Raw genomic sequence first — 288,358 nt, 5'->3', positions numbered from 1 at the left:
CACCCGACTACAAACTTGAGGGACTAAACTCGCCAAAGAGCCAAACTAGTTGACTAGGTCAACTAGTCAACTCCATCCTCCTCCATTCATTTTCATCTCCACCATCTTCATTACTTCCATCTTTTCTCTCAACCTTCAAACAAAAGATTCATCATCTAATTTCGATTTAGCAAGCAAACATCAAAACAAACTACATATTGTTGATCCTCTCATCATCCTCTACGATTTGATACTAACTTCATTGATTTTGGGTAACATTTCTAAAACTCTAGATTTCTTTAAATTCGTGTTTTTGACTTGAAATGTTGTTAGTTAGTGTCTATGGCTCGTGTATAACATGAATATATGATTTGTATGCTCGATCTTGATGTTTTGGTGTAACTAGCTTGAAAATGAAAAGTGTATGCTTAATCTTTGATTTTGGATGATCAAATGTGTTAGATTGTTAAAGTTCATGTTTTAAAAGTGTTACTAGCATCATTAGCTTCATGTTGATGTATAGATTGATTAAAGAAACTTCATAAACGTGATTATTGATTTTGTGAACTTTTGGTTAGGGTTTGATAGCTTTAAAAAAGAACTTTTGATGCTTTGAATGCTCGTTAATGTTATTAATAAGTGTTTAGTTGTATTACATGTTTGATTACCTTCAAAACGGCATATCATATGTATAAATTGGATTCCCGGAACTTAAAATGCATTTGATGAACTTGAACTTTGAAAATAAACCTTTATTGATCAATTGACGAGTTTTCGGTTATTGTAATTGATGTTTTTGCTTGGTGAAAAGTAGTTAGTTGTATTCCTTGTCAAAATACCTTTCCAACGATATAAGATACTTGTTTTGGATGTTTACGGTTTAGGATTTATGGGTATTTGAAGTTGGATTCGTGCTTGAGTGTGAAAACTGCCAGAATTCTCTGCACAGGTAATGGCGCGGCGGGCCATATACCCGCGCGGCGCGCCAAAGTGGTCTGTCCAACTTTGTCGATTTTTGAATAATGTTTGCTATGCTACACACCCCCGATCAACATGAAACTTGGACAACATGCTCATATATGATTTCTAAGCTCATGAAAATAGTTCGGGACCCGACCCGACCCCATTGACTTTTTCATTGACTTTGACCAAGTTTGACTTTTAGTCAAACTTAACTAAACACTTATGCAATCATTCTAGTCTTTCTTTTATACTTGATTCTTGCATGAAACTTGACAACGTGATTCACATGCTATACTTTTCGAGTCGTAACGAGCCATAGGACTAATTGAACACATTTCACCCGACCTTGTATCGTAACCGGTTAATTGACACAACTTACTTGTTTAGGTCAAGGCTAAGCAACTTTCATGCATACGTTACTTTGTGAAGTACTTTTATACTCGTGCACTCGAGGTGAGATCATAGTCCCACCTTTGCAAATACTTTTATACTTTTAAATCGTGGGCTGAGAAACATATACTTTATATACATTTATACGGTTTATACTTTCATACTTTGAATACAAATGCGAATACAAGAGCAAAGATACATACGAGTTAGAACGAAAATCCTCAAGTTCAATTACCATTAGTTACACTTGTAGGGTGTGAGCGAGAAATTATGTTGTGTGGCCATGCGGGTTTGACGAACCCTCATCTGACGGATGAAACGTATTTTCGGTATATAGTGTAGGTTCTAACACTATTATACAGAGGTAAGATTCAGTTAAGTTTTGGTAATTGGGTGCTCGTGATACAGACAACATCTTTTGGGATGTATACGCTTGATATTCACTTTATACTAAATCTTATGGTTTACAAACACATCTTTAGAGATGTATACGCCTTGATACTAAACCTTGTGATTCAAAAACTTACTTTCACAAATACATTTATGATCTCACCAACGTTTTTCGTTGACAGTTTTCTACATGTTTTCTCAGGTTCATACTTGGCTACTTGATACATGCATCCGCACTCTTTGATTACTTGATTGGAGTCAACCATGCATATATATGCTAGGGATAGCACTTTTGGATTCAAACTTTTGTTTACATACTTACGCTATTTATAGCAACTGTGTTTTTAAACTAATTATGTCGCAAGTTATTTCATTTATACTTTATGACTTTTGTAAACTTAGACTTGTTGTCGAACGGTTTTGTAAACTAAACTTGCAAGTCTTGTACCTTTCAAATGAATGCGACATAATTTTGGTCAAAAGAGTCTCATATAGGGACTACGACCACGCAACGGGACCTAAGTTAACGGCGCCGTCAATAACGGTTTTGGTCGGGTCGTTACAAGTGGTATCAGAGCGTTGGTTGTAGGGAACTAGGACGTGCATTAGTGTGTCTAACAGAGTCGTTAGGACGCATTAGTGAGTCTAGACTACAACCGGATAGTTAGCATTTGCATTCTGACATACATTTGCTATAGATAGCACTTACTTGACTACTTGTGCATTATACTTGAATCATTCTTAGGAAAACTTTTTAATGGTACCCAACCTTCATCATACGAACTCGTATTCCGTCACTTTTGGTAACACACGTGGATTCATGATTCATACGCGTGAGAATGACGACGACTTCATTAGTCACACTAGTTCGGGAAACGCTTCTTTAGGGTTGCACTAATCCTTTCGATTCAAATACGAGTCACATTAGAGACGTCGTTACACTTTGTTTATTTTAAACTTCACGATTACACGAACTTGAATCTATAGAGTGATGTGGGAATGGAGGTATGAGTTAGCGTAATATAACGACACTCGATCAACGTGGTTATATTACGGTAAGACATACCAAAGTTCTAGTGACACGTGATGGTGGTTAGACTCGATCAACCTAAACACCACCATGAGCCATGTACATGACTTCATCTATTCATGTTGGACATCTGAAAACTCCGAGAATATTGATAACAACCATACCGGGGACACACCTTCAATTTTTGTCGAACTATACTTATGCTTCCGAATGAATTACCGATTCCTTTCGACTTCAACCGTATGTTACACGTGTATACTATCTCGTCCTCGCACAGTCTTATTGACTAACTACAATTTACTCGTTATGCTCGCATCGAGGCGGAAACTTCTCTCGCCTTACACTCGTAATTCTGGTTCAGGAAATCTTTTATTTTAAATTCTCAATGGAGAGAGACTCTTCACGTTATACTAGTATTCGCCTCGAGGGTGAATAGTCTCGACGAACGTATTTGGAAACCGATAAATCTTCCGCAACGCAAATTTCTTGAGAAACTTGTTCTAACTAACGTTTTCGAGTCCTAACGGATTTGTTCAAATATACCTTACGGAATGTACTCTGTTTCGGACCGAGATCCTCGTTTCATTTCTAGACTTCGGAGTGCCTCACAAAAAGCCTCGGGACCACGTTTAGACATGAGTACCGCGTACCATCCGCAACCCGACGGACCGAACAAACATACGATTTAAACCTTAGAATCCATAATACGAGTTGTATTACTAACTTCAAATTTACTTGAGAAAAGTATTTTGCTTTAGCTTAATCCTCGTACTACAATGATTTTCATTCGAGTTTTAACGTCACACCTTTTGAAACCACATGTGACCGGAAACGTCATCCTCCTTTTTGTCGAAACCAAGTAAACGATGATCATTTCACCGGGGCCGAGCTTATTCATGAGCAATCGAGAGGATTTATTCATATTCAAGCAAGACCCAACGCGACTCGTAATCACCAGGAGCTATGCCGATGTTACACGTAAACCTTTCGAATTCCATGGGAAACCGCGTCACGTTAAAAGTCGCACTTTGAGGAGGTGTAATCCGTTTCGGGAAACATAGAAAGCTAAATCCGTGATATTTTAATCCTTTTGAAATCTTGGGGCGTTTTAGACCCGTTGCTAGCCGTTTAGATTTTCCGGCTCATTTCGAGTCTCCGTTTATCCTACATTCGATGTATCAACTTAAAGACGTGTTTTGCGAAACAAGAACTTGTCATTCCTTTTCGATAAGCTTACTATCGACGATAAACTTCATTCCTAGGAGGACCGGTTGAAACCATGAATTGTGAACCCAAACTTTAAGACGACGTTAAACCCCGACCGTCAAAGTTCGTTGAAATACCCTAGAACGTACTCCTCCCTCACTCGTAGAATTGGCAACACAAGATCTCGAGGAGGATTCAACAACTACTACTTCCAACTAAATTTCGGGACGAAATTTCTTTTGAGGTGTGGATAATGTAACATCCCGCGTTTTTCCGTTAAATTTATTTTAATACCGTCTTTTTTTTTAATAACATCTTTCGTCACATATATTCGTACACTTCGTTAACTAATGTTCTTGATAATCCCGTTACTCGATTGCAACATCTCTCGTTAACTTGCGTTTTAAAAATATTCGATCGGTTAATTCCCACACCCGACTACAAACTTGAGGGACTAAACTCGCCAAAGAGCCAAACTAGTTGACTAGGTCAACTAGTCAACTCCATCCTCCTCCATTCATTTTCATCTCCACCATCTTCATTACTTCCATCTTTTCTCTCAACCTTCAAACAAAAGATTCATCATCTAATTTCGATTTAGCAAGCAAACATCAAAACAAACTACATATTCTTGATCCTCTCATCATCCTCTACGATTTGATACTAACTTCATTGATTTTGGGTAACATTTCTAAAACTCTAGATTTCTTTAAATTCGTGTTTTTGACTTGAAATGTTGTTAGTTAGTGTCTATGGCTCGTGTATAACATGAATATATGATTTGTATGCTCGATCTTGATGTTTTGGTGTAACTAGCTTGAAAATGAAAAGTGTATGCTTAATCTTTGATTTTGGATGATCAAATGTGTTAGATTGTTAAAGTTCATGTTTTAAAAGTGTTACTAGCATCATTAGCTTCATGTTGATGTATAGATTGATTAAAGAAACTTCATAAACGTGATTATTGATTTTGTGAACTTTTGGTTAGGGTTTGATAGCTTTAAAAAAAGAACTTTTGATGCGTTGAATGCTCGTTAATGTTATTAATAAGTGTTTAGTTGTATTACATGTTTGATTACCTTCAAAACGGCATATCATATGTATAAATTGGATTCCCGGAACTTAAAATGCATTTGATGAACTTGAACTTTGAAAATAAACCTTTATTGATCAATTGACGAGTTTTCGGTTATTGTAATTGATGTTTTTGCTTGGTGAAAAGTAGTTAGTTGTATTCCTTGTCAAAATACCTTTCCAACGATATAAGATACTTGTTTTGGATGTTTACGGTTTAGGATTTATGGGTATTTGAAGTTGGATTCGTGCTTGAGTGTGAAAACTGCCAGAATTCTCTGCACAGGTAATGGCGCGGCGCGCCATATACCCGCGCGGCACGCCAAAGTGGTCTGTCCAACTTTGTCGATTTTTGAATAATGTTTGATATGCTACACACCCCCGATCAACATGAAACTTGGACAACATGCTCATATATGATTTCTAAGCTCATCAAAATAGTTCGGGACCCGACCCGACCCCATTGACTTTTTCATTGACTTTGACCAAGTTTGACTTTTAGTCAAACTTAACTAAACACTTATGCAATCGTTCTAGTCTTTCTTTTATACTTGATTCTTGCATGAAACTTGACAACGTGATTCACATGCTATACTTTTCGAGTCGTAACGAGCCATAGGACTAATTGAACACATTTCACCCGACCTTGTATCGTAACCGGTTAATTGACACAACTTACTTGTTTAGGTCAAGGCTAAGCAACTTTCATGCATACGTTACTTTGTGAAGTACTTTTATACTCGTGCACTCGAGGTGAGATCATAGTCCCACCTTTGCAAATACTTTTATACTTTTAAATCGTGGGCTGAGAAACATATACTTTATATACATTTATACGGTTTATACTTTCATACTTTGAATACAAATGCGAATACAAGAGCAAAGATACATACGAGTTAGAACGAAAATCCTCAAGTTCAATTACCATTAGTTACACTTGTAGGGTGTGAGCGAGAAATTATGTTGTGTGGCCATGCGGGTTTGACGAACCCTCATCTGATGGATGAAACGTATTTTCGGTATATAGTGTAGGTTCTAACACTATTATGCAGAGGTAAGATTCAGTTAAGTTTTGGTAATTGGGTGCTCGTGATACAGACAACATCTTTTGGGATGTATACGCTTGATATTCACTTTATACTAAATCTTATGGTTTACAAACACATCTTTAGAGATGTATACGCCTTGATACTAAACCTTGTGATTCAAAAACATACTTTCACAAATACATTTATGATCTCACCAACGTTTTTTGTTGACAGTTTTCTACATGTTTTCTCAGGTTCATACTTGGCTACTTGATACATGCTTCCGCACTCTTTGATTACTTGATTGGAGTCAACCATGCATGCATACGCTAGGGATAGCACTTTTGGATTCAAACTTTTGTTTACATACTTACGCTATTTATAGCAACTGTGTTTTTAAACTAATTATGTCGCAAGTTATTTCATTTATACTTTATGACTTTTGTAAACTTAGACTTGTTGTCGAACGGTTTTGTAAACTAAACTTGCAAGTCTTGTACCTTTCAAATGAATGCGACATAATTTTGGTCAAATGAGTCTCATATAGGGACTACGACCACGCAACGGAACCTAAGTTAACGGCGCCGTCAATAACGGTTTTGGTCGGGTCGTTACATGTATTATGTGTTAATTATTAAGCATATTGTCTACATTTTAAAGGTTACGTTGACACATCAACTTTTTGGCGCCGCTGCCGGGGAGCGGTTTTGTTACAAGATTTTAATAAACTTTGAATTATTCGATCCTTTTGTAGGAATTCAATTCCTAGAAAAGTTACTTTTTATTGTAAGCTTGTATTTTTGCAATTGGTTTATTTGTGGTGTTGTGATTGCAGGATAGGTATTAGTGCATGAATCTACATTCTTCCAACTCTAATTTAATTCCTTCATATCCTGACCCTGAAAGAGAACTTCACGAACGCTTAAGAGCTCAATAAGTAGAATTTCTTGCTCAAGGTTTAGAGTCACTTTCGTTAGATTCTAACTCTGAACCAATTGTTCAACCAATCATCGAGCCAGTCATTAAAGAAGAGGAAGAGATGACTGCTACAAATCAAACGATGGATGCTTTGATGAAGGCAACAAGGACAGGACAAGGCCACGCAATTGTTCAACCTACGATGACTGACGGTTTTGAAATAAAGGGGCAATTTCTCCACATGGTGACTAATACATGCCAATTCGGTGGGGCCCCAAATGAAGATGCTAACGAGCATCTTCGTAAGTTTGTAAGCATTTGCAAGCTTTTCAAAATCAAAGATGTCTCCGATGAAGTTGCATGTCTAAAAATCTTTCCATGGTCCCTAAAGGATGATGCAAGAGATTGGCTAGACTCATTACCGGAAGGTTATATTGAAAACTGGAATGATATGATGGACACATTTTTGTCAGAATTCTTCCCCGCTTCGAAAGCAGCAAAATTGCAAAGTGACATAAATCACTTCAAGCAAAAGTCTAACGAGACTCTTTATGAAGCTTGGACCCGATTTAATAAAATGCTTAGGGTATGTCCTCAACACGGGTTGAATACATTCCAAAAAGTCCAAATTTTCTATAAAGGAGTCAATGTGGCTACCCGGAAGGATATAGATGTTGCAGCAGGAGGATCAATCATGAAAAAAACGCCCGAAGACGCTCACACGATAATTGCCGATATAGCAGCCCATTCTCATAATTGGCATCAGGAGATGGAATTCTCTAGATCGTCAACAATTGCTAATGTCGAAAGCAACGATGAAATCTCTGCATTAAAAGTTCAATTGGCAAATCAAGCAAGGCAAATCGAGAAGGTAACCAAAGAAATGCACGCTATCAGGGTAGGGTGCGAGTTGTGCCAAGGTCCCCATCTCACGCGAGATTGCGACTAAACGACGATGGAAGAGCAAGCAAATTTCCTAGGTTACATGCGAAAAGGTGAGATGAATTTTGACGACTTTCTGGCGGTTGAAGCAAATAACCGGAAATATCCTCCTGTCAACAGTTATCAAAAAGGAGGACCTTCAAGTTCAAACAACAACTACCACGGAGGAAATGCAGGTTACCAAAATAACCGAAATTTCCAGAATCAAAATCAAAGAAATACACCACCGGGTTACAATCATCTAAACAATCGTAATCAACCCCCACGAAATTACCAAAATAATTTCCAACACAATCAACCACAAGCACAACCACAAGCACTTATACAACCACAACCTGAGAAGAAATCCGGTTTAGAAGATCTGTTGAGAGATTTTATGGTTAAACACGAACAAAATGCAGAAATTCAAACTCAGCAAATTCGCAATCAACAAGCTACGATTCAAAACTTAGAAAGGGATGTTGGAAGGATCTCACAGTTACTAGCAGAGAGACCACCTGGTGCTCTCCCCTCAAATACTCAAGTGAATCCTAGTAACAATCAAACAAGGAATGAGCATGTAAATGCTATAACCACTAGAAGCGGTTTAACTACTAACCCGGAGACCCTTAAGTCCCCGAAAGTTCCCTTGTCTCCTTCTGTTTTACAGGTGCCTGTTGATGTAGATGAGCATGTTGAAAAAGATCAAGAGAAAGGTGATCCACCGGAGGTCATATCGAAGAAAAGTGAAGAACCACCAGTGAAGGTGTACAAGGCACCTATTCCATACCCAAAAGCGTTGAAGAAAGACAGACTCGCGAGCCAATATCAGAAATTTGCGGATATGATCAAGCAAATCAGCATTAACATGCCACTCGCGGAGGTTCTTAAGGGTATGCCCCATTACGGGAAGTTTTTGAAAGATCTCATATCCTCGAAAGGAAAATACCAAGAAGTATCTGCCACATTCCTTCATGAGGAGTGTTCGGCCATCTTGAAAAAGCAAAATGTACATCCAAAATTGGGAGATCCGGGTAGTTTTATCATACCATGTATGATGGGTGATTCGGTAGTGTATGATGCGCTAGCCGACCTAGGTGCAAGTGTTAACCTAATTCCTTACTCGTTATACTTGAAACTTGACTTAGGAGATTTGAAACCAACCCGGATGGGTATTCGATTAGCAAACCAATCATTTGATACTCCCATAGGTATAGCCGAGGATATTCTTGTAAAAGTTGGCTCACTTGTCTTTCCCGTCGACTTTGTTATTCTAGAAATGCAAGAGGACACAAAAGTTCCTATCATTTTAGGACGTCCTTTCCTTAACACTGCAGATGCTATCATTAATGTCCAAAAAGAACAATTAAGTCTAGGTGTGGGAGACGAGAGAATAGTTTGTAATATTGACAAAGCCATGAAAAGACCCACTTCCACCGATGACTCTTGTTTTCAAATTGATGTTATAAACTTTTGTGTTGAGAATGAATTACAGGAGCTACTTGAAATTGATACCTCGGGGTTTGCCCCGGTGAGTGAAAGTGAATATTTCAATATTGATGAGGATTTTGATGAGTTGATGAAAGTGGTCACGGATGATGAGACCATGAAAGAAGAATTTCCTAAGGAAGAAGAATCATTTGAAGATATCGGAAATAAAGATAGATTCTGAATAAAGAATTCCTTGGAAGAACCACCCGTACTAGAGCTTAAGGAGCTACCCAAACACTTGGAGTATGCTTACCTCGAAGGTACATCTCAATTGCCAGTAATTATTGCTTCACATCTTTCCGGTAACGAGAAGAAAAGGTTAATCTCTGTTTTGAAAACCCATAAAAAGGCTATAGCCTGGAAAATGACCGACATTCCAGGGATAAACCCGTCTTATTGTACACATAAAATTCTTCTTGAAAATGACTTCAAACCAGTAGTACAAAGACAACGCAGGCTAAATCCCAACATGAAAGAGGTTGTTAAAAAGGAGGTAGTCAAGCTTATTGACACCGGGTTAATCTACCCCATCTCCGATAGTCCTTGGGTTAGTCCAGTACAAGTAGTACCCAAAAAGGGGGGTACAACCATTATTGTAAATGAAAAAGACGAACTCGTTCCAACTAGAACGGTTACCGGCTGGAGAGTCTGTATTGATTACAGGCGTCTCAATGATGCCACTAGAAAAGATCATTTCTCGTTACCTTTTATTGATCAAATGATTGAACGATTAGCGGGGAAAGAATACTATTGCTTTCTAGATGGTTTCTCCGGTTACTTCCAAATTCCAATTGATCCCAACGACCAAGAAAAGACCACATTCACTTGTCCTTTTGGGACCTTTGCCTATCGCCGCATGCCATTTGGTTTATGCAATGCACCCGGAACCTTTCAAAGGTGCATGATGGAAATTTTTGATGATATGGTAGAGGATTGTATGGAAGTCTTCATGGATGACTTTTCCGTGTTTGGAGACTCCTTTGAATCGTGTCTTTTTAACCTTGAACGTATGCTTATCCGATGTGAGAAAGCAAATTTGGTCCTGAATTGGGAAAAATGCCACTTCATGGTGAAGGAGGGCATTGTACTTGGTCACAAAATATCTCGTGCGGGAATAGAGGTAGATAAAGCTAAAATTGAAGTTATCTCTAAGCTACCTATACCGACGAATGTCAAGGCAATTAGAAGCTTTCTTGGTCACGCGGGATTTTATAGGCAATTTATCAAAGATTTCTCTAAAATTGCCCGTCCAATGACCAAACTTCTTGAAAAGGATGCTCCATTTGACTTCGATTCCAATTGTGAGAATGCATTCTCCATTCTAAAGTCAAAACTCACACAAGCTCCCATTATCGTGTCTCCGGATTGGAGAATGCCTTTTGAGTTAATGTGTGACGCGAGCGACTATGCCTTAGGAGCTGTCTTAGGACAACGACCCGATAATCATTTTCTTCCAATTTATTATGCGAGCAAAATGCTAACGGGAGCTCAAATTAATTACACCACCACGGAAAAAGAGCTCCTAGCGGTTGTTTATGCGTTTGATAAATTTCAGTCATATTTGGTGTTGTCCAAAACCATTGTTTACACGGATCATTCGGCTCTTAGGTACTTATTCTCGAAACTAGATGCAAAACATCGTCTCATACGTTGGGTTCTTCTACTTCAAGAGTTTGACATTGAGATACGTGATAAGAAAGGAGCCAAGAATCTAGCCGCCGATCATTTATCCCGACTTGAAAACCCCGAATTAGAACAACTTGATGATACAATCATCAAGGACACATTTCCTGATGAATCTCTAATGAGGGTTGACAAGGAATCTGAAATCCCATGGTTTGCCCATTTTGCAAACTATCTTGCTTTAAGCATTCTTCAAAAAGGACTTTCTTATCAACAAAAGAAGAAATTCTTTGCGGATTTGAAGTCCTATTTCTGGGAACATCCCGACCTATTCCGTGTTGGTGCAGATCAAATGATTCGCCGTTGTGTGTACGGAAAAGAGGCTCAACAAATTCTCGAGCATTGCCATCAAGGGCCCACCGGCGGTCATTTCGGACTAAACCACACCGCAAGAAAAATCCTTGACTCGGGCTTTTATTGGCCCATGATCTTTAAAGATGCCCATAATTTTGTTCGCACTTGCAATGCATGCCAACAAACGGGTAACATCACGAAAAAGGATGAGATGCCTCAAACCGGCATCCAAGTTTGTGAAATCTTTGATATTTGGGGAATCGATTTCATGGGACCATTTCCAAGTTCCCATAAGTGCAAATACATCCTAGTAGCTGTTGACTATGTATCTAAGTGGGCTGAAGCAAAAGCTTTACCTACGAATGATGCTAGGGTGGTGGTGAACTTCTTGAAAAATCTCTTCTCGCGCTTTGGAATCCCAAAAGCGCTCATATCCGATCGCGGAACTCATTTTGCCAACAACCTTCTTGAAAAGGTGTTGAAGAAGTATGGCGTAACTCAACGTTTCTCTACTCCGTACCACCCGCAAACGAGTGGTCAAGTGGAGAACACAAATCGTGCCTTGAAATGCATACTTGAGAAGACGGTTGATAACAACCCTAAGATTTGGCAACGCAAGTTAGATGATGCGTTGTGGGCCTTTAGGACTGCTTTTAAAACACCAATCGGTACCACACCATTTAGACTTGTATACGGTAAAGCATGCCATCTTCCGGTTGAAGTGGAACATAGAGCGTACTGGGCATTAAAACTTTGTAATTTAGACATGGAAAAGGCTGGTGAAAACCGATTCATGCAATTTCATGAATTGGAAGAGTTGAGGTTAGAAGCGTACGAGAATTCGAGCTCGTATAAGGAGAAAACGAAAAGGTGGCATGATGCCCGATTGAAAGAAGTGAAAGAGTTTAAAACCGGTGATAAGGTTTTGGTTTTTAACTCACGGTTTAAATTTTCTCCCGGAAAGTTGAAGTCCCGATGGACGGGACCTTATTTGGTTAAACAGGCATTCCCATCGGGATATGTTGAGTTGTTTGGAAATGGAAATACCTTCAAGGTGAATGGTCATCGCTTGAAACTCTATTTCGATGGAGTGGACACCACGGTTCGAGATGACATCACCCTATTCCCCAACGCTAATTAGCTTGGGACGGAGTCGCGTGAACGACTCGTTAAACTTCACAACATGTATATAGTCCCACTCGTGTAATAAATTTGAGTGTTTTGAGTGATTTCTAAGTTATTATACGAACCAAGTTGTTTAGGGACCTTCCGAAATGTTTAAAACGCGAAAAAACGTCAAAAGCTGGTGCAACAGGGGCAGATGCGCCGCATCTGTGATGGATGCGCCGCATCTGCAGACACGAAAAATCCCGTGAATTTTGAATGCGCCGAGAAAGGGTCATGCGCCGCGTTTGGACCATCTGATGCACCGCATCTGCTTCAGATGCGCCGCATCTGAGCCAGATGCGCCGCATCTGCTACAGATGCGCCTCATCTGTGTCTGTATGTTGGATTCTGCCCTATTTTTTTGCACAAATATGGGAGTTTATGATTTTTTCTCATTTTTTCGCCTACTACTCCGAATCCCATCTCATTCTCTCTCAAAATTTCAATCTCTACTCACTAATTGAACCGATTAATCCCATCTTTGAGCATCAAATCCGAATATCAACATGAGAAAGGTAAGATTAATCCTAAACACTTCATGATTCTTGTGTTCTTCAATCTAAAAATCAGATTTAGCTTGTTCTTGGTGTGAGGATGTTTGAATGTTCATGTTTTGGTCATTATATGCTTAAATTGTTGCTACTAATCCTTATTCATGCTCTAATTTCATGATTATTTGCTTCAATCTTTACTTTGGAAATTAGGGTTCTTCATGAATTTAGGGGTTTCGGACTTTTGGCCATTAAATTATTCAATTGAGATATTTTGAAGTTTGATTACTAGTATACATTAACAAAATCGCATGAACCTTTGTTGAATTACACGAATACACAAATTATTGAATTTTAGGGTTCTTGAATTAGGGATTTTGACTTTTGTTAACTAGTAAGTGTTCTAAGTTGAATTTATGCAAATCATTACTTATGGTAAACACATGTGAACCTTAACTTGGTGTTATTTTGATTTGAAAGTAATTATTATATAAGTTAAGGATTATATGATTAAGCATTTTGATGAAGTTGTTGACTTGAGATGAATTTAATGTTCTAAATGTATGAAAACCATTGATTGCATATTGTTTAACATGCTTTTTGATGAATGCCTATGGTTCCATATATTATGACATTGCAAGTGTTGGGTGAAATGAAGCATGCTATGTATGATTATACTTGTAAAGTGATTTGAATCAATTGACATACTAGTTCATGTTTGTTAAGAGTGAAAATAGTTCATACCATGTTAAGATATTGGTTAACATAAACATTGAGATTTAATTGGAACTTAACATATCCACATGGTTTTCGCTAGGTACAATATGAAAGATGTTTTGAAATTCTTTAACGCTAATCAACTTGGTTTGTTATTTTGTTTGTTTGGTTTTGTTGTGTTTTTGTAGACTAGAGCATCATCATCAAACCCAAAATCAAAGAAGCAAAACGCCCCAGCAATTGTAGATGAGGATACAAGTGAAGAAGAACATGCTGCTGAAGAGGAAGAAATGGATATTGACAACCGGCAGTTAAATGTCCGTGGATTAACCACTCCGGATCCATGGATCAATGCAGTTTTGAGGCATCCGGAATACCATGAACGGATGAAGGCACTTCTACACAAAGACGTATATCCGGGGAAATATATTGATTGGACACCATTAGAGGAAGCCGGCGAATATCAAAATTTTCGCAACCTTTTTCGAGTAACGTATCACGGCCATCGAATATATGCTTGGGAAAACCTGTTCAGAATGCAAGAAAGAGTGTATCCACTTTTAGTCAAAGAATTCGTTGGTTCACTTAGGGTTGATTACACGTCACCAACATCGGGTACATTTATGAGATTTCATCTTGGAGGGCAAGACAGGACATTAACGCTACTGCAATTTGTGAAGGCGTTGGATATTTATGAAGGGCTGCCACATCAACTGATGCAAAATTACTTTAATCAATGTATATACTATGTTTCTTCTTTTAATCATTCAGAAGCATGGGTGGACATGAGCAATACCGCATATAGTGCAAGCAAGTAGACTTGTAGCAAGCTACGTACCTACGAGCACCGATGCGTCCAACAATTCATTTCAAGTACCATAAACTATCGAAAAGACAGTAGTGAAAAAGTCACCAACTTGGATATATGGTACATTCACGCGATAATGGATCACTTCCATGTTCATATCCTACGAATGATTCTCACTTTCCTCCTCGAAGAAAGGAAAAAGATTGCACCAATCATGGGCGGCCATTTTGTAACCAGGATTGCCGAACATTTTCGAATCAACATAAGTGGGTTAGAGGAGAAACATATGATTGCCTTTGATAGAGTGAGTTATACAAGGGCAAACATTTTGATGAGGGGGTCGAACGGCCTTCTAACTAGGTATGAGGATCCCGTGAACATGCAACCAGAACAACCCCAACAGCAACCAGATCCACAGCCGAATGTTGGAAGTAGTTCGGGTCCGGGAAATGATTGGGAGGCTTACATAACGCCAGTTTTCAGATATGCAACTCCATAGTGATCAAAACACCCAAAAGGTAATTGATCACTACGATGCAGGTAACAGGGAGATGCAACATTACATTGATGTTGGGAATGATCGAACATGGTATACTCAAGCGGAGCAGCAAAATCAGCTTAATTGGATACATGAACAGATAGTGTCATACGCTGTAGATCCCGCTAACTATACCCCCTCTCCTTGGCCTGCATACGATCCTTGGGTTCGAATGGGTGATCCATATCCTGCGCCTTATCCTCCTCCTCCTAACCCGCCTACTGAAGACACTGCGGTCGTCCCTGCTCAAGGAACTTATCAGGGGTACAACCCCTCAATATTTTAGGACGACGACGCGGGAAATCAAAGCGAAGGTGGAGCTGGCCCAAGTAACTCATTTTGGGGATTTTTCTGAAGATGACGTAATTTTTCCTAATGTGTGACAGGTTTGGTTGATGTTGGTTTATTTCAAAAACAATTTCTTTTCAAGTTTGGTGTGTAATAACTAGATAATATTTTGGATAATTGTGATTTGAATAATTTAGATAATTGTAAGTGGGGTTTTTAGTACATGGAGTACACCCCCATTTATTTGTGTGAATCGTTTGGTACCTTTGTTTGAATTGCTACAGGTGAGCATTGTGCTATATGAAATGTCCCGTTCTTATTGATTAAAAACGTTCCATATTAATTGATTTCGTTGCGAGGTTTTGACCTCTATATGAGACGTTTTTCAAAGACTGCATTCATTTTTAAAACAAACCATAACCTTTATTTCATAAATAAAGGTTTAAAAAGCTTTACGTAGATTATCAAATAATGATAATCTAAAATATCCTGTTTACACACGACCATTACATAATGGTTTACAATACAAATATGTTACAACAAAATAAGTTTCTTGAATGCAGTTTTTACACAATATCATACAAGCATGGACTCCAAATCTCGTCCTTATTTAAGTATGCGACAGCGGAAGCTCTTAATAATCACCTGAGAATAAACATGCTTAAAACGTCAACAAAAATGTTGGTGAGTTATAGGTTTAACCTATATATATATCAAATCATAATAATAGACCACAAGATTTCATATTTCAATACACATCCCATACATAGAGATAAAAATCATTCATATGGTGAACACCTGGTAACCGACATTAACAAGATGCATATATAAGAATATCCCCATCATTCCGGGACACCCTTCAGATATGATATAAATTTCGAAGTACTAAAGCATCCGGTACTTTGGATGGGGTTTGTTAAGCCCAATAGATCTATCTTTAGGATTCGCGTCAATTAGGGTGTCTGTTCCCTAATTCTTAGATTACCAGACTTAATAACAAGGGGCATATTCGATTTCGATAATTCCACCATAGAATGTAGTTTCACGTACTTGTGTCTATTTTGTAAATCATTTATAAAACCTGCATGTATTCTCATCCCAAAAATATTAGATTTTAAAAGTGGGACTATAACTCACTTTCACAGATTTTTACTTTGTCGGGAAGTAAGACTTGGCCACTGGTTGATTCACGAACCTATAACAATATATACATATATATCAAAGTATGTTCAAAATATATTTACAACACTTTTAATATATTTTGATGTTTTAAGTTTATTAAGTCAGCTGTCCTCGTTAGTAACCTACAACTAGTTGTCCACAGTTAGATGTACAGAAATAAATCGATAAATATTATCTTGAATCAATCCATGACCCAGTGTATACGTATCTCAGTATTGATCACAACTCAAACTAAATATATTTTGGAATCAACCTCAACCCTGTATAGCTAACTCCAACATTCACATATAGAGTGTCTATGGTTGTTCCGAAATATATATAGATGTGTCGACATGATAGGTCGAAACATTGTATACGTGTCTATGGTATCTCAAGATTACATAATATATAATACAAGTTGATTAAGTTATGGTTGGAATAGATTTGTTACCAATTTTCACGTAGCTAAAATGAGAAAAAATTATCCAATCTTGTTTTACCCATAACTTCTTCATTTTAAATCCGTTTTGAGTGAATCAAATTGCTATGGTTTCATATTGAACTCTATTTTATGAATCTAAACAGAAAAAGTATAGGTTTATAGTCGGAAAAATAAGTTACAAGTCGTTTTTGTAAAGGTAGTCATTTCAGTCGAAAGAACGACGTCTAGATGACTATTTTAGAAAACATACTTCCACTTTGAGTTTAACCATAATTTTTGGATATAGTTTCATGTTCATAATAAAAATAATTTTCTCAGAATAACAACTTTTAAATCAAAGTTTATCATAGTTTTTAATTAACTAACCCAAAACAGCCTGCGGTGTTACTACGACGGCGTAAATCCGGTTTTACGGTGTTTTTCGTGTTTCCAGGTTTTAAATCATTAAGTTAGCATATCATATAGATATAGAACATGTGTTTAGTTGATTTTAAAAGTCAAGTTAGAAGGATTAATTTTTGTTTGCGAACAAGTTTAGAATTAACTAAACTATGTTCTAGTGATTACAAGTTTAAACCTTCGAATAAGATAGCTTTATATGTATGAATTGAATGATGTTATGAACATCATTACTACCTTAAGTTCCTTGGATAAACCTACTGGAAAAGAGAAAAATGGATCTAGCTTCAATGGATCCTTGGATGGCTCGAAGTTCTTGAAGCAGAATCATGACACGAAAACAAGTTCAAGTAAGATCATCACTTGAAATAAGATTGTTATAGTTATAGAAATTGAACCAAAGTTTGAATATGATTATTACCTTGTATTAGAATGATAACCTACTGTAAGAAACAAAGATTTCTTGAGGTTGGATGATCACTTTACAAGATTGGAAGTGAGCTAGCAAACTTGAAAGTATTCTTGATTTTATGAAACTAGAACTTTTGGAATTTATGAAGAACACTTAGAACTTGAAGATAGAACTTGAGAGAGATCAATTAGATGAAGAAAATTGAAGAATGAAAGTGTTTGTAGGTGTTTTTGGTCGTTGGTGTATGGATTAGATATAAAGGATATGTAATTTTGTTTTCATGTAAATAAGTCATGAATGATTACTCATATTTTTGTAATTTTATGAGATATTTCATGCTAGTTGCCAAATGATGGTTCCCACATGTGTTAGGTGACTCACATGGGCTGCTAAGAGCTGATCATTGGAGTGTATATACCAATAGTACATACATCTAAAAGCTGTGTATTGTACGAGTACGAATACGGGTGCATACGAGTAGAATTGTTGATGAAACTGAACGAGGATGTAATTGTAAGCATTTTTGTTAAGTAGAAGTATTTTGATAAGTGTATTGAAGTCTTTCAAAAGTGTATAAGTACATATTAAAACACTACATGTATATACATTTTAACTGAGTCGTTAAGTCATCGTTAGTCGTTACATGTAAGTGTTGTTTTTAAACCTTTAGGTTAACGGTCTTGTTAAATGTTGTTAACCCAATGTTTATAATATCAAATGAGATTTTAAATTATTATATTATCATGATATTATCATGTATGAATATCTCTTAATATGATATATATACATTAAATGTCTTTACAACGATAATCGTTACATATATGTCTCGTTTCAAAATCATTAAGTTAGTAGTCTTGTTTTTACATATGTAGTTCATTGTTAATATACTTAATGATATGTTTACTTATCATAGTATCATGTTAACTATATATATATCCATATATATGTCATCATATAGTTTTTACAAGTTTTAACGTTCGTGAATCACCGGTCAACTTGGGTGGTCAATTGTCTATATGAAACCTATTTCAATTAATCAAGTCTTAACAAGTTTGATTGCTTAACATGTTGGAAACATTTAATCATGTAAATATCAATCTCAGTTAATATATATAAACATGGAAAAGTTCGGGTCACTACACTATATGCTGCATTTTTACAAAGACTGGCAGTAAGTTCAGCACATACTTGATTGGTGATTGTTTTGTGGTTGCAAGAAGCGGATGATGTTCTTATGCTGGCATTCAGTTCAGCGCCATCATCCCGTGAACTTCGGTTTTAAACCTTGAAAGTAATAAACTCTCTTACACTCTTTGACCCTCTTGAATTTAAATTTTTCTGATTTCATGTAACGAGGACGATACATGAACTCAAGTGTGGGGAGGAAGTTATAAATTCTTTCGGGTTTTTGATTTTAGTTAAAAAGGCCTAAAATGGTGAAAAATTTTAAACTTTTATCTTCATAAATTCAAATTTTGTTTAAAATTTGTTGATTTTAAAACTAGGTGTATACCCCGAAATTATTATCACAAAACAAATTAAGAAACAACCAAATGATTGAGTTTGTCATATAAAAGATATAATCATCATGCTATACCACATTCTGGATGAAATGAAAGTCATCAAGTAATTTGTTGTTCTAACAATCTAATCCAATGCTCATCCATGTAATGATTGTGATGGAAGTCAAGTCTTCCAATATGACACACTAGCTAACTTATGTTAGAAGTCGTAGTCCAGAACAGCTGTAGGTTGACGAAAAATCTTGAAAAGTCATCTCTATCATCGGCTGGAAATCCACCTCACCTCAGCATCAAACAGGGTTTTTGGTAGTCAGACTTATCCTAACCATGAGATGGATCTGTCTCGTACAATGGGGGGGTACAGTGCAAATTAGCTTTTAAGACTAATGAATCTTATCCCCATATGGATGATCTCCGTAAAGATTAACCGCATCTATGTTGACCGCGGTTAACATACATATGCCATAACAAATTGAGGTGTGCAAACTCATGGTTCACCGATGATATTTGGACATGATATAGTTTCTTCTAAAACTTATGCAATTTTATGAACTATATTGTGTAAAACCATTTTTAGGACATCCGGTTTCAAGTTCCATGATACTTCAATCATGGGGGCGAGTAGCTTGCTAAGCGCCGACTGAGGCTTCGGTTTTCAGTTACCCTCAACCGGACTTTGAGGTTAAAACCGGAAAACTTGATTAGTGTAAAAACTAACATGAATAATTTTCAAAACATAAAAGGTTTTTAGCAAAGGTCCTAATTTCCCTAAGGATCCAAATTTTCAAGAAATGTGGACTTTAAAACCCACCTTTCGACTTTGGCGTGATTTCATTTCGCGTGTGTACTCCAAAGGTGTGTGTGTACTCAAAACGCGTGAGTTTGATTCGTGTGTGAAATAAGTGTGAGTGTGTATATATTGTGACCCGAGTGTGATTTCCATATAGCGTGAGTTATTGTGTTACTAAATAACTTGTGTGTCTTGTGTATTATATCGAGAGAGTGTGAGTCCCATTTTTTGTGTTCTCATTTAAATAAGTGTGTTTACTGTAGTAAATTTCGATTTCTTGTAAGTCTTGCTTGAGGACAAGCAAGGTTTAAGTGTGGGGATTTTGATAACGCCAAAATTATACATGTTTATTGTCGTTATTTTGATCCAATGTTGTTCCATTTGTATGTAATTGTTATACGTATGTATTGTAATTCATGTACATTTGTAAAAAGTCCATTGTGAATGAATAAATGAAGACCAATAGTGAAAACAGAGTTAAAACGAAGATCGAATGCGTAAAACAGCCCGAAACCACTGAAATAGGTCCAAATGCGGTGCATCTCTCTTAGATGCGGCGCATCTTTACACCAAATAACTCCCGACAGTTTCAGATGCGGAGCATGAAGACTTCTGGGCCAAAATAGCAACAGATGCGGCGCATCTGAGATGGATGCGGCGCATCCAAGCCAGATGCGGCGCATCTGTCCCAGATGCGGCACATCTGACCCCCTGCCGACAGTCCTGAGTGCAGAATCGAGCTGGAATCTACTAAACGTAAAGAGATGCGGCGTATCCCAAAGAGATGCGGCGCATCTGGTCACTTTCTGGCCAAAATACCTAACTTTTGAGGCTATTTAATGAAGCAAATAGTTACTTACTTGGGAGACCTTCACTACTACGTTCTCCCCCAGTTTTAAGACGATTTTCAAGGTCCAAGGAAGGCTGCAAGTTAATCTCCACTCTTTCAACATCAATATTAAGCTAGGATCATTTGTCGCAATTGGTACTATTGTTCTATATCTTTTTAACATGAATTCAACTTGTATTTACTGTTTCATTAGTTCTACTATGATTATGTTAGGCTAAAAGCCTTGTGTGTTTGCTTCAATGTAAGATTTATGGCTTGGGATTGTTCTATACTTTGATGTTATGCTAGTTATACATATGTTTGATTGATTTAATTATCTAGTTCAACCGTAAGAACCATTGTTATGCATGTTTAGATCATTACTTCAATTATATAGATTGCAACCCATTAATGTGAGTTAACTAGGAAAACAATCTATACTTTAATACATCTATTAATCTAGACGATTAGATACATACACTTAAGTGATTTTGTTATGTGTTTAATTCGGTAATTGAATAAGTTCCAAAGCAACATAGTTATGAAATTACCTCAAGTGATTGTTGTAATTAAGGTTTCACGTGAGTTTAACCGGGTTGAATCTAGTTAGTTAATCAATCTAAATCACCATGTTCTTTCAAGAAATCCATTGTTGTAACTATCTTTATATTCTAGTTCAATTATACAAGTTATGACTTGATTTATGTGAATTTATCAAAGGCTATAATTTGTACTTCAACACCTAGTGATCTAGACACCTATATGTGAATATAGGATGGTAATTGGATGATATTTAGGTTTTACAATCATGTAGTTTACTTAGAGTGATCTTAGTAAACTAGGTTTTATGTGAATTTAACCAAGAAAGAATCCTGTTGATTAAACATAGTTCTTAAGTTTATAGATATTGTGAAATTGATATAAACTACTCTATTGTAACTATCGCATAACGGTTTTAATTATAGAAGAACAATCCCTGTCATCTATCAAGCATAGAAGTAAACACCGTATTCTCATTCTTGTTAATTATTATTTTTATTTACTGTTTCATTAAACAAAAACACAACTTTAAATATAAACCCCCTTTTTAGAATAATTAATTGTGGTAAAATCATTTAAACTAACTTCTCCCTGTGGATCGAACTGGTCAATTTACTTGCTAGTTACTACATGATCGGGTTTTAGTTGCCTGTATTATGTGTTAATTATTAAGCATATTGTCTACATTTTAAAGGTTACGTCTTGACACATCAATTATCTTGTCCCACTTGCTCTAGATAGGTATTCCACCATGTTAACGCAGTACCTGTGAAGGTATGCGTAGCGTACTTCACTTTGTCCTCTTCAGTACACTTACTTATGGCAAACACCGATTCGACCTTCTCGGTCCACCGTTTCAATACGATCGGTCCTTCGGTTCCATCGAATTTCAAAGGTTTGCAGGCAGTGAATTCTTTGTAGGTGCATCCTACACGATTTCTTGCGCCTTTAGCTGCATTGCTAGATTTGGAGTTATTGTTGGTATGTAGCGCAGCCTGTACTGCGGCTATGTTTGCAGCAAGAAAGGTACGAAATTCCTCTTCGCTCATATTCATGGTTTGTCGAGTAGTCGGTGCCATTTCCTTCAAATAGTCAAATGAAACAAGTTAATCATACAGAATATTAAGAGTAGTCAATAGTATCTCGTAGCATAATATGAACTCATTTATAAAAGCTTTTTCTTCATATTAGCATTTTATAAGTTTAAATTCGGGTAGTACCTACCCATTAAGTTCATACTTAGTAGCTAATATACAATTCAACTACTACAATTCTATATGAAAAACTGATTATAATAATATTTCGCGTTCAAACTTTTACACAATATTTTACAAACTTACAATACCGCTTATTTTACATATAGCATGAAATATAGCACACAATAACTTTGATACAAGATAGTTGTGAAGATAATTCTAGCTAGTACACAAGTCGTTCAGCAAAGGCAATAAAGACACGTAATTCATACGTCCAGAAACAAGTCATGCATTCTGGTTTTACTAGGACTACTTCCCATCCTTGGTCTTGTGGAACATAACCGTTATGGCCGTTGATAAGACAGCGTGTTGTAACATCGTCAAAGGGACGAGGGTTATGTAATGTCCAACAGTCCCGTAACAATCTAAAAACCTCATTTCTTACCCCAATTACCGACTCCGTCACTTGTGGGAACGTTTTGTTTAATAGTTGTAGCCCGATGTTCTTGTTCTCACTTTGGTGAGAAGCGAACATTACTAAGCCGTAAGCATAACATGCTTCTTTATGTTGCATGTAAGCCGCTTTTTCTAAATCACGAAGTCCTATATTCGGATATATTGAGTCAAAATAATTTCTTAACCCGTTGCGTAAAATAGCATTTGGGTTCCCCACAATATATGCGTCAAAGTAAACACATCGTAACTTATGGATTTCCCAATGTGATATCCCCCATCTTTCGAACGAAAGCCTTTTATAAACCAAGGGATTCTTGGAACGTTCTTCGAATGTCTTACAAACTGATCTCGCCTTAAATAGGTGTGCCGAGGAATTCTGGCCGACTCTAGACAAGATTTCATCAATCATGTCTCCGGGTAGGTCTCTTAAAATATTAGGTTGTCTATCCATTTTGTGTTTTTATACTGTAAAATAGACAAGAGTTAGATTCATAAAAAAATACTTATTAATACAAGAAATTTTTACATATATCATAAAGCATAAGTACACAATATTACATATATTACACCACACGAATACAACTATCTTATTCCGACTCGCTCATTTCTTCTTCTTCGGTTTTGGTTTGTTTTGCCAAGTTTTTAGGGATATATGATGTTCCCCTAATACGAGCTGTCGTTTTCCATAACGGTTTAGAAAAACCTGGTGGTTTAGAGGTTCCCGGGTCATTGTTACAACTTAAGGGCTTCGGGGGTTGACGATACATATAAAGTTCATCGGGGTTGGAATTAGATTTCTCTATTTTTATGCCCTTTCCCTTATTATTTTCTTTTGCCTTTTTAAATTCAGTTGGGGTAATTTCTATAACATCATCGGAATTCTCATCGGAATCCGATTCATCGGAGAATTGGTAATCCTCCCAATATTTTGCTTCCTTGGCGGAAACACCATTGACCATAATTAACCTTGTTCGGTTGGTTGAGGATTTTCTTTTACTTAACCATTTTATTATTTCCCCACCGGTTCTATTTCCTCCTCCGGTTCCTCCTCTTCCGGTTCTGATTCTTCTTCCGGTTCTGATTCTTCTTCCGGTTCTTCTTCGGGAACTTGTGAATCAGTCCAATATATATTCGACTCTTCGTTATTATTAGGTGAGTCAATGGGATTTGTGCTAGAGGTAGACATCTATCACACAATATCAAACATGTTAAGAGATTAATATATCACATAATATATACATGTTAATAATATATAGTTTCCAACAAAAATGTTAAGCAATCATTTTTAAAGAAAACACGGTCGAAGTCCAGACTCACTAATGCATCCTAACAAACTCGATAAGACACACTAATGCAAATTTTCTGGTTCTCTAAGACCAACGCTCTGATACCAACTGAAATATCCCGTTCTTATTGATTAAAAACGTTCCATATTAATTGATTTCGTTGCGAGGTTTTGACCTCTATATGAGACGTTTTTCTAAGACTGCATTCATTTTTAAAACAAACCATAACCTTTATTTCATAAATAAAGGTTTAAAAAGCTTTACGTAGATTATCAAATAATGATAATCTAAAATATCCTGTTTACACACGACCATTACATAATGGTTTACAATACAAATATGTTACATCGAAATCAGTTTCTTGAATGCAGTTTTCACACAATATCATACAAACATGGACTCCAAATCTTGTCCTTATTTTAGTATGCAACAGCGGAAGCTCTTAGTATTCACCTGAGAATAAACATGCTTTAAACGTCAACAAAAATGTTGGTGAGTTATAGGTTTAACCTATATATATCAAATCGTAACAATAGACCACAAGATTTCATATTTCAATACACATCTCATACATAGAGATAAAAATCATTCATATGGTGAACACTTGGTAACCGAAATTAACAAGATGCATATATAAGAATATCCCCATCATTCCGGGACACCCTTCGGATATGATATAAATTTCGAAGTACTAAAGCATCCGGTACTTTAGATGGGGTTTGTTAGGCCCAATAGATCTATCTTTAGGATTCGCGTCAATTAGGGTGTCTGTTCCCTAATTCTTAGATTACCAGACTTAATAAAAAGGGGCATATTCGATTTCGATAATTCAACCATAGAATGTAGTTTCACGTACTTGTGTCTATTTTGTAAATCATTTATAAAACCTGCATGTATTCTCATCCCAAAAATATTAGATTTTAAAAGTGGGACTATAACTCACTTTCACAGATTTTTACTTCGTCGGGAAGTAAGACTTGGCCACTGGTTGATTCACAAACCTATAATAATATATACATATATATCAAAGTATGTTCAAAATATATTTACAAAACTTTTAATACATTTTGATGTTTTAAGTTTATTAAGTCAGCTGTCCTCGTTAGTAACCTACAACTAGTTGTCCACAGTTAGATGTACAGAAATAAATCGATAAATATTATCTTGAATCAATCCACGACCCAGTGTATACGTATCTCAGTATTGATCACATCTCAAACTATATATATATTTTGGAATCAACCTCAACCCTGTATAGCTAACTCCAACATTCACATATAGAGTGTCTATGGTTGTTCCGCAATATATATATATATATATATAGATGGGTCGACATGATAGGTCGAAACATTGTATAAATGTCTATGGTATCTCAAGATTACATAATATACAATATAAGTTGATTAGGTTATAGTTGGAATAGATTTATTACTAACTTTCACGTAGGTAAAATGAGTAGTTTTTATCAATCTTGTTTTACTCGCCATTTCTTCGTTTCTAATCCGTTTGAGTGATTCCAGTGGCCTCGGTTTTGTATTGAACTTAACTTTATAAATCTAAACAGAAAAAGTATAAGTTTATAGTTGGAAATACAAGTTACAAGTCATTTTTGAAAGAGGTAGTCATTTCCGTCGAAAGAACGACATCTTGATGACCATTTTAAAAAACATACTTTCACTTTGAGTTTAACCATGATTTTTGGATATAGTTTCATGTTCATAAGAAAAGTAATTTTTCCAGAAGTATAGCTTTTAAATCAAAGTTCTTCTTAGCTTTTAATTATCCCACCCAAAACAGCCCCCGGTTTTACTACGACGGCGTATATCCAGTTTTATGGTGTTTATCGTGTTTCCGGATTTTAAATCATTAAGTTAGCATATCATATAGATATAGAACATGTGTTTAGTTGATTTTAAAAGTCTATTTAGAAGGATTAACTTTATTTGCGAACAAGTTTAGAATTAACTAAACTATGTTCTAGTGATTACAAGTTTATAACGTTGAATAAGACAGCTTTTTATGTATGAATCGAATGATGTTATGAACATCGTTACTACCTCAAGTTCCTTAGATAAACCTACTGGAAATGAGAAAAATGTATCTAGCTTCAAAGGATCCTTGGATGGCTTGAAAGTTCTTGAAGCAGAATCATGACACGAAAACAATTTCAAGTAAGATTTCCACTCGAAATAAGATTGTTATAGTTATAGAAATTGAATTAAAGTTTGAATATGATTATTACCTTGTATTAGAAAGATAACCTACTATAAGTAACAAAGGTTTCTTGATCTTGGATGATTACTTGGAATGGATTTAGAAAACTTGGAAGTAAACTTGCAATCTTGGAAGTATTCTTGATTTTATGAAACTAGAACTTTTGGAATTTATGAAGAACACTTAGAACTTGAAGATAGAACTTGAGAGAGATCAATTAGATGAAGAAAATTGAAGAATGAAAGTGTTTGTAGGTGTTTTTGGTCGTTGGTGTATGGATTAGATATAAAGGATATATAATTTTGTTTTCATGTAAATAAGTCATGAATGATTACTCATATTTTTGTAATTTTATGAGATATTTCATGCTAGTTGCCAAATGATGGTTCCCACATGTGTTAGGTGACTCACATGGGCTGCTAAGAGCTGATCATTGGAGTGTATATATGTGACGACCCGGAAATTTCCGACCAAATTTAAACTTTAATCTTTATATTATTCCGACACGATAAGCAAAGTTTGTTAAGTTAAATCTCAAGAATTTTAAACTGTGTTCATACATTCATTATAACATCGACCAAATTCCGACGATTCACGAACCGTTATATATAAATAGATATGTATATGTATATATATATATATATATTATAACTTGAGAATATTAATAAAGTATTAAACGTATAATACTTTACACGAACGTATTTGTTTCAATATGATTTTCGACGAAAAAATATATATATATTAAATGATTGAATTATCAGAAACATTGAATTATGATTACAAGTCTCTGTTGAGAGGTCCACTATGATTTGAGAAAATCTATTCCTCTTAACGATATTCAGAATAATTTGTAAAGCTATTTATAAATAAAAACAAAAAGTGTCATTTACGAAAGTTAGACAAAAGTTAGTGGAGAATTGGTTTCCATAATATTCTATTAATCTATTTTCAAACGTACAAAGACGTTTTCAGTTTAAAAAGAACTTTATTATTAAAACGTATATAACTTTTATAAATATCTAGAATCACTTTTGACAACTCATTACTTAACCAGTATAATAAATATAACGATATTTATATTTTATTTCATTAAATATATATAACGATTTAAATTAATATTATATATATTTATACCCGTATTATACATACATAGTTTTTTATACTTTTACTATACTTTAACTTTACCTTTACTTTACTTTTATTTTACTTTAACTTTAATAATTCACTTTAATAATTCATACTTTAATAATTCACTTTTATAATTCAAAAATCTATTATAAATAGAATTCAATAGGTTTCATTATTTCATAGAAACTTGAAAATATATTTCTCTAAACTCTCTCAATTGATATATATATATATATATATATATATATATATATATATATATATATATATATATATATATATATATTTGCTCTGTATTATTTCAAGATATTATTAGTATACATAAAATATTACGACGGAGTGCTGTCCGAGTGATTTCAAAATAGTTTTTTTGAATGAGTCGAAGCTAAGGAAATTATGAGTTATAGCTATGGAGGTGATGGGTATGGTTCATGGGTATGCTCGTGAGGTCAATCTAGTGTTTATCATCTCCGTTGCGTCTACGTACTTTCCTGCAATATTGAATCTCAATATTGATACGTTCGTGAATCCGAGGCCAACCTTGCACTTATTAAATGATGTTATATGTATTTTTACTACGAAATACAGTATTGTGAGTTTCTTTTGCTCCCTTTTATATATATTTTTGGGACTGAGAATACATGCGCTGTTTTTATAAATGTTTTACGGAATAGGTACAAGTACTAAAACTAATTCTACGTGGGTTTAAACCAGAAATATACCCTTAGCTTGGTAACATTAAACTACTTGTCTATGTACGGTAGGTGCGAATCCTAAAGATAGATCTATTGGGCCTGACAAAGCCCATCCTGACTATGGGATGCTTTAGTACTTCGAGGTTATTTTAAACACACCTGATCTGGTGTACTTCAGAGGGTAAAACATGAACGTTAAGGCTTGTTACCGGGTGCCTACAATTTATAGAATACTTTTATACACTTGCGAGTGTACATATATTTATAAACAGAAATCTTGTGGTCTATTAATATATTGAAATGATTGTTATGATAAACCTATGAACTCACCAACCTTTTGGTTGACACTTTAAAGCATGTTTATTCTCAGGTATTAAAGAAATCTTCCGCTGTGCATTAGCTCATTTTAAGGATATTACTTGGAGTCATTCATGGCATATTTTGAAAGACGTTGCATTCGAGTCATTGAGTTCATCAAGATTATTATTAAGCCAATTATAGTTGGATGTATTATGAAATGGTGTGCATGCCGTCAACTTTCGTTGTAAAGAAAGTTTGTCTTTTAAAAACGAATGCAATGTTTGTAAAATGTATCATATAGAGGTCAAATACCTCGCGATGTAATCAACTATTGTGAATCGTTTATAATGTATATGAACGGGTCCTTTCAGTTGGTATCAGAGCGGTGGTCTTAGCGAACCAGGTCTGCATTAGTGTGTCTAACTGATAGTCGTTAGGATGCATTAGTGAGTCTGGACTTCGACCGTGTCTGCATTTCAAAAGTTTTGCTCATCATTCTTGTCGGAAATTACCTGCTTATCATTCTTAGTCTAGACACATCTTATTGCATTGATTGCATGAATAGTGTATAGACAAAATTCATATCTTAGCGTATCTGCTAATTCATATATTAGCGTATCTGTTACTGTAAACTTTGCCTGACATATTCCGTAAATTCCTCCGTAATCTACGAAACCTTTTGCTCTATATAATTAGAATACCACCCGATAGCTGAAAAATCATTTCATATCGAAAAATTCTTTATTCAATCGTACGAAATGGAATTCGTCATTAGTTCAAGTCCCTCGGATTCCGAAATGGAATCTCACTCAAGTTTCGAAAGCAGTGTGACCGGAATGGATCAACCAATTAGTCATCATCTATTCTTGATGAATTGGGGATTGGTTCGTAGCCTCCTTAATCATTGGAGACAAGAAGAAGGTGATCCCTTCCATCCACCACATTGCCCTCTTGGCGAAGAACCTGAAGCACTTACCAGCGAACCTATCCGAAACACCATTTTCTCTCTTATTTCTAGAGTATCTCGTCACGATTACATACTACACCAAATTCTAGATTTTATTTATCCGCTCGTCCGAATCGACAATCACCCCAGTGTAATAGAAGAAGTCAACAAGCTTCGCGCTCGGGTAGTGGCTTTGGAGAATATGGTGCAAAGGTTACAAACACCAGCATCAGCACCAGCAGCATAAACAGTACCACCATCAGCAACACCAACAGTACCATCACCACCACCACCACCAACAACAACAACATCCACATCCCACACCGCAACATCACAATATGTATCTCAAACATCAACGTCATACGCCCTGTAAATATCCAGGAATATCAACAACAACAAACGATGAAGTATTAATTCATAAACTTCATTGAAGAGATATCTCTGCGGCAGTTATGTAATCTCCAAAATCTTAGAGATTATTTAATTCTGACCGTAAATTGGATGAGTGAACGGAGATGGTAGAGTAGAAACTTTGATCGAAAATGGTGTACGATTTACAAGCTAGAATTTTTTTACCAACAGCATCAACAAGACCGTAGCATCATCAACACAGTCAGTGCCGTCAGTATCGTCAGAATCAACAGCACCTGTAACATCACAAACTCTGTCAGTTAAAGAATCATTATGTACATCATTACGAATCAACAACAAATATATTGTATCAACGAGTTATGAAGTATTAACTCATTTCCAATCGAAAGATTTATATGTATATTTTATATGTATAAATTTTAAACCATAATAAATCTTCCCGTACTAAGCTATTATGTGTGAATCTTAACTACTCGGTTAATTCATATTACAAATATGCAATGATGTACGTCCTTCGTCCGCAACTTAACCATCGTTAATTACAATCTCTGTCTCAATTCAATAAAAAATCCAATTCATAATAAATCAAGTGTATTATTCGAATATATGTTTGATTTTACACTTTCATCATCGATGTACTCGAAACTTTTCAAATAACATCATTCGTACCTTGCGAAGTTCACAAGAATTTCACGAAAATCAACAAATAACAAAGTAATGATTCATAATTTCAATATTATTGAAGAAATACTTATGCAATTTATAAAGTTTTAGGGATTACTCAATTCTAGTTCCAACCATAAAACAAATGAGTTTAATTTAATATTAACTCATTAAATCTATATTACATCTAAAGAAAATATACACATATATTTTCATAAAGACTGTAATAAACTTCTTTTGTACAAAATATTAATTGCGAATTTTTTTTTAACGGGTAGGTAATACCCGAGAGATATATAAATTCACAATTAATATATTACATTTTTCGAAACTGATTCAGCAATCATCAACTATACTCCCTACTTTCACAACAATATCCATTCTTTCATATAAATCAAAACAATCATACTCATTCAAATTCAATTACATATTCTGATTTTGAAATCGCATAATTCAATTCGAAATATAACCAGTATCATCACTCTTAGATTCCTATATCTTTCAAAGCTATACTTTGACTTCAAAACTGTGTTAGAACATCATATGTATTAACGATTACAATATGTGCTCAAACCCTTCGAAATTCCTGAAGACACTTCAACTAAGGAACAATCGAGATGATGATCCAACCACATGTTACCCACAGTTATACACCTGAAAAACTCTCAAAATCCAAGTCATAGTTCGACACGTATCCGTGTTAGACCCTTTGGCATTTACTAGCTAAAATAACTTTTCAATTTCGTTTCAAAATAGACAGTTTTGTCACAGCTCCAGCAAGTCATCTTCGACTTCTCAATCAAAACAGTCTTATTATAACCTCGATAGATGCGTTACCCTTTCGCCAACGTTACCGGGGAATCGTTTATATTCACCACATTAGCAATAAACTTACCAACAACTTCATTGATCTTTGACTTTCCAAAAAAAAAAATCATTATATTTATCGAAACCCTATCATATACTCATTCGTACCTTATAACAAGAATTGTCATACCAATTATTGAGAATCAGCAATCAGTATTTTGAAACCTCGCAGCATGTCTACATCAACAATTACATATACACACAACGTCTACCTCCAAGACTTACATTCTTTGAATGAGAAATTTCTGAAAAACACCCTAAACTGCGAACCAGTTCTCGAAATTTTGAAAAATGCTGATGAAGCAGCAAAAACTGTAAACGACCTTAACAGTAAAAAGTTGGATGATAAAGGATAGTATATTGGCAAAGCTCAGAAAAAGAGAAGCTTTGGAACTGGAAAACGGATTGAGCAAAGTATGAAGGAGGCTGTGGACAAATCACAAAGGCTGAACCTGCCTTCAAAGAATCCAAATGATTCAGTACTTGCCGAAGTCATAAACGAATACCTTGCTCCTGAATCTAAACCTCTGCGGACAATATCCTTCATCATCCTCTGATATTAGACATTCTAAGATATCATCGTATCTTTCATTATAAATATCATCCATACTTCTGAAGATATTTTTATAATTATTCTTATCTGAAATCATTTACCTCTTCGCGCTATCTGTATTATATCATAAAAGAAACTATTTTAGTTTCTAAATTCTGAAACATTCGAGTTTAAAATAGGAATATTCTTGAAAAAGTGTTGGGAGCTGAAGCATGAGTTAGTATAATATAATGACACTTGATCAACGTGATTATATTACAGTAATTCATGCTGAGTTTCTAAATAGAACATGATGATTCACAGATCATAACGTCATCATGTGCTATGTTACACGACTCTTGTATTCTCTTTGATCTCTAAATATCAAGAAAATATTTCTTGATGATTCGGCCTTTTTCGAGGTATTCTGGTAATTTGACAAGTCAAGATCATGTCATTACAATTTCCTTCCTAGAACATTAACAATGTTCATTCCGAAATTTATATCTGCGAATTCTGGACCATTACAAGCGGTGCTTAATCGCAAGAAGAAGAAACGAAAGGACAAAGCTCTGAACTAGAAATGGGAGTATAAATCATAGCAAATAGAAGAGCGCATTAACTGTGGATGACAATGATTATAGAAGAAGCAAGGAATTTGAAATATAAGGGAAGATATAAAACTCAACAACAACCCAGAAATCACAAACCGTATATATCAATGCATATAGCAATATAAAGACACGGGAGAACTAAAAACACTATAAAACCAAGAGTATAGTAGAAGTAAATAAATTCTTCCGGAGGCAGATGAAAAAGAAGAGCGACAGATATGAAAGTGAGGAGTATATCAAGAATCAGCACTGGATGAAGCATATTGACAAATACTTTAAAATATGAGTTGAGAAGGTGTGAGTTGTAAGAAAACAAATGAGGTGAATTTATAGTGAAATATCTGACAGAGAAATCAAAATGGATTATCGCATTAATTCGAAGAGGATCATAATTTTCTTAATCGCCGAATAATCAAATCCAATATAGATTACAAAGATTTTCTTTTCGGAGATCAATCGTAATGACGTCAAAAGATACGACGAATCACTATTATCTTATTTCATTCATTTACGATAACTTCACTTACACGCTTCGAGTAATCAAATTATTTTATCCATTCTTCTTGAACATGATAAAACTCTATAATCGTTATAATAACATTCTCATTGTTAGTCATGACGACCTCTATCAAATTTCGGGGACGAAATTTCTTTAACGGGTAGGTACTATGACGACCCGGAAATTTCCGACCAAATTTAAACTTTAATCTTTATATTATTCCGACACGATAAGCAAAGTTTGTTAAGTTAAATCTCAAGAATTTTAAATTGTGTTCATACATTCATTATAACATCGACCAAATTCCGACGATTCACGAACCGTTATATATAAATAGATATGTATATGTATATATATATTATAACTTGAGAATATTAATAAAGTATTAAACGTATAATACTTTACACGAACGTATTTGTTTCAATATGATTTTCGACGAAAAAATATATATATTAAATGATTGAATTATCAGAAACATTGAATTATGATTACAAGTCTCTGTTGAGAGGTCCATTATGATTTGAGAAAATCTATTCCTCTTAACGATATTCAGAATAATTTGTAAAGCTATTTATAAATAAAAACAAAAAGTGTCATTTACGAAAGTTAGACAAAAGTTAGTGGAGAATTGGTTTCCATAATATTCTATTAATCTATTTTCAAACGTACAAAGACGTTTTCAGTTTAAAAAGAACTTTATTATTAAAACGTATATAACTTTTATAAATATCTAGAATTACTTTTGACAACTCATTACTTAACCAGTATAATAAGTATAACGATATTTATATTTTATTGCATTAAATATATATAACGATTTAAATTAATATTATATATATTTATACGCGTATTATACATACATAGTTTTTTATACTTTTACTATACTTTAACTTTACCTTTACTTTACTTTTACTTTACTTTAACTTTAATAATTCACTTTAATAATTCATACTTTAATAATTCACTTTTATAATTCAAAAATCTATTATAAATAGAATTCAATAGGTTTCATTATTTCATAGAAACTTGAAAATATATTTCTCTAAACTCTCTCAATTGATATATATATATATATATATATATATATATATATATATATATATATATATATATATATATATATTTGCTCTGTATTATTTCAAGATATTATTAGTATACATAAAATATTACGACGGAGTGCTGTCCGAGTGATTTCAAAATAGTTTTTTTGAATGAGTCGAAGCTAAGGAAATTATGGGTTATAGCTATGGAGGTGATGGGTATGGTTCATGGGTATGCTCGTGAGGTCAATCTAGTGTTTATCATCTCCGTTGCGTCTACGTACTTTCCTGCAATATTGAATCTCAATATTGATACATTCGTGAATCCGAGGCCAACCTTGCACTTATTAAATGACGTTATATGTATTTTTACTACGAAATACAGTATTGTGAGTTTCATTTGCTCCCTTTTATATATATTTTTGGAACTGAGAATACATGCGCTGTTTTTATAAATGTTTTACGAAATAGGCACAAGTACTAAAACTAATTCTACGTGGGTTTAAACCAGAAATATACCCTTAGCTTGGTAACATTAAACTACTTGTCTATGTACGGTAGGTGCGAATCCTAAAGATAGATCTATTGGGCCTGACAAACCCCATCCTGACTATGGGATGCTTTAGTACTTCGAGGTTATTTTAAACACACCTGATCTGGTGTACTTCAGAGGGTAAAACATGAACGTTAAGGCTTGTTACCGGGTGCCTACAATTTATAGAATACTTTTATACACTTGCGAGTGTACATATATTTATAAACGGAAATATTGTGGTCTATTAATATATTGAAATGATGGTTATGATAAACCTATGAACTCACCAACCTTTTGGTTGACACTTTAAAGCATGTTTATTCTCAGGTATTAAAGAAATCTTCCGCTGTGCATTAGCTCATTTTAAGGATATTACTTGGAGTCATTCATGGCATATTTTGAAAGACATTGTATTCGAGTCATTGAGTTCATCAAGATTATTATTAAGCCAATTATAGTTGGATGTATTATGAAATGGTGTGCATGCCGTCAACTTTCGTTGTAAAGAAAGTTTGTCTTTTAAAAATGAATGCAATGTTTGTAAAATGTATCTTATAGAGGTCAAATACCTCGCGATGTAATCAACTATTGTGAATCGTTTATAATGTATATGAACGGGTCCTTTCAATATACCAATAGTACATACATCTAAAAGCTGTGTATTGTACGAGTACAAATACGGGTGCATACGAGTAGAATTGTTGATGAAACTGAACGACGATGTAATTGTAAGCATTTTTGTTAAGTAGAAGTATTTTGATAAGTGTCTTGAAGTCTTTCAAAAGTGTATGAATACATATTAAAACACTACATGTATATACATTTTAACTGAGTCGTTAAGTCATCGTTAGTCGTTACATGTAAGTGTTGTTTTGAAACCTTTATGTTAACGATCTTGTTAAATGTTGTTAACCCATTGTTTATTAAATCAAATGAGATGTTAAATTATTACATTATCATGATATCATGATGTATTAATATATCTTAATATGATATATATACATTAAATTTCGTTACAACGATAATCGTTACATATATGTCTCGTTTCAAAATCATTAAGTTAGTAGTCTTGTTTTTACATATGTAGTTCATTGTTAATATACTTAATGATATGTTTACTTATCATAATATCATGTTAACTATATATATATATCCATATATATGTCATCATATAGTTTTTACAAGTTTTAACGTTCGTGAATCGCCGGTCAACTTGGGTGGTCAATTGTCTATATGAAACCTATTTCAATTAATCAAGTCTTAACAAGTTTGATTGCTTAACATGTTGGAAATACTTAATCATGTAAATAACAATTTCATTTAATATATATATAAACATGGAAAAGTTCGGGTCACTACAGTGAGCATACTTGGAAGTGTGAATGCAGCTGCGAATCATCTTAAGTGATACATATTTTCTATCGGTTTGGGAAGCAACGATTACCTCAACAACTATTTCATGCCTGATTACTACGACACTAGTCGCAGATACAATGTGAAGCAGTATGCTGATGATCTTATTAAACGATACACTAAGCAAATCAGAGTAAGTCCTAAAATTAACATGATTTAACTAACATCTTGTTGATTTTATAAGGATATAGATAAATTTAGTTTTTTGGTATATATATGATCAGATATTATACAACTATGGAGCAAGAAAATTTGTGTTGAATGGTATCGGGCAGGTCGGGTGTACCCCAAATGCATTAGCACAACATAGCCAAGACGGATCCACATGTGTTACAAAGATCAACTTGGCTAACGAAATGTTTAACCATCGTTTAGTATCTCTCGTTGACAACTTCAACCAAAATTTAGCCGACGCCAAGTTCATCTACATCAACAGTTATGCTATTTTCCAAGACCTAATCGACCAGCGTCACAAATATGGTACACTAATTGATCTTTTCTTTTCATATACCAAGTGTATATGTGTATATTTTTTTAAGTTTTAGGCTAATTAAGGTGAATATATTATGTAGGTTTCAAGGTAACAAATGCAAGGTGTTGTGGAGTAGGTAGAAACAACGGCCAAATAACATGTCTTCCTTTCGAAACACCATGTTCAAATAGGAACAAATACATCTTTTGGGATGCTTTTCTGAAGATTTCCAGCCTACAATCTAGAAGCCCACCTTCTAGATATTCAAAGTAGGCAACCTTGACAACTCATATGGAAGTAGCAAAGTTGATGACGATGACGGCCGCCAACCTTCTCCGTTCACACCATTCCACCGCCATAGAATTTTTACTATAAATAGAGGTGCAAACCTCAGTTGTAAATCATCCCAAAATCACTCAGAGAAGCGTAATCACAACCTAGAGAGTGTGTGTGAGTTTGAGAGTTTTTTTTAAGAGTTTTGTAATACTCTGTAAATCTATTCTTGTGAGTAATAGAGCTGTTTTTCTCTCAAATTTGTATCTCCCAACGTCCAGGCGATCCTCTCTTCCTAACAAGTGGTATCAGAGCTTGGTTAGAGACGTTGGTGAGTTTTTGGGTCTTCTGAAGTTTTCTCAAAATTCAATTTTTAGTGTACCATTGGATTCGTCTCGTCGAACCGAGTCCAACGCAAAAACAGCGACTTAAACGGAGTTATAACAAGCCCAGAAAATGCGGTCAAAGTTTGGTCAACTCGCCGGAGAAGACGACCGGTGCCGGAATTTTCGCCGGAGAAGACGATCACTGTAGCAATTCACTGTAGCAGCTGGCGGCACTGTAGCAAGTCACTGTAGAAGTACTGTAGCGGTACTGTAGAGGTACTGTAGCAATTCTGAAATTTTACAATTTGGTCCCTGAAATTTTCAGAATTTCATTTTTGGTCCCTGAAGTTTATAAAAATTATAATTTTGCCCCGTAAGTGGAATTTAAGCCGCGAAGTGTCTATTCCACCATTTTCAACTGTTTCGGACGTAACGGTGATCTCTGTTTTCTACAATTCAACCCCGTTTGTGTTAAAAAATTATTTGTAAGGTGATAATGTCCACAGAAGAGTCAACATCATCTTCCGGAGCTGTGATTATGCTCACAGCCACAAACTACACGTTGTGGAAACCTCGGATGGAAGATCTCCTCAGCTGTAAGGATTTGTTCGATCCTATTGAATTGAAGGGTATAAACCCTGATTCTGCCAAAGAGAAAGAGTGGAAGAAATCAAACCGAAAAACTATTGGTCAGATCCGTCAATGGATTGATCATAGTGTCTTCCACCATGTTGCACAAGAGACAGACGCATATGTCCTCTGGAAAAAGTTGGAGGACATGTATCAGGCCAAGACTGCTCGGAATAAAGCCTTGCTGATGAGGCGTTTAGTCAACATGAAGCTCAAAAGTGGAACTTCAGTTGCCGAGCATACCAGTGAGTTCCAGAGCTTGGTCAACCAGTTATCTTCTGTAGAGATGCCGCTTGGCGATGAAGTTCAGGCGCTACTGCTACTTAGTTCCCTTCCCAATAGTTGGGAAACGCTGGTAGTAACACTCAGCAACTCAGCCCCGAATGGCAAACTTACCATGTCAATTGTCAAGGATGCCCTATTCAGTGAAGAGGCAAGGAGAAAGGACATGGGCACAGATCAGACCCATGCCTTTGTCACAGAGAATCGGGGGAGACAGCGAATGAGTAGCAAAAATAAATATAGAGGCAGAAGCAAGAGCAGGGGCAGGTCAGCTGATGGCAGAAAACCAACATATAAATGCCATCATTGTGGATTAGAGGGACATATGAAGAAGAACTGCTATAGATTGAAAGAGGAACAAGGTCAAAGCAGTTCACAGCCGAAGAATAAGGGTGGAGAAACATTAGTGACTATCTCTGGTGATGTAGCTTATTGTTCAACCCATGATGAGACATGCCTTCACGTCTCACGAGAAGAAACAGAATGGGTGGTAGATACTGCAGCTTCCTACCACGTGATTCCATACAAGGAATACTTCACAACATACAAAGCTGGTGACTTTGGAGTTGTGAAGATGGGAAATTCCAGTTCCGCTGAGATTGTCGGAATTGGAGATGTCAGGATAAAGACAAGTTCCGGGAGCACAATCACTCTGAAGGATGTCCGCCATGTGCCAGATCTTCAGCTGAATTTACTTTCTGGGATAGCTCTCGACAAACAGGGCTATGATAGTCATTTCAGTAAAGGCACATGGAGATTGTCAAGAGGCGCTATGATAGTCGCTCGAGGACACATTTGTGGCACACTGTACAAGACTCATGTGAAGATCTGCACATACAGTATTAATGTTGCAGAAAAGGAGGCTTCACAAAATTTATGGCACCAGAGACTCGGTCACATTGAATTATGATATAAATTGAAAATGTCAACAAAGTATTTAAACGTATAATGCTTTATATGAACGTATTTGTTTCAATATGATTATCGACGAAATTAAAAAAATATATATTAAATGATTGAATTATCAGAAACATTGAATTATGATTACAAGTCTCTGTTGAGAGGTCCACTATGATTTGAGAAAATCTATTCCTCTTAACGATATTCGAAATAATTTGTAAAGCTATTTATAAATAAAAATAAAAAGTGTCATTTACGAAAGTTAGACAAAAGCTAGTGGAGAATTGGTTTCCATAATATTCTATTAATCTATTTTCAAACGTACAAAAACGTTTTCAGTTTAAAAAGAACTTTATTATTAAAATGTATATAACTTTTATAAATATCTAGAATCACTTTTGACAACTCATTACTTAACCATTATAATAAATATAATGATATTTATATTTTATTTCATTAAATATATATAACGATTTAAATTAATATTATATATATTTATACGCGTATTATACATACATAGTTTTTATACTTTAACTTTACCTTTACTTTACCTTTACTTTACTTTTACTTTAATAATCCACTTTAATAATTCATACTTTAATAATTCACTTTAATAATTCATACTTTAATAATTTACTTTAATAATTCATACTTTAATAATTCACTTTAATAATTCATACTTTAATAATTCACTTTAATAATTCATACTTTAATAATTCATACTTTAATAATTCACTTTAATAATTCAAAAATCTATTATAAATAGAATTCAATAGATTTCATTATTTCATAGAAACTTGAAAATATATTTCTCTAAACTCTCTCAATCGATTTTTATATATATATATATATATATATATATATATATATATATATATATATATATATATATATATATATATATATATATATATTTGCTCTGTATTATTTCAAGATATTATTAGTCTACATAAAATATTACGACGGAGTGATGTCCGAGTGATTTCAAAATAGTTTTTTGAATGAGTCGAAGCTAAGGAAATTATGGGTTATAGCTATGGAGGTGATGGGTATGGTTCATGGGTATGCTCATGAGGTCAATCTAGTGTTTATCATCTCCGTTGCGTCTACGTACTTTCCTGCAATATTGAATCTCAATATTGATACGTAAGCACTCATAACTTAACTTTTATATATCAATAGTGTATCCCTGACTAGTGCTCGAGTATATAGGATTATGCATGCTTGTACATTCGATATTGTCCTTAGATAGGTTTGTTGAATCCTGAATTAGATACATATGCTACTGAGATAGGGTATATGATATGCATGTCATTGGAAAGCTAGCGAAAAATTAAGAACTTTTCATTTAGATATCGAATGGTTTCGATGAACGGATTAGAAGTTATAGTCAACTGAATTTTAGTATTATTGTTAAAATGATTATTATTACTATCGTCGTTATTATTTTAATAGAAATATCATTGTTATTATAAAATATCATTATTACTATTATGTTAGTATTATCATTTTATCATAATACCATTTTTAGTAAATATAAATATTGTTATTTTTTTTATAGAATAATAATAATTATTATTACAAAATAATACAACTTTTACTTATTATTATTATGATTAATATTATTTTATCAAATAAATAGGGGATACAAAGATATTTTTCACCACGCGTAATATAATTACATTAATAATACTTACCACTATAGTTTTACGATATTAAGTGAACTTTATAAATTTTACTACTTAAGATATATAAAAGTATATTTTATCATATATAAACGTTAATATAAATTTTTATTAATAAATGACTTTTATTATTATAAAATCTAATAAATATATTTAAATATATAAAATGACTATAGTTAAGTTATATAATAAACACGTATAAATTTTAGAAGTCATTTTGGGTCAAGTTGACTTTTGTTGACTTTTGCATATTAGTCTCGAGCATTAGGATTGTGGTACACTATGACTTGACCAAAAATTGTTAGACAAATATTGACCAACATATAAATATATATAATTAATATAGGTTCGTGAATCCGAGGTCAACCTTGCACTTGTTAAATGACGTTATATGTATTTTTACTACGAAATACAGTATGGTGAGTTTCATTACTCCCTTTTTATATATATTTTTGGGCTGAGAATACATGCGCTGTTTTATAAATGTTTTACGAAATAGGCACAAGTACTAAAACTAATTCTATGTGGGTTTAAACCAGAAATATACCCTTAGCTTGGTAACATTAAACTACTTGTCTATGTACGGTAGGCGCGAATCCTAAAGATAGATCTATTGGGCCTGACAAACCCCATCCTGACTATGGGATGCTTTAGTACTTCGAGGTTATTTTAAACACACCTGATCTGGTGTACTTCAGAGGGTAAAACATGAACGTTAAGGCTTGTTACCGGGTGCCTACAACTTATAGAATACTTTTATACACTTGTGAGTGTACATATATTTATAAACAGAAATCTTGTGGTCTATTAATATATTGAAATGATTGTTATGATAAACCTATGAACTCACCAACCTTTTGGTTGACACTTTAAAGCATGTTTATTCTCAGGTATTAAAGAAATCTTCCGCTGTGCATTAGCTCATTTTAAGGATATTACTTGGAGTCATTCATGGCATATTTTGAAAGACGTTGCATTCGAGTCATTGAGTTCATCAAGATTATTATTATGTCAATTATAGTTGGATGTATTATGAAATGGTGTGCATGCCGTCAACTTTCATTGTAAAGAAAGTTTGTCTTTTAAAAACGAATGCAATGTTTGTAAAATGTATCATATAGAGGTCAAATACCTCGCGATGAAATCAACTATTGTGAATCGTTTATAATGTATATGAACGGGTCCTTTCAGTTGGTATCAGAGCATTGGTCCTAGCGAACCAGGTCTTGCATGAGTGTGTCTAACTGATAGCTGTTAGGATGCATTAGTAAGTCTGGACTTCGACCGTGTCTGCATGTCAAAAGTTTTGCTTATCATTTTTTGTCGGAAATTACATGTTTATCATTCTTAAGTCTAGACACGTTTTCCTGCATTTATTGCATAAATAGTATATAGACAAAAATTCATATCTTAGCGTATCTGTTACTGTAAACTTTTCCTGACATCTTCCGAAAATTTCTCCGTGATTTATGGAATTTGGTATTATATATACATATGTAAATTATGTATTGAAGAATACCAAACTACATTCTATAATCTAATTCATATAAAAAAAAATTATCTCCCTAATTATACAAGATGGATCCCGTATCTAGTTCAAATTCCTTAAACTATGACAGCTATTCCGATATGGATATTCACCTGAATTCCGAAGACAGTGTAACCGGAATGGATCAACCAATTAGCCATCATCTATTCTGGATGAATTGGGGATGGGTTCGTAGCCTACTTAATTATTGGAGACAAGAAGAAGGCGATCCCTTCCATCCACCACATTGCCCTCTTGGCGAAGAACCTGAAGCACTTACCGGCGAACCTGTTCGTAATATCATTTTCTCTCTCATCTCTAGAATATCTCGTCATGATCATATACTCTCTCAAATTCTGGATCTTATTCATCCGCTCGTCCGAACCGCCAATCATCCCGGTGTAGTAGAAGAAGTCAACGAGCTTCGCGCTCGGGTAGTGGCTGTGGAGAATATGGTGCAAAGGTTACAAGCACCAGCAGAATCTCCGGCATCAACAGTACCACCGACAACAACACCAACAGTACCATTACCACCACCAACAACATCCACACCGCAAGCCTCAACATCACAATATGTACCTTGAACATCAACGTCATACGCATCGTAGTTACCAAGAAATACCAGCAACAATAACCGATGAAGTATTAACTTATTTCCCCTGAAGAAATTTTATGTATATTTAATATATATGAATTTTGAAATCAAAATAAATCTTTTCGTACTAAGCTATTACGTGTGAATCTTAATTGGTAGGTACTACTCGGTTAGTTCATATTACTAATATGCAATGATGTACATCCTTCCTTAACAACTTAACCTTTGTTAACTACAATCTCTGTTTCAACCTAATGAATTCCATTTCATAATAAACCAAGTGTATTATTCAATTACATAATTGATTTTACATTTTCATTTTCGATGTACTCGAAACTTTTCAAAAAACATCATCTGTGCCTTGTAAGGTTCACAAAAATTCCACGAGCACCAACATCCTTCACTGAGGAATATCAATAAGAATAAATAATGAAGTGTTGATTTCATTAGTGAAATACTCCGCAAAGACTATGTAATCTTTAATGTTTTAGAGATTAATCATTTTTAAGTCAAGTCAAAAATCAAATGAGCTTAATATGATATTAACTCGTTAAATCCGTATTACATCTGAAGAAATATACATACATATATTTTCATAAAGACTGTAATGAAAATTCTTTTGTACAAAATATTACTTGTGAAATCTTTAACGGGTAGGTAATTCCCGGGAAATATATAAGTTCACAATTAATATGTTATATTGTACATTCTTCAACTTTGATTCAAAAATTATTAACTATGCTCACAGCGATATACAATCGTTTCCATACAAATTCAAATACATATTCTGATATTGACGGATCAGAATCTAAGTCATAACTCTGAACCGGTGACATCATTCTTAGATCTCTACATCTTTTAAATCTATACTTTGACATCAAAACTGTGCAAGATCCTTTAGCGTTGTTTTTACCGAAAATAACCTTGCAATTTCTTTTTCAAAGTATCCAGTTTTACCCCCACTTTCAACCAGTCAATTTCGACTTTTCAGATTAGTCTTATTATAACCTTGACATATACATTTTTGTTACTTGAGAACCTTTTATGTCCCACCACATTAGCAGTAAATTTACCAACAACTTCATTGATCTTTGGCCTTCCGAAAAGTCATTATACTCATTGAAATCGTATCATGTACTCATCCACATCTTGTAACGGCAATTGCCATACCAACTATCGGGAATTAGCAATCAGTATTTTGAAATCTTGTAGCACGTCTACGCCAACAGTTATATGTGTACATATAACGTCTACCTCCTGGACTTACATACTTCAAATGTGAAGTTTCCAAAAAACACCCCAAACTACGAAACTAGTTCTTCGAATTTTGGAAAAATGTTGATGAAGCAGCAAAAACTGTAAATGACCTTAACAGTCAAAAGTTTGATGATAAAGAATAGTATGGTGGTAAAGCTGAGAAAAAGAAAAAGTTTGGAACTGGAAAACGGATTGAGCAAAGTATGAAAGAGGCTGTGGATAAATCACAAGGACGAAACCTGTCTTCAAAGAATCCAAATGATTCAGTATCTGCTGAAGCCATTAACGAATACCTTGCTTCCGAATCTAAACCCTTGCGGACAATATTCTTCATCATCCTCTGATATTAGAAATTCTAAGATATTATCATATCTTTCATTATAAATATCCGCGATATTTCTGAAGATATTTTCACAACTAATCTTATCTGAAGTCATTTATCTCTTTGCGCTATCAGTGTTACATCATATAAGAAACTATTAGTTTCTATATTCTATAAACTTTCGAGTTTAAATTATGAATGTTTTGAAGTAGTGCTGGGAACTGAAGCATGAGTTAGTATAATATAATGACACTTGATCAACGTGATTATATTACAGTAAGTCATGCTGAGTTTCTAATGGGACATGACGATTCACAGACCATCCCGTCATCATGTTCCATGTTACACGACTCTTGTATTCTATTTAATCTCTAAAAATATCAAGAATATATTTTCTTGATGATTCGGTCTTTTCAGGGTATTCTGGTAAATTAACAAATCAAGATCGTACCATTACTATTTCCTTCTTAGAACATTAACTATGTTCATTCTGAAATTCATATCTGCGAATACTGGACCATTACAAACGTTACTTAATTGTAAGAAGAAGAAACGAAAGGACAAAACTCCAAAATAGAAATTGGAGTATAAATCGCAGCAAATAGAAGGGAGCATTTACTGTGGATGTCAATGATTATAGAAGACAAAAGCAGGGGCTTTGAAATATAAGGGAAGATATAAAATCTAACAACCACCCAAAAATTATAAACCGTATATATCGATGCATATAGCAATATAAAGACACGGAAGAACTAAAAACACTATAAAACCGAGAGTATAGTAGAAGTAAATAGATTCTTCCGGAGGCAGATGAAAAAGAAGAACGACAGATATGAAAGTGAGGAGTATATCGAGAATCAGTATTGGATGAAGCATATTGACAAATACTTTAAAATATGAGTTGAGGGAGAAAGAATAGAAGGTGTGAGTTGTAAGGAAACGAAGGAGGTGGATTTGTAGTGAAATACCCGACAGAGAAATCAAGATGGATTATCGTATTAATTCGAAGAGAATCATAATCTCCTTAATCACCGAAGCATCAAATCCAACATAGATTACAAAGATTTTCTTTAAATTCGGAGATTAATTGTGATGAAGTCAAAAGATATGACGAATCACTATAATCTTATTTCCTTCATTTACGATAACTTCCCTCATACGCTTCGAGTAATCGAATTATTTTATCCATACTTCTTAAACATGATAAAACTTCATAGTCGTCATAATAACATTCTCATTGTTAGCCATAACGACCTCTATCAAATTTCGGGGACGAAATTTCTTTAACGGGTAGGTACTGTGATGACCCGGAAATTTCCGACTAAATTTAAGCTTTATCTTTATATTATTCTGACACGATAAGCAATGTTTGTTAAGTTAAATCTCAAGGATTTTAAACTATGTTTATACATTCATTTAAACCTCGACCAAATTCCAATGATTCACGAACCATTAAATGAACATATATGAATATGTATGTATATGTGTATATGTTATAAATTGAAAATGTCAACAAAGTATTTAAACGTATAATGCTTTATATGAACGTATTTGTTTCAATATGATTATCGACGAAATTAAAAAAATATATATTAAATGATTGAATTATCAGAAACATTGAATTATGATTACAAGTCTCTGTTGAGAGGTCCACTATGATTTGAGAAAATCTATTCCTCTTAACGATATTCGAAATAATTTGTAAAGCTATTTATAAATAAAAATAAAAAGTGTCATTTACGAAAGTTAGACAAAAGCTAGTGGAGAATTGGTTTCCATAATATTCTATTAATCTATTTTCAAACGTACAAAAACGTTTTCAGTTTAAAAAGAACTTTATTATTAAAATGTATATAACTTTTATAAATATCTAGAATCACTTTTGACAACTCATTACTTAACCATTATAATAAATATAACGATATTTATATTTTATTTCATTAAATATATATAACGATTTAAATTAATATTATATATATTTATACGCGTATTATACATACATAGTTTTTATACTTTAACTTTACCTTTACTTTACCTTTACTTTACTTTTACTTTAATAATCCACTTTAATAATTCATACTTTAATAATTCACTTTAATAATTCATACTTTAATAATTCACTTTAATAATTCATACTTTAATAATTCACTTTAATAATTCATACTTTAATAATTCACTTTAATAATTTATACTTTAATAATTCATACTTTAATAATTCACTTTAATAATTCAAAAATCTATTATAAATAGAATTCAATATATTTCATTATTTCATAGAAACTTGAAAATATATTTCTCTAAACTCTCTCAATCGATTTATATATATATATATATATATATATATATATATATATATATATATATATATATATATATATATATATATATATATATATATATATATATATATATATTTTTGCTCTGTATTATTTCAAGATATTATTAGTCTACATAAAATATTACGACGGAGTGATGTCCGAGTGATTTCAAAATAGTTTTTTGAATGAGTCGAAGCTAAGGAAATTATGGGTTATAGCTATGGAGGTGATGGGTATGGTTCATGGGTATGCTCATGAGGTCAATCTAGTGTTTATCATCTCCGTTGCGTCTACGTACTTTCCTGCAATATTGAATCTCAATATTGATACGTAAGCACTCATAACTTAACTTTTATATATCAATAGTGTATCCCTGACTAGTGCTCGAGTATATAGGATTATGCATGCTTGTACATTCGATATTGTCCTTAGATAGGTTTGTTGAATCCTGAATTAGATACATATGCTACTGAGATAGGGTATATGATATGCATGTCATTGGAAAGCTAGCGAAAAATTAAGAACTTTTCATTTAGATATCGAATGGTTTCGATGAACGGATTAGAAGTTATAGTCAACTGAATTTTAGTATTATTGTTAAAATGATTATTATTACTATCGTCGTTATTATTTTAATAGAAATATCATTGTTATTATAAAATATCATTATTACTATTATGTTAGTATTATCATTTTATCATAATACCATTTTTAGTAAATATAAATATTGTTATTTTTTTTATAGAATAATAATAATTATTATTACAAAATAATACAACTTTTACTTATTATTATTATGATTAATATTATTTTATCAAATAAATAGGGGATACAAAGATATTTTTCACCACGCGTAATATAATTACATTAATAATACTTACCACTATAGTTTTACGATATTAAGTGAACTTTATAAATTTTACTACTTAAGATATATAAAAGTATATTTTATCATATATAAACGTTAATATAAATTTTTATTAATAAATGACTTTTATTATTATAAAATCTAATAAATATATTTAAATATATAAAACGACTATAGTTAAGTTATATAATAAACACGTATAAATTTTAGAAGTCATTTTGGGTCAAGTTGACTTTTGTTGACTTTTGCATATTAGTCTCGAGCATTAGGATTGTGGTACACTATGACTTGACCAAAAATTGTTAGACAAATATTGACCAACATATAAATATATATAATTAATATTGGTTCGTGAATCCGAGGTCAACCTTGCACTTGTTAAATGACGTTATATGTATTTTTACTACGAAATACAGTATGGTGAGTTTCATTACTCCCTTTTTATATATATTTTTGGGCTGAGAATACATGCGCTGTTTTATAAATGTTTTACGAAATAGGCACAAGTACTAAAACTAATTCTATGTGGGTTTAAACCAGAAATATACCCTTAGCTTGGTAACATTAAACTACTTGTCTATGTACGGTAGGCGCGAATCCTAAAGATAGATCTATTGGGCCTGACAAACCCCATCCTGACTATGGAATGCTTTAGTACTTCGAGGTTATTTTAAACACACCTGATCTGGTGTACTTCAGAGGGTAAAACATGAACGTTAAGGCTTGTTACCGGGTGCCTACAACTTATAGAATACTTTTATACACTTGTGAGTGTACATATATTTATAAACGGAAATCTTATGGTCTATTAATATATTGAAATGATTGTTATGATAAACCTATGAACTCACCAACCTTTTGGTTGACACTTTAAAGCATGTTTATTCTCAGGTATTAAAGAAATCTTCCGCTGTGCATTAGCTCATTTTAAGGATATTACTTGGAGTCATTCATGGCATATTTTGAAAGACGTTGCATTCGAGTCATTGAGTTCATCAAGATTATTATTATGTCAATTATAGTTGGATGTATTATGAAATGGTGTGCATGCCGTCAACTTTCATTGTAAAGAAAGTTTGTCTTTTAAAAATGAATGCAATGTTTGTAAAATGTATCATATAGAGGTCAAATACCTCGCGATGAAATCTACTATTGTGAATCGTTTATAATGTATATGAACGGGTCCTTTCAAGCATAGAGTCTCGTTTAATTCCTCTTCAACGAAAAAATCAGAGTTACTCAGTCTGGTACACTCTGATGTTTGCGGTCCCTTGGAGGTTGAATCAATTGGCGGCAATCGATACTTTCTGACGTTTATCGATGATACTTCTCGAAAGGTGTGGGTATATTTCTTACGGACGAAGGACCAGGTGTTCGATTACTTCAAACAGTTCCATGTCATGGTAGAACGTGAGACAGGAAAGAAGTTAAAGTGTCTTCGATCCGACAACGGCGGTGAATACTCTTCCAGGCAGTTCGATGCCTATTGCAGATCAAATGGCATCTGACATGAGAAGACGGTCCCACATACCCCTCAACATAATGGTATAGCAGAAAGAATGAACCGAACAATCATGGAACGTGTTCGGAGCATGCTCAGTATGGCTAAGCTGTCAAAGCCATTCTGGGGAGAAGCAGTCAGAGCCGCTTGTTATTTGATCAACCGATCTCCATCAGTACCACTGAATTTTGAAGTTCCGGAGAAAATTTAGTCTGGAAAGGATCCATCATACTCTCACTTAAGAGTATTTGGATGTTTGGCGTACGCACATGTATCCAAGGAGCTCAGGCAGAAGCTGGATGCAAGGACTACTCCATGCATATTCATAGGCTATGGAGATGAAGAATTTGGATACAGATTATGGGATCTAAAGGAGAAAAAGGTGATTAGAAGTAGGGACGTGGTGTTCCATGAAAGCCAGACAATAGAAGATATTGAAAAGTCCACAATATCTCAGAAGTCAAATGTTGCTGCTCAGGTGCCAGAGGCAACAACGGAATCATTCATGAGAAATGAATTTTCAGTGCAAGAAGAAATGCCAGAAGTAGAAGATAATGAGGAAAATGACGGTGCTGAGCAGGGGGAGCCACAAGCCCATCTGCCAGACGTTCCAGCACCATCACAAGGTCAAGATGATGGTGGATCTTCTCAGAATGTTCCAGAAGTTCGTAGATCTGAACGAGGTCGGATTCCATCGAGTAGATATCCAGAATCCGAGTATCTTCTACTTACTGAAGATGGAGAACCGGAGAGTTTTTATGAAGCAGTAACTCATAAGGATAAAGAAAAATGGTTGCTCGCAATGCATGATGAGATGGATTCTCTGCATAAAAATCAAACTTATGAGATTGTAGAACTTCCACGCGGAAAGAAGGCACTGAAAAATAAATGGGTGTTCAAGCTGAAAAAGGATGGTAGTGGAAAAGTGGTGAAATACAAAGCACGACTTGTAGTCAAAGGATTCCAACAGAAGAAAGGGATTGATTTTGACGAGATATTTTCACCAGTAGTCAAGATGACTTCAATTAGAGTCATACTTGGATTGGTCACAAGTATGAACTTGGAGCTTGAACAGATGGATGTAAAGACAGCTTTTCTTCATGGAGATTTACATGAAGAAATTTACATGGAGCAGCCAGAAGGTTTTGAGGTTTCAGGAGATAACCCCGTATGCAAGCTGAAGAAAAGTTTGTACGGTTTAAAGCAGGCACCTAGGCAGTGATACAAGAAGTTTGACTCGTGCATGGTGAGTCACGGGTACAAGAAAACTGCAGCAGATGAGTGTGTCTACATTCAGAAGTTTTCTGAAGGAGATTTCGTTGCTCTTCTACTTTATGTAGACGATATTTTGATCGTAGGGAAAGACGCAACGAAGATCAACCAGCTGAAGAAGGAACTCTCTAAGTCTTTTGACATGAAAGACTTAGGACAGGCTCAACAGATTTTGGGAATGCAGATAACCCGAGACAGGAAGAATAAAAGGTTATAGCTATCTCAGGAGAAGTATATTGAACGAGTGCTTTCACGTTTCAATATGAACAATGCCAAACCTGTTAGCATTCCATTAGCTAACCATTTCAAGTTAAGCAAGAGTTCTTGTCCCACATTCAAGGAAGAGATCGGGGAGATGTCGTCAGTACCATATTCTTCAGCAGTTGGAAGTTTGATGTATGCGATGGTGTGTACAAGGCCCGATATTGCTCATGCAGTGGGAACGGTGAGTCGTTTTCTCTCGAACCCCGGGAAAGAGCATTGGGAGGCAGTAAAATGGATTCTCAGATATCTTAAAGGTACAAAGAATCTATGTCTTTGTTACGGGGGAGCTGATCCAATCTTGGAAGGCTATACAGATGCGGATATGGCCGGAGATCCTGATAGTAGGAAATCTACTTCAGGATTCATTTACACTTTTGCAGGGGGAGCTGTTTCATGGCAGTCAAGACTACAGAGGTGTGTTGCATTATCCACAACTGAAGCAGAGTATATTGCTGCCGCAGAAGCTGGAAAAGAAATGTTGTGGTTAAAGCATTATCTTCAAGAATTTTGAATCAAGCAAAAGGAGTACAAGGTATATTGTGACAGTCAAAGTGCTATAGATTTGAGCAAGAACTCCATGTACCATTCTCGTACAAAACATATTGATATTCGCTATCATTGGATACGCGAGGTAATTGATCGACAACTGTTGAGACTAGTGAAGATCCATACAAAGGAGAATCCTGCGGATATGTTAACAAAGGTGGTGACTCGAGAGAAGTTGGAGTTATGCAGAGACATAACTGGAATGTTTGTGGATTCGGCTGGAGGGGGAGAATTGAAGATTTCCAGCCTACAATCTAGAAGCCCACCTTCTAGATATTCAAAGTAGGCAACCTTGACAACTCATATGGAAGTAGCAAAGTTGATGACGATGACGGCCGCCAACCTTCTCCGTTCACACCATTCCGCCGCCATAGAATTTTTACTATAAATAGAGGTGCAAACCTCAGTTGTAAATCATCCCAAAATCACTCAGAGAAGTGTAATCACAACCTAGAGAGTGTGTGTGAGTTTGAGAGTTTTTTTTAAGAGTTTTGTAATACTCTGTAAATCTATTCTTGTGAGTAATAGAGTTGTTTTTCTCTCAAATTTGTATCTCCCAACGTCCAGGCGATCCTCTCTTCCTAACATTTTCATCCGACAGAAGCAGTAAATACAATAGTTGGTGGGAGAGATCTGATCAACTGGTCTTGGAGCTCCTTAGTGGGATGGGCCGCCTCATGGACATACACTACGTATATTTGTTCACTAAGACCATATGGTACGGTAAACAACGAGGAATCTGTTGTCTACGTGGCAAGTGACAACGATGAGATTTATGTATTGTGGGCCATTGTACTATGCTTCGTTGTAACAAAATGAGAGGCAAACCACCGAACGTACAACAGTCTCCCAACCAATCACATATTATGATTCATTTAGAAAAAATGAATTGCTCATTTGTCAATTTTGACTTTTCAAAACCCCCTTTTTCCTAGTTGATAAATACATAAAATTTTCTAATATTACATCAAGTTCAAAGATACCCATCCCACAATAATGATGTCATGTCAGTATAAATTCCACCACAACCTTACAACACCATAATAAACGGTCTAAACATTTAAGCTACCAAGTCCTATTTATCTTTTTGATGTTTATCAAGCTTTTATTTTCGGAAATTCTATCTCATCTTTCCTGATGAGGTGGTCGTCGGAAAATTAGATTTCTGGCCGGAAAAAGTCGTCGGATAACTTTTTGGCAAAAAGATTGGATGACGTGGCGCCGAAAAATAATCAACTAATTTCTAGGGATCCGGATGAAAGGCTAGATAACGACAAAAAAAGTAAATGGGACTAAGGGACACAATGTAAATGGAAAGTGTGGAAAAAAGTATATTTGCATCATATGTAGAGTTAGCATCATGTTCTACTTAATCATTTAGATCGGTGACATAGATACCGCACAGGGAATTGAGAATCATTTGAATCGAATACAAAAACGCATGTACATTTTGTTCTTTACTCTTCCTTCATTTACGTCTATGATTTGGAAGTTCGTATACATTTTCATACACTAACGCTTAACACTTCATCTAAATAAAATTATAGGCGTTATACATGTTGGAGATATGGAGAACTTTAAACAATTAGAGGGAAGATTCCAGGAAACTCACACGAAGCTTCCACGAAGTTGTTAGGAAACTCACATGTAGCTTCCACGAAGTTGTGAGGAAACTCACATGTAGCTTCCACGAAGCTGTCAGGAAACTCACATGTAGCCTCCATGAAGCTGTCAGGAAACTCACATGAAGCTTCAAAGAATTGTTTTTAGCTTACTCCTTAAATCATTCTATAAATAGACCCTCTTGTAACTCATTGTAAACACACCACAAATATTCAGTAAATACATTCTCTAGTTGGTCCGTGGACTAAAGCAATCACAACGATTGCATATAACCACGTTATCTCTTGTGTCGATTTACATTTCTTGCATTTATAATCTTTCGTTCATTAAGTGGGTTAGTAATCTTGTAGAATTACTATCGGTGAGTGATCTTGTTGAATCACTTGCGTTGTTTTGGGTCCTAATATACTTACAACTGGTATCAGAGCACAAGGTTTCGTTAAGGGAACGATGACGGAAGACGGGAAGTTTAGAATCGACCGATTCGATGGGAGAGACTTTGGCTTTTGGAAGATGCAAATTGAAGATTGCTTGTATCAATAGAAGCTACACCAACCCTTGTTAGAGACCAAGCCTGAAAGCATGAACGATGCCGATTGGACGCTTTTGGATCGTCAAGCTTTGGGCGCTATTCGTCTTTCACTTGCTAAGAACGTTGCATACAACGTTGTGAATGAGAAGACGACGTTTGCTTGCTTGAAAGCACTCTCTAACATGTATGAGAAACCTACCGCTTCTAATAAGGTATTTCTCATGCGTCAATTGTTCAATACAAAGATGAAGGAAGGTACGAGTGCAACGGATCATATCAATGAATTTAGTAATATCGTTTCAAGGCTTGAATCGATAGAAATTAAGTTTGATGATGAACTAAAAGCACTAATCTTGCTTTCATCATTACCGAAAAGTTGGTCGGGTACGGTTACCGCGGTTAGTAGCTCTACGGAAACTACTAAGCTAGCGTTTGATGCAATAAGGGATTTGATTCTTGGTGAAGATACTCGTAGGAGAAACTCGGGGGAATCGACATCCGGTTCTTTGTTAAGTACCGACAACCGTGGTAGGAAATTTGAACGCGGTGAGAAGAAGGGTAGAAAGAAGTCTAAGAAGAGGTATCCATCGAAAGATAGAAGTGAAGCTGTTTGTTGGGGTTGCAATCAAAAGGGACACTTTCAAAGGAATTGTAAAAATGGTCCGGCGAAAAGTGTGAACTTGACCGAGGAAGAAAGTGATGATGCACTTTTATGTAGTGTTAAAAATTCTATGGAGTCTTGGATTTTGGATTCTGGAGCTTCGTTTCATGCTACTCATGTCAAAAGCATGATGAAGAATTTTCGTTCATATCAAGGCAAGGTGAGATTGGCAGACGACAAACAACTCAATATAGAGGGCATTGGAGATGTTGTATTGAAGACTACTCTTGGCTCTAATTGGACCTTGAAAAACGTAAGGTACATTCCTAAATTAAAAAGGAAACTTATTTCGGTTAGTCAATTAGATGATGAAGGTAACGCGGTTACTTTTGAAAACCGCCAATGGAAGGTGGTTAAGGGTAGTTGTATTGTGGCCCTTGGACATAAAAGGGGAACTCTTTATATGGTTGAAGTGTTTGATGAAGACACGGTGGTTGCTACGGTTAATGTTGAGTCCGAATCAACTCTATGGCACCGAAGACTCGGGCATATGAGTGAGAAGGGTATGAAGATGCTTGTTTCGAGTGGGAGAATTCCGGATTTGAAAAAGGTAGAACTTGGGTTTTGCGAACCATGTGTATATGGGAATCAAAAGAAGGTGACTTTTGGGAAATCGGGAAATGCTCCTAAGTTGGAGAAATTGGAGCTTGTTCATACGGATGTATTTGGTCCAACGAATGTAGAATCACATGGAGGTTCTCGCTATTATGTCACCTTCATTGACGACTCCACTCGAAAGGTATGGGTTTATTTTCTTAAAGCTAAATCCGATGTATTTAATACTTTTGTGAAGTGGAAAGCTATGGTAGAAAATGAGACTAATTTGAAAGTCAAGTGCTTGAAGTCGGATAATGGAGGGGAATATGGTAGTCTTGAGTTTAAAGACCATTGTGCAAAGCTCGGTATTAGAATGTTGAAAACGGTACCGGAGACACCGCAACACAATGGGGTCGTCGAACGTATGAATCGTACGTTAAATGAAAGGGCTAAGAGTATGAGACTACATGCCGGTTTGCCTAAGATGTTTTAGGCGGATGCGGTTAATACGGCGGCTTATTTGATAAATAGGGGACCCTCAACATCGTTGGGTTTCCGAATTTCCGAGGAAGAATGGCAAGGTAAGAAGGTGAGTTATAATCACCTTAGGATCTTTGGGTGTAATGCTTATGTGAAGACCAAAGATGCGGATAGAGACAAGCTTGAAGCTAAGTAAAAGAAGTGTACTTTCATAGGTTACGGGTCGGATGAAATGGGTTATCGTTGTTGGGATAACGAGGCTAGAAAAGTGATTCGTTCTCGTGATGTTACCTTTGATGAAGATTCGGTTTATGGCAAACCGGAAACGGAGAGTCCTAAACCGGGTCATGTTACTTTTGATGATGTTTCTATTGATGATCTTGCAGGTTCTAGTGGGAGTACGGGTAACAATGAATTGCCAATTAACGGTGAGGCGTCAGAAAATGCTAATGATGGAAATGATTCGGAAAGCGGTGATGATTTTGAACATAGTGCGAGTTCTAGTGATGAGGAGGACACAAATGAAACCGGTCCAACCATTTCGGTTGCTCCTACACTAAGACGCTCGACTAGAGTGCCCAAACCTAATCCTAGGTATTCTCTATCAGCAAACTACTTGCTCTATACCTAGAATGGTGAACCCAAAAGTTACTTTGAGGCAAGGAAGACAAAAGAATTCATACAATGGGAGCTTGCCATGAAAGAATAGATGGGGTCACTTGAGAAGAATAAAACTTGGTCACTAGTGAAATTACCTCATGATAAAAGGGCGTTGCAAAGTAAATGGGTGTATCGAATCAAGAATGAGTTGGATGGCAAGAAAAGGTACAAGGCTCGTTTGGTGGTTAAAGGCTTTCAACAAAAGAAAGGAGTTGACTACCAAGAGATATTTTCACCGGTGGTGAAGATGACTACTATTCGTTTGGTACTTTCTATGGTTGCATCCGAGGACTTACATCTAGAGCAACTAGATGTGAAGACCGCATTCTTACATGGTAACCTTGATGAAGAGATCTATATGAGGCAACCCGAGGGCTTTGAGGTAAAGGGTAAAGATAAGTGGGTTTGTAAGCTAAAGAAAAGTTTGTATGGATTGAAGCAAGCACCTCGGCAATGGTACTTGAAGTTTGATGATTTTATGAAGAAGATTGGTTTCTTAAGATGTGAAGCGGATCACTGTTGCTACTTGAAGAAACTCAAGTCTTCTTATATAATCTTATTGTTGTATGTTGATGACATGTTACTTGCAGGTTCCAACATGTCCGAAATTAACAAGTTGAAAGGATTACTTTCCCATGAGTTCGAGATGAAAAATCTTGGTGGTGCTAGGCAAATACTTGGCATGAGTATTGTGCGTGATCGTGTGAAGGGTACTCTATACTTGTCTCAATCCAAATATATTGAGAAAGTTGTAGAGAGGTTTAACATGGAAAATTCAAAGGCTCGTTCTATGCCTTTGGGTAGCACGATAAAGCTATCGAAAAGTCAATCACCTAAAACGGAAGAAGACAGAATGGAGATGGAAAAGGTTCCATATGCATCGACCGTGGGTAGTGTTATGTATGTCATGGTTTGTACAAGACCCGATATTGCTCACGCAGTGGGAGTTGTAAGTCGTTATATGTCTGATCCGGGGAAAGAGCATTGGAAAGCGGTCAAATGGTTGCTTCGTTATTTGAAAGGTACTTCTAATATGGGATTGTGTTTCTCCAAAAACAATCTCATACTTAGGGGTTATGCGGATGCTGATTTGGGTGGATGTGATGATTCGGGGAAAAGCACTACGGGCTATGTTTTCACAATAGAAAAGATGGCGGTTAGTTGGATCTCTCGACTACAAAAGAGTGTTGCTTTGTCAACTACCGAGGCCGAATATATGGCTATTGCAGAAGCTTCTAAAGAGCTTGTTTGGTTGAAGAACTTCTTAGGTGAGTTGGGTAAAAGACAAGACTATTGCATCTTGTATTGTGATAATCAAAGTGCAATACATCTTGGGAAGAATCCGGTGTTTCATAGTCGTATGAAACACATCAAGATAAGGTATCATTTTATTCGACAACATATAAATGATGGTACTTTATTATTGGAGAAAATCCTTGGTACGAAGAATCCTGCTGATATGTTTACTAAGGTTGTTACGACAGAGAAATTGAGGTTTTGCATTACCTCAATTGGTCTTCTAATGAATTGATGAGAGAAGACCCCAACTAGAGAATTAGAGAGTTAATGTTTCAATTCTAACAAGTAGTGTTGAAGACCTTGTATCGAAAGTCTGCTCATCCGAAGTATGTGTTGAGTGTGCGTGTCCCAAATGGAGTTTGGCGGTATAATGGTAGTTTAACGTTCTTGGTTAGATCGTTGATATTTTGGGTTGACGAAGGTTGGGTTTGTTCAAAGTCTCCAAGTGGGAGATTGTTGAAGATATGGAGAACTTTAAACAATTAGAGGGAAGATTCCAGAAAACTCACACGAAGCTTCCACGAAGTTGTTAGGAAACTCACATGTAGCTTCCACGAAGTTGTGAGGAAACTCACATGTAGCTTCCACGAAGCTGTCAGAAAACTCACATGTAGCCTCCATGAAGCTGTCAGGAAACTCACATGAAGCTTCAAGGAATTGTTTTTAGCTTACTCCTTAAATCATTCTATAAATAGACCCTCTTGTAACTCATTGTAAACACACCACAAATATTCAGTAAATACATTCTCTAGTTGGTCCGTGGACTAAAGCAATCACAACGATTGCATATAACCACGTTATCTCTTGTGTCGATTTACATTTCTTGCATTTATAATCTTTCGTTCATTAAGTGGGTTAGTAATCTTGTAGAATTACTATTGGTGAGTGATCTTGTTGAATCACTTGCGTTGTTTTGGGTCCTAATATCCTTACAATACATTCATGGTAAAATGACGATTTAATATGATCTGAGTTCAAAAGCTTTGACATGTTCCTGTTCGGGATAATGACACCATCAAATAATTGACATTTTTTGTTTTATAATGTCTCAGTTGAAGCGTTGGTCCCTCGAAACTGGTTAAACCTTGACCTTAAAGGTGTTGGTTTAGAGTTGAGAAGTGGCTTGTAGTGCCTTGACCACAATCGTCATACTTGGTCGAAAGTCCGCCTCATATTGGACACAAAGTGCTGCAACTGCTGCTAACTGAGATTAGTGGACATCATTACCTGTACAAGTGAACACGCTTTGGGTTTGAAATATCGATCAACATAGTACGGGTGAAAACGGGCCAGGCCAGGTCATGTGGAACCAAACACTTCTATATCTTCAACTGTTATGAAAACACATTATACATGATTGAAATCAGGAAAAAACTATAATCTGAATCTTTTGTAAAAATGGTTTAGTAGGTTGTATGCACATCTATTAGACTTTGAATGACCTATAAACCTCTTGACCCGTTTGAGATAAAATAACAAACCCAAATCGTTCTGTTCTGAACAAAATGATCAGAGGCGAGATACTAAGTTAACCTTAGCAACTGCCTTTGGAGGGTACTCGTTGTTTAATTCAGGTCAAATGGCTTATAATCCATTATGAGATGGGGGTTCAAATTTTGGGGATCAGACTTGCGTATATTATTCATGCTAATTGATTTACTTACCTTTCTAAAAATTTATTATGTATACTGGTAAACAGTGATGGTATTACCTCTATAACTAAGAAAACCAATTTATTAGCTGACATATCAAACAACATTCAACATTACCTCTATAACAAGCTCACAATTACACATTAGACATAGACACTACTATTATAACACCCATACAAATCTACACGGGACTAACAATTATACACTCTAAACACATTATATACATCATCACAGTACAAACTACCTAGGAGTTATATCCATTGGATTCCGTGGGCCAAACGGGGCCTATGGTGTATAACTATTAGGCGCCTACGGTGTTATACTGATAGTTAATAATGGTTAACAAACTCTCAATCACTAAAAACTCGAGCGAACTACAATCGTAAGTAATTATACATCAATACTTTAGAGGAGTGTAGAAACATATTCATCACATCAAGAATCTATCCAACATTTGCAACTTTCAAAGAAGCACATCTATTTTAATTCAATAAGAGTTTATACTCAATACCAGTCACCTATATTTTCATCAGAAATCATATAGGTAATTAGGTATCAAACATGATGTATTAGTACGGTATTCAGGACTCACATTAAAGAAAAAAAAAATCTATCCTTTACGGCAACCGCAACCAACCATCAACCATTGCACACGATTTTAGTTTATTAAAGATAAAACCTTATTTGTTATGATCACACAATTTCAATTTGAAACTGACGTGATTAAAGAGATGGCATGCTTTTAAGCTAAAAGGCTACCAGGAGTACTCTGCTAGCCCTCAGAGTATATCAAACTAAAAACAGATTTCACAATTCCCACATCAGAATGAACAGCATAATTAGACACGGAATTAAAAATAAGGGTGCACCAAGAGTACAAAAACTAATTGTGCTTGTGGAATTTAACAAACGAGTAAGCAAGTTCAGATTCATAGAAAGTAACATATACCACTTAACAAGATGCATATGTCTAGAATAACGAGATATATAGTTTCTCTTCGAACAAACAAAAGACTTAAGCAAGTTCAGATTCATAGAAAATACTGTAACAAAAACCATGCATATGTCTAGAATAACCAGATAGTTTCTCTTCGAACAAACAAACCACTCAGGGCGCGTTCACTAGGATCTTCTTCTTTGCCCTTAGCTGCAAACACAAAAACAAAACGAATAATCAACAAATAATATAACCGGATAAAGCACACACAACAATGTTAAAAACGTGCACAAAAATGAAAAATAGAAGTCATGTGGAGAGAAAGATTACTTGGTTGGTGTGACCACACTTCTTCTTCCTGCAGTTTACAGCCCTTTGGTGTAGGCGAGCATAACACCTAACAAACAAAATACATTTCAAACATAAAAGGCATTGATCATCTTCTTCAAGGTCCTCAACAAAATAGATTGATTTCAGGCATAAAACAAGTCAAATAATTCAACATATATTTTGGAATGCCACACAAAAGAAATAGTAGAAAGCTCAGGATGATGAAATTCAGACAAGTTTAGAGGAAAACACACTACATACTGTAAGGATCGTATAGCCCAAACACAATGTCCTGTAATATAAGCCCAAGAGTCCATCCTTTTCTAAAACCAATTGGTATTAGAGGGACTTTCCCTTAGACTTATATACATACATTTGTTTTTGTCTCCATCCTATGTGGGATAGGTTTGCACCCCAACAATCCTCCCCTCAAACCGAAGACCACATCCGAGCCTCCCCTTCAACGATACTCCCGCCATCTTATATCACCGGTCTCTTTTCTTTCACTTTTCTTTCACTACCGGGACACGCCTCTTATACCGCCGATCTCTTTCTTTCACTTTTCTTTCACCATCGGGACACGCCGCACTTCCACGCCTTGGGAAGGAAGACTTTCGATATAAGGCACCATGACTCAATTATCGTTGGCAAACTGAGGGGTGTGCTATGTCGCACCGTGCGCTTAGGGGTGCGCCACCACTGCGTCGTTCACCACATCGGGCTATAGCCTAGCTCTGATGCCATTTGTAAGATCGCATAACCCAAACACAATGTCCTGTAATATAAGCCCAAGAGTTCATCCTTTTCTAAAACCAATTGGTATTAGAGGGACTTCCCCTTAGACTTATATACATACATTTATTTTTGTTTCCATCTTATGTGGGATAAGTTTGCACCCCAACACATACAACATATAATTCAACAAAATAAGAACCAATAATAACTGAAAATCATGTAAACATGTCATTTAGTAAAAATTGGACAAACAGAAAATGATGCGAGTAAAATAACCTCATTCCAAAGTTTATAAGATCAAAACAAAAACAAAAGGCTGCGAAAAAATATATTTTGACTAATCTTGAAATATGCAACGGTAAGTAAATGCAAATCATAATTTCTTAGAGAAATTAATCCCTGGTCTTTTTACTGATTCAGCATCTGAAAGATCACACATTTATTTTAAGCACCTCAAAGACACATAATAAATACAAATACGATATATACGCAACATTTGGATCATTATCAAAATATATGAAGATTTAGAGAACATACTTGCGGCAAACTTTCTTGTCCTGTTTGTACTTATTGGCCAACGCCACCAAAGAAGGTTCAATTTTATGTTTCTTGTTATTTCCTCCTCCCCTCAGCCTCAAAACCAAATGAAGAGTTGATTCTGCACAAAAAGAAGAACACTAATTTAAACTCTATTTACAGTTTTAAACTCATACAGTACTGTCATTCTGCACAGCTTAATTACATTACACAAACTTTTTACTATGATAGGATAACTGACCGAAGGTAGTAATAATGACTCCTAACAAAAAATTATCTTAACAACATGAGTCATGATTCACATCAAAACCATCCTAATTTAAATTGGTACATTTTTCCCCAATTTAATCTGAATATACGAAATGCAAATTAATTAAACAATTATGTTACATTAATAGCCTGATTCACAACAATAACAATTATGAATACAAAATAACTGTAAAAAAACACCTAAATACTACTTAACCTTCATTTCTAATATGCACTGTAAATAATAGAAATGATTGTTAACAAAAAAAACCTTTCTGGATGTTGTAATCAGCAAGAGTTCTGCCATCTTCAAGCTGCTTTCCGGCAAAGATCAAACGCTGCTGGTCCGGAGGAATACCTACAAAAACAGCAATACGACAACACAAAATCGTTAATTGATGAATTTACATGTATTTATATTGCAAGCACGAATCGTTACAGATCAACAATTGCAGTTACTATCGTTGTACGGATCAACAATTGCAGATGGTTAGGCTTGCATGCCTACTGTTGCTGCATGTTTATGTAACTATGCATACGCAAATTCACTGTAATATATATTTCATTTCCAGATTTGCATTATATTTTTATCTATATAGCTAAGCTATAGCTATAGGAGTAATAAATACAGAGCATATAAAATTGAAAAGTTGTGATTTAAGTTCAGATAAAGAGGAAAAAAAGTTATACCTTCCTTATCGTGAATCTTTGCTTTGACATTATCCACGGTGTCGCTACTTTCGACCTCCAGAGTGATGGTTTTACCAGTTAGGGTTTTCACGAAGATCTGCATTTTTTTCCTTTTCAATTTTATCCGATATCTGATATGATGAAAAATTGGGCGTGCGAGAGGTTTTATTTATATTCTGATCAGCTTTTTGATTAGGGTTATGCATGAGCCGTACGGAACAAGTTTTTTGGGCCCACCGGCCATTTCAATAAATTATACATGGATCGTAATTTAATGCTGGTCGGCCCAATAAAAAGGTTACCTCAAGGCTACTGTTTTGGAGTTTTGTTGTCAATAACAATAATTATACTATATTGACCCATTTAATATCTTCAACTTGGCTAATAGGGAGTATTTAATGTTTGTAGTTACTTTGATGTAATTAATTAATTAATTATCAATGTTTTATGTCTTATTTAGGGTTCATACTATACATGTGTGTCCATTAATGTAATTTTAGGGTTCATACTATATACATGTGTGTGCTTTAATGTAATTCATCGAAGAACAAAAGAATGAAAAAGCTTTGAACTTGAAGAGGCAGAAAGTGTGTCGTAGTTTTGTACGATTTTATTTTGGTGGAGTGATATGTACACAACTATTTATGTTATATACACAACCAATATTTACAGTGTAGTATAACACTATAAAGCATAATTGGTTATTTACATAACAAAAATAATTGTGTATATATCATCACTTTTATTTTTATGTAAATTAAATATCATAAATTACTTAAAATAAAAAAATGGCATAATGGTGCGAAACTAAAGTTTGATGGTGTACGGATTGTCTCCATTTATTTATTATTTTGACTATTATCTTGAATTTATTACGGAGTAACTTTTATACTTTACATTACAATAATAATAATAAAATATTTATAATTTGGTTTATTAAATTATGTTCCATGTCCCATTTATTTCTGGTTAAAAAAAAAAATTGTTTGTCATGTTATTTAATTAAATTAGTGATCATTGAGTTGAAAAATAATAGAGTGATGCTTATTTAGGTATTAAGATTGTTAGGGGCATTCTTGTTCGAAGTTTACTTGATTTTTCTATTTTAGCACTGAAGTATAACTTCCTTCTTACTTGATCAAAAAATTTCATTATTACTTGACAACAGTGATAGAGAATCATGCTTCCACCTCTACCCATAATCCGTTTCGGGTCTTACTACAACCAACGTTGCAAAACTTGCTACTCTGGGAGCAATGGCGAGTTTGCTTATAACTCCGTGGGTTCACGGGACACCACTAGTTTAAAGATTTTTAGTAGAATATACTTTTTATATTGTATAGGACACTAGTAAATTTAACTGCAGGATCCCATATATTTTTCGGATTGATAGTTTTTCTTTTAAATTCTATAAGACATCTCTAAATTTAACTACTCGGACCTCATATATTTTTCTAATTTTGATTTTTTGAAAGTAAACTACCACTAAAATAGCATTCTAATATATTTAGTACTGAAAAAAAAAATCAGGAACCCATTGAGTTACAATCCTAGAATCGCCACTGTAGATAGTCGGTCAATACTTTTTAGGGAGTACTCAGCAACTCGGAGAGTACTTGGGGAGCACTCCGATGTTGACAAAGTTTGACTTTGATCAATTTTGACCGAGTTTTGGTTGAATTTTGACCAGTTATGACCGAGTTTGAAATAATTTTCAAGGTTTTGGACAAGTTTTGACCGACTTTCTAGTAATCCCAAGTTATTATTTATTCAGATTGGTGACATAGATAGCACTCATGGGATTGAGAATGATTTGAATCGAATACGAAAATGTAAGGACATTCTCTTATTTACTATTCTTTCGTGTACATCTATGGAAAATTGATTAGTCAGTTTCAGCATATAACTTAGTTTTTGCTGTACTAGTTCTTCATAAACATGACTTCCGTTGATAAATATTTTGTCTGAATGTTTTGTATTTCTATTCTTCGATATTCGAGTGAAAATGATCAAACGATTCGATTTGGCCATGCTATTTCTCAAAAGTTGATGTAAGCTTTAATATATGAATTTGCATTTCCTTATTGATTCAAATAATCAAGTAATTTCTACAGATCAAGCCGAAAAGGCTAGATAATGACGAAAAAGGTAAAGAGAAAGCTAGGGACACATTGTAAGTGAAAAGTGTGAAAAAAGTCGATTAGCATCATATATACAGTATCTGTAAAACAACGATCTACGACTTTTTATTCGTGTGCGTCTATGAGCTAGGATTACTAGTTTCAGCAGTATTAACTTAATCGTAAAAGAATCTATACAATCGTTGACGGTTCTAGAATCTTGGACGACTTCGAGATTAATCTATTACGGACATTTGTTGCCATATTGGTACTTCGTATACTTTTTCATACAGCAACGATTAACACCTCATCTAAATAAAATTACAGGAGTTATACATTCATGGTTAAACGACGAATCAATATGATACGGGTCAAGATTGTTACATATGCTCAAAGAGTCAGGTCATCTCCTGAACCATACAGAGCTCATAGCTGCATACCTGTGCCCTCTGGGCTCAAAAACTTTGACCTGTTCCACATTCGGGGTAACGATACCATCAAATAATTGACAATTTTTGTTTTAAAATCTATGTCTCAGTTTAAGCGTTGGTCCCTCAAAACTGGTTGAATGTTGACTAGGACTAAGACTCAGTTAAAGCCTTGACCACAATCGTCATACTTATTCGAAAGTCTGCCTCGTATTGGACAAACAGTGCTGCCACTGCTACTAACTGACATTTGTGGACATCATAAACAGATTTAGTACATTTACAGATGAACACACTTTGGGGTTCAAATTTCGGTCAACATCGTATGGGTGAAACGGGTCAGGCCAGGTCATATTGACCCACGAACACTGAGTTCTGTTTCTCTAACTGTTATACAAAAACATTATATATGACTAGTAACACTTACTTAGGAGAATTGTATCCAAAAGTTCCCAACACTCTAGTTGACTGCAGCCGAGCTGCAGTGTCAGAAGACAAATTGCTAAAGCTGAAATCGTATTTTCGATTCATAATTTTCAAACACAAGGACAATGCTCGATCTTACATCACAATGAACTATTTGTGGGTCAAGTTTTTCACGTAGATATTCAAGACCTCTTGCTATGGCTACACCATAAGCGGATTTTACTCTCTGTACCCAATTTAAAACCGCACCACGTTCATCACTATCGTCACAGCCTTTTCTACCTAACCCAAACCATAAAACCATGAAATTTTAAAATCTAGTCAAAAAAGAAACTTTTAAAAAGAAGTAGTTTTGTTTGGTTACCTTGTAACATCTACAAACAAACCATGGTTGCATACTGATATACCAAGATTCGGTTCTTTTTCTCCATACAATAACCACAAAATTGCAAAAAATACTCGTTCTTAAGGCTTAATTGTATGCTTGTATAGATATAGATTTCCAAATTAAAACAATCTCAAGAACAGTTAAACTATGCATGTTAGTTAGTTAGTTACACCAACTAAACTGATAACGACGCTCTCATCTTGTTCTTAAACTCAGATTCAGAGTCTTGTATTGAGCAGGTATTCAACTTCTTTATAATTATTTTATCCCCATTTCTTAGCTTTCCATGGAAAACTCAGCAATTAGAGCCTTCGCCAATTACATATTTCGAACGAAAATTGTGTTATCGTCTTTAGGTCATCCAGTAACAACGGTAGTAAAAAAACACTCGATCCTTTACCGCAACCACAACTACCAAACAAACATCGCATATGATTTTAGTTTATTAATGACAAAGCTTATTAGTTATGATCACATAATTTCACTTAAAAACTGACTATTAGCGAGTAAAGGGTTAGATGGCATGCTTTTATGCTAAAAGGCTAACAGGACTCAGCTAGCCTTCATCATACTAAACTAAACACAAGTTTCAGAATTTTCACATCAGAACGAACAACATTTATTAGAGACGGAATTAAAACAAAAGGTGCACCAAGAGTACAAAGACTAATTGTGCTAGAGGAATTAAACAAAGCATTAAACAGGTTTAAGTTCATAGAAAATAACAAAAACCACTAAACAAGGTCCTTATTTTATAAAACAACCAGATAGCTAGCTCCTCTTCCAGCAAACAAAACACTCATGGGACGTGGAGTCGGAGCTTCTTCTTTGGCCTTAGCTGCAAACACATAAAAGCAAAGAAAAATCAACAAATAATACAACCAGATAAAGCACGTATAACAAACAATGTTAGAAGTGTGTACAAAAAATAAAATTACAAGTAAGGTGGAAAGAAAGATTACTTGGGTGCTGTGACACTTCCTGCAGTTAACAGCCCTTGGGTTTAGGCGAGCATAGCACCTAACCGAACAGATTTCAGACATCAAAGGCATTAATACATATAAGTCAAATAATTCACATACATTTTAGAAGGCTACATAAAAGAAATAGTAAAAAGGCTAATGATGAAATTCAGACAAGTTTATAATCATAATTTCATAGAGAAATAAAATCCCTGATCTATTCAATGATTCAGCATCCGAAATATCTCACATCTATTTTAAGCACATCAAAAACACAAAAAGAATACAAATATGATATATACCCAACATTTGGATGATCATAAAAATATATGAAGATTTAGCGAACTTACATGCGGCAAATTACTTTGTCCTGAACGTATTTCCTAGCCAAATTCCCCAAATAAGGTGCAACAGTACCACTTTTTCCTCCCCTGAGCCTCAAAACCAAATGAAGAGTCGACTCTGAACAAAAAGGATAATACATTAATCTCTATTTAAACGCATACTGACCTAAGGTAATTGTTAGTGCATATTCTGTAATCCCTAGTTCCATGAACTTTAACGTTTTATTCGATCATGTTGTAACCTGTAATATTGTTAAACGTTGATTGTCGATGTGTTATTTTATATTTGTAAACGTTTAAATATATTTCGTAATATTACTCGACAGTCGGCCGACTGACATGGTCAGTCGACCGACTGTCATCCACTGTCGACCGACATAGGAACTGAGGTATTTAAGCCTAATTAATCTTCATTAATTTGGTTAACAACTCTGCAGATTACACACACACGAAAACAGTTCTAGGTCGAGTCTCTCTCAATCTTCATGTCCAAATACCACAGAATGTCAGTCTAGGCTTCGTGTTTATCAAGATCTAATCTTGGTTTGACTTGTACGAACCCGAAAACCCATAGATATTCGTTTAAGCTCTTTCTAGTGTTATTCCGCCTCTAGATCGTGTTAGGTTGATTCTAAGATCCTCTCTCAGCGTCTACAAAGTGGTATCAGAGCTCTGGCTTGCTGAATCAATTGTTTTAAACAAGTTCTTGGTATATTTTTGGGTCAAAAATTGGTTTTGGATTGAATTTTGTATACTTTTACGTTAAACCTTTGGTTTTAATTGCTTTAGAGTGTTTACATAAGTCATTCTTAGTTGCTTAAGGTGTTGGTCAGTAGTTTTAGTTCGAAAATTGAGCTTGAAATCGTTTAGAAGTCAAAAACCTGATTTTTTTGGATTCTAGCTCTGAAAGAAAGTACAGTCGACCGACTTAGGAGACAATCGACCGATTTTCATGTATTTCGACCGATTGTCATTAGTTCGACCGATTGTCTTTAAACCGACCGACATATGCTAAACCGACCGACTTAAGTTGTAAACCGACCGACTTAAGTACTAAACCGACCGATTGAAGGAACATCGACCGATTGAAAAAAGTACTACCATTTGCCTAAATGTAAACAGAACTTCGACCAATTAATCATTGACAGTCGACCGACTGTAGATGTTCATCGACCGACTGTAGCTGTTCATCGACCGACTGTAGCTGTTCATCGACCGACTGTCACCAACAGTCGACCGACTTAGGATCAGATTCAACCTTAATTAAATTTTAAAATGTCTGATCAGGCAATGGCAATTACTTCCGGCGTTCAAAACATTTTACTATCTGATAGTGAATCAGGCAGTGCCAATCGTGCTCCTAGACTTGATAATACAAATGATTACATTAGATGGAGGGCTAGGTTCATGAATTACATTAGAGGCCTTGATCCTAGAATGTGGGATTTGATACAACATGAATATAAAGAGCCTTTAGGTATTGATGGTAATAGTAAAAAGTATGAAGATTATAGCGTGACAGAAAAAGAAACATATGCCTTAGAATGTAGATGTTATGCTCAATTGACCCAGGGTTTAGACGGTGATATTTATCATCAATATCAAATGCACTTAACTTCATATTCTCTTTGGAATGCTATTAAGATAGGTGTCGAAGGAAATAAGGCGTATCGTGAAAAGAAAGCTAAAGTAATCAAAAGTGAATGGAAAAGGTTTGCTGCTCTAAGTCATGAAACGTTAGAAGAGACAATCATTCGTTATCGTCATCTTGTCTCTGAATTGGGTAACTTAGGTGTAGAAGTTACAGAACAGAAAGCTATCAAACAATTAACAGATGGTTTACCACACAAGTGGGATGCGTTTATTGAACAGATAGAAGACAGAGCTTCGTCTGCTGGTGAATCACTGACCCTAGATAAATTCACATCAAAATTGATGGTAAAGGACTTGGATATGGAAACCAAGAAGAAACGTCTTGAGGGTCAACAGAGTCCTATAATTTACAAAGCTGGTACTTCTGGATTGAGCAATGTTCATGCTCCCTTACAAACAGCGTTTGTTTATAATGATAGTGCTGTAAATAGATCACAACCTGCTCAAAATGTGATGTTTCCAACCCAAGTAAATAAGCCTAGTAGTACAAATCAGTCCACCATTAGACAGGAGCCAAAAACTGTAGTTCTCAACACTGAGAATTTAAGAACTAGGCCCCTTTCAGTTGTAGAGGAAGATATGGCTTTAGTTGCTTTGGTAGTTAATTCTTATAATGAAATGGTTGGTGGTCAAATTGGTAATGCTTATTTAGAAGCAGAAGATTATGAGCAGATTGATGAGGATGAAATTGAAAAGATGGATATCCTCTGGGCTATGGGTAGTGTGATTAGACGAGTGAAGAAATTTCTGAAAAGGACAGGTCAACAGAGCTTAGGTGTTACTAGAGATACTAAGTTAGGTTTTGATATGTCAAAAGTGAGATGTTTTAATTGCAATGAGTTAGGACACTTCAAAAGAACATGTACCAGGCCACAGAAAACTGGTTTTCACAACCCATTTCACAATCAGTTTAATAAGATAAAGGTTAATGTGCCAGTTGAAACAACGAGCAGTGATACTATCAGAAATGATAAAGCAAAAGGCTTAATTGCAACATATTCAGACGAAGGTTGTGATTGGACAGTATTTGCTGATGATGAAAATCATGCTAACGTTGTTAGAATGCCTAAGACCGAAGAAGAAACTGAAAGTGAGAAACAAGAGAGAGAGAAAGCTGGTTGTGTTGGTACTGCGAATGAATGCATGTGTTACATCTGCAAGATGGAAGCAAGAATTGAGCGAACTTATGCAATGATCAGATATGTTAGAAGAGGTGTTCTTAACAAGAGAGTGTATGAGAAGTTCAAGTACGCAATGCACAATGATGGCGATGTATGGACTGATTACAGTAGTTCATCTTCATCAGATGGAGAAACTATTGTGGTAGATGATGTCAAGACTTCAGTTGAGTTGAATAATTCTGACTGTTCCAGTTCTAGTTCAGAATCTGAACCTGAATCAGAGACTGAAGAAAAGGAATATGCGTTCATGGCAAACACATCAAGTGACTCTAAGGTACAAACTGAATTTCCTTTGGAATGTAACGATTGTGCTGATCATAAGTTAGAAATTGCTAAACTTGAATCCATAGTTTCAAAACTGAATGATATCCCCTTAGGATGTATCTACTGTCCTGAAGTAAAACAGGAACTTAGGATTGTTAAAGCAGCTTATCTTGAGGTAAAAGGCCTATACGAGACTAATTTAACTCTGTTTAACAATAAAAAGGAATTCAGGGAGACAATCAAAACTCTAGAAAATCAAGTTCATGATTTAAGAGCTACAATTTCAGGTGACCAAAAGGCTATAATGATGTACTTAAATCAACTTAAATGTGCTAAGAGAGAAAAGGAAGAGTTTAAGATTAAGTATGAGTCAGAAAAGGCTAGAAATGACACTTGGCAGCGAATGTCATATGTCATTGACTATACTGTCTATAACAAGAATGATGGTAAAAAGGGTTTAGGTTATAAAGAGTGTCCTCCTCCTCTTAGGAATGAGTACATTAATAAACCTTCTGATTCTTGCCTTAGTGAAATCCTAAGTGTTAAGCCTGTAGAGAATGAAAAATCAGACAACACTAAGCCGGTTGTTGAAGGCTTAGCTGAGGACAGTAAATCTGATTCAGAGTATGAAAAAGTTTCAGAGTTTGTGACACCAAAATCCAAACCAATCACTATCCTGAAAAATCCATTGAATGCTAGTAAGGCTAGTGAAAGCGGACAACCCACACCTAGAAAACAAGTAAACTCTAGGAACTCTAATGGAAATAAAATATTTCAGACACCTGTCAAGTATCAGCAGGGACTCAACCTAGATAAAGAATATGTTCTTACACAAGCACCTGAAGAACTATTTAATAAAAGGAGCCCTAATACTAACAATGTGCCTAAATATGTGCATCCTAACCGTCGACCAGGCTTGAAACATCATGTTGAGAAACATATGTCACCCATGAAACAGTCTTTTCCCAATAAGCACCTGAGTTCAAAAACACGTACACCAGAAACTCAAAACTGTAATAAATGTGGGAAAAAGGGTCATTGTGCTGTTAACTGTCAACAGCGTTGGAAAAAACCAAAAAGAAAATCTGACACTGAAACGAAAACTACACACTATGCTTCTAGTTCTAGTTCCAGTTCCATAGGTACTTCAAGTAATAGTTCAAAAGGTTTTTCTAAACCAAAGTCAAATTCTATTGCTAATTCATCCACAAGGGTACAGTCAGGTGTGAATAAAATTTTTCAAACGAATGACTATTATGAGAAATCTGTTGGTAAACGTACCATTTGGAAGCCTAAAACCGAGACAAAGGTTGTTGACAAGTCCAATGATCCATCAAGATCAAAGGGTCAATGGATGGATGTGCAAGTTATTGGTGTCGATGGGAAACCCACTGCCATTCGGGCATGGGTGTCCATCTCAAACTAACTTCTTTTCTTATTGTGCAGGTCGCCTACGATCCGAGTAGAAATACCTGGATTGTTGATAGTGGGGCGTCCCGGCACATGACAGGAAACATGTCCTTACTTTCTAATGTCAAATCAGTAAATGGAGGATCTGTTTCTTTTGCAGGAGATGAAGGAGGTTTTATTACAGCTCAGGGTGTGATTGCTAATGCTAATGTTAGTTTTGATAAAGTGAATTTTGTGAAGCAGATGTCAAATAATCTGCTGTCAGTTTCGCAAGTAGCAGATAAAAAGCATAAGGTTGCTTTTGATGATCAAAGATGCTACATTTTGAAGAAAAGAGTATGTAATACCGGAAGAGATGATTCTTATGACAGCTCCCAGAAATAAAGATTTGTATATTTTGGATATGTCAACAGCCCATGTTAAAGCTGCAACAGGTCATCAAGCTTTCATATCCAAAGCTACAGAACAAGAATCAATTTCATGGCACAAGCGTATGGGTCATTTGAGCTTGAGAAAGATGAACAATCTTGTTCATAATAATCTGATTGAGGGAGTAAATGTTAAGAGTTTTCAAATTCCTGAAGGATATCTTCCGTGTAAGAAAGGCAAACAGACTAAAAAGTTACATGCAACAAAGAAACATCATTCAATTGTTGTTCCTCTAGAGTTGTTACATATGGATCTTTTTGGTCCGATTAATCGAACAAGCATCTCTGGAGATTCATATTGTTTAGTAGTGACTGATGAATACTCATGATACTCTTGGGTAGTGATGTTAAAGAAGAAGTCTGACACATTTGAAAATATAAAGTTGTTGTTTTTGAAGCTGGAATCTTTGTACAAGTTAAAGGTTAGGAAGACTCGAACAGATAATGGTACTGAATTCAAGAATCAGCAGATGGAGAGTTTCTGCAACGAGAAAGGCATTAAACAACAGTTCAGTCCAGCTTATACTCCGCAATCAAATGGTGTTGCTGAAAGACGTAACAGAACGTTAATTGAAACTGCGTGAACTATGTTAGCCGATTCAAGTTTACCGGTTAACTTCTGGAGTGAAGCTGTGGCTACAGCATGTTATACAATGAATTGATTGTTAGTAGTCAAGAGACATGGAAAGACTTGCTATGAATTGCTACATAAAAGGAAGCCTAACATTAAACATTTCGAACCCTTTGGTGCACCGTGTTCAATCATGATACGAGATACTGGAGGAAAATTTAATCCTAAGGCTGTTCCTGGTATATTTCTTGGTTATGGGAATCCAAACAAAAGAGTTTTCAACACTGTATCTAAACGTGTTGAAGAACATTTTGAAGTAGATGTTCAAAGAAATGCTGCTATTCCTGCTGGGAAAGGTTTTTCATGGCAGTTTGATTATGAAGATTTGTTTGATTCTTTTGGTCTTCCGTCTGTTGCTACTGATGATGAAGTTATTGCAAGATTACTGAATGAAATGCAGACGTCTCCATCACAAATGGTTCCGAAATCTCAAACGGCACCACAACATCACCCAGTGCCGCAACAACAACTTGTTCAAGATGATGAAGAATCAGGTGATTATCAAGATGATCCATCTTATGATGGATCTGATTCTGAAGAGGAGTCACAACCTATAGACAGTGGCGAAAGTTTTCATAATCTGCCACAAATTGTCGAAGTTCAGGAAGAACAACCAGAACCTGAAGGTTTTCGTAGATCATCACGAACAGTTGTCCTACCTCGACACTTAGATGATTTTATTGTTGATTCGAAAGGAGTTTCTGGAGCACCATCAAATGATGCCTCAACGTCTGAAAATCAGAAAGCTTCAACTGAGAATGTTATGCAAGCTTTCTATTCTTCACTAAATAGGTCAGGCAAACTCTTCTTACATGCATATTCATGCTTTGTGTGTCAAATTGAACCAAATTCTGTTGAGGAAGCTCTTCTTTATGATGATTGGGTAAACGCCATGCAAGAAGAGCTTTTGCAATTCAAGCATTTAGGAGTATGGAAACTAGTGACTCGGTGATGTTATGCGAGGTGTATATAAAATAGTTATTAATTTTAGCAGGAAATACTATTAAATACGATACAATTTTACACAAGATATTTATTTATTTATAGAATGGATATACTTAAACCTTGCTACAACACTTATAGGCAGTGTACCTAATCGTACAGTAGTGTAGTTTTTAGTAAGTCCGGTTCGTTCCACAGGGAAATCTTTAAACAAAGCTCAACGCTATATTAGTTTACTTTTATTAAAAATACAAATATATATATAAGTAATATTATTATTATAAAGGGGGGTTTTTACCGTTTAATGACCGGTTTGTCGATTTTAAGACTTTAGTCGCAGTTAAAACCTAATGTAAAATATAAAATAAATACAAGACTTAAATTAAAGCGTAAAGTAAATAACGATAATGAAATTGCGAATAATAAAAGTGCGATAAAATAAACTTACGATAATTAAAAAGTACGATAATTAAAAGTGCGATTAAATAACAATAAATAAAAGTGCGATAATTAGAAGTGCAATTAAATATAAAATAAAGGAAATTAAATATGAAATAAAAGAATTATGCTTATTTAAACTTCCGTAATCATGATGTTTGACGTGTTGATTTTAGTTTTATGCCCATGGGTTAATTGTCCTTTGTCCTGGATTATTTAATATGTCCGTCTGGTTTTTGTCCATAACAGTCCATCAGTCATAAATATAAAGTGCGAGTGTCCTCATCAAATTATTCTTATACCCGAAGTTAAATATTCCAACTAATTGGGGATTCGAATTGTAACAAGGTTTTAATACTTTGTTTAATGAATACACCAGGTTATCGACTGCGTGTAAACCAAGGTTTTACTACTTTGTTAACAATTACACCAATTACCCTTGAATGTAATTTCACCCCTGTTTTAATTATTCTAGTGGCTATTAATCCATTCCCGTGTCCGGTTAAATGAACGATTATTCGTACATATAAATACCCCGCCCATCGTGTCCGATCGAGTGTATATGGTAATTTATAGGGACGCCCAATTGTAAATCTTTATATTAACATTAACAAACTATCATTTAGTTAAACAAATATAAAGCCCATTAATAGCCCATAGTCTAATTTCCACAAGTGTCGTTCTTTTGTCCAAACCCCAATTATGGTACAAAGCCCAATTACCCAATTTTAGTAATTAGCCCAACATCATGATTACTTCGTTTTAAATAAGCATAATAATAACTTAGCTATGAGACATTAATGTAAAAATGTTGAACATAACTTACAATGATTAAAAATAGCGTAGCGTTACACGGACAGAATTTCGACTTACACCCTTACAATATTCGCTAACATACCCTTATTATTAGAATTATAATTAAAATTAAAATATAAATTATAAATATAAATATAAATTTTACGTATGAATGAGGAAGAAAAAGATGATGGTTTTTGATCAGAATTCGGTTGGCTTTATAGGCAGTTTTCAAATTTGGGGCTCCGCGACTCGCGGCAAAATCCTCTTCAAACTTCGCGAGTCGCGGAGAATGAAATTACAGCTCAGTCCTTGGAGTCTTTCTCTGCCGACGGTTTTTTATTTATAAATATAATATATATATAATTAATATAATTAATTATATATTATATTATATTTATATACATAGTTAACTTGTAATTTTTAGTCCGTTGCGTCGAGCGTTAAGAGTTGACTCTGGTCCCGGTTCCGGATTTTCGAACGTCCTTGCGTACAATTTTATATTTTGTACTTTGCGTTTTGAATCTTGTACTCTTGTAATTTCGAGACGTTTCTTATCAATAATTGGAACCTTTTTGATTGTCTTTTGTACTTTTGAGCTTTTTGGTCGTTTGCGTCTTCAATTCGTCGAATCTGTCTTTTGTCTTCACCTTTTATTATTTAAACGAATATCTCTTGTAAATAGAACAATTGCAACTAAAAGCTTGTCTTTCTTGAGGAATAATGCTATGAAATATATGTTCGTTTTTAGCATTATCAAATATTCCCACACTTGAGCGTTGCTTGTCCTCAAGCAATATCGTCTTGAAATACTAGAATCACTTCTTTATTCTTCACACTTTGTACATCAGTGATTTCTATACGGCGGTATAAACAATGGTAGTAACGATATGGTTTACAGTCCCACATGACTATAAAAATTTAGATCCATTAAGGAAATTGGATCTTTATGAAAACATTTGATCTTTTGAAATCTAGTTTTTACCCTAGATAAGTTTTCCGGAATAACCCCCGACTTATATCCACACCGAGATATTCACCAATCAAAGTAATAAAAATTCCACCTCCTATTATGCTATGTGGTCGCATCCCCCGAACCATAGCTGATAAATAATAACCCACACAATATGGTATACTTACAGCGCTTTGTGGGTCTCGAATACACATATGGTAAAACAAATCCTGTTCATTTACTTTTTCCTTGTTTTTACCCCTTTGTGTAATCGAATTAGCTAAAAACCTATGTATCACTCTTAATTCGGCTCTATCTATATCCAAATAAGAGTAATTTCCCCCTTTGAAACGGTGATGGCTTGTCATTTGACTTCACACACCGTGTGTATCAAAATTCTCATCTATCTTTCTACCGTTTAGTATCAATCCTCTACAATCGGCAGACGCTAACTCCTCAGGCGTATATATACGTAAAGCCTGAGCCATGTCCAGTAAAGACATGTGGCGCATCGAACCGCCTAACAAAAATCTAATAAAAGAACGATCGGTTAAACTAGCTACCCGATCATTCAACTCTATACTACATAACAATTCTTCACACCATACTTTATATACAGGTCTGCGTATGGTGAATAAACATATCCAGTCATTAAAAGAAGAATTACCATACCTCTGTACAAGTAATTCCCTAATTGGCCCGGCCAATTCTACAGCTTCTAAGGGTCCCCATTCTATGACCCTCGGTACCTCAACAACCTTAGAATGAAGAGTATGCAAACCCCGTTGATATTTTGGATAATCTATCCAAAGTCTGTCAAATCTCAGGTTCGGGTGCAACTCTTCCAAGTGCATATCGGAAAAGGTCATGACTGGATGAGGTATATCCTGCTTGTAGTAGTTATCTACCTCCTGTTGTTCCAAATTCTCAGCAGGAGCATTGCGGGCTTGGGATGAAGATTCACCCCTTTCATTCTGCAAAACACATCAAACACAATTTTTGTGCATCCATATATGCATTAGTGTCAGCAAAATCATCAATCAAAATAATTACAATGACATTATCAATTTATATCAAACTTAAGCTTATTTTCACATTTTTATCAAATCTACACTTTTTCAAATAAGCATATACGAAAATTTTCGCCAAGTTCATAAGCATTCAACTCAAATAACATGTCAAAATAATCATTACTAGCAATCAAACAAGTCTCAAATGGCATTATCTTTCAAAAATCAAGTTCATGAATTTTAGACTTGAAAAAGTCCACTTTAATTCTCAAAATCATGTTTAGGCTCAAAGTTTGGATTATTTAACTACCTAGACATGTTACACTACTCAATTTAGCAACAATTCATGACAAAAATCGGCCATAACCTGTTTATATCAAAAAGCCCCAAATTTGCTCAAGAACACAAACCCTAGATTATTCAAAATTTGAAGTTTAAGGCTTCTAATTATGTTAAACAGCATCAATCTAGGTTATACAAGCATAATACATAAACAATTTAAGTCTAATTACACTAAAAAGCATCAAAATCAAATTGGGGAAAAAATGACTCAAGAACACCAAATTTCGAATTAAATGGTGTTTAGGTGTAGAAATTTACCGTTTTTCTTGAGTAATTCTTAGATAGCATCCTTCTCAACATGATTTTAGCAAAAAATTTGGTGATTAACGGTTAAAAATTGGGATTTTTGGGGGTGTTTTTCGGGTTTTTTCGGAGTATTTCGAGCTGTATTTTTGGGTGTGGAGTGTGAAACTGAGCTGTTGCAGCTCTTATTTTTTTTTCTGTAATCCGGTCCTCCCGCGAGTCGCGGGGATTTACCCTCCAAACTCCGCGACCAGCGGAGATTTTTTTTTTTTTTTTTTTTTTTTTTATAATCATTAATTTTTGAAACAATTAAGTACTTAATTTTAAAATTTTGTTTCCCTTGTTATTTAGGACGAGGTCGTTTCGGATCGATGTCCTAGTCCGTCCTTCGACAAAATTTTAAAATTTGTCTTTTTGTAGCGATTGTTTTAAAAGCTAAGATTTTTGGGTTTTTTTAATGTTTTTGGCATACTTTAAATCAATAAGATTAAAAATAATGATAATAAAAGTTCCCGTCCCTCCCTCGGGTAAAGCAATTTCGGTTCAAAGACCTAGTCTTCAACTTACGACGAATTTTAAAAATCATATTCTTAACTTAATGAGATAAAGTAAATTTTTGTTTTTAAATTCACACAACTTAAATATAAAATTCAAAATTAATATTAAAAATTTACACCAAACTTAAAATTTGAAATGCATAAAATTAAAAATTTATATTTTAAAAATTAAAAGTTCACACCAAAGTTAATTTAAAAATTTATAAATTCATATCAAACTTATATTAATTTTTCAAATATTTACAATTTTAAATATATTGTTTTTACAGAGTTTACAATATTAATTTAAGATTTAAATATTAAGATTAAAAACATGGTAAAAATAAAATTAAAAATCTTTTTGTCTTTTTATCCCACTTTAATCAATCAAATATTATCAAAAATATGCGCCCCTCTTTTCGGTAAAGTATTTTCGGTTCCAAGACCTAATTTAACTCATGACGAATTTTTGAAATATTTTGGTTTGATTGATTAAAGATATTTATACCTTAAGAATAAACGTTAAATTTCGCAGTGATGTAATAAATTTTTGAATGATATCAATAATTTCGGTCGCCAAACCTAATTTTATTTAATACCAATTTAATACTTTTTAGCGAACAAATTAGCGTTTATTATCAAAAGGTTAAAAATAAAAATAAAAATAAAAACTGTACAGACATACCTGTGAAATAGATTTCTTAGTTATATGATCTATCCCATTCATAAGATAGTCGGTTTAATTGGTTTTCCATGGCTACATAGGCGTAACCTCGAGCATTCAGTATCTTTTCTTCTAAACATATGAACGGTCCGTCTCTGCATAAAGTAACAAATTCGGTATTTGAATAGGTTTGATTATTTGAACATTTACCTCCATGTGACCATTTTCCGCATTTGTGACATCTTTCTAGGTGTCGTGCTCTTCTTTTCGCTGCGGATTTTGATTTTCCTTTACCAAATTGTAACTTATTATCTTCGCATCTGGATTCTTTTCTAACTCCGTCCATTTTTTCTCTGATTACTGATACTATTTCACTCGGGAGTATGTCATTATTACGTTTAGTGATCAAAGCGTGTAGCATTAGACCATGGTTTAGTTCACAGGCAGTCTTCATTTCGTAAAAACCTAAAAAAAAAATAAAAATTCAGAATGGGGGGAGAAGACTAGTTATTTAGGGTCTGCTAGGGAAAGACCATTCGGGTTCCATTTTCGAGAACTACACGAAAACAGACAATCTAACTCTAACAGAAATACATATTATCCTTTAAAGACTTGATTCTCCCCACACTTAGTTAGCTGTGGTGTCGAAATTGTGATTAACTTTGTTGTCGACTTCCATCGGACCATGTATGTAATGTTTAACTCTGTGACCATTAACTTTAAATTCAATCCCATTTGAATTTATCAATTCTATCATTCCGTATGGGAAAACTCTTTTGACTATGAATGGTCCAGACCATCTTGATTTCAATTTTCCAGAAAATAGCTTGAATCGTGAATTGAAAAGAAGAACTCTATCTCCTTCTTTAAATTCTTTTGAACTTCTGATTCTTTTATCATGCCATTTCTTCGTTCTTTCTTTATAGATTAACGAATTTTCGTATGCTTCATGTCTTAATTCTTCTAATTCGTTTAGTTGACTTAATCGTAGACGTCCGGCTTCATGTAAATCAAGATTACATGTTTTCAAAGCCCAAAATGCTTTGTGTTCAATTTCTACTTGAAGATGACATGCTTTTCCATAAACAAGTCTAAAAGGTGTGGTTCCAATTGGAGTTTTGTAGGCTGTTCTAAAAGCCCAGAGTGCATCCTCCAATTTAATGGACCATTCCTTCGGATTTGATCCTACGGTTTTCTCTAGAATACGTTTTAAAGCTCGGTTTATATTTTCAACTTGTCCACTTGTTTGTGGATGATATGCGGTGGAGATTTTATGAGTTACTCCATATCTTTTAAGAACTTTCTCAAGTTGATTATTACAGAAATGAGTACCCCGATCACTTATTAAAGCTTTCGGTGTTCCAAACCTTGCAAAAAGACGTTTTAAAAAGTTGACTACAACTCGTGCATCGTTAGTTGGGAGAGCTTGTGCTTCCGCCCATTTAGATACATAATCAATGGCTACGAGTATATATAGATTATTATGAGATTTTGGAAATGGACCCATAAAGTCAATACCCCAAATGTCAAATACTTCACATACTTGGATGACATTTTGTGGCATTTCATCACGTTGCCTTATTTTTCCGGCCCTTTGACATGCATCACAGTATTTGCAAAGAAGGTGTTCGTCTTTGTAAATTGTTGGCCAATAGAATCCAGCATCATAAACTTTTCTTGCTGTTAGTTGAGGCCCATAATGCCCTCCTGTTGGTCCTGTGTGACAATGGTTTAAAATTTTACTAGCTTCATCTCCAAATACACATCGGCGTATTATTCCATCGGGACAACTTTTAAACAGATGTGGATCTTCCCAGAAATAGTGTTTTATATCACTGAAGAATTTCTTTCGTCTTTGGTACGATAATCCTTTTTCAAGGAATCCACAAACTAAGTAGTTTGCATAGTCTGCAAACCATGGGATTTCTTTATAATCTATCTTCAATAGATATTCATCAGGAAAGTTGTCTTGTATGGCTGATTCATTTAGAACTTCTAATTCGGGATTTTCAAGACGAGAAAGATGATCAGCGGCGAGATTTTCTGCTCCTCTTTTATCTCGGATTTCAATATCAAACTCTTGTAAGAGTAAGATCCAACGGATTAATCTTGGTTTAGCATCTTGTTTTGAAAATAGGTATCTAAGAGCAGAATGGTCTGTATAGACCACCGTTTTTGCTAGAACGAGATATGATCGAAATTTGTCAAAAGCAAAGACAATAGCAAGGAGTTCTTTTTGAAATGTCCCGTTCTTATTGATTAAAAACGTTCCATATTAATTGATTTCGTTGCGAGGTTTTGACCTCTATATGAGACGTTTTTCAAAGACTGCATTCATTTTTAAAACAAACCATAACCTTTATTTCATAAATAAAGGTTTAAAAAGCTTTACGTAGATTATCAAATAATGATAATCTAAAATATCTTGTTTACACACGACCATTACATAATGGTTTACAATACAAATATGTTACATCGAAATCAGTTTCTTGAATGCAGTTTTTACACAATATCATACAAACATGGACTCCAAATCTTGTCCTTATTTTAGTATGCAACAGCGGAAGCTCTTAATATTCACCTGAGAATAAACATGCTTTAAACGTCAACAAAAATGTTGGTGAGTTATAGGTTTAACCTATATATATCAAATCGTAACAATAGACCACAAGATTTCATATTTCAATACACATCCCATACATAGAGATAAAAATCATTCATATGGTGAACACCTGGTAACCGACATTAACAAGATGCATATATAAGAATATCCCCATCATTCCGGGACACCCTTCGGATATGATATAAATTTCGAAGTACTAAAGCATCCAGTACTTTGGATGGGGTTTGTTAGGCCCAATAGATCTATCTTTAGGATTCGCGTCAATTAGGGTGTCTGTTCCCTAATTCTTAGATTACCAGACTTAATAAAAAGGGGCATATTCGATTTCGATAATTCAACCATAGAATGTAGTTTCACGTACTTGTGTCTATTTTGTAAATCATTTATAAAACCTGCATGTATTCTCATCCCAAAAATATTAGATTTTAAAAGTGGGACTATAACTCACTTTCACAGATTTTTACTTCGTCGGGAAGTAAGACTTGGCCACTGGTTGATTCACGAACCTATAACAATATATACATGTATATCAAAGTATGTTCAAAAAATATATTTACAACACTTTTAATATATTTTGATGTTTTAAGTTTATTAAGTCAGCTGTCCTCGTTAGTAACCTACAACTAGTTGTCCACAGTTAGATGTACAGAAATAAATCAATAAATATTATCTTGAATCAATCCACGACCCAGTGTATACGTATCTCAGTATTGATCACAACTCAAACTATATATATTTTGGAATCAACCTCAACCCTGTATAGCTAACTCCAACATTCACATATAGAGTGTCTATGGTTGTTCCGAAATATATATAGATGTGTCGACATGATAGGTCGAAACATTGTATACGTGTCTATGGTATCTCAAGATTACATAATATACAATACAAGTTGATTAAGTTATGGTTGGAATAGATTTGTTACCAATTTTCACGTAGCTAAAATGAGAAAAATTATCCAATCTTGTTTTACCCATAACTTCTTCATTTTAAATCCGTTTTGAGTGAATCAAATTGCTATGGTTTCATATTGAACTCTATTTTATGAATCTAAACAGAAAAAGTATAGGTTTATAGTCGGAAAAATAAGTTACAAGTCGTTTTTGTAAAGGTAGTCATTTCAGTCGAAAGAACGACGTCTAGATGACCATTTTAGAAAACATACTTCCACTTTGAGTTTAACCATAATTTTTGGATATAGTTTCATGTTCATAATAAAAATCATTTTCTCAGAATAACAACTTTTAAATCAAAGTTTATCATAGTTTTTAATTAACTAACCCAAAACAGCCCGCGGTGTTACTACGACGGCGTAAATCCGGTTTTACGGTGTTTTTCGTGTTTCCAGGTTTTAAATCATTAAGTTAGCATATCATATAGATATAGAACATGTGTTTAGTTGATTTTAAAAGTCAAGTTAGAAGGATTAACTTTTGTTTGCGAACAAGTTTAGAATTAACTAAACTATGTTCTAGTGATTACAAGTTTAAACCTTCGAATAAGATAGCTTTATATGTATGAATCGAATGATGTTATGAACATCATTACTACCTTAATTTCCTTGGATAAACCTACTGGAAAAGAGAAAAATGGATCTAGCTTCAATGGATCCTTGGATGGCTCGAAGTTCTTGAAGCAGAATCATGACACGAAAACAAGTTCAAGTAAGATCATCACTTGAAATAAGATTGTTATAGTTATAGAAATTGAACCAAAGTTTGAATATGATTATTACCTTGTATTAGAATGATAACCTACTGTAAGAAACAAAGATTTCTTGAGGTTGGATGATCACCTTACAAGATTGGAAGTGAGCTAGCAAACTTGAAAGTATTCTTGATTTTATGAAACTAGAACTTTTGGAATTTATGAAGAACACTTAGAACTTGAAGATAGAACTTGAGAGAGATCAATTAGATGAAGAAAATTGAAGAATGAAAGTGTTTGTAGGTGTTTTTGGTCGTTGGTGTATGGATTAGATATAAAGGATATGTAATTTTGTTTTCATGTAAATAAGTCATGAATGATTACTCATATTTTTGTAATTTTATGAGATATTTCATGCTAGTTGCCAAATGATGGTTCCCACATGTGTTAGGTGACTCACATGGGCTGCTAAGAGCTGATCATTGGAGTGTATATACCAATAGTACATACATCTAAAAGCTGTGTATTGTACGAGTACGAATACGGGTGCATACGAGTAGAATTGTTGATGAAACTGAACGAGGATGTAATTGTAAGCATTTTTGTTAAGTAGAAGTATTTTGATAAGTGTATTGAAGTCTTTCAAAAGTGTATAAATACATATTAAAACACTACATGTATATACATTTTAACTGAGTCGTTAAGTCATCGTTAGTCGTTACATGTAAGTGTTGTTTTGAAACCTTTAGGTTAACGATCTTGTTAAATGTTGTTAACCCAATGTTTATAATATCAAATGAGATTTTAAATTATTATATTATCATGATATTATCATGTATGAATATCTCTTAATATGATATATATACATTAAATGTCTTTACAACGATAATCGTTACATATATGTCTCGTTTAAAAATCATTAAGTTAGTAGTCTTGTTTTTACATATGTAGTTCATTGTTAATATACTTTATGATATGTTTACTTATCATAGTATCATGTTAACTATATATATATATATCCATATATATGTCATCATATAGTTTTTACAAGTTTTAACGTTCGTGAATCACCGATCAACTTGGGTGGTCAATTGTCTATATGAAACATATTTCAATTAATCAAGTCTTAACAAGTTTGATTGCTTAACATGTTGGAAACATTTAATCATGTAAATATCAATCTCAATTAATATATATAAACATGGAAAAGTTCGGGTCACTACAGTACCTACCCGTTAAATAAATTTCGTCCCGAAATTTTAAGCTGTTGAAGGTGTTGACGAATCTTCTGGAAATAGATGCGGGTATTTCTTCTTCATCTGATCTTCACGCTCCCAGGTGAACTCGGGTCCTCTACGAGCATTCCATCGAACCTTAACAATTGGTATCTTGTTTTGCTTAAGTCTTTTAACCTCACGATCCATTATTTCGACGGGTTCTTCGATGAATTGAAGTTTTTCGTTGATTTGGATTTCATCTAACGGAATAGTGAGATCTTCTTTAGCAAAACATTTCTTTAAATTCGAGACGTGGAAAGTGTTATGTACAGCCGCGAGTTGTTGAGGTAACTCTAGTCGGTAAGCTACTGGTCCGACACGATCAATAATCTTGAATGGTCCAATATACCTTGGATTTAATTTCCCTCGTTTACCAAATCGAACAACGCCTTTCCAAGGTGCAACTTTAAGCATGACCATCTCTCCAATTTCAAATTCTATATCTTTTCTTTTAATGTCAGCGTAGCTCTTTTGTCGACTTTGGGCGGTTTTCAACCGTTGTTGAATTTGGATGATCTTCTCGGTAGTTTCTTGTATAATCTCCGGACCCGTAATCTGTCTATCCCCCACTTCACTCCAACAAATCGGAGACCTGCACTTTCTACCATAAAGTGCTTCAAACGGCGCCATCTCAATGCTTGAATGGTAGCTGTTGTTGTAGGAAAATTCTGCTAACGGTAGATGTCGATCCCAACTGTTTCCGAAATCAATAACACATGCTCGTAGCATGTCTTCAAGCGTTTGTATCGTCCTTTCGCTCTGCCCATCAGTTTGTGGATGATAGGCAGTACTCATGTCTAGACGAGTTCCTAATGCTTGCTGTAATGTCTGCCAGAATCTTGAAATAAATCTGCCATCCCTATCAGAGATAATAGAGATTGGTATTCCATGTCTAGAGATGACTTCCTTCAAATACAGTCGTGCTAACTTCTCCATCTTATCATCTTCTCTTATTGGCAGGAAGTGTGCTGATTTGGTGAGACGATCAACTATTACCCAAATAGTATCAAAACCACTTGCAGTCCTTGGCAATTTAGTGATGAAATCCATAGTAATGTTTTCCCATTTCCATTCCGGGATTTCGGGTTGTTGAAGTAGACCTGATGGTTTCTGATGCTCAGATTTGACCTTAGAACACGTCAAACATTCTCCTACGTATTTAGCAACATCGGCTTTCATACCCGGCCACCAAAAATGTTTCTTGAGATCCTTGTACATCTTCCCCGTTCCAGGATGTATTGAGTATCTGGTTTTATGAGCTTCTCTAAGTACCATTTCTCTCATATCTCCAAATTTTGGTACCCAAATCCTTTCAGCCCTATACCGGGTTCCGTCTTCCCGAATATTAAGATGCTTCTCCGATCCTTTGGGTATTTCATCCTTTAAATTTCCCTCTTTTAAAACTCCTTGTTGCGCCTCCTTTATTTGAGTAATAATGTTATTATGAATCATTATATTCATAGATTTTACTCGAATGGGTTCTCTGTCCTTCCTGCTCAAGGCATCGGCTACCACATTTGCCTTCCCCGGGTGGTAACGAATCTCAAAGTCGTAATCATTCAATAATTCAATCCACCTACGCTGCCTCATATTCAGTTGTTTCTGATTAAATATGTGTTGAAGACTTTTGTGGGCGGTATATATAATACTTTTGACCCCATATAAGTAGTGCCTCCAAGTCTTTAATGCAAAAACAACCGCGCCTAATTCCAAATCATGCGTCGTATAATTTTGTTCGTGAATCTTCAATTGTCTAGACGCATAAGCAATCACCTTCGTTCGTTGCATTAATACACAACCGAGACCTTGCTTTGATGCATCACAATAAATCACAAAATCATCATTCCCTTCAGGCAATGACAATATAGGTGCCGTAGTTAGCTTTTTCTTCAATAACTGAAACGCTTTCTCTTGTTCATCATTCCATTCAAATTTCTTCCCTTTATGCGTTAATGCAGTCAAGGGTTTTGCTATTCTAGAAAAGTCTTGGATGAACCTTCTGTAGTAACCAGCTAGTCCTAAAAACTGGCGTATGTGTTTCGGAGTTTTCGGGGTTTCCCACTTTTCAACAGTTTCTATCTTTGCCGGATCCACCTTAATACCTTCTTTGTTCACTATGTGACCGAGGAATTGAACTTCTTCCAACCAAAATGCACACTTTGAAAACTTAGCGTACAATTCTTCCTTCCTCAATACTTCTAACACCTTTCTCAAATGTTCACCGTGTTCTTGGTCATTCTTTGAGTAAATAAGTATGTCATCAATGAAAACAATGACAAACTTGTCAAGGTATGGTCCACACACTCGGTTCATAAGGTCCATGAACACAGCTGGTGCATTAGTTAAACCAAACGGCATGACCATAAACTCGTAATGACCGTAACGTGTTCTGAAAGCAGTCTTTGGAATATCATCTTCTTTCACCCGCATTTGATGATACCCGGAACGTAAGTCAATCTTTGAATAAACAGACGAGCCTTGTAGTTGATCAAATAAGTCATCGATTCTCGGTAGTGGGTAGCGGTTCTTGATGGTAAGTTTGTTCAACTCTCGGTAGTCGATACACAACCTGAATGTACCATCTTTCTTCTTGACAAACAAAACAGGAGCTCCCCACGGTGATGTGCTTGGTCGAATGAAACCACGCTCTAAAAGTTCTTGTAATTGGCTTTGTAGTTCTTTCATCTCGCTGGGTGCGAGTCTGTAAGGAGCACGAGCTATTGGTGCAGCTCCTGGTACAAGATCTATTTGAAATTCAACGGATCGATGTGGGGGTAATCCCGGTAATTCTTTCGGAAATACATCAGGAAATTCTTTTGCGACGGGAACATCATTGATGCTTTTTTCTTCAGTTTGTACTTTCTCGACGTGTGCTAGAACAGCATAGCAACCTTTTCTTATTAGTTTTTGTGCCTTCAAATTACTAATAAGATGTAGCTTCGTGTTGCCCTTTTCTCCGTACACCATTATGGGTTTTCCTTTTTCTCGTATAATGCGAATTGCATTTTTGTAACAAACGATCTCCGCTTTCACTTCTTTCAACCAGTCCATACCGATTATCACATCAAAACTCCCTAACTCTACTGGTATCAAATCAATCTTAAATGTTTCGCTAACCAGTTTAATTTCTCGATTCCGACATATATTATCTGCTGAAATTAATTTACCATTTGCTAATTCGAGTAAAAATTTACTATCCAAAGGCGTCAATGGACAACTTAATTTAGCACAAAAATCTCTACTCATATAGCTTCTATCCGCACCCGAATCAAATAAAACGTAAGCAGATTTATTGTCAATAAGAAACGTACCCGTAACAAGCTCCGGGTCTTCCTGTGCCTCTACCGCATTAATATTGAAAACTCTTCCGCGGCCTTGTCCATTCGTGTTCTCCTGGTTCGGGTAATTTCTAATAATGTGGCCCGGTTTTCCACATTTATAACAAACTACATTGGCATAACTTGCTCCGACACTACTTGCTCCGCCATTACTCGTTCCGACACCATTTGTTCCTTTCGTTCTATTAACCCCTGGTCCGTAGACCTCACACTTCGCCGCGCTATGACCATTTCTTTTACACTTGTTGCAAAATTTGGTGCAGAACCCCGAGTGATTCTTTTCACACCTTTGGCATAGCTGCTTCTGATTGTTGTTGTTGTTGCGGTTATTATTGTTGTTGGGATGATTGTTGTAGTTGCTATTGTTGTTGTTGTTGTTGTTGTTGTTGTTGGGCCGTTTGTTGTAGTTGCGATTGATGTTGCGATTGTTAGGATAATTATTGCGATTATTGTTGTAATTGCTGTTGTTGTTGTATTGGTGATTCTTATCACTGTTTTCCTCCCACTTTCTTTTGACTTGCTTCACATTGGTCTCTTCAGCAGTCTGTTCTTTAATTCTTTCTTCAATCTGGTTCACTAGTTTGTGAGCCATTCTACATGCCTGTTGTATGGAGGCGGGCTCGTGTGAACTTATATCTTCTTGGATTCTTTCCGGTAATCCTTTCACAAACGCGTCGATCTTCTCTTCCTCATCTTCGAATGCTCCCGGACACAATAGGCACAATTCTGTGAATCGTCTTTCGTACGTGGTAATATCAAATCCTTGGGTTCGTAACCCTCTAAGTTCTGTCTTGAGCTTATTGACCTCGGTTCTGGGACGGTACTTCTCGTTCATCAAGTGCTTGAATGCTGACCACGGTAGTGCGTACGCATCATCTTGTCCCACTTGCTCTAGATAGGTATTCCACCATGTTAACGCAGAACCTGTGAAGGTATGCGTAGCGTACTTCACTTTGTCCTCTTCAGTACACTTACTTATGGCAAACACCGATTCAACCTTCTCGGTCCACCGTTTCAATCCGATCGGTCCTTCGGTTCCATCAAATTCCAAAGGTTTGCAGGCAGTGAATTCTTTGTAGGTGCATCCTACACGATTTCCTGTACTGCTAGATCCAAGGTTATTGTTGGTATGTAGCGCAGCCTGTACTGCGGCTATGTTTGAAGCTAGAAAAGTACGGAATTCCTCTTCATTCATATTCACGGTGTGTCGAGTAGTCGGTGCCATTTCCTTCAAAATAGTTAAATGGAACAAGTTAATCATACAGAATATTAAGAGTAGTTAATAGTATTTCGTAGCATAATATGAACTCATTTATAAAAGCTTTTTCTTCATATTAGCGTTTTATAAGTTTAAATTCGGGTAGTACCTACCCGTTAAGTTCATACTTAGTAGCTAATATACAATTCAACTACTACAATTCTATATGAAAAACTGATTGTAATAATATTTCGCGTTCAAACTTTTATACAATATTTTACAAACTTACAATACCGCTTATTTTACATAAAGCATGAAATATAGCACACAATAACTTTGATACAAGATAGTTGTGAAGACAATTCTAGCTAGTACACAAGTCGTTCAGCAAAGGCAATAAAGACACGTAATTCATACGTCCAGAAACAAGTCATGCATTCTGGTTTTACTAGGACTACTTCCCATCCTTGGTCTTGTGCAACATAACCGTTATGGCCGTTGATAAGACAGCGTGTTGTAACGTCATCAAAGGGACGAGGGTTACGTAATGTCCAACAGTCCCGTAATAATCTAAAAACCTCATTTCTTACCCCAATTACCGACTCCGTCACTTGTGGAAACGTTTTGTTTAATATTTGTAGCCCGATGTTCTTGTTCTTACTTTGGTGAGAAGCGAACATTACTAATCCGTAAGCATAACATGCTTCTTTATGTTGCATGTTAGCCGCTTTTTCTAAATCACGAAGTCCAATATTCGGATATATTGAGTCAAAATAATTTCTTAACCCGTTGCGTAAAATAGCATTTGGGTTCCCCGCAATATATGCGTCAAAGTAAACACATCGTAACTTATGGGTTTCCCAATGTGATATCCCCCATCTTTCAAACGAAAGTCTCTTATAAACCAAGACATTCTTGGAACGTTCTTCGAATGTCTTACAAACTGATCTCGCCTTAAATAGTTGTGCCGAAGAATTCTGGCCGACTCTAGACAAGATTTCATCAATCATGTCTCCGGGTAGGTCTCTTAAAATATTGGGTTGTCTATCCATTTTGTGTTTTTAAACTGTAAAATAGACAAGAGTTAGTTTCATAAAAAAATACTTATTAATACAAGCAATTTTTACATATATCATAAAGCATAAGAACACTATATTACATATATTACACCACACGAATACAACTATCTTATTCCGACTCGCTCGTTTCTTCTTCTTCGGTTTTGGTTCGTTTTGCCAAGTTTCTAGGGATATATGATGTTCCCCTAATACGAGCCGTCGTTGTCCACATTGGTTTAGAAAAACCTGGTGGTTTAGAGGTTCCCGGGTCATTGTTACAACTTAAGGACTTCGGGGGTTGACGATACATATAAAGTTCATCGGGGTTGGAATTAGATTTCTCTATTTTTATGCCCTTTCCCTTATTATTTTCTTTTGCCTTTTTAAATTCAGTTGGGGTAATTTCTATAACATCATCGGAATTCTCGTCGGAATCCGATTCATCGGAGAATTGGTAATCCTCCCAATATTTTGCTTCCTTGGCGGAAACACCATTGACCATAATTAACTTTGGTCGGTTGGTTGAGGATTTTCTTTTACTTAACCGTTTTATTATTTCCCCCACCGGTTCTATTTCTTCATCCGGTTCCGATTCTTCTTCCGGTTCCGATTCTTCTTCCGGTTCCGACTCTTCTTCCGGTTCCTCTTCGGGAACTTGTGAATCAGTCCACAAATCATTCCAATTTACATTTGACTCTTCATTATTATTAGGTGAGTCAATGGGACTTGTTCTAGAGGTAGACATCTATCACATAATATCAAACGCGTTAAGAGATTAATATATCACATAATATTCACATGTTAAAAATATATAGTTTCCAACAAAATTTGTTAAGCAATCATTTTTCAAGTAAACACGGTCGAAGTCCAGACTCACTAATGCATCCTAACAAACTCGATAAGACACACTAATGCAAAATTCTGGTTCTCTAAGACCAACGCTCGGATACCAACTGAAATGTCCCGTTCTTATTGATTAAAAACGTTCCATATTAATTGATTTCGTTGCGAGGTTTTGACCTCTATATGAGACGTTTTTCAAAGACTGCATTCATTTTTAAAACAAACCATAACCTTTATTTCATAAATAAAGGTTTAAAAAGCTTTACGTAGATTATCAAATAATGATAATCTAAAATATCTTGTTTACACACGACCATTACATAATGGTTTACAATACAAATATGTTACATCGAAATCAGTTTCTTGAATGCAGTTTTTACACAATATCATACAAACATGGACTCCAAATCTTGTCCTTATTTTAGTATGCAACAGCGGAAGCTCTTAATATTCACCTGAGAATAAACATGCTTTAAACGTCAACAAAAATGTTGGTGAGTTATAGGTTTAACCTATATATATCAAATCGTAACAATAGACCACAAGATTTCATATTTCAATACACATCCCATACATAGAGATAAAAATCATTCATATGGTGAACACCTGGTAACCGACATTAACAAGATGCATATATAAGAATATCCCCATCATTCCGGGACACCCTTCGGATATGATATAAATTTCGAAGTACTAAAGCATCCAGTACTTTGGATGGGGTTTGTTAGGCCCAATAGATCTATCTTTAGGATTCGCGTCAATTAGGGTGTCTGTTCCCTAATTCTTAGATTACCAGACTTAATAAAAAGGGGCATATTCGATTTCGATAATTCAACCATAGAATGTAGTTTCACGTACTTGTGTCTATTTTGTAAATCATTTATAAAACCTGCATGTATTCTCATCCCAAAAATATTAGATTTTAAAAGTGGGACTATAACTCACTTTCACAGATTTTTACTTCGTCGGGAAGTAAGACTTGGCCACTGGTTGATTCACGAACCTATAACAATATATACATGTATATCAAAGTATGTTCAAAAAATATATTTACAACACTTTTAATATATTTTGATGTTTTAAGTTTATTAAGTCAGCTGTCCTCGTTAGTAACCTACAACTAGTTGTCCACAGTTAGATGTACAGAAATAAATCGATAAATATTATCTTGAATCAATCCACGACCCAGTGTATACGTATCTCAGTATTGATCACAACTCAAACTATATATATTTTGGAATCAACCTCAACCCTGTATAGCTAACTCCAACATTCACATATAGAGTGTCTATGGTTGTTCCGAAATATATATAGATGTGTCGACATGATAGGTCGAAACATTGTATACGTGTCTATGGTATCTCAAGATTACATAATATACAATACAAGTTGATTAAGTTATGGTTGGAATAGATTTGTTACCAATTTTCACGTAGCTAAAATGAGAAAAATTATCCAATCTTGTTTTACCCATAACTTCTTCATTTTAAATCCGTTTTGAGTGAATCAAATTGCTATGGTTTCATATTGAACTCTATTTTATGAATCTAAACAGAAAAAGTATAGGTTTATAGTCGGAAAAATAAGTTACAAGTCGTTTTTGTAAAGGTAGTCATTTCAGTCGAAAGAACGACGTCTAGATGACCATTTTAGAAAACATACTTCCACTTTGAGTTTAACCATAATTTTTGGATATAGTTTCATGTTCATAATAAAAATCATTTTCTCAGAATAACAACTTTTAAATCAAAGTTTATCATAGTTTTTAATTAACTAACCCAAAACAGCCCGCGGTGTTACTACGACGGCGTAAATCCGGTTTTACGGTGTTTTTCGTGTTTCCAGGTTTTAAATCATTAAGTTAGCATATCATATAGATATAGAACATGTGTTTAGTTGATTTTAAAAGTCAAGTTAGAAGGATTAACTTTTGTTTGCGAACAAGTTTAGAATTAACTAAACTATGTTCTAGTGATTACAAGTTTAAACCTTCGAATAAGATAGCTTTATATGTATGAATCGAATGATGTTATGAACATCATTACTACCTTAATTTCCTTGGATAAACCTACTGGAAAAGAGAAAAATGGATCTAGCTTCAATGGATCCTTGGATGGCTCGAAGTTCTTGAAGCAGAATCATGACACGAAAACAAGTTCAAGTAAGATCATCACTTGAAATAAGATTGTTATAGTTATAGAAATTGAACCAAAGTTTGAATATGATTATTACCTTGTATTAGAATGATAACCTACTGTAAGAAACAAAGATTTCTTGAGGTTGGATGATCACCTTACAAGATTGGAAGTGAGCTAGCAAACTTGAAAGTATTCTTGATTTTATGAAACTAGAACTTTTGGAATTTATGAAGAACACTTAGAACTTGAAGATAGAACTTGAGAGAGATCAATTAGATGAAGAAAATTGAAGAATGAAAGTGTTTGTAGGTGTTTTTGGTCGTTGGTGTATGGATTAGATATAAAGGATATGTAATTTTGTTTTCATGTAAATAAGTCATGAATGATTACTCATATTTTTGTAATTTTATGAGATATTTCATGCTAGTTGCCAAATGATGGTTCCCACATGTGTTAGGTGACTCACATGGGCTGCTAAGAGCTGATCATTGGAGTGTATATACCAATAGTACATACATCTAAAAGCTGTGTATTGTACGAGTACGAATACGGGTGCATACGAGTAGAATTGTTGATGAAACTGAACGAGGATGTAATTGTAAGCATTTTTGTTAAGTAGAAGTATTTTGATAAGTGTATTGAAGTCTTTCAAAAGTGTATAAATACATATTAAAACACTACATGTATATACATTTTAACTGAGTCGTTAAGTCATCGTTAGTCGTTACATGTAAGTGTTGTTTTGAAACCTTTAGGTTAACGATCTTGTTAAATGTTGTTAACCCAATGTTTATAATATCAAATGAGATTTTAAATTATTATATTATCATGATATTATCATGTATGAATATCTCTTAATATGATATATATACATTAAATGTCTTTACAACGATAATCGTTACATATATGTCTCGTTTAAAAATCATTAAGTTAGTAGTCTTGTTTTTACATATGTAGTTCATTGTTAATATACTTTATGATATGTTTACTTATCATAGTATCATGTTAACTATATATATATATATATATCCATATATATGTCATCATATAGTTTTTACAAGTTTTAACGTTCGTGAATCACCGATCAACTTGGGTGGTCAATTGTCTATATGAAACATATTTCAATTAATCAAGTCTTAACAAGTTTGATTGCTTAACATGTTGGAAACATTTAATCATGTAAATATCAATCTCAATTAATATATATAAACATGGAAAAGTTCGGGTCACTACACTTTTTCCGTAGTTGTATAGTTTGTTTGTGCTCCTTGTAATGTCTTACTAGCATAATATATAGGTTGAAATCGTTTTTCAATCCTTTGTCCTAAAACGGCTCCCATTGCAAAATCACTTGCATCGCACATTAGTTCAAATGGTAGATTCTAATTTGGTGTTATCATGATTGGTGCATTAGTGAGTTTCTCTTTAAGAATATTAAAAGATTTGATACACTCATCTGAAAAGATGAATGGAGCATCCTTTTCTAGGAGTTTATTCATAGGAGTGGCAATTTTAGAAAAATCTTTTATAAAACGTCGGTAAAAACCGGCATGCCCTAGAAAACTCCTAACTCCTCTAACATTGGTGGGATGTGGAAGTTTAGCAATTACATCTACTTTAGCTCTATCCACTTCAATTCCTTCTTTTGAAATTTTATGTCCAAGAACGATGCCTTCTTTAACCATGAAATGGCATTTCTCCCAATTAAGTACTAGATTTGATTTTTCGCATCTAATTAGCATTCGTTCCAGATTAACTAGACATGATTTAAATGTATTACCGAAGACTGAAAAGTCATCCATGAATACTTCCATGCATTCTTCTATCATGTCGTGAAAAATCGCCATCATACACCTTTGAAAGGTTGAAGGGGCGTTACAAAGTCCAAATGGCATGCGTTTGTAAGCAAAAGTACCATAAGGGCACGTGAATGTGGTTTTCTCTTGGTCCTCGGGTGCTATTGGAATTTGAAAATATCCGGAAAATCCATCTAGAAAACAATAGTAACTATTTCCGGCTAATCTTTCCAACATTTGATCTATGAAAGGTAAGGGAAAGTGATCTTTTCTGGTGGCGTCATTTAATTTTCTATAATCAATACATACACGCCATCCTGTTACAGTCCTAGTAGGAATAAGCTCATTTTTCTCATTTGTAATGACAGTCATGCCACCCTTCTTAGGTACGCATTGAACTGGGCTTACCCATGGACTATCAGAAATTGGATATATCAAACCTGCATCTAGCAGTTTAATAATCTCTTTCTTAACTACATCTTGCATATTAGGATTTAGTCTTCGTTGGCGTTGCACATACGTTTTATGACCTTCTTCCATAAGGATTTTATGTGTGCAATACGAAGGACTTATTCCTTTAATATCATGAATCTTCCATGCAATGGCTGGTTTATGAGCTTTCAACACAGAAATGAGTTGTGATTTTTCATTTTCAGTAAGAGAAGACGATATTATTACAGGTAATTCAGATTCACCATGTAAATAAGCGTATTCCAAATGGTTTGGAAGTGGCTTTAACTCTAATTTCGGAGGTTCTTCTATCGATGATTTATATCGATATCTGTCTTCTTGTTTTAGCATTTGAATTTCTTCTGTTGTTGGTTCATATCCATTAGCTATAAGTGTAGCTAACATTTCAGCTTCATCAATTGGTTCATTACCTTCTCCTAAAGAACATTCTCCTGTTCCTTGTAATTCTGGAAATTCTTCTAATAATTCTGCATGTGCATCTATAGTTTGAATATAATAACATGTATCATCTGCAGATTGTGGTTGTTGCATTGCTCTATCAACTGAAAAGGTAACACTCTCATCCTCTATACTTAGGGTCAGTTTCTTACCGAACACGTCTATCATTGCTTTAGCCGTGTTTAAAAATAGTCTTCCTAATATGAGAGGAACTTGAGAATCTTCTTCCATGTCCAAAACAACAAAATCTACTGGAAATACTAAAGTACCAACTTTAACTAGCATGTTCTCCATTATCCCTCTAGGATATTTTATTGATCTATCGGCTAGTTGTATGCTTATTCTGGTTGGTTTTAATTCTCCAAGGTCTAGTTTAGCGTATAGTGAATACGGCATTAGATTTATACTAGCACCTAAGTCTGCCAATGCTTCTATTGAACTAAGACTACCCAGAAAACATGGAATTGTGAAACTTCCTGGATCAGATAGTTTTTCTGGTATCTTATTCAACAGCACTGCTGAACAATTAGCATTCATAGTAACAGCCGAGAGTTCTTCCATTTTCTTTCTATTTGAGATTAGATCTTTCAAGAATTTAGCATATCTAGGCATTCCTGAAATCACATCAATGAAAGGAAGATTTACATTTATCTGTTTAAACATATCCAAGAATTTGGATTGCTCGGCTTCAAGTTTCTCTTTCTTCATTTTACTCGGATAAGGAAGTGGTGGTTGGTATGGTTTAACATAAGGTTTATCCTTAACTGTGTTATCTTCATTAACCTTTTCAACTACCGGTTCTTTTTCCTTATCTTGATCAGGTTGTGGTTCTTGTGGAGTAGGAATGGTTTCATCAGAAGTTACAGGTATTTCAGGTGGTTTAAGTGTTGTACCACTTCTTGTGGTAATAGCTTTAGCTGTTTCATTCCGGGGGTTAGCATTTGTATCGCTAGGTAGACTTCCCGGTTTTCTTTCACCTATTAACCTTGCTAGGTTACTCACTTCTTGTTCCAGATTTTGAATAGAAGCTTGTTGATTTCTAAATGCTTGAGCATTTTGTTCATTAGTTTGTTTTTAAGATGTGAAAAACTGTGTTTGAGTTTCAACTAGCTTCGTCATCATATCTTCTAAATTCGGCTTTTTATCATCGGTTTGTTGTGGTGGTTTGTTTTGAAAATTCGGTCTTTGCTGATTATAAGTATTATTGGATACTTGTTGATTGCTAGGACCTTGTTGGTTGTTGTATGGAATATTTCGGTTATAATTCTGGTTTTGATTGTAAATCGGTCTTGGCGGTTGATAATTATTCTGATAATTATTTCCAGGCCTTTGGTTTATGTATGAAATATTCTCTCTTTGTTCCATTGTTAATTCAATACTGAGACAATCTTTTGTCAAATGTGGTCCTCCACACTGCTCACAACTAATTCGTATTGAGTGAATATCTTTAGTCATCTTTTCCATTCGTCGTTCCACAGCATCTATCTTTGCGGAAATGGAATCTAAGTCATGGCTAGAATCGGCTCTAGCTGCTTTAGATGATCTAATGATATCTTTTTCTTGGTGCCACTCATGTGAGTGGGAAGCAGTGTTATCAATAATTTTGTAAGCATCAGTTTCGGTTTTCTTCATAATAGAACCACCAGCTGCTATATCTATGTCTTTTCTTGTAGTGATGTCGCATCCTTGGTAGAATATTTGTACTATTTGACAGGTGTCTAAACCATGTTGCGGACATCCTCTTAATAACTTTCCATATCTTGTCCACGCCTCATATAGAGTTTCATTTGGTTTCTGTGTAAACGTAACAATTTCTGCTTGAAGTCTTACGGCTTTAGATGCAGGAAAGAATTGTTTAAGAAATTTGTCAACTAAAACGTCCCATGTATCGATCGCCCCTTCAGGTAACGATTCCAACCAATCTTTGGCTTCTCCCTTTAAAGTCCAGGGAAATAACATGAGATATATCTGTTCATCCTCCACTTCTCGGATTTTAAATAGTGTGCAGATCCTATTAAAGGTACGTAGATGTTCATTTGGATCTTCCTTCGGCGCACCACTAAATTGGCATTGATTAGTCACCATGTGTAGAATTTGTCCTTTGATTTCATAATCTGGCGCATTAATGTCTGGATGAGTAATTGCGTGACCTTGGCCAGTGCGTTTAGCTCTCATTCGGTCTTCCATACTTAAAGGTTCCAGATTCTCCATAATTGAATTTGTTGAATCGGTATCACTAGATGATTCTGATTTAATAGTTCGTTCCTCAACAATCTCTGTTTGAATGATTGGTGGCTCCGGAGGAAAGTTTAATGGTTCAGGATCTACGAACCGTTCCTGAATATTTTCCGGATTCTCAATTGTGAGGTCGGGTTCAAAAAATGGATTATCGGAAATTTGAACTGAAGTACTTGGTTGACTAGATGACGATTCTAAAGAAAAATCAACGGCGGTTATATTTGCTAAATGTCTTGATCTAGTTACAGGTGGTGAACGTACAAAAGGTGATGAACGTCTTGCTCGGTGCATTCACTGAATATCCTATTAGTTTTAAAAAGGAAAGAAAAATTATAATAAGTTATCCAATTAATAGACTTTTCTGATTTTGTCCACGTTTCGAATAGCCAAAAGATGCAGCAGAGGGGCAGGATTCGTTTGGTCTCAATATAATTGAGGACTGTTTGGCTCCAATAACCCGGTCCACGTACAAATCCAACTATTACTACGAACCAGAAAATTTTGATGTCTATTAATTTAACCACTTAAAATAAATTTTCGTAATTTTAAGAAATTTAGATAAGAAGTAGAAAAAATTCTAAGTCCTAAAAACTAGAATGGCGAGAAATAAGAGAGAAAAAGAGTTCGTCGCAAAAGGTCGAAAAAGAAAAAATGGTTGAAAAATAAAAGGTGACGGAAAAATAAAAGAAACTTATAAAAACTTAAAAATACTTGACTAACCTAACCTTATTACTACAACTAACTTAAAATTATAATCGCAAATTGAGATTACTAATTGGAATGATAATTGATACATAGTAAAAGGTCTAAAATTATTAAAGCTTACAAGGAAAAACTAAATCCCAAATGGAAATAACTTAAAAAGAAACTAAAACTTAAAAAGGCGTCGCAAAATTCTAAAGCACCTAAATCTTAGTCTAAAGAAAAAGCACTTAAGGAATTCTACGGCAAAGCCTAAAAATCTAGGAGTAAAAATAACTATAGCAAAAACTAAGTTTAAAATTAAATATGAGCTAAAAATACAAATATTACGCTACAACGATTAAAAAGGGACAAAATATAAAAATATACAAAAAGTTGTAAAAAGTACAATTTTTATAAAAATATTATTTTTTTAATAAAACTACTAATTTTACAATTTAATAAAACTAATTAATACTAAATACATAAATTAAATAAAAAGTAAAAATAAAAATAAAACTAATAATAATAATAATAATAATAATTAGGTTTAAATAATAATTATAATTAATAATAACCCGTAATTAATGCAGGATTAGGGTTTTTTGTCGCCTGTCAGAAAGGCTCCGCGAGTTGCGGTAATTAATACATCAAACCCCGCGACTCGCGGGGTTCAGAAATTCAGTTGACAGATTTAAATTCGACGCGTTTTCTTTATTTATTTTTTTTTTCTGTTTTTAATTTTTTTCTATAAATAAAAGATAGTTAATAAAACTTATATTTTTATAAACTAAAATAGAAATAAAGAAACTTATAAAACTTAAATATTTAACAAAATTTTAAAAATACTTATATTTTTGTTTTTCTTTTTATATTTTTGAATATTTAAAACGTATTTTTACAAAAACAAATTTTAATAAAAGTAAACAAAAAATCCCTTTTTTTTTTTATTAGCATTGTGCTTCCGGCTTTTAAGATAGTTCCCCGGCAGCGGCGCCAAAAATACTTGATGTTATGCGAGGTGTATATAAAATAGTTATTAATTTTAGCAGGAAATACTATTAAATACGATACAATTTTACACAAGATATTTATTTATTTATAGAATGGATATACTTAAACCTTGCTACAACACTTATAAGCAGTGTACCTAATCGTACAGTAGTGTAGTTTTTAGTAAGTCCGGTTCGTTCCACAGGGAAATCTTTAAACAAAGCTCAACGCTATATTAGTTTACTTTTATTAAAAATACAAATATATATATAAGTAATATTATTATTATAAAGGGGGGTTTTTACCGTTTAATGACCGGTTTGTCGATTTTAAGACTTTAGTCGCAGTTAAAACCTAATGTAAAATATAAAATAAATACAAGACTTAAATTAAAGCGTAAAGTAAATAACGATAATGAAATTGCGAATAATAAAAGTGCGATAAAATAAACTTACGATAATTAAAAAGTACGATAATTAAAAGTGCGATTAAATAACAATAAATAAAAGTGCGATAATTAGAAGTGCAATTAAATATAAAATAAAGGAAATTAAATATGAAATAAAAGAATTATGCTTATTTAAACTTCCGTAATCATGATGTTTGACGTGTTGATTTTAGTTTTATGCCCATGGGTTAATTGTCCTTTGTCTTGGATTATTTAATATGTCCGTCTGGTTTTTGTCCATAACAGTCCATCAGTCATAAATATAAAGTGCGAGTGTCCTCATCAAATTATTCTTATACCCGAAGTTAAATATTCCAACTAATTGGGGATTCGAATTGTAACAAGGTTTTAATACTTTGTTTAATGAATACACCAGGTTATCGACTGCGTGTAAACCAAGGTTTTACTACTTTGTTAACAATTACACCAATTACCCTTGAATGTAATTTCACCCCTGTTTTAATTATTCTAGTGGCTATTAATCCATTCCCGTGTCCGGTTAAATGAACGATTATTCGTACATATAAATACCCCGCCCATCGTGTCCGATCGAGTGTATATGGTAATTTATAGGGATGCCCAATTGTAAATCTTTATATTAACATTAACAAACTATCATTTAGTTAAACAAATATAAAGCCCATTAATAGCCCATAGTCTAATTTCCACAAGTGTCGTTCTTTTGTCCAAACCCCAATTATGGTACAAAGCCCAATTACCCAATTTTAGTAATTAGCCCAACATCATGATTACTTCGTTTTAAATAAGCATAATAATAACTTAGCTATGAGACATTAATGTAAAAAGGTTGAACATAACTTACAATGATTAAAAATAGCGTAGCGTTACACGGACAGAATTTCGACTTACACCCTTACAATATTCGCTAACATACCCTTATTATTAGAATTATAATTAAAATTAAAATATAAATTATAAATATAAATATAAATTTTACGTATGAATGAGGAAGAAAAAGATGATGGTTTTTGATCAGAATTCGGTTGGCTTTATAGGCAGTTTTCAAATTTGGGGCTCCGCGACTCGCGGCAAAATCCTCTTCAAACTCCGCGAGTCGCGGAGAATGAAATTACAGCTCAGTCCTTGGAGTCTTTCTCTGCCGACGGTTTTTTATTTATAAATATAATATATATATAATTAATATAATTAATTATATATTATATTATATTTATATACATAGTTAACTTGTAATTTTTAGTCCGTTGCGTCGAGCGTTAAGAGTTGACTCTGGTCCCGGTTCCGGATTTTCGAACGTCCTTGCGTACAATTTTATATTTTGTACTTTGCGTTTTGAATCTTGTACTCTTGTAATTTCGAGACGTTTCTTATCAATAATTGGAACCTTTTTGATTGTCTTTTGTACTTTTGAGCTTTTTGGTCGTTTGCGTCTTCAATTCGTCGAATCTGTCTTTTTTCTTCACCTTTTATTATTTAAACGAATATCTCTTGTAAATAGAACAATTGCAACTAAAAGCTTGTCTTTCTTGAGGAATAATGCTATGAAATATATGTTCGTTTTTAGCATTATCACTCGGCCTCATGGTTGCAAACCTTATGGGCTTCGATGGGTATGGAAGAATAAAAAAGACGAGCAAGGTATAGTAATTTGAAATAAAGCTAGACTGGTTGTGAAGGGATATCAACAGATCCCTGATATAGATTATGATGAAGTATTTGCACCAGTGGCTAGACTTGAGGCAATTCGAATATTTTTGGCATTCGCATCTCTTAAAGGCTTCAAGGTCTATCAAATGGATGTCAAAAGCGCCTTTTTTGTAACATCCCGCCTTTTTCCGTTTACTTTCCGTTTAACTATTTAAATCCCGTTATATGTTTATAACATCTCCCGTTAATACGTGTTTTAAAAATATCTCTTCTAGGTAATTCACGCACCCGCAACCGAACTTGAGGGACTAGTTTCGCCAAAATGCCAAAGAGGTGACTAGCCTTTGACTAGTCAACCCCCACCCCCATCTTTTCTTTTTCATTTTCCCTTTTCTTCTTCTACTTCCATATTTTCTCTCAATTTCTCAAACAAGGAATCATCATCTAAATCCAAGCTAGCGGGTGTCTTGCAAAACAAATTACATATTTGAAATCCTTGCAACTTCCTCTTCGATTCCATACCGACTTCATCAAGTTTGGGTAACTTTCTAAAATCACTAGATTTTGTGTTCTTGATATTTTTGAACTTATAAAGTTGTTAATTAGTGTCTATGGCTCAAGTCTAACATGAATATATGATTTATATGCTCGATTTCGTTATTTGAAGTAACTAGCTTGAGTATGAACTTTGGTGTGTTTGATTTGGTGATTTGGTTGTTTGAATGTTGTTTAATGTTATAAATGCATGTATTAAATGTGTTCCTAGTATCACTAGCTTCAAATTGATGTGTAGGTTGCTTGAGAAAACTCCATAAACTTGATTAGTGATTTTGGTGAATTCGGGTTAGGGTTTGATAAGCTTGAAATGAATATTTGATGCATTGAATGACATGAATTGTAGTTAGTAAGTAGTTAGTTGTATTGTATGCTCGATTACCTACAAAACGGCATGTTATATGTATGCATTAAATGCCCGAATCATAAATGTGCACTTATCAAATTTGTGTATTAAATGTGTGCATTAATTGATCATTTACTTTGGAAAGCCGATTGTTACAAATAACATTTTTGGTTGGTGAAATGTATTTAGATGTGTTCTTTGTCAAATTACCTTTCTAACGATATAAGATACGAGTTCTAAGTATTAGCGGTTTGCGAGTTATGCTTGAAAGTGTTTGGAATTGAGACTTGGACATTTGAGACTGACCAGGTAGCAGTTCCCGTGTATTGTCGCGGCGCGACAATTTGGGGCCGCGGCGCGGCCTAAGCCGTGTCCAGTTTCTGACCTCTTTGGTCAAAATACGAAAAATGTTTGGCACACTATGGACCTCCGATTCACATGAGACTTGTTCTAACATGCTTATATATGAATAAAAACCTCAGAAAAATAGTTCGGGACCCGACCCGAATGTGTTGACTTTCGTTGACTTTGACCGACCAAAGTTTGACTTTTTGTCAAACTTAACCAAATGATTATGCAACCTTCCTAACTTGTTTCTGTACTTGTATCTTGCATGAAACTTGACAATTTGATTCACATGCTACATAATCGAGTCGTAACGAGCCATAGGACTAATTAAACATCTTTGACCTATCGTGTTTACCGTTATTGATATGACCTATTGGTTTAGGTCAAGACTAGCACTATCCTTCGCATACGTTACTTTGTGAAGTACTTTTCATACGTGCACTCAAGGTGAGATCATAGTCCCATCCTTCAAACAACTTTTATGCTTTAAACTATGGGATGAGAAACATATACGTATCATACTTTTACACTTTGAACACAAGTACGAAAACGAACATTCCACGTACGGGTTTGAACAAAAAGCCTCAATTCAATTATCATTAGTTACACTTGCAGGGTGTAAACGTGAACTTATATTATGTGATCACATGGGCTTGACGAGCCTCATTCGGACGGTTCGCTACCGTTAGCGGATGAAATATATTTTCGGGTCTAGTGTATGTTCTAACACTACGCGAAGGGTGCAAAACAGTTAAGTTTGATAATTGGGTGCCCGCGAAACAAATAACAACTTTGGAATGTAAATGATTTAGATAATCATATTATATTAAATCTTGTGGTTCAAATGCAACGTTTACTAAAACACCTATGATTTCACCAACATTTTCGTTGACAGTTTTCTATATGTTTTCTCAGGTCCTTGAAAGCTACTTGATACATGCTTCCGCACTCTTTTTGATACTTGCTTGGATGTCGAGTATACATGCATAGATGGAGCGTCTTTTGACTACTTTAAATTGTGTCTCATAGGTTTCATTCGTACGTTAAACATTGTAATGTAACTAGTCTTTCGAACTACATTTGTTAACTTGAAACATCATTTTTCTTATAAAATAAATGCGACATATTTTGTTCAAAAGTCATAATAAAGACTTATGACCACGCAACGGGACCGAAGTAGTCGGCGCCGTCAAACATGATTTGGTCGGGTCGCTACAGATGGTATCAGAGCGTTGGTTGTAGGGATTTAGAGTTCATTGGTGTCAACCCCGAGTCATAGGGTACATTGGTGAGTCTAGACTACAACCGGCATATAGGCTTGAAGTAGAAATTACTTGACTATTTGTGCATTTATACTCGAACGCTTCTACTCATATCTACTCTTATTTCATCTAAATCTCACGTTGTTTAATTTGATTGACACGCCACCTTGACTATATGAAATAATGTCGAATGCACATATGAATCAGGGTAATATAATTTCCGGGATTATATTACGGTGACTCATATGAACGTTCCGACATTATGACATAAAGAATCTAAGGCGAGTCAAGGAAAAATTTTCTCTCTATCTTTATTCCATATCACGGTTAGTATTTGAAATGTCCCGTTCTTATTGATTAAAAACGTTCCATATTAATTGATTTCGTTGCGAGGTTTTGACCTCTATATGAGACGTTTTTCAAAGACTGCATTCATTTTAAAACAAACCATAACCTTTATTTCATCAATAAAGGTTTGAAAAGCTTTACGTAGATTATCAAATAATGATAATCTAAAATATCCTGTTTACACACGACGATTACATAATGGTTTACAATACACATATGTTACAACAAAATAAGTTTCTTGAATGCAGTTTTTACACAATATCATACAAGCATGGACTCCAAATCTCGTTCTTATTTAAGTATGCGATAGCGGAAGCTCTTAATAATCACCTGAGAATAAACATGCTTAAAACGTCAACAAAAATGTTGGTGAGTTATAGGTTTAACCTATATATATCAAATCATAATAATAGACCACAAGATTTCATATTTCAATATACATCCCATACATAGAGATAAAAATCATTCATATGGTGAACACCTGGTAACCGACATTAACAAGATGCATATATAAGAATATCCCCATCATTCCGGGACACCCTTCGGATATGATATAAATTTCGAAGTACTAAAGCATCCGGTACTTTGGATGGGGTTTGTTAGGCCCAATAGATCTATCTTTAGGATTCGCGTCAATTAGGGTGTCTGTTCCCTAATTCTTAGATTACCAGACTTAATAAAAAGGGGCATATTCGATTTCGATAATTCAACCATAGAATGTAGTTTCACGTACTTGTGTCTATTTTGTCAATCATTTATAAAACCTGCATGTATTCTCATCCCAAAAATATTAGATTTTAAAAGTGGGACTATAACTCACTTTCACAGATTTTTACTTCGTCGGGAAGTAAGACTTGGCCACTGGTTGATTCACGAACCTATAACAATATATACATATATATCAAAGTATGTTCAAAATATATTTACAACACTTTTAATATATTTTGATGTTTTAAGTTTATTAAGTCAGCTGTCCTCGTTAGTAACCTACAACTAGTTGTCCACAGTTAGATGTACAGAAATAAATCGATAAATATTATCTTGAATCAATCCACGACCCAGAGTATACGTATCTCAGTATTGATCACAACTCAAACTATATATATTTTGGAATCAACCTCAACCCTGTATAGCTAACTCCAACATTCACATATAGAGTGTCTATGGTTGTTCCGAAATATATATAGATGTGTCGACATGATAGGTCGAAACATTGTATACATGTCTATGGTATCTCAAGATTACATAATATATAATACAAGTTGATTAAGTTATGGTTGGAATAGATTTGTTACCAATTTTCACGTAGCTAAAATGAGAAAAATTATCCAATCTTGTTTTACCCATAACTTCTTCATTTTAAATCCGTTTTGAGTGAATCAAATTGCTATGGTTTCATATTGAACTCTATTTTATGAATCTAAACAGAAAAAGTATAGGTTTATAGTCGGAAAAATAAGTTACAAGTCGTTTTTGTAAAGGTAGTCATTTCAGTCGAAAGAACGACGTCTAGATGACCATTTTAGAAAACATACTTCCACTTTGAGTTTAACCATAATTTTTGGATATAGTTTCATGTTCATAATAACAATCATTTTCTCAGAATAACAACTTTTAAATCAAAGTTTATCATAGTTTTTAATTAACTAACCCAAAACAGCCCGCGGTGTTACTACGACGGCGTAAATCCGGTTTTACGGTGTTTTTCGTGTTTCCAGGTTTTAAATCATTAAGTTAGCATATCATATAGATATAGAACATGTGTTTAGTTGATTTTAAAAGTCAAGTTAGAAGGATTAACTTTTGTTTGCGAACAAGTTTAGAATTAACTAAACTATGTTCTAGTGATTACAAGTTTAAACCTTCGAATAAGATAGCTTTATATGTATGAATCGAATGATGTTATGAACATCATTACTACCTTAAGTTCCTTGGATAAACCTACTGGAAAAGAGAAAAATGGATCTAGCTTCAATGGATCCTTGGATGGCTCGAAGTTCTTGAAGCAGAATCATGACACGAAAACAAGTTCAAGTAAGATCATCACTTGAAATAAGATTGTTATAGTTATAGAAATTGAACCAAAGTTTGAATATGATTATTACCTTGTATTAGAATGATAACCTACTGTAAGAAATAAAGATTTCTTGAGGTTGGATGATCACCTTACAAGATTGGAAATGAGCTAGCAAACTTGAAAGTATTCTTGATTTTATGTAACTAGAACTTGTAGAATATATGAAGAACACTTAGAACTTGAAGATAGAACTTGAGAGAGATCAATTAGATGAAGAAAATTGAAGAATGAAAGTGTTTGTAGGTGTTTTTGGTCGTTGGTGTATGGATTAGATATAAAGGATATGTAATTTTGTTTTCATGTAAATAAGTCATGAATGATTACTCATATTTTTGTAATTTTATGAGATATTTCTTGCTAGTTGCCAAATGATGGTTCCCACATGTGTTAGGTGACTCACATGGGCTGCTAAGAGCTGATCATTGGAGTGTATATACCAATAGTACATACATCTAAAAGCTGTGTATTGTACGAGTACGAATACGGGTGCATACGAGTAGAATTGTTGATGAAACTGAACGAGGATGTAATTGTAAGCATTTTTGTTAAGTAGAAGTATTTTGATAAGTGTATTGAAGTCTTCCAAAAGTGTATAAATACATATTAAAACACTACATGTATATACATTTTAACTGATTCGTTAAGTCATCGTTAGTCGTTACATGTAAGTGTTGTTTTGAAACCTTTAGGTTAACGATCTTGTTAAATGTTGTTAACCCAATGTTTATAATATCAAATGAGATTTTAAATTATTATATTATCATGATATTATCATGTATGAATATCTCTTAATATGATATATATATACATTAAACGTCTTTACAACGATAATCGTTACATATATGTCTCGTTTAAAAATCATTAAGTTAGTAGTCTTGTTTTTACATATGTAGTTCATTGTTAATATACTTAATGATATGTTTACTTATCATAGTATCATGTTAACTATATATATATATATCCATATATATGTCATCATATAGTTTTTACAAGTTTTAACGTTCGTGAATCACCGGTCAACTTGGGTGGTCAATTGTCTATATGAAACATATTTCAATTAATCAAGTCTTAACAAGTTTGATTGCTTAACATGTTGGAAACATTTAATCATGTAAATATCAATCTCAATTAATATATATAAACATGGAAAAGTTCGGGTCACTACAGTACCTACCCGTTAAATAAATTTCGTCCCGAAATTTTAAGCTGTTGAAGGTGTTGACGAATCTTCTGGAAATAGATGCGGGTATTTCTTCTTCATCTGATCTTCATGCTCCCAGGTGAACTCGGGTCCTCTACGAGCATTCCATCGAACCTTAACAATTGGTATCTTGTTTTGCTTAAGTCTTTTAACCTCACTATCCATTATTTCGACGGGTTCTTCGATGAATTGAAGTTTTTCGTTGATTTGGATTTCATCTAACGGAATAGTGAGATCTTCTTTAGCAAAACATTTCTTCAAATTCGAGACGTGGAAAGTGTTATGTACAGCCGCGAGTTGTTGAGGTAACTCTAGTCGGTAAGCTACTGGTCCGACACGATCAATAATCTTGAATGGTCCAATATACCTTGGATTTAATTTCCCTCGTTTACCAAATCGAACAACGCCTTTCCAAGGTGCAACTTTAAGCATGACCATCTCTCCAATTTCAAATTCTATATCTTTTCTTTAAATGTCAGCGTAGCTCTTTTGTCGACTTTGGGCGGTTTTCAACCGTTGTTGAATTTGGATGATCTTCTCGGTAGTTTCTTGTATAATCTCTGGACCCGTAATCTGTCTATCCCCCACTTCACTCCAACAAATCGGAGACCTGCACTTTCTACCATAAAGTGCTTCAAACGGCGCCATCTCAATGCTTGAATGGTAGCTGTTGTTGTAGGAAAATTCTGCTAATGGTAGATGTCGATCCCAACTGTTTACGAAATCAATAACACATGCTCGTAGCATGTCTTCAAGCGTTTGTATCGTCCTTTCGCTCTGCCCATCAGTTTGTGGATGATAGGCAGTACTCATGTCTAGACGAGTTCCTAATGCTTGCTGTAATGTCTGCCAGAATCTTGAAATAAATCTGCCATCCCTATCAGAGATAATAGAGATTGGTATTCCATGTCTGGAGACGACTTCCTTCAAATACAGTCGTGCTAACTTCTCCATCTTGTCATCTTCTCTTATTGGTAGGAAGTGTGCTGATTTGGTGAGACGATCAACTATTACCCAAATAGTATCAAAACCACTTGCAGTCCTTGGCAATTTAGTGATGAAATCCATGGTAATGTTTTCCCATTTCCATTCTGGGATTTCGGGTTGTTGAAGTAGACCTGATGGTTTTTGATGCTCAGCTTTGACCTTAGAACACGTCAAACATTCTCCTACGTATTTAGCAACATCGGCTTTCATACCCGGCCACCAAAAATGTTTCTTGAGATCCTTGTACATCTTCCCCGTTCCAGGATGTATTGAGTATATGGTTTTATGAGCTTCTCTAAGTACCATTTCTCTCATATCTCCAAATTTTGGTACCCAAATCCTTTCAGCCCTATACCGGGTTCCGTCTTCCTGAATATTAAGATGCTTCTCCGATCCTTTGGGTATTTCATCCTTTAAATTTCCCTCTTTTAAAACTCCTTGTTGCGCCTCCTTTATTTGAGTAGTAAGGTTATTATGAATCATTATATTCATAGATTTTACTCGAATGGGTTCTCTGTCCTTCCTGCTCAAGGCATCGGCTACCACATTTGCCTTCCCCGGGTGGTAACGAATCTCAAAGTCGTAATCATTCAATAATTCAATCCACCTACGCTGCCTCATATTCAGTTGTTTCTGATTAAATATGTGTTGAAGACTTTTGTGGTCGGTATATATAATACTTTTGACCCCATATAAGTAGTGCCTCCAAGTCTTTAATGCAAAAACAACCGCGCCTAATTCCAAATCATGCGTCGTATAATTTTGTTCGTGAATCTTCAATTGTCTAGACGCATAAGCAATCACCTTCGTTCGTTGCATTAATACACAACCGAGACCTTGCTTTGATGCGTCACAATAAATCACAAAATCATCATTCCCTTCAGGCAATGACAATATAGGTGCCGTAGTTAGCTTTTTCTTCAATAACTGAAACGCTTTCTCTTGTTCATCATTCCATTCAAATTTCTTCCCTTTATGCGTTAATGCAGTCAAGGGTTTTGCTATTCTGGAAAAGTCTTGGATGAACCTTCTATAGTAACCAGCTAGTCCTAAAAACTGGCGTATGTGTTTCGGAGTTTTCGGGGTTTCCCACTTTTCAACAGTTTCTATCTTTGCCGGATCCACCTTAATACCTTCTTTGTTCACTATGTGACCGAGGAATTGAACTTCTTCCAACCAAAATGCACACTTTGAAAACTTAGCGTACAATTCTTCCTTCCTCAATACTTCTAACACCTTTCTCAAATGTTCACCGTGTTCTTGGTCATTCTTTGAGTAAATAAGTATGTCATCAATGAAAACGATGACAAACTTGTCAAGGTATGGTCCACACACTCGGTTCATAAGGTCCATGAACACAGCTGGTGCATTAGTTAAACCAAACGGCATGACCATAAACTCGTAATGACCGTAACGTGTTCTGAAAGCAGTCTTTGGAATATCATCTTCTTTCACCCGCATTTGATGATACCCGGAACGTAAGTCAATCTTTGAATAAACAGACGAGCCTTGTAGTTGATCAAATAAGTCGTCGATTCTCGGTAGTGGGTAGCGGTTCTTGATGGTAAGTTTGTTCAACTCTCGGTAGTCGATACACAACCTGAATGTACCATCTTTCTTCTTGACAAACAAAACAGGAGCTCCCCACGGTGATGTGCTTGGTCGAATGAAACCACGCTCTAAAAGTTCTTGTAATTGGCTTTGCAGTTCTTTCATCTCGCTGGGTGCTAGTCTGTAAGGAGCACGAGCTATTGGTGCAGCTCCTGGTACAAGATCTATTTGAAATTCAACGGATCGATGTGGGGGTAATCCCGGTAATTCTTTCGGAAATACATCGGGAAATTCTTTTGCGATGGGAACATCATTGATGCTCTTTTCTTCAGTTTGTACTTTTTCGACGTGTGCTAGAACAGCATAGCAACCTTTTCTTATTAGTTTTTGTGCCTTCAAATTACTAATAAGATGTAGCTTCGTGTTGCCCTTTTCTCCGTACACCATTAAGGGTTTTCCTTTTTCTCGTATAATGCGAATTGCATTTTTGTAACAAACGATCTCTGCTTTCACTTCTTTCAACCAGTCCATACCGATTATCACATCAAAACTCCCTAACTCTACTGGTATCAAATCAATCTTAAATGTTTCCCTAACCAGTTTAATTTCTCGATTCCGACATATATTATCTGCTGAAATTAATTTACCATTTGCTAATTCGAGTAAAAATTTACTATCCAAAGGCGTCAATGGACAACTTAATTTAGCACAAAAATCTCTACTCATATAGCTTCTATCCGCACCCGAATCAAATAAAACGTAAGCAGATTTATTGTCAATAAGAAACGTACCCGTAACAAGCTCCGGGTCTTCCTGTGCCTCTGCCACATTAATATTGAAAACTCTTCCGCGGCCTTGTCCATTCGTGTTCTCCTGGTTCGAGCAATTTCTAATAATGTGGCCCGGTTTTCCCTTATTATTTTCTTTTGCCTTTTTAAATTCAGTTGGGGTAATTTCTATAACATCATCGGAATTCTCGTCGGAATCCGATTCATCGGAGAATTGGTAATCCTCCCAATATTTTGCTTCCTTGGCGGAAACACCATTGACCATAATTAACCTTGGTCGGTTGGTTGAGGATTTTCTTTTACTTAACCGTTTTATTATTTTCCCCACCGGTTCTATTTCTTCATCCGGTTCCTCCTCTTCCGGTTCTGATTCTTCTTCCGGTTCCGACTCTTCTTCCGGTTCCTCTTCGGGAACTTGTGAATCAGTCCACGAATCATTCCAATTTACATTTGACTCTTCATTATTATTAGGTGAGTCAATGGGACTTGTTCTAGAGATAGACATCTATCACATAATATCAAACACGTTAAGAGATTAATATATCACATAATATTCACATGTTAAAAATATATAGTTTCCAACAAAATTTGTTAAGCAATCATTTTTCAAGTAAACACGGTCGAAGTCCAGACTCACTAATGCATCCTAAAAAACTCGATAAGACACACGAATGCAAAATTCTGGTTCTTTAAGACCAACGCTCGGATACCAACTGAAATGTCCCGTTCTTATTGATTAAAAACGTTCCATATTAATTGATTTCGTTGCGAGGTTTTGACCTATATATGAGACGTTTTTCAAAGACTGCATTCATTTTAAAACAAACCATAACCTTTATTTCATCAATAAAGGTTTGAAAAGCTTTACGTAGATTATCAAATAATGATAATCTAAAATATCCTGTTTACACACGACCATTGCATAATGGTTTACAATACAAATATGTTACAACAAAATAAGTTTCTTGAATGCAGTTTTTACACAATATCATACAAGCATGGACTCCAAATCTCGTCCTTATTTAAGTATGCGATAGCGGAAGCTCTTAATAATCACATGAGAATAAACATGCTTAAAACGTCAACAAAAATGTTGGTGAGTTATAGGTTTAACCTATATATATCAAATCATAATAATAGACCACAAGATTTCATATTTTAATATACATCCCATACATAGAGATAAAAATCATTCATATGGTGAACACCTGGTAACCGACATTAACAAGATGCATATATAAGAATATCCCCATCATTCCGGGACACCCTTCGGATATGATATAAATTTCGAAGTACTAAAGCATCCGGTACTTTGGATGGGGTTTGTTAGGCCCAATAGATCTATCTTTAGGATTCGCGTCAATTAGGGTGTCTGTTCCCTAATTCTTAGAATACCAGACTTAATAAAAAGGGGCATATTCGATTTCGATAATTCAACCATAGAATGTAGTTTCACGTACTTGTGTCTATTTTGTCAATCATTTATAAAACCTGCATGTATTCTCATCCCAAAAATATTAGATTTTAAAAGTGGGACTATAACTCACTTTCACAGATTTTTACTTCGTCGGGAAGTAAGACTTGTCCACTGGTTGATTCACGAACCTATAACAATATATACATATATATCAAAGTATGTTCAAAATATATTTACAACACTTTTAATATATTTTGATGTTTTAAGTTTATTAAGTCAGCTGTCCTCGTTAGTAACCTACAACTAGTTGTCCACAGTTAGATGTACAGAAATAAATCGATAAATATTATCTTGAATCAATCCACGACCCAGAGTATACGTATCTCAGTATTGATCACAACTCAAACTATATATATTTTGGAATCAACCTCAACCCTGTATAGCTAACTCCAACATTCACATATAGAGTGTCTATGGTTGTTCCGAAATATATATAGATGTGTCGACATGATAGGTCGAAACATTGTATACGTGTCTATGGTATCTCAAGATTACATAATATATAATACAAGTTGATTAAGTTATGGTTGGAATAGATTTGTTACCAATTTTCACGTAGCTAAAATGAGAAAAATTATCCAATCTTGTTTTACCCATAACTTCTTCATTTTAAATCCGTTTTGAGTGAATCAAATTGCTATGGTTTCATATTGAACTCTATTTTATGAATCTAAACAGAAAAAGTATAGGTTTATAGTCGGAAAAATAAGTTACAAGTCGTTTTTGTAAAGGTAGTCATTTCAGTCGAAAGAATGACGTCTAGATGACCATTTTAGAAAACATACTTCCACTTTGAGTTTAACCATAATTTTTGGATATAGTTTCATGTTCATAATAACAATCATTTTCTCAGAATAACAACTTTTAAATCAAAGTTTATCATAGTTTTTAATTAACTAACCCAAAACAGCCCGCGGTGTTACTACGACGGCGTAAATCCGGTTTTACGGTGTTTTTCGTGTTTCCAGGTTTTAAATCATTAAGTTAGCATATCATATAGATATAGAACATGTGTTTAGTTGATTTTAAAAGTCAAGTTAGAAGGATTAACTTTTATTTGCGAACAAGTTTAGAATTAACTAAACTATGTTCTAGTGATTACAAGTTTAAACCTTCGAATAAGATAGCTTTATATGTATGAATCGAATGATGTTATGAACATCATTACTACCTTAAGTTCCTTGGATAAACCTACTGGAAAAGAGAAAAATGGATCTAGCTTCAATGGATCCTTGGATGGCTCGAAGTTCTTGAAGCAGAATCATGACACGAAAACAAGTTCAAGTAAGATCATCACTTGAAATAAGATTGTTATAGTTATAGAAATTGAACCAAAGTTTGAATATGATTATTACCTTGTATTAGAATGATAACCTACTGTAAGAAACAAAGATTTCTTGAGGTTGGATGATCACCTTACAAGATTGGAAATGAGCTAGCAAACTTGAAAGTATTCTTGATTTTATGTAACTAGAACTTGTAGAATATATGAAGAACACTTAGAACTTGAAGATAGAACTTGAGAGAGATCAATTAGATGAAGAAAATTGAAGAATGAAAGTGTTTGTAGGTGTTTTTGGTCGTTGGTGTATGGATTAGATATAAAGGATATGTAATTTTGTTTTCATGTAAATAAGTCATGAATGATTACTCATATTTTTGTAATTTTATGAGATATTTCTTGCTAGTTGCCAAATGATGGTTCCCACATGTGTTAGGTGACTCACATGGGCTGCTAAGAGCTGATCATTGGAGTGTATATACCAATAGTACATACATCTAAAAGCTGTGTATTGTACGAGTACGAATACGGGTGCATACGAGTAGAATTGTTGATGAAACTGAACGAGGATGTAATTGTAAGCATTTTTGTTAAGTAGAAGTATTTTGATAAGTGTATTGAAGTCTTCCAAAAGTGTATAAATACATATTAAAACACTACATGTATATACATTTTAACTGATTCGTTAAGTCATCGTTAGTCGTTACATGTAAGTGTTGTTTTGAAACCTTTAGGTTAACGATCTTGTTAAATGTTGTTAACCCAATGTTTATAATATCAAATGAGATTTTAAATTATTATATTATCATGATATTATCATGTATGAATATCTCTTAATATGATATATATACATTAAACGTCTTTACAACAATAATCGTTACATATATGTCTCGTTTAAAAATCATTAAGTTAGTAGTCTTGTTTTTACATATGTAGTTCATTGTTAATATACTTAATGATATGTTTACTTATCATAGTATCATGTTAACTATATATATATATATATATATATCCATATATATGTCATCATATAGTTTTTACAAGTTTTAACGTTCGTGAATCACCGGTCAACTTGGGTGGTCAATTGTCTATATGAAACATATTTCAATTAATCAAGTCTTAACAAGTTTGATTGCTTAACATGTTGGAAACATTTAATCATGTAAATATCAATCTCAATTAATATATATAAACATGGAAAAGTTCGGGTCACTACAGTATTATTTAGAATACTAACCAACGGTATTCTTTTGTTTTGAAGGAACAATGCCTCCTCGTTGTGCACCACGCCGTGAAACACCCGAACAAGCTCTACAACGCATGATAGCCACCACCGTAGATGAGGCCATGGCCGGTCACTCATCCAACAACAATAACAATAATAATAATAACAACAACAACAACAACAACAACAACAACAATGGAGCCGGTAACTCAAACGAGGGATGCTCCTATAAAGCCTTCATGGGGTGCAAACCTCACACTTTTGATGGAACCGGGGGACCGGTTGTGCTCACCCGATGGTTTGAGCAAACGGAAGCCGTCTTTAGCATAAGTGGTTGTCGGGACCAAGACAAGGTCAAATACTCCACTCACACTTTCGCCGGTGTCGCTCTTACATGGTGGAATACTTATGTACAATCGGTGGGTACCGATGAAGCTCACGCCCTCTCTTGGGCCGATTTAAGGGAAAAGATGGTCATCGAATATTTCCCTCGCGAAGAAACCCGAAAGCTCGAACAAGAGCTAAGAACCTTGGAGGCGGTCGGAAACGATCTCAATGCCTATAATCAACGATTTGCCGAACTATCCTTGATGTGCCCAAACCTCGTGAACCCCGAATCTCAAAGGGTCGAACTTTATATGTATGGTCTTCCAAAGAGCATCAAACAAGGGGTGATGTCATCCAAACCCGCTAACCTACAACAAGCTTTGAACATGGCCCGCCAATTGATCGAAACGGTTGACGAAATCGTAGTACCGGCGCCTAAAGCCGAGGACAAGTCGGGTAACAACAAAAGAAAATGGGAAGCCCCTCAATCAAGCAACAACTACAACAACAACTTCACCAAAAAGCCTTTCACCTCCGACGCCAAGAAAAGTTATGGCGAAAATAAACCCTTTTGCAACAAATGCCACAAACACCACTATGGTGAATGTAGTAATCTAATTTGCCACCGGTGCCACAGGGGTGGTCATATGGCCAACGATTGTAGAAGTGCCGCCCCCGTCGCTCAAAAGGTGCCCAATGCACCAAAATCGGGTACTTGTTATGAATGTGGCCAAACGGGTCATTTTAGAAATGCCTGTCTGAAGAAGAAAGCCAACCCCAACACACGCGGCCGAGCTTTCAACATCAACACCGAGGAAGCCCGAGATGACAATGAATTAGTCACGGGTACGTTTCTCCTCAACAACACTTATGTTACTTGTTTATTCGATTCGGGTGCCGATAAGAGTTTTGTATCCAAGACTTTGACTCATTCTTTTAGCACTCCACCACTTCCACTAAATACCACTTATACCATTGAAGTGGCTAACGGGAAACTATTAAGTGCCGACACATATTACCGGGGGTGTACGTTAAGCATTTTGGGTAAGGAATTTGAAATTGACTTGATACCCATGGAACTAGGAAGCTTTGATGTAATAATCGGTATGAATTGGCTAGTCAAAACGAAATCTCACATCCTTTGTGATCTTAACGCAATCCGAATTCCTATCGAGAATGGTGAACCTTTGATTGTTTATGGCGATAAGAGTTGCACCAGACTCAACCTCGTTTCGTGCCTTAAAGTTAGAAAACTACTCCGTAAGGGTTGTTTTGCGATCCTTGCCCACGTTAAGAAAGTCGAGTCCGATGAGAAGCATATCGATGATGTGCCTATTGTTAGTGACTTTTTTGATGTATTTCCCGACGAAATGTCGGGTCTTCCACCCCATCGACCGGTTGAATTCCAAATCGATCTTATTCCGGGAGCCGCACCCATAGCACGTGCACCATATAGACTCGCTTCATCCGAAATGCAAGAATTGCAAAGTCAAATCCAAGAACTACTTGATCGTGGTTTTATCCAACCTAGCCATTCACCTTGGGGCGCTCCGATTTTGTTTGTTAAAAAGAAAGACGGATCCCTACAAATGTGCATTGATTATCGTGAACTAAACAAATTGACGGTTAAGAACTGATATCCTCTTCCTCGCATCGATGACCTCTTTGATCAATTACAAGGGTCTTGCGTATATTCAAAAATCGATCTCCGCTCGGGTTATCATCAATTAAGGGTTAAGGGGGAAGATGTCTCCAAAACCGCTTTCCGAACTCGTTATGGTAGTTATGAATTTCTTGTAATGCCATTTGGTCTCACTAACGCACCGGCGGTGTTCATGGATCTTATGAACCGCGTGTGCAAACCGTATCTTGACAAATTCGTTATCGTGTTCATCGATGATATTTTGGTCTATTCAAAAAGCGAAGAAGAACACGAGGAACACCTCCGACTTGTGCTTGAACTTTTAAGACAAGAAAGACTCTATGCCAAATTCTCCAAGTGTGAATTTTGTGTAACATCCCGCGTTTTTCCGTTAAATTTATTTTAACACCGTCTTTTTTTTTAAAAAAAAAATAATATCTTTCGTCATTTAATTTGGCATCTTTCGTTAACTAACATTCATAATATTCTCGTTATTTAATTATAACATCACTCGTTTACCCTAACGTTTTAAAATATTCGTTTGGTTATTTCCCGCACCCGCTTTGAAACCCGAGGGACCAAACTTGCCAAGGGACCAAACCCTTGACTAGGTCAAAGAGGTCAAACCTCCCTCATCCATTCATTTATCTTTTTCTTTTCCATTTTTTCTCTAATACTTTCACAAATCCTCTCAAAACCCAATTCATAAATTCATCATCCAAATTCAATCAAGGAAGCTTACAACTAAACAAAATACATATTTGGAATCCTCTCTTCATCCTCTTCAATTTGATACAAATTTCATCACATTTGGGTAACATTTCTAAATCACTAGATTTCTTTAAATTCATGTTCTTGACTTAAAAGTGTGTTAATTAGTGTCTATGGCTCATTGTGATGTCGTGTATGTAATTTGTATGCTCGATTTGTTGTTTTTGGTGTAACTAGTTCATTATGAAAATTACTTGCAAAATCCTTGATTTTGGATGATCAAATGTTGTTAGATTGTTAAAGTGCATGTTTTAAAAGTGTTACTAGTATCATTAGCTTCGTTTTGATGTATAGGTTGATTAAGGAAACTCCAAGAACATGATTAATGATTTTGTGAACTTGGATTAGGGTTTGATAAGCTTTACATGAACTTTTGATGCGTCAAATGCTATGAGATATTGTTGTTAAGTGTTTTGTTACAATGTGTGTTTGATCACCTTCAAAACGGCATATCACATGTGTGAATTGGATTCCCGAAACTTAAAATGCATTTGATGAGCTTGAAACTTTGAAAATGGATTCTTAATGATCACTTGACGGAAAATCGGTTATTGAAATTGATGTTTTTGTTTGATGAAACGTGTTTAGTTGTTTTCCTTGTCAAATTACCTTTCCAACGATATATAGTATGCATTTTGGATGTTTTCGGTTCATAAAATATGTTAATTTGAGTTTTGGTTCGTGACTTGGACCATTTTTCTGCAAACTGCATGTTTCCCAGGTATTGCGCGCCGCGCATATACCCGCGCGCCGCGCAAAACAGAAATCCCAGATATTTGCCCCCTTTAGTTGAGTTCTGACCCGGATTTACACTAGGGTGCGCGCCGCGCAACCCATAGCGCGCCGCGCATATGCCCAGCTCATTTTTGTTTTTATTTTTCCTTTCACAAAATGTTTCCCGCTTAACCGTAACTCCGATTAACATGAAACTTGGCCATTCTGCTCATAAATGATTTCTCATCATGGGAAAATTGTCGGATACCCGACCCGACCCCGTTGACCTTGACTTTGACCAAGTTTGACTTTTAGTCAAACTTAACCAAACAATTATACGATCGTTCTAACATGCTTAGTTACTTGTATACATGCATTTCATGGAGCGTCTTATGACTTTACTTTAAACCGTGTCGCCTAGATTTCATTCGTATTATAACCTTGTAACTTAACTTTTGGTTGAACAATTCTTGTAAACTTTGGGAACAATCTTTATTTTGAAATGAAGGCGACATATTTTGGTCAAACTTTGTCTTAAAGACTTATGACCATGCAATGGGACCTACGTAGACGACGCCGTCACTTGACGATTTGTCGGGGTCGCTACAAGTGGTATCAGAGCTTTGGTTGTAGGGATTTAGAGTTCATTTGTGTCCACCCCGAGTCATAGGGTACATAGGTGAATCTAGACTACAACCGGCATATAGACTGAAGTAGGAATTACTTGACTATTTGTGCATTTATACTCGAACTCTTCTATCATATCTAACTCGTATTCGATCTTGATCTTACGTTGATAAATTTTGTTGATGCGCCACCTTGACTTTGTGAAGTAATGTTAAATGCACATGAGAATCAGGGTAATATAATTTCCGGGATTATATTACGGTGATTCACATGGACGTTCCGACATTATGACATAAAGAATTTAAGGAGAGTCAAGGAAAATTTTCTCTCTATCCTTATTCCATATCACGGTTAGTATTTTTGAGAATACTAATCAACGATATTCTTGTGTCATGAAGGAACAATGGTTCACCAAGGTCAACACAACACTCCTCTCGAAACTCTAGAACAAGCTCTTCAACGAATGATAACCACAACCGTGGGTACGGCCGTGGCCAATCACTTTTCTAACAACAACAATCATGGAGCCGGTAATTCAATCGAAGGTTGCTCCTACAAGAACTTCATGAAGTACAATCCTCCCACTTTCGATGGAACCGGGGGACCGGTTACTCTCACCCGATGGTTTGAACAAACAGAATCCGTTTTTAGCATAAGCGGTTGTCAGGACTAAGATAAGGTCAAGTTTTCCACCCTCACTCTTACCGGTATCGCTCTCTCATGGTGGAACACGTATGTACAATCAGTGGGTATCGATGAAGCCCTTACACTCTCTTGGACCGAATTAAGAGAAAGAATGATCACCGAATACTTCCCGCGCGATGAGACTCGAAGGCTCGAGCAAGGGCTAAGGAATTTAAGAACGGTCGGGAATGACCTCGGAGCTTATAATCAACGGTTTACCGAACTAGTCTCAATGTGTCCAAATCTCATGACTCCCGAATCCCTAAGAGTCGAACTTTACATGGATGGCCTCCCTAAGAGCATTCAACACGGGGTAATGGCATCCCAACCCACTAACCTACAAGAGGCTTTAACAAAGGCCCACCAAACTTTAGAAACGGTGAATGAAATGGAAGCACCGGTACGAATGGTCGAGAACCAACCGGGTAACAACAAAAGAAAATGGGAAGCCCCCCAATCGAGCAACTACAACAACAACTTTGCCAAGGAACCTCTCACCCCCGTCGGCAAGAAAAGTTATGCCGGGACACGACCTTTTTGCAACAAATGCCACAAGCATCATTTTGGGGAATGTGGCAAGCTAATTTGCCATCGGTGCCAAGGTAGTGGTCATATTGCCAAGTATTGTGGAAGTACCGCCCCCGTCACTCAAAAGGGGCCCGACGCACCAAAGCCGAGTATTTGCTACAAATGTGGCCAATCGGGTCATTTTAGGAATGAATGCCCAAAGAATAAAGCAAAAACCAACGCGCGCCGTTGAACTTACAACATCGACACCTAGGATGCCCGAGACGATGATGGACTAGTCACGGGTACGTTTCTTCACAACAAACCGTATATTTCATACTTGTTCGATTCGATTACCGCTAGACGTTTTACAACCAAGACTTTGACTTGTACTCATTACCTTCCATCTTTTCCCCTAGATACTATTTAGGCGATTTAAGCGACCAACGGAAAAATATTGTGTGCCTATAAATATTATCGGAGGATATACGTTAAGAAATTAAACTCGACACCAATAGAACTAAGGAACTCAAAACCTATTCATTAAGGAGAAATTGTTGCCCTACATTTATGTATAGATTATTGTGAACTAAGAAATTTTCGGTTGGAAACCGATACCCTCTCCCTCGCATCCATGACCTCATGATTATTTGCACGAATCCCGTATGTTCCAAATCGACCTCCGTTTCGGTTATCATCAATTGGGGGTTAAGTGAGACGATGTCTCCTAAGCCACTTTCCGAACTCGCAACGTTAGTTGTAAATCTCTCTTAGTACCGTTTGATTTATTTAGGGCTCGCCCGTATCCATAAACCTCTTGAACCGCGTATGCAAATTCATATAGACTAATCTGTTATCGTATTTATAGATGACATCTTAACTTATTCAAGTAAAGAAGGAAAACGAACAACATCACCATCTTAAGCTCGAACTTTTGAGAAAAGAGCAACTCTATACCAAATTCTCCAAGTGAGAATTTCTGTTGAACGAAGTCCAATTTTCTAGACCATGATGTTAATGGTCAAGGCATTACAATCAATCTCGAAACCAAGCCACATGTAATCAGGAAACTCTACCAACTCGGACTTGTATTCGTAAAAATCTTAGATCTCGTCTGTTATTACCGAAGATTCATTTCTGACTTTCCTCGTGTTACACGACTTTTAAACTCGTTAACTCACTAAGGAAAACTTTAAACCTCTCCGTGTTCGCACCTTGAGCGTGATTCTTCACACCAACATTTCTAGTTAAAAATCGTATAGCAACAGATGGAACTCAAACATGGAAATATTTCTACTTGAACGCCGAAAGGCATACTCTCTCGACTCAATAATCAACATAACTAAAATTCGTTATTTTGCACGAAGAATTCGAATACTAAATTGTGGATCCGATCAACTTTCTCGTCATCACGTACCACACTACATACCTCTGTTATTTCACCGTTACCGTCTGATATTACTGGAATTTAAGATAACACACAATCCAACGATACTTCACTCTTCTTTGACTTAACGCCCTTGTGTTTCTGATAATCGGCCAACTATTATTCAACCCCGAACTATACAACTACGTGTACTATCTCGTTTCTCTTTCAGACTTCAACTTTTGACAACTAGAGGCACGTTATGGCAACCTCGAGATGTAAGCTCATCCTATTCTAGGTCCTCATTTCACTCCTATCTTTATCGCTCGCATTTCCGTTTAAGGAAACTCCTTGTAACATTTCTCCATGGATAGAGAAACTCCTTATATTACATTAGTATTCGCCACGAGGGTGAATAGTCCTAACGAACATTTTTTTTTCTCGAACCCTAACTGACTTGTTCAAACATATCTTAAGAGATTCTATTCCAACACGGTGTATCTTTGTCATTTATCCTGTATCAAAATACTCGTTTCACTTCTAGTGTTACAAAAAAAAAAAAACCTTGGGAACTGCTTAGACACATGTACTGCGTATCTCCCACAACCGACGGACCGAGCAAACGTACGATTCAATCTTGGAAAGACATGTTACAGACTGGTATTGTCACCTGTAGTAGTTCCTCTTACAACGACAGCTATCACTCGTATATTAACGCAGCACTTCCGAAACCCTATATGACCGCAAATGTCATACCCCGATTCATTTAACCAAAGCATGTGGCAAGCAAATCACCGAATCTGAACTCCATCAAGAAACAACAATTGAGATCGTTCAAGTCCGAGGAGGGCTCGAGATGACCCGTAGTCGCCAGAAGAGTTATACCAAACTTAGATGAAAACCCCACAAATCCCAGTGTGTAACCGCATAATATTGAGAAACCGCACCTTGGAAAGGTGTAATCCATTTTGGGAAATCGAGAAAGGCTATATCCGCAATATCGAACCTTTTGAAACCTTGGGGCGTATTGGAACCGCTTCCTACCGTTTAGAACTTCCGACTCAATTAAGTTTCCGTTTACCCTACATTTCGTGTAACAAACTTAGAAACGTGTCCTGCGGAACAGGAACGTGCAATCCTTCTAGATGCACCAACTATTGATGACAAACTCCTCCTCATAGGAAAAAAAAAAAAAAAAAAAACGGCTGAACTTGTGGATCGTAAAACCAAGCCCTAATACAACGTAACACCCCGACTATCCGGATTCGTGGAATGTCCAAGAAAGTACCTTCAATCATTCGTAGAGTTACTACACTAGGTCTCGAGTAAGAGACATCGACTATTACTTCCAACTAAATTTCGGGACGAAATTTCTTTTGAGGTGTGGATAATGTAACATCCCGCGTTTTTCCGTTAAATTTATTTTAACACCGTCTTTTTTTTAAAAAAAAAATAATATCTTTCGTCATTTAATTTGGCATCTTTCGTTAACTAACATTCATAATATTCTCGTTATTTAATTATAACATCACTCGTTTACCCTAACGTTTTAAAATATTCGTTTGGTTATTTCCCGCACCCGCTTTAAAACCCGAGGGACCAAACTTGCCAAGGGACCAAACCCTTGACTAGGTCAAAGAGGTCAAACCTCCCTCATCCATTCATTTATCTTTTTCTTTTCCATTTTTTCTCTAATACTTTCACAAATCCTCTCAAAACCCAATTCATAAATTCATCATCCAAATTCAATCAAGGAAGCTTACAACTAAACAAAATACATATTTGGAATCCTCTCTTCATCCTCTTCAATTTGATACAAATTTCATCACATTTGGGTAACATTTCTAAATCACTAGATTTCTTTAAATTCATGTTCTTGACTTAAAAGTGTGTTAATTAGTGTCTATGGCTCATTGTGATGTCGTGTATGTAATTTGTATGCTCGATTTGTTTTTTTTGGTGTAACTAGTTCATTATGAAAATTACTTGCAAAATCCTTGATTTTGGATGATCAAATGTTGTTAGATTGTTAAAGTGCATGTTTTAAAAGTGTTACTAGTATCATTAGCTTCGTTTTGATGTATAGGTTGATTAAGGAAACTCCAAGAACATGATTAATGATTTTGTGAACTTGGATTAGGGTTTGATAAGCTTTACATGAACTTTTGATGCGTCAAATGCTATGAGATATTGTTGTTAAGTATTTTGTTACAATGTGTGTTTGATCACCTTCAAAACGGCATATCACATGTGTGAATTGGATTCCCGAAACTTAAAATGCATTTGATGAGCTTGAAACTTTGAAAATGGATTCTTAATGATCACTTGACGGAAAATCGGTTATTGAAATTGATGTTTTTGTTTGATGAAACGTGTTTAGTTGTTTTCCTTGTCAAATTACCTTTCCAACGATATATAGTATGCATTTTGGATGTTTTCGGTTCATAAAATATGTTAATTTGAGTTTTGGTTCGTGACTTGGACCATTTTTCTGCAAACTGCATGTTTCCCAGGTATTGCGCGCCGCGCATATACCCGCGCGCCGCGCAAAACAGAAATCCCAGATATTTGCCCCCTTTAGTTGAGTTCTGACCCGGATTTACACTAGGGTGCGCGCCGCGCAACCCATAGCGCGCCGCGCATATGCCCAGCTCATTTTTGTTTTTATTTTTCCTTTCACAAAATGTTTTCCGCTTAACCGTAACTCCGATTAACATGAAACTTGGCCATTCTGCTCATAAATGATTTCTCATCATGGGAAAATTGTCGGATACCTGACCCGACCCCGTTGACCTTGACTTTGACCAAGTTTGACTTTTAGTCAAACTTAACCAAACAATTATACGATCGTTCTAACATGCTTAGTTACTTGTATACATGCATTTCATGGAGCGTCTTATGACTTTACTTTAAACCGTGTCGCCTAGATTTCATTCGTATTATAACCTTGTAACTTAACTTTTGGTTGAACAATTCTTGTAAACTTTGGGAACAATCTTTATTTTGAAATGAAGGCGACATATTTTGGTCAAACTTTGTCTTAAAGACTTATGACCATGCAATGGGACCTACGTAGACGACGCCGTCACTTGACGATTTGTCGGGGTCGCTACATTTTGGTTGAAGGAAGTTCAATTTCTTGGTCATGTTGTAAGTGACCAAGGTATTAAAGTCGATCCATCAAAAATCGAAGCCATTAGTAAATGGGAAACTCCTACTACTCCGACTCACATTCGTCAATTCTTGGGTCTCGCCGGGTACTATCGTAGATTCATCAAAAACTTCTCTTTGGTTGCACGTCCTCTAACCGCATTAACTCACAAGGGAAAGAAATTCATTTGGGCGACCGAGCAAGAATCCGCGTTCCAAATCATGAAGACAAAGCTTACCACCGCTCCTATCTTGTCACTTCCCGAAGGCAACGATGATTTTGTTGTGTATTGCGACGCCTCGAAACATGGTTTTGGGTGTGTGTTGATGCAACGAACGAAAGTCATTTCTTATGCTTCTCGACAACTCAAAATTCATGAACGAAACTACACGACACATGATCTCGAACTCGGAGCCGTTGTCTTTGCACTTAAAATGTGGAGACACTATCTTTATGGAACCAAGAGTACTATCTTTACCGATCACAAAAGTCTCCAACACATCTTCGATCAAAAGCAACTAAACATGAGACAACGAAGGTGGATTGAAACCTTAAACGATTACGATTGCGAACTTCGTTACCATCCCGGGAAGGCAAACGTAGTAGCCGATGCCTTAAGTCGAAAAGAAAGAGCGGTGCCTCTTCGTGTCCGAGCCTTAAACATCACCATCCACACCAACCTTAATAGCCAAATTTGGGTAGCCCAAGATGAGGCTCTCAAGGATGAAAATGTTTCACACGAGCTCTTGAACATTCTCGTCTCTCGATTCGAAACTAAGGAAACCGGACTCCGATATTTCGCCGGAAGGATTTGGGTGCCTAGTTATGTGTGACGACCCGAAAATTTCCGACTAAATTTAAACTTTATCTTTATATTATTCTGACACGATAAGCAATGTTTGTTAAGTTAAATCTCAAGGATTTTAAACTATGTTTATACATTCATTTAAACCTCGACCAAATTCCAATGATTCACGAACCATTAAATGAACATATATGAATATGTATGTATATGTGTATATGTTATAAATTGAAAATGTCAACAAAGTATTTAAAAGTATAATGCTTTATATGAACGTATTTGTTTCAATATGATTATCGACGAAATTAAAAAAAAATATATTAAATGATTGAATTATCAGAAACATTGAATTATGATTACAAGTCTCTGTTGAGAGGTCCACTATGATTTGAGAAATCTATTCCTCTTAACGATATTCGGAATAATTTGTAAAGCTATTTATAAATAAAAATAAAAAGTGTCATTTACGAAAGTTAGACAAAAGCTAGTGGAGAATTGGTTTCCATAATATTCTATTAATCTATTTTCAAACGTACAAAAACGTTTTCAGTTTAAAAAGAACTTTATTATTAAAACGTATATAACTTTTATAAATATCTAGAATCACTTTTGACAACTCATTACTTAACCAGTATAATAAATATAACGATATTTATATTTTATTTCATTAAATATATATAACGATTTAAATTAATATTATATATATTTATACGCGTATTATACATACATAGTTTTTATACTTTTACTATACTTTAACTTTACCTTTACTTTACTTTTACTTTACTTTAACTTTAATAATTCACTTTAATAATTCATACTTTAATAATTCACTTTAATAATTCATACTTTAATAACTCACTTTAATAATTCATACTTTAATAATTCACTTTAATAATTCATACTTTAATAATTCACTTTAATAATTCATACTTTAATAATTCACTTTAATAATTCAAAAATCTATTATAAATAGAATTCAATAGGTTTCATTATTTCATAGAAACTTGTAAATATATTTCTCTAAACTCTCTCAATCGAATTACATATATATATTTACTTAGTATTATTTCAAGATATTATTAGTATACATAAAATATTACGACGGAGTGATGTCCGAGTGATTTCAAAATAGTTTTTTTTGAATGAGTCGAAGCTAAGAAAATTATGGGTTATAGCTATGGAGGTGATGGGTATGGTTCATGGGTATGCTCGTAAGGTCAATCTAGTGTTTATCATCTCCGTTGCGTCTACGTACTTTTCTGCAATATTGAATCTCAATATTGATACGTGAGCACTCATAACTTAACTTTTATATAGCAATAGTGTATCCCTGACTAGTGCTCGAGTATATAGGATTATGCATGCTTGTACATTCGATATTGTCCTTAGATAGGTTTGTTGAATCCTGAATTAGATACATATGCTACTGAGATAGGGTATATGATATGCATGTCATTGGAAAGCTAGCGAAAAATTAAGAACTTTTTATTTAGATATCGAATGGTTTTGATGAACGGATTAGAAGTTATAGTCAACTGAATTTTAGTATTATTGTTAAAATGATTATTATTACTATCGTCGTTATTATTTTAATAGAAATATCATTGTTATTATAAAATATCATTATTACTATTATGTTAGTATTATCATTTTATCATAAAAACATTTTTAGTAAATATAAATATTGTTATATTTTTATAGAATAATAATAATTATTATTACAAAATAATACAACTTTTACTTATTATTATTATGATCAATATTATTTTATCAAATAAATAGGGGATGCAAAGATATTTTTCACCACGCGTAATATCATTACATTAATAATACTTACCACTATAGTTTTACGATATTAAGTGAACTTTATAAATTTTACTACTTGAGATATATAAAAGTATATTTTATCATATATAAATGTTAATATAAATTTTTATTAATAAATGACTTTTATTATTATAAAATCTAATAAATATATTTAAATATATAAAACGACTATAGTTAAGTTATATAATAAACACGTATAAATTTTAGAAGTCATTTTGGGTCAAGTTGACTTTTGTTGACTTTTGTATATTAGTCTCGAGCATTAGGATTGTGGTACACTATGACTTGACCAAAAATTGTTAGACAAATATTGACCAACATATAAATATATATAATTAATATAGGTTCGTGAATCCGAGGCCAACCTTGCACTTGTTAAATGACGTTATATGTATTTTTACTACGAAATACAGTATGGTGAGTTTCATTTGCTCCCTTTTTAATTGCTTTTGAAATATATATTTTTGGGCTGAGAATACATGCGCTGTTTTATAAATGTTTTACGAAATAGGCACAAGTACTGAAACTAATTCTATATGGGTTTAAACCAGAAATATACCCTTAGCTTGGTAACATTAAACTACTTGTCTATGTACGGTAGGCGCGAATCCTAAAGATAGATCTATTGGGCCTGACAAACCCCATCCTGACTATGGGATGCTTTAGTACTTCGAAGTTATATTAAACACACCTAGTCTGGTGTACTTCAGAGGGTAAAACATGAACGTTAAGGCTTGTTACCGGGTGCCTACAACTTATAGAATACTTTTATACACTTGCGAGTGTACATATATTTATAAACGGAAATCTTGTGGTCTATTAATATATTGAAATGATTGTTATGATAAACCTATGAACTCACCAACCTTTTGGTTGACACTTTAAAGCATGTTTATTCTCAGGTATTAAAGAAATCTTCCGCTGTGCATTAGCTCATTTTAAGGATATTACTTGGAGTCATTCATGGCATATTTTGAAAGACGTTGCATTCGAGTTATTGATTTCATCAAGATTATTATTAAGCCAATTATAGTTGGATGTATTATGAAATGGTGTTCATGCCGTCAACTTTCGTTGTAAAGAAAGTTTGTCTTTTAAAAACGAATGCAATGTTTGTAAAATGTATCATATAGAGGTCAAATACCTCGCGATGTAATCAACTATTGTGAATCGTTTATAATGTATATGAACGGGTCCTTTCAGTTGGTATCAGAGCGGTGGTCTTAGCGAACCAGGTCTGCATTATTGTGCCTAACTGATAGTCGTTAGGATGCATTAGTGAGTCTGGACTTCGACCGTGTCTGCATGTCAAAAGTTTTGCTCATCATTTTTATCGAAAATTACCTGCTTATCATTCTTAGTCTAGATACATCTTATTGCATTGATTGCATGAATAGTGTATAGACAAAATTCATATCTTAGCGTATCTGCTAATTCATATCTTAGCGTATCTGTTACTGTAAACTTTGCCTGACATATTTCGTAAATTCCTCCGTAATCTACGAAACCTTTTGCTATATATAATTAGAATACCACCCGATAGCTGGAAAATTATTTCATATCGAAAAATTCTTTATTCAATCGTACGAAATGGAATTCGTCATTAGTTCAAGTCCCTCGGATTCCGAAATGGAATCCCATTCAAGTTCCGAAAGCAGTGTGACCGGAATGGATCAACCAATTAGTCATCATCTATTCTGGATGAAATGGGGATGGGTTCGTAGCCTCCTCAATAATTGGAGACAAGAAGAAGGTGATCCCTTCCATCCACCACATTGCCCTCTTGGCGAAGAACCTGAAGCACTTACCGGCGAACCTATCCGAAACACCATTTTCTTTCTTATTTCTAGAGTATCTCGTCACGATTACATACTACACCAAATTCTAGATTTTATTTACCCTTTCGTCCGAACCGACAATCACCCCGGTGTAATAGAAGAAGTCAACGAGCTTCGCGCTCGAGTAGTGGCTTTAGAGAATATGGTGCAAGGGTTACAAACACCAACAAATAACGAAGTATTAATTCATAATTTCAATTTTAATGAATAAATACTCCGTAAAAGTTATGTAATTTCTAAAGTCTTTAGGGATTATTCAGTTCTAGTTTCAACCGTAAATCAAATGAGTTTAATTTAATATTAACTCATTAAATCTATGTTACATCTTAAGAAAATATGCACATATATATTTTCATAAAGACTGTAATAAAATTTTGTTGTACAAAATATTAATTATGAATTTTTTTTAACGGGTAGGTAATACCCGAGAGATATATAAATTCACAATTAATATATTACATTTTTCGAATCTGATTAAGCAAATCATCAACTATACTCCCAAAATCTCACAACAATATACATTCTTGTATAGAAATCAAAGCAACCATTCTCGCCCAAATTTGATTACGCATTCTGATTTTGACAAATCAAAATCCAAGTCATGATTTAACAAAAGACATCACTCTTAGATTCCTACATCTTTCAAAGCTATACTTTGACTTCAAAACCGTGTTAGAACATCATATGTATATTAACGATTACAAACTGTGTTCAAACTCTCCGAAGTTTTCGAAGACACTTCAAACAATGAACAATCGAGATGATGATTCAACCACATATTACCCACATTTATGTACCTAAAAAGCTCTCGAAGCCAAAGTCATAGTTCGATGCGTATCCGTGTCAGACCCTTTGGCATTTATTAGCTAAAATGACATTTCAATTCCTTTTCAAAGTAGACAGTTTTGTCACAGCTCCAGCAAGTCAACTTCAACTTTTCAGTCGGACTAGTCTTATTATAACCTCGATAGATACGTTGCCCTTTTGTCATCATTACTGGAGACCTTTCATATCTCGCCACCTTAGCAATAAACTTACCAACAACTTCAATTATCTTTGACTTTTCCAAAAATCATTATATTTATTGAAATCACATCATTTACTCATTCGCATCTTGTAACGAGAATTGTCATACGAATCATCAAAAAACAGTAACCAGTATTTTGAAATCTCGCAGCATGTCTACGCCAACAGTTATATGTGTACGTAAAACGTCTATCTCCTGGACTTACATACTTTGAATGTGAAGTTCTGAAAAATATTTTGAACTGCAAACTAGTTCTTGAAATGCTGACGAAGCATCAAAAACTGTAAACGATCTTAACAGTAAAAAGTTTGATGATAAAGAATAGTAAGGTGGAAAAGCTGAGAAAAAGAGAAGGTTTGGAACTAGAAAACGGATTGAACAGACTATGAAGGAGGCTGTGGACAAATCACAAAGACTAAATCTGCCTTCAAAGAATCCAAATGATTCAGTGCCTGCTAAAGTCATTAACGAATACCTTACTCTTTATTCTAAACCTTTACAGACAAATATTCATCATCATCCATCAATATTAGAAATTCTAAGATATTATCATATCTTTCATTATAAATATCCGCGATATTTCTGAAGATATTTTCACAACTAATCTTATCTGAAGTCATTTATCTCTTTGCGCTATCAGTGTTACATCATATAAGAAACTATTAGTTTCTATATTCTATAAACTTTCGAGTTTAAATTATGAATGTTTTGAAGAAGTATTGGGAACTGAAGCATGAGTTAATATAATATAATGACACTTGATCAACGTGATTATATTACAGTAAGTCATGCTGAGTTTCTAATGGGACATGATGATTCACAGACCATGTCGTCATCATGTTCCATGTTACACGACTCTTGTATTCTATTTAATCTCTAAAAAATATCAAGAATATATTTTCTTGATGATTCGGTCTTTTCAGGGTATTCTGGTAAATTAACAAATCAAGATCGTGCCATTACCATTTCCTTCTTAGAACATTAACTATGTTCATTCTGAAATTCATATCTGCGAATACTGGACCATTACAAACGTTGCTTAATCGCAAGAAGAAGAAACGAAAGGACAAAACTCCAAAATAGAAATTGGAGTATAAATCGCAGCAAATAGAAGGGAGCATTAACTGTGGATGTCAATGATTATAGAAGACAAAAGCAGGGGCTTTGAAATATAAGGGAAGATATAAAACCCAACAACCACCCAAAAATTATAAACCGTATATATCGATGCATATAGCAATATAAAGACACGGAAGAACTAAAAACACTATAAAACCGAGAGTATAGTAGAAGTAAATAGATTCTTCCGGAGGCAGATGAAAAAGAAGAACGACAGATATGAAAGTGAGGAGTATATCGAGAATCAGTACTGGATGAAGCATATTGACAAATACTTTAAAATATGAGTTGAGGGAGAAAGAATAGAAGGTGTGAGTCGTAAGGAAACGAAGGAGGTGGATTTATAGTGAAATACCCGACAGAGAAATCAAGATGGATTATCGTAGTAATTCGAAGAGAATCATAATCTCCTTAATCACCGAAGCATCAAATCCAACATAGATTACAAAGATTTTCTTTAAATTCGAAGATCAATTGTGATGACGTCAAAAGATATGACGAATCACTATAATCTTATTTCCTTCATTTACGATAACTTCCCTCATACGCTTTGAGTAATCGAATTATTTTATCCATACTTCTTAGACATGATAAAATTTCATAATCGTCATAATAACATTCTCATTGTTAGCCATAACGACCTCTATCAAATTTCGGGGACGAAATTTCTTTAACGGGTAGGTACTGTGACGACCCGAAAATTTCCGACTAAATTTAAACTTTATCTTTATATTATTCTGACACGATAAGCAATGTTTGTTAAGTTAAATCTCAAGGATTTTAAACTATGTTTATACATTCATTTAAACCTCGACCAAATTCCAATGATTCACGAACCATTAAATGAACATATATGAATATGTATGTATATGTGTATATGTTATAAATTGAAAATGTCAACAAAGTATTTAAAAGTATAATGCTTTATATGAACGTATTTGTTTCAATATGATTATCGACGAAATTAAAAAAAAATATATTAAATGATTGAATTATCAGAAACATTGAATTATGATTACAAGTCTCTGTTGAGAGGTCCACTATAATTTGAGAAATCTATTCCTCTTAACGATATTCGGAATAATTTGTAAAGCTATTTATAAATAAAAATAAAAAGTGTCATTTACGAAAGTTAGACAAAAGCTAGTGGAGAATTGGTTTCCATAATATTCTATTAATCTATTTTCAAACGTACAAAAACGTTTTCAGTTTAAAAAGAACTTTATTATTAAAACGTATATAACTTTTATAAATATCTAGAATCACTTTTGACAACTCATTACTTAACCAGTATAATAAATATAACGATATTTATATTTTATTTCATTAAATATATATAACGATTTAAATTAATATTATATATATTTATACGCGTATTATACATACATAGTTTTTATACTTTTACTATACTTTAACTTTACCTTTACTTTACTTTTACTTTACTTTAACTTTAATAATTCACTTTAATAATTCATACTTTAATAATTCACTTTAATAATTCATACTTTAATAACTCACTTTAATAATTCATACTTTAATAATTCACTTTAATAATTCATACTTTAATAATTCACTTTAATAATTCATACTTTAATAATTCACTTTAATAATTTAAAAATCTATTATAAATAGAATTCAATAGGTTTCATTATTTCATAGAAACTTGTAAATATATTTCTCTAAACTCTCTCAATCGAATTACATATATATATTTACTTAGTATTATTTCAAGATATTATTAGTATACATAAAATATTACGACGGAGTGATGTCCGAGTGATTTCAAAATAGTTTTTTTTGAATGAGTCGAAGCTAAGAAAATTATGGGTTATAGCTATGGAGGTGATGGGTATGGTTCATGGGTATGCTCGTAAGGTCAATCTAGTGTTTATCATCTCCGTTGCGTCTACGTACTTTTCTGCAATATTGAATCTCAATATTGATACGTGAGCACTCATAACTTAACTTTTATATAGCAATAGTGTATCCCTGACTAGTGCTCGAGTATATAGGATTATGCATGCTTGTACATTCGATATTGTCCTTAGATAGGTTTGTTGAATCCTGAATTAGATACATATGCTACTGAGATAGGGTATATGATATGCATGTCATTGGAAAGCTAGCGAAAAATTAAGAACTTTTTATTTAGATATCGAATGGTTTTGATGAACGGATTAGAAGTTATAGTCAACTGAATTTTAGTATTATTGTTAAAATGATTATTATTACTATCGTCGTTATTATTTTAATAGAAATATCATTGTTATTATAAAATATCATTATTACTATTATGTTAGTATTATCATTTTATCATAATAACATTTTTAGTAAATATAAATATTGTTATATTTTTATAGAATAATAATAATTATTATTACAAAATAATACAACTTTTACTTATTATTATTATGATCAATATTATTTTATCAAATAAATAGGGGATGCAAAGATATTTTTCACCACGCGTAATATCATTACATTAATAATACTTACCACTATAGTTTTACGATATTAAGTGAACTTTATAAATTTTACTACTTGAGATATATAAAAGTATATTTTATCATATATAAATGTTAATATAAATTTTTATTAATAAATGACTTTTTATTATTATAAAATCTAATAAATATATTTAAATATATAAAACGACTATAGTTAAGTTATATAATAAACACGTATAAATTTTAGAAGTCATTTTGGGTCAAGTTGACTTTTGTTGACTTTTGTATATTAGTCTCGAGCATTAGGATTGTGGTACACTATGACTTGACCAAAATTTGTTAGACAAATATTGACCAACATATAAATATATATAATTAATATAGGTTCGTGAATCCGAGGCCAACCTTGCACTTGTTAAATGACGTTATATGTATTTTTACTACGAAATACAGTATGGTGAGTTTCATTTGCTCCCTTTTTAATTGCTTTTGAAATATATATTTTTGGGCTGAGAATACATGCGCTGTTTTATAAATGTTTTACGAAATAGGCACAAGTACTGAAACTAATTCTATATGGGTTTAAACCAGAAATATACCCTTAGCTTGGTAACATTAAACTACTTGTCTATGTACGGTAGGCGCGAATCCTAAAGATAGATCTATTGGGCCTGACAAACCCCATCCTGACTATGGGATGCTTTAGTACTTCGAAGTTATATTAAACACACCTAGTCTGGTGTACTTCAGAGGGTAAAACATGAACGTTAAGGCTTGTTACCGGGTGCCTACAACTTATAGAATACTTTTATACACTTGCGAGTGTACATATATTTATAAACGGAAATCTTGTGGTCTATTAATATATTGAAATGATTGTTATGATAAACCTATGAACTCACCAACCTTTTGGTTGACACTTTAAAGCATGTTTATTCTCAGGTGTTAAAGAAATCTTCCGCTGTGCATTAGCTCATTTTAAGGATATTACTTGGAGTCATTCATGGCATATTTTGAAAGACGTTGCATTCGAGTTATTGATTTCATCAAGATTATTATTAAGCCAATTATAGTTGGATGTATTATGAAATGGTGTTCATGCCGTCAACTTTCGTTGTAAAGAAAGTTTGTCTTTTAAAAACGAATGCAATGTTTGTAAAATGTATCATATAGAGGTCAAATACCTCGCGATGTAATCAACTATTGTGAATCGTTTATAATGTATATGAACGGGTCCTTTCATTATGGGAACCTACAAAGTCTCATTTTAGATGAAGCCCATAAGTCACGATACTCGATCCACCCCGGTGCCAATAAGATGTACCACGACCTTAAACAACAATATTGGTGGCCGAACATCAAAAGGGACGTAGCTACTTATGTTTCCAAGTGTTTGACATGTTCCAAAGTCAAAGCCGAACACCAAAGACCGTCCGGACTACTTCAACAACCCGAGATCCCGCAATGGAAGTGGGAAAGGATAACGATGGATTTTATCACCAAACTACCAAAAACGACGGGCGGTTATGATACCATTTGGGTTATTGTTGACCGTCTCACTAAATCCGCACACTTTCTTGCCATGAAGGAGACCGACAAAATGGAGAAACTTGCGCAACTTTACATTAAAGAAATCGTAGCCCGACACGGTGTACCTTTATCGATTATCTCCGACCGAGATGGCCGTTTTGTTTCTAGATTTTGGCGTACCTTGCAAGAAGCGTTGGGAACGCGTTTAGACATGAGCACCGCATATCATCCTCAAACCGATAGACAAAGCGAACGTACAATTCAAACCTTGGAGGACATGTTACGAGCTTGCGTGGTTGATTTTGGAAAAGCTTGGGACAAGCACTTACCTCTCGCCGAGTTCTCTTACAACAATAGTTATCACGCGAGTATTAAAGCCGCACCTTTTGAAGCACTATACGGCCGAAAATGTCGTTCACCTCTTTGTTGGGCCGAGGTAGGCGACGTGCAAATCACCGGACCCGAACTCATTCACGAAACCACCGAGAAGATCGTACAAATCCGAGATACGCTCCGGACGGCCCGGAGTCGTCAAAAGTGCTACACCGACAAAAGACGCAACGACCTCGAATTTCAAGTCGGTGACCGAGTAATGTTAAAAGTTGCACCTTGGAAAGGTGTAATCCGTTTTGGGAAACGCGGGAAGCTAAATCCGCGGTATATTGGTCCTTTCGAAATCTTGGAGCGTATTGGAAACGTTGCTTATCGTTTAGATCTTCCGCCTCAATTGAACTCCGTTCATCCTACCTTCCATGTATCTAACTTGAAAAAGTGTCTTGCCGAACCCGATATCGTCATCCCTCTCGAGGAACTTACTATTGATGACAAGCTTCATTTTGTGGAGGAACCGGTTGAAATTGTGGACACCTCCGTCAAGACATTGAAACAAAGCCGAATCCCTATTGTTAAAGTCCGTTGGAACGCCAAAAGAGGACCCGAGTTTACTTGGGAAAGGCAAGATCAAATGCAAAAGAAATACCCTCATTTATTCCCAATTCCGGAAACGCAGGATTCCGAGGAAGAAACAACGACTACTACGCCTACTTAAATTTCGGAACGAAATTTCTTTTAAGGAGTAGGTAATGTAACATCCCGCCTTTTTCCGTTTACTTTCCGTTTAACTATTTAAATCCCGTTATATGTTTATAACATCTCCCGTTAATACGTGTTTTAAAAATATCTCGTCTAGGTAATTCACGCACCCGCAACCGAACTTGAGGGACTAGTTTCGCCAAAATGCCAAAGAGGTGACTAGCCTTTGACTAGTCAACCCCCACCGCCATCTTTTCTTTTTCATTTTCCCTTTTCTTCTTCTACTTCCATATTTTCTCTCAATTTCTCAAACAAGGAATCATCATCTAAATCCAAGCTAGCGGGTGTCTTGCAAAACAAATTACATATTTGAAATCCTTGCAACTTCCTCTTCGATTCCATACCGACTTCATCAAGTTTGGGTAACTTTCTAAAATCACTAGATTTTGTGTTCTTGATATTTTTGAACTTATAAAGTTGTTAATTAGTGTCTATGGCTCAAGTCTAACATGAATATATGATTTATATGCTCGATTTCGTTATTTGAAGTAACTAGCTTGAGTATGAACTTTGGTGTGTTTGATTTGGTGATTTGGTTGTTTGAATGTTGTTAAATGTTATAAATGCATGTATTAAATGTGTTCCTAGTATCACTAGCTTCAAATTGATGTGTAGGTTGCTTGAGAAAACTCCATAAACTTGATTAGTGATTTTGGTGAATTCGGGTTAGGGTTTGATAAGCTTGAAATGAATATTTGATGCATTGAATGACATGAATTGTAGTTAGTAAGTAGTTAGTTGTATTGTATGCTCGATTACCTACAAAACGGCATGTTATATGTATGCATTAAATGCCCGAATCATAAATGTGCACTTATCAAATTTGTGTATTAAATGTGTGCATTAATTGATCATTTACTTTGGAAAGCCGATTGTTACAAATAACATTTTTGGTTGGTGAAATGTATTTAGATGTGTTCTTTGTCAAATTACCTTTCTAACGATATAAGATACGAGTTCTAAGTATTAGCGGTTTGCGAGTTATGCTTGAAAGTGTTTGGAATTGAGACTTGGACATTTGAGACTGACCAGGTACCAGTTCCCGTGTATTGTCGCGGCGCGACAATTTGGGGCCGCGGCGCGGCCTAAGCCGTGTCCAGTTTCTGACCTCTTTGGTCAAAATACGAAAAATGTTTGGCACACTATGGACCTCCGATTCACATGAGACTTGTTCTAACATGCTTATATATGAATAAAAACATCAGAAAAATAGTTCGGGACCCGACCCGAACGTGTTGACTTTCGTTGACTTTGACCGACCAAAGTTTGACTTTTTGTCAAACTTAACCAAATGATTATGCAACCTTCCTAACTTGTTTCTGTACTTGTATCTTGCATGAAACTTGACAATTTGATTCACATGCTACATAATCGAGTCGTAACGAGCCATAGGACTAATTAAACATCTTTGACCTATCGTGTTTACCGTTATTGATACGACCTATTGGTTTAGGTCAAGACTAGCACTATCCTTCGCACACGTTACTTTGTGAAGTACTTTTCATACGTGCACTCAAGGTGAGATCATAGTCCCATCCTTCAAACAACTTTTATGCTTTAAACTATGGGATGAGAAACATATACGTATCATACTTTTACACTTTGAACACAAGTACGAAAACGAACATTCCACGTACGGGTTTGAACAAAAAGCCTCAATTCAATTATCATTAGTTACACTTGCAGGGTGTAAACGTGAACTTATATTATGTGATCACATGGGCTTGACGAGCCTCATTCGGACGGTTCGCTACCGTTAGCGGATGAAATATATTTTCGGGTCTAGTGTATGTTCTAACACTACGCGAAGGGTGCAAAACAGTTAAGTTTGATAATTGGGTGCCCGCGAAACAAATAACAACTTTGGAATGTAAATGATTTAGATAATCATATTATATTAAATCTTGTGGTTCAAATGCAACGTTTACTAAAACACCTATGATTTCACCAACATTTTCGTTGACAGTTTTCTATATGTTTTCTCAGGTCCTTGAAAGCTACTTGATACATGCTTCCGCACTCTTTTTGATACTTGCTTGGATGTCGAGTATACATGCATAGATGGAGCGTCTTTTGACTACTTTAAATTGTGTCGCATAGGTTTCATTCGTACGTTAAACATTGTAATGTAACTAGTCTTTCGAACTACATTTGTTAACTTGAAACATCATTTTTCTTATAAAATAAATGCGACATATTTTGGTCAAAAGTCATAATAAAGACTTATGACCACGCAACGGGACCGAAGTAGTCGGCGCCGTCAAACATGATTTGGTCGGGTCGCTACAGATGGTATCAGAGCGTTGGTTGTAGGGATTTAGAGTTCATTGGTGTCAACCCCGAGTCATAGGGTACATTGGTGAGTCTAGACTACAACCGGCATATAGGCTTGAAGTAGAAATTACTTGACTATTTGTGCATTTATACTCGAACGCTTCTACTCATATCTACTCTTATTTCATCTAAATCTCACGTTGTTTAATTTGATTGACACGCCACCTTGACTATATGAAATAATGTCGAATGCACATATGAATCAGGGTAATATAATTTCCGGGATTATATTACGGTGACTCATATGAACGTTCCGACATTATGACATAAAGAATTTAAGGCGAGTCAAGGAAAAATTTTCTCTCTATCTTTATTCCATATCACGGTTAGTATTTGAAATGTCCCGTTCTTATTGATTAAAAACGTTCCATATTAATTGATTTCGTTGCGAGGTTTTGACCTCTATATGAGACGTTTTTCAAAGACTGCATTCATTTTAAAACAAACCATAACCTTTATTTCATCAATAAAGGTTTGAAAAGCTTTACGTAGATTATCAAATAATGATAATCTAAAATATCCTGTTTACACACGACCATTACATAATGGTTTACAATACACATATGTTACAACAAAATAAGTTTCTTGAATGCAGTTTTTACACAATATCATACAAGCATGGACTCCAAATCTCGTTCTTATTTAAGTATGCGATAGCGGAAGCTCTTAATAATCACCTGAGAATAAACATGCTTAAAACGTCAACAAAAATGTTGGTGAGTTATAGGTTTAACCTATATATATCAAATCATAATAATAGACCACAAGATTTCATATTTCAATATACATCCCATACATAGAGATAAAAATCATTCATATGGTGAACACCTGGTAACCGACATTAACAAGATGCATATATAAGAATATCCCCATCATTCCGGGACACCCTTCGGATATGATATAAATTTCGAAGTACTAAAGCATCCGGTACTTTGGATGGGGTTTGTTAGGCCCAATAGATCTATCTTTAGGATTCGCGTCAATTAGGGTGTCTGTTCCCTAATTCTTAGATTACCAGACTTAATAAAAAGGGGCATATTCGATTTCGATAATTCAACCATAGAATGTAGTTTCACGTACTTGTGTCTATTTTGTCAATCATTTATAAAACCTGCATGTATTCTCATCCCAAAAATATTAGATTTTAAAAGTGGGACTATAACTCACTTTCACAGATTTTTACTTCGTCGGGAAGTAAGACTTGGCCACTGGTTGATTCACGAACCTATAACAATATATACATATATATCAAAGTATGTTCAAAATATATTTACAACACTTTTAATATATTTTGATGTTTTAAGTTTATTAAGTCAGCTGTCCTCGTTAGTAACCTACAACTAGTTGTCCACAGTTAGATGTACAGAAATAAATCGATAAATATTATCTTGAATCAATCCACGACCCAGAGTATACGTATCTCAGTATTGATCACAACTCAAACTATATATATTTTGGAATCAACCTCAACCCTGTATAGCTAACTCCAACATTCACATATAGAGTGTCTATGGTTGTTCCGAAATATATATAGATGTGTCGACATGATAGGTCGAAACATTGTATACGTGTCTATGGTATCTCAAGATTACATAATATATAATACAAGTTGATTAAGTTATGGTTGGAATAGATTTGTTACCAATTTTCACGTAGCTAAAATGAGAAAAATTATCCAATCTTGTTTTACCCATAACTTCTTCATTTTAAATCCGTTTTGAGTGAATCAAATTGCTATGGTTTCATATTGAACTCTATTTTATGAATCTAAACAGAAAAAGTATAGGTTTATAGTCGGAAAAATAAGTTACAAGTCGTTTTTGTAAAGGTAGTCATTTCAGTCGAAAGAACGACGTCTAGATGACCATTTTAGAAAACATACTTCCACTTTGAGTTTAACCATAATTTTTGGATATAGTTTCATGTTCATAATAACAATCATTTTCTCAGAATAACAACTTTTAAATCAAAGTTTATCATAGTTTTTAATTAACTAACCCAAAACAGCCCGCGGTGTTACTACGACGGCGTAAATCCGGTTTTACGGTGTTTTTCGTGTTTCCAGGTTTTAAATCATTAAGTTAGCATATCATATAGATATAGAACATGTGTTTAGTTGATTTTAAAAGTCAAGTTAGAAGGATTAACTTTTGTTTGCGAACAAGTTTAGAATTAACTAAACTATGTTCTAGTGATTACAAGTTTAAACCTTCGAATAAGATAGCTTTATATGTATGAATCGAATGATGTTATGAACATCATTACTACCTTAAGTTCCTTGGATAAACCTACTGGAAAAGAGAAAAATGGATCTAGCTTCAATGGATCCTTGGATGGCTCGAAGTTCTTGAAGCAGAATCATGACACGAAAACAAGTTCAAGTAAGATCATCACTTGAAATAAGATTGTTATAGTTATAGAAATTGAACCAAAGTTTGAATATGATTATTACCTTGTATTAGAATGATAACCTACTGTAAGAAATAAAGATTTCTTGAGGTTGGATGATCACCTTACAAGATTGGAAATGAGCTAGCAAACTTGAAAGTATTCTTGATTTTATGTAACTAGAACTTATAGAATATATGAAGAACACTTAGAACTTGAAGATAGAACTTGAGAGAGATCAATTAGATGAAGAAAATTGAAGAATGAAAGTGTTTGTAGGTGTTTTTGGTCGTTGGTGTATGGATTAGATATAAAGGATATGTAATTTTGTTTTCATGTAAATAAGTCATGAATGATTACTCATATTTTTGTAATTTTATGAGATATTTCTTGCTAGTTGCCAAATGATGGTTCCCACATGTGTTAGGTGACTCACATGGGCTGCTAAGAGCTGATCATTGGAGTGTATATACCAATAGTACATACATCTAAAAGCTGTGTATTGTACGAGTACGAATACGGGTGCATACGAGTAGAATTGTTGATGAAACTGAACGAGGATGTAATTGTAAGCATTTTTGTTAAGTAGAAGTATTTTGATAAGTGTATTGAAGTCTTCCAAAAGTGTATAAATACATATTAAAACACTACATGTATATACATTTTAACTGATTCGTTAAGTCATCGTTAGTCGTTACATGTAAGTGTTGTTTTGAAACCTTTAGGTTAACGATCTTGTTAAATGTTGTTAACCCAATGTTTATAATATCAAATGAGATTTTAAATTATTATATTATCATGATATTATCATGTATGAATATCTCTTAATATGATATATATATACATTAAACGTCTTTACAACGATAATCGTTACATATATGTCTCGTTTAAAAATCATTAAGTTAGTAGTCTTGTTTTTACATATGTAGTTCATTGTTAATATACTTAATGATATGTTTACTTATCATAGTATCATGTTAACTATATATATATATATCCATATATATGTCATCATATAGTTTTTACAAGTTTTAACGTTCGTGAATCACCGGTCAACTTGGGTGGTCAATTGTCTATATGAAACATATTTCAATTAATCAAGTCTTAACAAGTTTGATTGCTTAACATGTTGGAAACATTTAATCATGTAAATATCAATCTCAATTAATATATATAAACATGGAAAAGTTCGGGTCACTACAGTACCTACCCGTTAAATAAATTTCGTCCCGAAATTTTAAGCTGTTGAAGGTGTTGACGAATCTTCTGGAAATAGATGCGGGTATTTCTTCTTCATCTGATCTTCATGCTCCCCGGTGAACTCGGGTCCTCTACGAGCATTCCATCGAACCTTAACAATTGGTATCTTGTTTTGCTTAAGTCTTTTAACCTCACTATCCATTATTTCGACGGGTTCTTCGATGAATTGAAGTTTTTCGTTGATTTGGATTTCATCTAACGGAATAGTGAGATCTTCTTTAGCAAAACATTTCTTCAAATTCGAGACGTGGAAAGTGTTATGTACAGCCGCGAGTTGTTGAGGTAACTCTAGTCGGTAAGCTACTGGTCCGACACGATCAATAATCTTGAATGGTCCAATATACCTTGGATTTAATTTCCCTCGTTTACCAAATCGAACAACGCCTTTCCAAGGTGCAACTTTAAGCATGACCATCTCTCCAATTTCAAATTCTATATCTTTTCTTTAAATGTCAGCGTAGCTCTTTTGTCGACTTTGGGCGGTTTTCAACCGTTGTTGAATTTGGATGATCTTCTCGGTAGTTTCTTGTATAATCTCTGGACCCGTAATCTGTCTATCCCCCACTTCACTCCAACAAATCGGAGACCTGCACTTTCTACCATAAAGTGCTTCAAACGGCGCCATCTCAATGCTTGAATGGTAGCTGTTGTTGTAGGAAAATTCTGCTAATGGTAGATGTCGATCCCAACTATTTACGAAATCAATAACACATGCTCGTAGCATGTCTTCAAGCGTTTGTATCGTCCTTTTGCTCTGCCCATCAGTTTGTGGATGATAGGCAGTACTCATGTCTAGACGAGTTCCTAATGCTTGCTGTAATGTCTGCCAGAATCTTGAAATAAATCTGCCATCCCTATCAGAGATAATAGAGATTGGTATTCCATGTCTGGAGACGACTTCCTTCAAATACAGTCGTGCTAACTTCTCCATCTTGTCATCTTCTCTTATTGGTAGGAAGTGTGCTGATTTGGTGAGACGATCAACTATTACCCAAATAGTATCAAAACCACTTGCAGTCCTTGGCAATTTAGTGATGAAATCCATGGTAATGTTTTCCCATTTCCATTCTGGGATTTCGGGTTGTTGAAGTAGACCTGATGGTTTTTGATGCTCAGCTTTGACCTTAGAACACGTCAAACATTCTCCTACGTATTTAGCAACATCGGCTTTCATACCCGGCCACCAAAAATGTTTCTTGAGATCCTTGTACATCTTCCCCGTTCCAGGATGTATTGAGTATATGGTTTTATGAGCTTCTCTAAGTACCATTTCTCTCATATCTCCAAATTTTGGTACCCAAATCCTTTCAGCCCTATACCGGGTTCCGTCTTCCTGAATATTAAGATGCTTCTCCGATCCTTTGGGTATTTCATCCTTTAAATTTCCCTCTTTTAAAACTCCTTGTTGCGCCTCCTTTATTTGAGTAGTAAGGTTATTATGAATCATTATATTCATAGATTTTACTCGAATGGGTTCTCTGTCCTTCCTGCTCAAGGCATCGGCTACCACATTTGCCTTCCCCGGGTGGTAACGAATCTCAAAGTCGTAATCATTCAATAATTCAATCCACCTACGCTGCCTCATATTCAGTTGTTTCTGATTAAATATGTGTTGAAGACTTTTGTGGTCGGTATATATAATACTTTTGACCCCATATAAGTAGTGCCTCCAAGTCTTTAATGCAAAAACAACCGCGCCTAATTCCAAATCATGCGTCGTATAATTTTGTTCGTGAATCTTCAATTGTCTAGACGCATAAGCAATCACCTTCGTTCGTTGCATTAATACACAACCGAGACCTTGCTTTGATGCGTCACAATAAATCACAAAATCATCATTCCCTTCAGGCAATGACAATATAGGTGCCGTAGTTAGCTTTTTCTTCAATAACTGAAACGCTTTCTCTTGTTCATCATTCCATTCAAATTTCTTCCCTTTATGCGTTAATGCAGTCAAGGGTTTTGCTATTCTGGAAAAGTCTTGGATGAACCTTCTATAGTAACCAGCTAGTCCTAAAAACTGGCGTATGTGTTTCGGAGTTTTCGGGGTTTCCCACTTTTCAACAGTTTCTATCTTTGCCGGATCCACCTTAATACCTTCTTTGTTCACTATGTGACCGAGGAATTGAACTTCTTCCAACCAAAATGCACACTTTGAAAACTTAGCGTACAATTCTTCCTTCCTCAATACTTCTAACACCTTTCTCAAATGTTCACCGTGTTCTTGGTCATTCTTTGAGTAAATAAGTATGTCATCAATGAAAACGATGACAAACTTGTCAAGGTATGGTCCACACACTCGGTTCATAAGGTCCATGAACACAGCTGGTGCATTAGTTAAACCAAACGGCATGACCATAAACTCGTAATGACCGTAACGTGTTCTGAAAGCAGTCTTTGGAATATCATCTTCTTTCACCCGCATTTGATGATACCCGGAACGTAAGTCAATCTTTGAATAAACAGACGAGCCTTGTAGTTGATCAAATAAGTCGTCGATTCTCGGTAGTGGGTAGCGGTTCTTGATGGTAAGTTTGTTCAACTCTCGGTAGTCGATACACAACCTGAATGTACCATCTTTCTTCTTGACAAACAAAACAGGAGCTCCCCACGGTGATGTGCTTGGTCGAATGAAACCACGCTCTAAAAGTTCTTGTAATTGGCTTTGCAGTTCTTTCATCTCGCTGGGTGCTAGTCTGTAAGGAGCACGAGCTATTGGTGCAGCTCCTGGTACAAGATCTATTTGAAATTCAACGGATCGATGTGGGGGTAATCCCGGTAATTCTTTCGGAAATACATCGGGAAATTCTTTTGCGATGGGAACATCATTGATGCTCTTTTCTTCAGTTTGTACTTTTTCGACGTGTGCTAGAATAGCATAGCAACCTTTTCTTATTAGTTTTTGTGCCTTCAAATTACTAATAAGATGTAGCTTCGTGTTGCCCTTTTCTCCGTACACCATTAAGGGTTTTCCTTTTTCTCGTATAATGCGAATTGCATTTTTGTAACAAACGATCTCTGCTTTCACTTCTTTCAACCAGTCCATACCGATTATCACATCAAAACTCCCTAACTCTACTGGTATCAAATCAATCTTAAATGTTTCCCTAACCAGTTTAATTTCTCGATTCCGACATATATTATCTGCTGAAATTAATTTACCATTTGCTAATTCGAGTAAAAATTTACTATCCAAAGGCGTCAATGGACAACTTAATTTAGCACAAAAATCTCTACTCATATAGCTTCTATCCGCACCCGAATCAAATAAAACGTAAGCAGATTTATTGTCAATAAGAAACGTACCCGTAACAAGCTCCGGGTCTTCCTGTGCCTCTGCCACATTAATATTGAAAACTTTTCCGCGGCTTTGTCCATTCGTGTTCTCCTGGTTCGAGCAATTTCTAATAATGTGGCCCGGTTTTCCCTTATTATTTTCTTTTGCCTTTTTAAATTCAGTTGGGGTAATTTCTATAACATCATCGGAATTCTCGTCGGAATCCGATTCATCGGAGAATTGGTAATCCTCCCAATATTTTGCTTCCTTGGCGGAAACACCATTGACCATAATTAACCTTGGTCGGTTGGTTGAGGATTTTCTTTTACTTAACCGTTTTATTATTTTCCCCACCGGTTCTATTTCTTCATCCGGTTCCTCCTCTTCCGGTTCTGATTCTTCTTCCGGTTCCGACTCTTCTTCCGGTTCCTCTTCGGGAACTTGTGAATCAGTCCACGAATCATTCCAATTTACATTTGACTCTTCATTATTATTAGGTGAGTCAATGGGACTTGTTCTAGAGATAGACATCTATCACATAATATCAAACACGTTAAGAGATTAATATATCACATAATATTCACATGTTAAAAATATATAGTTTCCAACAAAATTTGTTAAGCAATCATTTTTCAAGTAAACACGGTCGAAGTCCAGACTCACTAATGCATCCTAAAAAACTCGATAAGACACACTAATGCAAAATTCTGGTTCTTTAAGACCAACGCTCGGATACCAACTGAAATGTCCCGTTCTTATTGATTAAAAACGTTCCATATTAATTGATTTCGTTGCGAGGTTTTGACCTATATATGAGACGTTTTTCAAAGACTGCATTCATTTTAAAACAAACCATAACCTTTATTTCATCAATAAAGGTTTGAAAAGCTTTACGTAGATTATCAAATAATGATAATCTAAAATATCCTGTTTACACACGACCATTACATAATGGTTTACAATACAAATATGTTACAACAAAATAAGTTTCTTGAATGCAGTTTTTACACAATATCATACAAGCATGGACTCCAAATCTCGTCCTTATTTAAGTATGCGATAGCGGAAGCTCTTAATAATCACATGAGAATAAACATGCTTAAAACGTCAACAAAAATGTTGGTGAGTTATAGGTTTAACCTATATATATCAAATCATAATAATAGACCACAAGATTTCATATTTCAATATACATCCCATACATAGAGATAAAAATCATTCATATGGTGAACACCTGGTAACCGACATTAACAAGATGCATATATAAGAATATCCCCATCATTCCGGGACACCCTTCGGATATGATATAAATTTCGAAGTACTAAAGCATCCGGTACTTTGGATGGGGTTTGTTAGGCCCAATAGATCTATCTTTAGGATTCGCGTCAATTAGGGTGTCTGTTCCCTAATTCTTAGAATACCAGACTTAATAAAAAGGGGCATATTCGATTTCGATAATTCAACCATAGAATGTAGTTTCACGTACTTGTGTCTATTTTGTCAATCATTTATAAAACCTGCATGTATTCTCATCCCAAAAATATTAGATTTTAAAAGTGGGACTATAACTCACTTTCACAGATTTTTACTTCGTCGGGAAGTAAGACTTGTCCACTGGTTGATTCACGAACCTATAACAATATATACATATATATCAAAGTATGTTCAAAATATATTTACAACACTTTTAATATATTTTGATGTTTTAAGTTTATTAAGTCAGCTGTCCTCGTTAGTAACCTACAACTAGTTGTCCACAGTTAGATGTACAGAAATAAATCGATAAATATTATCTTGAATCAATCCACGACCCAGAGTATACGTATCTCAGTATTGATCACAACTCAAACTATATATATTTTGGAATCAACCTCAACCCTGTATAGCTAACTCCAACATTCACATATAGAGTGTCTATGGTTGTTCCGAAATATATATAGATGTGTCGACATGATAGGTCGAAACATTGTATACGTGTCTATGGTATCTCAAGATTACATAATATATAATACAAGTTGATTAAGTTATGGTTGGAATAGATTTGTTACCAATTTTCACGTAGCTAAAATGAGAAAAATTATCCAATCTTGTTTTACCCATAACTTCTTCATTTTAAATCCGTTTTGAGTGAATCAAATTGCTATGGTTTCATATTGAACTCTATTTTATGAATCTAAACAGAAAAAGTATAGGTTTATAGTCGGAAAAATAAGTTACAAGTCGTTTTTGTAAAGGTAGTCATTTCAGTCGAAAGAACGACGTCTAGATGACCATTTTAGAAAACATACTTCCACTTTGAGTTTAACCATAATTTTTGGATATAGTTTCATGTTCATAATAACAATCATTTTCTCAGAATAACAACTTTTAAATCAAAGTTTATCATAGTTTTTAATTAACTAACCCAAAACAGCCCGCGGTGTTACTACGACGGCGTAAATCCGGTTTTACGGTGTTTTTCGTGTTTCCAGGTTTTAAATCATTAAGTTAGCATATCATATAGATATAGAACATGTGTTTAGTTGATTTTAAAAGTCAAGTTAGAAGGATTAACTTTTATTTGCGAACAAGTTTAGAATTAACTAAACTATGTTCTAGTGATTACAAGTTTAAACCTTCGAATAAGATAGCTTTATATGTATGAATCGAATGATGTTATGAACATCATTACTACCTTAAGTTCCTTGGATAAACCTACTGGAAAAGAGAAAAATGGATCTAGCTTCAATGGATCCTTGGATGGCTCGAAGTTCTTGAAGCAGAATCATGACACGAAAACAAGTTCAAGTAAGATCATCACTTGAAATAAGATTGTTATAGTTATAGAAATTGAACCAAAGTTTGAATATGATTATTACCTTGTATTAGAATGATAACCTACTGTAAGAAACAAAGATTTCTTGAGGTTGGATGATCACCTTACAAGATTGGAAATGAGCTAGCAAACTTGAAAGTATTCTTGATTTTATGTAACTAGAACTTGTAGAATATATGAAGAACACTTAGAACTTGAAGATAGAACTTGAGAGAGATCAATTAGATGAAGAAAATTGAAGAATGAAAGTGTTTGTAGGTGTTTTTGGTCGTTGGTGTATGGATTAGATATAAAGGATATGTAATTTTGTTTTCATGTAAATAAGTCATGAATGATTACTCATATTTTTGTAATTTTATGAGATATTTCTTGCTAGTTGCCAAATGATGGTTCCCACATGTGTTAGGTGACTCACATGGGCTGCTAAGAGCTGATCATTGGAGTGTATATACCAATAGTACATACATCTAAAAGCTGTGTATTGTACGAGTACGAATACGGGTGCATACGAGTAGAATTGTTGATGAAACTGAACGAGGATGTAATTGTAAGCATTTTTGTTAAGTAGAAGTATTTTGATAAGTGTATTGAAGTCTTCCAAAAGTGTATAAATACATATTAAAACACTACATGTATATACATTTTAACTGATTCGTTAAGTCATCGTTAGTCGTTACATGTAAGTGTTGTTTTGAAACCTTTAGGTTAACGATCTTGTTAAATGTTGTTAACCCAATGTTTATAATATCAAATGAGATTTTAAATTATTATATTATCATGATATTATCATGTATGAATATCTCTTAATATGATATATATACATTAAACGTCTTTACAACAATAATCGTTACATATATGTCTCGTTTAAAAATCATTAAGTTAGTAGTCTTGTTTTTACATATGTAGTTCATTGTTAATATACTTAATGATATGTTTACTTATCATAGTATCATGTTAACTATATATATATATCCATATATATGTCATCATATAGTTTTTACAAGTTTTAACGTTCGTGAATCACCGGTCAACTTGGGTGGTCAATTGTCTATATGAAACATATTTCAATTAATCAAGTCTTAACAAGTTTGATTGCTTAACATGTTGGAAACATTTAATCATGTAAATATCAATCTCAATTAATATATATAAACATGGAAAAGTTCGGGTCACTACAGTATTATTTAGAATACTAACCAACGGTATTCTTTTGTTTTGAAGGAACAATGCCTCCTCGTCGTGCACCACGCCGTGAAACACCCGAACAAGCTCTACAACGCATGATAGCCACCACCGTAGATGAGGCCATGGCCGGTCACTCATCCAACAACAATAACAATAATAATAACAACAACAACAACAACAACAACAACAATGGAGCCGGTAACTCAAACGAGGGATGCTCCTATAAAGCCTTCATGGGGTGCAAACCTCACACTTTTGATGGAACCGGGGGTCCGGTTGTGCTCACCCGATGGTTTGAGCAAACGGAAGCCGTCTTTAGCATAAGTGGTTGTCGGGACCAAGACAAGGTCAAATACTCCACTCACACTTTCGCCGGTGTCGCTCTTACATGGTGGAATACTTATGTACAATCGGTGGGTACCGATGAAGCTCACGCCCTCTCTTGGGCCGATTTAAGGGAAAAGATGGTCATCGAATATTTCCCTCGCGAAGAAACCCGAAAGCTCGAACAAGAGCTAAGAACCTTGGAGGCGGTCGGAAACGATCTCAATGCCTATAATCAACGATTTGCCGAACTATCCTTGATGTGCCCAAACCTCGTGAACCCCGAATCTCAAAGGGTCGAACTTTATATGTATGGTCTTCCAAAGAGCATCAAACAAGGGGTGATGTCATCCAAACCCGCTAACCTACAACAAGCTTTGAACATGGCCCGCCAATTGATCGAAACGGTTGACGAAATCGTAGTACCGGCGCCTAAAGCCGAGGACAAGTCGGGTAACAACAAAAGAAAATGGGAAGCCCCTCAATCAAGCAACAACTACAACAACAACTTCACCAAAAAGCCTTTCACCTCCGACGCCAAGAAAAGTTATGGCGAAAATAAACCCTTTTGCAACAAATGCCACAAACACCACTATGGTGAATGTAGTAATCTAATTTGCCACCGGTGCCACAGGGGTGGTCATATGGCCAACGATTGTAGAAGTGCCGCCCCCGTCGCTCAAAAGGTGCCCAATGCACCAAAATCGGGTACTTGTTATGAATGTGGCCAAACGGGTCATTTTAGAAATGCCTGTCTGAAGAAGAAAGCCAACCCCAACACACGCGGCCGAGCTTTCAACATCAACACCGAGGAAGCCCGAGATGACAATGAATTAGTCACGGGTACGTTTCTCCTCAACAACACTTATGTTACTTGTTTATTCGATTCGGGTGCCGATAAGAGTTTTGTATCCAAGACTTTGACTCATTCTTTTAGCACTCCACCACTTCCACTAAATACCACTTATACCATTGAAGTGGCTAACGGGAAACTATTAAGTGCCGACACATATTACCGGGGGTGTACGTTAAGCATTTTGGGTAAGGAATTTGAAATTGACTTGATACCCATGGAACTAGGAAGCTTTGATGTAATAATCGGTATGAATTGGCTAGTCAAAACGAAATCTCACATCCTTTGTGATCTTAACGCAATCCGAATTCCTATCGAGAATGGTGAACCTTTGATTGTTTATGGCGATAAGAGTTGCACCAGACTCAACCTCGTTTCGTGCCTTAAAGTTAGAAAACTACTCCGTAAGGGTTGTTTTGCGATCCTTGCCCACGTTAAGAAAGTCGAGTCCGATGAGAAGCATATCGATGATGTGCCTATTGTTAGTGACTTTTTTGATGTATTTCCCGACGAAATGTCGGGTCTTCCACCCCATCGACCGGTTGAATTCCAAATCGATCTTATTCCGGGAGCCGCACCCATAGCACGTGCACCATATAGACTCGCTCCATCCGAAATGCAAGAATTGCAAAGTCAAATCCAAGAACTACTTGATCGTGGTTTTATCCAACCTAGCCATTCACCTTGGGGCGCTCCGATTTTGTTTGTTAAAAAGAAAGACGGATCCCTACAAATGTGCATTGATTATCGTGAACTAAACAAATTGACGGTTAAGAACTGATATCCTCTTCCTCGCATCGATGACCTCTTTGATCAATTACAAGGGTCTTGCGTATATTCAAAAATCGATCTCCGCTCGGGTTATCATCAATTAAGGGTTAAGGGGGAAGATGTCTCCAAAACCGCTTTCCGAACTCGTTATGGTAGTTATGAATTTCTTGTAATGCCATTTGGTCTCACTAACGCACCGGCGGTGTTCATGGATCTTATGAACCGCGTGTGCAAACCGTATCTTGACAAATTCGTTATCGTGTTCATCGATGATATTTTGGTCTATTCAAAAAGCGAAGAAGAACACGAGGCACACCTCCGACTTGTGCTTGAACTTTTAAGACAAGAAAGACTCTATGCCAAATTCTCCAAGTGTGAATTTTGTGTAACATCCCGCGTTTTTCCGTTAAATTTATTTTAACACCGTCTTTTTTTTTTAAAAAAAAATAATATCTTTCGTCATTTAATTTGGCATCTTTCGTTAACTAACATTCATAATATTCTCGTTATTTAATTATAACATCACTCGTTTACCCTAACGTTTTAAAATATTCGTTTGGTTATTTCCCGCACCCGCTTTGAAACCCGAGGGACCAAACTTGCCAAGGGACCAAACCCTTGACTAGGTCAAAGAGGTCAAACCTCCCTCATCCATTCATTTATCTTTTTCTTTTCCATTTTTTCTCTAATACTTTCACAAATCCTCTCAAAACCCAATTCATAAATTCATCATCCAAATTCAATCAAGGAAGCTTACAACTAAACAAAATACATATTTGGAATCCTCTCTTCATCCTCTTCAATTTGATACAAATTTCATCACATTTGGGTAACATTTCTAAATCACTAGATTTCTTTAAATTCATGTTCTTGACTTAAAAGTGTGTTAATTAGTGTCTATGGCTCATTGTGATGTCGTGTATGTAATTTGTATGCTCGATTTGTTGTTTTTGGTGTAACTAGTTCATTATGAAAATTACTTGCAAAATCCTTGATTTTGGATGATCAAATGTTGTTAGATTGTTAAAGTGCATGTTTTAAAAGTGTTACTAGTATCATTAGCTTCGTTTTGATGTATAGGTTGATTAAGGAAACTCCAAGAACATGATTAATGATTTTGTGAACTTGGATTAGGGTTTGATAAGCTTTACATGAACTTTTGATGCGTCAAATGCTATGAGATATTGTTGTTAAGTGTTTTGTTACAATGTGTGTTTGATCACCTTCAAAACGGCATATCACATGTGTGAATTGGATTCCCGAAACTTAAAATGCATTTGATGAGCTTGAAACTTTGAAAATGGATTCTTAATGATCACTTGACGGAAAATCGGTTATTGAAATTGATGTTTTTGTTTGATGAAACGTGTTTAGTTGTTTTCCTTGTCAAATTACCTTTCCAACGATATATAGTATGCATTTTGGATGTTTTCGGTTCATAAAATATGTTAATTTGAGTTTTGGTTCGTGACTTGGACCATTTTTCTGCAAACTGCATGTTTCCCAGGTATTGCGCGCCGCGCATATACCCGCGCGCCGCGCAAAACAGAAATCCCAGATATTTGCCCCCTTTAGTTGAGTTCTGACCCGGATTTACACTAGGGTGCGCGCCGCGCAACCCATAGCGCGCCGCGCATATGCCCAGCTCATTTTTGTTTTTATTTTTCCTTTCACAAAATGTTTCCCGCTTAACCGTAACTCCGATTAACATGAAACTTGGCCATTCTGCTCATAAATGATTTCTCATCATGGGAAAATTGTCGGATACCCGACCCGACCCCGTTGACCTTGACTTTGACCAAGTTTGACTTTTAGTCAAACTTAACCAAACAATTATACGATCGTTCTAACATGCTTAGTTACTTGTATACATGCATTTCATGGAGCGTCTTATGACTTTACTTTAAACCGTGTCGCCTAGATTTCATTCGTATTATAACCTTGTAACTTAACTTTTGGTTGAACAATTCTTGTAAACTTTGGGAACAATCTTTATTTTGAAATGAAGGCGACATATTTTGGTCAAACTTTGTCTTAAAGACTTATGACCATGCAATGGGACCTACGTAGACGACGCCGTCACTTGACGATTTGTCGGGGTCGCTACAAGTGGTATCAGAGCTTTGGTTGTAGGGATTTAGAGTTCATTTGTGTCCACCCCGAGTCATAGGGTACATAGGTGAATCTAGACTACAACCGGCATATAGACTGAAGTAGGAATTACTTGACTATTTGTGCATTTATACTCGAACTCTTCTATCATATCTAACTCGTATTCGATCTTGATCTTACGTTGATAAATTTTGTTGATGCGCCACCTTGACTTTGTGAAGTAATGTTAAATGCACATGAGAATCAGGGTAATATAATTTCCGGGATTATATTACGGTGATTCACATGGACGTTCCGACATTATGACATAAAGAATTTAAGGAGAGTCAAGGAAAATTTTCTCTCTATCCTTATTCCATATCACGGTTAGTATTTTTGAGAATACTAATCAACGATATTCTTGTGTCATGAAGGAACAATGGTTCACCAAGGTCAACACAACACTCCTCTCGAAACTCTAGAACAAGCTCTTCAACGAATGATAACCACAACCGTGGGTACGGCCGTGGCCAATCACTTTTCTAACAACAACAATCATGGAGCCGGTAATTCAATCGAAGGTTGCTCCTACAAGAACTTCATGAAGTACAATCCTCCCACTTTCGATGGAACCGGGGGACCGGTTACTCTCACCCGATGGTTTGAACAAACAGAATCCGTTTTTAGCATAAGCGGTTGTCAGGACTAAGATAAGGTCAAGTTTTCCACCCTCACTCTTACCGGTATCGCTCTCTCATGGTGGAACACGTATGTACAATCAGTGGGTATCGATGAAGCCCTTACACTCTCTTGGACCGAATTAAGAGAAAGAATGATCACCGAATACTTCCCGCGCGATGAGACTCGAAGGCTCGAGCAAGGGCTAAGGAATTTAAGAACGGTCGGGAATGACCTCGGAGCTTATAATCAACGGTTTACCGAACTAGTCTCAATGTGTCCAAATCTCATGACTCCCGAATCCCTAAGAGTCGAACTTTACATGGATGGCCTCCCTAAGAGCATTCAACACGGGGTAATGGCATCCCAACCCACTAACCTACAAGAGGCTTTAACAAAGGCCCACCAAACTTTAGAAACGGTGAATGAAATGGAAGCACCGGTACGAATGGTCGAGAACCAACCGGGTAACAACAAAAGAAAATGGGAAGCCCCCCAATCGAGCAACTACAACAACAACTTTGCCAAGGAACCTCTCACCCCCGTCGGCAAGAAAAGTTATGCCGGGACACGACCTTTTTGCAACAAATGCCACAAGCATCATTTTGGGGAATGTGGCAAGCTAATTTGCCATCGGTGCCAAGGTAGTGGTCATATTGCCAAGTATTGTGGAAGTACCGCCCCCGTCACTCAAAAGGGGCCCGACGCACCAAAGCCGAGTATTTGCTACAAATGTGGCCAATCGGGTCATTTTAGGAATGAATGCCCAAAGAATAAAGCAAAAACCAACGCGCGCCGTTGAACTTACAACATCGACACCTAGGATGCCCGAGACGATGATGGACTAGTCACGGGTACGTTTCTTCACAACAAACCGTATATTTCATACTTGTTCGATTCGATTACCGCTAGACGTTTTACAACCAAGACTTTGACTTGTACTCATTACCTTCCATCTTTTCCCCTAGATAATATTTAGGCGATTTAAGCGACCAACGGAAAAATATTGTGTGCCTATAAATATTATCGGAGGATATACGTTAAGAAATTAAACTCGACACCAATAGAACTAAGGAACTCAAAACCTATTCATTAAGGAGAAATTGTTGCCCTACATTTATGTATAGATTATTGTGAACTAAGAAATTTTCGGTTGGAAACCGATACCCTCTCCCTCGCATCCATGACCTCATGATTATTTGCACGAATCCCGTATGTTCCAAATCGACCTCCGTTTCGGTTATCATCAATTGGGGGTTAAGTGAGACGATGTCTCCTAAGCCACTTTCCGAACTCGCAACGTTAGTTGTAAATCTCTCTTAGTACCGTTTGATTTATTTAGGGCTCGCCCGTATCCATAAACCTCTTGAACCGCGTATGCAAATTCATATAGACTAATCTGTTATCGTATTTATAGATGACATCTTAACTTATTCAAGTAAAGAAGGAAAACGAACAACATCACCATCTTAAGCTCGAACTTTTGAGAAAAGAGCAACTCTATACCAAATTCTCCAAGTGAGAATTTCTGTTGAACGAAGTCCAATTTTCTAGACCATGATGTTAATGGTCAAGGCATTACAATCAATCTCGAAACCAAGCCACATGTAATCAGGAAACTCTACCAACTCGGACTTGTATTCGTAAAAATCTTAGATCTCGTCTGTTATTACCGAAGATTCATTTCTGACTTTCCTCGTGTTACACGACTTTTAAACTCGTTAACTCACTAAGGAAAACTTTAAACCTCTCCGTGTTCGCACCTTGAGCGTGATTCTTCACACCAACATTTCTAGTTAAAAATCGTATAGCAACAGATGGAACTCAAACATGGAAATATTTCTACTTGAACGCCGAAAGGCATACTCTCTCGACTCAATAATCAACATAACTAAAATTCGTTATTTTGCACGAAGAATTCGAATACTAAATTGTGGATCCGATCAACTTTCTCGTCATCACGTACCACACTACATACCTCTGTTATTTCACCGTTACCGTCTGATATTACTGGAATTTAAGATAACACACAATCCAACGATACTTCACTCTTCTTTGACTTAACGCCCTTGTGTTTCTGATAATCGGCCAACTATTATTCAACCCCGAACTATACAACTACGTGTACTATCTCGTTTCTCTTTCAGACTTCAACTTTTGACAACTAGAGGCACGTTATGGCAACCTCGAGATGTAAGCTCATCCTATTCTAGGTCCTCATTTCACTCCTATCTTTATCGCTCGCATTTCCGTTTAAGGAAACTCCTTGTAACATTTCTCCATGGATAGAGAAACTCCTTATATTACATTAGTATTCGCCACGAGGGTGAATAGTCCTAACGAACATTTTTTTTTCTCGAACCCTAACTGATTTGTTCAAACATATCTTAAAAGATTCTATTCCAACACGGTGTATCTTTGTCATTTATCCTGTATCAAAATACTCGTTTCACTTCTAGTGTTACAAAAAAAAAAAACCTTGGGAACTGCTTAGACACATGTACTGCGTATCTCCCACAACCGACGGACCGAGCAAACGTACGATTCAATCTTGGAAAGACATGTTACAGACTGGTATTGTCACCTGTAGTAGTTCCTCTTACAACGACAGCTATCACTCGTATATTAACGCAGCACTTCCGAAACCCTATATGACCGCAAATGTCATACCCCGATTCATTTAACCAAAGCATGTGGCAAGCAAATCACCGAATCTGAACTCCATCAAGAAACAACAATTGAGATCGTTCAAGTCCGAGGAGGGCTCGAGATGACCCGTAGTCGCCAGAAGAGTTATACCAAACTTAGATGAAAACCCCACAAATCCCAGTGTGTAACCGCATAATATTGAGAAACCGCACCTTGGAAAGGTGTAATCCATTTTGGGAAATCGAGAAAGGCTATATCCGCAATATCGAACCTTTTGAAACCTTGGGGCGTATTGGAACCGCTTCCTACCGTTTAGAACTTCCGACTCAATTAAGTTTCCGTTTACCCTACATTTCGTGTAACAAACTTAGAAACGTGTCCTGCGGAACAGGAACGTGCAATCCTTCTAGATGCACCAACTATTGATGACAAACTCCTCCTCATAGGAAAAAAAAAAAAAAAAAAAAAAAACGGCTGAACTTGTGGATCGTAAAACCAAGCCCTAATACAACGTAACACCCCGACTATCCGGATTCGTGGAATGTCCAAGAAAGTACCTTCAATCATTCGTAGAGTTACTACACTAGGTCTCGAGTAAGAGACATCGACTATTACTTCCAACTAAATTTCGGGACGAAATTTCTTTTGAGGTGTGGATAATGTAACATCCCGCGTTTTTCCGTTAAATTTATTTTAACACCGTCTTTTTTTTAAAAAAAAAATAATATCTTTCGTCATTTAATTTGGCATCTTTCGTTAACTAACATTCATAATATTCTCGTTATTTAATTATAACATCACTCGTTTACCCTAACGTTTTAAAATATTCGTTTGGTTATTTCCCGCACCCGCTTTGAAACCCGAGGGACCAAACTTGCCAAGGGACCAAACCCTTGACTAGGTCAAAGAGGTCAAACCTCCCTCATCCATTCATTTATCTTTTTCTTTTCCATTTTTTCTCTAATACTTTCACAAATCCTCTCAAAACCCAATTCATAAATTCATCATCCAAATTCAATCAAGGAAGCTTACAACTAAACAAAATACATATTTGGAATCCTCTCTTCATCCTCTTCAATTTGATACAAATTTCATCACATTTGGGTAACATTTCTAAATCACTAGATTTCTTTAAATTCATGTTCTTGACTTAAAAGTGTGTTAATTAGTGTCTATGGCTCATTGTGATGTCGTGTATGTAATTTGTATGCTCGATTTGTTGTTTTTGGTGTAACTAGTTCATTATGAAAATTACTTGCAAAATCCTTGATTTTGGATGATCAAATGTTGTTAGATTGTTAAAGTGCATGTTTTAAAAGTGTTACTAGTATCATTAGCTTCGTTTTGATGTATAGGTTGATTAAGGAAACTCCAAGAACATGATTAATGATTTTGTGAACTTGGATTAGGGTTTGATAAGCTTTACATGAACTTTTGATGCGTCAAATGCTATGAGATATTGTTGTTAAGTATTTTGTTACAATGTGTGTTTGATCACCTTCAAAACGGCATATCACATGTGTGAATTGGATTCCCGAAACTTAAAATGCATTTGATGAGCTTGAAACTTTGAAAATGGATTCTTAATGATCACTTGACGGAAAATCGGTTATTGAAATTGATGTTTTTGTTTGATGAAACATGTTTAGTTGTTTTCCTTGTCAAATTACCTTTCCAACGATATATAGTATGCATTTTGGATGTTTTCGGTTCATAAAATATGTTAATTTGAGTTTTGGTTCGTGACTTGGACCATTTTTCTGCAAACTGCATGTTTCCCAGGTATTGCGCGCCGCGCATATACCCGCGCGCCGCGCAAAACAGAAATCCCAGATATTTGCCCCCTTTAGTTGAGTTCTGACCCGGATTTACACTAGGGTGCGCGCCGCGCAACCCATAGCGCGCCGCGCATATGCCCAGCTCATTTTTGTTTTTATTTTTCCTTTCACAAAATGTTTTCCGCTTAACCGTAACTCCGATTAACATGAAACTTGGCCATTCTGCTCATAAATGATTTCTCATCATGGGAAAATTGTCGGATACCTGACCCGACCCCGTTGACCTTGACTTTGACCAAGTTTGACTTTTAGTCAAACTTAACCAAACAATTATACGATCGTTCTAACATGCTTAGTTACTTGTATACATGCATTTCATGGAGCGTCTTATGACTTTACTTTAAACCGTGTCGCCTAGATTTCATTCGTATTATAACCTTGTAACTTAACTTTTGGTTGAACAATTCTTGTAAACTTTGGGAACAATCTTTATTTTGAAATGAAGGCGACATATTTTGGTCAAACTTTGTCTTAAAGACTTATGACCATGCAATGGGACCTACGTAGACGACGCCGTCACTTGACGATTTGTCGGGGTCGCTACATTTTGGTTGAAGGAAGTTCAATTTCTTGGTCATGTTGTAAGTGACCAAGGTATTAAAGTCGATCCATCAAAAATCGAAGCCATTAGTAAATGGGAAACTCCTACTACTCCGACTCACATTCGTCAATTCTTGGGTCTCGCCGGGTACTATCGTAGATTCATCAAAAACTTCACTTTGGTTGCACGTCCTCTAACCGCATTAACTCACAAGGGAAAGAAATTCATTTGGGCGACCGAGCAAGAATCCGCGTTCCAAATCTTGAAGACAAAGCTTACCACCGCTCCTATCTTGTCACTTCCCGAAGGCAACGATGATTTTGTTGTGTATTGCGACGCCTCGAAACATGGTTTTGGGTGTGTGTTGATGCAACGAACGAAAGTCATTTCTTATGCTTCTCGACAACTCAAAATTCATGAACAAAACTACACGACACATGATCTCGAACTCGGAGCCGTTGTCTTTGCACTTAAAATGTGGAGACACTATCTTTATGGAACCAAGAGTACTATCTTTACCGATCACAAAAGTCTCCAACACATCTTCGATCAAAAGCAACTAAACATGAGACAACGAAGGTGGATTGAAACCTTAAACGATTACGATTGCGAACTTCGTTACCATCCCGGGAAGGCAAACGTAGTAGCCGATGCCTTAAGTCGAAAAGAAAGAGCGGTGCCTCTTCGTGTCCGAGCCTTAAACATCACCATCCACACCAACCTTAATAGCCAAATTTGGGTAGCCCAAGATGAGGCTCTCAAGGATGAAAATGTTTCACACGAGCTCTTGAACATTCTCGTCTCTCGATTCGAAACTAAGGAAACCGGACTCCGATATTTCGCCGGAAGGATTTGGGTGCCTAGTTATGTGTGACGACCCGAAAATTTCCGACTAAATTTAAACTTTATCTTTATATTATTCTGACACGATAAGCAATGTTTGTTAAGTTAAATCTCAAGGATTTTAAACTATGTTTATACATTCATTTAAACCTCGACCAAATTCCAATGATTCACGAACCATTAAATGAACATATATGAATATGTATGTATATGTGTATATGTTATAAATTGAAAATGTCAACAAAGTATTTAAAAGTATAATGCTTTATATGAACGTATTTGTTTCAATATGATTATCGACGAAATTAAAAAAAAATATATTAAATGATTGAATTATCAGAAACATTGAATTATGATTACAAGTCTCTGTTGAGAGGTCCACTATGATTTGAGAAATCTATTCCTCTTAACGATATTCGGAATAATTTGTAAAGCTATTTATAAATAAAAATAAAAAGTGTCATTTACGAAAGTTAGACAAAAGCTAGTGGAGAATTGGTTTCCATAATATTCTATTAATCTATTTTCAAACGTACAAAAACGTTTTCAGTTTAAAAAGAACTTTATTATTAAAACGTATATAACTTTTATAAATATCTAGAATCACTTTTGACAACTCATTACTTAACCAGTATAATAAATATAACGATATTTATATTTTATTTCATTAAATATATATAACGATTTAAATTAATATTATATATATTTATACGCGTATTATACATACATAGTTTTTATACTTTTACTATACTTTAACTTTACCTTTACTTTACTTTTACTTTACTTTAACTTTAATAATTCACTTTAATAATTCATACTTTAATAATTCACTTTAATAATTCATACTTTAATAACTCACTTTAATAATTCATACTTTAATAATTCACTTTAATAATTCATACTTTAATAATTCACTTTAATAATTCATACTTTAATAATTCACTTTAATAATTCAAAAATCTATTATAAATAGAATTCAATAGGTTTCATTATTTCATAGAAACTTGTAAATATATTTCTCTAAACTCTCTCAATCGAATTACATATATATATTTACTTAGTATTATTTCAAGATATTATTAGTATACATAAAATATTACGACGGAGTGATGTCCGAGTGATTTCAAAATAGTTTTTTTTGAATGAGTCGAGGCTAAGAAAATTATGGGTTATAGCTATGGAGGTGATGGGTATGGTTCATGGGTATGCTCGTAAGGTCAATCTAGTGTTTATCATCTCCGTTGCGTCTACGTACTTTTCTGCAATATTGAATCTCAATATTGATACGTGAGCACTCATAACTTAACTTTTATATAGCAATAGTGTATCCCTAACTAGTGCTCGAGTATATAGGATTATGCATGCTTGTACATTCGATATTGTCCTTAGATAGGTTTGTTGAATCCTGAATTAGATACATATGCTACTGAGATAGGGTATATGATATGCATGTCATTGGAAAGCTAGCGAAAAATTAAGAACTTTTTATTTAGATATCGAATGGTTTTGATGAACGGATTAGAAGTTATAGTCAACTGAATTTTAGTATTATTGTTAAAATGATTATTATTACTATCGTCGTTATTATTTTAATAGAAATATCATTGTTATTATAAAATATCATTATTACTATTATGTTAGTATTATCATTTTATCATAAAAACATTTTTAGTAAATATAAATATTGTTATATTTTTATAGAATAATAATAATTATTATTACAAAATAATACAACTTTTACTTATTATTATTATGATCAATATTATTTTATCAAATAAATAGGGGATGCAAAGATATTTTTCACCACGCGTAATATCATTACATTAATAATACTTACCACTATAGTTTTACGATATTAAGTGAACTTTATAAATTTTACTACTTGAGATATATAAAAGTATATTTTATCATATATAAATGTTAATATAAATTTTTATTAATAAATGACTTTTATTATTATAAAATCTAATAAATATATTTAAATATATAAAACGACTATAGTTAAGTTATATAATAAACACGTATAAATTTTAGAAGTCATTTTGGGTCAAGTTGACTTTTGTTGACTTTTGTATATTAGTCTCGAGCATTAGGATTGTGGTACACTATGACTTGACCAAAAATTGTTAGACAAATATTGACCAACATATAAATATATATAATTAATATAGGTTCGTGAATCCGAGGCCAACCTTGCACTTGTTAAATGACGTTATATGTATTTTTACTACGAAATACAGTATGGTGAGTTTCATTTGCTCCCTTTTTAATTGCTTTTGAAATATATATTTTTGGGCTGAGAATACATGCGCTGTTTTATAAATGTTTTACGAAATAGGCACAAGTACTGAAACTAATTCTATATGGGTTTAAACCAGAAATATACCCTTAGCTTGGTAACATTAAACTACTTGTCTATGTACGGTAGGCGCGAATCCTAAAGATAGATCTATTGGGCCTGACAAACCCCATCCTGACTATGGGATGCTTTAGTACTTCGAAGTTATATTAAACACACCTAGTCTGGTGTACTTCAGAGGGTAAAACATGAACGTTAAGGCTTGTTACCGGGTGCCTACAACTTATAGAATACTTTTATACACTTGCGAGTGTACATATATTTATAAACGGAAATCTTGTGGTCTATTAATATATTGAAATGATTGTTATGATAAACCTATGAACTCACCAACCTTTTGGTTGACACTTTAAAGCATGTTTATTCTCAGGTATTAAAGAAATCTTCCGCTGTGCATTAGCTCATTTTAAGGATATTACTTGGAGTCATTCATGGCATATTTTGAAAGACGTTGCATTCGAGTTATTGATTTCATCAAGATTATTATTAAGCCAATTATAGTTGGATGTATTATGAAATGGTGTTCATGCCGTCAACTTTCGTTGTAAAGAAAGTTTGTCTTTTAAAAACGAATGCAATGTTTGTAAAATGTATCATATAGAGGTCAAATACCTCGCGATGTAATCAACTATTGTGAATCGTTTATAATGTATATGAACGGGTCCTTTCAGTTGGTATCAGAGCGGTGGTCTTAGCGAACTAGGTCTGCATTATTGTGCCTAACTGATAGTCGTTAGGATGCATTAGTGAGTCTGGACTTCGACCGTGTCTGCATGTCAAAAGTTTTGCTCATCATTTTTATCGAAAATTACCTGCTTATCATTCTTAGTCTAGACACATCTTATTGCATTGATTGCATGAATAGTGTATAGACAAAATTCATATCTTAGCGTATCTGCTAATTCATATCTTAGCGTATCTGTTACTGTAAACTTTGCCTGACATATTTCGTAAATTCCTCCGTAATCTACGAAACCTTTTGCTATATATAATTAGAATACCACCCGATAGCTGGAAAATTATTTCATATCGAAAAATTCTTTATTCAATCGTACGAAATGGAATTCGTCATTAGTTCAAGTCCCTCGGATTCCGAAATGGAATCCCATTCAAGTTCCGAAAGCAGTGTGACCGGAATGGATCAACCAATTAGTCATCATCTATTCTGGATGAAATGGGGATGGGTTCGTAGCCTCCTCAATAATTGGAGACAAGAAGAAGGTGATCCCTTCCATCCACCACATTGCCCTCTTGGCGAAGAACCTGAAGCACTTACCTGCGAACCTATCCGAAACACCATTTTCTTTCTTATTTCTAGAGTATCTCGTCACGATTACATACTACACCAAATTCTAGATTTTATTTACCCTTTCGTCCGAACCGACAATCACCCCGGTGTAATAGAAGAAGTCAACGAGCTTCGCGCTCGAGTAGTGGCTTTAGAGAATATGGTGCAAGGGTTACAAACACCAACAAATAACGAAGTATTAATTCATAATTTCAATTTTAATGAATAAATACTCCGTAAAAGTTATGTAATTTCTAAAGTCTTTAGGGATTATTCAGTTCTAGTTTCAACCGTAAATCAAATGAGTTTAATTTAATATTAACTCATTAAATCTATGTTACATCTTAAGAAAATATGCACATATATATTTTCATAAAGACTGTAATAAAATTTTGTTGTACAAAATATTAATTATGAATTTTTTTTAACGGGTAGGTAATACCCGAGAGATATATAAATTCACAATTAATATATTACATTTTTCGAATCTGATTAAGCAAATCATCAACTATACTCCCAAAATCTCACAACAATATACATTCTTGTATAGAAATCAAAGCAACCATTCTCGCCCAAATTTGATTACGCATTCTGATTTTGACAAATCAAAATCCAAGTCATGATTTAACAGAAGACATCACTCTTAGATTCCTACATCTTTCAAAGCTATACTTTGACTTCAAAACCGTGTTAGAACATCATATGTATATTAACGATTACAAACTGTGTTCAAACTCTCCGAAGTTTTCGAAGACACTTCAAACAATGAACAATCGAGATGATGATTCAACCACATATTACCCACATTTATGTACCTAAAAAGCTCTCGAAGCCAAAGTCATAGTTCGATGCGTATCCGTGTCAGACCCTTTGGCATTTATTAGCTAAAATGACATTTCAATTCCTTTTCAAAGTAGACAGTTTTGTCACAGCTCCAGCAAGTCAACTTCAACTTTTCAGTCGGACTAGTCTTATTATAACCTCGATAGATACGTTGCCCTTTCGTCATCATTACTGGAGACCTTTCATATCTCGCCACCTTAGCAATAAACTTACCAACAACTTCAATTATCTTTGACTTTTCCAAAAATCATTATATTTATTGAAATCACATCATTTACTCATTCGCATCTTGTAACGAGAATTGTCATACGAATCATCAAAAAACAGTAACCAGTATTTTGAAATCTCGCAGCATGTCTACGCCAACAGTTATATGTGTACGTAAAACGTCTATCTCCTGGACTTACATACTTTGAATGTGAAGTTCTGAAAAATATTTTGAACTGCAAACTAGTTCTTGAAATGCTGACGAAGCATCAAAAACTGTAAACGATCTTAACAGTAAAAAGTTTGATGATAAAGAATAGTAAGGTGGAAAAGCTGAGAAAAAGAGAAGGTTTGGAACTAGAAAACGGATTGAACAGACTATGAAGGAGGCTGTGGACAAATCACAAAGACTAAATCTGCCTTCAAAGAATCCAAATGATTCAGTGCCTGCTAAAGTCATTAACGAATACCTTACTCTTTATTCTAAACCTTTACAGACAAATATTCATCATCATCCATCAATATTAGAAATTCTAAGATATTATCATATCTTTCATTATAAATATCCGCGATATTTCTGAAGATATTTTCACAACTAATCTTATCTGAAGTCATTTATCTCTTTGCGCTATCAGTGTTACATCATATAAGAAACTATTAGTTTCTATATTCTATAAACTTTCGAGTTTAAATTATGAATGTTTTGAAGAAGTATTGGGAACTGAAGCATGAGTTAATATAATATAATGACACTTGATCAACGTGATTATATTACAGTAAGTCATGCTGAGTTTCTAATGGGACATGATGATTCACAGACCATGTCGTCATCATGTTCCATGTTACACGACTCTTGTATTCTATTTAATCTCTAAAAAATATCAAGAATATATTTTCTTGATGATTCGGTCTTTTCAGGGTATTCTGGTAAATTAACAAATCAAGATCGTGCCATTACCATTTCCTTCTTAGAACATTAACTATGTTCATTCTGAAATTCATATCTGCGAATACTGGACCATTACAAACGTTGCTTAATCGCAAGAAGAAGAAACGAAAGGACAAAACTCCAAAATAGAAATTGGAGTATAAATCGCAGCAAATAGAAGGGAGCATTAACTGTGGATGTCAATGATTATAGAAGACAAAAGCAGGGGCTTTGAAATATAAGGGAAGATATAAAACCCAACAACCACCCAAAAATTATAAACCGTATATATCGATGCATATAGCAATATAAAGACACGGAAGAACTAAAAACACTATAAAACCGAGAGTATAGTAGAAGTAAATAGATTCTTCCGGAGGCAGATGAAAAAGAAGAACGACAGATATGAAAGTGAGGAGTATATCGAGAATCAGTACTGGATGAAGCATATTGACAAATACTTTAAAATATGAGTTGAGGGAGAAAGAATAGAAGGTGTGAGTCGTAAGGAAACGAAGGAGGTGGATTTATAGTGAAATACCCGACAGAGAAATCAAGATGGATTATCGTAGTAATTCGAAGAGAATCATAATCTCCTTAATCACCGAAGCATCAAATCCAACATAGATTACAAAGATTTTCTTTAAATTCGAAGATCAATTGTGATGACGTCAAAAGATATGACGAATCACTATAATCTTATTTCCTTCATTTACGATAACTTCCCTCATACGCTTTGAGTAATCGAATTATTTTATCCATACTTCTTAGACATGATAAAATTTCATAATCGTCATAATAACATTCTCATTGTTAGCCATAACGACCTCTATCAAATTTCGGGGACGAAATTTCTTTAACGGGTAGGTACTGTGACGACCCGAAAATTTCCGACTAAATTTAAACTTTATCTTTATATTATTCTGACACGATAAGCAATGTTTGTTAAGTTAAATCTCAAGGATTTTAAACTATGTTTATACATTCATTTAAACCTCGACCAAATTCCAATGATTCACGAACCATTAAATGAACATATATGAATATGTATGTATATGTGTATATGTTATAAATTGAAAATGTCAACAAAGTATTTAAAAGTATAATGCTTTATATGAACGTATTTGTTTCAATATGATTATCGACGAAATTAAAAAAAAAATATATTAAATGATTGAATTATCAGAAACATTGAATTATGATTACAAGTCTCTGTTGAGAGGTCCACTATAATTTGAGAAATCTATTCCTCTTAACGATATTCGGAATAATTTGTAAAGCTATTTATAAATAAAAATAAAAAGTGTCATTTACGAAAGTTAGACAAAAGCTAGTGGAGAATTGGTTTCCATAATATTCTATTAATCTATTTTCAAACGTACAAAAACGTTTTCAGTTTAAAAAGAACTTTATTATTAAAACGTATATAACTTTTATAAATATCTAGAATCACTTTTGACAACTCATTACTTAACCAGTATAATAAATATAACGATATTTATATTTTATTTCATTAAATATATATAACGATTTAAATTAATATTATATATATTTATACGCGTATTATACATACATAGTTTTTATACTTTTACTATACTTTAACTTTACCTTTACTTTACTTTTACTTTACTTTAACTTTAATAATTCACTTTAATAATTCATACTTTAATAATTCACTTTAATAATTCATACTTTAATAACTCACTTTAATAATTCATACTTTAATAATTCACTTTAATAATTCATACTTTAATAATTCACTTTAATAATTCATACTTTAATAATTCACTTTAATAATTTAAAAATCTATTATAAATAGAATTCAATAGGTTTCATTATTTCATAGAAACTTGTAAATATATTTCTCTAAACTCTCTCAATCGAATTACATATATATATTTACTTAGTATTATTTCAAGATATTATTAGTATACATAAAATATTACGACGGAGTGATGTCCGAGTGATTTCAAAATAGTTTTTTTTGAATGAGTCGAAGCTAAGAAAATTATGGGTTATAGCTATGGAGGTGATGGGTATGGTTCATGGGTATGCTCGTAAGGTCAATCTAGTGTTTATCATCTCCGTTGCGTCTACGTACTTTTCTGCAATATTGAATCTCAATATTGATACGTGAGCACTCATAACTTAACTTTTATATAGCAATAGTGTATCCCTGACTAGTGCTCGAGTATATAGGATTATGCATGCTTGTACATTCGATATTGTCCTTAGATAGGTTTGTTGAATCCTGAATTAGATACATATGCTACTGAGATAGGGTATATGATATGCATGTCATTGGAAAGCTAGCGAAAAATTAAGAACTTTTTATTTAGATATCGAATGGTTTTGATGAACGGATTAGAAGTTATAGTCAACTGAATTTTAGTATTATTGTTAAAATGATTATTATTACTATCGTCGTTATTATTTTAATAGAAATATCATTGTTATTATAAAATATCATTATTACTATTATGTTAGTATTATCATTTTATCATAATAACATTTTTAGTAAATATAAATATTGTTATATTTTTATAGAATAATAATAATTATTATTACAAAATAATACAACTTTTACTTATTATTATTATGATCAATATTATTTTATCAAATAAATAGGGGATGCAAAGATATTTTTCACCACGCGTAATATCATTACATTAATAATACTTACCACTATAGTTTTACGATATTAAGTGAACTTTATAAATTTTACTACTTGAGATATATAAAAGTATATTTTATCATATATAAATGTTAATATAAATTTTTATTAATAAATGACTTTTATTATTATAAAATCTAATAAATATATTTAAATATATAAAACGACTATAGTTAAGTTATATAATAAACACGTATAAATTTTAGAAGTCATTTTGGGTCAAGTTGACTTTTGTTGACTTTTGTATATTAGTCTCGAGCATTAGGATTGTGGTACACTATGACTTGACCAAAATTTGTTAGATAAATATTGACCAACATATAAATATATATAATTAATATAGGTTCGTGAATCCGAGGCCAACCTTGCACTTGTTAAATGACGTTATATGTATTTTTACTACGAAATACAGTATGGTGAGTTTCATTTGCTCCCTTTTTAATTGCTTTTGAAATATATATTTTTGGGCTGAGAATACATGCGCTGTTTTATAAATGTTTTACGAAATAGGCACAAGTACTGAAACTAATTCTATATGGGTTTAAACCAGAAATATACCCTTAGCTTGGTAACATTAAACTACTTGTCTATGTACGGTAGGCGCGAATCCTAAAGATAGATCTATTGGGCCTGACAAACCCCATCCTGACTATGGGATGCTTTAGTACTTCGAAGTTATATTAAACACACCTAGTCTGGTGTACTTCAGAGGGTAAAACATGAACGTTAAGGCTTGTTACCGGGTGCCTACAACTTATAGAATACTTTTATACACTTGCGAGTGTACATATATTTATAAACGGAAATCTTGTGGTCTATTAATATATTGAAATGATTGTTATGATAAACCTATGAACTCACCAACCTTTTGGTTGACACTTTAAAGCATGTTTATTCTCAGGTGTTAAAGAAATCTTCCGCTGTGCATTAGCTCATTTTAAGGATATTACTTGGAGTCATTCATGGCATATTTTGAAAGACGTTGCATTCGAGTTATTGATTTCATCAAGATTATTATTAAGCCAATTATAGTTGGATGTATTATGAAATGGTGTTCATGCCGTCAACTTTCGTTGTAAAGAAAGTTTGTCTTTTAAAAACGAATGCAATGTTTGTAAAATGTATCATATAGAGGTCAAATACCTCGCGATGTAATCAACTATTGTGAATCGTTTATAATGTATATGAACGGGTCCTTTCATTATGGGAACCTACAAAGTCTCATTTTAGATGAAGCCCATAAGTCACGATACTCGATCCACCCCGGTGCCAATAAGATGTACCACGACCTTAAACAACAATATTGGTGGCCGAACATCAAAAGGGACGTAGCTACTTATGTTTCCAAGTGTTTGACATGTTCCAAAGTCAAAGCCGAACACCAAAGACCGTCCGGACTACTTCAACAACCCGAGATCCCGCAATGGAAGTGGGAAAGGATAACGATGGATTTTATCACCAAACTACCAAAAACGACGGGCGGTTATGATACCATTTGGGTTATTGTTGACCGTCTCACTAAATCCGCACACTTTCTTGCCATGAAGGAGACCGACAAAATGGAGAAACTTGCGCAACTTTACATTAAAGAAATCGTAGCCCGACACGGTGTACCTTTATCGATTATCTCCGACCGAGATGGCCGTTTTGTTTCTAGATTTTGGCGTACCTTGCAAGAAGCGTTGGGAACGCGTTTAGACATGAGCACCGCATATCATCCTCAAACCGATGGACAAAGCGAACGTACAATTCAAACCTTGGAGGACATGTTACGAGCTTGCGTGGTTGATTTTGGAAAAGCTTGGGACAAGCACTTACCTCTCGCCGAGTTCTCTTACAACAATAGTTATCACGCGAGTATTAAAGCCGCACCTTTTGAAGCACTATACGGCCGAAAATGTCGTTCACCTCTTTGTTGGGCCGAGGTAGGCGACGTGCAAATCACCGGACCCGAACTCATTCACGAAACCACCGAGAAGATCGTACAAATCCGAGATACGCTCCGGACGGCCCGGAGTCGTCAAAAGTGCTACACCGACAAAAGACGCAACGACCTCGAATTTCAAGTCGGTGACCGAGTAATGTTAAAAGTTGCACCTTGGAAAGGTGTAATCCGTTTTGGGAAACGCGGGAAGCTAAATCCGCGGTATATTGGTCCTTTCGAAATCTTGGAGCGTATTGGAAACGTTGCTTATCGTTTAGATCTTCCGCCTCAATTGAACTCCGTTCATCCTACCTTCCATGTATCTAACTTGAAAAAGTGTCTTGCCGAACCCGATATCGTCATCCCTCTCGAGGAACTTACTATTGATGACAAGCTTCATTTTGTGGAGGAACTGGTTGAAATTGTGGACACCTCCGTCAAGACATTGAAACAAAGCCGAATCCCTATTGTTAAAGTCCGTTGGAACGCCAAAAGAGGACCCGAGTTTACTTGGGAAAGGCAAGATCAAATGCAAAAGAAATACCCTCATTTATTCCCAATTCCGGAAACGCAGGATTCCGAGGAAGAAACAACGACTACTACGCCTACTTAAATTTCGGAACGAAATTTCTTTTAAGGAGTAGGTAATGTAACATCCCGCCTTTTTCTGTTTACTTTCCGTTTAACTATTTAAATCCCGTTATATGTTTATAACATCTCCCGTTAATACGTGTTTTAAAAATATCTCGTCTAGGTAATTCACGCACCCGCAACCGAACTTGAGGGACTAGTTTCGCCAAAATGCCAAAGAGGTGACTAGCCTTTGACTAGTCAACCCCCACCGCCATCTTTTCTTTTTCATTTTCCCTTTTCTTCTTCTACTTCCATATTTTCTCTCAATTTCTCAAACAAGGAATCATCATCTAAATCCAAGCTAGCGGGTGTCTTGCAAAACAAATTACATATTTGAAATCCTTGCAACTTCCTCTTCGATTCCATACCGACTTCATCAAGTTTGGGTAACTTTCTAAAATCACTAGATTTTGTGTTCTTGATATTTTTGAACTTATAAAGTTGTTAATTAGTGTCTATGGCTCAAGTCTAACATGAATATATGATTTATATGCTCGATTTCGTTATTTGAAGTAACTAGCTTGAGTATGAACTTTGGTGTGTTTGATTTGGTGATTTGGTTGTTTGAATGTTGTTAAATGTTATAAATGCATGTATTAAATGTGTTCCTAGTATCACTAGCTTCAAATTGATGTGTAGGTTGCTTGAGAAAACTCCATAAACTTGATTAGTGATTTTGGTGAATTCGGGTTAGGGTTTGATAAGCTTGAAATGAATATTTGATGCATTGAATGACATGAATTGTAGTTAGTAAGTAGTTAGTTGTATTGTATGCTCGATTACCTACAAAACGGCATGTTATATGTATGCATTAAATGCCCGAATCATAAATGTGCACTTATCAAATTTGTGTATTAAATGTGTGCATTAATTGATCATTTACTTTGGAAAGCCGATTGTTACAAATAACATTTTTGGTTGGTGAAATGTATTTAGATGTGTTCTTTGTCAAATTACCTTTCTAACGATATAAGATACGAGTTCTAAGTATTAGCGGTTTGCGAGTTATGCTTGAAAGTGTTTGGAATTGAGACTTGGACATTTGAGACTGACCAGGTACCAGTTCCCGTGTATTGTCGCGGCGCGACAATTTGGGGCCGCGGCGCGGCCTAAGCCGTGTCCAGTTTCTGACCTCTTTGGTCAAAATACGAAAAATGTTTGGCACACTATGGACCTCCGATTCACATGAGACTTGTTCTAACATGCTTATATATGAATAAAAACATCAGAAAAATAGTTCGGGACCCGACCCGAACGTGTTGACTTTCATTGACTTTGACCGACCAAAGTTTGACTTTTTGTCAAACTTAACCAAATGATTATGCAACCTTCCTAACTTGTTTCTGTACTTGTATCTTGCATGAAACTTGACAATTTGATTCACATGCTACATAATCGAGTCGTAACGAGCCATAGGACTAATTAAACATCTTTGACCTATCGTGTTTACCGTTATTGATACGACCTATTGGTTTAGGTCAAGACTAGCACTATCCTTCGCACACGTTACTTTGTGAAGTACTTTTCATACGTGCACTCAAGGTGAGATCATAGTCCCATCCTTCAAACAACTTTTATGCTTTAAACTATGGGATGAGAAACATATACGTATCATACTTTTACACTTTGAACACAAGTACGAAAACGAACATTCCACGTACGGGTTTGAACAAAAAGCCTCAATTCAATTATCATTAGTTACACTTGCAGGGTGTAAACGTGAACTTATATTATGTGATCACATGGGCTTGACGAGCCTCATTCGGACGGTTCGCTACCGTTAGCGGATGAAATATATTTTCGGGTCTAGTGTATGTTCTAACACTACGCGAAGGGTGCAAAACAGTTAAGTTTGATAATTGGGTGCCCGCGAAACAAATAACAACTTTGGAATGCAAATGATTTAGATAATCATATTATATTAAATCTTGTGGTTCAAATGCAACGTTTACTAAAACACCTATGATTTCACCAACGTTTTCGTTGACAGTTTTCTATATGTTTTCTCAGGTCCTTGAAAGCTACTTGATACATGCTTCCGCACTCTTTTTGATACTTGCTTGGATGTCGAGTATACATGCATAGATGGAGCGTCTTTTGACTACTTTAAATTGTGTCGCATAGGTTTCATTCGTACGTTAAACATTGTAATGTAACTAGTCTTTCGAACTACATTTGTTAACTTGAAACATCCTTTTTCTTATAAAATAAATGCGACATATTTTGGTCAAAAGTCATAATAAAGACTTATGACCACGCAACGGGACCGAAGTAGTCGGCGCCGTCAAACATGATTTGGTCGGGTCGCTACATTTTTGTACGGGACTCTCAATGAGACCGTGTTTGTTAAGCAACCACCGGGTTTTACAGATCCACACTCTCCAGAAAAGGTATATCGTCTAGAAAAAGCACTGTATGGGCTTCATCAAGCTCGAAGAGCGTGGTATGGTACGTTGTCCAACTATATGATTGATAATGGTTTCAGAAGAGGTGTCATCGATCAGACACTTTTAATCAAAAAAAAGGGCAAGCATATAATGCTAGTACAGGTGTACGTGGATGATATTATCTTTGGATCTACAGATAAGACGATGGTGGATGATTTTGAGGAGGTAATGCAGAAACGGTTCAAGATGAGTTCAATGGGAACTATCAAATTCTTCCTTGGTATTCAGGTTGTACAAACAAATCAGGGTATCTTTTTACATCAGACAAAATATGTATCAGATATTCTGAAAAGATTCAAAATGGAAGATGAACGTCCTGCAAGGACGCCGCTATCGGTGAATCACGGGATTACACCGGATAAGGAAGGTGATAAGGTTGATCAAACCTTATATAGAGCCATCATTGGTTCGTTGATGTATCTAACAGCGTCTCGCCCTGATATCATGTTCGCAGTTTGTTTATGTGCTCGCTATCAAGCAAATCCGAATGTACATCATTTGCTTGTGGTGAAAAAGATTATGCGTTATTTAAAGCAAACTCCGAATTTGGGCCTATGGTATCCCTGTGATAATGATTTTGTCCTGACGGCTTATAGTGATTCCGACTATGGTGGATGCAAGAAAGATTTTAAGTCAACATCAAGAGGTTGTCAATTCCTTGGAATCAGACTAGTTACATGGCAGTGCAAGAAGCAGACAGCAGTGGCCTTGTCCACTTGTGAAGCTGAATACATTGCTGCAGCAAGCTGTGCATCTCAGGTTGTGTGGATACAACAGCAGCTTCGTGACTACGGTTTGAATATTTCTAACACTCCTATTTTTGTTGATAATTCTGCTGCCATAGCTATTACGAAAAATCCTGTGAATCATTCTAAGACCAAACACATAGGGATTAAATATCATTTTATTCGAGACTGTTATGAGAAAAGGCTAATTGATGTTATCCAAATTGGCACAACTACGCAAAGGGCTGATCTTTTCACAAAAGCTTTTGATAAACCACGTTTTGATTTCTTGTTAACTGAGTTAAGTGTCAAAATATTGTCAGATGTCATTCCTGACGAAGAGACCAACGAGTAACTTCATTTTATGTGTTCTGCTTGCATAGCTGTATATACTGTGTGGTTATATTTCTTTTCTTTCTGATTGTTTCTGTGTGTTTAAAATCTAAAAACCAAAAAGATTTTAGATTTTTAGTATTTTAGGGGGAGTAATGAATGCAACATCAACATCAGATATTCAGAAAAAAAAAAAACGAGTTTGATCTATATAAAAATGGGATACGGACTTAATCATAGAATGAGATGATCATAATCACAATCATGTAAATATCTCGATAAGGAACTCATGGAAAGGTTTACAGCGGTTGAGGGTAGTCACTTAATTACCACAGGTGCATACTTTAAAGAAAATTGTTTAGGAAATCAACAAAAGGTGAGGGTATCCCCTATCATGACGTATAATCTAGAAACACATGATGTAGAATATCCCCAAGCAAATTCCAAATTGCTGCACCATTGAGTCTCACGACTAATTGGGATATTCAAGCGATCAATAAGCGTTGAAAATGTTCTGATTGACTGTGCATACCGACTTCTATCAAACTTCAATTCTTGAATCGTACATAAACTCCAAAATAGTAAGTTTATCTCAATGAGAGTGTCTTTCCTGTGAACGGGTTGAAAAGTGTGGTTCTATATTACAGACAGTCCATGAATGAATGATTTAAGTTAATTGATACACAAATGAAGAAAAGAGATCTTCATCGCAAGGAAGTCAATTCGAGAACTAAATCAAAGTCAAGACTGCAATGTGTTGTTTAAAAAAAAAAAAAGGCACATTGCATATCAAGTTATTATTATATCATGAAAACATAAGTGAAATCATGGAAGACGAAAATATCAAGGTCAAGATAATGATGAAATCGAGAAGAGAAGTCTTTGCAAGAATACAAATGAGTGTGAAGATTACCAAGAAGAACTTAAATCATTCATACTTCAACAAAACCATTCTATTGGACTTATTATCATTATCTGTGATATGGGACTGTACCCATTAAGGCCTAGACAGCGAAAGATGTTTTCAGAGAGATATTCTGAATACTCACTTATTAAGAAAGCTACGTCTTTCATTCCGTTTCCTCCAATAACTTTAATAATAAAGAAGGAATGAGATTGATAGCAGTTGGTTGATTGCACGATTGATAGAATATTGAATATACTATGAGATCCATCAGAATCATATGAATTGAAAAGTATACGTTACGATAGAAGCTAATGGCTGACAGAGATTTTCCAAAATTACTATGAGAACCTTCCTGTTCAATTGGACCTAACGTATGTGTTTGTGGTAACGGAAAGCGTCAATAGACTTGTGCTCAATTGACTACCTAAAAAATCGTGCGATCTCACAATGATGACCGAGTCTGTGATTGAATCTAACATAGCAATATGTTAATGTAATTAATTAACTTGATCATCAAAATGTCTAAGAGAAAAGTCTGTAAAAGGTTAATGAAGATAGAAACCATGTTAAAATCATTTCTCTGTTATTGTTTGCTTTTACTTGTGAAATTTTGTGTACATACTGTTGTCTGAATGTTAATTGAACATGTATACATTTTGATAATTTAGCTTCCTTAGGTTTATGACTTACAGAAACTGCTTCCTGTAAATAACATGTTTTATGCCATACAATCTTGGATCTTTCTTAACCTTGATCATTGACTTTCTGACATGAATTGTACTTCATTTGCATTGTTATTGTGAAAAGTTTTAAAATCCTAAAAACTACAAAAAGATTTTTCAGTGTGTTGATATTTATTTTGAAAAATACAAAAACATTTTATTTGTTTGCTTATGTGAATATGTGTATATTTCCTTGAAGTTACAAATTGTGTCTCGACGTCAAAAAGAAACGAACTACACATCTCAAATCATAAACCTGTTAAAGTCTTCAAAATGAAAATATTTTGCGTGTAAAATCAGCCAGTGGAAGTGAATAGAAGGAATTATTGGGGTTTCTAAAACGCAAAACTATTTTATAAAGGGAAGAGACAGTCGACCAATTTATAACATTAGTCGGTCGATGTTGAAGAAAGTCGACCGACTTACTCGTTTGTTATAATGTCGACCGTTTATCAAGTATGTCAACCGATTGTCACATATGTCGACCGACATAACACCAAAGTCAACCGATTGTCGAGCTGAGTATAAAAAGGCCTCAGACGGCCGATTTTCTTTATCTCGTGCGATTGTGTTGATTTACCAAAAATTCGAATTTTGCAAGGAAGAGTTTTTGATCGTGTTTTTCGTATACATCTTTGAATTGTGATTCCAGCGCCGTTAACCAATCTAGGTAATTCTTTTTAAATCGAAAGTTATTGAAGTTTTCGTGTTTACTTTTCTGTTTCGATTCAATGTGTGGTGTTTTGGACCTGTAATTGATAATTGTTGAATAGATAATGTTAATCGGCCTCCTCTGTACATGTATTAGACATTGATTGAGTCAAAACACCATAAAATCGAAGAATTTATGTTTAGATCTGTGTTTTGCTTCGTTTAATCAGTCGGCTGATTGTCCTTGAAAATCGACCGACTTAGCGTATGTCGGCCGACTTTATAAGTTAATTGATTTACCTGTATGTCGATCGACTGTCCTTGAAAATCGACCGACTTACATTGTATGTCGACCGACTGTTGTTTCCTGTATTCTTTTTAAGTTTTTCGATTTAACGCTTTTCGATTATTGTATATATGTTTGTATAGCAGAATAAATGGCTCAACTAGGTAGTCCAGTGAACGAAGACGTACATGAGGAAGAGGTGATTCTGTCCAAGAATCTTCCAGGGCTGACGGCAAGCGAAAATGCCAATCTGGAGGCATGTCTAAACGAGGAAGGACCTGAAGCAAAGGAAGGCTTCGTTGATATTATCAAGTTCTTGAAAAGGTCCAGGATTTATACTGCAATCACCCTAGAATGCAAGGCATACTACTCGCACCAACGAGAATTCTGGAACAATGCTTCTATTGTCACTGAACAAGGAAGAAAGGTGATACGAAGCAGTGTTGGTGGTACAATTGTAAAGATCTCGGCACAGACAGTTCATGAAGACTTAGGTTTTCCAGATAATGATTCTATGCCAGTCACACTGAATAGAACTAAGGTCCGAAGGTGTCTAGTAAGATGTGGATACTCTGGTGATCCAATGAAAGGTGCTGTTAAGAGAACTCGATTCTGTCATCAATACAAATACCTAACTTTGGTGTTGTTAAGATGCATGAGTCCAATGGTAGGCGGTTTTGATGAGCTGAATGAGACTTACAGCTCAATGTTTGCAGCACTAGTTCTTCATGCGGACTTCAATTTCTCCGAAGTAATTTTCCGAAGCATGTTGGTGAACGTGAAAAAGAAGAGCCACTTAATGTTTCCTAGGTTCTTGCAGGTGATGATTGAAAAGCAAGTGCAAGGATTGAATAAGGTTTGGGAGGATGAGATTAAGCTGAATCATCTGAACGATTTGACTTTCAATCGAGTCAAGCAAAAGAGAGGTCCGGATGAACCATTCAAGAGATTGGTTGGCCACCTCGCAAATGAAAACTATGTATGTTCACCAGGTGCTGCCTGTCGTCATGAGAACAGTACGTCTGGTAATGAAGATGATATCGTCGCAGTAAGATGATATCGTCGCAGTTGGTGAAGACGATCAAGAGGTTAATCAGCCACCGCCAGTTGTTACAATTGAACAGACACTGGTTGATGAAGACGATGAAGGAGATGACTTTGACCCTGATCAATTCCAGCTGAGAAAGCGAAAACAATCTGAGGGTCCTTCGGTTACGACAAAGCCGAAGCAGAGGCGCATAAGATTCATTAAGAAGGCAAAAAGGACTGAGTCGTCCTCAGCTACTGAACAGCGACAATCACAGCAATCACAACCACAACGACAACCTTCAGCTGCTGCTACTCAAGAAACACGTGCTGAAATTGATACAGGAGTTCATGCTGCTGCATCCACGACTGCTATTACACAAGATGCTGCGGTTTCTATATTAAGTGAGAAGGTTGTCAATATTGCTTCTGAATTTGAAAAGTTTAAAGAAAAAGCTGATGAACGAGAGAGAAGAAAGGATGCTGAGATTGCCAAACTGACCAAGCAGGTTGAAGATCAACAGGTTGAATTGAAGAAGTTACAAACTAAGTTTGATGCTCAGAATTTGCTAATTGTAAAGGCTGAGACTAACTGACCAAGCAGGTTGAAGATCAACAGGTTGAATTGAAGAAGTTACAAACTAAGTTTGATGCTCAGAATTTGCTAATTGTAAAGGCTGAGACTATAGCGAACAAGGCACTGTCGAAGGTGCTTGAGTGGGAAAATAATTTTGATATTTAGGCTGTTGATCTCGAGGAGGATATAGACTTTGGTAATTTTAACGATCAAGGCGAGGATGAGCTAGGTTTGGATATTGCTAAAGGCACAAGCGAGAACCCACTGTCAGTAATTCCTCTAAATATTGATTATTCTTTACGTGATTTTTTGGCAAAGCAAGATCGTCTGAATCACTCAGTTGTATTTGATGATTTAGAAGAAGGGGAGATCCCGCCGGATCTAAGCGCTGAGGAGCAGGCCGAGCTAGTGCGTCAAGAGCAACAAGCAAGTACTTCAGCTGACGCAACTGCTAGCTCATCTTTTGAGAATCGTTATGATTCTAGTGATGATTTTGAGGAAATTGTCGTAAGTAATGAAAACGACAAAGATTTTGATGAAGTAATTATTGAAGATGAACCAATAGGTGATTTTTCGGAGTACAAATGTAATAACGATAAAGATCTACCTACATTTCAAGACTACTTCAAAATGAATGAAGAGCTTCTAAACCGTAAATGCGAAGAAAAAGAAAAGACCGAAGATTTGCCTCCAGGGTTTTTACCGGTCAAGATAAATAAAGAAAAGATAGAAGTTCTAGAAGCTGAGTGGAAGATCCTGTTGAGGATCAGAAAATATTGTGAGAAGCCAGCGCCGGAACCTGAATGGATGAATTACATTAATAGACCGGCGAATCTTTTGGCTAAAGGAAAAATAATTGCGTGGGCCTACATTAAAGAGTTGAATATATACGCAATAAAGAAGGAGTACGGAGTGGATTACATCAAACATGGATACGAGTTCACGTCTCTACCGTACTTTGAATTTATGCAGGTGGCTAGGCTCAAAATGTTATATAGGGATTATGACGGAATTCCTAATATTGTCTGCAAGAAGATAAGACACTCGTACTTGTCAAAGAACTTTGAGGGATTCAGCCCTCAATTTCCCACGATCACTTATCGAACAAACAAGAAAACGGGCGAACGAAGAAAGATTGTCAAATACAAGCCAGTAAATTATATGAGAAAGGTTCCTGTGATGAAAATGCCGCAGAAATTTAGCCCACGTTTTCGCTGGTGGTACTACGATGAACGCTCAGAGGAGGCAGTCATCGTTTTGGACAAATTGAAGGAAGATGAGACAGACTCGATACGGGTTTTAGATCCCGTTTGGTTGAGAAATTGCTGTGAAGCTGACATCTTCACATTGTACTACAATCGGATGCTGTACAGGCCTGAAAATAGAGTTCAAGCACAACAGTACATTCGTGTTGCAAAGGTTTGCTATTTGAATAATATGGTTACAGATCCGTACAGAGATTGAAGCAGATCGAAGACTTATGAGGAACTAGGTCTTAGGGGGAGTTTGTTAGTGCATATTCTGTAATCCCTAGTTCCATGAACTTTAACGTTTTATTCGATCATGTTGTAACCTGTAATATTGTTAAACGTTGATTGTCGATGTGTTATTTTATATTTGTAAACGTTTAAATATATTTCGTAATATTACTCGACAGTCGGCCGACTGACATGGTCAGTCGACCGACTATCATCCACTGTCGACTGACATAGGAACTGAGGTATTTAAGCCTAATTAATCTTCATTAATTTGGTTAACAACTCTGAAGATTACACACACACGAAAACAGTTCTAGGTCGAGTCTCTCTCAATCTTCATGTCCAACTACCACAGAATGTCAGTCTAGGCTTCGTGTTTATCAAGATCTAATCTTGGTTTGACTTGTACGAACCCGAAAATCCATAGATATTCGTTTAAGCTCTTTCTAGTGTTATTCCGCCTCTAGATCGTGTTAGGTTGATTCTAAGATCCTCTCTCAGCGTCTACAGTAATGTTATAAATTATAATAATAACGGTTAATAAACGAAATCTTAACATCAGTCAAAATTCACATCAAAGCCATCCTAAATTGGAACAATATTCCCCAATTTAATCATAATAAACGAAATCAAAATGATCTCTAACAGTTATGTTAAATTAATCGCCTGATTCACAACAATAACAACTCAGAATACAAAATCAAGGTGAAAAAATAGAATAAATTGTTAACAAAAACCTTTCTGGATGTTATAATCGGCGAGAGTACGGCCATCTTCAAGCTGCTTTCCGGCGAAGATCAAACGCTGCTGGTCCGGAGCAATACCTACAAAAACGGCGATAATCAAAACTAAATCGTTAATCGATGAGATTACATGTATTTACAGTACGGATCAACAATTGCACATGGTTAGGGCGTGTTAGGCTTGCATGCCTACTGTTGCTGCATGTTTACATGTGAATATATATATACGTACATACACTGTATTATATCAGCCAATTCCGGATTTGTATTATATTATATCTATATCTATAATTTACAATCTATAATAAATACAGAGTATAATATAGAACAGTTAAGTTATGATTAAGTTTAGATAAAGAGCAAAAAGAAAAAGTTATACCTTCCTTATCGTGAATCTTTGCCTTGACATTATCGACGGTGTCGCTACTTTCGACCTCTAGAGTGATTGTTTTACCAGTTAGGGTTTTCACGAAGATCTGCATCTTTTTATCCTATTCAATTTTATCCGATATCTCGATATGATGAAAAATTGGGCGTGCGAGAGGTTTTATTTATATTCTGATCAGGCTTTATGATTAGGGTTATGCATGAGTCGTACGGAACAAGTTTTTTGGGCCCACTGGCCATTTCAATTAATTTTAGACGGATCTTAATTTAATGCTGGTCGGCCCAATAAAAAGGTTACATCACGGCTCCTGTTTTGGAGTTATCTTGCCGTATTGACCCATTTAATATCTTCAACTTAGCTAATAGGAGTATTTAATGTTTTTAGTTCGTAATTAATTAATAATAATGTCTATCTTTATTTAATAATAATTTATAATTTGACTACGCATTATATGTCCTTATTTAAAACCCCAAAAAATGTTATAAAAAAGTTGGAAACTCTTCATAATTTTGTATGAGGTGCTGAGTCGTTCGTTAAGAAGTTGGCTTTAATGAAGTGGAGTAAAGTGTGACGTCCTCTAAAGAATGAGGTGCGCTTGATATTATTCCGTTGAGGTTTAAAAACTTAACGTTGTTGGATAAATGGTGGATTCGACTTAATTCGGATAAGGATACAAGTTGGAAGCATATTGTGTTTGCTTCAAGTGGTGCGGTTTTGCCTGGAAAGCTTTCATCCAATCTATCTGTGATAAAAAAAAAGAGGCATCCTTCACCTATATGGCGTGATTCAATGAACTACAAAACATTCGCGAACTGATCGAAATTTTTAGTTTTCAAAGTTGGCAATGGAAGATTGTAAATGGCAAGAGAATTCGTTTTTGGGAGGATATATGAGTGGGTGTTTCTAAGTTAAAGGATTAATTCCCGCCTCTCTTTCGTATTTAGTCTAAAAGGAATGGTTTTATTTTGAAAGTTGATAGTTTAACTGAACATAGATCCATGATCTGGGAGTTTGTTGCCCACAATTCGAGATAATTATGAAGATGCTCAACTTCATATTCTAGTGGTTTTGTTGAAACCTTTTATAATCTATATCTATATTCTATATCTATATCTATATCTATCAATATCTATATCTATATTCTATATAATAACAAAGTTCAATTTAGCTAATCATTTTTAAAAAATTTCAAATAGAGGAGAGAAGACCCTTGGATTAAATACCATCTTTCAATAATAACCATTAGATTGTTTGATCACTCAACATTTATCTCTCTCCTCCATTTTATTTGTTTGTTGACTAAACTACCCTCCTCTAAACAAGCTCCGCCTAATGAAAATACGGGCTAGGTTGAACTTCAATCTATAGCTTCAGGGATACCTTTAAATCAAACAACGAATGTTCAGAGGACGATCAAAAAAACATCCGGATACTTCACCCGATTTGCGAGAATAATCAATTTTGTTGTATCTCACCAACCATCGGTAACTTTTAATCTATTGCGTTTTGTACCTTTTGTTCAATTGTTTGGTTTTATCAAGACATGTATCCAGTAATCGATGGTATTTCATTTTTTTATCGATAGTTAATTGTTTGTGAATATATCTGATTTGTGTTTTTTCGTGAATTGCAAATTTTAGGGTTTGTTAATACATCGATAGTTAATTGTTTGTGAATACATCTGATTTGTGTTTTTGTTGTGAATTGCAAGTCAATTGACTGAGAATACAATTTGATTTGGTTATTGCAAATTCAGATTACTAGCATAAAGAATTAAGCTGAACAAATAAATACGTCAGATACAATTTATAGTTCCTATAGGCAATATTATTGTCATCCATATGTTTTCTTCAATAATCTTCTTAATAAAAGTTTTATTATTCATATATGTAACATAATTTTGTGTTATGTGTATAAAGCAGATGAACATGGAGATGTGTAGTGAAAGGACCCGTCCTAATCCATCCGGACGAAGTCCATATCGATTATAAACGATTCACAACAGTTGATTACATCGCGAGGTACTTGACCTCTATATGATACATTTTACAAGCATTGCATTCATTTTTGAAAAGACAATCTTTCATTACATCGAAAGTTGATGGCATGCATACCATTTATTAATACATCTAACTATAGTTGACTTAATAATAATCTTGAGGAACTCAACGGCTCGAATGCAATGTCTTTTGAAATATGTCATGAATGACTCCAAGTAATATCTTTAAAATGAGCAATTGTACAGCGAAAGGTTTCTTTAATACCTGAGAATAAACATGCTTTAAAGTGTCAACCAAAAGGTTGGTGAGTTCATTAGTTTAACATAAATAATCATTTCCATCATTTTAATAGACCACAAGATTTCTAGTTCTCATAAATATATATCCCATGCATAGAGACAAAAATATCATTCATATGGATTGAACACCTGGTAACCGACATTAACAATATGCATATAAGAATATCCCCATCATTCCGGGATCCTCCTTCGGACATGATATAAATTTCGAAGTACTAAAGCATCCGGTACTTTGGATGGGGCTTGTTGGGCCCGATAGATCTATCTTTAGAGTTCGCGTCAATTAGGGTGTCTGTTCCCTAATTCTTAGATTACCAGACTTAATAAAAAGGGGCATATTCGACTTCGATAATTCAACCATAGAATGTAGTTTCGATTACTTGTGTCTATATCGTAAAACATTTATAAAAACAGTGCATGTATTCTCAGTCCCAAAAATATATATAAAAAGGGAATCAATGAAACTCACCTAATGTATTTTGTAGTAAAAATACATAGAACGACTTTGAACAAGTATAGGGTTGGCCTTCGATTCACGAACCTATATCATTTGTATATTTATTAATATTCATAATCGTAATAGAATAATTTTATATATATGCATACATAACTTATTAGTTATATCATATTTATATTAATAATATATTTAGGTTTCATATATTCGTTTTATATATATAGAAAAGAAATACTTTGTTATGTTGTATGTGTTAAATATATTTATGTATATATATTTCGTTTGTTTATTAAAACAATAGTTATAATTATAATAGGTTAATATTAGTAAAGGTAAAAATAATGATAATAACCTTAATAAGATATTTATGATAATAATACTAATATTTATGTAAGTAATGATAACGTCAGTAATGATTCTTATTACTAATGCTTTTGTTGATAAGGACAGTAATAATACTAAAAATTTATAAAATGATACTAATAATAAGATTTATATTGATAAATTGTATTATGTTCATGCTAATAATAATAATAATAATAATAATAATAATAATAATAATAATAATAATAATAATAATAATAATAATAATAACAATAACAATAACAATAATAATAATAATAATAATAATAATAATAATAATAATAATAATAATAATAATAATAATAATAATAATAATAATAATAATAAAAATGAGTAAAACTACCTCAAGGTAATGGCTTAAAAAAATGCCTTATTCGGGGCTCGAACCCGTGACCTCTCGTTTCATAAACAAACTCCCAACCATTGAACCATGATTTTGTTTCTGTTACAACTCGTTCAAATATTTGTTTATTACTTATGAAACTGATTATCTCATCCTACTTCCATCATTATCAAGATCACGATTAACATGATTTTCTCATCATCATCATCATTTATAATCGTCCTCCATCATATTATTATCAACTTCTTTGTTTCATCATCACCACTCTTTATCCGTAATCATCATCATCATCAAATCATTGTATTATCATCTATATTACCCTAATCGTTATTGTTATCATAATCACTATTATTATTATCATAATCCTATCATTATCAACATACTTCCGTTATCGTCATCTATCATCTCTATAATCGTACAACAGACCCCATCGGTCCTCATTCTTAGTTTGATCACGATGGCTTGCAAAATTCGTGACCCAATTGCCTTACAAGCCCAAAAGCAAATAATGGCTCAAAATAAGATCTCGGCCCAACCATGAACATTAGCCCAACAAAACTGATCCGGTTCCTTTTTCTTGTTGGTGTAAATGAAAGAAGAAAACATAAGAGGAAGGAACTTAAATAAAAAAAATAAAAACGCAGGTCATGGGATCCGATTTTCTTCAAGTGGTGTATTCCTTGGTGAGTGTCGGTCAACAAAGGGAGGTTGCAAGTTGCAGTTATATATATATATATATATATATATATATATATATATATATATATATATATATATATATATATATATATATATATATATATATATATATATATATATATATATATATATATATATATATATATATATATTTTTAACACGAATTAGCAATTTGCACTAGGGTATATGGTCCCAACTTGCACCCTTTTAATTTGGTTAACCTCCTTTTGTAGAAAAGGAATATTAAGTGGAGTATTTCTGCATTAGAGGTTGTCGGCCATAAAGCTTGGATTCTTCACTAGTGTCCCGCATTTTATAATGCTCTTCATGGAGCAACTTTAATACACTCATTTTCAACTTTAGGCTATAAACATAAGACTCGTATTGTCTTTTGAAAAATTCTCGAATTGAAACAGAAAACGTAAGTAGTGGTAGTATGCAGGTGTGTTGTTGGTTTAGTTTATAGTAACATAATATAGCAGTGAGTAAATGGGACATAACAAGATGTGTTTTAGCTTTGGACAGAATCATAAATAGAAACAGAAACCGTAGGCTGCAGCAGCGTTCGAGCATCCATGATTAATCGTACAATAGCAGTAGAAGAGAGTCGACAGTAGCAACTGTACATCAAGTCCCATAACAATGAAAGGTAATAGTTGTAGTTGCTTCAAGTACATCATATTATCATCATTGAAACACGTTTATTTTTATCTTCTCGTTTCATTCTTGTTTATAATAGAGAAGAGTGATAGCCATGAAACAATGTTTTAAGGTGGTGGTGGAGCTTCAAGAGTGATGGTTTTGAGTGGTCTTGATGGGTTCTCGGTCATGAAGCAACAAGAAAGAAAAGAATGGTTAAGTGGGGGTTGTTCGATTTGAGGTGGTTCATTGGATCTCGATTAAGAAGCAATAGGAAGAAAGGAGTGGTTGTTTAAATGGTGAAGTAATTTAATGGATTCTGTCTAATATCAAAAGTAAATCCTTTGTCTTATACCTGAACTCTCGACAGAAAGGATCAAATCAAAGAAGAAAATAAAAATAAGAGATAATGACCTCAAACAGATTTTGGCTTCATCCAGTGATTTATTTCTTGATTAGTACGAATTTAAGCAATCAACAATAGATGGAAAAAGGCTTGTAACCAAATCTGATTTATCAAATCTAAAAAATACAGTTTTCTTTACATAAATAATGAATTAATAATTAATAATTAATAATTATATTAATAATAATCTATATTTATATATTATCTATTGATAGTAATAACATATCTAACACTGATATTAATAATGATAATAAAATAGTTTTATTATAAATGGTACTAATAATATTATTAGTTAACTTCACTGATAATAATATTAATAATACTAATATAACCATTTATGTTTATCTACTTTCGTATAAATATGTATATATATATATATATATATATATATATATATATATATATATATATATATATATATATATATATACTACAGTCATGTTTATTTAAAAATTATATACACTTATGTACAGGTTTGTTACAATAATTATTTGTATCCTATTTTATATTTTCAATTCTAATGTTTAAGATATATATATATATATATACACACATATTTATTTACAACAACTGTTCGTGAATCGTCGGGGATGGTCGAAGGGTAATCGAATTCATAAAACAGTTCAAAAGTTTTGAAACTCAACTTTATAGACCTTGCTTATCGTGTCGAAATAATATAAAGATCAAGTTTAAATTTGGTTGGAAATTTTCGGGTCATCACAGTACCTACCCGTTAAAGAAATTTCGTCCCGAAATTTGAGTGAGGTGGTCATGGCTAACAATAAAAATGTTTTCATGACGAATACGAGCTGGTAAATAGAGTTTTATCATTTTTGAGTAATACAGATAAAACAATTCGATTATTCGAAGCGTATGAGTGAAGTTATCACAAAAGAGTAAATTGGAGAAATAAAGTTTCGTCTTAACTTTTGATATTGTCTAGGTTGAATTTCGGAATTCAAGGGATTTAAAGAAAATCTTCGAAATCTAAAAGATTTGATTCGTCGGCGAATAAGGAAGTTAAGATCTCTATAATTAAATATGGTGATCTGCTTCGATTACTCCGTCTGATATTTCCATTATAAATTAAACTCTTTCGTTCCATTATTCTCACCATTCACATACTCTCTTCCTTAGTTCATACAAAAGATTGTGAAAATGCTTAATCCAGTTTTAATCCTTGATATTTTTCTAATTATCTTTTCTGTCATCCTTCTTTTCAATCTTCCACCAAATGAATCTGATTACTTCTACTATTACCTTGGGGTGATAATATTCTTAATTATACCGTGTGTTTATATTGCTATTCGTATTAATATCCATGGCTCGTAATTTCTGCGTTGTTGTTGGATTTTATATCTTCCCTTATATCTCAATGTCCCTGCTTCTATCTCCTATAATTATTGTCATCCACAGTTAATGTGCTCTCTTATTTGCTACGATTTATACCCCCTTTCTATTTCGGAGCTTCATGCTTTGGTTTACTTTTCGCAAGTAACGGTCCAGAATTCATAGGTATGGAGTTTCGAATTATCATAATATACAAGGTAGAAAGGAAAGATAGTAGCACGATTTGTTTTGTCAAATTACCTGAATCACTGAGAATATAATTATCAAGAATATATTTTCTTGATATGTTCAAAAGTTAAGCAGAATGAAAGAATTATGTAACATGGCACATGATGACTTTATAATCTGTGAATCATCATGTTCCATTGAAAACTCAGCATGAATTACTGTAATATAATCACGTTGATCAAGTGTCATTATATTATACTAACTCATGCATCAGTTCCCAACATTACTTCAATAACATTCATATTTTAAGCTCAAAAGTTTACAGAATATAGAAACTAGCAGTTTCTATATGATGTAACACTTATATCATGAAGAGATTAATGATTTCAGATAAGAATAGTTATGAAAATATTTTCAGAAATATGGAGGATATTTATAATGAAAGATACGATGATATCTTGGAATTTCTAATATCTAAGGATGGTGAAGAAAATCTGTCCGCAAGAGTTTGGAGTCAGAAGCAAGGTATTCGCAAAAGATTTCAGCAGACATTGAATCATTTGGATTCTTTGAAGTCAAACTTATTCTTTGTGATGTGTCCACGGCTTCCTTCATAGTTTCGCATAATTCACTTTTCGGTACTAAATTTTCTATTGAGTGTTTCCAATACTCCATTCTTTATCATCAAACTTTCGACGGTTAAGATCGTTTACGATTATCTACAGTTTCTGCTGCTTCATTCAGCTTTTTCAAAGTTCAATGTATTAATTTGTAGGTTGGGTGCTTTCCAAAATTTCAGAATGGAAGATCATTATTCTAAGAGATAAATGTTATACATATAACTGTTAATGTAAATATGCTGTGAGTTTTCAAAGTACTGATTGCCGATTCCTCTAAATTTACTGCTACCATATCTGAATCATTGGTTATCGATCCGAGGTGATTTCAAGAGAATTGTGTTTTTAGATGATTAAACGCTGACGGTAATATGGTGGAATATAAGAAGTTCCCCGGTAACAATAAAAGAGCATACATATAAATCAAGGTGATAATAAGGTTGTTTCGAACGAAAAGTCGAAGTTGATTTGCTGAAGCTGTGACAAAATTTGCTACTTTGAAAAGGGATCGCAAAGTTATTTTTGCTAATAAATGCCAAAGGATCTGACGCGGTTACGTGTTAAACTTTTACTCAGTTGCTGAGAGTTTCTCAGGTGCATAGCTATATGTATAAATCTTTTCTCCCGTAGATGAAGTGCGGTTGATTCATCCTCTCGATTGAGGTGTTTTCAAGAATCATTAAAGGTTTGAACGCAGAATGTAATTGTCAAGATACAATGAGGTTTAGGATGAAATCAAGTGGCAAACTTGAAGAATTGTTTAGTTTCATATGTTATAGTCAATATTTTAATTCATTTTAATTGTCCAATGTTGGTAGTCCACAATTGATAGTCCACAGTTAGCAATTCAATAATTCATATATAGTTTAATATATAATATTCGAATTAATTAATACGTATCGTGACCCATATTCGTCTCAGACTCGATCACAACTCAAAGTATATATATTATTGTAGAATCAACCTCAACCCTGTATAGAGAACTCGATCATTACTGCATATAGAGTGTCCATGGTGATTCCAAATAATATATATAGATGCGTCGATATGATATGTCAAAACCTTGTATACATGTCCCGACATTTAAAGCGTAAAATATATAACAGGAATTAAATAACGATAAATAAAGTGCGTAAAGTAAATAACATAAATTAAATGACAATAAATAAAATTGCGAGAATATAAATTGCGATAATTAAATTGCGATAAATAAAATGTAATCAGTTAGCTAGGAACAGTTAGCGTGGATTCTTAACAAAATTTCAATTAGTTAATTCGTTTGTTTCTAACAATTTTTATTTTGTCCAATGTTTTCTTCATTATGCCACTTGTTGGATTGTGATAAATCAAAATCCAAATATGAAATTGAAAAGAAAAAAAAATATGGTTATTCTGCGATGAACGGATTTGTATATCGATAGATATAAATAGGATAGTAAACGACTGTTGAATCAGAGTCGAAGAATGTACAGTGTAACTTATTAATGCGAAATCTAAATATTCCTCGGGTATTACCTACCCATTAAAATATTTTCACCATTAACAGCTTGTACAAAAAAAATTTAATTACAATTTTTATGAAAACATATATACATATATATTTTCTTCAGACGTAATTATGGATTTAATGAGTCAATGTGATATTAAACTCATTTGGTTTACCATTAGAACTAGAATACATAATCTCTAAAACATTTAGAGATTACTTAATCGTCATGAAGAAAGAAGATAATCGATGTAGAACGATACGTAGAACGATGATTATACTCGAGGTACATAATGAGATGTTGAGGCATGGATTGTTGATGGTACTGGTGCTGTTATTGATGGTACTGTTGTCACACCCCCAGTTAGGGCCTGGGTGAAATGTGACTTAATATCAAATCAACCAACATATTATAATATACGAGAACAATACTAAATGATAAAACAAACTTTATTGAGCACGCAGCGGAAAATGAAACGTAGTTACAATGATAGGAATAACAATAATGGAAATGTTCACATGCAGAAGTAATAAATGCGATATCTCTTGATCCTATGTCCAAGTAGCATCACATAAGCAGTAAGTATAAGAGCTTGAATCAAACAGCACCTGAGACAAAACATGCTAAAGTGTCAACCAAAAGGTTGAGTGAAGTTCATAGGTTTAACAAATAAGTTTGACCGTTTGTTTTAGACCACAAGATTTAATTTGTAAGGTTGATCTCCCGCAGGATCAAAAAGTTATGCCAGTGCGTGATATTTAGACTAAACGTTCAAGTTTGCCCCATGACAAGTTAGTTCTACTTGTCGGTTTAATTTCATTATCAAGCAATACAACGATAACATCAAATGTATCGGGGACGTTACTCCCGATAGGCCTACCCCCAATAAATAAGCATGCCGCAGCACTTAAAAATATCACTGTAGGGACTTAGTCGGACATAGCCGGGTATAGCATAGTTTTAGCAGTTGGTACTTGTGTCTAAATTGTAAATAGTAAAAGCAGCATGTGTCTCACCCCAAATAAGTTAAATAAGTTTGCTAGCAATAAAGAGTGGGGCTATGAATTCACCTTAGTAAGTAGAGAGAGTTATTCCTCAGAATAGAGAGTTGAACGAGTGAGCAAGAAAGTCAACCTATTGACATTTAAGAGTAGTTAAGTGTTTTGCCCATGTTTAAGTTTAAGTATGTGTTTAAGTATAGTTTGTTTTACTAAGTTTCTATTCCTAGTAAGTTACTATTTTTATAAAGTTTCTATTTTTAGAAAGTTTCTTATTTTACTAAGTTTCTATGACTAGAGAGTTTCTACTTTTATGAGTGTTTCCATTTTAGGATACTTGCCGTATTAGATAAGCTTCCAATCACCCCTTTCCCTTCGAATGGCTAATTTAGATCTAGGGGCTTGAGCCATAGGACCCTTTAAATCGGAAGTTCAAACCCTCTGCCTAGAATCTCGTAGAAACCATTCGTCAAGAAAGTTCGAAGATCTATACATCTCTAATACATATCCCAAAATGTTTGTGTGCTACAATATAAGTAGTAGGTTATAGGTGCTAGTAATAGTAATAGTATATACATGTTAAGTACTAGTATATTAGGGTTTAAGGTTTTAATATGTATATGTATATATAAAAATATATATATATATTTTTTACATGTATATATGTATATATAAATCTAGGTGTGTTTATGGATAACAAGTTTATAATATGAATATGAATTAACAAAGATTAAAGTTTATGTAAATAGTTTAGGGTTTATGTTATACCTTTGAAGATTCAAGATAATTAACAAAGAAAAGATGAACACGATGAAGATGGAAGATCAAAGCCTTAAAAATCTTGAAGAACTCCTTGAAGATTCTTGAAGAACACGAAGAACAAGCTTGAAGATCCGAATACCACAAGAGAGGGAGAGGGAGAGATTGTTTTTGAGAGAGGATTTTGGTGTGATTTGTGAATGAGAAACTAGGAGTTTATATAGTGCAAGTATTAGAGTGTTAGTCAACATAAGGATGTTCTAATTAATGATTTTATTTTATTTTATAATTTTTAGTCAACAATAGGTGGTACTAGTTTATATATATATTATTTTAATTTTTAGTCAACATAAGGATGTAATTGTTTAAGATTCTTTAGTCTCATTATTATTACTATTATTACTATTATTATTTTTTACATTTACTACATGATAAGTATTATTTTCTTTTTACTAATTCATGACTTGTATATATTTAGTTCTCAATTGTTTTATTATTTATATAAATGTCAATTTTTATTTATTACTTATAGGTTATCAGTTATAATATTACATAAATGCATAAATTTTAATTAGCAGTGAGTGTCGACTAACAGTTTATTATTTTCATCTTTTATTAACTTGTCAATTATTGCACAAAGTTAATTAATATGTTTTCTAACTCTTAATACTTAACAATTGTTGATTAAAGTTTAATCATTAAGTTTTGATTATATTGTTTGGGCATTTAATATTGGAAAAATATAGAATGGAAAAATGAGGGTCGTTATAGTACCTCCCCGTTATTGAAAACTTCGTCCCGAAGTTTTTAGGTAGTTTTCTCGTTTGCATCAGCAGTTGAGAAGAGATGGGGATATTTCCGTTTCATATGGTCTTTGCGTTCCCAGGTATATTCGGGGCCTCTACGCGAATTCCACCGGACTTTAACGATAGGTATATTGCTTTTACGCGTTTGTTTGACCTCTCCTTCCATGATTTCTATAGGTTCTTCAACGAAGTGCATTTGCTCATCAATGCGGACATCATCCAGAGGAATAACGAGTGTGTCATCGGCAAGACACCGTTTAAGATTTGAGACATGAAACACATCATGTACTTGACTAAGTTCGGTTGGCAGTTCTAATCGGTATGCCACGGGACCGACTCTTTCAGTGATTGTGAATGGTCCAACATATCGTGGACTGAGTTTACTTCGCTTACCGAAGCGGACAACACCTTTCCAAGGGGATACTTTCAACATGACTTTATCTCCAACTTGGTATTCGATGTCTTTTCGTTTCTTATTGGCATAGCTTTTCTGTCGGCTACGGGCAGTTTCTAAACGTTGCTTGATTTGAACGATCTTTTCGGTAGTTTCGTGAATAATTTCAGGACCAGTTAAATGTCTGTCCTCAAGTTCATCCCAACACAAAGGAGATCTACACTTCCGTCCATATAAAGCTTCAAAAGGTGCAGCCTTAATGCTGGAGTGATAACTGTTATTATAAGAAAATTCAACCAAAGGTAGATGTCTATCCCATCCTTTGCCGAAATCGATTGCACAAGCACGTAGCATATCCTCCATAGTTTGAATGGTTCGTTCACTTTGACCATCGGTTTGCGGATGATAAGCTGTACTCATGTCGAGTTGAGTTCCAAGAGCAGATTGTAAAGTTTTCCAAAATCTAGAAACAAATCGACTATCGCGATCAGAAATGATCGAGATAGGAACACCATGACGTGAGACGATTTCTTTAATATAAAGCTGTGCTAATCTCTCCATCTTGTCGGTTTCCTTGATTGGTATGAAATGTGCAGATTTAGTAAGACGATCAACTACGACCCAAATAGTATCGTTACCGTTCGAAGTCTTAGGTAACTTAGTAACGAAGTCCATAGTGATACCTTCCCACTTCCACTGCGGAATGTCGGGTTGTGTCAACAGACCAGAAGGCTTTTGATGTTCGGCCTTGACTTTCAAACAAGTGAGACACTTACTAACATAAGTAGCAATATCGGCTTTCATGTTAGGCCACCAGTAGAATTCCTTCACATCGTGATACATCTTACTGGAACCGGGATGGATAGAATATCTAGTCTTATGTGCTTCATCCAAGACTAGTTCGCGAAGATTACCAAAACGAGGAACCCAGATTCTATTGCCAAAGTACCGTGTACCATTAGCTTTCACTTGAAGTTGGTTCTCAAAACCAATAGGTCCTTCACCTTCGATAAGTGTCGGTCTAATAGCTTCCAATTGAGCTTCACAGATTCGTGAAATAAGATTCGATTTGATTTTTAGGTTTAAAGCACGAACACGTTTAATATCGTCTTTTCGACTAAGGGCATCGGCAACTACATTCGCCTTGCCAGGATGATATTTCAGCTCACAATAATAATCGTTCAATGTCTCGAGCCATCGACTTTGCCTCATGTTCAGCTGTTTTTGATCAAAGATGTGTCGAAGACTTTTATGGTCAGTGTACACCGTAAAGTGATTACCATAGAGATAATGTCTCCATATCTTTAATGCAAATACCACGGCACCTAACTCTAGGTCATGTGTGGTATAGTTTACTTCATGTTTCTTCAACTGTCTAGATGCATAGGCGATAACCTTCTCTCGTTGCATTAAAACACAACCAAAGCCATGCTTTGAGGCATCGCAGTAAACAACAAAGTCGTCGGTACCTTCAGGTAAAGAAAGAATCGGGGCTGTGGTCAACTTCTCCTTCAGAATCTTGAAAGCAGATTCCTGTTCTTCGGACCACTCAAATTTCTTCCCTTTTTGAGTCAGCTTTGTAAGAGGTTTGGCAATGAGAGAAAAATCTTTTATAAACCTTCGATAGTAACCGGCAAGTCCCAAAAATTGACGAATATGCTTTGCAGTCTTTGGTATCTCCCAGTTCTGAATAGCAGTAATCTTAGCTGGATCGACATGTATTCCGTTTCTATCAACAACATGTCCGAGAAATTGTACGGTTTTGAGCCAAAACTCGCATTTAGAAAATTTAGCATAAAGTTGTTCCTTTCGTAAGAGTTCAAGAATCATGCGCAAATGTTGCTCATGCTCTTTCTCATTCTTCGAATAGATCAAGATGTCGTCAATGAATACGATGACAAATTTGTCAAGATACGGTTTACAAACACGATTCATGAGGTCCATGAATACGGCAGGAGCATTAGTTAAACCAAAAGGCATGACACAGAATTCATAGTGCCCATAACGAGTGCGAAAAGCAGTCTTAGGAATATCGGATTCCTTGACCTTGAGTTGGTGATAACCGGATCTTAAATCAATCTTTGAATAAACACTTGACCCTTGAAGTTGGTCAAATAGATCATCAATACGTGGCAACGGATAACGGTTCTTGATAGTAAGCTTGTTAAGTTCACGGTAATCAATGCACATCCTTAATGTACCATCCTTCTTTTTAACAAACAGAATAGGAGCTCCCCAAGGGGACGAGCTTGGACGAATGAAACCTTTATCCAATAGTTCTTGGAGTTGGTTGGATAATTCCTTCATTTCGGAAGGTGCTAAACGGTATGGTGCTTTAGCAACAGGAGCAGCACCAGGAGTTAAATCAATTTGGAATTCAACTTGTCGAGGAGGTGGAATACCCGGAAGATCTTCGGGAAACACATCGGGAAAGTCTTTAACTACTGGTACATCTTCAATTCGCTTCTCTTTCGATTCAATCAGATTAACGTGGGCTAGAATAGCTGGATAACCTTTCATAAGGTATTTGCGGGTTTTAATACAGGAGATAATATTGAGATTGGAACCACTCTTTTCACCTTGGATAATAAGAGTCTCTCCATTTCCTAATGGAACATGAACGGTTTTATCGTAACACATGATCGCAGCTCTTAATGGACGTAACCAATCCATTCCAACTATGACATCGAAACTTCCTAGCTCGACCGGCAAAAGGTCTATCTTAAATTCTTTGCTGGCTAAGATTAGGTTGCAGTTTTTATAAATTTTATCAACTTTCATGATCTTTCCATTGGCTACTTCTACTAATCGTTTAGTTTCTAAGGGTTGAGGCTTTTCAGTAAATAGGGTACAAAATTCATTAGATACGTAACTTCGGTCGGCACCAGTATCGAATAAAATAGTTGCGTAGCAATTATTGACGAGATACGTACCCGTGATGACCTCATCTTCATCTCGGGCTTCAGCAGCAGTAATAACAAATGCACGACCCTTTGCAGCAGTAGTATTGGCTCCAGTAGCAGGATTATCTCTCTTCTTAGGGCAATTTGGACTAATGTGTCCCTTTTCCCCACAAGTATAACAAGTAGGAGGAGCTTTGGCAGGAACAATAGATTTATTCTTTGGAGGAGTCCTACACGTCTTAGCTACGTGTCCCACTTTCTTACACAACGAACAAGTGGCAGTGCACTGCCCCGGGTGATGCCTTTCACAACGAACACAAAAAGGATAAGTGCCCCTATAATTCGTCCTTGTATTATCCATAAGCTTTTTACTAACATTCTGAGTTGAACCTTGAGACGGCTCAAACTTCCTCTTACCATCATTACCCTTGGTTTCAACTTGCTTATTGGCCGACGCCCTTCTTCTCTTGGCCAACATGAGATTTTGTGCCATGAGAATCACAGCATCCAAAGTAACCTTCTCAGCAGCAATAATATTCCCTTGAACATCCTCGGGAAGACCTTCAATATACCGCTCAATTCTTCTAGCTTCAGTAGGAAACATTTCAGGACATAGAGTAGAAAGCTCCAGATAACGATTGGTATAATTCTCAATGTCAGTACCCTTGACCCTGAGTTCCCAGAACTCAGCTTCAAGCTTCTGAACTTGACTCCTTGGGCAGAATTTGTTGACCATCATACTTTTGAGTTCGTCCCATGGAATTGCATTAGCATTATCAATTCCTACGGACTTGGCATAAGCAGTCCACCAAGTTAAAGCATTACCACCCAACGAGCTAGTGGCATACTTTACTCGATCATCATCACCACAGTTGCAAATACGGAAAATAGATTCCATCTTTTCGAACCAACGAACTAGTTCGACAGCTTCTTCGTTTCCCTTAAAAGCGGGAGGGTGACAGTTTGTAAAGTCCTTGTAGGAACAAGGTTTTGGTTGAGTATTAGCATGATTAGCTTGGGCGTTGCCTTGGGCAGCAGCGAGTAACTGTTGGAATTGCTCAGTAGTTAACACAACGTTGTTAACGGTAGGTGCAGCTGGACGAACCATGATGTCACTACATAAAAGTGAACATATGTTTGATAAGTTTAACAAGTTATAAGTTTGAGTAATCACAAGTATGAATAAACTAAAGTATTGATATCGCATGATATTAATAAAACACTTTATATTATTAGAACGAGGCATTAAATAAGCCTTTATTACACGATTCGGAAATAGAAATTGTTTAAGGCACAGCCTTTACATAGATGGAAAATAGGAAAAATAACTAGGAAATATTAAGATTGAAGTAGTCTTCATATTTCGTCTCCAACCTTCTTCATAAACTCCTCAACTTTCTCATTTTTCGTCTTTTGTTTCTCATAGAGATACTCGAAGTTGTCATAAAGGTTGGTAACACGACTGTTTACGGCATTAGTGTTGTACTCTCTTATGGCAAGTTGTTCGTCGACTCGACCTTTCTCCATTTTCATTCGGACATCAACATCCTCCTTGAGGTAAGCAAGTGATTGCTTTCCCCAGCGAGTGTTGCGTTCTTCCTCGCACTTTAGCATCAGCAACTCCTTTCTTAGCTCGACGTTTTCTTTCATAAGTTTCTTCATTCGACGATCCACTCTTTCCATGTGGCGAAGTAGACCTCCAATGTTTCTCTCGGTATCGTTTCGTAATCTCATGATTTCATACTTAGGACCATCATAAAAAGGAGATCGGGCTCTCTTCCTTGATGGACCAACTTCTTCATGCCGTTTTCCCTTATCTTGGGTTCTCGGAGTTGGGTAGTATTGAGGAGACCCATGTGAATCTAAAATAGTATTCGGGCTATAATTCAGTGGTGGTGAAGTAGGACTATAAAGAGGACTTCGAACTGGTCTCGAAGTTGAAGAGTGTCCAACACCTACTTCGGTGGTAGGGTTGTGAGTTGCTTTGTTGGACTTGTTAACGCTTGAGCTTGACATCCTATCATTAGGAAAGAGACCTTGATTAGAATCTTTGAGTCAAGTTTATTAAAGCATAATTGTTAAGATTATACGACAATCCTAAGTGCTTTAAGTCCAAGGCAGGAAAGGTTATAGTTTCCTAGATTGCTAAGGCACCCTAGCTAACAAGTAAGGCACACATAAAAATGCAATCCTGGTTCTCTATAACAGCCTGGTTTGCTCTGATACCAATCTGTCACACCCCCAGTTAGGGCCTGGGTGAAATGTGACTTAATATCAAATCAACCAACATATTATAATATACGAGAACAATACTAAATGATAAAACAAACTTTATTGAGCACGCAGCGGAAAATGAAACGTAGTTACAATGATAGGAATAACAATAATGGAAATGTTCACATGCAGAAGTAATAAATGCGATATCTCTTGATCCTATGTCCAAGTAGCATCACATAAGCAGTAAGTATAAGAGCTTGAATCAAACAGCACCTGAGACAAAACATGCTAAAGTGTCAACCAAAAGGTTGAGTGAAGTTCATAGGTTTAACAAATAAGTTTGACCGTTTGTTTTAGACCACAAGATTTAATTTGTAAGGTTGATCTCCCGCAGGATCAAAAAGTTATGCCAGTGCGTGATATTTAGACTAAACGTTCAAGTTTGCCCCATGACAAGTTAGTTCTACTTGTCGGTTTAATTTCATTATCAAGCAATACAACGATAACATCAAATGTATCGGGGACGTTACTCCCGATAGGCCTACCCCCAATAAATAAGCATGCCGCAGCACTTAAAAATATCACTGTAGGGACTTAGTCGGACATAGCCGGGTATAGCATAGTTTTAGCAGTTGGTACTTGTGTCTAAATTGTAAATAGTAAAAGCAGCATGTGTCTCACCCCAAATAAGTTAAATAAGTTTGCTAGCAATAAAGAGTGGGGCTATGAATTCACCTTAGTAAGTAGAGAGAGTTATTCCTCAGAATAGAGAGTTGAACGAGTGAGCAAGAAAGTCAACCTATTGACATTTAAGAGTAGTTAAGTGTTTTGCCCATGTTTAAGTTTAAGTATGTGTTTAAGTATAGTTTGTTTTACTAAGTTTCTATTCCTAGTAAGTTACTATTTTTATAAAGTTTCTATTTTTAGAAAGTTTCTTATTTTACTAAGTTTCTATGACTAGAGAGTTTCTACTTTTATGAGTGTTTCCATTTTAGGATACTTGCCGTATTAGATAAGCTTCCAATCACCCCTTTCCCTTCGAATGGCTAATTTAGATCTAGGGGCTTGAGCCATAGGACCCTTTAAATCGGAAGTTCAAACCCTCTGCCTAGAATCTCGTAGAAACCATTCGTCAAGAAAGTTCGAAGATCTATACATCTCTAATACATATCCCAAAATGTTTGTGTGCTACAATATAAGTAGTAGGTTATAGGTGCTAGTAATAGTAATAGTATATACATGTTAAGTACTAGTATATTAGGGTTTAAGGTTTTAATATGTATATGTATATATAAAAATATATATATATATTTTTTACATGTATATATGTATATATAAATCTAGGTGTGTTTATGGATAACAAGTTTATAATATGAATATGAATTAACAAAGATTAAAGTTTATGTAAATAGTTTAGGGTTTATGTTATACCTTTGAAGATTCAAGATAATTAACAAAGAAAAGATGAACACGATGAAGATGGAAGATCAAAGCCTTAAAAATCTTGAAGAACTCCTTGAAGATTCTTGAAGAACACGAAGAACAAGCTTGAAGATCCGAATACCACAAGAGAGGGAGAGGGAGAGATTGTTTTTGAGAGAGGATTTTGGTGTGATTTGTGAATGAGAAACTAGGAGTTTATATAGTGCAAGTATTAGAGTGTTAGTCAACATAAGGATGTTCTAATTAATGATTTTATTTTATTTTATAATTTTTAGTCAACAATAGGTGGTACTAGTTTATATATATATTATTTTAATTTTTAGTCAACATAAGGATGTAATTGTTTAAGATTCTTTAGTCTCATTATTATTACTATTATTACTATTATTATTTTTTACATTTACTACATGATAAGTATTATTTTCTTTTTACTAATTCATGACTTGTATATATTTAGTTCTCAATTGTTTTATTATTTATATAAATGTCAATTTTTATTTATTACTTATAGGTTATCAGTTATAATATTACATAAATGCATAAATTTTAATTAGCAGTGAGTGTCGACTAACAGTTTATTATTTTCATCTTTTATTAACTTGTCAATTATTGCACAAAGTTAATTAATATGTTTTCTAACTCTTAATACTTAACAATTGTTGATTAAAGTTTAATCATTAAGTTTTGATTATATTGTTTGGGCATTTAATATTGGAAAAATATAGAATGGAAAAATGAGGGTCGTTATAACTGTTGATGCCGGTGATGTTGCTGAAGCTGGTAAGTTTTGCACCATGTTCTCCAAATTGATTACTCGAGCGCGAAGCTCGTTGACTTCTTCGATTACCCCAGGATGATTGTCGGTCGGAACGAGTGGATGAATAAGGTTCAGAATTGTGGATAGAATATGATCTTGTCGAGTTACCCTGGAAATGAGGGTGAAGATGGTGTCTCGAACAAGTTCGCCTGTAAACGCTTCAGGTTCTTTGTCAAGAGGTGAATTCGGTTGGCGGAAGAGATCGCCTTTTTTTTTTCGCTCTCCATTGTTTAAGTCGACTACGAACTCATCAAATGAATTGGGGATGACTGATTGGTTGATTCATCCCGGTGACGCTGATAGGTGAAACTCCATATCGGAATAGTTATCGGAATCCGAGGAATTCAAACTGGTTGAGAGATTTATCTCGTACGTTTGGAAGAAGGATTTTTGATAAGAATAGATTATAGAATGTAGATTAGTACCCTGTAATACATAATTTACATATGCATATATAATACTAAAATCCCATAAGTTACGGAGGAATCTACGGAAGCTGTCAGGCAAAGGTAACAATAACAGATACACTAAGATATGAATTTTGTCTATACACTATTCATGCAATCAATGCAGTAAGATGTGTCTAGACTAAGAATGATAAGCAGATGATTTCCTAAGGATGATAAACAGATGATTTCCGACAAAAATGATAAGCAAAACTTTTGACATGCAAACACGGTCGAAGTCCAGACTTTCTAATGCATTCTAACGACTATCATTTAGACACACTAATGCAAGACCTGGTTCACTAAGACCACCGCTCTGATACCAACTGAAAGGACCTGTCCTAATCCATCCAGACGAAGTCCATATCGATTATAAACGATTCACAACAGTTGATTGCATCGCGAGGTACTTGACCTCTATATGATACATTTTACAAGCATTGCATTCATTTTTGAAAAGACAATCTTTCATTACATCGAAAGTTGATGGCATGCATACCATTTATTAATATATCTAACTATAGTTGACTTAATAATAATCTTGAGGAACTCAACGACTCGAATGCAATGTCTTTTGAAATATGTCATGAATGACTCCAAGTAATATCTTTAAAATAAGCAATTGTACAGCGAAAGGTTTCTTTAATACCTGAGAATAAACATACTTTAAAGTGTCAACCAAAAGGTTGGTGAGTTCATTAGTTTAACATAAATAATCATTTCTATCATTTTAATAGACCACAAGATTTCTAGTTCTCATAAATATATGTCCCATGCATAGAGACAAAAATATCATTCATATGGATTGAACACCTGGTAACCGACATTAACAATATGCATATAAGAATATCCCCATCATTCCGGGATCCTCCTTCGGACATGATATAAATTTCGAAGTACTAAAGCATCCGGTACTTTGGATGGGGCTTGTTGGGCCCGATAGATCTATCTTTAGAGTTTGCGTCAATTAGGGTGTCTGTTCCCTAATTCTTAGATTACCAGACTTAATAAAAAGGGGCATATTCGACTTCGATAATTCAACCATAGAATGTAGTTTCGATTACTTGTGTCTATATCGTAAAACATTTATAAAAACAGCGCATGTATTCTCAGTCCCAAAAATATATATAAAAAAGGGAATCAATGAAACTCACCTAATGTATTTTGTAGTAAAAATACATAGAACGACTTTGAACAAGTATAGGGTTGGCCTTCGATTCACGAACCTATATCATTTGTATATTTATTAATATTCATAATCGTAATAGAATAATTTTATATATATGCATACATAACTTATTAGTTATATCATATTTATATTAATAATATATTTAGGTTTCATATATTCGTTTTATATATATAGAAAAGAAATACTTTGTTATGTTGTATGTGTTAAATATATTTATGTATATATATTTCGTTTGTTTATTAAAACAATAGTTATAATTATAATAGGTTAATATTAGTAAAGGTAAAAATAATGATAATAACCTTAATAAGATATTTATGATAATAATACTAATATTTATGTAAGTAATGATAACGTCAGTAATGATTCTTATTACTAATGCTTTTGTTGATAAGGACAGTAATAATACTAAAAATTTATAAAATGATACTAATAATAAGATTTATATTGATAAATTGTATTATGTTCATGCTAATAATAATAATAATAATAATAATAATAATAATAATAATAATAATAATAATAATAATAATAATAATAATAATAATATAATAATAATAATAACAATAACAATAATAATAATAATAATAATAATAATAATAATAATAATAATAATAATAATAATAATAATAATAATAATAATAATAATAATAATAATAATAATAATAAAATGAGTAAAACTACCTCAAAAAAATGCCTTATTCGGGGCTCGAACCCGTGACCTCTCGTTTCATAAACAAACTCCCAACCATTGAACCATGATTTTGTTTCTGTTACAACTCCTTTGAATATTTGTTTATTACTTATGAAACTGATTATCTCATCCTACTTCCATCATTATCAAGATCACGATTAACATGATTTTCTCATCATCATCATCATTTATAATCGTCCTCCATCATATTATTATCAACTTCTTTGTTTCATCATCACCACTCTTTATCCGTAATCATCATCATCATCAAATCATTGTATTATCATCTATATTACCCTAATCGTTATTGTTATCATAATCACTATTATTATTATCATAATCCTATCATCATCAACATACTTCCGTTATCGTCATCTATCATCTCTATAATCATACAACAGACCCCATCGGTCCTCATTCTTAGTTTGATCACGATGGCTTGCAAAATTCGTGACCCAATTGCCTTACAAGCCCAAAAGCAAATAATGGCTCAAAATAAGATCTCGGCCCAACCATGAACATTAGCCCAACAAAACTGATCCGGTTCCTTTTTCTTGTTGGTGTAAATGAAAGAAGAAAACGAGGCAGGAACTTAAATAAAAAAAATAAAAACGCAGGTCATGGGATCCGATTTTCTTCAAGTGGTGTATTCCTTGGTGAGTGTCGGTCAACAAAGGGAGGTTGCAAGTTGCAGTTATATATATATATATATTTTTTAACACGAATTAGCAATTTGCACTAGGGTATATGGTCCCAACTTGCACCCTTTTAATTTGGTTAACCTCCTTTTGTAGAAAAAGAATATTAAGTGGAGTATTTCTGCATTAGAGGTTGTCGGCCATAAAGCTTGGATTCTTCACTAGTGTCCCACATTTTATAATGCTCTTCATGGAGCAACTTTAATACACTCATTTTCAACTTTAGGCTATAAACATAAGACTCGTATTGTCTTTTGAAAAATTCTCGAATTGAAACAGAAAACGTAAGTAGTGGTAGTATGCAGGTGTGTTGTTGGTTTAGTTTATAGTAACATAATATAGCAGTGAGTAAATGGGACATAACAAGATGTGTTTTAATTTTGGACAGAATCATAAATAGAAATAGAAACCGTAGGCTGCAGCAGTGTTCGAGCATCCATGATTAATCGTACAATAGCAGTAGAAGAGAGTCGACAGTAGCAGCTGTACATCAAGTCCCATAACAATGAAAGGTAATAGTTGTAGTTGCTTCAAGTACATCATATTATCATCATTGAAACACGTTTATTTTTATCTTCTCGTTTCATTCTTGTTTATAATAGAGAAGAGTGATAGCCATGAAACAATGTTTTAAGGTGGTGGTGGAGCTTCAAGAGTGATGGTTTTGAGTGGTCTTGATGGGTTCTCGGTCATGAAGCAACAAGAAAGAAAAGAATGGTTAAGTGGGGGTTGTTCGATTTGAGGTGGTTCCTTGGATCTCGATTAAGAAGCAATATGAAGAAAGGAGTGGTTGTTTAAATGGTGAAGTAATTTAATGATTTCTGTCTAATATCAAAAGTAAATCCTTTGTCTTATACCTGAACTCTCGACAGAAAGGATCAAATCAAAGAAGAAAATAAAAATAAGAGATAATGACCTCAAACAGATTTTGGCTTCATCCAGTGATTTATTTCTTGATTAGTATGAATTTAAGCAATCAACAATAGATGGAAAAAGGCTTGTAACCAAATCTGATTTATCAAATCTAAAAAATACGGTTTTCTTTACATAAATAATGAATTAATAATTAATAATTATATTAATAATAATCTATATTTATATATTATCTATTGATAGTAATAACATATCTAACACTGATATTAATAATGATAATAAAATAGTTTTATTATAAATGGTACTAATAATATTATTAGTTAACTTCACTGATAATAATATTAATAATACTAATATAACCATTTATGTTTATCTACTTTCGTATAAATATGTATATATATATATATATATATATATATATATATATATATATATATATATATATATACTACAGTCATGTTTATTTAAAAATTATATACACTTATGTACAGGTTTGTTACAATAATTATTTGTATCCTATTTTATATTTTCAATTCTAATGTTTAAGATATATATATATATATATATATATATATATATATATATATATATATATATATATATATATATATATATATATATATATATATATACACACACACATATTTATTTACAACAACTGTTCGTGAATCGTCGGAGATGGTCGAAGGGTAATCGAATTCATAAAACAGTTCAAAAGTTTTGAAACTCAACTTTATAGACCTTGCTTATCATGTCGAAATAATATAAAGATCAAGTTTAAATTTGGTTGGAAATTTCCGGGTCATCACATGTAGTATCGTTAATATTGGTCGTGCAGATTCAAATTTGAGCAAGATGTTTGATGAAGGCTCGTGGCTCAAACTGATAAGTTACGTGTAAGAATATTGCAACAATAGCCGGATGGATATTTTTAGGCTGGAGAATTTTTTAGCAAAATCTCTCATTTCTTTTTTTCTGACTACTTGTAGTTATGTGATTTGTCGTTTTAAAACTGGGCGACATTTTCTTTTCTTACATTGTATAAGATCAAGGACACTTTTTGAAAGCAAAATCTCTCATTTCTTTTATTTCAGGCTACAACCAGCTGGAGATTTTTAGGTAACTTTGCGGATGTTGGATTATATGAGGATAACAAAGCTCGAGAACCGGTAAAACTTTCTTTCTTTGTTTTAGAGTTTAAACCACGGAGTCATAATTATTGTATTGATTAAGAGTTAAAAAATTTTAAGCTATATTGTACAATAACCTTTCTTGCATTAGTTGAAAATTAGAGGATCATATATGCTCTCAGCAATGGCCTACCCACTAGATTGTATAAATAAGTGTCATGGATTGACCTTAGCATTGAGTCCATATGGTTCTAGGTTTATAAGTACATACATTTTTGTAAAAAACTTATGATTACATAATAGTGTCATAAGAGTTAGCAATCTAAATATCTTTTTATTGAATAATATTAAAGGATATTGTTTGCATTAAAAATATTGATTTTGAATGACTTATGAATTGCCATACATGTTTGACCAAGTCCCCATTTACCTAATTAGATTGTTTTTAGACGTTGGAGTGAGAAACACACTTAACCCATTTAACACCATTTGAATGGGTCAAAATTGCACATCATATTAATATTGTGTTGATTAAATAGACTACTTACTATTATATTAACTTCGTGGATAACACCATTCTTGCACATCATAACACCATAACACCCTTCTTAAATAGCCCACGAAATCGCGTGTTATGGATAAATATCATAAATAAATATTAATACTGTCTTAACAAAGTATATTTGTATTAATACTCTTATAGAGCCGCTTTGTTAGTTGAAAATTTGTATGGACGTGGATGATGAGAATTATTTGGCTATTTTACTATTTTCCGTGATTTGATAAGTTGTTTTAGTGTTTTTAGATGAGATAGGTGAGGATGCTTATCTCTCAAATATAATATGTGAAAGGACCCGTCCTATTCCATCTGGAAAAAGTCTTCAACAGTTGGTCCCATTGCGAGGTTCTGACTTCTATATGCCATGAACGACTCCATGTAATATGAGCAAATACACAGCGGAAGATTTCTTTCATACCTGAGAATAAAAATGCTTTAAAGTGTCAACCAAAAGGTTGGTGAGTTCATTATTTTATCATAATCATTTATTTCCATTATTTTAATAGACCACAAGAATTTCATTTCCAGTTCTCATAAATATACGTCCCATGCATAGAGACAAAAATAATCATTCATATGGTGAACACCTGGTAACTGACATTAACTAGATACATATAAGAATATCCCCTATCATTCCGGGATCCTCCTTCGGACATGATATAAATTTCGAAGTACTAAAGCATCCGGTACTTTGGATGGGGTTTGTTAGGCCCAATAGATCTATCTTTAGAGTTCGCGTCAATTAGGGTGTCTGTTCCCTAATTCTTAGATTACCAGACTATATAAAAAGGGGCATATTCGATTTCGATAATTCAACCATAGAATGTAGTTTCACGTACTTGTGTCTATTTCGTAAAACAGTTATAAAAACAGCGCATGTATTCTCAGTCCCAAAAATATATATTACAAATGCATTTAAGAAGGGATTAATGAAACTCGCGCATATAAATATTGTAAAACAGTTATTAAAACGGTGCATGTATTCTCAGCCCAAAAATGTAATGAGTAAAAGGGAGCAAATGAAACTCACGCATATAAATATTATAAAATAGTTAATAAAGCATTTGCATGTATTCTCAGCCGAAAAATATAAAGAGTAAAAAGGGTAAATGAAACTCACCAATTGTATTTTGTAGTAAAAAATACATACGACGACATTGAACAAATGTAGGGTTGGCCTCGGATTCACGATCCTATATCATTTGTATATTTATTAATATTCATATCGTAATCGAATAAGTTTGTATATATATAAAATTTACTAATTATATCATTTTTATATTAATAATATATATACGTCTCATATACTCATTTTGTATATAAAAATATTAATTTTGTTATGTTATAAGTATTAAATATATATTTATATATGTATATCATTTGTTTATTAAGATAATTATTATAGTAATTCTCGATTAATATTTGTAATGATAAATATGATAATCATGTTAATACTAATAATGATAATATTCATAATAACACTTAATACTAATAATAATAACAATAACAATAACAATAATAATAATAATGAAAATGAAAATGAAAATGAAAATAAGGAAGTAATAATAATTAAAAGTATAATAACTACCTCAAAATCTTGTTTTAAAAAGAAAATGGCATGAACCGGGTTCGAACCCGTGACCACTCCAATAACACCAACACTTAACACCACCCCTCTATTCCCTTCTTATCTGTTTATCTCTTGATTAAATTTTTACTTAACTCATCGTTATTGCTATAACCTATCACCATAGCAGTCCAAAGAACAACATTAGTTGGGTCACGGCCCAAACTTATTTCAGCCTAATAGAATAAATCGTCTCGGCCCAATTCAGTAATAGGTTATGATCCAGTTATTTTTACGAAATTGCTGGAAGTAAACAAGAATTAAAAAGGGTTTCGGTTTCTTCATCATTACATCATCATCACACGATCCTTATCATCTCGATTATTTACATCATCATTCACCATCATCACCATACATCGTATAACATCATCCTTATTACCATACTCGCTGTATCATAACATCATCATATCACTCAATCATCTCATCGCCCCTGTACATCACCATCATCATCGTTATGATTTTATGTACATAATCATCACTACACTCGCATCATCATCAACATAATCATACATACAGCATCGTCATCTATACTTCAATGTATCATGATTATCATCATCGTCTAACCGTTATAAACATATCATCGTCTTTTCCATGTACTTCCTTCATTATATATATAAAAAATATATATATAACTTTCGATGTTTACAAACAGAAAATTCCCGATAGAATTGAAGTTGTCTTGGTATGGTGTTTGTGTTCCGGTTGGGCTTACAAACGAAACAGGAACTGGCCCAAGCTAAGCCCAATCAGCTAAAATTGTTACTAGTCCGAATATAAAAACAGAAAGGTGTGGCTCGATGTTTAGAAAAAGTAACAGAGAATTATAAACATGATTATCCACTCGTCCTTATCATCATATTACGGCTTTTTTTATATCAAGTGGGGTTCGGTTGAATCAATAACATCGATCATTATCTGTATCATTATGTGTCCACTCATAAAAAAAAAAAAGCAAGAGAGGTGGGGTTGATTGTATGTCGACCACAATGATACTAAAAGGGATTTATTTACAGCTCATCATGAAGTCATTTTCCATTATCAATCATAAAAGAGAGTTTGCCAGCCATCTAGCAAATAATACTTTGCATGAATGATTAAATAATTAAGTATGTATCTCTTTCGTGAACCAGTGCATAAATGAGCAGCAAAAGGAAGAGAATAATGATAATGGTGATTCGATGGTAGTGGTTTTGGGTGATGGTTCCCGTAAATAGAAAATCAATAAGCGTTGCAGCAACAATAGTAATATGGCAGCCATTTTTGTTGGATTGCTTAAGGGTATTTTTTTTCGAACAAGAAACATCAAAAGATAATGGTTGTGGTTGATTGTAACAGTAACAGTGGATTGGGTTTGGTAGTACACGGATGCTTTGGCTTCTTTTTAGTTTGACAGCGAATAAAACAGAAACATAGTTAGATAGGTGGGTTGATAGGTGGTGAAATTTGGTGAGTTCTTGGGCGGTTCACATGGTGGCTCGATGGTGAAGAAGAAAGACAAGGTGACGATGGTTGTATGATCGAACAAGAAAGCAAGACGAGCTTTAGGAATGCAAGATGATTAAATGGTGGTTTGATGATGATACTCGTCTATATTAGAATCCGAAAGTGAGTAGTGGTGATGGTTCATTTGATAGTAGAGAGAAGAAGATATAGATGTTGAATGTATTACATACAAGTTAATTGATTTGTTATACCTTAGTTTGAGAGTCGACAGATTGATTGGGCAGGAGAATACAAACAAAACAAAAATAAAGAAGAAAAAGAATTGAAACAGATTATGAAGAAAAAATGTACCGATTGTTTTGGATGTTTTATAATATTAGAGACAAATTATCAATCTACTACAGTTGATTACAACTCAAAAATGGATCCAGTTATATAAACGCTGTTATATCCTTTAATATTAAATACATTAATAATAATACTTTTAATAATGTTTATAATAATTGATAATAATAATAATAACAATTAAATAATAATAATAATATTAATAATTATTAATATTATTGTTCATAGCGACGTTAAAAATAATAATACTATCGGTAATAAAAAAATATATTAATATTATTAATAACAATAATAGAGTTAATAGTAATGACATTGAAATAATACTAAATGTTAATGTTAATACTTGGTGATACTAATAATAATAAATAACATTTTAGTTTTAATGATTCTTATAATAATATTTGTAGTTAACATCTTTATTTTTATGATCATAATCTTTTAATTATTATAACATTAATAGTAGTAATAATATTACAATTTCTGATATCAATATCAATCTTAATATTTATGTTTATGGAAGTATTAATAATAATATCATAATCATATTTTAAATTATATTTTAATATATTAATACTACAATTCATTAGTTATACCCTATATACTAATCATATATATTATTATATATTGAATATTAATAAATTATATATATATATATATATATATATATATATATATATATATATATATATATATATATATATATATACAAGTGAATGTTCGTGAATCGTCAGGATTAGTCAAAGGACAAGTGTATACATGAACACAGTTCAAAGTTTTTGAGATTCAGTTTGACAGACTTTGCTTATCATATCGAGATCATGTAAAGATTAAGTTTAAATTTGGTCGGAAATTCCCGGGTCATCACAGTCCCTACCCGTTAAAGAAATTTCGTCCCGAAATTTGAGTGAGGTCGTCATGGCTAACAATAAAAATGTTTTCATGACGAATATGAGTTGATAAATTGAGTCTTATCATCATTGAGTAATATGGATAAAAATAACTCAATTATTCGAAGAGTACGAATGAAGCTATCACCAAAGAGTGAAGTAGGAAAGTAAAGATTCATCTTAACTTTTGACAGAGTCAGGGTTGAATTTAGAAAATAAGATGCATCTTAACTTATGACGTTGCCTTGGTTGAATTCCAGAATTCAAGGGATTTAAAGAAAATCTTCGAAATCTAAAAGATTTGATTCTCCGGTGAATAAGGAGATTAAGATCTCTATAAATAAATACGGTGATCTGCCTCGATTACTCTGTCTGATATTTTCACTATAAATTAAGCTTTTTCGTTCCATTATTCTCACCATTCCTATACTTTCTTTCTTAGTTCATACATCCAAAAGATTGTGAAAATACTTAATCCAGTTCTAATTCTTGATATTTTTCTAATTATCATTTCTGTCATCCTTCTTTTCAATCTTCCATCAGAAGAATCTGTTTACTTCTACTATTACCTTGGGGTGATACTATTCTTAATTATACCGTGTCTTTATATTGCTATCTGTATTAATATCCACGGTTTGTAATCTCCGTGTTGTTATTCGGCTTTATATTTTTTCTTATATTTTGGAGCTCTTTGCCTTTTTTATTCTCTTCTCGACCTCTAGTAAAGCGAGTAATGGTCCAGAATTCGTAAATATGGAGTTTCGAATGAACTTAATGTTCTAAACAAGAAAGAACGTAATCTCACGATTTGATTTGTCAAATTACCTGAATCACTGAGAATAGAACTATCAAGAATATAGTTTCTTGCTATGTTCAGAAGTTAATCAGAATGAAAGAGTTATGTAACATGACACATGATGACGTTATAATCTGTGAATCATCATGTTCCATTTAGAAACTCAGCATGACTTACTGTAATATAATCACGTTGATAGTGTCATTATATTATACTAACTCATGCATCAGTTCCCAACATTACTTCAAAAACATTCAGAATTTAAATTCGAATTTTAAAGAAATTTAGAAACTGAAGTAGTTTCCCTTATGATGTAATATGGATAGCACGAAGAGATAAATAATTTCGGACAAGAATATTTATGAAAATATCTTCAGAAATATCGAAGATATTTATGATGATATTTTGGAATTTCTAAGTTCGATAGTTGATAAAGAAAGATTTTTCGCAAGATTTTAACATGAGTACGGAGCAAAATATTTGTTGAAGGTTTTATCAGATCCAGAATTATCTGGATTCTTTGAATATATGGTATGTTCCTTGTATTTGTCCTTGGTCTCCTTCGTGGTTAGCTCAATCCATTTTCCAGTTCCAACTTTTCTGAGCTTTTCCAACATACTATTCTTTATCATCAAACTTCTGATGGTTAAGGTCGTTTACGGTTGTCTACGGTTTCTGCTGCTTCATTCAGCTTTTTCAACATTCAGAGTATTGGTTTGTAGACTGAGTGCTATTCCGAATTTCAGAATGAAAGACCATAATTCTAAAAGATAAATGTTATACATATATCTGTTGATGTAGATATTCTGTGCATTTTCAAAGTACTGATTGCTGATTCCCGGTAATTGGTATGTCAGTTCTCGTTACAAGATACGGATGAGTATATGTTAGGGTTTTAATAAACAATTATAATGGTTTTTTCGAAGAGATTTAAATCAAAGAGCAATGAGGTTGATGGTAAGTTTACTGCTAATGTGGTGAAATATAAACATTTCTCCGGTAACGATGACGAAAGGCAAACTTATATATCAAGGTTATAATAAGGTTGTTTCGAACGAAAAGTCGAAGTTATCTTGCTGGAGCTGTGACAAAATTCGCTACTTTGAAAAGAGATTATTAAGTTATTTTGGGTAATAATAACACTAAGGAATTAACACAACTACGTGTTAAACGTTTATTCAGTTTTCGAGAGTTTTTCTGATGCATAACTATATGCATCAATCTTTTCTTCCGCAGATGAAGTGCGGTTGGTTCATCCTTTAGTTTAAGGTGTTTTCCAGAATCATGAAAGGTTTGAACGCAGATCGTAATCGTCAAGATACAAATGAAGTTTAAGATGAAATCAAGTGGCAAACTTGAAGAATTGTTTAGTTTCATATGTTATAATCAATATTTTAATTCATTTTAATTGTCCACTGTTGGTAGTCCTCAGTTGATTAGTCCACAGTTAGCTAGGAACAGTTAGCTAGAATTTTGTTAGCGTGGATTCTTAATAACATTTCTCATAGTTAATTTGTTTGTTTCTAACAAATTTTATTCCGTCAAATATTTTCTTCATTATGCCACTTATTGGATTCTGATAGGTCAAAATCCAAATATGAAATTTGAATGGAAATGGTAATTCTGTGGTGAACGGATTTGTATATCGGTGGATGTAAGTAGGATAGTAATCGACTGTTGAATCAGCTTCGAAGAATGTGCATTGTAAATTATTAATGTGAAATTTAAATATTCCTCGGGTATTACCTACCCGTTAAAATATTTTCACCATTAACAGTTTGTACAAAGGAATTTTTAATTACAATCTTTATGAAAACATATATACATATATATTTTCTTCAGATGTAATCATGGATTTAATGAGTTAATATAATATTAAACTCATTTAGTTTTCGGTTGGAACTAGAATAAATAATCTCTAAAACTTTAGAGATTACATATTCGCCATGTCAAACGAAGATAAATGAGGTAGAACGATACGTAGAACGAAGATCATACTCGGAGTACAGATGGTGATATTGAAGCATGGATTGTTGATGGTACTGGTGCTGTTATTGATGGTACTGTTGGTGCCGGTGATGTTGTTGAAGCTGGTAGATTTTGCACCATATTCTCCAAATTTATTTTTCGAACGCGAAGTTTGTTGACTTCTTCTATTATTCTGGGGTGATTGTCGGTTGGAACGATCGAATAAATAAGGTTTAGAATTTTAGATAGAATATAATCTTGGCGAGATATTCGGGAAATGAGAGAGAAAATAGTATTACAAACAGGTTCACCGGTAAGTGTTTCAGGTTCATTGTCAAGAGGTAAATACAGTTGGTGGATGAAATGTCCCGTTCTTATTGATTAAAAACATTCCATATTAATTGATTTCGTTGCGAGGTTTTGACCTCTATATGAGACGTTTTTCAAAGACTGCATTCATTTTTTAAAACAAACCATAACCTTTATTTCATAAATAAAGGTTTAAAAGCTTTACGTAGATTATCAAATAATGATAATCTAAAATATCCTGTTTACACACGACCATTACATAATGGTTTACAATACAAATATGTTACATCGAAATCAGTTTCTTGAATGTAGTTTTTACACAATATCATATAAACATGGACTCCAAATCTTGTCCTTATTTTAGTATGCAACAGCGGAAGCTCTTAGTATTCACCAGAGAATAAACATGCTTTAAACGTCAACAAAAATGTTGGTGAGTTATAGGTTTAACCTATATGTATCAAATCGTAACAATAGACCACAAGATTTCATATTTCAATACACATCCCATACATAGAGATAAAAATCATTCATATGGTGAACACCTGGTAACCGACATTAACAAGATGCATATATATAAGAATATCCCCATCACTCCGGGACACCCTTCGGATATGATATAAATTTCGAAGTACTAAAGCATCCGGTACTTTGGATGGGGTTTGTTAGGCCCAATAGATCTATCTTTAGGATTCGCGTCAATTAGGGTGTCTGTTCCCTAATTCTTAGATTACCAGACTTAATAAAAAGGGGCATATTCGATTTTGATAATTCAACCATAGAATGTAGTTTCACGTACTTGTGTCTATTTTGTAAATCATTTATAAAACCTGCATGTATTCTCATCCCAAAAATATTAGATTTTAAAAGTGGGACTATAACTCACTTTCACAGATTTTTACTTCGTCGAGAAGTAAGACTTAGCCACTGTTGATTCACGAACCTATAACAATATATACATATATATCAAAGTATGTTTAAAATATATTTACAACACTTTTAATATATTTTGATGTTTTAAGTTTATTAAGTCAGCTGTCCTCGTTAGTAACCTACAACTAGTTGTCCACAGTTAGATGTACAGAAATAAATCGATAAATATTATCTTGAATCAATCCACGACCCAGTGTATACGTATCTCAGTATTGATCACAACTCAAACTATATATATTTTGGAATCAACCTCAACCCTGTATAGCTAACTCCAACATTCACATATAGAGTGTCTATGGTTGTTCCAAAATATATATAGATGTGTCGACATGATAGGTCGAAACATTGTATACGTGTCTATGGTATCTCAAGATTACATAATATACAATACAAGTTGATTAAGTTATGTGTAGCGACCCCGACAAATCGTCAAGTGACGGCGTCGGCTACGTGGGTCCCATTACCTGATTATAAGTCTTTAAGATAACGTTTGACCAAAATATGTCGCCTTCATTTCAAAATAAAGATTGTTTCAAAGTTTACAAGAATTGTTCAACCAAAAGTTAAGTTACAACGTTACAAGTACGATTGAAATCTAGGCGACACGGTTTAAAGTAAAGTCAAAAGACGCTCCATGAAAAGCATGTATACTCGACATCCAAAGCAAGTATCAAATAATGAGCGGAAGCATGTATCACATATCGTGCAAGACCTGAGAAAAACATAGAAATCTGTCAACGAAAAACGTTGGTGAAATCATAGGTTTAGTAAGTAAATTGTATTGAACCACAAGGTTCTTTAAGAATTGCTCAACCAGAATCATTCACATTCCAAAATAGTATTTGTATCACGAGCACCCAATTATCAAGGCTTAACCGAATCTTCCCTCTGAATTTTGAATTTAGTGTTAGAACTTACACTATACATTGTTGAAATTATATTTCATTCACTAACGGTAGCGAACCGTCTGAATGAGGGTTTGTTAAACCCGTATGGCCACACAACATAATTACACGCTTACACTTACACCCTGCAAGTGGAACTAATGATAATTGGATTGAGGACTTTTGTTCAAACTCGTATGCATCTTTGTATTCGTATTTGTTCACAATGTAAAAGCATGAAAAGTAAATAAGTATGAAATGTATGTGTTTCTCAGCCCACGATGTAACGAATAAAAGTGATTGAAAAAGTGGGACTATGATCTCACCTTTGATTGCACGAGTATAAATGTACTTCACAAAGTAAACGTGTGCATGAATGTTGCTTAGCCTTGACCTAAACAAATAAGTTGTATCAATTAACCGGTTACGACACAAGGTCGGGTGAAATGTGTTCAATTAGTCCTATGGCTCAATACGACTTGAATAGTATAGCATGTGAATCACGTTGTCAAGTTTCATGCAAGAATCACGTACAAAAGCATGTTAGAACGATTGTATAAAAGTTTGGTTAAGTTTGACTAAAAGTCAAACTTGGTCAAAGTCAACAAAAAAGTCAACACGTTCGGGTCGGGTCCCGGACTATTTTTCTATGCTAAATATTCATATACAAGTATATTAAAACAAGTTTCATGTGAATCGGAGGTCGATAGCTAGTCAAACATTTCGCGTGAAATGCGCCAAACAAAGCAGAATCTGGCCAGGCCAATCCGCGCGCCGCGCGGGGATGGGGCGCGCCGCGCCACCATCTGGGCAGAGATTTCTGGTCAGTTTTTCAAAGTATGCACGAACCAAACATCAAACATTCACCATTTATGATCCGCAAACAACCAAAACATGTATCTTATATCCTCGGAAAGGTATTTGACGAGCAATACAACTAACCACATATCATCAAACAAAAACATCATTTACAATAGCCGAAATCTCATCAAGTGATCAATAAAAGTCCATTTTCAAAGTTTCAAGTTCGTAAAACGTATTTTATGATTCGGGAATCCAATTTACACATACGATATGCCGTTTCGAAGGTAATTAAGCATACATTGCATCTAAACACTTACTAACAACATTAACAAGTATTCAACGCATCAAAAGTTCGTTTCAAAGTCTATCAAACCCTAGTCAAACATCACAAAATCCTTAATCGGGTTTTTGAAGTTTTCTTAATCAACCTACACATCAAATTGAAGCTAATGATGCTAGTAACACATTTAATACATGAACTTTAACAATTAAACAACATTTACTCATCCAAAATCAAAGATTAAGCACACCCATTTCAAAGTTCATACTAGTTACTCCCAATCAACAAATCGAGCAAACAAAACATATATTAATGCTAGACACGAGCCATAGACACTAACTAACACAATTTCAAGTCAAAAACACGAATTTATAGAAATCTAGAGTTTTTAGAAAGTTACCCAAACTCGATGAAATTGGTACCAAAATGTAGAGGATGAAGAGAGGATCACGAAAATGTAATTTGTTTTGAAGTTTGCTTCCAATCCCGAATTTAGATGATGATTTTATGAAGTTGGGGTTTGTGTGTGTGTTCTTGCTAGAGAGAAAGAGAGAGAGAGGGAGATGGTTGAATGGTGGTGATTGGGGTGGACTAGTTGACCTAGTCAACTAGTTTGCCCCGTGTCAATTTTAGTCCCTCGAGTTTAGAAGCGGGTGCGGGATTTAACCGATCGAATATTTTAAATTACACGAGAGTACGGGAGACGTTATCTTCCAACAACGAGAATATTTAAAATGTTACATAACAAAGGATACGAATCTAGATACGAAGGGTATTATTTAAAAAGAAAAAGACGGGCGTTAAAATAATTTAACGGAAAAATGCGGGATGTTACATTATCCACACCTCAAAAGAAATTTCGTCCCGAAATTTAGTTGGAAGTAGTAGTCGATATCTCTTACTCGAGACTTTACGTTGTCAATGCTATGAATAAGTGAAAGTACGTTCTTGAGGGTTCTCATGAGTTGGATAGTCAGGGTTTTACGTTGTATTAAGGTTCGGTTTTTTTTTTTTACGATCCCCGGTTTCAACTGGTTTTCCTATGAAGAGAAGTTTGTCATCGATAGTTGATGTATCCAGCAGGATTGCACGTTCCTGTTCCGCAGGACACGTTTCTAAGTTTGTTACACGAAATGTAGGGTAAACGGAAACTTAATTGAGTCGGAAGTTCTAAACGGTAGGAAGCGGTCCTAATACGCCCCAAGGTTTCAAAAGGTTCAATATTGCGGTTATAACCTTCCTCGATTTCCCAAAATGGATTACACCTTTCCAAGGTGCGGGTTCTCAATATTAGGCGATTACACACTGAGATTTGTGAGGTTTTTTATCTAAGTTTGGTATAACTCTTCTGGCGACCATGGGTTGTCTCTAGCCCGCCTCGGACTCGAACGATCTCAATTGTTGTTTCTTGATGGAGTTCAGATTTGGCGATTTGCTTGCCGCATGCTTTGGTTAAATGAACAGGGGTATGACATTTGCGGTCATATAGGGTTTCGGAAGTGCTGCGTTAATATACGAGTGATAGCTGTCGCAGTAAGGGGAACTACTAAAGGTGACAATACCAGTCTGTAACATGTCTTTCCAAGATTGAATCGTACGTTTGCTCGGTTCGTCGGTTGTGGAAGATACGCGGTACATATGTCTAAGCGGGTTCCCAAGGTCTCTTGCAACGCTAGAGGTGAAACGAGTATTTCAATACAGGATAAATGACGAAGATACACCGTGTTGGAATAGAATTTCTTAAGATATGTTTGAACAAGTCAGTTAGGGTTCGAAAAATGTTCGTTAGGACTATTCACCCTCGTGGCGAATACTAATGTAATATGAGGAGTTTCTCTATCCATGGAGAAATGTTACAAGGAGTTTCCTTAACGGAAATGCGAGCGATGAGGATAGGAGTGAAATGAGGACTTTGAATAGGATGAGCTTACATCTCGAGGTTGCCATAACGTGCCTCTAGTTGTAAAAAAAAAATGAAGCCTGAAAGAGAAACGAGATAGTACACGTAATTGTATAGTTCGGGGTTGAATAATGGTTGGACGATTATCAGCAACGCAAGGGCGTTAAGTCAAAGAAGAGTGAAGTATCGTTGGATTGTGTGCTATCTTAAATTCCAGTAATATCAGACGGTGACGGTGAAATAACAGAGGTATGTAGTGTGGTACGTGATGACGAGAAGATTGATCGGATCCACAATTTAGTATTCGAATTCTTCGTGTAAAATAATGAATTTTAGTTATGTTGATTTTTGAGTCGAGAGAGTATGCCTTTCGGCGTCCAAGTAGAAATATTTCCATATTTGAGTCCCACCTGGCGCTATACGAATTTAGCTAGAAATGTTGGTGTGAAGAATCACGCTCAAGGTTCGATCGCGGAGAGATTAAAGTCGTGTAATACGAGAAAAGTCAGAAATGAATCTTCGGTAACAACCGGTGAGATCTAAGATTTTTACGAATACAAGTCTGAGTTGGGAGAGTTTCCTGATTACATGTGGCTTGATTTCGAGATTGTTTGTAATGCCTTGACCATTAACTTCATGGTCTAGAAAATTGGACTTCGTTCAACAGAAATTCTCACTCGGAGAATTTGGTATAAAGTTGCTCTTTTCTCAAAAGTTCGAGCGTAAGATGGTGATGTTGTTCGTTTTCCTTCTTTACTTAAATAAGTTAAGATGTCATCTATAAATACGATAACAGATTAGTCTATATGAATTTGCATACGCGGTTCAAGAGGTTTATGGATACGGGCGAGCCCTAAATAAATCAAGCGGTACTAAGAGAGATTTACAACTAACGTTGCGAGTTCGGAAAGTGGCTTAGGAGACATCGTCTCACTTAACCCCCAATTGATGATAACCGGAACGGAGGTCGATTTGGAAACTACGGGATTCGTGCAAATAATCATGAGGTAATGGATACGAGGGAGAGGGTATCGGTTTCCAACCGAAAATTACTCAGTTCACAACAATCTATACAAGATGATGGGGAAACACATTTTTTTTTTTTTTTTTTTTAACGAATAGGTTTCGAGCTCCCTAGTTCTATAGGTGTCAAGTCAAAAGTCTTAACGTATTTCCTCCAATAAAATTTATAGGCACACAATATTTTTCCGTCGGTCACTTAAATCGTCTAAGTAGTATCTGGGGGAAAGAGGTGGAATATAAAGAGCATGAGTCAAATCCTTGGTTATAAAACGTCTAGCGGTAATCGAATCGAACAAATATGAAATATACGGTTTGTTGTGAAGAACGTACCCGTTACTAGTCCATCGTCGTTCCGGGCATCCTTGGTGTCGATGTCGAAGGTTCAACGGCATGCGTTGGGGTTGATTTTCTTATTTGGGCACACATTCCTAAAATGACCCAGTTGGCCACATTCGAAGCAAGCACCCGTTCTGTGTGCGTTGGGCATCTTTCGAGCGACGGGTCCTTGGCGCCGGTGGCGAAACCTGCCACATCCTTCAAAGTGATGCTTGTGGCATTCGTCACAAAAAGGCAGTTTTCCGGCATAGCCTTTCTTGTCGTTGGAGGTAAAAGGCTTCTTGGCGGGGTTGTTGTTATTGTTGTGGTTGCTTGATTGAGAGGCTTCCCATGTTCTTTTGTTATTACTCGGGTGGTTCTCGACCATTGGTGCCGGTGCTTCCATTTCATTCACCGTTTCTAAGGATTGGCGGGCCTTTGTTAAAGCCTCTTGTAGGTTAGTGGGTTGAGATGTCATTACCTTGTGTTGAATGCTCTTAGGGAGGCCATCCATGTAAAGTTCGACTCTTAGGGATTCGGGAGTCATGAGAATTGGACACATCGAGACTAGTTCGGTAAACCGTTGATTATAAGCCTTGAGGTCATTTTCGGCCGTTTTTAAATTCCTTAGACCCTGTTCGAGCCTTCGAGTCTCGTCGCGCGGGAAGTATTCGGTGATCATTCTTTCTCTTAATTCGGTCCAAGAGAGTGTGTGGGCTTCATCGCTTCCCACTAATTGTACATACGTGTTCCACCATGAGAGAGCAATACCGGTGAAAGTGAGGGTGGAAAACTTGACCTTATCTTGGTCTCGACAACCGCTTGTGTTAAAAACGGTCTCCATTTGTTCAAACCATCGGGTGAGAGTAACCGGTCCCCCGGTTCCATCGAAAGTGGGAGGATTGTACTTCATGAAGTTCTTGTAGGAGCAACCTTCGATTGAATTACTGGCTCCATGATTGTTGTTGTTAGAAAAGTGATCGGCCACGGCCGTACCCACGGCGGTGGTTATCATTCGTTGAAGAGCTTGTTCTAGAGTTTCGAGAGGAGTATTGTGTTGACCTTGGTGAGCCATTGTTCCTTCATGAGACAAGAATATCGTTGGTTAGTATTTTCAACAATACTAACCGTGGCATGGAATAAGGATAGAGAGAAAATTTTCCTTGACTCGCCTTAAATTCTCTATGTCATAATGTCGGAACGTCCATGTGAATCACCGTAATATAATCCCGGAAATTATATTACCCTGATTCTCATGTGCATTTAACATTACTTCATAAAGTCAAGGTGGCGCACCAACAAAATTTATCAACGTAAGATCAAGATCGAATACGAGTTAGATATGATAGAAGAGTTCGAGTATAAATGCACAATTAGTCAAATAATTCCTACTTCAGTCTATATGCCGGTTGTAGTCTAGATTCACCTATGTACCCTATGACTCGGGGTGAACACAAATGAACTCTAAATCCCTACAACCAAGGCTCTGATACCACCTGTAGCGACCCCGACAAATCGTCAAGTGACGGCGTCGGCTACGTGGGTCCCATTACCTGATTATAAGTCTTTAAGATAACGTTTGACCAAAATATGTCGCCTTCATTTCAAAATAAAGATTGTTTCAAAGTTTACAAGAATTGTTCAACCAAAAGTTAAGTTACAACGTTACAAGTACGATTGAAATCTAGGCGACACGGTTTAAAGTAAAGTCAAAAGACGCTCCATGAAAAGCATGTATACTCGACATCCAAAGCAAGTATCAAATAATGAGCGGAAGCATGTATCACATATCGTGCAAGACCTGAGAAAAACATAGAAATCTGTCAACGAAAAACGTTGGTGAAATCATAGGTTTAGTAAGTAAATTGTATTGAACCACAAGGTTCTTTAAGAATTGCTCAACCAGAATCATTCACATTCCAAAATAGTATTTGTATCACGAGCACCCAATTATCAAGGCTTAACCGAATCTTCCCTCTGAATTTTGAATTTAGTGTTAGAACTTACACTATACATTGTTGAAATTATATTTCATTCACTAACGGTAGCGAACCGTCTGAATGAGGGTTTGTTAAACCCGTATGGCCACACAACATAATTACACGCTTACACTTACACCCTGCAAGTGGAACTAATGATAATTGGATTGAGGACTTTTGTTCAAACTCGTATGCATCTTTGTATTCGTATTTGTTCACAATGTAAAAGCATGAAAAGTAAATAAGTATGAAATGTATGTGTTTCTCAGCCCACGATGTAACGAATAAAAGTGATTGAAAAAGTGGGACTATGATCTCACCTTTGATTGCACGAGTATAAATGTACTTCACAAAGTAAACGTGTGCATGAATGTTGCTTAGCCTTGACTTAAACAAATAAGTTGTATCAATTAACCGGTTACGACACAAGGTCGGGTGAAATGTGTTCAATTAGTCCTATGGCTCAATACGACTTGAATAGTATAGCATGTGAATCACGTTGTCAAGTTTCATGCAAGAATCACGTACAAAAGCATGTTAGAACGATTGTATAAAAGTTTGGTTAAGTTTGACTAAAAGTCAAACTTGGTCAAAGTCAACAAAAAAGTCAACACGTTCGGGTCGGGTCCCGGACTATTTTTCTATGCTAAATATTCATATACAAGTATATTAAAACAAGTTTCATGTGAATCGGAGGTCGATAGCTAGTCAAACATTTCGCGTGAAATGCGCCAAACAAAGCAGAATCTGGCCAGGCCAATCCGCGCGCCGCGCGGGGATGGGGCTCGCCGCGCCACCATCTGGGCAGAGATTTCTGGTCAGTTTTTCAAAGTATGCACGAACCAAACATCAAACATTCACCATTTATGATCCGCAAACAACCAAAACATGTATCTTATATCCTCGGAAAGGTATTTTGACGAGCAATACAACTAACCACATATCATCAAACAAAAACATCATTTACAATAGCCGAAATCTCATCAAGTGATCAATAAAAGTCCATTTTCAAAGTTTCAAGTTCGTAAAACTTATTTTATGATTCGGGAATCCAATTTACACATACGATATGCCGTTTCGAAGGTAATTAAGCATACATTGTATCTAAACACTTACTAACAACATTAACAAGTATTCAACACATCAAAAGTTCGTTTCAAAGTCTATCAAACCCTAGTCAAACATCACAAAATCCTTAATCGGGTTTTTGAAGTTTTCTTAATCAACCTACACATCAAATTGAAGCTAATGATGCTAGTAACACATTTAATACATGAACTTTAACAATTAAACAACATTTACTCATCCAAAATCAAAGATTAAGCACACCCATTTCAAAGTTCATACTAGTTACTCCCAATCAACAAATCGAGCAAACAAAACATATATTAATGCTAGACACGAGCCATAGACACTAACTAACACAATTTCAAGTCAAAAACACGAATTTATAGAAATCTAGAGTTTTTAGAAAGTTACCCAAACTCGATGAAATTGGTACCAAAATGTAGAGGATGAAGAGAGGATCACGAAAATGTAATTTGTTTTGAAGTTTGCTTCCAATCCCGAATTTAGATGATGATTTTATGAAGTTGGGGTTTGTGTGTGTGTTCTTGCTAGAGAGAAAGAGAGAGAGAGGGAGATGGTTGAATGGTGGTGATTGGGGTGGACTAGTTGACCTAGTCAACTAGTTTGCCCCGTGTCAATTTTAGTCCCTCGAGTTTAGAAGCGGGTGCGGGATTTAACCGATCGAATATTTTAAATTACACGAGAGTACGGGAGACGTTATCTTCCAACAACGAGAATATTTAAAATGTTACATAACAAAGGATACGAATCTAGATACGAAGGGTATTATTTAAAAAGAAAAAGACGGGCGTTAAAATAATTTAACGGAAAAATGCGGGATGTTACATTATGGTTGGAATAGATTTGTTACCAATTTTCACGTAGCTAAAATGAGAAAAATTATCCAATCTTGTTTTACCCATAACTTCTTCATTTTAAATCCGTTTTGAGTGAATCAAATTGCTATGGTTTCATATTGAACTCTATTTTATGAATCTAAACAGAAAAGTATAGGTTTATAGTCGGAAAAATAAGTTACAAGTCGTTTTTGTAAAGGTAGTTATTTCAGTCAAAAGAACGACGTCTAGATGACCATTTTAGAAAACATACTTCCACTTTGAGTTTAACCATAATTTTTGGATATAGTTTCATGTTCATAATAAAAATCATTTTCTCAGAATAACAACTTTTAAATCAAAGTTTATCATAGTTTTTAATTAACTAACCCAAAACAGCCTGCGGTGTTACTACGACGGCGTAAATCCGGTTTTACGGTGTTTTTCGTGTTTCCAGGTTTTAAATCATTAAGTTAGCATATCATATAGATATAGAACATGTGTGTAGTTAATTTTAAAAGTCAAGTTAGAAGGATTAACTTTTGTTTGCGAACAAGTTTAGAATTAACTAAACTATGTTCTAGTGATTACGAGTTTAAACCTTCGAATAAGATAGTTTTATATATATGAATCGAATGATGTTATGAACATCATTACTACCTCAAGTTTAGTAGGTAAACCTACTGGAAGTGACAAGAAATGATCTAGCTTCAAAGGATCTTGGATGGCTTGAAAGTTCTTGAAGTAGGATCATGACACAAAAACAAGTTCAAGTAAGATTTTTACTCGAATTAAGATAGTTTATAGTTATAGAAATTGAATCAAAGTTTGAATATGAATATTACCTTGAATAAGAAAGATAACCTACTGTATATAACAAAGGTTTCTTGATCTTAGATGATTACTTGGAATGGATTAGAAAGCTTGGAAGTAAATTAGTAAACTTGAAGGGATTTTTGAAGTGTTCTTGAAGTGTTCTTCCTATGATGAATATAGCTTGATTCTTAAAGTGATTTTTGATGAAGATGATGATTAAATACTAGAAAAATACATTCATAATAGTGTGTGTGTGTGTGTTGAGAGAGAATTAGAAAGAGAATTGGAAGTGAAATGGAGTGAATGATGAGTGGTAATTGGTGAGTGATGAGTGGGGTTAAAAGGAGTTCTAGTTAGTTGACTAGCTCATGGTAGAAGTTAAAATTGATTAGTCATACATGACATAATCAAGAGTGGAATCCCATGCTAGTTCCTATTGGTATATACCCATAGTAAGTACGTTTTGAAGCTGTGTATAATACGGGTAAGAATACGACTAGAATTCTTGATGAAAGAAAAGAATGGGAAAGTAACTGTAACCATTTTCGTTAAGTATGAGTGTTTTGATATATGTCTTGAAGTCTTCCAAAAGTATTTTAATACATCTAAATACACTACATGTATATACATTTTAACTGAGTCGTTAAGTCATCGTTAGTCGTTACATGTAAGTGTTGTTTTGAAACCTTTAAGTTAACGATCTCAATTAATGTTGTTAACCCATTGTTTATTATATCTAATGAGATGTTAAATTATTATATTATCATGATATTATGATATATTAATATATCCTAATATGATATATATACATTTAAATGTCGTTACAACGATAATCGTTACATATATGTCTCGTTTCGAAATCCTTAAGTTAGTAGTCTTGTTTATATGTATATAACTCATTGTTAATATACTTATGGAGATACTTAATTATCATAATCTCATGTTAACCATATGTATATCCATATATATATCGTCATGTCGTTTTTACAAGTTTTAACGTTCGTGAATCGCCGGTCAACTTGGGTGGTCAATTGTCTATATGAAACATATTTTAATTAATCAAGTCTTAACAAGTTTGATTGCTTAACATGTTGGAAACATTTAATCATGTAAATATCAATCTCAATTAATATATATAAACATGAAAAAGTTCGGGTCACTACAGTACCTACCCGTTAAATAAATTTCGTCCCGAAATTTTAAGCTGTTGAAGGTGTTGACGAATCTTCTGGAAATAGATGTGGGTATTTCTTCTTCATCTGATCTTCACGCTCCCAGGTGAACTCGGGTCCTCTACGAGCATTCCATCGAACCTTAACAATTGGTATCTTGTTTTCCTTAAGTCTTTTAACCTCACGATCCATTATTTCGATGGGTTCTTCGATGAATTGAAGTTTTTCGTTGATTTGGATTTCATCTAACGGAATAGTGAGATCTTCTTTAGCAAAACATTTCTTCAAATTCGAGACGTGGAAAGTGTTATGTACAGCCGCGAGTTGTTGAGGTAACTCAAGTCGGTAAGCTACTGGTCCGACACGATCAATAATCTTGAATGGTCCAATATACCTTGGATTTAATTTCCCTCGTTTACCAAATCGAACAACGCCTTTCCAAGGTGCAACTTTAAGCATGACCATCTCTCCAATTTCAAATTCTATATCTTTTCTTTTAATGTCAGCGTAGCTCTTTTGTCGACTTTGGGCGGTTTTCAACCGTTGTTGAATTTGGATGATCTTCTCGGTAGTTTCTTGTATAATCTCCGGAACCGTAATCTGTCTATCCCCCACTTCACTCCAAAAAATCGGAGACCTGTACTTTCTACCATAAAGTGCTTCAAACGGCGCCATCTCAATGCTTGAATGGTAGCTGTTGTTGTAGGAAAATTCTGCTAACGGTAGATGTCGATCCCAACTGTTTCCGAAATCAATAACACATGCTCGTAGCATGTCTTCAAGCGTTTGTATCGTCCTTTCGCTCTGCCCATCAGTTTGTGGATGATAGGCAGTACTCATGTCTAGACGAGTTCCTAATGCTTGTTGTAATGTCTGCCAGAATCTTGAAATAAATCTGCCATCCCTATCAGAGATAATAGAGATTGGTATTCCATGTCTGGAGACGACTTCCTTCAAATACAGTCGTGCTAACTTCTCCATCTTGTCATCTTCTCTTATTGGCAGGAAGTGTGCTGATTTGGTGAGACGATCAACTATTACCCAAATAGTATCAAAACCACTTGCAGTCCTTGGCAATTTAGTGATGAAATCCATGGTAATGTTTTCCCATTTCCATTCTGGGATTTCGGGTTGTTGAAGTAGACCTGATGGTTTCTGATGCTCAGCTTTGACCTTAGAACACGTCAAACATTCTCCTACGTATTTAGCAACATCGGCTTTCATACCCGGCCACCAAAAATGTTTCTTGAGATCCTTGTACATCTTCCCCGTTCCAGGATGTATTGAGTATCTGGTTTTATGAGCTTCTCTAAGTACCATTTCTCTCATATCTCCAAATTTTGGTACCCAAATCCTTTCAGCCCTATACCGGGTTCCGTCTTCCCGAATATTAAGATGCTTCTCCGATCCTTTGGGTATTTCATCCTTTAAATTTCCCTCTTTTAAAACTCCTTGTTGTGCCTCCTTTATTTGAGTAGTAATGTTATTATGAATCATTATATTCATAGATTTTACTCGAATGGGTTCTCTGTCCTTCCTGCTCAAGGCATCGGCTACCACATTTGCCTTCCCCGGGTGGTAACGAATCTCAAAGTCGTAATCATTCAATAATTCAATCCACCTACGCTGCCTCATATTCAGTTGTTTCTGATTAAATATGTGTTGAAGACTTTTGTGGTCGGTATATATAATACTTTTGACCCCATATAAGTAGTGCCTCCAAGTCTTTAATGCAAAAACAACCGCGCCTAATTCCAAATCATGCGTCGTATAATTTTGTTCGTGAATCTTCAATTGTCTAGACGCATAAGCAATCACCTTCGTTCGTTGCATTAATACACAACCGAGACCTTGCTTTGATGCGTCATAATAAATCATAAAATCATCATTCCTTTCAGGCAATGACAATATAGCTGCCGTAGTTAGCTTTTTCTTCAATAACTGAAACGCTTTCTCTTGTTCATCGTTCCATTCAAATTTCTTACCTTTATGCGTTAATGCAGTCAAGGGTTTTGCTATTCTGGAAAAGTCTTGGATGAACCTTCTGTAGTAACCAGCTAGTCCTAAAAACTGGCGTATGTGTTTCGGAGTTTTCGGGGTTTCCCACTTTTCAACAGTTTCTATCTTTGCCGGATCCACCTTAATACCTTCTTTGTTCACTATGTGACCGAGGAATTGAACTTCTTCCAACCAAAATGCACACTTTGAAAACTTAGCGTACAATTCTTCCTTCCTCAATACTTCTAACACCTTTCTCAAATGTTCACCGTGTTCTTGGTCATTCTTTGAGTAAATAAGTATGTCATCAATGAAAACAATGACAAACTTGTCAAGGTATGGTCCACACACCCGGTTCATAAGGTCCATGAACACAGCTGGTGCTTTAGTTAAACCAAACGGCATGACCATAAACTCGTAATGACCGTAACATGTTCTGAAAGTAGTCTTTGGAATATCATCTTCTTTCACCATCATTTGATGATACCCGGAACGTAAGTCAATCTTTAAATAAACAGACGAGCCTTGTAGTTGATCAAATAAGTCGTCGATTCTCGGTAGTGGGTAGCGGTTCTTGATGGTAAGTTTGTTCAACTCTCGGTAGTCGATACACAACCTGAATGTACCATCTTTCTTCTTGACAAACAAAACAGGAGCTCCCCACGATGATGTGCTTGGTCGAATGAAACCACGCTCTAAAAGTTCTTGTAATTGGCTTTGCAGTTCTTTCATCTCGCTGGGTGCGAGTCTGTAAGGAGCACGAGCTATTGGTGCAGCTCCTGGTACAAGATCTATTTGAAATTCAACGGTTCGATGTGGGGGTAATCCCGGTAATTCTTTCGGAAATAAATCGGGAAATTCTTTTGCAATGGGAACATCATTGATGCTCTTTTCTTCAGTTTGTACTTTCTCAACGTGTGCTAGAACAGCATAGCAACCTTTTCTTATTAGTTTTTGTGCCTTCAAATTACTAATAATATGTAGCTTCGTGTTGCCCTTTTCTCCGTACACCATTAAGGGTTTTCCTTTTTCTCGTATAATGCGAATTGCATTTTCGTAACAAACGATCTCTGCTTTCACTTCTTTCAACCAGTCCATACCGATTATCACATCAAAACTCCCTAACTCTACTGGTATCAAATCAATCTTAAATGTTTCACTAACCAGTTTAATTTCTCGATTCCGACATATATTATCTGCTGAAATTAATTTACCATTTGCTAATTCGAGTAAAAATTTACTATCCAAAGGCGTCAATGGAAAACTTAATTTAGCACAAAAATCTCTACTCATATAGCTTCTATCCGCACCCGAATCAAATAAAACGTAAGCAGATTTATTGTCAATAAGAAATGTACCCGTAACAAGCTCCGGGTCTTCCTGTGCCTCTACCGCATTAATATTGAAAACTCTTCCGCGGCCTTGTCCATTCGTGTTCTCCTGGTTCGGGCAATTTCTAATAATGTGGCCCGGTTTTCCACATTTATAACAAACTACATTGGCATAACTTGCTCCGACACTACTTCCTCCGCCATTACTCGTTCCGACACCATTTGTTCCTTTCGTTCTATTAACCCCTGGTCCGTAGACCTCACACTTCGCCGCGCTATGACCATTTCTTTTACACTTGTTGCAAAATTTGGTGCAGAACCCCGAGTGATACTTTTCACACCTTTGGCATAGCTGCTTCTGATTGTTGTTGTTGTTGCGGTTATTATTGTTGTTGGGATGATTGTTGTAGTTGCTGTTGTTGTTGTTGTTGTTGGGCCGTTTGTTGTAGTTGCGATTGATGTTGCGATTGTTGGGATAATTGTTGCGATTATTGTTGTAATTGCTGTTGTTGTTGTATTGGTGATTCTTATCACCGTTTTCCTCCCACTTTCTTTTGACTTGCTTCACATTGGCCTCTTCAGCAGTCTGTTCTTTAATTCTTTCTTCAATCTGGTTCACTAGTTTGTGAGCCATTCTACATGCCTGTTGTATGGAGGCGGGCTCGTGTGAACTTATATCTTCTTGGATTCTTTCCGGTAATCCTTTCACAAACGCGTCGATCTTCTCTTTCTCATCTTCGAATGCTCCCGGACACAATAGGCACAATTCTGTGAATTGTCTTTCGTACATGGTAATATCAAATCCTTGGGTTCGTAACCCTCTAAGTTCTGTCTTGAGCTTATTGACCTCGGTTCTGGGACGGTACTTCTCGTTCATCAAGTGCTTGAATGCTGACCACGGTAGTGCGTACGCATCATCTTGTCCCACTTGTTCTAGATAGGTATTCCACCATGTTAACGCATAACCTGTGAAGGTATGCGTAGCGTACTTCACTTTGTCCTCTTCAGTACACTTACTTATGGCAAACACCGATTCGACCTTCTCGGTCCACCGTTTCAATCCGATCGGTCCTTCGGTTCCATCAAATTCCAAAGGTTTGCAGGCAGTGAATTCTTTATAGGTGCATCCTACACGATTTCCTGTACTGCCAGATCCAAGGTTATTGTTGGTATGTAGCGCAGCCTGTACTGCGGCTATGTTTGAAGCTAGAAAAGTACGGAATTCCTCTTCATTCATATTCACGGTGTGTCGAGTAGTCGGTGCCATTTCCTTCAAAATAGTCAAATGGAACAAGTTAATCATACAGAATATTAAGAGTAGTTGATAGTATTTCGTAGCATAATATGAACTCATTTATAAAAGCTTTTTCTTCATATTAGCGTTTTATAAGTTTAAATTCGGGTAGTACCTACCCGTTAAGTTCATACTTAGTAGCTAATATACAATTCAACTACTACAATTCTATATGAAAAACAGATTGTAATAATATTTCGCGTTCAAACTTTTATACAATATTTTACAAACTTACAATACCACTTATTTTACATAAAGCATGAAATATAGCACACAATAACTTTGATACAAGATAGTTGTGAAGATAATTCTAGCTAGTACACAAGTCGTTCAGCAAAGGCAATAAAGACACGTAATTCATACGTCCAGAAACAAGTCATGCATTCTGGTTTTACTAGGACTACTTCCCATCCTTGGTCTTGTGGAACATAACCGTTATGGCCGTTGATAAGACAGCGTGTTGTAACGTCGTCAAAGGGACGAGGGTTACGTAATGACCAACAGTCTCATAATAACCTAAAAACCTCATTTCTTACCCCAATTACCGACTCCGTCACTTGTGGGAACGTTTTGTTTAATAGTTGTAGCCTGATGTTCTTGTTCTCACTTTGGTGAGAAGCGAACATTACTAACCCGTAAGCATAACATGCTTCTTTATGTTGCATGTTAGCCGCTTTTTCTAAATCACGAAGTCCAATATTCGGATATATTGAGTCAAAATAATTTCTTAACCCATTGCGTAAAATAGCATTTGGGTTCCCCGCAATATATGCGTCAAAGTAAACACATCGTAACTTATGGATTTCCCAATGTGATATCCCCCATCTTTCGAACGAAAGCCTTTTATAAACCAAGGCATTCTTGGAACGTTCTTCGAATGTCTTACAAACTGATCTCGCCTTAAATAGTTGTACCGAAGAATTCTGACCGACTCTAGACAAGATTTCGTCAATCATGTCTCCGGGTAGGTCTCTTAAAATATTGGGTTGTCTATCCATTTTGTGTTTTTATACTGTAAAATAGACAAGAGTTAGATTCATAAAAAAAATACTTATTAATACAAGTAATTTTTACATATATCATAAAGCATAAGCACACTATATTACATATATTACACCACACGAATACAACTATCTTATTCCGACTCGCTTGTTTCTTCTTCTTCGGTTTTGGTTCGTTTTGCCAAGTTTCTAGGAATATATGATGTTCCCCTAATACGAGCTGTCGTTATCCACATTGGTTTAGAAAAACCTGGTGGTTTAGAGGTTTCCGGGTCATTGTTACAACTTAAGGACTTCGGGGGTTGACGATACATATAAAGTTCATCGGGGTTGGAATTAGATTTCTCTATTTTTATGCCCTTTCCCTTATTATTTTCTTTTGCCTTTTTAAATTCAGTTGGGGTAATTTCTATAACATCATCGAAATTCTCGTCGGAATCCGATTCATCGGAGAATTGGTAATCCTCCCAATATTTTGCTTCCTTGGCGGAAACACCATTGACCATAATTAACCTTGGTCGGTTGGTTGAGGATTTTCTTTTACTTAACCGTTTTATTATTTCCCCCACCGGTTCTATTTCTTCATCCGGTTCCGATTCTTCTTCCGGTTCCGATTCTTCTTCCGGTTCCGACTCTTCTTCCGGTTCCTCTTCGGGAACTTGTGAATCAGTCCACGAATCATTCCAATTTACATTTGACTCTTCATTATTATTAGGTGAGTCAATGGGACTTGTTCTAGAGGTAGACATCTATCACATAATATCAAACGCGCTAAGAGATTAATATATCACATAATATTCACATGTTAAAAATATATAGTTTCCAACAAAATTTGTTAAGCAATCATTTTTCAAGTAAACACGGTCGAAGTCCAGACTCACTAATGCATCCTAACAAACTAGATAAGACACACTAATGCAAAATTCTGGTTCTCTAAGACCAACGCTCGGATACCAACTGAAATGTCCCGTTCTTATTGATTAAAAACGTTCCATATTAATTGATTTCGTTGCGAGGTTTTGACCTCTATATGAGACGTTTTTCAAAGACTGCATTCATTTTTTAAAACAAACCATAACCTTTATTTCATAAATAAAGGTTTAAAAGATTTACGTAGATTATCAAATAATGATAATCTAAAATATCCTGTTTACACACGACCATTACATAATGGTTTACAATACAAATATGTTACATCGAAATCAGTTTCTTGAATGCAGTTTTTACACAATATCATACAAACATGGACTCCAAATCTTATCCTTATTTTAGTATGCAACAGCGGAAGCTCTTAGTATTCACCTGAGAATAAACATGCTTTAAACGTCAACAAAAATGTTGGTGAGTTATAGGTTTAACCTATATGTATCAAATCGTAACAATAGACCACAAGATTTCATATTTCAATACACATCCCATACATAGAGATAAAAATCATTCATATGGTGAACACCTGGTAACCGACATTAACAAGATGCATATATATAAGAATATCCCCATCATTCCGGGACACCCTTCGGATATGATATAAATTTCGAAGTACTAAAGCATCCGGTACTTTGGATGGGGTTTGTTAGGCCCAATAGATCTATCTTTAGGATTCGCGTCAATTAGGGTGTCTGTTCCCTAATTCTTAGATTACCAGACTTAATAAAAAGGGGCATATTCGATTTTGATAATTCAACCATAGAATGTAGTTTCACGTACTTGTGTCTATTTTGTAAATCATTTATAAAACCTGCATGTATTCTCATCCCAAAAATATTAGATTTTAAAAGTGGGACTATAACTCACTTTCAAAGATTTTTACTTCGTCGAGAAGTAAGACTTAGCCACTGTTGATTCACGAACCTATAACAATATATACATATATATCAAAGTATGTTTAAAATATATTTACAACACTTTTAATATATTTTGATGTTTTAAGTTTATTAAGTCAGCTGTCCTCGTTAGTAACCTACAACTAGTTGTCCACAGTTAGATGTACAGAAATAAATCGATAAATATTATCTTGAATCAATCCACGACCCAGTGTATACGTATCTCAGTATTGATCACAACTCAAACTATATATATTTTGGAATCAACCTCAACCCTGTATAGCTAACTCCAACATTCACATATAGAGTGTCTATGGTTGTTCCGAAATATATATAGATGTGTCGACATGATAGGTCGAAACATTGTATACGTGTCTATGGTATCTCAAGATTACATAATATACAATACAAGTTAATTAAGTTATGGTTGGAATAGATTTGTTACCAATTTTCACGTAGCTAAAATGAGAAAAATTATTCAATCTTGTTTTACCCATAACTTCTTCATTTTAAATCCGTTTTGAGTGAATCAAATTGCTATGGTTTCATATTGAACTCTATTTTATGAATCTAAACAGAAAAGTATAGGTTTATAGTTGGAAAAATAAGTTACAAGTCGTTTTTGTAAAGGTAGTCATTTCAGTCGAAAGAACGACGTCTAGATGACCATTTTAGAAAACATACTTCCACTTTGAGTTTAACCATAATTTTTGGATATAGTTTCATGTTCATAATAAAAATAATTTTCTCAGAATAACAACTTTTAAATCAAAGTTTATCATAGTTTTTAATTAACTAACCCAAAACAGCCCGCGGTGTTAGGCGTAAATCCGGTTTTACGGTGTTTTTCGTGTTTCCAGGTTTTAAATCATTAAGTTAGCATATCATATAGATATAGAACATGTGTGTAGTTAATTTTAAAAGTCAAGTTAGAAGGATTAACTTTTGTTTGCGAACAAGTTTAGAATTAACTAAACTATGTTCTAGTGATTACGAGTTTAAACCTTCGAATAAGATAGTTTTATATATATGAATCGAATGATGTTATGAACATCATTACTACCTCAATTTTAGTAGGTAAACCTACTGGAAGTGACAAGAAATGATCTAGCTTCAAAGGATCTTGGATGGCTTGAAAGTTCTTGAAGTAGGATCATGACACAAAAACAAGTTCAAGTAAGATTTTTACTCGAATTAAGATAGTTTATAGTTATAGAAATTGAATCAAAGTTTGAATATGAATATTACCTTGAATAAGAAAGATAACCTACTGTATATAACAAAGGTTTCTAGATCTTAGATGATTACTTGGAATGGATTAGAAAGCTTGGAAGTAAATTAGTAAACTTGAAGGGATTTTTGAAGTGTTCTTGAAGTGTTCTTCCTATGATGATTATAGCTTGATTCTTAAAGTGATTTTTGATGAAGATGATGATTAACTACTGGAAAAATACGTTCATAATAGTGTGTGTGTGTGTTGAGAGAGAATTAGAAAGAGAATTGGAAGTGAAATGGAGTGAATGATGAGTGGTAATTGGTGAGTGGTGAGTGGGGTTAAAAGGAGTTCTAGTTAGTTGACTAGCTCATGGTAGAAGTTAAAATTGATTAGTCATACATGACATAATCAAGAGTGGAATTCCATGCTAGTTCCTATTGGTATATACCCATAGTAAGTACGTTTTGAAGCTGTGTATAATACGGGTAAGAATACGACTAGAATTCTTGATGAAAGAAAAGAATGGGAAAGTAACTGTAACCATTTTCGTTAAGTATGAGTGTTTTGATATATGTCTTGAAGTCTTCCAAAAGTATTTTAATACATCTAAATACACTACATGTATATACATTTTAACTGAGTCGTTAAGTCATCGTTAGTCGTTACATGTAAGTGTTGTTTTGAAACCTTTAAGTTAACGATCTCAATTAATGTTGTTAACCCATTGTTTATTATATCTAATGAGATGTTAAATTATTATATTATCATGATATTATAATATATTAATATATCTTAATATGATATATATACATTTAAATGTCGTTACAACGATAATCGTTACATATATGTCTCGTTTCGAAATCCTTAAGTTAGTAGTCTTGTTTATATGTATATAACTCATTGTTAATGTACTTATGGAGATACTTACTTATCATAATCTCATGTTAACCATATGTATATCCATATATATATCGTCATGTCATTTTTACAAGTTTTAACGTTCGTGAATCGCCGGTCAACTTGGGTGGTCAATTGTCTATATGAAACATATTTCAATTAATCAAGTCTTAACAAGTTTGATTGCTTAACATGTTGGAAACATTTAATCATGTAAATATCAATCTCAATTAATATATATAAACATGGAAAAGTTCGGGTCACTACAGTGGAATGGAAAGGATCGCTCTCTTCTTGTCTCTGTTGGTTTAGTCGACTACGAACCCATCGCCAATTCATCCCGAATTGGTGATGACTGATTTGGTTGATCCATTCCAGTTATACTGCTTTCGAAGCTCAAGTGTGTTTCCATATCGGAATAGCTGTCGGAATTCGAGGAACTTGAACTGGTTGAGGGATTCATCTCGTATGATTAGATGAAGGATTTTCGATAAGAATTAGATTATAGGATGTAGATTAGTACCCTACAATACATAATTTACATATGCATATATAATACTAAAATCCCATAAGTTACGGAGGAATCTACGGAAGTTGTCAGGCAAAGTCTACAGTAACAGATATGCTAAAATATGAATTAGCAGATACGCTAAGATACGAATTTTGTCTATACACTATTCATGCAATCATTGCAGTACGATGTGTCTAGACTAAGTATGATAAGCAGGTAATTTCCTAAGGATGATAAACAGATGATTTTCGACAAAAATGATAAGCAAAACTTTTGACATGCAGACACGGTCGAAGTCCAGACTTACTAATGCATCCTAACGACTATCAGTTAGACACGATAATGCAAGACCTGGTTCACTAAGACCACCGCTCTGATACCAACTGAAAGGACCCGTCCTATTCCATCTGGACGAAGTCTTCAACAGTTAGTCCCATTGCGAGGTTCTGACTTCTATATGCCATGAACGACTCCATGTAATATGAGCAAATGCACAGCGGAAGATTTCTTTCATACCTGAGAATAAACATGCTTTAAAGTGTCAACCAAAAGGTTAGTGAGTTCATTATTTTATCATAATCATTTATTTCCATCATTTTAATAGACCACAAGAATTTCATTTCCAGTTCTCATAAATATACGTCCCATGCATAGAGACAAAAATAATCATTCATATGGTGAACACCTGGTAACCGACATTAACTAGATACATATAAGAATATCCCCTATCATTCCGGGATCCTCCTTCGGACATGATATAAATTTCGAAGTACTAAAGCATCCGGTACTTTGGATGGGGTTTGTTAGGCCCAATAGATCTATCTTTAGAGTTCGCGTCAATTAGGGTGTCTGTTCCCTAATTCTTAGATTACCAGACTATATAAAAAGGGGCATATTCGATTTCGATAATTCAACCATAGAATGTAGTTTCACGTACTTGTGTCTATTTCGTAAAACAGTTATAAAAACAGCGCATGTATTCTCAGTCCCAAAAATATATATTACAAATGCATTTAAGAAGGGATTAATGAAACTCACGCATATAAATATTGTAAAACAGTTATTAAAACGGTGCATGTATTCTCAGCCCAAAAATGTAATGAGTAAAAGGGAGCAAATAAAACTCACGCATATAAATATTATAAAATAGTTAATAAAGCATTTGCATGTATTCTCAGCCCAAAAATATAAAGAGTAAAAAGGGTAAATGAAACTCACCAATTGTATTTTGTAGTAAAAAATACATACGACGACATTGAACAAATGTAGGGTTGGCCTCGGATTCACGATCCTATATCATTTGTATATTTATTAATATTCATATCGTAATCGAATAAGTTTGTATATATATAAAATTTACTAATTATATCATTTTTATATTAATAATATATATACGTCTCATATACTCATTTTGTATATAAAAATATTAATTTTGTTATGTTATAAGTATTAAATATATCTTTATATATGTATATCATTTGTTTATTAAGATAATTATTATAGTAATTCTCGATTAATATTTGTAATGATAAATATGATAATCATGTTAATACTAATAATGATAATATTCATAATAACACTTAATACTAATAATAATAACAATAATAATAATAATAATAATAATAATAATAATAATAATAATAATAATAATAATAATAATAATAATAATAATAATAATAATAATAATAATAATAATGAAAATGAAAATGAAAATGAAAATAAGGAAGTAATAATAATTAAAAGTATAATAACTACCTCAAAATCTTGTTTTAAAAAGAAAATGGCATGAACCAGGTTCGAACCCGTGACCACTCCAATAACACCAACACTTAACACCACCCCTCTATTCCCTTCTTATCTGTTTATCTCTTGATTAAATTTTTACTTAACTCATCGTTATTGCTATAACCTATCACCATAGCAGTCCAAAGAACAACATTAGTTTGGTCACGGCCCAAACTTATTTTAGCCTAATAGAATAAATCGTCTCGGCCCAATTCAGTAATAGGTTATGATCCAGTTATTTTTACGAAATTGCTGGAAGTAAACAAGAATTAAAAAGGGTTTCGGTTTCTTCATCATTACATCATCATCACACGATCCTTATCATCTCGATTATTTACATCATCATTCACCATCATCACCATACATCGTATAACATCATCATTATTACCATACTCGCTGTATCATAACATCATCATATCACTCAATCATCTCATCGCCCCTGTACATCACCATCATCATCGTTATGATTTTATGTACATAATCATCACTACACTCGCATCATCATCAACATAATCATACATACAGCATCGTCATCTATACTTCAATGTATCATGATTATCATCATCGTCTAACCATTATAAACATATCATCGTCTTTTCCATGTACTTCCTTCATTATATATATAAAAAAATATATATAACTTTCGATGTTTACAAACAGAAAATTCCCGATAGAATTGAAGTTGTCTTGGTATGGTGTTTGTGTTCCGGTTGGGCTTACAAACGAAACAGGAACTGGCCCAAGCTAAGCCCAATCAGCTAAAATTGTTACTAGTCCGAATATAAAAACAGAAAGGTGTGGCTGGATGTTTAGAAAAAGTAACAGAGAATTATAAACATGATTATCCACTCGTCCTTATCATCATATTACGACTTTTTTTTATATCAAGTGGGGTTCGGTTGAATCAATAACATCGATCATTATCTGCATCATTATGTGTCCACTCATAAAAAAAAGCAAGAGAGGTGGGGTTGATTGTATGTCGACCACAATGATACTAAAAGGGATTTATTTACAGCTCATCATGAAGTCATTTTCCATTATCAATCATAAAAGAGAGTTTGCCAGCCATCTAGCAAATAATACTTTGCATGAATGATTAAATAATTAAGTATGTATCTCTTTCATGAACCAGTGCATAAATGAGCAGCAAAAAGAAGAGAATAATGATAATGGTGATTTGATGGTAGTGGTTTTGGGTGATGGTTCCCGTAAATATAAAATCAATAAGCGTTGCAGCAACAATAGTAATATGGCAGCCGTTTTTGTTGGATTGCTTAAGGGTATTTTTTTTTCGAATAAGAAACATCAAAAGATAATGGTTGTGGTTGATTGTAACAGTAACAGTGGATTGGGTTTGGTAGTACACGGATGCTTTGGCTTCTTTTTAGTTTGACAGTGAATAAAACAGAAACATAGTTAGATAGGTGGGTTGATAGGTGGTGAAATTTGGTGAGTTCTTGGGCGGTTCACATGGTGGCTCGATGGTGAAGAAGAAAGACAAGGTGACGATGGTTGTATGATCGAACAAGAAAGCAAGACGAGCTTTAGGAATGCAAGATGATTAAATGGTGGTTTGATGATGATACTCGTCTATATTAGAATCCAAAAGTGAGTAGTGGTGATGGTTCATTTGATAGTAGAGAGAAGAAGATATAGATGTTGAATGTATTACTTACAAGTTAATTGATTTGTTATACCTTAGTTTGAGAGTCGACAGATTGATTGGGCAGGAGAATATAAACAAAACAAAAATAAAGAAGAAAAAGACTTGAAACAGATTATGAAGAAAAAATGTACCGATTGTTTTGGATGTTTTATAATATTAGAGACAAATTATCAATCTACTACAGTTGATTACAACTCAAAAATGGATCCAGTTATATAAACGCTGTTATATCCTTTAATATTAAATACTTTAATAATAATACTTTTAATAATGTTTATAATAATTGATAATAATAATAATAACAATTAAATAATAATATTAATAATATTAATAATTATTAATATTATTGTTCATAATGACGTTAAAAATAATAATACTATCGGTAATAAAAAAATATATTAATATTATTAATAACAATAATAGGGTTAATAGTGATGACATTGAAATAATACTAAATGTTAATGTTAATACTTGGTGATACTAATAATAATAAATAACATTTTAGTTTTAATGATTCTTATAATAATATTTGTAGTTAACATCTTTATTTTATGATCATAATCTTTTAATTATTATAACATTAATAGTAGTAATAATATTACAATTTCTGATATCAATATCAATCTTAATATTTATGTTTATGGAAGTATTAATAATAATATCATAGTCATATTTTAAATTATATTTTAATATATTAATACTACAATTCATTAGTTATACCCTATATACTAATCATATATATTATTATATATTGAATATTAATAAATTATATATATATATATATATATTTATTTATTTATTTATTTACAAGTGAATGTTCGTGAATCGTCAGGATTAGTCAAAGGTCAAGAGTATACATGAACACAGTTCAAAGTTTTTGAGATTCAGTTTGACAGACTTTGCTTATCGTATCGAGATCATGTACAGATTAAGTTTAAATTTGGTCGGAAATTCCCGGGTCATCACAATATGTTTATTTAGTTATCGGTTATATTTAGCTTAACTGATACTCTCTTTGTTATAGGGGCCGTGTGAGACGACCCCCGTTTCCTCCCAAGCCCTACAAGACACTTCACGTGGGCAATTCAATGTGTTTTCATAGGATTTTTTGCTATAATAAAGGGCGCAACAATCAAGTCAAGATTAACTCCACTTGATGAGAGTGATGAATTTGATGATACATTTTGAGACCTCATTTACGCATCATTCATCAACGAATATGTGGTAAATCTACCTATGTTTTATCATACTGTCAACTTTTTTTTATGAAATGGGTGTCACAATGCAAAATAGGTAAAACAAGCAAAACGAGGACATCATTGTATACCCTTTTTAATTACATCCATTTGACCCATTCAAGATAAAACTAAATGGGTCAAATTGACACCTCCATATGTGATATATTTGTATAACCAACTATTTCTGTCTATGGTATTAAACAACCAATAATTTGGTGTGTAGGTGTATGCTATTGGGTCATCACTTGAGAGGCTTTGATCAAAGATTTCATCTAGGTTGTACAGTGGGATTGTTGTAATAAAAATCTAAAAATAATGTTAACACCCTGTAAGTATTTCCCCTGTAAACTATTTCTCTCTCTTTGGAAAGGTTAACACCCCCAATATTTAAATTACAAGATTCCTCTCTATCTCTTAAGAGTTAAATATCACCTTCACCATCATTGAATTTAAAATCGTTTTTGAACCTACTGCATAAACATTTATTGGATTCATTTGTTAACGCGCCACCACGAATCAAAATCACCCGGAAATTTATTTCAAGTTTTTTGTTTGTACCTTTCGGTGAGGTATCGGTGATTTCCCTGTTATACATTCAGGTTTGGCAAGAGTTTGATTCCATTTTGTTTATAATTTACCAGAGAGATGCCAGGGTTTTTTTTTTTTTTTTTTTTTTTTTGAGGAAGGATTCCTCAGATTTAGATCAGGTTTTTTTTAGTATCATTTTGATTTAAGATCGGAAGGTGGGTTAAGTGGTAGGAACGATTGTGGTGAGTAGCACTAAATGAAATATTGATTTGCCGGGAAAAGATGTACGAAAATAAAAATTATCAACTAAGGGTTGTATATGGCACTTATTGTAGCGGCCCGACAAAATCGTCATTGACGGCGCCGTCAACTTAGGTCCCGTTACGTGGTCATAAGTCTTTAAAACAACGTTTGACCAAAAGATATGTCGCATTCATTTCAAATGTAAAGATTCTTCAAAGTTTACGAGAATAGTTCCACCACAAGTTACGTTACAAAGTTATAAGTACAAATGAAACTTATGCGACACAATTTAAAAGTAGCCACAAGACGCTCCATGTATGCATATATACTCGACATCCAATGCAAGTATCAAAATAATGAGCGGAAGCATGTATCATGTATCGTTCAAGGACCTGAGAAAAACATAGAAATCTGTCAACGAAAACGTTGGTGAAATCATAGGTTTAAGTAAGTAAGTACAAGTGAACCACAAGATTTGCAACAATGAGATAATAGTAATACATTCCAAAAGTTTGTTTCACGAGCACCCAATTATCAATGCTTAACATTCCTTCCATAGAACCCCATCACAATAGTGTTAGAACATACACTGTTTCTCGAAAATACATTTCATTCGTAAACGGTAGCGAACCGTTTGAATGAGGGTTTGTCAAACCCATATGGCCATATAACATAAGTTCTCGCTTACACCCAGCAAGTGTAACTAATGATAATCGAATTGAGGATTTTTGTTCAAACTCGTATGTAGAATGTTTGTTTTTCTGTACTTGTGTTCACTTAGTTAAAAAGGAACGTTTATGTTTTCTCATCCCAAATGTAAGTTTCAAAAGAGTAAAAGTGGGACTATAATCTCACCTTGAGTGCACGAGTAGTAAAGTACTTCAACAAGTAAACGTGTGCAAAGAACAATGCTAGTCTTGACCTAAACAAATAGGTTGTATCAATAACGATAGTTACGATTGGTCAAAGATGTTCAATTAGTCCTATGGCTCGTTAAGACTCGATCATAATAGCATGTGAATCAAATTGTCATGTTTCATGCAAGGTACAAGTATAAAAGCATGTTAGAACGATTGCACAAACATTTGGTTAAGTTTGATTAAAAGTCAACTTGGTCGGGTCAAAGTCAACGAAAAAGTCAACACGTTCGGGTCGGGTCCCGAACTATTTTTCTGAGGTTTTTAATCATATATGAGCATGTTAGAACAAGTTACATGTGAATCGGAGGTCCATAGCATGGCAAACATTTTTCGTAAAATGACCAACGAAGACAGAGTCTGTCAGTGTATCTGGACGGCGTCCAGATTGTCTGGACGGCGTCCAGCTTTGAAGGCTGGGACGGCGTCCAAATATCTGGACGGCGTCCAGCTTTGAAGTCTGGGACGGCGTCCAAGGGTCTGGACGGCGTCCAGATTGGTATTCCAGTCTGATGCAGTAAGCTTCTAAGTACACGAACCAAAAACCAAATAAACACAATTTATGATCCGCAAACAATCAAGTCAAGTATTTTATACCGTTGGGATGGTAATTTGACGAGAAAGACAACTAAACACATTTCACCAATCAATCTACCTATTATAACAACCAAAACCGCATCTAATGCTCAACATTAATCGCATACAAGTTCATAAATGCAATTCAATGATTCGGGCAATTAATTTACATGAATGATATGCCGTTTCGAAGGTAATCAAGCATACAATCCAACTAAACACTTACCAACAATAATCGATGGCATTCAAAGCATCAAAAGTCCATTTCAAGTTCATCAAACCCTAACCCAAATTCACCAAAATCATAAATCAAGTTCATGAACTTTTCTAAAGTAACCTACACATCAAATTGAAGCTAGTGATACTAGGAACACAACTAGAACTTGAACTTTTAACATCTAACAACATATGATCATCCAAAATTCAAGAACAACACACCAAAATTCAAGTTCATGCTAGTTACACTAAAACAACGAGATCGAGCATATAAATCATATAATCATGTTAGACTTGAGCCATAGACACTAATTAACACTTTTATAAGTTAAAAACATAAAGAACATAAAATCTAGTAATTTTAGGAAGTTACCCAAATGTAATGAAATCGGTATGGAATCGAAGAGGAAGATGCAAGGATCACGAATTTGTAATTTGTTTTGTTGCTAGCTTCCTAATCCGAATTTAAATGATGAATTCTTGTTGGTGTTCTTGAGAGAAAAAGGGAGTAGAAGAAAGATGGAGATGTTGAAATGAGAGGAGAAGGTTGAAGGTTTGACTAGTTGACCTAGTCAAATCTTTGGCCTCTTGGCAAGTTTAGTCCCTCTAATTTGAATCGGGTGCGTGAATTACCTAAACGAGATAATTTAAAACGCGTATCAACGGGAGATGTTATAAACATATAACGGAGTTTAAATTAGTATAACGGAAAAGTAAATGGAAAAAGGCGGGATGTTACATTACCTACTCCTTAAAAGAAATTTCGTCCCGAAATTTAAGTAGGCATAGTAGTCGTTGTTTCTTCCTCGAGATCTTGCGTTTCCGAATTCACGAATAGATGAGGATACTTCTGTAGCGACCCCGACAAATCGTCAAGTGACGGCGTCGGCTACGTGGGTCCCATTACCTGATTATAAGTCTTTAAGATAACGTTTGACCAAAATATGTCGCCTTCATTTCAAAATAAAGATTGTTTCCAAAGTTTACAAGAATTGTTCAACCAAAAGTTAAGTTACAAGATTATAAGTACAAATGAAATCTAGGCGACACGGTTTAAAGTAAAGTCAAAAGACGCTCCATGAAATGCATGTATACTCGACATCCAATGCAAGTATCAATTAATGAGCGGAAGCATGTATCAAGTAGCCAAGTATGAACCTGAGAAAACATGTAGAAAACTGTCAACGAAAAACGTTGGTGAGATCATAAATGTATTTGTAAAAGTATATTTTGAATCACAAGGTTTAGTATCAAGGCGTATACATCTCTCAAGATGTGTTTGTAAACCATAAGATTTAGTATAAAGTGAATTTCAAGCGTATACATCCCCAAAAGATGTTGTCTGTATCACGAGCACCCAATTACCAAAACTTAACTGAATCTTCCCTCTGAATTTTGAATATAGTGTTAGAACATACACTATGCACGTTGAAATTACATTTCATCCACTAACGGTAGCGAACCGTCTGAATGAGGGTTCGTTAAACCCGTATGGCCACACAACATAATCACTCGCTTACACTTACACCCTGCAAGTGGAACTAATGATAATTGGATTGAGGACTTTTGTTCTAACTCGTCTGTATCTTTGCTCTTGTATTTGCATTTGTATCCAAAGTATGAAAGTATAAACCGTATAAATGTATATAAAGTATATGTTTCTCAGCCCACGATTTAAAAGTATAAAAGTATTTGCAAAGGTGGGACTATGATCTCACCTTGAATGCACGAGTAGTAAAGTACTTCAACAAGTAAATGTGTGCAAGAACAATGCTAGTCTTGACCTAAACAAATAGGTTGTATCAATAACGGTAAACACGATAGGTCAAAGATGTTCAATTAGTCCTATGGCTCGTTACGACTCAATAATGTAGCATGTGAGTCAAGTTGTCATGTTTCATGCAAGGTACAAGTATAAAAACATGTTAGAACGATTGCACAATTATTTGGTTAAGTTTGATTAAAAGTCAACTTGGTCGGGTCAAAGTCAACAGAAAAGTCAACGGGGTCGGATTGGATATCCGACAATTTTTCTAAGTTATATAATCATATATGAGCATGTTGGCCAAGTTTCATGTTAATCGGAGGTCCGTAGCATAGCAAACATTTTCATGTCAAACGACCAAAGCGAACAGCCAGTTCTAGCCAAATGGGACGGCGTCCCAAATGGCTAGACGGCGTCTCGAATAAAAGGGTGGGACGGCGTCCCCAATCCCTAGACGGCGTCTAGGTAAGAATAGTGGGACGTCGTCCTGGGTATCTGGACGGCGTCTTGAAGTGTTTACAGGCCCTGGTTGCTGTATTTCCTAAGTGCACGAACCAAAACATAAACCAACCCATTTTACAAACCGCAAACAATTAGGACATGTATTTTATATCACCGGAAAGGTAATTCGACGAGGAAAACACCTAGACACATTTCATCAAGCAATTCAACACTTACACACTCCAAAACCGCATTTAAACGTCCATAATCATGGTTCAAGTTCCAAATATGCATTTCACGATTCGGGCAACCAATTTTCATGTATGATATGCCGTTTCGAAGGTAATCATACACACATTGCAACAAAATTCTTATCTATAATATTTCATAGCATTTGATGCATCAAAAGTTCATCTAAAGCTTATCAAACCCTAATTCAAGTTCACAAAATCACTAATCATGTTCTTGGAGTTTCCTTAATTAACCTATACATCAAAACGAAGCTAATGATACTAGGAACACAATTAGAACATGAACTTTTAACATCTAACAACATATGATCATCCAAAATTCAAGAACAACACACCAAAATTCAAGTTCATGCTAGTTACACTAAAACAACGAGATCGAGCATACAAATTACATACACGACATCACAATGAGCCATAGACACTAACTAACACCATTTTAAGTCAAAAACACGAATTTAAAGAAATCTAGAGTTTTAGAAATGTTACCCAAACGAGATGAAGTTTGTATCAAAATGTAGAGGATGAAGAGAGGATCACGAAAATGTAATCGGATTTGTTGTGAGCTTCCAAGATTGAATTTAGATGATGAATGATTGAATTGGGTGTTTGTGTGTGTGTTCTTGATAGAGAGAAAGAGAGAGAGGTGGAGGTGGTTGAATGGAGGAGGGTGAAGGTTGACTAGTTGACCTAGTCATCTCTTTGCCCTCTTGGCAAGTTTAGTCCCTCAAGTTTCAAAGCGGGCGCGGGAATTAACCAAACGAATATTTTAAGTTACACGGGAGTACGGGAGATATTGAAATCCGATAACGAGAATATTTAAAACGTTACATAACAAAGGATACGAATCTAGATACGACGGGTATTATTTAAAAAGAAAAAGATGGGCGTTAAAATAATTTAACGGAAAAACGCGGGATGTTACATTATCCACAACTCAAAAGAAATTTCGTCCCGAAATTTAGTTGGAAGTAGTAGTCGATATCTCTTACTCGAGACTTTACGTTGTCAATGCTATGAATAAGTGAAAGTACGTTCTTGAGGGTTCTCATGAATTTGGATAGTCAGGGTTTTACGTTGCATTAAGGTTCGGTTTTTACGATCCCCAGTTTCAACTGGTTTTCCTATGAAGAGAAGTTTGTCATCGATAGTTGATGTATCCAGCAGGATTGCACGTTCCTGTTCCGCAGGACACGTTTCTAAGTTTGTTACACGAAATGTAGGGTAAACGGAAACTTAATTGAGTCGGAAGTTCTAAACGGTAGGGAGCGGTTCCAATACGTCCCAAGGTTTCAAAAGGGTTAACATGTCGCGGGTTTAACTTTTCCTGATTCCCGAAACGGATTACACCCTTCCAAGGTGCGGGTTCTCAATATTACGCGGTTACACACTGGGATTTGTGAGGTTCTCCTCTAAGTTTGGTATAACTCTTCTGGCGACAATGGGTTGTCTCGAGCCCTTCTCGGACTTGGATTATCTCAATTGTTGTTTCTTGGATGAGTTAAGATTCGGTGTTTTGTTTGCCACATGCTTTGGTCCAACGAATAGGGGTATGACATTAGCGGTCATATAGGGTTTCGGAAAGTGCGTGTGAACACACGAGTGGTAACTACTGTTGTAAGAGGGATCTACTAAAAGCGACCATGCAAGTTTGAAACATGTCTTTTGAAGACGTGAATCGTTCGTTTGTTCGGTTCGTCTGTTTGTGGGTGGTACGCGGTACTCATGTCTAAGCAGGTTCCCAAGGTTTCTTGTAAAACTAGAAGTGAAACGAGTATTTCGATACAGGATAAATGACGAAGATACACCGTGTTGGAATAGAATCTCTTAAGATATGTTTGAACAAGTCAGTTAGGGGTCGAAAATGTTCGTTAGGACTATTCACCCTCGTGGCGAATACTTATGTAATATGAGGAGTTTCTCTATCCATGGAGTTTCTTTAAACGGAAAATGCGATCGGTAAAGATAGTAGTGAAATGAGGACTTAGAATAGGATGAGTTTACATCTCGAGGTTGCCATAACGTGCCTCTAGTTGTCAAAAGTTGAAGTCTGAAAGAGAAACGAGGTAGTACACGTAGTTGTATAGTTCGGGGTTGAATAATAGTTGACCGATTACCAGAAACACAAGGACGTTACGTCAAAGAAGAGTGAAGTATCGTTGGATTGTGTGTTATCTTAAATCCCAGTAATATCAGACGGTGACGGTGAAATAACAGAGGTAGGTAGTGTGGTACGGGATGACGAGAAAATTGATCGGATCCACAATTTAGTATTCGACTTCTCCGTGCAAGATAACGAATTTAACTAGAAATGTTGGTGTGAAGAATCACGCTCAAGGTTCGATCGCGGAGAGATTAAAGTCGTGTAACACGAGAAAAGTCAGAAATGAATTTTCGGTAATAACAGACGAGGTCTAAGATTTTACGAATACAAGTCTGAGTGGGGAGAGTTTCCTGATTACATGTGGCTTGATTTTGAGATTGATTGAAACGCCTTGATCATTAACATTATGGTCTAGAAAATTGGACTTCGTTCAACAGAAATTCTCACTTGGAGAATTTGGTATAGAGTTGCTCTTTTCTCAAAAGTTCGAGCGTAAGATGGTGATGTTGTTCGTTTTCCTTCTTTACTCGAATAAGTTAAGATGTCATCTATAAATACGATAACAGATTTGTCTAGATAAGTTTGCATACGTGGTTTAGGAGGTTTATGGATACGGACGAGCTTTGGATAAATCGAATGGTACTAAGAGAGATTTACAACTAACGTTGCGAGTTCGGAAAAGACTCAGGAGACATTGTCTCCCTTAACCCCCAATTGATGATAACCGGAACGGAGGTCGTTTTGGAATACACACGGGATTCATGCAAGAAATCATGAGGTCATGGATGCGAGGGAGAGGGTATCGGTTTCCAACCGAAAATTACTCAGTTCACAATAATCTATACAAGACGATGGGGAAACATTTTTTTTTTTTTTTTTTTTTTTTTTTTTTTTTTTTAACGAATATGTTCCGAGCTCCCTAGTTCTATAGGTGTCAAGTCAAAAGTCTTAATGTATATCCTCCAATAAAATTTATAGGCACACAATATTTTCCCGTTGGTCACTTAAATCGTCTAAGTAGTATCTAGGGGAAAAAAAGTGGAATGTAAAGAGCACGAGTCAAAGACTTGTTCATAAAACGTCTAACGGTAACCGAATCGAATAAACATGAAACGTGAGAATTTCGAGAAGAAACATACCCGTGACTAGTCCATCGTCGTCTCGGGCATCCTAGGCGTTGATGTTGAAAGTTTAACGGCGTGCGTTGGGGTTGATTTTCTTATTTGGGCACGCACTCCTAAAATGACCCGGTTGGCCACATTCAAAACAAACACCCGTCTTGGGTGCATTGTGCTCCTTTTGGGCGACGGGAGCGGTATTCCTACAATCGTGGGCTACATGGCCACTTCTTTGACACTTCAAGCAAAATGGTTTGCCACATTCGCCTAAATGATGTTTGTAGCACTCGTTACAATACGGTAGGTGTCCGGTATAACCTTTCTTGCTGTCGGAGGTGTAAGGCTTCTTAGCAAAGTTGTTGTTGCTTGATTGAGAGGGTTCCCACTTCCTTTTGTTGCCGCCCGATTTATCCTCGGCCTTAGGTGCCGGAACTACGATTTCGTCAACCGTTTCAATTAGTTGGCGAGCCATGTTCATAGCGGCTTGATGAGTAGTGGGTTTGGATGACATCACTCCTTGTTTGATGCTTTTTGGAAGACCGAGCATGTAGAGCTCAATCCTTTGAGATTCGGGGTTAACAAGATTAGGACACATCAAGGATAGTTCGGCGAAGCGTTGATTATAAGCCTTAAGATCGTTTCCGACCGCTTTCAAAGCTCTTAGTTCTTCCTCGAGCTTTCGGGTTTCTTCGCGCGGAAAATATTCAACAATCATCTTTTCCTTTAGATCGGCCCAAGAGAGGGCATGAGCTTCATCGGTACCCACCGATTGAACATAGGTGTTCCACCATGTTAGAGCAATTCCGGAGAAAGTGTGAGTGGAGTATTTGACCTTGTCTTGGTCCCGACAACCGCTTATGCTAAAGACGGCTTCCGTTTGCTCAAACCATCGGGTGAGCACGACCGGTCCCCCGGTCCCATCAAAAGTGTGAGGTTTGCACCCCATGAAAGCTTTATAGGAGCATCCCTCGTTTGAGTTTCCGGCTCCATTGTTGTTGTTGTTGTTGTCGTTGTTGTTGTTATTATTATTGTTGTTGGATGAGTGACCGGCCATGGCCGCATCTACGGCGGTAGCTATCATCCGTTCGAGAGCTTGTTCGGGAGTTTCATTGCGGCGTACACGACGAGGAGCCATTGTTCCTTCATGACACAAGAATATCGTTGGTTAGTATTTTCAACAATACTAACCGGAGTATGGAATAAGGATAGAGAGAAAATTTTCCTTGACTCGCCCTAAATTCTTTATGTCATAATGTCGGAACGTCCATGTGAATCACCGTAATATAATCCCGGAAATTATATTACCCTGATTCTCATGTGCATTTAACATTACTTCATAAAGTCAAGGTGGCGCATCAACAAAATTTATCAACGTAAGATCAAGATCGAATACGAGTTAGATATGATAGAAGAGTTCGAGTATAAATGCACAATTAGTCAAATAATTCCTACTTCAGTCTATATGCCGGTTGTAGTCTAGATTCACCTATGTACCCTATGACTCGGGGTAGACACAAATGAACTCTAAATCCCTACAAACAAGGCTCTGATACCAACTGTAGCGACCCCGACAAATCGTCAAGTGACGGCGTCGGCTACGTGGGTCCCATTACCTGATTATAAGTCTTTAAGATAACGTTTGACCAAAATATGTCGCCTTCATTTCAAAATAAAGATTGTTTCCAAAGTTTACAAGAATTGTTCAACCAAAAGTTAAGTTACAAGATTATAAGTACAAATGAAATCTAGGCGACACGGTTTAAAGTAAAGTCAAAAGACGCTCCATGAAATGCATGTATACTCGACATCCAATGCAAGTATCAATTAATGAGCGGAAGCATGTATCAAGTAGCCAAGTATGAACCTGAGAAAACATGTAGAAAACTGTCAACGAAAAACGTTGGTGAGATCATAAATGTATTTGTAAAAGTATATTTTGAATCACAAGGTTTAGTATCAAGGCGTATACATCTCTCAAGATGTGTTTGTAAACCATAAGATTTAGTATAAAGTGAATTTCAAGCGTATACATCCCCAAAAGATGTTGTCTGTATCACGAGCACCCAATTACCAAAACTTAACTGAATCTTCCCTCTGAATTTTGAATATAGTGTTAGAACATACACTATGCACGTTGAAATTACATTTCATCCACTAACGGTAGCGAACCGTCTGAATGAGGGTTCGTTAAACCCGTATGGCCACACAACATAATCACTCGCTTACACTTACACCCTGCAAGTGGAACTAATGATAATTGGATTGAGGACTTTTGTTCTAACTCGTCTGTATCTTTGCTCTTGTATTTGCATTTGTATCCAAAGTATGAAAGTATAAACCGTATAAATGTATATAAAGTATATGTTTCTCAGCCCACGATTTAAAAGTATAAAAGTATTTGCAAAGGTGGGACTATGATCTCACCTTGAATGCACGAGTAGTAAAGTACTTCAACAAGTAAATGTGTGCAAGAACAATGCTAGTCTTGACCTAAACAAATAGGTTGTATCAATAACGGTAAACACGATAGGTCAAAGATGTTCAATTAGTCCTATGGCTCGTTACGACTCAATAATGTAGCATGTGAGTCAAGTTGTCATGTTTCATGCAAGGTACAAGTATAAAAACATGTTAGAACGATTGCACAATTATTTGGTTAAGTTTGATTAAAAGTCAACTTGGTCGGGTCAAAGTCAACAGAAAAGTCAACGGGGTCGGATTGGATATCCGACAATTTTTCTAAGTTATATAATCATATATGAGCATGTTGGCCAAGATTCATGTTAATCGGAGGTCCGTAGCATAGCAAACATTTTCATGTCAAACGACCAAAGCGAACAGCCAGTTCTAGCCAAATGGGACGGCGTCCCAAATGGCTAGACGGCGTCTCGAATAAAAGGGTGGGACGGCGTCCCCAATCCCTAGACGGCGTCTAGGTAAGAATAGTGGGACGTCGTCCTGGGTATCTGGACGGCGTCTTGAAGTGTTTACAGGCCCTGGTTGCTGTATTTCCTAAGTGCACGAACCAAAACATAAACCAACCCATTTTACAAACCGCAAACAATTAGGACATGTATTTTATATCACCGGAAAGGTAATTCGACGAGGAAAACACCTAGACACATTTCATCAAGCAATTCAACACTTACACACTCCAAAACCGCATTTAAACGTCCATAATCATGGTTCAAGTTCCAAATATGCATTTCACGATTCGGGCAACCAATTTTCATGTATGATATGCCGTTTCGAAGGTAATCATACACACATTGCAACAAAATTCTTATCTATAATATTTCATAGCATTTGATGCATCAAAAGTTCATCTAAAGCTTATCAAACCCTAATTCAAGTTCACAAAATCACTAATCATGTTCTTGGAGTTTCCTTAATTAACCTATACATCAAAACGAAGCTAATGATACTAGGAACACAATTAGAACATGAACTTTTAACATCTAACAACATATGATCATCCAAAATTCAAGAACAACACACCAAAATTCAAGTTCATGCTAGTTACACTAAAACAACGAGATCGAGCATACAAATTACATACACGACATCACAATGAGCCATAGACACTAACTAACACCATTTTAAGTCAAAAACACGAATTTAAAGAAATCTAGAGTTTTAGAAATGTTACCCAAACGAGATGAAGTTTGTATCAAAATGTAGAGGATGAAGAGAGGATCACGAAAATGTAATCGGATTTGTTGTGAGCTTCCAAGATTGAATTTAGATGATGAATGATTGAATTGGGTGTTTGTGTGTGTGTTCTTGATAGAGAGAAAGAGAGAGAGGTGGAGGTGGTTGAATGGAGGAGGGTGAAGGTTGACTAGTTGACCTAGTCATCTCTTTGCCCTCTTGGCAAGTTTAGTCCCTCAAGTTTCAAAGCGGGCGCGGGAATTAACCAAACGAATATTTTAAGTTACACGGGAGTACGGGAGATATTGAAATCCGATAACGAGAATATTTAAAACGTTACATAACAAAGGATACAAATCTAGATACGACGGGTATTATTTAAAAAGAAAAAGATGGGCGTTAAAATAATTTAACGGAAAAACGCGGGATGTTACAACTTCCTTTGCATTTGATCTTGTCTTTCCCAAGTAAACTCGGGTCCCCTTTTGGCGTTCCAACGGACTTTAACAATCGGGATTCGGCTTTGTTTCAATGTCTTGACGGAGGTGTCCACAATTTCAACCGGTTCCTCCACAAAATGAAGTTTGTCATCAATAGTAAGTTCCTCGAGATGGATGATGATATCGGGTTCGGCAAGACACTTTTTCAAGTTAGATACATGGAAGGTAGGATGAACGGAACTCAGTTGAGGCGGAAGATCTAAACGATAAGCAACGGTTCCAACACGCTCCAAAATTTAGAAAGGACCAATATACCGCGGATTTAGCTTCCCGCGTTTCCCAAAACGGATTACACCTTTCCAAGGTGCGACTTTTAACATTACCCCGTCACCGATTTGAAATTCGAGGTCGTTGTGTCGTTTGTCGGTATAACTCTTTTGACGACTCCGGGCCGTCCTAAGCCTATCTCGGATTTGAATGATCTTCTCGGTTGTTTCATGAATAAGTTCAGGACCGGTGATTTGTTTGTCGCCTACTTCGGCCCAACAAAGAGGAGAACGACATTTTCGGCCATATAATGCTTCGAATGGTGCGGCGTTAATACTCGCGTGATAACTATTGTTGTAGGAGAATTCGGCGAGAGGCAAGTGCTTATCCCAAGCTTTTCCAAAGTCGACAATGCAAGCTCGTAGCATGTCTTCCAAGGTTTGAATTGTGCGTTCGCTTTGTCCGTCAGTTTGTGGATGATATGCGGTGCTCATGTCTAAATGCGTTCCCAATGCTTCTTGCAAAGTACGCCAAAATTTAGAAACAAAACGGCCATCTCGGTCGGAGATAATCGATAAAGGTACACCGTGTCGGGCTACGATCTCCTTAATGTAAAGTTGTGCAAGTTTCTCCATTTTGTCCGTTTCTTTCATGGCAAGGAAGTGTGCGGATTTGGTGAGACGGTCAACAATAACCCAAATGGTATCATAACCGCCCGTCATTTTTGGTAGCTTGGTGATAAAATCCATCGTTATCCTTTCCCACTTCCATTGCGGGATCTCGGGTTGTTGAAGTAGTCCGAACGGTCTTTGGTGTTCGGGTTTGACTTTGGAACATGTCAAACACTTGGAAACATAAGTAGCTACGTCCCTTTTGATGTTCGGCCACCAATATAGTTGTTTAAGGTCGTGGTACATCTTATTGGCACCGGGGTGAATCGAGTATCGTGACTTATGGGCTTCATCTAAAATAAGGCTTCGTAGGTCCCCATAACTAGGCACCCAAATCCTTCCGGCGTAATATCGGAGTCCGGTCTCCCTAATTTTGAATCGAGAGACGAGAATGTTCAAGAGCTCGCGTGAAAGGTTTTCATCCTTGAGAGCCTCATCTTGGGCTACCCAAATTTGGCTATTAAGGTTTGTGTGGATGGTGATGTTTAAGGCTCGGACACGAAGAGGCACCGCTCTTTCTTTTCGACTTAAGGCATCGGCTACTACGTTTGCCTTCCCGGGATGGTAACGAAGCTCACAATCGTAATCGTTTAAGGTTTCAATCCACCTTCGTTGTCTCATGTTTAGTTGCTTTTGATCGAAAATGTGTTGGAGACTTTTGTGGTCGGTAAAGATAGTACTCTTGGTTCCATAAAGATAGTGTCTCCACATTTTAAGTGCAAAGACAACGGCTCCGAGTTCGAGATCATGCGTCGTGTAGTTTCGTTCATGAATTTTGAGTTGTCGAGAGGCATAAGCAATGACTTTCTTCCGTTGCATCAATACACACCCAAAACCATGTTTCGAGGCATTGCAATATACAACAAAATCATCATTACCTTCGGGAAGTGACAAGATAGGAGCGGTGGTTAGCTTTGTCTTCAAGATTTGAAACGCGGATTCTTGCTCGGTCGCCCAAATGAATTTATTTCCCTTGTGAGTTAATACGGTTAGAGGACGTGCAACCAAAGAGAAGTTTTCGATGAATCTACGATAGTACCCGGCGAGACCCAAGAATTGACGAATGTGAGTAGGAGTAGTAGGAGTCTCCCATTTGCTAATGGCTTCGATTTTTGATGGATCGACTTTAATACCTTGATCACTTACAACATGACCAAGAAACTGAACTTCCTTCAACCAAAATTCACACTTGGAGAATTTGGCATAGAGCCGTTCTTTTCTTAAAAGTTCAAGCACAAGTCGGAGATGTTCCTCGTGTTCTTCTTCGTTTTTCGAATAGACCAAAATATCATCGATGAACACGATAACGAATTTGTCAAGGTACGGTTTGCACACGCGGTTCATAAGATCCATGAACACTGCCGGTGCGTTAGTGAGACCAAATGGCATTACAAGGAATTCATAACTACCATAACGAGTTCGGAAAGCGGTTTTGGAGACATCTTCCCCCTTAACCCTCAATTGATGATAACCCGAGCGGAGATCGATTTTTGAATATATACAAGACCCTTGTAATTGATCAAAGAGGTCATCGATGCGAGGGAGAGGATATCGATTCTTAACCGTCAATTTGTTTAGTTCACGATAGTCAATGCACATTCATAGGGATCCGTCTTTCTTTTTAACAAACAAAATCGGAGCGCCCCAAGGTGAATGGCTAGGTTGGATAAAACCACGATCAAGTAGTTCTTGGATTTGACTTTGCAATTCTTGCATTTCGGATGGAGCGAGTCTATATGGTGCACGTGCTACGGGTGCGGCTCCCGGAATAAGATCGATTTGGAATTCAACCGGTCGATGAGGTGGAAGACCCTACAATTCATCGGGAAATACATCGGAATAGTCACCAACAATTGGCACATCATCGATGTGCTTCTCATCGGACTCGACTTTCTTAACGTGAGCAAGGATCGCAAAACAACCCTTACGGAGTAGTTTTCTAACTTTAATACACGAAACGAGGTTGAGTCCGGTGCAACTCTTATCGCCATAGACGATCAAAGGTTCACCATTCTCGATAGGGATTCGGATTGCGTTAAGATCACAAAGGATGTGAGATTTCGTTTTGGCTAGCCAATTCATACCGATTATTACATCGAAGCTACCTAGTTCCATGGGTATCAAGTCGATTTCAAACTCATTACCCAAAATGTTTAACGTACACCCCCGGTAATATGTGTCGGCACTCAATAGTTTTCTGTTGGCCACTTCAATGGTATAAGTGGTATCTAGTGGACGTGGTGGAGTATTAAAAGAATGAGTCAAAGTCTTGGATACAAAACTCTTATCGGCACCCGAATCGAATAAACAAGTAACATAAGTGTTGTTGAGAAGAAACGTACCCATGACTAATTCATTATCATCTCGGGCTTCCTCGGTGTTGATGTTGAAAGCTCGGTCGCGCGTATTGGGGTTATCTTTCCTCTTCGGGCATGCATTTCTATAATGGCCCGTTTGGCCACATTCGTAACAAGTGCCCATTTTTGGTGCATTGGGCCCCTTTCGAGCGATGGGGGCAACACTTTTACACTCATTGGCCTTATGACCAACTCCTTGGCACCGGTGGCAAATTAACTTGCCACATTCACCAAAGTGATGTTTGTTGCATTTGTTGCAAAGAGGTAGGTTCCCGGCATAACCCTTCTTGCCGTCGGAGGTGTAAGGCTTCTTAGCAAAGTTGTTGTTGCTTGATTGGGAGGGTTCCCACTTTCTTTTGTTGCCGCCCGATTTATCCTCGGCCTTAGGTGCCGGAACTACGATTTCGTCAACCGTTTCTATCAATTTGCGGGCCATGTTCAAAGCTTCTTGATGATTAGTGGCTTTGGATGACATTACTCCGTGTTTGATACTCTTTGGAAGACCATCCATGTAAAGTTCAACCCTTAAAGCTTCGGGGTTCACAAGATTTGGGCACATCAAGGCTAGTTCGGAAAATCGTTGATTATAAGCCTTGAGATCATTTCCGATCGCCTTTAAAGTTCTTAGCTCTTGTTCGAGCCTTCGGGTTTCTTCACGAGGGAAATATTCGACAATCATCTTTTCCCTCAAGTCGGCCCAAGAGAGGGCGTGAGCTTCATCGGTACCCAGCGATTGTACATATGTATTCCACCATGTAAGAGCGACACCGGCGAAGGTGTGAGTGGAGTATTTGACCTTGTCTTGGTCCCGACAACCGCTTATGCTAAAGACGGCTTTCGTTTGCTTAAACCATCGGGTGAGCACGACCGGTCCCCCGGTTCCATCAAAAGTGTGAGGTTTAGACCCCATGAAGGATTTGTAGGAGCACCCTTCGTTTGAGTTACTGGCTCCATTGTTGTTGTTGTTGTTGTGGTTGTTGTTATTATTGTTGTTGTTGTTGGATGAGTGACCGGCCATGGCCGCATCTACGGCGGTAGCTATCATCCGTTCGAGAGCTTGTTCGGGAGTTTCATTGCGGCATACACGACGAGGAGCCATTGTTCCTTCAAGACACAAGAATACCGTTGGTTAGTATTCTAAATAACACTAACCGTGATATGGAATAAAGATAGAGAGAAAATTTTCCTTGATTCGCCTTAAATTCTTTATGCCACAATGTCGGAAGGTTCATATGAGTCACCGTAATATAATCCCGGAAATTATATTACCCTGATTCATATGTGCATTCGACATCATTTCATATAGTCAAGGTGGCGTGTCAATCAAATTAAACAACGTGAGATTAAGATGAACTAAGAGTAGATATAAGTAGAAGCGTTCGAGTATAAATGCACAAGTAGTCAAGTAATTCCTACTTCAAGTCTATATGCCGGTTGTAGTCTAGACTCACCAATGTACCCTATGACTCGAGGTTGACACCAATGAACTCTAAATCCCTACAACCAACGCTCTGATACCATCTGTAGCGGCCCGACAAAATCGTCATTGACGGCGCCGTCTACTTAGGTCCCGTTACGTGGTCATAAGTCTTTAAAACAACGTTTGACCAAAAGATATGTCGCATTCATTTCAAATGTAAAGATTGTTCAAAGTTTACGAGAATAGTTCCACCACAAGTTACGTTACAAAGTTATAAGTACAAATGAAACTTATGCGACACAATTTAAAAGTAGCCAAAAGACGCTCCATGTATGCATATATACTCGACATCCAATGCAAGTATCAAAATAATGAGCGGAAGCATGTATCATGTATCGTTCAAGGACCTGAGAAAAACATAGAAATCTGTCAACGAAAACGTTGGTGAAATCATAGGTTTAAGTAAGTAAGTACAAGTGAACCACAAGATTTGCAACAATGAGATAATAGTAATACATTCCAAAAGTTTGTTTCACGAGCACCCAATTATCAATGCTTAACATTCCTTCCATAGAACCCCATCACAATAGTGTTAGAACATACATTGTTTCTCGAAAATACATTTCATTCGTAAACGGTAGCGAACCGTTTGAATGAGGGTTTGTCAAACCCATATGGCCATATAACATAAGTTCTCGCTTACACCCGGCAAGTGTAACTAATGATAATCGAATTGAGGATTTTTGTTCAAACTCGTATGTAGAATGTTTGTTTTCCTGTACTTGTGTTCACATAGTTAAAAAGGAACGTTTATGTTTTCTCATCCCAAATGTAAGTTTCAAAAGAGTAAAAGTGGGACTATAATCTCACCTTGAGTGCACGAGTAGTAAAGTACTTCAACAAGTAAACGTGTGCAAAGAACAATGCTAGTCTTGACCTAAACAAATAGGTTGTATCAATAACGATAGTTACGATTGGTCAAAGATGTTCAATTAGTCCTATGGCTCGTTAAGACTCGATCATAATAGCATGTGAATCAAATTGGCATGTTTCATGCAAGGTACAAGTATAAAAGCATGTTAGAACGATTGCACAAACATTTGGTTAAGTTTGATTAAAAGTCAACTTGGTCGGGTCAAAGTCAACGAAAAAGTCAACACGTTCGGGTCGGGTCCCGAACTATTTTTCTGAGGTTTTTAATCATATATGAGAATGTTAGAACAAGTTACATGTGAATCGGAGGTCCATAGCATGGCAAACATTTTTCGTAAAATGACCAACGAAGACAGAGTCTGTCAGTGTATCTGGACGGCGTCCAGATTGTCTGGACGGCGTCCAGCTTTGAAGGCTGGGACGGCATCCAAATATCTGGACGGCGTCCAGCTTTGAAGTCTGGGACGGCGTCCAAGGGTCTGGACGGCGTCCAGATTGGTATTCCAGTCTGATGCAGTAAGCTTCTAAGTACACGAACCAAAAACCAAATAAACACAATTTATGATCCGCAAACAATCAAGTCAAGTATTTTATACCGTTGGGATGGTAATTTGACGAGGAAGACAACTAAACACATTTCACCAATCAATCTACCTATTATAACAACCAAAACCGCATCTAATGCTCAACATTAATCGCATACAAGTTCATAAATGCAATTCAATGATTCGGGCAATCAATTTACATGAATGATATGCCGTTTCGAAGGTAATCAAGCATACAATCCAACTAAACACTTACCAACAATAATCCATGGCATTCAATGCATCAAAAGTCCATTTCAAGTTCATCAAACCCTAACCCAAATTCACCAAAATCATAAATCAAGTTCATGAACTTTTCTAAAGCAACCTACACATCAAATTGAAGCTAGTGATACTAGGAACACAACTAGAACATGAACTTTTAACATCTAACAACATATGATCATCCAAAATTCAAGAACAACACACTAAAATTCAAGTTCATGCTAGTTACACTAAAACAACGAGATCGAGCATATAAATCATATAATCATGTTAGACTTGAGCCATAGACACTAATTAACACTTTTATAAGTTAAAAACATAAAGAACACAAAATCTAGTGATTTTAGGAAGTTACCCAAATGTAATGAAATCGGTATGGAATCGAAGAGGAAGATGCAAGGATCACGAATTTGTAATTTGTTTTGTTGCTAGCTTCCTAATCCGAATTTAGATGATGAATTCTTGTTGGTGTTCTTGAGAGAAAAAGGGAGTAGAAGAAAGATGGAGATGTTGAAATGAGAGGAGAAGGTTGAAGGTTTGACTAGTTGACCTAGTCAAATCTTTGGCCTCTTGGCAAGTTTAGTCCCTCTAATTTGAATTGGGTGCGTGAATTACCTAAACGAGATAATTTAAAACGCGTATCAACGGGAGATGTTATAAACATATAACGGAGTTTAAATTAGTATAACGGAAAAGTAAATGGAAAAAGGCGGGATGTTACACTTATATTCATGTATTATGTGTTTTGGAAACTGTAATATACTCCGTAGTAACAAAGACGAGTAAAAACTAATTCATTATGTATTGAATTATGAAATACAATCAAGAAAAAGAAGGTAGGGAGGGTGGTTTTCATGGTTGAGAGAATGGTATTGAGAAAACAGAGAGAGCGTCAATGCCTAAATCTTTCAGAAAAATATTTATGCAAAATCCCGCGAAGTCGCGGGTTATAAACTAGTTAACAATAATAATGAGAACATGATCCTATGAACTCATTCAATTAAGAGGGTTTATATGGTTTCAGAGGGGTTTTTTTTAAAATAGTAATTTTTTTGATCTATGTTGCAAAAATATAAAAAAAGGAAATTTAGTTGCAAAAATGGTAAAATCGAAGTTTGAAACTTCAGTTTTGCCATATCCGAAGTTTCAAACTTCGATTTTGGCCTGTGTGTCAGTGAAAAACCCTAAACCGAAGTTTGGAACTTCGGTTTTGAAGAAAAACGGTAAAACCGAAGTTTCAAACTTCGGTTTTGCAGTATGCATCATCAGTCTCAATTATGGACTGAAACCTGCATCCCTAGTCACAATTATAGACTGAAACCTGCTAACCTATCATGTAAAAATCTAATTTATCATCTTTTTTCATTTATTTATATCACCATTATCATGGACTCAAACACAAACATCACCAAGAACACAATTCAAGCATTTTAAAGTCAGTTTCAAACACCAACAACACAATTCAAACTAATCTTAATCAGTTTCATACATCAACAATTACAAAAATGTCTATAATTCATCCATTCATGGTTCATTTTCTTTGGGGGGGGCAAATTTCATTCCAAAATGGTTGACTTACTGGTGATAACACAACGATTAGAAGGAGTTTTGTGTTGAACACCAAGATTAACTGTATGCAGTTAAACCAAATGGCGTATAATTATGTAGGTGTGAGTCAAAGATCACACACGTTAAAAATGTTCTTATGGGTTCTTTTCAATGGAAATGAATGGAAAAGTGAACTTACTGATGATAACACTTTGGAAACAATATATTTTTATTCTCAGAATGATCCAAATTACGAGGCTCAAATTGAAATTCAGTTTGAGGAAGTTTTTTCAACCACCCAAGGTTCAGGTTATATGGATCTTATTCAAACTTTGAAGGGTGGTCCATCAACATCAAACTACCATTCAACAGTTGTTGAAGATGAACAAGAACGAAGAGATGAAGTACAAAATGTAGTAGACCCAGATGATGGTATGTCTACTACAACCGACGGTATAGTTTCTGAATATAGCGTTGAAGAGAATGTTTCCGGTGACGAAGGTAGAGACGAGCAAGTGGAACCACAACTGGAGCCTGCCCCAGTTTCACGTTTCGGGTTTGTTAATCAAGGTGAGGGTAGTAATAGTTTTCCATTCGATGATGACCAAGAAGCTTCATGGGTTTTTTATGATAAGGAGATCGGTATTATTTCAAAAGGAATGGTGTTCCAGAACAAAGCCGAACTTATATATGCTGTTCGAAAATGGAATATACACCATAATAGAGAAATAGTTGAAATATCCCGTTCTTATTGATTAAAAACGTTCCATATTAATTGATTTCGTTGCGAGGTTTTGACCTCTATATGAGACGTTTTTCAAAGACTGCATTCATTTTAAAACAAACCATAACCTTTATTTCATCAATAAAGGTTTAAAAAACTGTACGTAGATTATCAAATAATGATAATCTAAAATATCCTGTTTACACACGACCATTACATAATGGTTTACAATACAAATATGTTACAACAAAATAAGTTTCTTGAATGCAGTTTTTACACAATTTCATACAAGCATGGACTCCAAATCTCGTCCTTATTTAAGTATGCGACAGCGGAAGCTCTTAATAATCACCTGAGAATAAACATGCTTAAAACGTCAACAAAAATGTTGGTGAGTTATAGGTTTAACCTATATATATCAAATCATAATAATAGACCACAAGATTTCATATTTCAATACACATCCCATACATAGAGATAAAAATCATTCATATGGTGAACACCTGATAACCGACATTAACAAGATGCATATATAAGAATATTTCCATCATTCCGGGACACCCTTCGGATATGATATAAATTTCGAAGTACTAAAGCATCCGGTACTTTAGATGGGGTTTGTTAGGCCCAATAGATCTATCTTTAGGATTCGCATCAATTAGGGTGTCTGTTCCCTAATTCTTAGATTACCAGACTTAATAAAAAGGGGCATATTCGATTTCGATAATTCAACCATAGAATGTAGTTTCACGTACTTGTGTCTATTTTGTAAATCATTTATAAAACCTGCATGTATTCTCATCCCAAAAATATTAGATTTTAAAAGTGGGACTATAACTCACTTTCACAGATTTTTACTTCGTCGGGAAGTAAGACTTGGCCACTGGTTGATTCATGAACCTATAACAATATATACATATATATCAAAGTATGTTCAAAATATATTTACAACACTTTTAATATATTTTGATGTTTTAAGTTTATTAAGTCAGCTGTCCTCGTTAGTAACCTACAACTAGTTGTCCACAGTTAGATGTACAGAAATAAATCGATAAATATTATCTTGAATCAATCCACGACCCAGTGTATACGTATCTCAATATTGATCACAACTCAAACTATATATATTTTGGAATCAACCTCAACCCTGTATAGCTAACTCCAATATTCACATATAGAGTGTCTATGGTTGTTCCGAAATATATATAGATGTGTCGACATGATAGGTCGAAACATTGTATACGTGTCTATGGTATCTCAAGATTACATAATATATAATACAAGTTGATTAAATTATGGTTGGAATAGATTTGTTACCAATTTTCACGTAGCTAAAATGAGAAAAATTATCCAATCTTGTTTTACCCATAACTTCTTCATTTTAAATCCATTTTGAGTGAATCAAATTGCTATGGTTTCATATTGAACTCTATTTTATGAATCTAAACATAAAAAGTATAGGTTTATTGTCGTAAAAATAAGTTACAAGTCATTTTTGTAAAGGTAGTCATTTCAGTCGAAAGAACGACGTCTAGATGACCATTTTAGAAAACATACTTCCACTTTGAGTTTAACCATAATTTTTGGATATAGTTTCATGTTCATAATAAAAATCATTTTCTCAGAATAACAACTTTTAAATCAAAGTTTATCATAGTTTTTAATTAACTAACCCGCGGTGTTACTACGACGGCGTAAATCCGGTTTTACGGTGTTTTTCGTGTTTCCAGGTTTTAAATCATTAAGTTAGCATATCATATAGATATAGAACATGTGTTTAGTTGATTTTAAAAGTCAAGTTAGAAGGATTAACTTTTGTTTGCGAACAAGTTTAGAATTAACTAAACTATGTTCTAGTGATTACAAGTTTAAACCTTCGAATAAGATAGCTTTATATGTATGAATCGAATGATGTTATGAACATCATTACTACCTTAAGTTCCTTGGATAAACCTACTGGAAAATAGAAAAAATGGATCTTGCTTCAACGGATCCTTGGATGGCTCGAAGTTCTTGAAGCAGAATCATGACACGAAAACAAGTTCAAGTAAGATCATCACTTGAAATAAGATTGTTATAGTTATAGAAATTGAACCAAAGTTTGAATATGATTATTACCTTGTATTAGAATGATAACCTACTATAAGAAACAAAAATTTCTTGAGGTTGGATGATCACCTTACAAGATTGGAAGTGAGCTAGCAAACTTGAAAGTATTCTTGATTTTATGTAACTAGAACTTGTAGAATTTATAAAGAACACTAAGAACTTGAAGATAGAACTTGAGAGAGATCAATTAGATGAAGAAAATTGAAGAATGAAAGTGTTTGTAGGTGTTTTTGGTCGTTGGTGTATGGATTAGATATAAAGGATATGTAATTTTGTTTTCATGTAAAAAGGTCATGAATGATTACTCATATTTTTGTAATTTTATGAGATATTTCATGCTAGTTGCCAAATGATGGTTCCCACATGTGTTAGGTGACTCACATGGGCTGCTAAGAGCTGATAATTGGAGTGTATATACCAATAGTACATACATCTAAAAGCTGTGTATTGTACGAGTACGAATACGGGTGCATACGAGTAGAATTGTTGATGAAACTGAACGAGGATGTAATTGTAAGCATTTTTGTTAAGTAGAAGTATTTTGATAAGTGTATTGAAGTCTTTCAAAAGTGTATAATTACATATTAAAACACTACATGTATATACATTTTAACTGAGTCGTTAAGTCATCGTTAGTCGTTACATGTAAGTGTTGTTTTGAAACCTTTAGGTTAACGATCTTGTTAAATGTTGTTAACCCAATGTTTATAATATCAAATGAGATTTTAAATTATTATATTATCATGATATTATCATGTATGAATATCTCTTAATATGATATATATACATTAAATGTCTTTACAACGATAATCGTTACATATATGTCTCGTTTAAAAATCATTAAGTTAGTAGTCTCATTTTTACATATGTAGTTCATTGTTAATATACTTAATGATATGTTTACTTATAATAGTATCATGTTAACTATATATATATCCATATATATGTCATCATATAGTTTTTACAAGTTTTAACGTTCGTGAATCACCGGTCAACTTGGGTGGTCAATTGTCTATATGAAACATATTTCAATTAATCAAGTCTTAACAAGTTTGATTGCTTAACATGTTGGAAACATTTAATCATGTAAATATCAATCTCAATTAATATATATAAACATGGAAAAGTTCGGGTCACTACAGTACCTACCCGTTAAATAAATTTCGTCCCGAAATTTTAAGCTGTTTAAGGTGTTGACGAATCTTCTGGAAATAGATGCGGGTATTTATTCTTCATCTGATCTTCATGCTCCCAGGTGAACTCAGGTCCTCTACGAGCATTCCATCGAACCTTAACAATTGGTATCTTGTTTTGCTTAAGTCTTTTAACCTCACGATCCATTATTTCGACGGGTTCTTTGATGAATTGAAGTTTTTCGTTGATTTGGATTTCATCTAATGGAATAGTGAGATCTTCTTTAGCAAAACATTTCTTCAAATTCGAGACGTGGAAAGTGTTATGTACAGCCGCGAGTTTTTGAGGTAACTCAAGTCGGTAAGCTACTGGTCTGATACGATCAATAATCTTGAATGGTCCAATATACCTTGGATTTAATTTCCCTCGTTTACCAAATCGAACAACGCCTTTCCATGTTGCAACTTTAAGCATGACCATCTCTCCAATTTCAAATTCTATATCTTTTCTTTTAATGTCAGCGTAGCTCTTTTGTCGACTTTGGGCGGTTTTCAACCGTTGTTGAATTTGGATGATCTTCTCGGTAGTTTCTTGTATAATCTCCGGACCCGTAATCTGTCTATCCCCCACTTCACTCCAATAAATTGGAGACCTGCACTTTCTACCATAAAGTGCTTCAAACGGCGCCATCTTAATGCTTGAATGGTAGCTGTTGTTGTAGGAAAATTCTGCTAACGGTAGATATCGATCCCAACTGTTTTCGAAATCAATAACACATGCTCGTAGTATGTCTTCAAGCATTTGTATCGTCCTTTCGCTCTACCCATTAGTTTGTGGATGATAGGCAGTACTCATGTCTAGACGAGTTCCTAATGCTTGCTGTAATGTCTGCCAGAATCTTGAAATAAATCTGCCATCCCTATCAGAGATAATAGAGATTGGTATTCCATGCCTGGAGACGACTTCCTTCAAATACAGTCGTGCTAACTTCTCCATCTTGTCATCTTCTCTTATTGGCAGGAAGTGTGCTGATTTGGTGAGACGATCAACTATTACCCAAATAGTATCAAAACCACTTACAGTCCTTGGCAATTTAGTGATGAAATCCATGGTAATGTTTTCCCATTTCCATTCCGGGATTTCGGGTTGTTGAAGTAGACCTGATGGTTTCTGATGCTCAGCTTTGACCTTAGAACACGTCAAACATTCTCCTACGTATTTAGCAACATCGGCTTTCATACCCGGCCACCAAAAATGTTTCTTGAGATCCTTGTACATCTTCCCCGTTCCAGGATGTATTGAGTATCTGGTTTTATGAGCTTCTCTAAGTACCATTTCTCTCATATCTCCAAATTTTGGTACCCAAATCCTTTCAGCCCTATACCGGGTTCCGTCTTCCCGAATATTAAGATGCTTCTCCGATCCTTTGGGTATTTCATCCTTTAAATTTCTCTCTTTTAAAACTCCTTGTTGCGCCTCCTTTATTTGAGTAGTAAGGTTATTATGAATCATTATATTCATAGATTTTACTCGAATGGGTTCTCTGTCCTTCCTGCTCAAGGCATCGGCTACCACATTTGCCTTCCCCGGGTGGTAACAAATCTCAAAGTCGTAATCATTCAACAATTCAATCCACCTACGCTGCCTCATATTCAGTTATTTCTGATTAAATATGTGTTGAAGACTTTTGTGGTCGGTATATATAATACTTTTGACCCCATATAAGTAGTGCCTCTAAGTCTTTAATGCAAAAATAACCGCGCCTAATTCCAAATCATGCGTCGTATAATTTTGTTCGTGAATCTTCAATTGTCTAGATGCATAAGCAATCACCTTCGTTCGTTGCATTAATACACAACCGAGACCTTGCTTTGATGCGTCACAATAAATCACAAAATCATCATTCCCTTCAGGCAATGACAATATAGGTGCCGTAGTTAACTTTTTCTTCAATAACTGAAACGCTTTCTCTTGTTCATCATTCCATTCAAATTTCTTCCCTTTATGCGTTAATGCAGTCAAGGGTTTTGCTATTCTGGAAAAGTCTTGGATGAACCTTCTGTAGTAACCAGCTAGTCCTAAAAACTGGCGTATGTGTTTCAGAGTTTTCGGGGTTTCCCACTTTTCAACAGTTTCTATCTTTGCCGGATCCACCTTAATACCTTCTTTATTCACTATGTGACCGAGGAATTGAACTTCTTCCAACCAAAATGCACACTTTGAAAACTTAGCGTACAATTCTTCCTTCCTCAATACTTCTAACACCTTTCTCAAATGTTCACCGTGTTCTTGGTCATTCTTTGAGTAAATAAGTATGTCATCAATGAAAACAATGACAAACTTGTCAAGGTATGGTCCACACACCCGGTTCATAAGGTCCATGAACACAGCTGGTGCTTTAGTTAAACCAAACGGCATGACCATAAACTCGTAATGACCGTAACGTGTTCTGAAAGCAGTCTTTGGAATATCATCTTCTTTCACCCGCATTTGATGATATCCGGAATGTAAGTCAATCTTTGAATAAACAGACGAGCCTTGTAGTTGATCAAATAAGTCGTCGATTCTCGGTAGTGGGTAGCGGTTCTTGATGGTAAGTTTGTTCAACTCTCGGTAGTCGATACACAACCTGAATGTACCATCTTTCTTCTTGACAAATAAAACAGGAGCTCCCCACGGTGATGTGCTTGGTCGAATGAAACCACGCTCTAAAAGTTCTTGTAATTGGCTTTGCAGTTCTTTCATCTCGCTGGGTGCGAGTCTGTAAGGAGCACGAGCTATTGGTGCAGCTCCTGGTACAAGATCTATTTGAAATTCAACGGATCGATGTGGGGGTAATCCCGGTAATTCTTTCGGAAATACATCGCGAAATTCTTTTGCAATGGGAACATCATTGATGCTCTTTTCTTCAGTTTGTACTTTCTCGACGTGTGCTAGAACAGCATAGCAACCTTTTCTTATTAGTTTTTGTGCCTTCAAATTACTAATAAGATGTAGCTTCGTGTTGCCCTTTTCTCCGTACACCATTAAGGGTTTTCCTTTTTCTCATATAATGCGAATTGCATTTTTGTAACAAACGATCTCTGCTTTCACTTCTTTCAACCAGTCCATACCGATTATCACATTAAAACTCCCTAACTCTACTGGTATCAAATCAATCTTAAATGTTTCGCTAACCAGTTTAATTTCTCGATTCCGACATATATTATCTGCTGAAATTAATTTACCATTTGCTAATTCGAGTAAAAATTTACTATCCAAAGGCGTCAATGGACAACTTAATTTAGCACAAAAATCTCTACTCATATAGCTTCTATCCGCACCCGAATGAAATAAAACGTAAGCAGATTTATTGTCAATAAGAAACGTACCCGTAACAAGCTCCGGGTCTTCCTGTGCCTCTGCCGCATTAATATTGAAAACTCTTCCGCGGCCTTGTCCATTCGTGTTCTCCTGGTTCGGGCAATTTCTAATAATGTGGCCCGGTTTTCCACATTTATAACAAACTACATTGGCATAACTTGCTCTGACACTACTTGCTCCGCCATTACTGGTTCCGACACCATTTGTTCCTTTCGTTCTATTAACCCCTGGTCCGTAGACCTCACACTTCGCCGCGCTATGACCATTTCTTTTACACTTGTTGCAAAATTTGGTGCAGAACCCTGAGTGATACTTTTCACACCTTTGGCATAGCTGCTTCTGATTGTTGTTGTTGTTGCGGTTATTATTGTTGTAGTTGCTGCTGTTGTTGTTGTTGTTGTTGTTGTTGGGCCGTTTGTTGTAGTTGCGATTGATGTTGCAATTGTTGGGATAATTATTGCGATTATTGTTGTAATTGCTGCTGTTGTTGTATTGGTGATTCTTATCACCGTTTTCCTCTCACTTTCTTTTGACTTGCTTCACATTGGCCTCTTCAGCAGTCTGTTCTTTAATTCTTTCTTCAATCTGGTTCACTAGTTTGTGAGCCATTCTACATGCCTGTTGTATGGAGGCGGGCTCATGTGAACTTATATCTTCTTGGATTCTTTCCGGTAATCCTTTCACAAACGCGTCGATCTTCTCTTTCTCATCTTCGAATGCTCCCGGACACAATAGGCACAATTCTGTGAATCGTCTTTCGTACATGGTAATATCAAATCCTTGGGTTCGTAACCCTCTAAGTTCTGTCTTGAGCTTATTGACCTCGGTTCAGGGATGGTACTTCTCGTTCATCAAGTGCTTGAATGCTGACCACGGTAGTGCGTACGCATCGTCTTGTCCCACTTGCTCTAGATAGGTATTCCACCATGTTAACGCAGAACCTGTGAAGGTATGCGTAGCGTACTTCACTTTGTCCTCTTCAGTACACTTACTTATGGCAAACACCGATTCGACCTTCTCAGTCCACCGTTTCAATCCGATCGGTCCTTCGGTTCCATCAAATTCCAAAGGCTTGCAGGCAGTGAATTCTTTGTAGGTGCATCCTACACGATTTCCTGTACTGCTAGATCCAAGGTTATTGTTGGTATGTAGCGCAGCCTGTACTGCAGCTATGTTTGAAGCTAGAAAAGTACGGAATTCCTCTTCATTCATATTCACGGTGTGTCGAGTAGTCGGTGCCATTTCCTTCAAAATAGTCAAATGGAACAAGTTAATCATACAGAATATTAAGAGTAGTTAATAGTATTTCGTAGCATAATATGAACTCATTTATAAAAGCTTTTTCTTCATATTAGCGTTTTATAAGTTTAAATTCGGGTAGTACCTACCCGTTAAGTTCATACTTAGTAGCTAATATACAATTCAACTACTACAATTCTATATGAAAAACTGATTATAATAATATTTCGCGTTCAAACTTTTACACAATATTTTACAAACTTACAATACCGCTTATTTTACATATAGCATGAAATATAGCACACAATAAATTTGATACAAGATGGTTGTGAAGATAATTCTAGCTAGTACACAAGTCGTTCAGCAAAGGCAATAAAGACACGTAATTCATACGTCCAGAAACAAGTCATGCATTCTGGTTTTACTAGGATTACTTCCCATCCTTGGTCTTGTGGAACATAACCGTTATGGCCGTTGATAAGACAGCGTGTTGTAACGTCGTCAAAGGGACGAGGGTTACGTAATGTCCAACAGTCCCGTAACAATCTAAAAACCTCATTTCTTACCCCAATTACCGACTCCGTCACTTGTGGGAACGTTTTGTTTAATAGTTGTAGCCCGATGTTCTTGTTCTCACTTTGGTGAGAAGCGAACATTACTAATCCGTAAGCATAACATGCTTCTTTATGTTGCATGTTAGCCGCTTTTTCTAAATCACGAAGTCCAATATTCGGATATATTGAGTCAAAATAATTTCTTAACCCATTGCGTAAAATAGCATTTGGGTTCCCTGCAATATATGCGTCAAAGTAAACACATCGTAACTTATGGATTTCCCAATGTGATATCCCCCATCTTTCGAACGAAAGCCTTTTATAAACCAAGGCATTCTTGGAACGTTCTTCGAATGTCTTACAAACTGATCTCGCCTTAAATAGTTGTGCCGAAGAATTCTGACCGACTCTAGACAAGATTTCATCAATCATGTCTCCGGGTAGGTCTCTTAAAATATTGGGTTGTCTATCCATTTTGTGTTTTTATACTGTAAAATAGACAAGTGTTAGATTCATAAAAAAAATACTTATTAATACAAGAAATTTTTACATATATCATAAAGCATAAGCACACTATATTATATATATTACACCACACGAATACAACTATCTTATTCCGACTCGCTTGTTTCTTCTTCTTCTTCGGTTTTGGTTCGTTTTGTCAAGTTTCTAGGGATATATGATGTTCCCCTAATACGAGCCGTCGTTTTCCACATTGGTTTAGAAAAACCTGGTGGTTTAGAGGTTCCCGGGTCATTGTTACAACTTAAGGACTTCGGGGGTTGACGATACATATAAAGTTCATCGGGGTTGGAATTAGATTTCTCTATTTTTATGCCATTTCCCTTATTATTTTCTTTTGCCTTTTTAAATTCAGTTGGGGTAATTTCTATAACATCATCGGAATTTTCGTCGGAATCCGATTCTGTGACAACCCGGAAATTTCCAATCAAATTTAAACTTTATCTTTATATTATTCCGACACGTTAAGCAAAGTTTGTTAAGTTAAATCTCAAGAATTTTAAACTGTGTTCATACATTCATTATAACCTCGACCAAATTCCGACGATTCATGAACCGTTATATATAAATAGATATGTATATATATATGTATATATATATATATATATATATATATATATATATATATATATATGTATTATAACTTGAGAATATTAATAAAGTATTAAATGTAAATTACTTTACACGAACGCATTTGTTTCAATATGTTTATCGATGGAATTAGAAGATAATATCAAATGATTGATTTATCAGATACATTGTGATATGATTACGGGTCTATGTTATGAGGTCCACTGTGATTTAAGAAATCTATTCTTTTTGACAACATTCGGAAAATGGTAAAGTGATTTATAAGTAAGAACGTGGAGTGTAAATAACTTAGATGTTGGATATCGACAAGTTAAGTAACTCGACATTTTTCATACGTTTATTTAACCTTTGGACTTTATCCCATGCTTCACCAGCAGACCGTAATTTAAAAACTTGAAACCTATTATGAATATATATGATTCTACTTTTCTAAAACGTTTTATGATATAACGATTTCCATTATTTTAACCTTTTAACAAAATGATTCTTAAATATATTTAGTTTTGGAAAACAAAATTATCATATTTATTTGATTTATTTTCAAACGTACAAAAACGTTTTTAGTTTAAAAAGAACTTTATTATTAAAACGTATATAACTTTTATAAATATCTAGAACCACTTTTGACAACTGATTACTTAACCAGTATGATAAAGATAACGATATTTATATTTTATTAAATATAAAAAATGATTTAAATTAATTTTATATATATTTATATGCGTATTATACGTACATAGTTTTATACTTTTACTATACTTTAACTTTACCTTTACTTTACTTTTACTTTACTTTAACTTTAATAATTCACTTTAATAATTCATACTTTAATAATTCACTTTAATAATTCATACTTTAATAATTCACTTTAATAATTCATACTTTAATAATTCACTTTAATAATTCATACTTTAATAATTCACTTTAATAATTCAAAAATCTATTATAAATAGAATTCAATAGGTTTCATTATTTCATAGAAACTTGAAATATATTTCTCTAAACTCTCTCAATCGACTTACATATATATATTTACTCAGTATTATTTCAAGATATTATTAGTATACATAAAATACTACGACGAGGTCATGAGCGTATTATTTCAAAATGGATTTTTCGAGCGGGATAGAGCTAAGGAAAACATGGGTTATAGCTATGGAGGTGATGGGTATGGTTCATGGGTATGCTTGTGAGGTCAATCTAGTGTTTATCGTCTCCGTTGCGTCTACGTACCTTTCCTGCAATATTGAATCTCAATATTGATACGTGAGTACTCGTAAATTATTTTTACATATTAATAGTGTATCCCTGACTAGTGCTCAAGAATATCGGATTATGCATGCTTGTACTTTTGATATTGCCCTTAGATAGGTTATGTTGAATCCTGAATTAGTTACACTTGCGGTTGAGATAAGGTATAAGATATGCATGTCCTTGGAAGGCTAGCGAAAAATTGAGAACTTTTCATTTAGATATCGAATGGGTTCGATGAACGGATTAGAAGTTATAGTCAATTAAATTTTTATAAAAATGATTATTATTATCGTCGTTCTAGTTTTATCTTATTATTATCATTATAAATAAAAGGAATTATCATTAAAAATTGTTATTTTTATTATTATTACTATTGTTATCATCGTTAAAGTTATAATTAGTATTATTATTATTATTATTATTATTATTATTATTATTATCTTATTATTATTATTATTATTATTATTATTATTATTATTATTATTATTATTATTATCATTATTAATATATATATCACTATTTAAAAATGGTTATTGTTATTGTTATTATTATTATTATTATCATTAAAATAGTTATTAGTATTATTAATAATATCATAGTAATTATCATTATTAGTATTATTGTAATTAAAACTAATATTAGTAACACCTAATTCTTTTTAGTATTATTATTATTAGTATTATAAACACAATATAAAAGACGATTAAAAGCTATTAAACGAAACGATTAGGAAATAATGAGTATGAGTATCATGATGAAATTAAAATATTATAAGATATTGATCTAGATAAAATTATCATTCTTATTATTTTTATCATTATTAATATTATTAAAAGTATCGTTAGTATTAAAACTATCATTTTAACAAAAAACATCATTTTAATAGAAATGTCATTGTTATTATAAAATATCATTATTATTATCATTTTAAATAGAATTATTATTTTAAAATTAATATTAAAAAGTATCATAAATATTAAAGTTATCATAATTAGAATTATCATTTTATTTTAATATCATTATTAGTAAATATAAATATTGATATTTTTAAAAGAATAATAATAATTATTATTGCAAAATAATACAACTTTTACTTATTATTATTATCAATGTTATTTTATCAAATAAATATGTAATACAAATAATATAATTACCTTAATAAAACTTATCATAATATTATTTTTTTAAATTAACTTTATAAATTTTATTACTTAAGATATATAAAAGTATATTTTTATATAAAATTTTATTTATTAATAAATGAATTATATTATTTACTCTATTAAATCTTTTAAAAATATTTAAAAATATAAAACGACGATATTTAAACTATATAATAATCATGTATAAATTTTGGAAATCATTTTGAGTCAAATTAACTTTTGTTGATCTTTGCATATTAGTCTCGAGCATTAGGATTGTGGTACACTATGACTTGACCTAATTTGTTAGACAAATATTGACCAGCACATATATATACATAATTAATTTAGGTTCGTGAATCCGAGGCCAACCTTGCACCTGTTCAATGACGTTATATGTATTTTTACTACGAAATACAGTATGGTGAGTTTCATTTGTCTTTTTACCCTTTATATTTTTGGGCTGAGAATACATGCGCAATTTTTATAAATGATTTACAAAATAGACACAAGTACGTGAAACTACATTCTATGGTTGAATTATCGAAATCGAATATGCCCCTTTTTATTAAGTCTGGTAATCTAAGAATTAGGGAACAGACACCCTAATTGACGCGAATCCTAAAGATAGATCTATTGGGCCTAACAAACCCCATCCAAAGTACCGGATGCTTTAGTACTTCGAAATTTATATCATGTCCGAAGGAGGATCCCGGAATGATGGGGATATTCTTATATGCATATTGTTAATGTCGGTTACCAGGTGTTCAATCCATATGAATGATTATTTTTGTCTCTATGCATGGGACGTATATTTATGAGAACTGGAAATGAAATTCTTGTGGTCTATTAAAATGATGGAAATGAATGATTATGATAAACTAATGAACTCACTAACCTTTTGGTTGACACTTTAAAGCATGTTTATTCTCAGGTATAAAAGAAATCTTCCGCTGTGCATTTGCTTGTTTTAAAGATATTACTTGGAGTATTTCATGGCATATTTCGAAGAACGTTGCATTCGAGTCATTGAGTTCATCAAAGATTACTATTAAGTTAATTTATAATTGGATAGTGGATATTATGAAATGGTATGCATGCCTGTCAATTTTCGATGTAAAGAAAGTTTGTGTTTTAAAAACGAATGCAATGTTTGTAATATGTATCATATAGAGGTCAAATACCTCGCGATGTAATCAACTATTGTGAATCGTTTATAATGTATATGAACGGGTCCTTTCAGTTGGTATCAGAGCGGTGGTCTTAGCGAACCAGGTCTGCATTAGTGTGTCTAACTGATAAGTTGTTAGGATGCATTAGTGAGTCTGGACTTCGACCGTGTCTGCATGTCAAAAGTTTTGCTTATCATTTCTAGTCGGAAATCATCTGCTTATCATCCTTAGGAAATTACCTACTTATCATTATTAGTCTAGACACGTCTTGCTACATTAATTGCATGAGTAGTGTATAGACAAAATTCATATCTTAGCGTATCTGCTAAATCATATCTTATCGTATCTATTACTGTAAACTTTGCCTGACATATTCCGTAAATTCCTCCGTAATCTATGAAATCTTTTGATCTATATACATATATGGATATCCTATGTAAATAGAATACCACCCGATAGCCGGAAAATCATTTTATATCGAAAAATCCTTTATCCAATCGTACGAAATGGAAGTTGTCATCAGTTCAAGTCACTCGGATTCTGAAATGGAATCTCACTCAAGCTCCGAAAGCAGTGTGACCGGAATGGATCAACCAATCAGTCATCATCTATTCTGGATGAATTGGGGATGGGTTCGTAGTCTCCTCAATCATTGGAGACAAGAAGAAGGCGATCCTTTCCATCCACCACATTGCCCTCTTGACGAAGAACCTGAAGCACTTACCGACAAACCTGTCCGAAACACCATTTTCTCTCTCATTTCCAGAGTATCTCGTCACGATTATATACTCCATCAAATTCTAGATTTTATTTATCCGCTCGTCCGAACCGACAATCACCCCGGTGTAATAGAAGAAGTCAACGAGCTTCGCGCTCGGGTAGTGGCTTTGGAGAATATGGTGCAAAAATTACAAACACCAGTAGCAGCACCAGCAGCAACACCAGTAGCATAACCAGTACCACCATCATCAACGCCAACAGTACCATTACCACCTCCAACCACAACCGCGTCGTAAACCTCAACTTCACAATCTGTCCCACGAGCATCAACGTCATACGCACCATAGATATCAAGGAATACCAGCAACAATAACTGACGATGTATTAATTCATAACTTCATTGGAGAAACATTCCACTGAGATTATGTAATCTCTAAAGTCTTAGAGATTATCTAATCTAGCCCTAACCATAAATCAGTTAAGCGAACCAAAATGATAGAAGGAAGAGTAGAAACCCTGACAAAAATGGTGTGTGATTAACAAGCTAAACTTGTTTTACCAACAGCATCAACAGTACCGTCAGCGTCACCAGCATCGTCAGTACAGTCAACATCAGAATCAACAACACCTATAACATCACAAACTCCGTCAGTTCAAGAATCACTGTGGACATCATTACGAATCAATAACGCGTATATTGTATCAAGGAGTTATGAAGAGTTAACTCATTCCTTCTGAAGAAATTATATGTATATTTTATATATACATATTTTGAAATAAAAATAAATCTTTCCGTGCTAAGCTATTGTGTGTGAATCTTAACTACTCGATTAATTCATCTTACAAATATGCAATAATGTACGTCCTTCACCCGCAACTTAACCATCATTAACTACAATCTCTGTCTCAATTCAACAAATTCCAATTCATAATAAATCAAGTATATATTTGATTTTACACTTTCATCATCGATGTAACCGAAACTTCTCAGATACCATCACTCGTACTTTGCGAAGTTCACAAGAATTTAACAAAAATCAACATCACGCCTCAACAAATAAAGAAGTATTGATTCGTAGTTTCAATATTATTGAAGAAATACTTATGTAATCTCTAAAGCCTTCAAGGGATTATTCAATTCTAGTTTCAACCGTAAATCGAATGAGTTTAATTTAGTATTAACTCATTAAAATTTATGTTATGTCTGAGGAGAATATATACATATATATTTTCACAAAGACTGTAATAAAATTCTTATGTACAAAATATTAATTGTGAAATTTTTTAACGGGTAGGTAATACCCGAGAGATATATATATTCACAATTAATATGTTACATTCTTCGAATCTGATCAAGCAAATTATCAACTATACTTCCTACTTTCACAATAATATACATTCTTTCATAGAGATAAAAACAACCATACTCATTCAAACCCAATTACAAATTTTGATTTTGAAACCTCAGAATTCAATTCGAGATATAACCGGTATCATCACTTTTAGATTCCTACATCTTTCAAAGCTATACTTTGACTTCAAAACTATGTTAGAACATCAAATGTATATTAACGATTACAATCTGTGTTCAAACCCTTCGAAAATATCTGAAGACACTTTAAATAATGAGCAATCGAGATGATGATCCAACCACATATTACCCACAGTTAGGTACTTAAAAAGCACTCGAAACCAAAGTCATAATTCCACACATATCTGTGTCAGATTCTTTGGCATTTATTAGCAAAAATAACTTTGCAATTCCTTTTCAAAGTAGCCAATTTTGTCACAGCTCCAGCAAGTCAACTTCGACTTTTCAGTCAGACTAACCTTATTATAACCTTGAGATATACACCATCGTTACCAGGGAACCTTTTACATCCCACCACATTATTAGCAGATGTACCAACAACTTCATTACCCTTTGACTTTAACCTCTCCAAAAAGTCATTATAGTTATTCATTGAAACCCCACCATTTACTCATTCGCATCTTGTAACAAGAATTGCCATACGAATCATCAGGAATTAGCAATCATTAATTTGAAATCTCGCAGCATGTCTACGCCAACAGTTATATGTGTACGTACAACGTCTATCTCCCGGACTTACATACTTTGAATGTGAAGTTTCTGAAAAACACCTTGAACTGTGAACTAGTTCTTGAAATGCTGACGAAGCAGCAACAACTGTAAATGATCTTAACAGTAAAAAGTTTGATGATAAAGAATAGTGTATTGGCAAAGCTCAGAAAAAGAGAAGTTTTGGAACTGGAAAACGGATTGAGCAAAGTATGAAAGAGGCTGTGGACAAATCACAAGGGCGAAACGTGCCTTCAAAGAATCTAAATGATTCAGTACCTGCTGAAGTCATTAAAGGAATACCTTGCTCTTAACTCTAAACCCCTGCGGACAATATTCTTCATCATCCTCTGATATTAGAAATTCTAAGATATCATCATATCTTTCATTATAAATATCCTCCATATTTCTGAAGATATTTTCTTAATTATTCTTATCCGAAATCATTTACCTCTTCGCGCTATCTGTATTACATCATAAAAGAAACTATTTTAGTTTCTAAATTCTGAAACATTCGAGTTTAAAATAGGAATATTTTTTTTGAAGTAGTGTTGGGAGCTGAAGCATGAGTTAGTATAATATAATGACACTTGATCAACGTGATTATATTACAGTAATTCATGCCGAGTTTCTAAATGGAACGTGATGATTCACAGATCATAACGTCATCATGTGCCATGTTACACGACTCCTATATTCTATTTAATCTCTAAAATATCAAGAAAATATTTCTTGATGATTCGGTCTTTTCTAGGGTATTCTGGTAATTTAACAAATCAAGATCGTGCCATTACAATTTTCTTCTTAGAACATTAACTATGTTCATTCAGAAATTCATATCTACGAATTCTGGACCATTACATACGGTGCTTAATCTCAAGAAGAGGAAACGAAAGAATGAAGCTCCGAAATAGAAATAGGAGTATAAATCGCAGCAAATAGAAGGGAGCATTAACTGTGGATGACAATAATTATAGAAGACAGAAGCAGGGACTTCGAAATATAAAGGAGGATATAAAGCCCAACGACGACCAGAAATTATAAACCATATATATCGATGCATATAGCAATATAAAGACATGGGAGAACTAAAAACACTATAAAACTAAGAGTATAGTAAAAGTAAATAGATTCTTCCGGTGGCAGATGAAAGAAAAGAATGACAGATATGAAAGTTAGGAGTATATCAAGAATCAGAACTGGATGGAGCATATTAGTGAATAAAAGGTGTGAGTTGTGGAAATAAGGAAACGAAGGGGGTGGATATATAGTAAAATATCCGACAGAGCAATCAAAACATATTATCGCATTTAATCAAAGCTGATCTTAACTTCCTTAATTTTCGAAGAACCAAATCTTATTACGAAAATTTTCTCTAAATTCCTTGAATTTCGAAAATCAACCGTGACTATGTCATTGGTTAAAAAGAACGTGCATTTACTCATTTCATTCTTTTGTGATAACTTCACTCGTACCCTTCACAAAAATCAAATTACTTTATCTATATTACTTGATGATAATAAAACTCTAATTTTCAACTCGTATACGTCATGAAAACATACTTATTGTCAGCCATGACCATTCCATTCAAATTTCGGGACGAAATTTCTTTAACGGGTAGGTACTGTGACAACCCGGAAATTTCCAATCAAATTTAAACTTTATCTTTATATTATTCCGACACGATAAGCAAAGTTTGTTAAGTTAAATCTCAAGAATTTTAAACTGTGTTCATACATTCATTATAACCTCGACCAAATTCCGACGATTTATGAACCGTTATATATAAATAGATATGTATATATATGTATATATATATATGTATTATAACTTGAGAATATTAATAAAGTATTAAACGTATATTACTTTACACGAACGTATTTGTTTCAATATGTTTATCGATGGAATTAGAAGATAATATCAAATGATTAATTTATCAGATACATTGTGATATGATTACGGGTCTATGTTATGAGGTCCACTGTGATTTAAGAAATCTATTCTTTTTGACAACATTCGGAAAATGGTAAAGTGATTTATAAGTAAGAACGTGGAGTGTAAATAACTTAGATGTTGGATATCGACAAGTTAAGTAACTCGACATTTTTCATACGTTTATTTAACCTTTGAACTTTATCCCATGCTTCACCAGCAGACCGTAATTTAAAAACTTGAAACCTATTATGAATATATATGATTCTACTTTTCTAAAACGTTTTATGATATAACGATTTCCATTATTTTAACCTTTTAACAAAATGATTCTTAAATATATTTAGTTTTGGAAAACAAAATTATCATATTTATTTGATTTATTTTCAAACGTACAAAAACGTTTTTAGTTTAAAAAGAACTTTATTATTAAAACGTATATAACTTTTATAAATATCTAGAACCACTTTTGACAACTCATTACTTAACCAGTATGATAAAGATAACGATATTTATATTTTATTAAATATAAAAAATGATTTAAATTAATTTTATATATATTTATACGCGTATTATACGTACATAGTTTTATACTTTTACTATACTTTAACTTTACCTTTACTTTACTTTTACTTTACTTTAACTTTAATAATTCACTTTAATAATTCATACTTTAATAATTCACTTTAATAATTCATACTTTAATAATTCACTTTAATAATTCATACTTTAATAATTCACTTTAATAATTCATACTTTAATAATTCACTTTAATAATTCAAAAATCTATTATAAATAGAATTCAATAGGTTTCATTATTTCATAGAAACTTAAAATATATTTCTCTAAACTCTCTCAATCGACTTACATATATATATTTACTCAGTATTATTTCAAGATATTATTAGTATACATAAAATACTACGACGAGGTCATGAGCGTATTATTTCAAAATGGATTTTTCGAGCGGGATAGAGCTAAGGAAAACATGGGTTATAGCTATGGAGGTGATGGGTATGGTTCATGGGTATGCTTGTGAGGTCAATCTAGTGTTTATCGTCTCCGTTGCGTCTACGTACCTTTCCTGCAATATTGAATCTCAATATTGATACGTGAGTACTCGTAAATTATTTTTACATATTAATAGTGTATCCCGGACTAGTGCTCGAGAATATAGGATTATGCATGCTTGTACTTTTGATATTGCCCTTAGATAGGTTATGTTGAATCCTGAATTAGTTACACTTGCGGTTGAGATAAGGTATAAGATATGCATGTCCTTGGAAGGCTAGCGAAAAATTGAGAACTTTTCATTTAGATATCGAATGGGTTCGATGAACGGATTAGAAGTTATAGTCAATTAAATTTTTATAAAAATGATTATTATTATCGTCGTTATTATCGTCGTTCAAGTTTTATCTTATTATTATCATTATTAATAAAAGGAATTATCATTAAAAATTGTTATTTTTATTATTATTACTATTGTTATCATCGTTAAAGTTATAATTAGTATTATTATTATTATTATTATTATTATTATTATTATTATTATTATCTTATTATTATTATTATTATTATTATTATTATTATTATTATTATTATTATCATTATTAATATATATCACTATTTAAAAATGATTATTGTTATTGTTATTATTATTATTATTATCATTAAAATAGTTATTAGTATTATTAATAATATCATAGTAATTATCATTATTAGTATTATTGTAATTAAAACTAATATTAGTAACACCTAATTCTTTTTAGTATTATTATTATTAGTATTATAAACACAATATAAAAGACGATTAAAAGCTATTAAACGAAACGATTAGGAAATAATGAGTATGAGTATCATGATGAAATTAAAATATTATAAGATATTGATCTAGATAAAATTATCATTCTTATTATTTTTATCATTATTAATATTATTAAAAGTATCGTTAGTATTAAAACTATCATTTTAACAAAAAACATCATTTTAATAGAAATGTCATTGTTATTATAAAATATCATTATTATTATCATTTTAAATAGAATTATTATTTTAAAGTTAATATTAAAAACTATCATAAATATTAAAGTTATCATAATTAGAATTATCGTTTTATTATAATATCATTATTAGTAAATATAAATATTGATATTTTTAAAAGAATAATAATAATTATTATTGCAAAATAATACAACTTTTACTTATTATTATTATCAATGTTATTTTATCAAATAAATATGTAATACAAATAATATAATTACCTTAATAAAACTTATCATAATATTTTTTTTTTAAATTAACTTTATAAATTTTATTACTTAAGATATATAAAAGTATATTTTTATATAAAATTTTATTTATTAATAAATAAATTATATTATTTACTCTATTAAATCTTTTAAAAATATTTAAAAATATAAAACGACGATATTTAAACTATATAATAATCATGTATAAATTTTAGAAATCATTTTGAGTCAAATTAACTTTTGTTGATCTTTGCATATTAGTCTCGAGCATTAGGATTGTGGTACACTATGACTTGACCTAATTTGTTAGACAAATATTGACCAGCACATATATATACATAATTAATTTAGGTTCGTGAATCCGAGGCCAACCTTGCACCTGTTCAATGACGTTATATGTATTTTTACTACGAAATACAGTATGGTGAGTTTCATTTGCCTTTTTACCCTTTATATTTTTGGGCTGAGAATACATGCGCAATTTTTATAAATGATTTACAAAATAGACACAAGTACGTGAAACTACATTCTATGGTTGAATTATCGAAATTGAATATGCCCCTTTTTATTAAGTCTGGTAATCTAAGAATTAGGGAACAGACACCCTAATTGACGCGAATCCTAAAGATAGATCTATTGGGCCTAACAAACCCCATCCAAAGTACCGGATGCTTTAGTACTTCGAAATTTATATCATGTCCGAAGGAGGATCCCGGAATGATGGGGATATTCTTATATGCATATTGTTAATGTCGGTTACCAGGTGTTCAATCCATATGAATGATTATTTTTTGTCTCTATGCATGGGACGTATATTTATGAGAACTGGAAATGAAATTCTTGTGGTCTATTAAAATGATGGAAATGAATGATTATGATAAACTAATGAACTCACCAACCTTTTGGTTGACACTTTAAAGCATGTTTATTCTCAGGTATAAAAGAAATCTTCCGCTGTGCATTTGCTTGTTTTAAAGATATTACTTGGAGTATTTCATGGCATATTTTGAAGAACATTGCATTCGAGTCATTGAGTTCATCAAAGATTACTATTAAGTTAATTTATAATTGGATAGTGGATATTATGAAATGGTATGCATGCCTGTCAATTTTCGATGTAAAGAAAGTTTGCGTTTTAAAAACGAATGCAATGTTTGTAATATGTATCATATAGAGGTCAAATACCTCGCGATATAATCAACTATTGTGAATCGTTTATAATGTATATGAACGGGTCCTTTCAGATTCATCGGAGAATTGGTAATCCTCCCAATATTTTGTTTCCTTGGCGGAAACACCATTGACCAGAATTAACCTTGGTCGGTTGGTTGAGGATTTTCTTTTACTTAACCGTTTTATTATTTCCCCCACCGGTTCTATTTCTTCATTCTGTTCCGATTCTTCTTCCGGTTCCGATTCTTCTTCCGGTTCCGACTCTTCTTCCGGTTCCTCTTCGGGAACTTGTGAATCAGTCCACGAATCATTCCAATTTACATTTGACTCTTCATTATTATTAGGTGAGTCAATGGGACTTGTTCTAGAGGTAGACATCTATCACATAATATCAAACGCGTTGAGAGATTAATATATCACATAATATTCACATGTTAAAAATATATAGTTTCCAACAAAATTTGTTAAGCAATCATTTTTCAAGTAAACACGGTCGAAGTCCAGACTCACTAATGCATCCTAACAAACTCGATAAGACACACTAATGCAAAATTCTGGTTCTCTAAGACCAACGCTCTGATACCAACTGAAATGTCCCGTTCTTATTGATTAAAAACGTTTCATATTAATTGATTTCGTTGCGAGGTTTTGACCTCTATATGAGATGTTTTTCAAAGACTGCATTCATTTTAAAACAAACCATAACCTTTATTTCATCAATAAAGGTTTAAAAAACTGTACGTAGATTATCAAATAATGATAATCTAAAATATCCTGTTTACACACGACCATTACATAATAGTTTACAATACAAATATGTTACAAAAAAATAAGTGTGATGACCCGGGAATTTCCGACCAAATTTAAACTTAATTCGTATTTGATTTCGACACGATAAGCAAAGTCTATTAAACCGAGTCTCAAAATGTTGGAACTATTTTTCATGAATGCATTTGACCTTGACTTTTTCTGACGATTCACGAACAACTATTTATAAATAGGTATGTATATATTTAAATAAATATAAATATATATATGATTTGAAATATAATTTATGATGTAATTGTTAGAAAATAATTATGTAAAAAAAATAATAATTATTATTTAAAATATATCTCTATATATAATTAAAGTATTTTAAAAATAAATACTTAAATAATTGTAATAGTCATTTGATGTTTTGATTGATATTGAACAAGTTAAAATATAGTAGTTATTGTATAACTTTCATTATTAAAATAAATATTAATATTAATATCTGTAATAATAATATTGTGTTATAAATATGAAATTTAATATTTTTAACTTATTATATTAACATTGTTATTAATATTATTATTATCATCTAATAATGTTAATATTGATAAAATTAGTATTTTTATTAGTATTATTAATAATATTATTATTATCATTATTATTAAATATCATTGTTATTAGTATTATCCTTAGTATCATTATGATATTATTATTATTATTAATTCTATTATTATTATTATTAGTATTTTCATTAGTTTTAATATTATTAACTATATTAATATATTTATATTTATTAATTAATTAGATTAAAGGTTAAAAAGATTTATAGCAGATACATTGGATTCATTTCCTTTCACAATCAAATACTGTTTCCTTCCTCATGCTCCCGTGACTTGCTGTCGATCTCCACCTACTCTACAAAACATCTTATATCAATTCTTATTGTTACATTAATCGAGCACCTGCACGTTAATTATCCACTCCTGCTAATTCGAGAAATCAAAACTAAATTCAAAGAAACAAACCCTGTTCTTCTTTTTCGTAACCTGTTTTAATCAATCGATCGAATCCAAAACAATTCTCACAAACTAAGAATATAGGAAGGTCAGGAATCACGTATTTAAGTTATCTGTAAGTTTCCAGTTATCTATTCCTTCTATTGATTTTTAATTTCGAAGTCAAACCTGAAGAATAAAAAGTCAAACGATTCTTTTATGAACAAATTTGGGTAATCTGTTATGGTTTAGATTCAATTGATGATACGCGTGTATTATAATGGTGATTTAAAACAATTCTCAAGAAGACATTATGATCTAAAACTTCTTAGATTTTAAATTTGATTTTTTGTTCATATATATGAAGATAGGAACTGGGTACGATTAGTTTCAATAATTAAAGCTGTTAAGAATCGAACTTCTTCAATGATAAGGATAGATGTTACTTAAGGAAATTGTTTCAATAGAATCTGAGCAATAAACTGAATTAGTCGATCGAGGTGTTCATCTCTGTTTGAATGGGATGAAGATGAATACAGAATTGATTAAATAAATATGAATACGTTTTAAAAATAGAAATGTTTAAGTAGGGGAATGGTTAGGCAGCGGTGTCGGGTTTCGAGAGGTCACGGGTTCGAGTCCCTGGAGGGGCAGTTTTCTTTTTTAGACCGAATTTCATTGATGGTAGCTTCATTTTTATTATTCTTATTATTATTATTATCATTATTATTAGTTTTATTATTATTAAGATTATAATTATTATTATTATTATAAATAAGTATTAGTAAGTAAACTCTATGAACATGGTTTTTAATAGAAAATAAGTATATAACTTGTTATATATAGATATTAGTAATAAATACAATATATATTGGTTATAATTTTCTAAATATATATATACATATTAGCATATATTTTTAAATTACATATTAACAAGCATATAAATATTTATTAATAATATAATACATTACGTTTTCATATAACTATATAATTTGTAATTACTTAAAATATTAACATATTTAAAATTTTGAATAATTAAACATATTAATATAATTATGTGTTAAAAATATTTTTACAGGTACTTACTATATTCTTATTAATAAATGTATTATGATAACTCAAGTATAAATATTCGTTATTAAAATTATTAATATAATGATATAATAAATATTATATAACCAAAACTTTTAATATGTAAATACTATGATATTAATATATAAACATATAAATTATTACTATAACATTTATATCACTAGTAACATATAACTATGCTCGGTTACGATTATATGTTTTAATATATATATACAAATGATATAGGTTCGTGAATCCGAGGCCAACCATATACTTGTTCAATGACATTATATGTATTTTTACTACAAAATACAGTATGGTGAGTTTCATTGATCCCCTTTTATATGCATATTGTGAATGTCGGTTACCAGGTGTTCAATCCATATGAATGATTTTTGTCTCTATGCATGGGACGTATGTTTATGTGAAATGAAAATATGAAATCTTGTGGTCTATTAAAATTATGAAATGATTATTTATATTAAACTAATGAACTCACCAACCTTTTGGTTGACACTTTAAAGCATGTTTATTCTCAGGTATGAAAGAAATTTTCCGCTGTGCATTTGCTCACTTTAAAGATATTACTTGGAGTCATTCATGACATATTTCAAAAGACGTTGCATTCGAGTCGTCGAGTTCATCAAGATTATTATTAAGATAATTATAATTTGATATATTATGAAATGGTATGCATATCGTCAATTTTCGATGAAAGGAAGTTTGTCTTTTCAAAATGAATGCAATGTTTGTAAAATGTATCATATAGAGGTCAAGTACCTCGCGATGTAACCAATTATTGTGAATCGTTTGTAATCGATGTGGACTCTGTCCGGATGGATTAGGACGGGTCTTCACAGTTGGTATCAGAGCGGTGGTCTTAGCGAACCAGGTCTTGCATTAGTATGTCTAACTGATAGTCGTTAAGATGCATTAGTGAGTCTGGACTTCGACCGTGTCTTCATGTCAAAAGTTTTGCTTATCATTCGTGTCAAAAAATTACCTGCTTATCATCCTTAGGGAATCATTTGCTTATCATTTTTAGTCTAGACACATCTTACTGCAATGATTGCATGAATAGTGTATAGACAAAATCCATATCTTAGCATATCTGTCACTGTAGACCTTATTTGACACGTTTCCTTAAATTTCTCCGTAATTCACGGGATCGTTGGAAGTATGTATAGATATTCTACATATAATTAGAATATCATTCGATATTCAAAAATCATTTCATATCAAAACCCTTTAACTGATCGTGAGAGATGGATCCTACACCTAGCTTGGATCCCATTAGTTCCGGAAGCGATTTCGAGATGTATATTGAAGCAGACCCCGAAGTCAATGAACCAGTAATGCCTCAACAATGTAATTATTTTTCTTTCTGGAGGAGATGGGGATGGGTCCGAGACTTACTCACTCGATGGAGAAATGAAGAAGGCGAGCCCTACTGCGAATCAAACTTACCTCCTAACATCGGAGAAAACGATGTACTCACCGGTGAACCTATGCGCAACACTGTATTCACTCTTCTTGCTAAAATATTCCGCCTCGAGGGTCGCATTACTGCAATCTCAGAAAATATTCAACCTCTACTTCCGAATACCAATCAAAGGGGACTATTAGAAGAAGTTAGGGAATTTCGAATTGATAGTCAAGATCTATCGAATCAGATGAGTGGATGGATAGAAATGATAGAGGGTAGGATAGAGACCCTGACAAGAATGGTGCGTGAATTACAAGCTATACTTACTACACCAACATCATCATCAACCTCAGCACCAACAACACTTGTAACACCGACAGCAACAGTACCACCATCAGCAGCACCAGCAGCATAACCACTACCAACAACAACAACATCATCACACGTCTCAATCTCGTAATCTATACCTCAAGCATAATCATCGTTCTACGAATCGTTCTACATAAACTATCTTCGTCCTTCATGGCAATTATGTAATCTCTAATGTTTTAGAGATTATGTATTCTAGTTCCAACCGAAAAGCAAATGAGTTTAATATCATATTAACTCATTAAATCCATGAATACATCTGAAGAAAATATATATGTATATATGTTTTCATAAAGATTGTAATTAAAAATTCTCTTGTACAAACTGTTAATGGTGAAAATATTTTAACGGGTAGGTAATACCTGAGGAATATACAGATTTCACATTAATAAGTTACACTGTACATTCTTCAATTCAGATTCAGCAATCATTAACAACACTGCTCAAACTCACGCATATACGTATCCGTTCACCAAAGAGCAACTATTTTCATCCAAGTTCAATTTCATATTTGGATTTTGACCTATCAGAATCCAACAAGTGGCATAATGAAGAAAACATTTGACGGAATAAAATTTGTTAGAAACAAACAAATAAACTATGAGAAAAATTTTGTTAAGAATCCACGCTAACAAAATCCTAGCTAACTGTTCCTAGCTAACTGATTACATTTTAATTTATCGCAATTTTATTTATCGTCATTTAATTTCTGCTATTTATTTTACTCATTTTAATTATCGGGACACATATACAATGTTTTGACATATCATATCGACCCATCTATATATATATTTCGGAACAACCATAGACACTCTATATGCAAATGTTGGAGTTAGCTATACAGGGTTGAGGTTGATTCCAAAATATATATATACTTTGAGTTGTGATCGAGTCTGAGACGTATACGGGTCACGACACGTATTAATTAATTGGAATATAATATATTAAACTATATATAAATTATTGGACTGTCAACTATGAATTATCGACTGTGGACTAAAAACATTGGACAATTAAAATGAATTAAAATATTAATTATAATCTATGAAACTAAACAATTCTTCAAGTTTGCCACTTAATTTCATCTTAAACCTCAATCGTATTTTTACGATTACAAATCTGCGTTCAAATCCTTCATGATTCTTGAAAATACTTCAATCGAGAGGATGAACCAACTGCACATTTCCTATGGAAGAAAAGATCGATGCATATTATTATGCACCTGAAAACACTCGGAACTTGAGTAAACGTTTAACGCATAGCTGTGCTAATTCCTTTAGCGTTATTATTATCGAAGATAAATTTGCAATCTCTTTCCAAATTAGCCAATTTTGTCACAGCTCCAGCAAGTCAACTTCGACTTTTCGTTCGAAACAACCTTATTATAACCTTGATATGTATACGTGCTCTTTTATTGTTACCGAGGAACCTTTCACATTTTACCATATTACCAACAGATGTACCAGCAGCCTCGTTGCTTCTTGGTTTAAATCTCTCTGATAAATCATTATATTTATTCATTGAAACCCTATCATATACCCATCCGCATCTTGTAACGAATACTGC

At 34.6% G+C, this 288,358-nt stretch overlaps 2 protein-coding genes across 2 annotated transcripts; both read right to left on the bottom strand.

Moving 5' to 3' along the window:
• Positions 1-59,772: 59,772 nt before the first annotated feature.
• On the bottom strand, positions 59,773-62,331 carry LOC139851612 (ubiquitin-ribosomal protein eL40 fusion protein-like). The gene is made up of 5 exons (XM_071840706.1): positions 62,190-62,331; positions 61,771-61,857; positions 61,251-61,371; positions 59,979-60,045; positions 59,773-59,858 (listed from the first exon to the last, which is right to left on the bottom strand). Exons 1-5 carry the CDS (start codon positions 62,290-62,292, stop codon positions 59,820-59,822), a joined length of 417 nt encoding a protein of 138 aa, XP_071696807.1. The 5' UTR covers positions 62,293-62,331; the 3' UTR covers positions 59,773-59,819.
• Positions 62,332-66,261: 3,930 nt separating this feature from the next.
• Positions 66,262-181,190, bottom strand: LOC139851614 (ubiquitin-ribosomal protein eL40 fusion protein-like). The gene is made up of 5 exons (XM_071840707.1): positions 181,055-181,190; positions 180,670-180,756; positions 66,864-66,975; positions 66,514-66,571; positions 66,262-66,389 (listed from the first exon to the last, which is right to left on the bottom strand). The coding sequence occupies exons 1-5, from the start codon at positions 181,155-181,157 to the stop codon at positions 66,351-66,353; spliced, it is 399 nt and encodes a 132-aa protein (XP_071696808.1). The 5' UTR covers positions 181,158-181,190; the 3' UTR covers positions 66,262-66,350.
• Positions 181,191-288,358: the final 107,168 nt, after the last annotated feature.

This window comes from Rutidosis leptorrhynchoides, chromosome 6 (genome assembly GCF_046630445.1).
Source record: "Rutidosis leptorrhynchoides isolate AG116_Rl617_1_P2 chromosome 6, CSIRO_AGI_Rlap_v1, whole genome shotgun sequence".
NCBI lineage: Eukaryota > Viridiplantae > Streptophyta > Magnoliopsida > Asterales > Asteraceae > Rutidosis > Rutidosis leptorrhynchoides.
This window is presented reverse-complemented; position numbering and strand designations above follow the sequence as displayed.

What these genes read in the sequence shown, in the direction of transcription:
- LOC139851612 (XM_071840706.1), bottom strand. Translation starts at nt 62,292, where the DNA reads ATGCAGATCTTCGTGAAAACCCTAACTGGTAAAACCATCACTCTGGAG. An exon ending in TGATTACAACATCCAGAAAG is followed by an intron (nt 61,372 to 61,770) that starts GTTTTTTTTGTT and finishes CTTTTTGTGCAG; the next exon opens with AATCAACTCTTCATTTGGTT. An exon ending in AGTGTGGTCACACCAACCAA is followed by an intron (nt 59,859 to 59,978) that starts GTAATCTTTCTC and finishes TTGTGTTTGCAG; the next exon opens with CTAAGGGCAAAGAAGAAGAT.
- LOC139851614 (XM_071840707.1), bottom strand. Translation starts at nt 181,157, where the DNA reads ATGCAGATCTTCGTGAAAACCCTAACTGGTAAAACAATCACTCTAGAG. An exon ending in AAAGATTCACGATAAGGAAG is followed by an intron (nt 180,757 to 181,054) that starts GTATAACTTTTT and finishes CCGTTTTTGTAG; the next exon opens with GTATTGCTCCGGACCAGCAG. An exon ending in GGAAGTGTCACAGCACCCAA is followed by an intron (nt 66,390 to 66,513) that starts GTAATCTTTCTT and finishes ATGTGTTTGCAG; the next exon opens with CTAAGGCCAAAGAAGAAGCT.